At 41.0% G+C, this 270,636-nt stretch overlaps 2 protein-coding genes across 7 annotated transcripts; one reads left to right on the forward strand and one right to left on the reverse strand.

Moving 5' to 3' along the window:
- Positions 1-19,386: 19,386 nt before the first annotated feature.
- LOC144984512 (uncharacterized) lies at positions 19,387-122,337 on the reverse strand. 5 transcript variants are annotated; one of them, XM_078933194.1, is made up of 5 exons: positions 120,935-122,337; positions 120,778-120,853; positions 49,813-49,937; positions 42,339-42,389; positions 19,387-20,428 (listed from the first exon to the last, which is right to left on the reverse strand). In XM_078933194.1, exons 1-5 carry the CDS (start codon positions 121,096-121,098, stop codon positions 20,410-20,412), a joined length of 435 nt encoding a protein of 144 aa, XP_078789320.1. In that variant the 5' UTR covers positions 121,099-122,337; the 3' UTR covers positions 19,387-20,409. The 5 variants fall into 5 exon arrangements, with proteins under 5 accessions (XP_078789320.1, XP_078789318.1, XP_078789322.1 ...); XM_078933192.1 differs by lacking the exon at positions 49,813-49,937; XM_078933196.1 differs by lacking the exon at positions 42,339-42,389.
- Positions 122,338-122,405: 68 nt separating this feature from the next.
- On the forward strand, positions 122,406-136,178 carry sall3a (spalt-like transcription factor 3a). 2 transcript variants are annotated; one of them, XM_078933191.1, is made up of 5 exons: positions 122,406-123,720; positions 130,569-133,721; positions 133,927-134,252; positions 134,567-135,021; positions 136,066-136,178. In XM_078933191.1, exons 1-4 carry the CDS (start codon positions 123,636-123,638, stop codon positions 134,996-134,998), a joined length of 3,996 nt encoding a protein of 1,331 aa, XP_078789317.1. In that variant the 5' UTR covers positions 122,406-123,635; the 3' UTR covers positions 134,999-135,021; positions 136,066-136,178. The 2 variants fall into 2 exon arrangements, with proteins under 2 accessions (XP_078789317.1, XP_011471603.1); XM_011473301.4 differs by having other exon boundaries at positions 134,567-136,178.
- The last annotated feature ends 134,458 nt before the right edge of the window (positions 136,179-270,636 follow it).

The raw sequence follows: 270,636 nt of genomic DNA on the forward strand, positions 1-270,636 counted from the left end.
AAGTGGCCATCTATCCATCTTCAAGACCAGTTGAAACTCTTTTGGGGTCATAGCACTGTGACCCCAAAAGACCCTCACGAGTGGGTCATGGCCACACAATCACACACACTCACATCCAGGGATCAACAAGAATCATCAATGAACCCATGAAGCATGTTTTTGGGCTGTGGGAGGAAGCCGGATTGTCAGAGAAAACCCACACATGCTCAGGGAGAACAGGCAAACTCCAACTCCACACAGAAAGGATCCAGTTGGGATTTGAACCAGGGCCTTCTCGCTGTGAAGTCAGATGGCAAGCCACTGGGCCACAGAGCCGCCCTTCCAAGTAGCTCAAACATTAATACCTCATCCGCCCAGGTGATGTGATAAAATCTACTCAAAACCCGATCTAAACAATTTAGTGATGGCGGTTGTTCACCACAAAGTTTGGGAGATCAAATTTACAGTTTCTATCCAGACAGGTTCTGAATAGAAAGATATTATTTCTTTTTTCTGATTCAAATCTGACAGTTTTTCAGGAACTTTTTAACCTAATAACAGCAGAGGGAGACCCAGAGGAAGTCCACGGACAGTCTGTCTGCACATCCAACCTTTCGTGGATGTGATCATTTTATTCATCCAGGTTCCTCTAGGATAGGAGGCAAAATGTCTTCTACTTATAAAACTAAGACAGATTTCCCTCACTAAAACTTTTTCTGATGATCTAAACGTAACTTCATCCTGAAATTATTTGAAATGCAAACATATACGTATAATAAACAACCTCTTTTCATAAATAACTTGTCTTTCATTCTAAATTGTTGTCACATTGGAGCTTAAAGAAAAAATAATTGCTACTCTTATCTTACTTTTACAGATCCTCCGAGTGTAAGTTCCACTGACCCGAAACAAAACGCTTGCACATGTGCTGTTCACATCTGGCAGTGACTCTAGTTTGTTGGGATTCTTATCTTTAATTTGAGCAATGCTGGTAAGTTAAGTTATACTTTTCCTGTGGAAAGGTTTAATGAGAATGCAGAAAAAGAAAAGTGTTTTGCTCAGTGCTTCCAGAGAATAATAGACTGCTTGACAAAATGACTTTTAAAGCTCAGACATTGAACCTTTTATTGAAATCCTCCATTTACGCTTTTTTCATCCATGCTGTGCATCTTAAAAACGAGCATCTGAGAAACTGTGATTCATTTCTGAGTGTGTGTGCTGTTTCTGTGTTCATGATACTCATATAACAGTGTGCATATGTTCAGGCCTTCTGTGTGAATTGCCTTTTGCAGTGCCTGCCAGTAAAAGCTATAATTTGACTGTAATGCTGCCAATGCACAAACAACACCCGGTTTGATAATCTGTATCTTTTTCAGAGAGCATAAAGATGTGTGAGCATGGCTCAGTATTCCATTGTGCTGCAGCGTTGTCATGGCGGCTCAGGGGAAGACTTATCCATATGAGAGGCTTAGAGAGGCCTGTTCAGATCTGCCAGGATTAGGCCTAGGCTAATACACTGGGTCAGCAGCATGGTGCTCCTAATGAGACAGGTGTACAGTACTTACGACTGTCTCTTCACGTAGGGGAGGCTCAACAAAAGCTGATATCATCCCTCCTGGCTTAGCTGGACTCATATCATGCCTCCAGTGCTAAATACAGTTGTTTTTATCCACTCTAAAGCAGACAGCAGGAGGCTCAGAGGTGAGCTGCGCTGTTTATGGTGGTTTTGTTATTCAGCCAGTGGTCATGGGTCTAGTGGACCCACTAGAGCAGGGGTGTCAAACTCATTTTGGTTCAGGGGTCACATTCAACCCGTCTGATCCCAAGTGGGCCGGACCAGTAACATAAAAGCACAAGTTGGAAAAGTTGGAAAAAATGCCTCAACCAACATGGTAGCCTAATCCCTTACTATGTAAGGGTTAAAGGCCGACGAAGTGTGCATAAACACTTTTTTATGCACGCCGTGGAAGCCTGAATTGTCCAACGCTATATTTCAGGTTGCTTCCTCGAAGTACGTTAAAAAGTGATAACGCATACTCTAGGCCATTAACCTGCTTATACCATGGTCACTTACAAAAGAAATAAATAGTTACCAGTTTTTAGTCCTTAATTCTTGTTTTTTTCCCAATTTCGATCGCTTTTCCCACAAAAAGCGGACTATTTGTTTCGTGGTGCGGTGCAACAAATAGTCCGCGCCGCGCCGCACAACCGCTGCAGTCAAGATTCGGCGATATAAAGTGATATATATATATGCAGATCTTTCCGATGGGTTAAATAAAGCATCAGTTCAGAGAGAAAGTTCACCTCTTACCACTTGTTTTTTTCCGAATGATGAAGCTAAAGGTTGTTTCAAAGAAGCCGGGGCAGTGATACAAAACATTTAAGCTAGGTGACCGGAACTTCTTGTTTCATCGTGCGGTTATCCTGTGGTATACCACTTTTTAATGCACACCTGGCAGCCAATCAGAATCGAGTATTCACCCGGACATTAGTATAAAGACCGAATATTTTACATCCGAGAAAAATTAAACACCTGCCTAAAATGTAAATGTGCAAATCAATGAAAAATTAAACTAAATGAAACTTGCAAACATCTGTGAACACAATAATTTGGAATTAACCTCCCTTTCTTTCCTGAAACTTCACCCGGCCATCAGGATCAGGATTAGGATTCTGTGCAGAAACACATTTACTGTCATTTACGTGTCCAAAACACAAAGAAATGTCCAAGAATATTTTCCTGGTTTGCTGCCTAAATTTTGTGGCAACACCTGCCTTCTTCCTGAGCTTTGATGGGGCGCCAACAGTGACCAGACTTACTTTACGTGACCAGTACACTCCAACATAGTCTAGCACAGTAACTAGAGAGCTGACTATGTCATCAGCTGTTGTTGTGTCTGTCAACTGTCACTGCTCCATCACTGACGTCACGGCTGCAGTAAATGCAGATGGTTATTTTGTCAGTCCAGCTAATAGTTGGTAAATCTTCTCTTTTCTCAACTCCCCTTGCAAATGGTGAAACTTTTCTTTATGGTGAGTCTCATAGGGGTGTTGAATCTTATATTCGTTGAGAACTGCGACCTGTTAATAACATACCAAGCATGCAGGTTTTGCATTCAGCTCCGTGAACAAATAAGTTCCGAGCCGAGTGCCAAGTGTCGTGGAGTGCCTTTTTTCTTTTTGACAACATTTTGGGGGCTGCACGGTGGCGCAGTGGTTAGTGCTCTTGCCTCACAGCAAGAAGGCCCCTGGTTCAAGTCCTGGCTGGGGGACATGAAAAACACAACATCAATGGGGGATCTTTCTGTGTGGAGTTTGCATGTTCTCCCCGTGCATGCATGGGTTCTCTCCGGGATCTCCAGTTTCTTCCCACTATCCAAAAACATGCTTCATAGGTTAATTGGCAACTCTAAATTGTCCATAGGTGTAAGTGTGAGAGTGAATGGGTGTGTGATTGAGGACATTCTACCCTGCAACAGACTGGTGACCTGTCCAGGGTGTCCCTTGCCTTCGCCCACAAATGGATAGACTCTGGTAGCCCCGTGACCCAAAAAGGGACTAAACGGAATAGAGAATGAATGAATGAATGAACAACATTTTGGTCATTATTGTGTCACTACTGATCATTCTTATAGCAATGTAACAGTGGTGAGACTTGTGGGGAACCAAAGTACATCTTACCCAGATGCAGAGCTGATAGGTTTGGCACGTGCAGAGATATGCTGTTTCACCTGTTTTGCTTTTCCTTTGCTCTCCCTAGTGGCGGAATTGCGCATTTCGGTTGTTTCTTTAAAAAATCATAACTCTGGACTAGAAAATGCTTTCTTTTTAAACATCCTTATAATTTTTACTCTTTACGACTGGGCCAGATTGAACCACCTGGCGGGCCGGACACGGGCCGCGGGCCGTTTATTTAACACGCCTGTGCTAGAGTTTTGGACAATTTTATGTTGACAGATGTTTACTTCTTCTCAATTGCAATGGTTAATATTTGTCCTTAACCTTTTTCAGATCACATTTATGCATGAATGTGCAGCTCGCTTTTTAAAATTAAACATAAAAGGAAAGAAAATCAGTCATCATTACCTTTTTTTAGCCCCGGGTCCAATGGTACCAAAATCCCTGTGTGTAATATAAAAGTGTAGGGTGGGTGTACAGAATTATGTTCTTCACAGAAAATGAGGAAAAGCTTTTAAACTTCAGGTTGACAAAATATATATTTATGGTTCATCTTTTGGACAGGATCAAGGAGTAACAAAGAATCAGATTCTTTATAATCCGATATATTGAGCTATATTCATAGTAATAAATAGACATTTGTTATGCATAATCATTTTCCTGCATTTATCGCATATGTGTGCTGAAATAGCATTATTAAGCAAAGTAAAAGGGGTTTACTTAGAGAAAAAAAAAAGGAAAATATGTTCAACAAAATGTATAAACCTAAAATGCAAATCTGTCTTATATTATATATTTATAATGAAAAGCTATTTTAGGAAACAAGCTAAAAAAAAGGAAATGTGTGGTAAAACACCAAGGTGTTCCTATAATTATATGCTGTGCTTAAAGCTCCTCTCTGATCATCTTTTGTAAAAGTGTTTCCAGTGGTTTTCTTAAAATACAATTTGCCATTTTTTGCCAAAATAAAAAACTGTCATTTTCTAGGACATAGTTTCTGTAGAGCGGCAGGAATTTATTAGAAATTCACCTCTGAGTTGTGGGTAAGACTGTTGGCGCAGAACAAGCTTGCTCTGATTTCCCATCATCCCTTTGTTTTTACTGTTTCCCACAGCCCCTCACAACCCCAAGCTAACATTGGCATAGCAACACAAATGGTGAGAAATATTGGAGTTTTCCAGCTGTTCAGTTTAGATCCAGATTCCAGCTCAGACGAGGAAAGGAAGAAAACTTCAGAAAACACAATTTTGAGCTTAATTTACTTCTAATATGTCCTCTGTCATGATAATGAACATGTTAAAAACACCAAGAATACCATTTTCATTGCGTATGCCTTAAGCACTTATTTTCATGCATTAATAAATTGAATAAAGTTTGTTAATCTATTGCTTATTAAGCTTTTTTGTTTCCTTTTTCTTTAATCTAGTGAAAATTAAAAAATTGTAACCCTTTAACACTGCAGTTTCAGCTTTAGTTCTTTTGACTGTTGAAGCTATTTACGCATCAATTACCCAAATTAATTTTGCGGTGCAAAGCCAAAATGAAACGTCCCCTTTGTTTGTGTCAGAATCAGCGGATTCACGTTGATCATGTGAAGGATCAAAGAGTTACGATACGGCAAAGCGAGTGTTATTTAGGTGTCCTGGCAACATCTCTGATGTAAAAGGGTTAAAACTAATTTAAAAATGCACATTTATGTATTTATGTTTTGTACACAGTTGCTTATGATACAGCTGTTAAGCTGAATCCCTGAAATGACCCATTTGGGATCATTAGGGATATTCTGACAAGGTATATAAAACTTTTAGCTTTTTGTTTCCAATAACTTTTCTGTACCTGGACATTTGACACAAACATTTCTCCCATAGCAGAAGTCAACAACCCCCCCAGCATCCCACCCTCTACTCCCTTTGCTTCTCCAAACATTTGTGAAATCCTATTTTCCTTTAATAAAGTATAGTTCTGTCCTGCAGATGTATGCTTGGATAACATGTCATACTCTGTCTTTGTTGAGAATGCGGCCTCGCTGATGTTCCTCGGCAGCGAGAAAATTGCCTTATTGAAACACGTTGCTCGGAGTGACTATAATGCCACACTGAGGGCCAACATTATGCACATGACATATTTGCGACCTTGGAGTGGAAAAACCATGAATATAAAGTAATCAGTGACAGCACCCACATGTTTCTGTACCGCGATAGCGTTGCTTTTGCTTACACCTTTGTCAAATATGATGATTTCATGACTTAAAAAAACCAATTGGTACTGAGCTGACTGCTGCAAGGTGAGTTTTTTAACCCTCTGCAGGATTTAGCTAAGACTGACCAGCAAAAACTAGGGGAGAACGATTCACTCTAGTGAATTCATAGTAAAACTAGGGGAGAACGATTCACTCTAGTGAATTCATAGTAAAACTAGGGGAGAACGATTCACTCTAGTGAATTCATAGTAAAACTAGGGGAGAACGATTCACTCTAGTGAATTCATAGTAAAACTAGGGGAGAACGATTCACTCTAGTGAATTCATAGTAAAACTAGGGGAGAACGATTCACTCTAGTGAATTCATAGTAAAACTAGGGGAGAACGATTCACTCTAGTGAATTCATAGTAAAACTAGGGGAGAACGATTCACTCTAGTGAATTCATATCATCATTTGTGGTTGACCATACAATCTAAGCAGACATCGGTTATTTTGGAACAATTCAATCGACTGTCCTAAGATCAATCCTGGATATTTTTAGCCAAGAATATCAAGGTACCTAAATAAATACCTCACTAAATTCCTGCTACTGAACAGTGAAGTTTTCCAGATTCTTGGATTTCTTCCAGATCATCAAATCTAAATGAAATCTGTGTCCAAACAAACAAGAACACTAGAATAAATGTCAAATTCATTCACATGTTTGTTTCCTAAAGTTCACCACTGTTGTTTTTCCACATCCAAAGAATCCAAAGGGAACATTCTTAGAACATTCTAGACACTGGATGGTCACATGACTTTATTCAAAGTCTGTCCACACATTGGACTGGAAGGATGGACTGATCGGTGTTAAAGACTGGAAGGATGGACTTATCCGTGTTAAAGACATTACATGTGTGATGCACTTGGTCGTTTTCATGTAAAATAAACCTAATGTGGCTCAATTCAAGTGGTATTTTCCAATATCGATTTGATGGATTGATTTCTTTATGAAGTTCTTTTCATTGGTATAGGCCGATTTGACCTGAATATGTGCGAATGTTTTTACAGGCATTTAAAATATATACTCCTAATGATTAGAAACAGACAGTTTGTGAGAAGGCTCTTTTGCTGTGCACAGGGCCTGAAAATAATGTTGTTTCACTGAAGTCAGCGCTAGCAGTTTGAGTTTAATGGGCCAAGCTCTATGTGTGAGTTTGTGTGTGTTTGAGTGTGCATGTGTTTGTGAGACGGAGAGAAAATGTTCTGGGGAGCTGTGTAAACAGAAATCCTAAGCTACCCCAAGAGTGCACTTTTCTGTGAAGTTAAGAGCTGTGTACACATGTTTATTACAATTTCAAACAAAATGCAGATGCTATTAAACAAATGGGGTTGAGGCAAATTAGCCAGGAATTTAATATTTGTCAAGTCTATGATATAGGACATGCTGTTACGAGACAGTGGTCTGAAGTACCAGTGGCGCCTTTCATCCAGCAGGCTCTCTGGAGGATATTTGTAATTAGCATCATTTGCCTAATACTTCAGGTTAATTAGAATATTTAATTGAATAGCTCTAATCTTCTGAGATGACTATATTATAATCAAATTAACATCAACACTATGCTGGCTATTGAACATGGCAGACTGCCTGGCTCCTGGTCTCTTATCTGTTCAATCTCCATAGAGCATTCTCACATACTTAATGGTCCATTTGAACTATGCTATCAACATTTGATTATGCCTGAACAACAAAGGCCGCTGCACAACCATGAGGAATAAAAAAAGGAGATGATAAAGAAAAGCGCTATGGCTCCCATATGGCAGGTTGGGAGAGCATTGGCTCTGTGTGAAGCAGTGGAGCCAGGGAGACCATCAAGGGAAGGACTCAACTCTTCCTTTCCTGCATTCGTCTCTCCTCTGCTCAGCCAAGTGTTTGCCAAGATAAACAGACGAAGGGACATATGTTTGAGAGGCTTTTGGAGGACTATTGAGAGAGTTTTAGCAGTTGAACCAGATGAGAAGAGCTCCGTAACCCTGAGTGTTTATGTCGCTTCATACAATAATTACTCATTTCTATTTTTATCTTTTTTAAGTGCATCAATTACACACTAAGGCTTTTTCTCCATCCCCATTCATTAAGAATCGTAATAGTTTTGCCGGCATTAATTTCAGCTGGAATTAAATCCATCATCCTGGATTTATGAACTCCAAAAAGTCTCACACTCACGCACAATAACCTACCTCACACAGAGAAAAACAAACTAATGAAAAGCTAAATATTACAGTGCGTTCAATTGCAACTAACAGATGGTAGCTAAATGAAAAGAAATTACATATACATTATCTCTGCTTTATGGCTTCGCTCTAATTGAGGCGATTATAACTCCTACCTTTCTACTCTGTAATGAAATGAATTTATTCATTTAGGCTGGAACGTGTCACAATTGTACTCGCCAGTATTTGTGTTTTGTGTCTCAAGTGATATTTTTTGACAGTGCCATATGCTTCCCAGGCGATATTTCTTCTTGGTTGAGTTTTATGAGATCATTTTATTTGTCCCTGCACTGATTTCTTTATATATCTGCAAATGAACTCTTGTTGCAAATAGATGCCCATATGCCATGAGGATGCAGAACAGAGGCCAACAAATATTCCTTAGGCTTTTTGCTAATTTGTTTTCTCAGCCCTGTCTCTCTGTATTGCAGCTGATTGTGTATTGTGGCCATATTAAATTGATAATGAATAAATGTATCATCAGCCCTACCCTGCCTTCAGGAACGAAAACATAATTGTCTTCTCGGCCTGCTCAGTTTCACGCATTGTTGGAAATTACAAAAAGCAACGCAGCAGGTAATCAAGGACCCTGTTAAATATGAAAAAAAAAAACTCTTAAAGAGGAGATAACGGCATCTTTAGAATTGCAGACACTGTATATTTCTTTTAGTAACAGCAATGAATTCAAATTGCTTTCATGCAGCGATACTTTTCTTTCAATTAATTGTTAAATTGTGCCTTTCTTTGCTTTACTTTAGTAATTTGTTTACAATTTCCCACATGAAATTCACAGAATGTTCATTTTAATGTTTCCCTTTGTTTTAATTATTGCAGCTATCATTATCATTTTTATCTGTTATCTCTACTCAACAACGTGTTTCTCTGCATGCAACACAGTGAGGCATTTCCTGTCCAGCTTTACTTACTGGAGTAAATTAACTTTAGTACAGATGCAAATAGTGATTCCCCATTCTTGGGTCAGACTCCATGTGGTCGGTGTTTGAAAGCAGAACTTGATCAAGTCCGTAGATCAAGTAGCCACCAGCGAGATGGACTTTGTTCACTTGAAAAGATTATATGGTTATAATTCCTTTATATTGGCTTTGTCTCTCTTTTGTGTGGTCTTGCAGGGTTTGCTATCATCCTTTCTTTCGTTATTTGTTCCCTTCCTGAAGAGAACCACATTGCATGAACATGTTCAGTACTCCACATACAGAAGGTCCAAGCATCTTCATGACTGGAAATGATCAGTGAGAACAATACAACTTATTTTATTTCTGCCTCTGGATCACATCTTAAAAAAAGGAAAAAAATGAGAGTCCAGATGACATTTACCGCCTGCCACTAAACACTAAACTACACATAACATATTCCTCAAATTTCTTATTTACAAATATATTTTTGAAAATGATAGTTTATTTGTACAAGTTTTCATGATATCCTATTGAGCATTCGAAACTTTAACATCAACAAAAGAAAAACATGTCTGCCTTAACCCTTGTGCTATTCTACGGGGTCGAGATGACCCCACCCTTCCATTGACGTGTTCTCCCTACCATGACAAAGGTGGATAAAGGTGGAAAGATTTCATGTAATCCATGGACACCAGTGAAGATCACAAATCATTGAAGAAAAAAGGTTCAGCGCTCTGTCTAGTGGGTCTAGATGACCCAACTCCCAATGTTAAAGTGCCTAGGATAGCACAAGGGTTACGGCAGTGATAGCAACTTGAAACTTAAATTCATATGTTCTCCTGGGATTTTCATCTTCTGAGGTAAAAACAAATAACATTTGAAAGCTCACTGTCATCTCTCTATTTTTAACTTAAAGCATCTCTAATAACGTTTGCTGTTTTAAATATTACGTTGATTATTTCTATGATGTATTGTGATTTTAATGCATTTTTCTGTTTTGTGAAGCACATTGAATTACTTTGTGTACGAATTGTGCTATACAAATAAACTTGCCTTGCCTTGCCTTACTAAATAATTTTCCTTTAAATGTCAATAATCTTGACTTAGTAAATAAAGAATTTGTTTGTTCCAAATTTATAAATTGTTCCATTAACTCGTTTCTGTTGTAATGTAAATAAATTAGTTTTTTATGTAATATAAGGCCATAAAATTGAACAATAAAACATTTTTAACACATTACAGGACATATAGTGCTTAATGTTTTTCAAAACAAAACATTTCTAACCGCTTTACTTTTTTTCCTGTTTTTTATTAGTAGAAACCATAAGCTCAGTCAGTCTTTTCCAAATAAATGAAAGCTTATAATTATTAAACCAATTTGAGTTCAACCATTTCAGTTTCAGTATCTTCTATCAACTGTTACAATTTTTTTTCCTGAAAAAAAAATCTGTTGCATCATAAGAAGCAAGTACAAGTTTCCATACATTTGAGACGTCACAGATGTCATCTTTATATACAAGAAAAAGAAGAGGACCCGATATGGAGCCTCGTGGGACTCCACATTCAATATTCATGCTTTTTGAGGAATGACCTAACTGTACAAATTGGCTGGTAAAGCAGTAAGTTAAGGGAAAGTCCTCTAACCCCAAGCAAGTAAAACTTTGACATTGAAATAGAATGATTAACAGTATCAAATTCCCTTTTTTTAATTTATAAACAGTCCCATTGTGTATTTATTTTCATCAATTGTTGTTGAAATGTCTTTTGTTACTGTAATAATTGCCAATGCAGCTGAACGTTTGACGGAAAGCCATTTCCACGTCCACCAGCGGCCACCAGTGTGTGAATGTGTGTGTGAATGTGTGTGTGACTGGGTGAATGGGTCGGTGACTGTAAAAGCGCTTTGTCCTAGTAGGTAGAAAAGCGCTGTATAAGTATACACCATTTACCATTTTGACATTTAATAACTTAATAACTAGACTCTGAACAAGTAACTTTTCTATTATTAAAAAAAATGAAGAAAGCAGTGATGGTTGTCTGTAGTTGTTAAAGAAATGTTTGTTGCCTGTTTTATGAAATGGGATAACTTTGGCAGTTTTTATACCTTCCTTATACCATTGTGATCTCACAATACAATTAATGTATAATAATATAATCTATAATTAACTAATGTCTTGTTTTTTTTTTCTTTCTTTTGGACCACTGAAAGTATTTTTATTTCATCCACCTAGTGACCCCTTTTTGACTTTTGTTCTAATTTCCTTGAGTTTCTATGTCTTTTGCTAAATTTGTAGCATTTCTAACAGTCAGGCTGCCTGAATGAAGCACGTAAGGGCACACAAGGACCAGACACTCACCACTTGAACAGCACTAATGTGCTCCTTTCAAGGGTTGGAAAAAATCAAATATCCATACAACCTGGGGACTCCGCTTTGGTAGTGATGTATGGGTAACGACCTTTACAACACACGGAAGTGTTAACCGTTTGAAAATTGGTTATAAAGAAGAAATTATCCCGACCACCCGTGAGTGAAGCCAGGAGACATCCTGGACAGGTCACCAGTATGTTCCCTTTGGATTCTTTGGACGTGGAAAAACAACAGTGGGCGGAAAAACAGCTTAAGAAGATGAAGGAATGAAGGAAAAGAAAAAATTAATACCTGCAGTTTCAAAATTCAGAATTTTTAACTGAGTTTTCCGACTTCCTATCGATTACTATTTTAGATTCTGATGAAATTATAATATTAGGGGATTTTAATATCCATGTTGATGACCCCAGTGACTGTTTAGGAATTGCCTTTGCAGCTTTATTAGATCATGTTGGTTTTCCCCAAAATGTAAATGAACCCACTCACTGTCACAAGCACACCCTGGACCTTGCTTTAACCAATGGTACCATGGGTTAAAATCTCTACACCCATGGTATAGAGATTGGCCAAATGAGTGTCCTTCCTCATAACCCCATCATTTCTGTTCACTTTCTGATTACCTTCCAGTTTACATTAGAACATGCTACTGCCCCAGTGAATAAGACACAACTTAGAAGAACCTTATCTGACCGTTCTGTGTCTGAGTTTAAACTCACAGTTCAACCAATACTTAGTAACATTCTGAGCAAATACTCTGAGACCAGCTCCCATAGTATCAGTCCCAGTACAAATGATCTGTTTGTTAATGATGCCTTACAAGCCCTTAGGAGTACACTCGATGTTGTTGCCCCCCTGAAACCTAAGCTCGTCAGACAAAACCGAGTAGCACCGTGGTTTAACGCTGAAACACGTTCTCTTAAACAAGTAACCCGTAAGTTGGAAAGAGAATGGTGCCGCACCGGTTCAGAGCAGTCTCTGAATACCTGGAAACATAGGCTATTAAATTATAAAAAAGATCTGCATAGAGCTAGAACCCAGTTCTATTCCACCTTAATATCAGAAAATGGAAATAATCCAAGATTTCTTTTTAGTACTATTGCTAGATTAACTCGCAGTCAGAGCTCAGTAGAACCACATATTCCTGTTTCTCTCAGCTCTGATGATTTTCCTACATTTTCAACAGTTAAATCTCAAATTTTGGACATAAGTTGAATCCAGTTATTCCTACTATCGGCCCAGAGAAGGCTGAAGTGGTAGAAGTGAAGGCATTCATAGAAATCTCTAACATTGGACTTCTTCACTGCTGTGGATCAAGCGGATATATTGTCAGTTATGTCGTCCTCCAAATCCTCAACTTCTGTGTTAGACTCAATTCCCACTAGACTTTTTAAAGAAACCTTCCACCTAATTAATGATTCCATATAACCATAATAAATACGTCTCTGGAAACAAGTTACATGCCACGATCTTTTAAATATGCAGTTGTTAAACCGCTTCGGAAAAAGCCCAGTTTAGATCCTAGCAATCTGGCCAACTATAGACTAATATCAAGCCTCCTCTTTATTTCTAAAATCCTAGAAAGAGTTGAAGTTAAGCAGCTTTACTGCCACCTACAGGACAACAGCCACTTTGAAGACTTTCAGTCAGTGTCAGGTTGGGGGGGCTGTGGTAGCGTGAAGGACCCAGAATGCAGAGACTGGAGCACACGGTTCCAGGGCAAGGGGTTTAATCTTAACAAAAGGCGCTGTAGAGCTGGGTAACAAAACAAAAACTAAACTTACTATTGCATAGCATGAAAACATGACATGACGGAAGAGCCTATAAAGACGTTAGATGACATTAAGGACGTTAAGACATTAATGGACCAGCACATGAGGAAGGCAGAGACAAGACTTAAATACAGACAGGAATGACAAGACAAAGGTGAACATGATCAGGGCAGATTGGGACACAGGAAGTAAAACTCAAGAACATGACAAAACAGGAAACCTTTCAAAATAAAACAGGAAACAGAACTCAAACATGACAGAACAAGATATAAAGGAAAAACCAATACAAAATAAACCCAAACCACGACAGTCAGGGTTTACACCTTACCACAATACTGAAACTGCACTAGTTAGAGTCCCTAATGACTTGTTACTGGCCTCAGAAAAGGGAATACTCTGTATTCTGGTCCTGTTAGACCTCAGTGCAGCCTTTGACACTATCGACCACAGTATTTTACTCCATAGATTAGAGCAGGGGTCGGGAACCTTTTTGGCCAAGAGAGCCATAAATGCCACATATTTTGAAATGTAATTTCGAAAGAGCCATACAATAATGTAGTGTCCCTTCCCCACACTGAGGCACGGAGACTTAACCTCTTTTAAAGTTCTTTATTCCGATTACTGCAGACCGCAACAAACGCCCTTCAATTAATTCAGCAACTCCTGAATCTCGCTTCTCCCAACTTTATATTCCCCTGCTCCCGCTGTAGCCCTCCCATTTCCCTTATTCGGCCCATAGCTGAACCCCATTGGTCCAAACTACCTAACAACAGGCTGAGCGACAGAACTGAGGACCAATCAGATCTCTGCTTGACGTGTTCAATAAACTCCAGAACTATTAACGCGGCCCAACAGCCATCCAACTCAGTCCGCGACAATTTGTTTAAAACTGAATATACAAATGAATGTGTGCATTTGATTTAATTTCAACATTTTTAAAGTACAATAAGTCTGTGGATTCTTTTTAATAACATTGTTATGCTGTTGCTGATAAATGATGAGTATTTCTCGTGGTAGTTCTGCTGATGGTCTAGTCTGGTTGATACGTGGTGAGTTTCTGCTTCGTTCAGGCGTTGAGACTTTAAACGTGATCGTAGGTCTGAATGTTCTGTAGATGTGACAAAGACTGATCACATGCAGACGGGGAGCCAAACACACACTCACACGCCGCAGTGAGTGACGGGAAGCGGGTTTTACGTTTTTACAATCCCTGCGAGATTCACCTGCTGCCTGTCCCCACAACACCTCAGCCCCACCCTCTGCTTTCTCCCTCACACATCCCGTCCCCGCATCTGCGCGCTCTTTCTCAGAGACGGGAGCGCGCAGTTTTAGGCACGTCAATTCACAGGTTTCCAGCTGGTACAAACTCTGTGAAATAATAGATAATAGTAACTGATAGCGCTGGCGGAGATTTCTCTCTCTAAGCACTGCTACTACTGCGCGCCTCTGGCATCGCATCGCGCCCGAGAAGGACTGGTCTAATGAAAAAAAAAAAACTATAATTAAAGATTTGTCTGCGAGCCACATGTGACCATCAAAAGAGCCATATATGGCTCGCGAGCCATAGGTTCCCGACCCCTGGATTAGAGCATGACATAGGGATCAGAGGATCTGCCTCCAGTGGTTTGAATCTTATTTGTCCGATAGGTACCAGTTTGTTAATGTAAATGGACAGTCCTTTCAGTGCACTCGAGTTAATTATGGAGTCCCACAGGGCTCAGTTTTAGGACCCATCCTGTTTATGCTTTATATGCTACCCCTAGGAAACATAATCAGGAAACACAACATTAATTTTCATTGTTATGCTGACGATACGCAGTTGTATGTATCCATGAAACCTGACCAGAATGACAATATAGAGAAACTGAATGCCTGCATCAGAGACATCAAGAACTGGATGACAATTAATTACCTCCTCTTGAACCCAGAAAAACTGAGGTCATTATACTAGTTCCTAAAAACCTCAGAGATGCTCTGTCTGCTCAGATAGTCTCCCTGGATGGTGTAAGTATAGCCCCTAATTCCACAGTTGGAAACCTTGGGGTTTTATTTGACCAGGATTTATTATTTAAGGCTCACATATCTCAGGCGTGTAGAACTGCCTTTTTTCACCTGCGGAATATTGCTAAGATCAGAAATATACTTTCTAAGAGTGATGTTGAAAAACTCATCCATGCATTTGTTACGTCGAGGCTGGATTACTGTAACTCCTTGTTAGCAGCGTGTCCTAAGAGTTCCTTAAGAAGTCTCCAGCTTGTTCAGAACGCAGCAGCTAGATTGTTAGCAGGAACTAGCAGAAGAGATCACATCACTCCTGTGTTGGTTTCCCTCCATTGGCTCCCAGTTGATTCTAGAATTAAGTTCAAGATCCTCCTGTTAACCTATAAGGCCTTACATGGACTGGCCCCGTCCTATATTAAGGACCTCATAGTCTCTTACCATCCAAACAGGACACTTCGCTCGCAAAATGCAGGACTGCTTGTGGTTCCTAGAATTAGTAAAAGTACGGTTGGAGGTAGAGCGTTTAGCCACCAAGCCCCTGTCTTATGGAATAAACTCCCAGCTCATGTAAGAGAGGCCGACTCAGTTTCTACATTCAAAGTTAGACTGAAAACGTTCCTCTTTGGACAGGCTTATTGTCAGACTAGCTAGTATTCAGAGATTATTTAACTTAATGTTAATATGTTTAAATTAAACTTAATAACAATAACTATTTGTTTTAAAAGGCTGCTAGAAGTTGAAGCTGGGGTAACTATGGTGCACTGGGGTTCTGTCCTCTTTTCTCATCTACTTCTCTCCTCCTTCTCTCCTCAATTCTTGATCATTTAGTTCCCTCTGTTTGGTGCAGTGCGATTCATGTACTGTCCCTCTTTCCAACTCCCCTCCGGGTGAGGGCGAGTGCTTCCAGATTCCAGTTGGCTCATCTGTGCCCCTGTACCTAACCGTGTACCTAGGCTCTGGCTCATCTCTGCTCCTTCTCCTACACCTGGCTGTGGTTTCTGTTTCCGGTTCGACTCACGCCCCCGACTGTCCCCCCAACTCCAACTGGATAAAGCTCATCTGCTGAACTTTAAATATGTAGTTGTAGAGTTAGATAAGGTAATTTTTCTCTATGAATTCTGGTAAATCGCCTGTCCGTCCTGGGGGAGGATCCCTCTTTCATGTGGACACCCCTGAGGTTTCTTCGTTTTGTCCGGAATCTGTTTTCCTTACCGCGAAATAGGGTCTAAGGGCAGGGATGTCCAGTTTAGCTTAGTCAGTTTGTTAGTTCAATTTAGTATTTTCCTATTGAATTATATGTATTCATGATCCTTTTGATTTTATGTTTTACTTTTTCAATTACCGATATGAAGCCCATCAAGACGACTTTTGTTGTGAATTTGGGCTATACAAATAAAATTGAATTGAAAATGATATGACATCAAGTCGTTCATATATCGGAATACAGCTGTGAAATAAAAACGTGGAGCAAGATCCATGAGATTTGCACTGCTTCTACATTTTGCACCAAGCCTCCTCCAACTATAAGTACATGCGCTAGTATCGAATAGCAACAGTCAAATGTGAGATATGTGTGCTAAAAACGCATTCAAGAATGCCCATTTAGTGTGTTCTAAAGTTCTGAAGTATCCGCTTCGGCATGCTCGTAGAAAAATGTGCATTAACGTCTCACACTACAGGCTCTCTGAGCGGCAGTCTATGATCTTACCATTTTGGGGCCACCTGTGTGTCTAAGCTTCTTTAGGACCGGAGAGTCAGGCTGTGTCTCACAACAAAATGTGCCCATGCAACAACACTGGCTTACTTCCATACACAGTGTCAAAATTCCTATTTCATTTTGTTTACTAGGAGCAGACTATGATGTTGATAATACAACTGCTACAATTAAGAGTCGATGGAAAAGCAAATAATGTTTAAACGCAGTCAGTGGAGAATTTAGGAACTTCAAGTCTCGATTGGCTTCTTAAAAGCCGCTCTCTTAAAAACACTCACAACCCTGTTGACATAGTAAAGCTGCTCTGGCACATTCTGGCAAATTTACAAAACGTTTTACTCTCCCTGCCAGACGGAAATGAATGAAGCGCGCACCCACATGAGCTGAGTGTACTTCTTTAACTATACCAGATAATTAAAAGGTTCAACATGTTTGTCCAAAGCTTTAAAGGTTCTAATCATTTCCACAAGAAGCCAGCAGTCCTGTAAACATTTCAATTTTAGAATATTTTTGTGCGGTTAAACATGATTAAAGTCAGACCGGTTATATGAAATACTTCATTATGTTAAACTTGTTACACTTTTATTCAGGAAGTGCGGTATGGTTAGTTGAGATGTTCGGATTAAATACAGTTCAAAGTGTGTGAGTCTCAATGCCACATGTTTTGATATTAAAATAAAAGAACAGAAAAGTCTGAACCATCTGACAGCATGCTTTGAAGCTCACACAAAATGGAAACTATTGCGTCAAAACAGGACAGTAAACGCTGCATGTACAATTAAAGTGGCAAAACGATGGTTGAGGTGTTTAAAAGACTGTGTTGACTAAAGGCTGAATCACACGATTCGGCTGGATGATGCCCACTTGCTGAAAATCCTCCTGGATCTCCTACGGGGAGAAAGAAACTGGTGATCTTTATTAGGATTGTTTAAAAAGGCCTGCGCCGGCCCTCTCCTTGATGGCCGAGGCAGTCAGACCCCAGTGTATGGTCAGAGGCGGTTTGATGCTGGGTTTGATGGAGTATGTCAGTCCAATCAGCCCAGCTTCCAGAGTCTGATTGGGTCTGCCAGCCTGAGAGGCAGCCCTGATATTAGCTCTACAGCCAGCTGACAGCCGGCATAGAGGGCAACTTATACGACACACCACAGAGCTGGTGCGCAGATGGGCCACACTCTGTGTGTACGGCTCAGTGCAGATCAGAGAGGGAGAAATTTAAAATTGCATGGTGTTCTGCTGGAGCTAAACTACTAAGCTATTGCGACTCTTGTAAAGTACATAGTGCTGTCTTTTCATAGAAAACATTTGGCCACAAATCAGCAAATATTGAGTTGTCTTAAAAGAAAATGTGACAAATGTAAAATTCTGAAAATCGCTGCTGATATATAAAAAAAAGAAGAAAAAAAAAGTACTTTATTTATCCCACAATGGGTAAATTCTTTCTCCGCACTTGACCCATCTCCTGGGGGGAGCGGTGAGCTGCAGGCTAGCCGCACTCGGGGGGGCAACAGCTGGCTGGGGGGATCGATGCGCCAACCCTTCGAGTGTTGGACGACCTGCTCTACCGCCTGAGCTAAACTGCTGCCCAAATGCAGTTTTGATAGCAAGTCTTCTCATTCAAATCCATCAATGGAGGCGGAGTCGTGCACAAAGTGTCACCATTTGGATTCAGTTTACCAGTAAACTGTTGACCGTAACATCTATGGGCTACCACCTTAGCAAACACCTCTCAGTCAACACTGCTGACGCTCAACGGTTTTCCATTGGTGGTGGGAAGAGTTCTGCCAGCCCGACACCCAGCCTCTAAGCTGATCAGATGCCATCCTTACAGTATAAAAATCACTCCTAATCTACGGAAGCCCCACCCAAAAGTCTCATAGGCGATCCGGCATGGCCAAAGTGGGAGACCGACTGAAGACAGCTAGCTGAAGTCGGTGTTTTACTGGTGAGAGTTAAAAGCTTTGGGAAAGTTCTGGGGGATTTTCTTTCCTCTAGAGTTTATGAGCCATAGCAGATGAGTAGATGACCCAAGTTAATTATTATTGAATTTGTTTTCTCTGCTTCACTGACACTTACCTCAACCCCATGCAACAATGACACCCAGAGCTTCCATTAAGGCAGACAGCGTGGCTGCAGAGAATGGTTTACTGTTCACATGGCAAATTATCACTTGTCTAAACCTGTTAGGCATCATTTGTTGTGTTTAGTGTCTTACTTTTATAAATTTCACAGGAACATCATAAATCTGGAAACATGGTGTGCTGTTTGTTTAAAGCAAAAGAGCGGTTAACTGTTGTCACAGCTTTTGTTTTGGTCCTAAACACATCTTTAAGTGACAACGTTTTACAAAAAAGACTAAATACACAACTCAATGCGTTAGCAAAATTAGCAGAATATTGAATATGGAGAATAAGGAATCAGAAAAACAAAAAATGACTTTTGGTTCATTGAAATAACTAAATGTGTCTTGTCCAAACAATGTATGAAATGATCTGCAAATTTTTTGATTTGATTTGATTTGAAATGGTTTATTTCAAGCAATAAAATAAGAATAGTACACAAAAACAATACAATCAGCAGTTACACATTCATACAGAAACGTATCAAACTTAAGATAAATAGACATTTTAATAAATATTGCTTGAAAGGGAGTGGAAGGAAGCGACCTTATATAATCCCACCCCTGTTCTACCGTAACCATTTTATTACATGATTTATCATTATCATTATTCATAACTTTATCAGACAGAATTAAGAATCCTTAGCTATCAATAATATGGTAAAGAAACACACGTCTTCTTTAAGATGTTCACTGGTCTTAGTTCTGCATTGAGGGACATTTTCGTCAGCCACTAATAAACTGATCTAAAATGGTCAAATAATAAATACTCTGCCTCATACGTTAAATGCCAGGTTATTGAGGTGATGATTTGCTTCTTAAACAATGAGAAATGTTGTTTCTTGTGAAGGCAGCAATTCCCAAAACATACAATTTATAACAATTTTACTTTTGAATTTTTCATTTATAGGATGGTATGGAAATTTACAGGATATTTTTTGAGAGAGTTTTGACTTTTTAATCATTCAAGCATCTCCTATCCAAAAGGGATTTTTTGAATCCGACTGTTTAAAGATGTTCTAGCATCAAAGAAGCGTTTGAGAATCTTGTAGAACAGAAAAAAGCTTTGTATTTGGTAAATTCCTGATAAGAAAAAGAAAGATTCATTTTGAAAACTTTTTTCAACCCTGTTAATTTGAAAAACCTCAGTGAAAGTTGAAAACACTTGTTGTGAAAATCACAAATAGAAATGTAATGATTCCAATGCATTTGAAAAAAGAAAACACTCGTCAGATTATGTTCTAAGGAGTAGAGACATTTTCAAATAGTGTCACCTTCATTGCTGTAAGAGTACATTTGTTGTGTGATTGGAGATGAACGATTTGGAAGAAAAGGATGACGGCGCCATGTTCACCAGGCACCGCTGCATCACTGTCATCCTTGAGAGTGCTGAGGGCGGGTCTCACAGGAGTCTTCACTTTGTCACGGTGAAACTACAAGAGGGGGAGGTGACAGAAATAGAAGCCTCATGTTATCCATGGAAAGAATGTCATTCCAAAATGCCTGAAACCGTTTCAAGTGTCCATACACTCTGAAAAAGGAGACTGAATATGAGAAATCGGCCCGCCAATCGATGGTTGTGTGCTGCAGTTGCACGGGCTCCTTCTTTTAACTCAAATGAGAGACGCAAATTCAAAAATACTCAAACTTTTTGTCAAAAAATATTCTGATAAACATCTCTAAATATTTTTTGCCCTTCCTAATTTACTTTGTCTTCAGTTATCAGGAGAGAAAATATTGGGTAGCCTGAAGAAAATAATTCATCTGGAGTGTAAAGGACAGAATGTATAGCTGAAGATAATCACAGAGAGTCCACTGTGGACAGAACCGACGTCTGCTTGTCTGGCAGATGCTGGTTCTTCATCAGTTTTACCACGAGACGTAGCATAAATCTCTGAAACCGTCTCTGTAAGTAGTAAAACCTTTTTAGGCTCAAATTTAAACATGCATTACTTCATAACATTTCATCCGCTCTTTGATAACCCTACTTTTTATAACTTTTGTATTCATATATTGTTAAACGCCCTGCTGTCTCCCAGCATGAATTTAATGTCATCCTTACCATTCCTGATCCGTTTTATTGAAACAAAAAACACAGTTTGCTTTCCCTTCTGAAGGCTTGTATTCCCACCTTTAGTGTGATGTCTGGTACTTTAGTGAGGTCTTCCAACAGCACTTTTACGATAGTTATCCTTGAATGCAGCAAAAATATTCATCTTTTTGCTAAAAATGAAACAGAATTTTAAAATTTTAGGGTGTATTCAGACTGGAAAAATCCTTTGTTTCGAATCGAGTCTGCTTAATTTGTTCCGGATTGAGTCCTTGCGTTTGGTGTGTATTCAGACTGGCATCACGCGGCCCATTCTGTTACAAACCAAAGCTTGTAAACAAAACCATGTGACTAAAGATCTCTTCAGTCATTGGTCAGGAACTAAGAGTGCGGGTCAAAACAAAGAAAGACAGACGGACGTGCTGCGCTTTATCAGGACAGTTAACTTGTCAAAACTTTATATTTCAATGACCAGTTTTGAACAGCGGGAAGAACCCTTGTTACTTTGGTACAGCGGTTCATGCGGCAAAGTGGTCACTGTACAGGAGACGTGCCGTGTGCTTTAACTCAGAGGATGCTACAAACTGCAGGGATGAGGAGACAGGTATGAAGGCACACTGAGTGTTTATGAAAAGCACTGTGTGTCACATTGAAAAGTCTGAATTCATCCCACCACATTTCAATGAGTTGCTGTGTCTCAACGTTGTGGTGTTATAGCATTGGTTTAAGAGAGTTCCGTTAAGGACCTACCAGGTAGCTTCTAGGAAGTGTCTGTCGGGCGCATGTCGCGTGTCGAGACACAGAAAAGCATGTAAGAAAAATACGTTGCTACATTCCTACTCTGTTTACGGTGGCCATTTTAGCTCTGTTTCCCCGCCGTGGGAACAGATCGCATTCAGACCAAGGAATCTCAGAGCAAACCGAAGCGATTGGAGACGAACCGAGACCCCCTCCAAAGATGGGACCGCTTGGATCAAAAAGAAAGCAAGTTTCTAGTCCATTCCTGTGTAACCTTTTTATTTATATCATGAATCAGGAGGAGACAAGATAAACAATGTTAAAAAAGTGATGTAGAACGCACGCTGTGGCACAAGCCCTCTGCTCCGCTCCATTCTGACGCATCTACATGTAGATCCATGAACGACTTTGTTTTCCTCGTCCAAGCAGGAATCTTGATTTAAACTGTTTGCTGCATAGCTCCAATTCTGCTGAGGAGGGGCTGTAAGCTAGCAGGAGAGAGTGTTAAAAGATGGATGACAGGAAGTGTGGACAGTCCTAGCCAGCACTAACAGTCCCGCCCACAACTCAGAGGGGAATTTGTGATGAAGTCCTGCTGCTCTGCAGGAACTGTCCTAAACAACGACACAGGTTTTTGGATTTTGTCTAAAAACATGATTAAAAGAGCGCTTGGAGGGCTTTTTGAATAAATCATAAGATGATCAGTGGGACTTTAATAAGCAAGGATATTTCAATATGTTTGATGCCATTTTGCTTCAGGAGCACTGATCTATCAGCAAAAGCTTCTCATCTGCTTTCTACCCCATATATTAGTTCCTCTGTTCCACCTCAGCTTCACGCTGCTGCTCTCTTATTGACAGGCCCCCACTGAGATATTTATGTCACATATTTAATATGGACATGGGAATGATTATCAAATCCATAGTTGCCAAGAGAGTCCGATCATCCTTAAATAATGGATGAGCAAGGATGCGACTCAATTTGTGAAGCTGCACAAAAAAGACTGGGCAAGTGTCGGGATCGACCCCCTCCGCCCACCCCTAACGCCTCCCCCCCTCTCTGGAACGTCATTATTCTGGTCGATCCTTTCGCCCCTCACTTGACATCATTCAATGTAATCATCCTTCAATAAAAAACCTGCTTGTAATAAAAGGAACAAACCGGGTCAATACACAGAATATGGAGAAGGATGACCCTGAGCTGGAAGACAGCGTATAAATGGGCCTCTTCATCAAAGCAGATAGCTGCCTGGTGCCTTAACAGGAATTCGACCGTGGCTGGAGTTATCATTACTGTTACCTTTTGTATCATCAGTGTTTGTGCTCTGTGAATATGAGGAAGAATGATGGCTGCATTAATGAATCAATGAGCTAATGAAGCAGCCATTGTGTTGGTTTATTGAAATACATTGAGAACAATTGAAGACTTCTGCAGCGATGAAGCTGAGTGCTCCGCTGTCATATTACCTGACAGTCATGCACAGCAGAGAAGGAAGAATGTCAAAAACTGCAGTTACATCCATCCTGCAAACCGAACTAAACCTGAGAAAAAAAGCGGAAAAGAAAAGAGCAAAAGTTTCAGCAAAGGCCAAAACATCGTATTTTTCCAACTACACTCAACAGACTATGATAACCAAGGAGCTGTGTGGAGTGAAGATGTTTTGAGAGGTCAAATTAGCTGACTGGGTAATCTTGTTCGGGCGACATGCAGAGCGGCTGATTATCCCTGAGCTAGCATCATTTTTTGTTTATCAAAAAATGTTAATTGCCTGTTTTTACGAGTTGGAAAAAGATTAAAAGTTAATAGGAGAGACTAAATAAACACAATGCAATTGCGTGAGGCTGTAGAAGTTGGTAATTAATTTGTGGCCACCCCTGAGCTAATTAGCCGATATAAAGGAGGAAAAAAGAAGTTAATGAGGCTTAATGTATCTGATACTCTGAAAAGTTTGAGCTAATGAATTTATGAATGTGTGAGGAAATGCTCGCTCCAACTTTCACAATCTCCTGCAGATAAAAAGAGAAAAAAAAGACTTTCTTACTGCTTTCTGGCTTTATCACCTTGAGTGTGCAGTGTAAGAGGCTGGAGTTATATCAAATTTCATAGCTCTGTTTGAAGCAGCGAGTTAAAGGAAAATCAAAAGTACCACCTCCATGCTGAGAGTGAGATAGTGGCCCACAGGAGGGCCCATAACAGCCCAGCAGTTAGCTGCTTTCTAAATCTTTTGGGTCTACCTGGTCTGAGGAAACAGAAGTTTGGATATTAGAAGATCTGGGGAGGTCACTATAACAGGAAAGCAAGGAACACATTGCAAAAAATCTGCTTTCAGCATTCAACAGGACTCATTGTGATGAGTGTAATGTCATCTGCAGGTTACTTACCATGTCAACCACATCCTACCCTAACCAAGTCATTGATTCATTTGATATAGATATACATATACATACATATATATACATATATATTTCTTTGAGTGTTGGTCCTTTCAGTCATTCAGATACTTATATATTTTAACCTTTACCTCATATAAACAATTGTATATTTTAATCATAAATTTTCCACATCTCATTAGCATTGGTCCAAACTTTCTTTTAAAACCCATTGTGTATAATTTGGTCCATGTGTTCTGTCCTGTAGTTCACTGCTATTCCATTAGGGGCAGTAGAAGGACTTTTCCTACTCAATTCAAAATGACCTCCATGAAATCTCAATGACACTTTTGGCGAGTAAAGTTTAGTTAATTTTTAAAACTTTATGATGATAATATTTTTATCTGTCGTTCATCTTTTTTTTTTGAAAGAATACTACATTCATTGTTAATGAATTCTTTTATAATTCAGTTACACTATGGATCACATTTCTGACAGTCAAGACCATTGTTATGGAAAAAGGCCTCAGGGACAGCGCACAGCGGTGTGTTCCCATAGTGACATATATTTAAAAAACTGGGAATAACTTCTTAATGCAACAATTTTCTTCCTCATTTATTCTGTACATTCAAATATGTTTTTTGAGCTGTCTTAAAATGGGCTAAGTGTTCAACTCAACTCGATTCAAACATAGATTATTAATTCAATTCTTTCATTGTTGTGCCAGATTCACATTAAAGTGAAAGAAAAATCATAATTTTTCACCACATTGTTCTTCAATTTTGCTTAAAATGCTGCCAATAATAAAAAGCATGACAAAAGCAGCTAGAAGGCTTAGGCCATTTACTACTTTTAATCCCAAAACAGAAGTCAAGACGACCCAATCAAACTGTTGCATGTTTGAACTGTATATCATGCTTAAACACAACATAAGGCTTAATTAACAATAACATAACCACATTTATTTTTTAATCTCCACTGAATAAATACTGCACATGATAAATCATATCTGACAGTAACTTTTGTCAAAGCACAACAGTTTTTCAAATATCTTAAAGTTTTTGCAGTGCTTGACTTGAAAATGTTTTCTTACTGCAAACTTTTTTTTTTACCACAATTTTATTTTTTAATTTCTGTAACTTTCTCCACTCATTTTCCAAAATTCATAAAATATGAATTAAATAATCCTAAATGACATAAGATGTTTTGGTTTGTTTTTTGCTGTTTTTGTATGTGGAGATTGTGTGACATTTTTGACACTTTGTTATAAATGATGCAGTAAATGCTGGGACGACATTTGTTCATGCATACATTTAAGGTCAATATAATGCAATTTTATTGCTTGTGTGCATATCTTTACACATTAAGCATAATTCAAATGGTGACTAAAGTCAGTATACACTGTTAAACAACCTGCATGTCAGCTTTTATGTCATTTTACATCACATTTTGCAGCCTAATTATGAGAAGCTATAATTGTAGGTATTGTTTCTGTAAATATGTATTCATTGTTAATCTGTTTCCTTTTGTTTATGACATTTCAATGCATTTCAAAGCTTTTTTTAAAAATAGAATGGATCATTTGTTTCAAAAGTTATTATAGCTTTGAATACATTGCATTAGTTATTCTACTAAATATGACATTTTGGTTAATCCTAAATTGGTTGTCAACATTAACAATCATTTTTTCCATCCACTTTTCCTCTTTTTGGTCTTAATCTCATTAAATATATTTCACAGCAGCAGAGCGGTTCTGTTCATCAAAACATAAAGATCCTCACTGTTGAATTAGGTATTTTGCTGGAAAATTTCAATGTATTTCCCAAGTTTTGAGCTTGAGGGCGAACAAATACTGACATCGACTTGGCTCGCCTCAGATCTATATGAAGCTTGGTTTTCCTACCTGTTGAGGAAGCATGTCTAAAGCTCAGTGACAACAATTTGTACGGTAATTCAAAACACCAACACAGACAACATGCAAGGCTCATCCACGTACAGCCTGACTGACAGGTCAGGCCACATCATCACGTGAAGAAGGACAGAATCAGAAAATGACCCGACGGCCGGTGTTTTCTGTAATGACCCTTTGTTTTACCCCCAGAAATGGCCTTTAGGGGAAAGTCTGTGAATGGAAATCACAAGAGGGAGATGACAAAGGCTTTGTTCATGGGTCAAATACTCATTTCATAAAAGCCTCCAGCAGAAAACTGAAACATGATAGGTCAAATACAGGTCTAAATGCCTTTTCCAGTTTTCCTATTTTCCCATTTCCACATATCTGTCCACGTTCTCCTGCCTCTGTAATGGAAAACTATTGCAGAAGCATTTCTCCGTCAGAAGAGGTCAGGGGGTCATCACTGATGTCACTCTCAAAGTAACCAGTGGCAAATAGGTCCTGACATGTGCTCTCCAATGAGAGAATGAGACCGGACAGCTCCTCTGGCTTTTCGAATGATAAGCCATAGAGAAGAGCAGACTAACACCAGCTGCTGCATTACGGCACAAATAACCATGGGTGATCTGAAGCTTGGTCAATGCATTATTCCTTTCCTTTTGTTTGTCGCCAACCACTCCTGACAAATTCAAAATGTGGCTATTGGATCTCTGTTTCCATGTTTTGATGAAGCTTTAGACAGCAGACGAGTCCTGTTTGGGGTGCTATACAACCTGACCAAAGACCCACTTTGAGGAAAATGGTGTTTTTGGAGTTTTTAACATTGTTTCCCTGTCTTATTTATCTGATGATGGAGAACACTTTTTTTTTAGGAAAACGTGGCTTAAAAATTGTGTTTCTGAGCATTTCTTTATTCAAATGTGTCAAATCAGGAACAGATGGAAAAATGCAACTGGAAAATCCTGAAGGTGTGATGCAGAGAACCAGTGACAGGCTCCAAGCTCCCTTCTGATGAGTCTACTGGACGACCAGATCCACGAACGTCTCTGTTTACCTGGTCCGAGCTGGCGTCCAAACTGTACGGCTGGACAGCTCTGATATTGATCACATTTGTGTTGCAGTTAGCTAGCGGGGAGGAGTCTAAACAGATGGACACAGAATCGAACCTCTGATGAATTACTGCTGCTCTGCAGAAACTGTCCTAATTTTTGCCTAAAAGCGGCATAACCATAATTAAAGATTCCTGCGAATGTTGAGTAGGACTTTCATAAAATGTAGTTTAACGTTTCAGATCAGCTGTATGCATCACTCCATGGGAGTAGCACTCCATCCCGCTTTTTTCAACCTTGTTGTCATCAGAAGTGATTAGTTTTGTCTTGTTCAGATCTTCATTTCTGTTGTCTGTGTGCAGACGAGCAGTTTGTTACCATTCATCACGGCTGCTCTCTGTCCTCTCCTCTGGCCTTTTTTGCTTTAAATACTTCAGATGTGAATGTTTATAATAGAAAATTTTATGTTTGAGTACAATTTTTCTGCATCACCTGCAGTTAGAAAGAGTGAGAGGTTTAACTCTCAAATGAACTCAATCAGAAGCTTAGAAAGAAAAAGAATTGATCCCAGGTGCCTGCAGGACTGTTCAGTGTCCACGCTAACACAAGACATGGGGCGGCAAATGTTTTAGGGAGCATTGCAGAAATCCTCCTAGTCACTTTCCTGCCACTCAAACAGTCATCTTTCAGCTGTCCATAATGGTCTTTTATAGCAATTATTGCCCTCACTGAGCAGCTGACAGGCTTGTGATGTGACGGCAAGTGGCTGTAATCCTGAAATGACGGATTTGAAGGGAAGCTATGCAGTAATTTGTGACAAAGTAAGTGAACATAAACGTCCACGCTTAGATACATGAGAGCGGTGTGTCGTCATGCTGATGATGCGTGGGTTTTAGTGGGCATCACTATTCAAGTCATAAATTGAAAAATTCCTGCTGCGTGTCCGTTTGGTGTTTACTGTCCATTAATCAATAAAATGTTCCATTTGCTTTTTTGGCAGAAGGAAATAATCTGCAACGGTTTCTTTTTTTTATCTTTTGCATGGTAGATTTTGTTTATCTCACTGCTTTGTTTGCCCTGAAAGGAGCTGAAGCAGGCATATTCACAGACAGGTCATGAAGATAGTCGCTTTGTTTGACTGTTACCCATAAAAAACCCACAATGCCCCTGGCTTGCAATTTTTTTTTTCTTTTTTAGCCAAGTCCTTCAGTCTTAAAGCTTCCTGCCTGTTATATTTCCTCCCCATCAATATGTCACCTAGTTCCGCTACGGCAGGATGTCAGCTTAATGCAACTCTGGGGTTAAGAAAACACCGTCTTTGCTCGCTGACTGATCGCCTGTCGGCACTCTCACAGAAAAAGTTTAGAAATTTGATCCACCTGTCATCTCGCCTCTGATTATGAATCTCTTCCTCCTGCCGCTCTGAGGTCCATTCAGATTCATTCTAGCTTGACCTCGCCCTGGATTGGTTACATTGATGAGAAAAGGCACCTCAGATCACTTCATGCGTGTGCGTCTGAGAGAGAATCGTCTTGATGTAAACAACCGGGCTCAGAGTTCAGCTCACCGAAATAGACGCTCCATCAGGGAAGGTCTGTTGGAGAAAACCCTGTAATCTGATTTTACTTGTAGCACAGATTAAAGCACCTGGATCAAATAGTCTTCTGCTTGTTAGTAGACCTGCATTCACGGCCCCCTTTGTTTTACTGTTTCTTTAAGACAGGTACACCAAAAAGGAGAGGATGTGTTCTTGTCTTTACTGAACTGCAGATGACCCTCTGACTGAACTGCATTAGCTTTTGGGTGGTCAGGCTAACGTGTGTGTGTGTGTGTGTGTGTGTGTGTGTGTGTGCGCATGGAGGGTGTGAGAAGTGGGTAAAAGAGAAAAAGGAGGGGGGTTCATGCTCTCCATTAGGGTTGTTTAGGTTATGGGGTTAACTCAATGAGGCTAAGTAAGTTTGAGCTGTGAAGCACATCAGCAGAGTCGCACATGCACTCATGCACAAGTGCAAACGTCCAACCAAGACGTAATAAAGTTAGCAGGGCTCTAATGCATCAAGCTCCATTTGCTTATTGTGACGTGTGTTTGTAGAAAAATGGGAGCAGCTCTTGTTCATGAAAGGTTTTACTTTACTGCAGTCAATCGACATTTACCAAGCTAAAGGAATTTAGAAAAGTAGAGTATAGTTTGCAGCAGCCAAAAAAGCACAATAAAGAACAAAAAAATCGTATTTAAGTACGATGTTTGGTAAAAATGTATTGAACAAAATACAGAAGTTAGAGTAGACACTTAATCTTGAAAGGCAAATCAGCAAGTCGGTTTTTATCACTTGTGGAATTGTGGAATTCTTGCTCTTCTGTGTTGCAGTGGAACAATAGGCATTAGACGGAGTGGCACTTCTTCTTCGCTGCTGTCAATAGTAAATACTGATACACACACTTACACTGCCCACTAGCTGCTGTTGCTGTTTCTTTAAAATAAAATCACATTATGCTACATTCAGACTGGTTTATGTGTCGTGTTTTTAAGAACGCGACGAATGCGACTTCTTCAATGCGTTTTTGGTATGCGGTGTTCACACTGGTCTGTCGTCACCCAAAACCAGCTTGTGTACCCACAGCTGGAGAGGGCTGAGTGCGACATGTCAAAGCAAATCTCACGAATCTTAGTCTAGCTAGTTTCTTTCACAGCTCTGTTCCAATATCTGAAAGGCTTGGTGTCATTGAATTCTGACCCACATTTGACCCTCCATGGTCAATTTTCAAACAGTTTGCACATTCATGAAATAAAAGGGAAGCCATCCAAACGTCCCTAACAAATCCAAGTCCCTGATTGGTCAAAGTTCGACTAGTTTAACCCTTGTGTTATCCTAGGCACTTTAACATTGGGAGTTGGGTCATCTAGACCCACTAGACAGTGCTCTGAACCTTTTTTCCTCAATGATTTGTGATCTTCACTGGTGTCCATGGATTACATGAAATCTTTCCACCTTTATGCACCTTTGTCATGGTAGGGAGAACACATCAATGGAAGGGGGGGGTCATCTAAGATAGCACAAGGGTTACCGTCCAACGTGCGCTCAGTGGCCGCGCGTTTTAGAGTCCATAAACAGACTTCACGACTTGAGTAGCAACATGAGTTTTGAACGGGAAGCTGGACATGCACCTGAGTGATCATCCTCCGGCCAAGCTATGCAAAAATCCAGATTTATACTCTGAAAAATACCGCATTTCAAAGCTTTTATCCCATTTGTCCATGAATCGTCTTGGCAGCAAAGTCTTTCAGTTTTCCAACAGTGTTTTTCTCTTGTTACGGATAGTGTCTGATTTATGATGGCTTTTCTTTGTTGTGATTGTTTTGTTGAGAAACAGTAGGGAAAGATGGATCTTCCAGCTGCTTTAGATGCTTGGGAGTCCTGGGAGTCCTGGCCCGGCTGCCCTACCGGCTGGACCAGCAGAGCGGGCATGCGCTGTTGAGGGCCGCAGCAGGGGGTTGATGGGGCTGCAGAGGCTGGGCCACAGAGGCCACAGATGCCTTAAATGACTTGGCATGATGGGATGGCAAAGGGTTAGAGGCACGATTCGCAAGTAAATCAAAACAGTTTTTCAGTGAAATGTGAGCGTGTGCTGTATTTGACAAGGAACTGAGGAAACAAAAAAGTAGGTGAAGAAAATAAAGCCACATAAGAGTCATATGTTAGAGAAACGTTTTTTTTTTTTTAGATAAAGAATCATGTTTTTGTTATCTTTCTTTTTCATACTAATAGATGAAAAAGAAGGGTTACTAGACCTGATGGACATTTGTACCCATCACACCTGGCGTAAATACACCATCAGGTTTTTTTTACATTTACATTGAGCAACACAGATTTTTGCGCTCATCTGATATCATTTGATCAAAATAATGTTTTGATATATTTTATAAAGCATGTTTTGTCCCAGTGAAGCTGGAATTCGGAAGTATTTTGGAAAATATTCATTTTCCCACTGAATACCATCTCATAAGGCAACCTGCAGGTTTGGTACTAATGATTGTTTTTTAAATATGTCCAGGAAGAATCAATATTGATATGAGTAAACATTTTTTTTATTGCTTGTTTTTAGTATTTTAAAAAAACCTACTCTGATGAAAATTGTGTTCTTGTTGTTTTTAACATGTTCTCGTTACTCCTGTGAATCAGGAGCAGACGAAAAAATATAGTTTAAAAAGATTTTAGCTGTGACGTGGGCGGAGCCACAAGCTCCCTGCTCCGCTCCATTCTGATGCATCCACTTCCAGGTAAATAGGTCCATGAACGTCTTTGTTTCCGAGCTGGAATCAGGACGGCTGGATAGATCGGATGTGGTTCGCTATTTTTGTTGAACTGGTTATGTTCGGTTGGGGGGTGTGAAGGGCTGTAGTTAGCAGGAGAGTGTGTAAACAAATGGATGATGGGAAGTGCGGTGAGGCTGACTCTTTACTAACAGTCCTGCCCACAACTCAGAGGTAATTTCTGGTCAACTGCGGCTGCTCTGCCAACACTATGTCCCATAAAAGGACACAGGTTTCTAGATTCTGGCTAAAAACGGCAGAATCATATATAAAAGACGACTGGGAATGCTTTGAAAATAGATCAAAATATGATCAGAGTGGAAATGTAGGAGTTTCCTGTCAGCCAAAATACACATAAAATGTACAGAACCCATTACAATCTATTAAACCATGAATACCAAATATTGTAAACTAGTTGATAAATCCCTTTTTCAAAGATAAAATACAAGGAATATTTGCTAGAAACAAAATTAATGTATTTGTTTAGTGCAAAGCTACAGCTTTGCAGTGTTTTTTATGTATTTGCACTTCCATTCTGAGCCGTTCCTCCGTTCCCCAGCACCAAAGCCCCCAGTGTGGAATGCCACAACAAACATAGGTGATCAGGTGGAACTCAGGAGGGAGAGGCACAAGCCAAACTAGTGGCTTTCAACTTTCTAAAGACTTTTTAGCATTTGTTCTGCACACTTACCTACGCAAACACTATGGGGCCACAGTGACTGGGGTCCCATTTCGGGCCCAGCATGGAGCCAGAGAGCTCCTCAGCTGTAAAATGAGAGCGCCGGAGTGCGGTGTGAAAATGGATTAGGCTCGCTGAGATAAGGGGAGTCCTCAGCGAGCCGTGCACACTTTCAATGGGGGAAAAGAGCTGCTGTACAAATTGTTTTTGCTACATTAAGTACCTGTTACTTTATTTCACAGATGGAAAACAATAACACAAGCTCTGGGGTTGGAACCACTGCTGTGCTAGGTTAGGCTCACCTAGCACCCTCAGAGTTTGCCCCTTTTTTCTTATTATACAAAGTGATCTTCATAAGTACAAGTGACTGAAGGACTTCAGCGGATTGACACACACAACTTATGATGACAAATGACGAAGTGCTGGGCTGGTAGCCACCGCCCTCTGAGGGAAATCATACAGAATATTCAGGTTAATAAAAAATAAAATAAAATAGGGTGACTGTTCCCTCTCAGTAAACAGGGCAGGGATTTTTCATTAATAGCCCCGCTGCTGCACCAAGGCCACCCAAATTAAATGAGTGTGTCAGATCCTGGATGATTTATACATTTGGACTGATCTAACAGCTCTGAGGAACAGCTATGACACCCTGACAAGCCAACAATGGATATGAAAAATGAGCCAATACCACAGCGCTAAATCTGAGACTTTCAAAGCCAAATGCATGCATAGAATTGAAACCTCTGACATACTCGCAAGTATAATGAAAATAAAGTGGAGCAAAAAAAATTCCCATAAGAATCTCAGCACAGTTTTAGCTAAATCATTCAGTGTTTATATGAATGGAGTGATGGAGACAAATTGGTCAGAGTGGAGTGTGGCGGTACTTTGCTTTTCTGATGTCTTTTTTGTGGCTGCAAGGAGAGCACATCACTTTACAGCTAAATGAGATACCAGGCCTATTTCTGAGCTTTGACTCAATAGGAAAATGTCAAATCAAGTTAGTGTTGATGGCTTCTCAGCACACCTCTGTTGGCTTTCTGTTCCCATCAAATTCTAAATACATATGCAGTTCATTGCACCTTTTCTTTCTGGTGCTCTAATACAAAGAAATTGTTTTGTTTTGTTAGTAAAAAAAAAAAAAGACAAATGTTTTTCAAAATACAAAAGCTGGGTGTGTGATTTTGGTGTGAGGAAGGCTTATTGCCTTTTCCAACTTGTTAGATGAAGTGATATAAACCAACATGATGGGTTGGAACATTTTTGCTTTTCTTAGTGCTGTCCTTTTACCCTCTCATTCTCTGTCTGATGAAAAACTGGTGTTCCTCAGAGCTCAGCAGATTTAGAGGAAACAATTACCAGTCCGGTGATCTCTGCCTCTCAAGTCCCGCCGATAAACACCCAGTGCCCTGAGGTAGGGTCAGAAAGTGATACAGTTTTAAATGGGTTAAATTTCATTGTTTTCTCCGTCTGACCCTGCTACTCTCCCCCTCAGAGGTTTATTTCACAAAGTGAAACCACATTTTTTTGTTTTGATGGGGGCAAAAAACCAAGAAACAATAAAGAATATGAAAAGCCAATCTTCACAGAACATTAGACATCACAAAACAACCCTAAGCTATGATTGGATATATCCAAACTGACAAGTAAAAGTTGGTTGCTGAGTGTCGGCTGATTGGACCATACCTCACTAGGAGAACACACCTCATGCTTGCTTTTACAGTGCAGTAAACCCTGCTGCACTGACACTAAATTAGACATTGTATTGAACCAGCTAGCCATTACTCATTTCGCATCGTGGATCAATTCATTTAACCAGAAAATTGTAACAAATTCTTTTAAACTGCACCCCAAATGTTGCCTTAATGGAGAAAAAGTTGAGTTGGTTAAAAAGGGATACAAAATATGATCTAAATATGTACATTCCATTAAACTACATGAAGGGCCTGTGACAGACTGTCCAGGCTGTACCCCGCCTTTCCCCAACCAAAGTTGGGACGACCCCGTGACCCCGAAAGGGATACAGAGGTTGAGAAAATAGATGGATAGATAGATAAACTACCATAAGATGTACTATGTGCTGGCTTCTTTTGCTGTCAAAACTTGTAAAAGCATATTCATAGAGACTGCTATTGTCAGAAACTCTTTTTTTAAGAAATGACAAAAGAAAATGTAAACATGTTCTCCAGCTTGTCAAAAAATAAGGAGTAATGACATGTTGTGGTTACAAAGAAGAATCCCATGCACTTAGCCCTGGACCAGGTTTGTACTCAGTATGTCACAGATGTAACCCAGGCACATTTGGACAACTTTAAAACTTTACCAAGCAAATTAAAGTTAGCAAATCCATGTTTTTATGCATTGCTAACCTTTGTAAAAGGTCAAATTTAAGTTAAATGTAACACTCAAACATCTACATTTGTTTCTATTTGGATGTTTTTTGAGAATTAGTTATGTTTGTACCAAATGGCAAAAAAAATACTAAAGGTCTTTACGAATGTTGTAACTATTTTTAATACTCCAGTATAAAGGTCTTCACTATCAGCATAGTTTTTACAGACAGATGGGATAAAAGTATAAAGCAAGGGTCCCTGTATGGACCCCTGAGGCACTCCAACATACATGTTTTTAAATAAAATGAATTATTATTCACCCCGACACTGCTGTCAACCATTTAAGTAAGATTTGTTTATTTTTTATTTTTTATAAAAGACACAAATTGTTTAGAATTTCTACAGTTATAGGAAACATGCATGTCCATGTGCAGGATGTTGTGTTGACGTCCAGCTACAGGGGTTCATGCACTGGAAACACAAAAGGAATGCCTTCTTGTTTGTGAGAAAGGCTGGTTAGAGATGAGAAGTTGAGGAATGACACTGAAGCCTATTTGATCATGTAACATTTAGTTATGACGAGCACAGAGTGATAGAATCATCTGTAATTTGTGTCTTCATCCCCAGCAAGTGAAAGGAATGGATATGGGGAAAAGACAGGGATGAAAAATAGGCCGTGTGCTTTCATAGTCACACACTTGAGCCGTAGAGATGGCCAAGCACAGCACAGCCCAGAGTGATTGAATGATCCCATTCGGGGCTTTTTGTTAGACACCAGGCAGCCATGTATGAAGATTGATACACAAGTGCTCAACTCGCTTTGCTGGATCATCAAACGGATTGATATTATACTCCAGCCAAGGATGAAGACAAAGTAAGTGTTATCATACTCAATACTGAGGCTTGTCAGAGGCGGGAAATCATCTCGTGTCACTGGTTTCGGGAGCATTTTGCAGACTGTCTGGAAAATTTATCTCAAAGATGCCGAGCTCTATGACAGGCTCCAGTCTACAGTGAAAGCCCCATCTGCACTGTAAAGATCTAGGCTGAAAGTAGAATTATGGGGCCTTCTTTATCATACATTTATTTCACAGCATATTTGTCCCCACAGACGCTGTAAATCCCTGCTCTTTCTTTCAAGAGCCAATTTACTGTCATTTAAAAAACATTATTCATGATCATTTTATGTGAATAATTCACACATTTGATAATGGTACATTTTCTACTTCCTTTTATTTAGGTGTCTTATGCTGCCCCAAGTGAAAGAATCAAAGTGGAAGTAAAAAGGGATAATTACCTCCCTAAAAATGGGAACAAAGCGTAGTAAAATAAACCACAACATTGAAAAAAAAATAGTTCTAATTTAAACTCATGGCAAATTTTTTTTGTTGAATATTTATGAATCAATTCAGCATCTTTAAGCGATGCTGAATTCAGAATCATCAAGTAAAACATCACTATCATAGTTTTTATACAAAACTTTGCATTATTTACTTCAAAGAAAAGCATTGAAACTCACATAGGCCTTCTGCATTTTCCACACTATAGGACGTCCTGGATTATAAGGCGCACCTTCAATGAATGGTCTAAATATGAATTTATGTCACTCAAAAGGCGCACCCACATTTAGGGACCCTTGGTGGGGAGGTGATTTGATATCACTGTGAGTAATCAGGAGATCTCCTCTCAGTACCCTACCCCCCAATTTTAACTGCACCCCTTTAGTACACACACCCTTTACCCCTCAAAGATATACACTCCAACACACACACACATACATGCACACACACGCTCACAAACACACACATGCATTTCACAGGGAAGGTGGGACCTCAGACCATCTGTCCCATACCCCATTCGTAGTAGGGGGTACTGGGCCCTCGGCGACGGCGGCCGTGTCCCTTGGGTGCTGGCTTCCTGGGCCCGGCAGTCCTCTCTCCATGCAGGGAGGGGGATCCCTGAGTTCTTTGGCAAGACCATGAGCCGGGGATAACATCACATCTGAGCCGGGGGGTGTCCGTGTCCCTGTGGTGGGGGTTCTGGTCCTTGCCCCTAAGCGCTGGGCCTCGCCAAATTTTCAACTGTGGGCGAGCCTGGTGATTACCTCTTGTGCACCCCCACTTCACTTGGGCGTTTTCCTCCTGGGCGGGGATGGCTGGCCCCTGTCTCGCTCTCTCCTGGACCAACTATGGGTTGGGTGGGTGGGTGGGTGGCTGTCTGGGGTGGGGGTGGGGGGATGCTCAGAACTCCTGGGTGGTGGTGGACTGGGTACTCTCCCTCCTTCTTTTTACATTCCATCATCCACGTCAGAAGAACATAAACACTCACTTTATCACAGCTGTTAGCTCAGCTTTGCACAGGTGGTTTGTGTGACTGAATGAAATGTTTCACATGTGTTGGTCTGAATGCATAAGTATGTGGATATGAACATTAGTTGTATTGCGTACATCTTAACATGTTTAGTGAACATTTTTGGAGCCAACAGGTATGGTTATAACGTATGAGTGTGTGTGGACAGGCCCCGCCCCCTCTAGATTTGTTACTTATAAATCTGACTGTAATAATTATAAACATCCAGCAACTTGTTGCTTTATGCTGCTTCATGGTCCCCGCCCCCCCTTCTATAATCACCCTCCTACCCCCCGCCTCTAACATCCCTCTCTTTTTCCCTCCTTTTCCTCTCTGTCCGGTCCAGCAAAAAATTGTTACAAATATGGTTCAGATGAAGAAATGTTAGTATGAATTACAAAAGGGGTTTATTCAAATATGCATCTGCTGTGTCAAAGTTTCATAACCCCTACTGTAACAGTAAAATATGTCCAACACAAGAGGCCTTCAGCTCTCATCTGTCTGCTTAGCTGTTGGAAGGGACAAGTTAAAAAAATAAAAAATAAAATGAAAGTACACCAAACTATAAGGCGCATTGAGCGAGATAAAACAGTCAGAGATACGTCCATCAGTCAGTCAGACTTTCTTAACTGTGTTCACAGTAACTCTAGAACTTGTTTGAAACACGCTACATGTTAGCCACATAATAAGCATTAGCCCTGTTAGCATATTCACAAAACCTGTAACTCCTAACCTTGTTTGCAACACATAAAAAAACAGAATGATAACACTAAAACAAACATTACTGAGTCTGCGCTAATTCCCAGCCTTGTTCAATCAATCAATCAAACTTTATTTATAAAGCACTTTTCATATAAAAGAATAACACAAAGTGCTTTAAATTAAAACAAAACGAAAAATATCAAAACAAGCATGGAGATTAGAATAAACAAGCACAAAAAATAGATAAAAATAAAAATAGGGCCCCCTTCCCCGTACCTACACAACCCTACACTTCTTACACATCCCCCACCCCCTAATTGATGGGGAAAGACAATTAGGAATAAAAAATAATAAAACGCTGATAATTGGAACCTCCCTGTCTGTGAACAGTTGCATGACCAGCCAAATGAAGCATCACAGGCGGGGACCGCTCCACCACAGCTTAGTGGTGATGCAGGCCCCATCCAGAGCCACAGTGGCTGAACAGCATCCGACCCAGAGGGAGAGGTCCCAACTGAGGAAGCACCAGAAAAAAATAAAAAAATATAAAAGAGAATGAAAAATATCAAAGAGAATGAAACAGTAAAAATATTGATAAAAGCAATAAACAATAAAACATTTAAACAAGTTAAATTAAAATTAAATTAACACATTAAAATCTAGTGTAACTTCATAAAACAAGATCAAATGGATAAATATAAATAAATAAATAACCAAATAAATAAATAAATAGTGGTAGTAAAAAAATAGCTAAAAGCCAGGTTAAAAAGATGGGTCTTTAGCCTTTTCTTAAAAGCATTAATGCTCTCTGCGGCTCTCAGGTCCTCTGGCAGACTGTTCCATAAACGGGGGGCGTAGTGTTGAATAGATGCCTCTCCATAGGTTTTGTTTTTTACAATCGGAATGGTTAACAGACCAGCCAGAGGATCTCAGGGTCCACAAGGGTTCATACTTTACTAAAAGATCTGATAAATAAGAAGGCGCAAGACCGTTAAGACATTTAAAAACTGTTAAAAGTATCTTAAATCAATCCTGAAGCATATGGGGAGCCAATGCAGGGATTTTAAAATTGGGTTAGTCACATGTAAAAAAAAACAACACATAACATATAACATTAGTTTGATGGAAGCGTTAGCGTATTCACAACACCTCTTACCTCTAACCTTGTTTGCAACGTGTAAAAAAACAGACTGATACCCCTAAAACAAATGTTCCTGTGACCATGCTGACTCCTAACCTTGTTATTCACATGTAAAAAAATACTTTTTGACAGCACTACCCATTCTGAACTCCTGATATCAGGGCATCTTTGACTGTAAAAAGAGGCAGACCAAATGTGGGCAGTACAACCTACAGCAGGGTCGTTTGTCTCAATATTAAAATGCTTCAGCTGTTGTGTTTGCTGACAATTAAACAGTACATGTTATGAAAGTTGGGTTCTATTAAACATGGAAGCAGAAAAAAATGCAACCCACAGAGAATCAAGCTTGTCTTGTGTGGTCCAGCCTCAGTGAGCGTAGCTTGACCAGCTCTTTCAATTATTCTTACAGAGGACGTAATGCAAAGAAACCGAACCGTAGACAAGAAAAAAACAAAAAAACAGCATTGGATACTTTGTAACTTTATTTTTTTAATATTGTGCAATGAAACAACATTTTTGTTTGCTGAATGTGATTTTTAAACATTTTTGATTGAAGGTTTCATGTTCTGTTTCAGCCAAACCAAAAGTATCAGATGTTGCAGTACTTTAAATGACCAGTGTGGGCTTGTTTTAAGAAAACAAGACTATCCTATCAACTCCCCTGCCTTTAACTTTACATCAAAGCTAAAATGTAGGAAAATCCATGTATAGGTGTTTTTTTTATTTTTATTTAACTGTCATTCATGATAGGTGGAGCATTTTTAATGACCATCTGTCTCAATTCTATTAAATGTTATGATTATTCTTGATCGCCTTTTTAATTTTATTTAATTGTGGTCGTTTATTTACTGCATTTTGTCAAAATGAAGTTTAAAGCTAACATTTTATCCCAGTTAAAGGTCCATATAGGTTGTGTTATTTTGCAATGATCATTTCCTGTTTGCCTGACTTCTAGAAGCTTCCTCATGTGAATTTCTTAAGACTAGGAGAAGCAGGCAATACAGGTACCGTTATGTATATCTATGCAGAGGTTTTACGTGCATTGTAAAGCTGTCATTTACCTTAGCGCCTGTTGTGCCTTCTCTGTCGCCAGTCTGTAAAAGCCATGCAGGGCAATAACAGCCGGCCATTGCACTTATGTATATTTCTCTTTACATTCATCATTTTTACATGTGGTCCCCCAGAGCCATAAGAGCTGTCACCAAGACTTACAGCTTTTCATCTTCATATTGAAATTCAGTGGAAGGGTTGTTGTCATCTTACTTGTACATTCACGTCTTTTGTTGTTAAGATTTCAAGGGAAAATCAACAAACAAGGACATGTTCAGTCAAGGGGTGTGCTTGACCCGGGAGGAGAATGTAGTCATTTGGTCTTGGTTGGATCGCTCACTGAGAGTGGCTTGCATGTGTGTGCGTGTGTGTGTGCGTGTGTGTGCAAATGCGTGTGCAACACAGGGATGTCTGGTGGTGAAGAAGTGAGTGCACGTTTGAGTTAAGGGCTCTATCAGGGGACAAACTTCTTCAGCTGAACAAAACCACATGATCCATCAACCTTTTTAGCTGTTGTCAGGACCAGTTTACGTGATGATGATTTGATGCTTGGGCACTGGGTCTTGTTCTCACTGGCTCAGATTGAGCTATATAGTAAGAGCTGGAATCTCTGGGATCAGTGAGCTGCTGGGATGCAGCCATCAGACACCCACTACAACAATGTGTCACTTAGAAGAACATTGGTAAGGCTGGCTCTTTGTTCACATTTATGTTCCTTTCAAAATAAAATCCCAGAAAACACTGCTGAAAACTCTCACTGTATTCCATAGACAAAAAACTACTAAAATCCTGTAAAAGACACATCTACAGTGACCTTGGTAAAGAAAAGTAGAATTTATCCACATGTTTGATTTTATAATTTTTGTTGAAAACATTGGGTCGTTTCACAAGAATTCCTGTTTCATATTAAAAGAAAGTAACCATGTACCCTTATTTTCTGAAACACTGTAAACCATTTTTGGAACAATTTGACAAACCAGAACCTCTGACTCTACAAACACAATCTCAGAAAGGATAAACAAAATATTATGTAATCAAATTATTATGTAATAAAAATAATGGTGCATTAGTTTACTCAGTGTCAAGTGAAAGACACTGCATCATAATGATACTTTGCATAAAAAATTCACCAATAACTACGTATCTTTAAAAACGTAAAAATGATTTTTGACTTAGAATTCCAAACTTTAGATTTTCTGTCCAAACCTACTCCAGTTTTTGTGGTGATTCATAAAGGATCCAGTTAGCAATATGTAGATTTGGGGGAAAAAAAAAATGGATGTAATACACCATATTTTTTTCACTTTCTTTTTATTTTCTCCAAAAAAGGACAATGAGCCTTAAGTTTGAGCATCTTAAACATGGAATAGTTCTGGAAGTGCTTACTGATAAAAAAGTTATTTTCAGAGCTACACGACGTCAAAACGTCAGTCTGTTTGGGTGTTATTGTAAATATGTGGCTATCATGTAGCGTTTTCTCACTGTGTTTTTTTTTACATGTTACTAACAAGGTTGGGAGTTGGTGTAGTTACAAAGTCTGTTTTTATGTCTTGCAAAAAATGGTTGGGAGTTACAGGTGAAGACACTAACAGGGCTAACGCTTCTAATGTTGGTAATGTGTAGCATGCTACAAGCCATGTTTCAAACAAGTTCTAGAATTACTGTGAACGCATTTATTAAAGTCTGACTGACTGATGGACTTATCTCTGACTCCTTTGTCTTGCTTATTTTCTCCTTATAGATCAGTGCCTAATAGCCGACATGACATGAGTTTGTAAATAGACTATTCAGTGACAGTGCGCCTTGATTACCCAGTGAGGGATATATATATGTGTATATATATGTAAACAGTTATTTTTATTTAAATATTTGAGGTAAAGACATCTACTTGTTTGTCTTTCTTTTCCATTTTAATTCTTGATTTAAAAATAAATATATATTTTATGATATATAATATTTATGGCACTTTGGTGATTTTTTGGTATCATTTAACATACAAAAACGAATAAATCTGCAGTATTTTCCCATCAGGTGTGGCTTTAAAGCAGTGAGCGTGTGGTGTTTGTGCTGCGCTGTGTAACAGTGTAATAAGTCAGTCCCCTGTAAACTGGCCGGGGAGGCTGTGTGTAAATGAGGCGGTTCTGCTGCATTAGCTTCATAACGCTGTAATCCCTTCTCTATAAACCATTATATACACGGCAACATTTCTGATTTATGGGGGCTACAGAATCAATGGGAAAAAATTAATGCTCCCAAAATGTCCCAGGGACAAAATTGAGCAGATTTTAATTGTGAATTCATTCGAGTGGCTGTTAGCCAGATGATGAATGGTGGCTAACCTTCCACTAAGCCAAGCACTGGAGAGAGTCTTTAATATGACAATTAAGTGTCTGTCTTTTAGATTTTATTGTATCTTTCCCTCTTGCAGACGACTCTGCCCTCCCCCCTCTTTCTTTCCCCTTCATTTCCCCCACCCCTCTTTTTTCAGTTCCTATCACCCCTCTCTTGATATAACTTCATCTGTACAGTGCAGCTTTTGTGCAGATTAAATTGAGACTCCGGTTTTCTCCATCTCGCAGCACTTACTTATGTTTTATGACACGCAGTAAATCAATTTTATGTTGGTATTGATTTCTGGCCCCCCTCTTATTACCCTCTTACTGAAATCGACACAAACCATTTTGCCTTTTGCTCCACGAGTTTTCCCACTCTTGTCTTGGTGGTGACCCTAAGACAGAAACAAATCCATGTGTGAGGCAGCAAAGAAGAAAAGAAGAAAAAGCAAAAACAAAATGCACCTCTGTAGAAATCATCCAACCTCATCAGAAAGTTCGACACAAAACATTTTTTTTTCTTTTGTGTTTCCAATAAACAGATTTTTCTTGTCCTTGAATCCCACTTGGCACGATAAAAGTTTCAAAATCATTTCAGCTCTAAAATAATTCATTTCCATGAGCAAAAATGAAAAAGTGGTTTGGAGGGGTTTAAGTTTCACCTTCATCGTTGCAATTGACATTGCTTTACGTACGTAGAAGGACTCTCTCCATATTTTGTGTTTAATCACAAGAATTTCTGCAAGCTGAGCCAACTATACTGAAAGCCGCCATTGAAGAACTCAAGTATTATCAGCAGGATGTCATTGAATAGCTAAAACCAACGTAGAGCAGAAACAGTTAAACAATTGAGAAGAGGGACAAAGGAAGCGACACACAGAAAAAGTTTGAACAACAGTTTCAGCTTTCCTTTGTAATTAGCTTCAATATTGGTTTAACTGGAAAAGTGCATGGGAATAATGCAATAAGAGCTGGCTTTATCTCAATCAATCTGTCCCTGGCTGTTGGCAGGTGCCCAGGCCTCCCCAGTGTTGGCTCCATCAGGACTCCCAGCAGAGAGCTAAGCAGGAGCATCAATGTGGCCATTTAGAGTGCGGTCTGTGCAGATGCAGTGGGAAGGTCGGGCCTTTGTGCGGCCCTCCTCCCTCTGCCCTCTCACTTTACCCTCCAAGATGCGCCTCACATCAAAGTTGTTATTGAGGCTCCTCAACCGGAAATCCTGGTTTGGCAGGGAAGCGAGGTCTTTAAGTAAAGAATGGCAGCCTTGACCTGATTTCAGCAGCTAAATCAGCTCACCAACAGCCACAAGGAAGATTAATACTCATGAGGACTGTGTACACCTGTTCAGGAACAAGCCACAAGTCAACTGAGAATGGATTCACAAACAAAAAATAAAGTCTAAAATGACCGTTTATCTATTATGTTCATTTAACTTAGCCATAGTCAAGATCTCTATAGCCTATAGACATTTGGTGTTAACAAAGGGATCTCTAATCTTCTTTATTATTATGGTCTAAAAGTTAGGCTGCATGGTGGTGTAGCGGTTAACCTCACAGCGAGAAGACCCTGGTCCAAATCCCAGCTGGGTCCTTTCAGTGTGGAGTTTGCATGTTCTCCCCGTGCATGCCTGGCTTTTCTTTGGGGACTCTGGTTTCCTCCCACCATCCAAAAACATGCTCCATAGGTTAATTGATGATTCTTAATTGTCCCTAAGTGTGACTGTGTGTAGTTGTGTTGCATCTTCGTCCAACAATATTCAGTGGGTTCTGAAGATGGAGGGATGTCCTAAGAGTTAGGTGTTGGCTTCAGCTTCTGTAACTCTTGCATGTGTTTTGAGTTTGCAAAGAAACTAAACCAAAAATGTTTTCTTCTTCAAAACATTATAACATAACACGGTTCTCAGTGCTTGCAATTGTCAGCAGGCAGATGAATGGTAATGTCAACATATGCCATTCAGTGAGCATCTACTGATGCAGGGTACTCTTCTCTAACAGAGGGCTGCCTCAAAGGACACGTCACATCCAAGTTAAAGCTTTTCTTTTACCAGGGTTAAAACTCACTTCATCTCAATTGAATATAAAACTTTGGTGTGAATACAAACAAACATTCAGTCAGCTGATGACAGATGGAGAAGAGAGTAATAGTAGCCTAATGTTTTACTTAAAAGTAACAGTTGTACTTAAGTAGAAGTAAAAAACTGAAACGACGCAAGTACTGAGTAAACATAACATCTGATTTATTGTTGAGATTGTTTGTTTAGGCTGAGTAGTATATTAAATACTAAATAATATACAATTTATCAACATCTAAACAGTTTACAAAGTTCTGTGCAGAAAGAAAACTTTTGGGCTTAAAATGTCAAAAAAAACCTACTCAACTATACATGAGTTTACCTGAGGTTTTTTTTTTTTTTTTTTTTCGTATACTTTATTTATCCCTTAATGGGGAAATTCCTCTCCCGATTGACCCATCCCCTGGGGGAGCGGTGAGCTGCAAGCTTTATTCAGTAGAAAAAATGAAGAAAGACTGAAATAAGTTATCTTAAAGAGAATACTTTATTATCTAATCATTGACTGAACTGGACTGAGCGAGTGTGACGTGACCCGTAGAAAATGCGTTACTGGCTCCGGCTCCAGCGAAATGAAGCCAATTCAGTTGCCATGTTGGAGCCAGTCAACAGCGATTGGTCCGAGTCGGTCTGAGTCACGTTTCTGTGGCAACTACTGTCGCCAATCCAGTTCTCTGTATACAGTCAATGCATCTAAGTCAGTGGTCCCCAACCTCGCCCCATTGGACATTTGGTACTGGGCCGCAGGGAAAAGAAAAAACAACAACCTACATTTTTTCCATGTTATTCTTAATCTTATTCTGAAGGAAGTTTTGTTTGGGAAAACTACTGGATTCTCTGCACCACATTCCACTCATTCTTGACGCATGTCAAGTCGCTCGGTCACATGTCAAAAATCCATCTGCTACCTTCATAAAATGATGGCACCAACCACTACATTGGAGCCCCCAAGCAAGCAAAATTAACAAAAAATAAATGTATTTGGAAAGTGTTTATTAGCAGAAAGGGCCCAGAGAGAAAACAAAAAGAAGATCCTCTGTCTTCAAAATAAAAGAAATCAGCATTTAATAGACAGAACCCAGGAGTCTTTACTCCAAATATGGGTTAATTGGGACAGTTGGTTTGCAGACCATATTATTAATGCCGAATATTCAGCAACCGGCTGTCTAATGTTACGAGGATGCTGCTAATAAAGTTGTTCAACCAGAGATTCATATTATTGATTAGAAAATACCAGTTTCAGTGACCTTTTTATTTTTTATTTATGCATCGCACCTTAAAAGTTGGAAGAGGTTGAAGTTGGGGTTTGATTTTTTAAGCTTCCACTTTGACAGTTATGGGTGAAGAGAAGATCTATATCATAGTTTAATGATCCCTGCATAAAATCTAGTGTTCAAATAAAGTTTAAAGCAGCAGCAACTTTATAGAGGATGAAGATAAACTTGACCTTCAAAAGTTAAGAGAAACTGGAAGCTAATTATAAAATCGGACACCCACTTCAGCCTCGTACAGGCCAGTCTGTTAAAAATACTGTCCGTGGCCTGAAAAAGGTTGGGGAGCACTGCTCCAAGTTATATACATTTAGTTTTTCCAATCAAATCATTTGTGTTGTTTCAGGCTTTTGAAGCAGCAAACACTTAAGGCAGGTAGTAAAGTGAGGGACACAACGGAGACAGAGACTGTGGCTGATCGAGTCTTTTTTTTCCCCTTTTTCTGTTCCTAGAGGAAAATCTTTTCAAATTATGATGTGGATTGACGTGCAGCAGCTGTCCCCCCTCCTGGGTCCTGTCCGTCACCCCACCGGTCACTGCTGACAGCGCTATGATGGATTAGGAATTGTCATCCAGGACGCTTGTCACTTGTTTACAAGTCGGCCATCCCTCATCTCTCACCACAGGCCTTATAATCTGGCCGACATTACTCCGACACCCCTCCCACCAGCACCACCAGCTCCTTCCCCCTGCTGCTAGACACGCTGCACAAGACAACACCACACATTACAAGAGCTCCCACCCCCCTCTCCCTAACCCTTTTTTCTCTCTCCCACTCCTACATCCCTGGGCTGAACACAGTCAACACATTTAATGCATTAATATATGTGTTGTGCACACCAATCTCTCAGGGACGGAGGCGATGTCTTCTTCCGTCAACCTCTACCCCTGAGAACTGACTGGCTTTCATACAAACATTCCGGTAGCAGAGGGAGGGGGCTCAGATCCAACACATATTTGATTTTGGTTTGTTCTTAAATAAACAATGCAGGAGTTTCATGCAAGCTGTGGCTCAAGCCAAAGGCCTAAACCTGCAACATCTGCAACCTGCAACTAAAAAAGCCATTCAGTCCAGTTTCCTACTGACCAAAAACCAGCGAGAGACGGTTTATTTTACAAAAAGAAACTCTGTTTATGATTTTGTGGCCATTAAACCAAGCATTTCTAAAGTGTAGCTTTTAAACATTTAAAAAATCTAATGACATCAGCGTAACATTTCTCTTATATTACTTTTGGCAGCAGCACATACAAGTTCCTTTCAAAATAAAATACATCAGATGATAAATAAGATCTTGCTGATGTAGATTTGCAATTATACTTCAGAACGCTGGCTCAAGACAACAAGATTTAAAATAGGAAAATGAGTTTTTTCTAATACTAGACCGCTCTGACAATAGATCCACCCCGTCATCGTCCGTTTGCTCAGTTATCGGACACGTTTGCACAACGGAGGACTGCTAAAACTCTTAGTGCTTCTTGATTTAATGTAATGTCAGCAGTGGTTTAAAAAAGAAAAAAAATCCTGTAACATCACCTCAGTTTAACAATAGAATAAAATAAATAGCAAAATTGACTAACAAACTTTTTATTTATTCAAATTGTCCAATTTTTTCCAGAGAGCCACAATGGAGGACTAAAATAGCTTCAGGCTGCAGAACCCCTGGCCTAAACATAACCCTGAGAAAAGAGCCTCTACTTATGAGATCTTGTTTTGTTTCTTTTTACCACATTTTCCTCTTTTGCTGTGTGTGCAGTTTTAAACAGATATTCACAGCTTGTGGCAAACACATTTAAGCCGTCCTCTACGACCAGGATCTTCCATCCGCTTCAAGCCTGCGCTTCAAGTCAGGGTGGAAACCCTGCAGAGCAGATGCTGATCCTCATTGTGGTGTCTGTCAGCCTGCGCTTTGCTGGTTTATTTTCTCCGTGTAGGCGCAGGCCAGGCTGCAAGAACCCGCCTGTCTCTCCGCTTTGGACCTGCCAGCTGTGCTCCTGCAGAGAGGATGAGTGGATGCCATCTACCGCGCACTGCTGAGACCCTCCCAGTGCGGCCCTTGAGAGAGACCATAATCTTCTCCTGTCTGCCTAATGTTTCCCTCTGTGGATTCAGAAGGGGCAGGCTGGGAAGTGGAAGCAGCCTGCTGAATCCTACCACGAGCATATTGTCATTAAATTAAAAATTTCCAAACGCTCCCTTGCTTGTGGCATAAATGCCGCCGTGAGAGCCATCATAATTGGCTCTGAAAACAGGCGTAATTGCCTTCAGCTGGCGTTCTTTTACAGTTGACATTGTTGAGGCGGAGTGACTGCTGCATTCACCGCGCGGCTTGTTTCACAACGGCGGTCGTAACTGAAATATGGAACGTGTGAGGGGAAGATTACATTAAAGCTCCGGGATAATCACCTGACGGGGGGCGTCGTTCAGTTGACAATCTGCCGCAGCGTTTCGGGGAGCGGGGGGGCCGCAACAAACGGCTGAGGACGGCCGAGAGAAAATGCTCTCTTTTGATGCAGTTTCCTCTGTTTTTCACTTCCCTCCATTGCAATCCACCTTCAAGATGGGACTTCATGAAAGTTGCACTCTAATTCTTATTTGTGGCCCTTTGATCAACATTTCACTCCTTTACTGACTCGTATGGAAACTCAAATTGCTCACCAACTTCCCATCAGCCATGAAAGAAAGGAAGTGTCATTTTAACATCCATTCTGTTGTCGTTTCACGGAGGAAAAGGAAGTTCAGTTTTACAAATATTTCAAAACCCCGTCTGCTTTCTGCAGACTCATGTCTGTAAAGCGATGCAGGAGGGATGGTTGCTTCGTTCTGCACAGACGGCTATCTGGGCTGTTGTTGCAGGTGCCTCCTCTCTTTCATTTTCTCTTTTTTTTCCACCATTATCTTATATTTGGTTATAAACACACACACGCCGTGCAACCCGATAATATGCAATTAAAAACAAAGATCATTAAAAGTTATTGGTGTCTGCCTAATTACTATAACTTTACCCCCCTTATAATGAGCGTGCATGGGTATTGATTTGAAGCAAATCTCCCCTTCCTCCTGGAAAAAAGCAGGTAGTTACTTTGTGTTAAATCATTAATATAGTAATGATTTTTCCAGAACACTCTCAATTAAGACCAAAGCAGAAAATGACCCAGGGGAGTTGAAGCTCACGCTCTTAAAAGTGTGATGTTCCAAATATATCTGTATGCTCCTCTCACTATAGAGTATGGATAGGGTTGAGCTGTGTTTCTGAATAATTTAAAGCGGAGCGTGTTGATTACAATGAGTGTAGATGGGCTTCTGCCTCCTTATGGAAGACAGTTTTTTGCTAAACGTGTATGCAGCATTAAGCGAGTTATGTGTGAGCAGCAAGTTTGTACTGTAGTGGTTTGGTTCAACCTGCAGGAGGGGACAAAGAAGCAGTCAGATGAATAAACACAGAATAAAACCACAGATAAATATGATTAACCACTGATTTTCCCCAGAAAGTACAATAAAGTTCATTAAACTCATGTTAATCTGCTCCCATGACCTGCATGTGGTGTTTACATGGAATTCAAAGATACAGTTGTGTCTCTGATTCCTAACTTGCTCTATATTTCTTGTTATAGCTTTGTTATTGTTTGATTTCTATTGTTGATGTCTATTATTTCACTACGGATAGCATTTCTAGCTGCTGTCTGAGTTTGTTAGGTAAACAAAAGCTCAGATTTGGTCGGATGCCAGCAGTCCTGTCGTCCCTCTGTACAGACATTTTATCACTTTCAAAACGTCGTTTTCAGAAAGCATTTGGCTCATTCTTTATTAGATGCTGTGGTTTATGTCAAATGGGCCGCCTAGACACAGTGTGCTGCGTGTTTTCCACATTGCCCTGCTAATGCTCACCTGATCAGCTCATCATCAGGTTCTGCGACAGTGACAGTCATGAAAGGCAGGTGTGTTTGAGCAGGGTTGGACTGAAAACATGCAGGACAGTGTTCCCTGAGGACTGGGGTTAGGAAACACTGGCCTGGTGCTCCCTGCTTAACCCTGATTGGTAAAGTAGTGAAGGCTGTGAAGGCTGTGCTCCCTAAAGCCTTTTTCAGAAACTTCTAAAGGACATGGCGAGATTCACTCACATTTCTTTTATATTTTATTTAAACAGCTCAATTAAAGCAGTGTCAAATTTCAACATTGTAGAATGGGTTATGAAGAGGTAAAAAATATATAAATAAGCAATGAAAAAGTATTTTAATAAACCGGTAAAACATTAGTAAAGAATTAGTAATAATGATGGCAGATTCAAGTTATCCTGGGACAAAATATTCTTAGAATATCATTGTGTTCTTTTTTTAAGTGTAATCAATTTATTTCATTAAAGTATGTTAGCATTGACATACTAACTTATATATTCTTTCATCACTTCTAAATGGGACATGAAGCTGCACCTCTACTGAAAAATTACACATCATATGTGCTTTAATGATGCATTCAAGTACCTTTGTTTAAAGGCAATTGTGCCCATTTGGCAAATATTCCTGGTCTGGCCCATAATGCACAAGGACAGTCCAACACCTGGGTGTTCATCAGAATCATAGAACTGTGAGGATATGGAACTGCACACCTAGAATCAAAACAGACACAGAAATGCAGAAGTGTTGTCAAACGTGTGATGGTGTTGCCCCAAAGTGCACGTGTGGGTGTGGGTGTGAGTGGGAGGGATTGTGTGTCCTGCGACTGACTGGCAACCTGTCCAGGGTGTACCCCACCTTCGCCCAACAATATCTGGGACAGGCTCCAGCAACCCCGTGACCCCAAAAGGGATGCAGTGGGTCAAAAAGAGGGACGGACACAAGGATGTTGCTCCAAAGGCTGATGAATAAGCTTGTAAGCATACACTGGTGCAGCCCTTCCACTAAACCTGTGAAGTAAAGACCTAATGTTTTTTATTGATATATATTTTATTTTTTTACGATTCCTTCTTTTATTTTCTTACTTTTTTGTGCAGTGACCAAGCCCTGGTACCCTGTGGGCCTTATCTGGGGAACGGCCTGCCTGATGATGTGTGGGCTTCATCCACTTTGGAGGCTTCTTAAAACAAACAAACGTAAAACTCAGCTTTTCAAACCTTTTTACAAATTTTAGTGGGACATTATAGACTGTTTTTCCCTGTTTGTTTTTGTACAATCTGGATGTGTGTTGGGGGGGTATTATAATTACTACTTTAACTATTTGTTTATTTTATGTTAAGCACTCTGAGGTCCTGTAACAGGAAAAGGTCTCATTAACCCTTGTGCTATCCTAGGCACTTTAACATTGGGAGTTGGGTCATCTAGACCCACTAGACAGTGCTCTGAACCTTTTTTCTTCAATGATTTGTGATCTTCACTGGTGTCCATGGATTACATGAAATCTTTCCACTTTTGTCATGGTAGGGAGAACACGTCAAAGTAAGGGGGGGTCATCTAAGATAGCACAAGGGTTAAAAATAATGAATTTAAATTCTGCAAATCATGTTAACAAATTTGATTTCAAACCGGTCAACTGGCAGGAATCAAATCACATTTTAGGAATCAAAAATTCTAAACCTCTCAGTATTTTTTATCCTATACATTCAACTATAAATGCTCAACATAACAAAAAGCGTCATTTACGCATGTGCACACATAATGTTGTTGATTATTATTCCTTATTTCTTTAGTTTATTAGACAGGGACCGTAAACAGGAGCATTAATCCAAGAATAGAGGCTTTGTACCAAACTACAGCTCTAAGAGCTCATTTCCATCTGCAGGCACCATTACAAATGCAGGACTAGACGAATAACAAGCTATAAAACACACTACATATTTAACAATGTTGACATGTCTGTTTTGTTAAAAATGTTTTTTCAATTCTAAACCAATTTTTGGGAAGGTTATTGGTTCAGAAGAAAATGTTGATTTCCTTTTTTTAGGTGTGTTACACTGACCGTTGGATGTGGACCATTTTGTTCTGCTTATTTGTTCTGATGTCAACATAGCAAACCTTTGGAGGAGCCATATTATTTGTAATCTGAAACAACAGTTTGGATAATTGATGTTTGGTTAATATTTTGTAATGATGAAGATGTCGTGATTTTCTATCAGGAATCGTAAGTGCTTGTTTGCACACGAATTCCAGAGGCTTGGTTGTCATATTTGCTTTTGCGACCAACATGAAATATCAAATGTGAACTGAGGCATTATTGTTTCATTTGTGTAGGATTTGGCTCTGAATGAGTTTGGTAGGGACCTAACATTTGACAGATTAGTGTGTGACAGACCGTTTTATACAGCTCTTGAAAGTCAATGCCAAGGTATCATATCAAGGTTAATTTACAGTTTTAGTAATTGCCCCTTTAACCTTAACTAGGTTTTATTATTGACCTCATAATGGTCTATTTCTAGATTTTGCCCACTTTTAGGCCCACACTTTCCTGGAAAATCCTCAAGTTTAGCAGATTTTTAGAAAAAACCCTTTCCAAGTTTAGCTTTTTAGTTGTGTCTGTCATTCAAACACAAAAAACACGTCAACGTTCTTGTTTTAACAAATCCTTCATTTTGAAAATGTGCTAATAAAAATATAAATGTAAAGACTTCCTCCTTCTTTTTTCACTTAGAAGGTGATTCATTTCATTGTCCATTTAATTGAGAATATACCTCCCCATTCATTCTCAAAACGTTGCAGAAATTCTATCCTCACATCTGAGGGACCAGTTTTCATTGCCTGGTTTTTACAAAGTGTGGACCTCATCAGGCCAACACTCCTGATCTTTTCTATGCTTGACATGGAATTATGAAAGACTGAGTTCATGGCCAGAGTTCAGAGGATCAGTTTGGGTTACAATTATCAGTCTGAGTTGAATGAATTAAATGTAGATGCCATGCATTGTCATTCATGATTTTTCTTAGGATAACTCTCTTATAGCCATAATGATAAATTACCAGAACATTTTACTCCGTTGTTGTCATCTTTCCACTTGTCCAAACAGCATCCTAAAAATGAAATCAATGATCTGATGTTATTGAATAAAATAGTATGTCTTATCTTACAACACTGCTGCTTCACTGAGTCTGCCTCAGTTTCACTCTGATCTAATCTGGATATTTAGATATGAAGATTTGGCAGATTTGTTTTTACAGAGTTCTGACGCCTGTTTGACTCAATTCCTTCATGAGATTCTCCAACAATGACATCTTTTGTTCATCCATTATCTTCACCCCAATAGAAAATCTGTCTCAATTTTCCCCTCTGCTTCTGATCTTGTCTCCCTTGCTCTCTTGCTCTGTGGCCCCCTGCCTGAGACGCTGGTACGGCCCCAAGCGGGTTCTGTGTCTGTTGGACTTTGCCGTGCTCCCATGAATTATGTCCATGCCAGGAGCCTGTGCCAGTTCAAGGCCCTATAGCCCTCAAATACTTATGGTAACCCTGTCTTTTCTTCTTTTTCCTCTCCTCTGAGGCCCCTGTGCCAAACAAACACAAGACTTGAGTAGCAATACACAGAAAACACCTCAGTCTCCTTCCCTCTTTTCACTTAGACCCATAATAATCTCTCAGTGAGGACCAGCTGGGACTGGAACAAAGGAACCGTTGGGTCCGGGCAATGATTCATTATCGTCTCCATAACCACGCTTTACAGCAGCTTTCTTTTGAAATGCTTGACATTTTAGTTTCTTTTCATTAGATATAGTCGGCGGGTACAGTGCGTCATCTTTGTTTGAGTTTATCACACGTAAAGAGGTGTTTTCTCTCACTTTAATGTCATCACCTAGGTGACCAACAAGTTTTTAGCAACAGCGTAGAAACGGCCAATTTGTCAATGGAATGTCTGAAGTGTCAATATAAATCTATCTGATCCCCCTAAGCTTCATTCAGGAGCTAATATTTCATATGCATATGAGACTTTTGGGAGCATTGCTTTCTCACACTCTATTAGAGGAGTGAGACAAATGGAAATGTGGCTGAAGAAGAGAATGGTGGCACCAGGGAAATGGTTTTGTTGAGGAAGAATGCGAGTTATTAGTGGAAGGTTGACAGGAGACAAAGTTTTACAGTTGAACTTTATAATCACTTTGGAATCTCCGCAAAGTCTTTTTCTTTAATTGGTAGAAACTTTTTAAAAAGTAAATTAATAAATAAACAAGCACTTTCCACTTTGGTAAAAAAAAAAAGTGCCAATAAGAATGCATCGGCTTTTTCGTTCTTAAACCTTTATATGCCTTTTTTTCCTCATCAGCAGAGAACAGACAGACAAATGTTGGATTTTTCTGGTGGCTTCGGATTTTTTTTAATTGGTACTTTTTGGCTACAAATTGGAGAACAAGGCTACAAACACACCAGCCATGCGACGCATGTTGAAGAACGCAAGTATAGCCCATAGTCTTCACAGTAGACATGTCAGGTTTTGAATAAGCTGGACCCAAATGCAGACAGGAAACAGATTTATTGAGAAGAGGAGTGAGTCTTTGAGAGAGTTAACTGGCAGAAGATCCAGAAGGCGAGGCTGAAAAGTGGTGGGCTTGGCTCGTGTTTGAGCTGCTTGGTTTGGTTTGCTTTGGTTCGGCTTGGCTAGGCTTGACTTGGTGTATTGCAGCTTAACTTGGCTGGACCTTGCTTGGTTCGGGGCTGCTTGGCTCAGCTTGGTTGGGTCTTGAGCTGCTTGGCGTGGCGTGGCGTGGCGTGGCTTGGCGTGGCGTGGCTTAGTCTTGAGCTGCTCAACTTGGCTTTGCTTAGCTCTTGCTTCAACCAGCGGGGATCAGTGGTCTTTTCCATAGAGGAGAACAGACGAACCGACGATGGCCGGAGGAAGAGAAGGACTTATAAAGGCCGACTAATCAGATGTAGAACAGGTGCGGGAACCAGCGGCAGGTGTGCGGGGACGGCCTCGACACCTGACAAGACAAGCAGAGAAGGGATGCTTCTTCTGTTTCTACTGAGTACTCGCACATGTGCACCACCTCTAGTTGGAAAAGGCTTGGTAAAAAATGTCAAAGCGGTACAAATCTCGCAAATTTTTATCCAGGTTTTTTCTTTCACAGCTCTATTTCGAAAAACGAAAGAATTGGTGTCATATAACTCCGACTGGGCACAAACCGCAATTCTTAGGTTGTATTCAGACTGGACGCATTTGGTTCGCTAAAAGTACACCAGAGTTCATTTCCCTCAATGATCCAGAACTAAATTTCAGTCTGAACTCACCCAAACAGACCCTCCTCTGGGACCAGGAACCGCTCTGAGACCCATCTTTGGAGGTGGTCTCAGTTCGTTTCCAATCGGACTGAGCTTCAATTCACTCTAAGATTCCTCAGTCTGAATATGTTCTCTGCCCTGAGCGAAACAACTGAGCCAAAATGACCGCTGTAGCCGGTCGTCATGTGATGTAAACAGTTTAGGAAAGAAGCAACGGATGAGCCATGGACAAATGTAAAGGAACGATTGTCGTTGAATCAGACAGAAAAAAAGGGTCCAAGTGTTTATCTGTTAGAACGTTCATTTTAACACGGCAGCCTAAAAGCTACCTTACCGGAATACTCCTAAAACAACTCCATGACACCACAACGATGAGACAGAGCAACTCATGGAAATGTAGTCAGAAGAATGCAGGCTCATTAAAACAACTTTTAACGCGACACACAGCGAGTAAAAGGCCTTGATGCACACGTTCAAAACTGGTCATCAAGATATAAAGTTTAAATAAATAAACTATCCCAAGAAGGACTGCAAAGCACAGGACTTCCATAATTTCTGATTGTAGTTGCTTTGCCCACCTTTGTAATTCTTGGCCAATGACTGAAGAGATCTTAAGTCACATGGTTTTGTTTATAAGCTTTATTTCAAAGCAGAAAAGTCTGCCTGACATCAGTCTGAAAACAGACCAAATGCAATGTTCAGGACTCGATTCGGACCAAAATACATTATCACACTGTTGGTGACACAAGCACCGAGAAAGAAAATAATAAAACTTGGACTTGGGCTCTCATTGACTTGACCTTTTTCCCGCTGGCTCACCAGGTCCTCCCCCAACCCCGCTCCCTCCATCTAGAGGTAAATCCTTTTGGGTGGATGTTGTGAATGTTTTCATCATGTTGCTTTTATTTATTGACTGTTGACAGGGCCATGAATTCTGGGCCAAAGTGAAACTCATATTGTTATCAAAAGCATAAAATTCTTATCACTTTAGATGTCAGAGCAGAGACAAGAAAATGAAGCAGGTACTCATAAAGCCGGCAGCTGCAGTAAATCAGGCGAAAGCGCCGGAACAAGGAGACGCTTGATTAAATAAGAGGAATTAGGTATTTGTGCAAAAGCGGGAAATAACATTGATCTATGCTGCTGTCATGGCCATGCTTGACTCTGTTGTGCATTGTTTTTTTCTTGCTAGTGTGGTTCTTGTGTATCAATCTTCCACTGACTGAATAAGTGAGAGCAAACCCTGCTTTACCTTGCTGCTGTGCTCTATGTCACGGATAAAAAAACTTCTCCAGAATCTTAATTTACCTTCTTTGGTTTCTCCAGCAGCTGCCCCCCCCCCATCATATCCTGTCGTTTTGTTTACGGGGACACATGTGAAATGAACCAATAGGGCAACAGTTTTCCTACTGTGCCAAAGGCATCAAAAGGCAATTTAAGGTCAGTGAGGGGTGAAACTCCTCACCGACTCAAACCAGGCTGCAATCAAATTCCATTGCATTTTATCGGAAAACGCTTCATACAAACAATTTCTGTTCTTCTTAAGAGGGTTTGATATCCGTTTACTGAGAATTATACGTGTTATTGGAAAAAATGGGTTTTTTTGTCCAACTTCTCATAACAGTCAGCATACATGCTTTCCTGGAGGACCAGGATACACTGATCTGTTTAAGAAATTCCTTGTTAGTTCCATTCCATTCAACTCCAATACATTCTAGTTCTCACCAATAACCCGTTTATTTGCCAAATGTTTCCATTTGAACTCAACAAATGTATGATTTCTGTAGCATTTGGCTCCTGTGGTGTGGTGGTGTCTGCATGGCTGATGGGATCATTGAACTCTGCAGAGTGGGGTGACGACCTTCCACCTCATCCATCACTCAGTGATGGACATGGGAAGCCAGCCCCTGACAGGTTGGGAGGACAGGCAGGGGGGGAAGGTATAAATGGGGTTAAGGGTAGGACGGGAAAAGGGTTTTGGTCGCTGCAGCATGGCGTCTGGAAGAACAACGGGGGGAGGGGGTGGATGGCGTGAGGTGTGGGCCGGATTGAGGTCAGGCATGTGTGACTGGGAAATGAGATGAGCCCCATTCGTGCACTGGGGGCACCGTTGGATTATCTGAGTGTTTACGCCTGTCTTCTGTGTGGCAAATAGCATCGGTGTATTGCGTCACAAATCCCAAGTCTCTCATTTTTTGCACGGTAAAACAAAAACGCATGTTGGTATTGTTGGGTACAGTTTTCCAGCTGACATTTGTGAAACATTACGATTCAATAGAAATGATGGATGTGGTAAGCAGGCCCACTGTCACTCCATTCTCCAACTCTTGCTGAGGTGTAATGAGTCTCCGAGGACCACTTGCTTCTTCCACCGACTGCAACAGACACCAAAGTCATCAATCTTCAGTGTTTAAAGGTGCCCTTCAATGGTTCTTCCCCTGACCTCAAAAGAAAGCCAGCTTTATTTTCAACCCCAAACCATGTTGCATGTTTTGATGACAAGAGGAAAACCTCCAACGTGGACGGAGACCAAATCGTAAAGCTATGATGCTCTGCCCACACGCACCAACACTAGCGTGAAATGGGTTCAGTAACATTTGACCTGGCCTTCAAAGTGTCTGTTCACACCACACACTCCCATCCTTCTGTGCATGAAGGCAAGATCATATGTTTTCCTCCATCTGACCCAAATATAGTCATGTCTAGACACTTGTTCTAATGTTGCACTGCCTTTATTGTTTACCTCATGTCAAAAGTTTACCTTTTTCAGGAAGTTAAACAAGACTTCTTCCCCTTTTCTGTCATCCAGCAACTGCACAGCAAGAAAACCAGGAACTAACCAGGACTTAGGGCTTTACTTTCACTTATTAGTCAAAGAAGTCATTTCTTTAATACTATGTTTTATTGAATCAGAGCTGTTTGTTATCTCTTCTTCCAGTAGCTTTATCAGAGCTTATGCATTTGCAAATCTTGATACAAATAAGAAGGCTTTGATCAGATTAAATCTTTCTTTCTTGTAAACAAGGATAAAGTATTGTTAGAACATGGAAACAACAGGGATTGACACACTTACAGTAGAATATAATCTCAAGAAAGATTTATGATGACTGATCCTGTTGTTCTGACGTCTTTAGCAGCTCCTTCATCAAAATATTTGTTAAGAAGTCCTTGTCTTAGTTTTCATGTTGTTTTGGAGTTTGGCCACCAGCTCTGGATTTAAGATGGACACAAACACTCACACAACATGCGTGCCACTTGTATACGGTGTGACGGACGCCCTTCGTGCTGTTCTTTCCCCGGTCTCAGTGGGTTGGACAGTTTGTGAAAATGACAGGACATGCCAACAAATTGCATCACTTCTGCCTCTGTGGCTGAGGACAATGGGCCACCATATGTTGAAGTGGGGAAATGAATGGAGCTCATTTGTGCTGGCACCCAGAGCCCTTGCTTCCCCCGACCCCAAAGGGGGCCTCTGTGGCATGGGGGCAGACACACACAGACAAGCCCACTCTGTGCCACACTGCCAGGCTGCTGTGCACAGCCAGATCGCACAACAAGGCCAAGACAAGAGGACAACAAAAGAATCCAGGAAAACAAATCATTTCCAACAATGAGGCCACGGCAGGATTTGAAGTAGTTTGGCAATGTTTCAGAAATTATTATTCCAAACATTTGACATTTTAATGGTAGGTCTACAAATATTTTTTTGCTTATTTCTGTTTGGTGTGTGTGCTCAAGCTTGAGAGACCACAGATTTGGGATGATAGCTGATGATTAAGGAGTGGTTGCTCTGTTGACATTAGATACTAATGAGGATGAAATGAGAAGGTCAGGCCAGGAGAGGAGAGACGAAGCCTATCTACCTCTACTGTTTCCACCTCCCCCTTTTTTATCCTGGTACCCCAACTTGCTTCCTTCATCAGGACAGACGACTAATCCTTCACATAATTGGTGCAGGCCAGTGCGCACAAATGCATGTGCACGTAAATACACATCTGAACAGTGAGGCACCTCTGATCAGGACCCTACGTCTTCATAATGGCAGTAATTAGCAGTTTAACTAGGCTTGCTCAGCATTATGATTAGCACTTCTGTAGAGTGCACTCACAATCTGAAGGTGCTGGCCTTTGCTCTGAGGTCTTCTCTGCACTGTCAATGCAGCACAGAGAACAAATTATTATAAACTGTCTTTGTTCTTTCTTATATTTGTTTTTATTTTGAGTTGGAACTAACTTGTTCTTGGTTCTTTTTTCGTGCCACTCCTGTGCCATGTTCTCATCTCAGAAGCATATTAAGTTTCGATCCCACCCATTTAGGATGACTTATGACAGCTACCAGCTGTACATAGAATCTCCAAAACATCACACGAGTTGCAGTGCGTTGATACCAACACGATGGAATTTAGAACAAGAAGCTTGAGAGACAGGTGTTATTCAAAAATCCAGCCAGGTTTGTCTTCAGCACCTCAAACTAAGGATGTATTGATTCATTTTAAAAAGGATTTGATTCATATTTATAATCTGTGGTCGCTGATCCGACTCATATTTGTTCATTTTGAATGATCTGATTCTCTGAGCTAAAGTGGATCCAGATCATCTTCATCCAAACTTCCAGCAGAGAGACTCAGACAGAAATTCCAGTGAAGTTTTCCAGATTCTTGGATTTCTTCCAGATCATCAAATGTAAATGAAATCTGTGTCCAAACAAACAAGTAAACTAGAATGAATGTCAAATCCATTCACATGTTTGTTTCCTAAAGTTCACCACTGTTGTTTTTCCACATCCAAAGAATCCAAAGGGAACATTCTAGGCACTGGATGGTCACATGACTTTATTCAAAGTCTGTCCACACATTGGACTGAAATGATGGACTGATCCCTGTTAATGACATCACATGTGTGTTGTCCGCTGATGCACTTGGTCGTTTTTACGTTAGATAGACTTGCCATGTCTCAATCCCAATGGTATTTTCAATATCGCTTTAATCAATTTATGTAATTTTGAAACTATTTTCTACTTCTATAGGTTAACAGTTTGGCTCGGACAGATCGATCTGTTTGGATCGTATGAACATAAATTGATTTATCAATTAAGTTGGTTAATCGTTACATCCCTATCTCTGACATATTTTGAAACCATCTCAAATGATTCTCAGTTTACTGTCAATCATTTGAAGGAGGGTCAACATTGTTAAAGGTTGAGGGCAAAATCAGAATAGCTGAGATTGAATTGGAATTAAAGCAAATTGGCAGGCAATCACAGCATACAGAACAAAAGCAGCAGGGCTGCTAGTTGGTGAGATTCTTAATGCATGTTTAAGAAGAAGAGAAGAAGGAAGAGACACGTCTCTGCCAGAGAGAACATAAAAACCAAAGAAAATGCCTTTTTTGCTGCTGTTGTCCAGATTCTTGACACCGCTCATTGTGTTGAGTTTATTGTATTCAGCTATTGCTCTGTGCTGCACAAGCCTTAGAAAAGAAATGGGTTTTATTACACCTCTGGAATTTACTTGTTTAGCTATAGACATTCCCAACTGCAAACCTGAAAGTCAAAAAGAGGTAAAGGCAGCATTTGTGCATATACCGAATAAAACACACATTCCAAACACTCCTACACACTCACAACATACAAGTTCATACAACACCAGAGTCACATCTGTTGTCATTCAACACGTCTACATGGTCCATGTGAATCTGTGCTCTAATTTCAATGTGATGTAACCATAGATGTATATACACTAGACCAGGGGCGTCCACACTTTTTTGGCATGTGAGCAACTTTGAAACGACATTGTCCAAAAGATCTACCTATATGTATAGAGAGAGAGAGAGAGAGAGAAAGAGAGAGAGAGACTTTAACAGCACTCATCCTGGACCAGAGTCATAGAGGCTCAGATCTACTACACCAGATAAGACCCAAGGTGTAGGCTGTGCAAAGAGGCGCCTGAAACAATCCAGCACATAACTGCAGGGTGTAAGATGCTGGCAGGTAAAGCATACATGGAGCGCCACAATCAAGTGGCTGGAATAATATACAGGAACATGTGTGCAGAATATGAACTGGAAACCTCAAGGTCAAAATGGGAAACACCTCCGAAGGTGGTAGAGAATGAGAGGGCAAAGATCCTGTGGGACTTCCAGATCCAGACTGATAGGATGGTAATGGAGAACCAACCAGACATTGTAGTGGTGGATAAAGAACAGAGGAAAGCCGTTGTGGTGGATGTGGCAGTGCCGAGTGATGGGAACATCAGGAAGAAGGAACATGAGAAACTGGAGAAATACCAGGGACTCAGAGAAGAACTGGAGAAAGCATGGAAAGTGAAGGTGACAGTGGTGCGTGTGGTAATAACCCCCGTGTGGCAGTAACCCCCAAGCTGGAGGAGTGGCTACAACAGATACCTGGAAAGACCTCAGACCTCCCAGTCCAGAAAAGCGCAGTGCTAGGAACAGCTAAGATACTGCAGGACCCTCAAGCTCCCAGGCCTCTGGTAGAGGACCCGAGCTTGGAGGAGAAACCACCCGCGAAAGGGCGAGAGGGGCATTTTTTTTTGTGATAAACATAGTATTATGAACTTTTAGTACAACATTGTTTATGTACTGATAATTCAACAACTACACAGTACACAAATCTTTATGAGTAGATATTTAGTATTAACAGATGAGGCGCTTTATTACAAATCAGAAAGCAGTGACTATCATGTGTCATACTCTGCTGTAAACCATCCAATGGGGGCAGCATGGCATTTCTAAAGCATGAAAGGCTCCGTGAGCGGTGCCCCAGAAGCGCGTGCTACACTGCTGCCTCAGTGAGTTCAGATCCATCGGGCCGCAACCGCGGAGGCACGCGGGGCGATCCGGTGCCTCAATAAACACCCCAGTGGGCCGGAGTGCTCTTCTGCCGGGGACTTGATGTGCCACGGGGCAAGTAACGACTTTCTGATGAAAGACAGAATTTGCGCTTAGTTTATTAAACCCTTGTGCTATCTTAGATGACCCCACCCTTAAACTGACGTGTTCTCCCTACCATGACAAAGGTGGATAAAGGTGGAAAGATTTCATGTAATCCATGGACACCAGTGAAGATCACAAATCATTGAAGAAAAAAGGTTCAGAGCTCTGTCTAGTGCAGGGGTCGGCAACCTTTTTTACTCAAAGAGCCATTTGGGACCGCCCCTAATAAAAAAGAAAGCACTCGGAGCCACAACCAGTTTTGACATCATTATATATATTATGCATGTATATATTATATCAAGGGTGCTCATTACGTTGATCTTCAAGGACATGAGTGTAGATCGCGGGCCAGAAAAGATTTTTAAAAAAAGTACTTCTTTAAAATCCACCAGCCAATCAAAATTCTCACTGAGAAGTACGGGACTTGATTGACATGTAGATTGAGCAATTGGACATCGTCTGAAGCATACGTCGCTGCAAATGCACATTGTGTTCTTTAAAGTATGATACCGCGGCCGCGTGTGGGTGGAGTTACTGGTTCTGGTCTGATCGCTGCATGGAGCGATGTGTTTATCAATGCATGATAGACACTGTGAATGTGGAGAGATCAGTATTATTATTTTGAAGAGTTCTACTTGGTAATCATGTTTCCATGTGTGAGTTCATAAAATCATCCGAGAAAGTCTCTGCTTACACTCCCGCAGGGAAAGCTGCGTCTGAATCTGACGCCCGTGTTTCCATCTCTCTCACAGAGTTTGAAGCCAAAGCCCCTCCTCCGCCTCTCTACCTGCTTTTCCTCTCTACCTGTTCACCTGTTCACATCCTCTGCAGCTGAGAGTTGTTTCCCCCGCGCTCCTCAGTGTGTCCTACACAGAGAGCGCTAAATACGATAGTCGGGTCGCTCCAGCGAAGCACAAGGATGAAAGAGCCGGACGCAGGTTATAGCGGGGATAGAGCGGGTTAATAAAATGAATGGAAGAAGGCGGTCCGCTGAAAAAATATTCAATATTGTACACATTTTATTATTGGTCAGAACTATCTTTTATTTATAAAAATCTTTTATTTTGATGTTTGATTGGACGTTATGCATGTCAATCAAGTCCCGTATTTCTCAGTGAGGATTTTGATTCTTTGTCAGATTTTTAAGAAATACATATATATGTATATATATTTTATTATCTTTATTGGCCTGCGATCTACCCTCGTGTCCTTGAAGATCAACCGGTCGGTCGAGATAGACGTAATAAGCACCCCTGCACTAGACAGTCATCTCTATAGTCAACAACGCGCTTCAGAACAACTAAGAGAAATCCGGATGGACACACTGAATGCATTTCATGGCACCCACCCAATTAGTAACAATCGCAACAATAAATTCAAAACAATTGGTTTAAAACATCTCTACTATCGCTGCAGTGAATCTAAAATAAGGAAGTAAGCATTGAAAATTGCTGCAACATTTTGGTTCTACTGGGTTTGCTTAAATTCTAACTCAGAAATGGAAGTTGGGGGTTTGGGTGTAACAGCGGTTTTTCCTAAGGGCAATGTGGGCGGTCACCCAGGACGCAATCTCCTAGCTGCAGAGGATGTGAACTGGTAGAGGACAAGCATGTAGAGAGGACCCCACAGCAAACTAACTGCTGCTTCCTAATAAATACATAAATAAATAGTTGTCATTCATAAACTCAATATATTTTATTGGGTTAACTAGACTTTTTCAAAAGTGAAAGGAAAGAAAAAAAAGGAGTCTGCATCAAAGTGAATTTGTTTCCATCATCTCACTCATCTTAACTCTGGTGTTTGACAGATGGAAACGTCTATTCAAGGTTGTGGAAAATGGACAAAAGATCAAAGGAAACATCAGGTGTCCACTTTAGAAACAAACGAGAAGAAGAGGAAGAAAAACTCTCTGAGGATAAAGGAATGCAGGCGGTGTCCAATTATAACACTTGCTAGGCACCAAATACGACCACATTTACTGTTGGAGGAGCACATTTTTGAGTAACATTTGCCACATGGCTAATGAATGTTTGCACTTCATTAGACTAGTCTTGTTAATTGTCTTATTGGTGGATTTCATCGAAGCTTCTCTGCTTTTCTCATTTACAGTCAATGCTTCAGATGCAATGAACACAATCATGTCTTTTTCTGTTTCATTTTATGCGACACTTAAGCATAAAAACAGAAGACTATGTCCTTTGGTTTCCATTGACGTTCATTCATGAAGCCAACAGAAATGACCAGAGTTTAATTCATTCATAATTCATGTCAGGGTTGTTTTCAGATCAAGAAAAATAAAAAAATAAAAAATGTGGCAATTTTAGCAGAGATAGCCAGCCAGCCTTTTAAAAGTAAACACAAATGCATGTTAAGTGTGAAATAACGTACATCTTAATTTTGAATTTAATTATACAAGTATATTTTACAAATGTGATTAATAAAGTGAACTAAATGATATCTTTTGTTTTGAGTTTGTCTGTGTGCAGGCTGGGGCAGGGCTGGAAAGGAGGGTGAGGGTGGGGGCAGGTTCCCATCCAGTGTTTCAGCCAGGACCGCCTCTGGTAACACGGTCATGTAAAGTTAGTTTGAGTGATTTCAAGCAAAACTATCTACATTTGCAAAGTTTCTTGAAAAATTGCTGTGTTGTCTCAGATAATGAAATAACTGTCATTTTCAAAGGTTTTTATATGAGTTCACAATTTTCTTCTTAAAAGAAGTGATTCAAGAAATAAAGTCACTTTATCATGAAAAGACTAGCCACTTCCTTATGCTTCTTCAGTTCTTGGCTTTGCATTATACATGTGAGGAATCATTTTTTTATTTCACAAAATGCATTATTGTTCCCTCGCTACATTCTAGTTCACCTTTTGCTGTTTTGCTGATGTTTTTCAGTGAAATTTTGCATGTTTTAGAAATAGAAGAGTAACTTTTTTCACAGTGCTCTGTGCTCTGGACCCTGATTGGCAGTTCACCTCCGTCCGGGTCTCTTGTGCAGACTGCTTTCAGTTTGCCACATTTACATAAACCCTTCGCTGCTGTCGGATTTTTTTTTTCATTCTGTAATATTGGACTTATTTTGCTATGAAGATTTGAACTTTGAGAGCTTAAAAAGGAGAGAAAAGTGTGAAAATATGTAGTGAGGGGTATTACTGCCTTAAAACACAATCCTATTTCACATATCACAGCTATTTTAGGATGTAACTCCCAAAACGAAGGACCACTGTCTTTTTTGTTCATATCATGGTCTGTGTTTTTCCAAGTTCTTTTGTTAGAACAATGTTTGCACATAAAGGTATTTGCTTCTTTACTTAAGTACAGGTTTGCTGCTGACGTTTCACCTTTAAAGATACAAAGAAATTATTTTCAATAACCAGCTGCTTTCAAAAATAGGGTATGAACAGACCAGTTCTTTATACCAGAAGCAAACTCAAAACAAGGTTGGCAGAGCCGGGATAAAGGTGGTGCTGATGGTTGTCCAGTGATGCAGCAAAACAACCTGTGAGAATTCATCATTGCTCTCTGAAAAGAAGGTGGTGTGAGGATCTCTATCAGCTCAGCGAACTGTTGACCCCGACAAGAGGAAGGAAGCACTCAGCCAGCTGCTCGCCATTTTTCATCTCTCTGATAGACCTTAAAAGAGAGGTAGCGAGGGGGGAGATGCGGAGCGAGGGGACATAAGAAAGGCGGGAACGAAAAACGGGTGGGTCTGATCACTGAAAAAAAAGAAGTTGGTCGTGTCAAGTGTTGTGAAGTGTCTTGTAGCGCCGTCCTAAGTCATGACCCCTGTGAATTTTAAAGAGCGTTCAGCTCTGCTCGTTAATCAAAGGCTGATCGGTATCATGGTGACACCCCCCACACACTAAATACACCCCCTTAGTGCCATGACATTTATCATTTTTCAGCATAGCAGCTTTATCTGCAGATAAAGATCCTCTCGTTGCCAGTTTGAGAAAAAAAAAGGAAAAATGTTGCAGCAGAGTCTAGATGTGGCCTTGAGAGGTGAATGCTCCCAATTTAGTAGATATTTTACAGAATTATTTGATTTGCGATGCATTACTTCAATGTGATTCTGGAAAACAACAGAAAGTTTCACGTCATACTAAAGTCAGTCATCTGGGTGCGTCTGTAATTTCCAGCACATTAAGGATCTGTCTGCACAAAAATAGAAATAACTTTCAAATACCTGAATGAAACCTTTAAGTGCTGCTGCAGAGTAAGCATCTTTGTGCTAATCTTTTTGTTTTGTTTGTCGTATATAACAGCGCTTACCACTGTTGTTGTGAATCAAAAAGGTTGAAACAAGAAAAACATTGAAGAGTAGATTGTTTTGTGTTTTTCAACGTGTTTGCAGAAGCTAGGCCTATGTGGGTCTATGTAGTTTGCAGAAGCTAGGTCTAGCCATCAATGCATGGGGAAGTTTGCAGTGGTAATTCCAGAGTTCTCACTCAAGGTTTGCAACCAGATGACACTTTATCATTATTTTGCTGGAAAATTGGTTCAAATCCAAAAATGTACCATAACTAGGTAAAGAGTTGACCACTAACCTGCATGAACCAACAAACAACAATGTCATTTGGTACTTTGGGACTCACAAAAGTGTAAATTCATCTTAAAGCTTATCCTCTTGAGACCTGAGCTCTAGTTTGATGTTTTATTTCATAGTCACAGGGCCCCAGCTCATCAGAGTTATCTACAGTGGCAACAGAACCCACATGTTCTGTGTACAAGTCGTTCACCTGGTCAAGTGTCGTAAAAATATTTGCTACCTTCTTAAAGCGGCTGCCCCGACTGCTAAATTAAATGCCCCAAAGTTGCTAACAAAGTCAATCAAAGCCCAACGTCTTTGGAAGGAGCCATTGAGGATCTGGAGGAAGCTGCTACTCCCAGACAAAACCAGGAGTCTTTCTTGAGATTTGGATTTGTCTTGACAGTTGATTTCCACGTCCCAAAGTCACTAACAGTTGTCTGGATGGGCTTGTGCCCATCTTATACAGCTTCATGTGTATGCTGTTATTATACATGTACTTTAGACTCTGATGAATAATTTAACATAAGAAACAACTGTATTCAACCGTTTACCTTGTTGAAGTAATGCACTGCTCAAAAGCAATTAAAAAGCTTCACCACCTCTATTTCTGTGCACAAAATGACCAATGTGTGAAACCTTACTTACAAAAAGAAACTATGTATTAAAACACATAGCTTTTAAAAAAAATAATTAAAATGTGATGCAGCATTAGTTTTTTTGGGGGGGTGATATCTCTAAAGTAGTATAAACTGTGCTGCTCTTAAAGATTATTTTGCCGTTGAAAAACGTTCTCGATAAGATTGTTTTTTTTCCACGACAGAAAATAAGACATTCTTTTCTTGAAACAAAGGTCTTTTGACTTTCTGAAGATTCTGTTTCTAGAGTAAATCCGCTTCACTTTTCATCCATTTAGCTTTGGAATTAGCTTTACTGCAGCAAAAAGAGCAAAAAACATTTAAACTCTGTTTCTCCACTGCAAATGTGAAGCCGCTGTGTTGAAAATTAGACAGCTTTGGGACGGCATGACTGAAGGCCAACAAACGGATAAATGCATGTTAACCCAAAATCTCTGAACTGATGTTTGGGTGTTTTTCACTTCATTATAGTCATACTTTACAATGTAATTATATCAATTTAGTAATTTAGGAGTTTTTAACAGTTATGTGACACTGTATTTTGCAGATATAAAACAAGACATTTTTGGAATCTAATCAGATTTGCAGGTAAGACAAAGCGAGTGACCTATTGTTCTTATTTTTTCAGAGAAGAATTTCTTCTTTGCTCTGTAAGGACAGAAAAAAGTGTTTGCAGATGCTTATTTTGCTTCAATCCATCCATTCTGTTTGTAAAATTTGTTGACTTGAACTCATTTTCTTCAGCTCCTCACATTTGATGCACAATCCCCCACATTTAAAGATCTTCCTATGTCATAATCATTCTTTGTATGAAGTCTTGCTTCAGTCCAGCACTGAGCATGCTCCGTTTGATCAAGATGGAGGGACAGGGAGAGTGGGGGGAGAGGAAAAATGAGCCTGCCAGTGCTTAATTGAGCATACAGATTACTAATGTGTCAGGCAGTGGCCTCGCAGATGAGGGATGGCACTTTTTTCTTCCCCTTTTTTTCTCTCGATGCATCTTCCTTTGTTTCCTCTTTAGGCCTAATGAAGTCGGCCCTCCAGTCGCCACCTGGGCCGGACGTCCAGACACCAGAGACGCTCTCACATCCCCATTCACAAAGTCTAACGGCGACTCATCATCTTCACATCCCTTCCCCCTCCTCACCCTCAGCTGGCCTGAAGATAAATATCCGTGCGGTGGAGTGCGGACCCTGGAGCTTGCGTGAGGACGCACACCGTATGGTAAAGAGCGCGTGCGTACGGACAAGTTGGGTTATTAACATGTGATAAACTCACACTTTGGCCCGATGTTTGCAGCATATTTATTATCAAAGCCGCAGACCTGTTTATTTTTACCGTCTTAAAACAGCAAGCATCCATTATCCAGAGCTTTTTTTCTTCTTTTTGTCTCTCCTGCCTGTCTCTTTTTTCTAAATGCCTTTAGGTCACCCACTAATGAGCTTAACACGGAGGAAACATGGAAGCGATTAGATGAGGCTTGGCTGTTTGAACAACGGGGTGATAATATTGTACCTTATGATTACAGGCATTTATATCAGCAGAAACAGGAGAGGAGAGGGGAAGTGAGCAAGAATCTGCATCATTCCACGTCTTCTCCTGCGAGGGCCGCGTGACGCCAGGGTAAAAGTGTGGGAGCAAACAGTCTATGTGATGTTCTCCACAGCTTCTCCCTTCCTCCTTACCCTTGCTCTCACTTTAGGAAGTTGGGAATCTTTTCCAGTCCTATTTTCTCTTTGGTAACTCAGGTCAAGTAGTTTTGGTCACCCAAACATGTTCAAGGTGGTCCGTCACCATATGTTTGCTCAGCGGGGAGAGGAACAGGGAACCGCCGGTACATTTGACCTTCACCTAGGTTGAACAATGAATACTCCAGGCTCGCCTCACTTGGGTTCATGCCAGGCAAACACAGAAGAGAAGCATCCCACTTTTGGAACTGGATCCCAAAACCGATGGTGTTAAAGAAGGAAAGCATGAAAGATGAGATGTGTTAACTTTTTAGATTGGAGGGAGAAAAAAGTCTGTCTCAACCTTAAAGTTAAGTGATTTTAATTAAGCGATGAGCCTAAATCTTTGAGGTTTTCTGTAGGACAGCTGGTCGTCTGACTGAATCATTGGCTGTTTTTCCTAAAGCATGATATCTCTAACCCATGCACATTTCTGCTTCTGGTTGCAGCTAAAAACCTGCTCTCAGAAATGTTTTGTTTCTATTTTAGCTTTTCGTACTTTAAAAAAAAAGGAATCAAAACCAAACTGAGTACACTGCAGAAAGCCTAAAAATAAGGAAAGGACACAAATCTGAAGAAGGAAATCACTAAAAAGTTATCAGATGATTTGTTCAAACAGAAAGTCCCTTTCATTTGGAAGAAATCCTCTTTAAAATCTAGAAACAAAGAGTTCCACACATGCTTTTAAACAGGTTTAAACAGGTAAAAACGTTCTATTGAGTTAGTTGAATGGTACACAGCCCAACAATAAGTCTGTTTATAGTTCTAAGCAAATTATTTGTATTTTTGCGTTTTTATATACCTATAATAACATACTAATATAATTTTATATACAAAAACTAGTGTAAAAGGTGGAAATGACTTATTTTAGAGCAAAATGGGACTTTTGTTCACATTATCTTTGTAGATCCAACCTAAAAAATCCCTTCTTAGAACAAAAATCTAAATTTTGATTTCCAAAATAAAGACAGTGAATGCCAGTGAATCCCAGTTGAGTCTTGAATCAAGTTTTTCTATAAGAGTTTGGAGCAAAAGGATTTTGATTTTTCATAGAATTTTCATAATAATTTTCTTATTTGTAGATCCAAAAAAAGTCTCAACTGAGCTGATTTTAAGAAAAGCCTAGAAAGTTGTAGAGCAAAGACAAAAGAATGTAATTCATGTCTAAAAAATAAGGTTTTCAATCTTTGCTAATAGTTTGTACAGAATGTAATATTTCTTTAGTTACAGTAGAACACTTTAAAAAACCATTGAAAAGTTTAGATTTGTTTCTCTTTTGCTATAAGGTGTGTGTGTTCTCTGAGGAGAGCCCCTTTGCTCTTATGGTTTATTATCCGGACGTGTTGTCGGTTAGTTTGAACCTCTTTTTCTGTTGAATTCTGCCATCTGTATGGGTTGAAAATGAGCAGCAGATTAAAGCGGCGCTGATAAGTGAAAATGTCAGCTCAGTGGAGTCAACAGCGGATCTTTATGGGAAGCGAGAAGCTGAAGGAAAATGCCATTCCTCTCCAGATAATTTAAACATGTGTTGGCATTTATCCTGGTGGTCCATGTCCAGCACTAATGACAAACTCTTATTTTAGTGGACTGACTTAAAGTCAATGGCATGACCCCCACCCCCCTCCCAAATAGAAAACAGTCATCTTTTCATGTTTCCTACTATCTGATTAGAAATGACCCAAAATATAATAAATAAATACATGTAACAAAACAAGTACTTGACATAGTTTAGTGTGTTTTTAATTAGATTTCAATTTCCCACAAAGTCATTATATTTTTAATTTTTGATCGTAAGATTAAATATTTCTGTATTTGAAATGACTGACACACACAACCCCCACTTTGCCCCCACATTAACAGATGCCCACACACACCACACTTGCCTGGTTGGGGATGGATAGATGTTTGGGAAGAGAAGAAGGAGAAGGGAAAAGGGGGGTACAAAATATATAATCTCTTGAAAAGAATGAGGCCCTCTGGGATTTTCTCAAAGCGGCCCCTCTCTGCACTGAAGCTGGAGGACAAGGCTGGTGGGGCTGTGTTGGAGGGTGAGGGAGGGGGGCAGCTAAGAAACGGCCACTTTACACTGTAACCTGAGCCAGAAGGGGGCCAATCTGTCAAATAATTAGCTGTTGCCTGGCACAAAGGTTTTATTTGGAGGAATTTCATCGAGGCAGGATTGAATAATATGTCTGTGTGATGTGTGGGGTCATGGGAACATCATCTCGAACTGTTGAGCCATAAAAGACGGCTAAATGATAATGAGAAAAAGCTTCTGTAATTCAATTCTTGAAGCATTGGTTTCTATCTGACCCCCCCCCCCCAGCTTTTCTCTTCTCTTTTTTTTTAATTGCGGAACTGCATGCTAACGCTAATGCAGCTTTCTGAATGTGTGTCAACACTCGTTTCAGTGCGGTTTTACTCTATCTTTATGCTTTTTTCACTTTATAATAACATTTTTGTCTTTTTAAAGTTATCTTTAAAAAATGAGAAACAGGAAGTTAGATAAGTTTAACAAAAATAGCACACAAATGTTCTGAGCTTTAACCATATATGTTTTTACCAAAACATGGACTTAGTCATGATTTTGATTTTTTTTCTATTAAAGCTGCTTGCGTATTTGTCTTTTCCACTTTGACCCTTGACCTATTGGAGCAACCAACCAGGAAGCGAACAGTGTTAAAAGGGATCGATTGGTTTGTGGTCTATAGATGATTGTTTATATCATTTCATACTGGATGTTTGACCCCTGCTGACCCATGTGAGGACCAATCTGCTGAGAGCCGTGACCTGCGTCCATTTGCTACAGCGCTAATTACCTCTGACGGCTCTGGCTTTGCATGCCGGTTGTAAAAAGGGGCGCCCCGCGGTGCCCTGATTGAAGAAAGACGCTGCACGGCTACTCCCCGTCTTGCCTTCCATTTCCTACTGCCTGAATGTCAAACACATTAAACTTAATGTACCAGCAAATCTTACTCAATTATTTGTATGTTGTTGAGGCGTGTGTGTGTGTGTTTAGGTGCACGTCTGGTGGCCCTAAATGGCACTCGTGTGGCGGTCCGTGTTCAGCTGTCGGAGCACACCCAAGCGTGCTGGCGTTTACACGTCAGCAGGGAAGAGACGCACATTTTTTGCCATTTCAGCGCTATGGCCGATTGGCAGGTGCCAACACGTATGTCAGCCCCCCGGAGAGTGATGAGGGAACTTGCTTTTAAGTAAAATAATTGGATTATTGCATTCTGTGATCTCACTAATTATAATGAGAGAATCGTTACAATTTTCCAATTATTATTCTATGCTGATTCTGTTCCTCCCTAATAAAGAAGAGCACTGATGCAAAACAAAATGCCAGGACTCTATTTCCTGCTTGTGCCTTTGAGCTATGCAGAGATGAGCGACTTATACACTTTTTCAACCATCACCGCCTATATCCCACATACAGCTGACTCCAAGCACACAAAGCTCCTAAAGTTCCAATAAATTGGATGCACATTTTTGCTCTGTAAACCCTTCCTGAATAAAACACAGAGAATTTTTGAGGTAAACCTAAAAAACAGCTCTCCAAAACTTGTGTGGCCCGTGACATTTTGCAAGAACAGTACTTTATTTTGTTGCCCGCTCTCTATTTTGTTGTCGGACATCAAACTTGCATGTTTGTTTTTTTTTGCTGGTTTTGCAGCATGCACTCACTCCCATGCCTCTGAACCGGTCATACGCCTTTTTGCTCCCCTGTCAGAGTCCCAGCAAACACCCAGATCAGAGTACATCTGACACTGTTTCATCTTGGATTTAAGGATAAGTGAGAGGATTTCACTTCAAGCTGGAAGCTTAGTGTGAAAATGCCGCTCAGTGTGAAAAGTCAGGGGTTTACGCGATGCAGGGATCCACCAGTCCAGCAGGCCACCCTCAATTTTCTCCTCTCCTCTTTTTCATCTCCCTCAGTATCAAGTTGTTGATTCAGCTGAGAAGAACAGCCTGATACAACCAAGACTGACTCCTGTAGAAAATGAAAACAGCTCACCCTGATGCGTAGTTATTCTCTTGCCTGATTCAGAAAAGAAGGATGCATTTTAATTAGGATGGACTTAGGAACTCTGCAGATGCATGCAGAATATGAAGGAAAAGAAATGCAGCACGATATGTTAGTGCTACTGATATTTTCTGTCCCCGTCCAACAGAAACAACAGGAAAATGATAAAAAGGTTGACTTGACTCCTTTCTAACTATTAATAACTGCTGATTGCTATAAAACTCAACGTCTCATTAATGAAAACTGAGCCATTAATGCAAAACCTCTCATGTTGAAGTAAAAAAACCCTCCATGTTTTAAAGAGAAAACACTATTTGCGTCTTTGTTATATATAATCCAAGAAGTAAATGAAATATTATTTATAATAATAATAAAAAAAAAACATCCTCTGTCCACACTATATGTTGCACCTAATTGTAAAGCGCACCATATTTTCAAACCTATGCCATACATACGGAGCACCGAAATATAAGGCGCATTAACCCTTGTGCTATCCTAGGCACTTTAACATTGGGAGTTGGGTCATCTAGACCCCACTAGACAGTGCGCTGAACCTTTTTTCTTCAATGATTTGTGATCTTCACTGGTGTCCATGGATTACATGAAATCTTTCCACCTTTATCCACCTTTGTCATGGTAGGGAGAACACGTCAATGTAAGGGTGGGGTCATCTAAGATAGCACAAGGGTTAAGAGAGACAAACAGTCGGAGAAAAGTCCATCAGTCAGTCAGACTTTATTAACTGGGTTCACAGTAACTCAAGAACTAGTTTGCAACTGGCTACATGTTACCCACAGTAGAAGCGTTAGCCGAATTATCCTTTTCACAACACCTATAACTGCAGCCTTGTTTGGAACGCAGTAAAAAACCTAGAGATTGCAGTGGAGCAAACATCACAATGACTACGCTAACTCTAAAACCTTGTTTGTGCGACGTAAAAAGACACAGGTTGTGTCCAAATTCCCCCACCTAACTACTAAAAAAACTATGTAGTGCAGCACTAAGTAGAGCCCAGGATTTTAAAAACAATTCAGACACCATGCTCACTATATTTTTTTAAACGGCATCATAAGACGTCCCCGAAGTTAAAATCTCATTGATATGATCGTTTTGTGACAATTATTTATGACTTCACTGTCTTCTGAAGATAAAAACGTTGATGGTTTGTTAAAAGAATACACATAAATAAATACATTTTTTAGCAAAAACTGTTCCGACGCAATGCATTGTGGTCTATATTTGTAGATCTAGGGAATGTCCGAATTCCCACCCAAAGCACTACATATAGTGTGTTCACCATTTTGTAGTCCTGTCCAAATCTTCAATTCCAAAATCCAGTGCCCAAGAAATTTCCCAGAAGTCTCTGTGACAAGCCAGTGTGCATCGGTGGTCAATAGATCGGCGAATATAGACCACAATGCAAATGCAAAAATGTACTTAAATGTTTTTAATAAACCATCAACGATTTTATCTTCATAAATAATCGACGCAAAACGCTCACTTTAATTAGATTTTAACTTCGTGGAATCGATGACATCATATCCGCCATTAAAAAAAAAAAAAAAAAAAGTAGTGATCATGGTGTCCGAATTGCTTTTAAATTAACTTCTCAGGAAGCGTAAGCAGATTGAGAACACTTGGGTTAAAGGCTGTAGGATTTACGTCAAACCACTCGGTCCACCGAACCGGTCCAAGGTTCTGGTTGTTAACACCATGAAGGACTTTGAGAAGTGTTTGATCACGGACGTCTGAAACAACATGCAGTAATAAATCAAAGAGCCAAATAATTTCAAGAAATATGACACGTGGATTCATCACTTTCTCCAAAAGTCTGAAGTGACCTGATTACTCAGCGGAGAGTTCTGACCTGCAGACAACTTGACCTCAACTCTTAGGCGCCGCTGATATCAGCTGAAGAAGGATATGGACCTCTATTTCAGTGTTTTTCAACCTTTTCTGAGCCACAGCACACTTTAACCTTAAAAGAAATCCCGCGGCACACCAGCATCCAAAAATTTAAAAAAAGAAGGAGAAACTCATAGTCTGTATTGATCTACAGCCCCTCCACAATCTCACATGCATTTTTGAGATAATTGTTGCAGAAAAAGCTGGAAACTGCAGCTGTTTTTTTCTAAAAGATTCAATAAAAGTTAAGTTAGAAGATTTAAAAATAGTTTGATGTGTGTTCGTTGGTTTCAAGACGTTTAACGACAGATCTCCTTGTGCCCTGTCACTCTCACAACCCAATGCATCATGGGAGATGTAGTGCATAAAACGGCCGGAGATCGGTTTACGGAGCTTCATTGTTTTGTTCACTTGTTCCACGGTCTGATACCGGATTCTGTGGAAAGCTACAGCGCAAAAGACGAGCTTTAGCTGGTATTTTTGTTAGAACTGAGCGACTTTACGAGCTAAATCGGGACAAGGAAGTGAATACTTTAACCACTTCTGATTGGTCAGACTGATGACATGTGATTAAGCCTTCAAGAATGATTGGTGGAGACAGTTAAAGGGACGGGACTTTTCCCAAATACAGCCGGAGCTGCAGCTGAATCGCGGTACGGTCATTCTTATCAAAATGTCTTTAATAAAATAAAATAAACGCAAAGAAAAAGTATTTTAGGATCTTTTATATTCCTAACTCCTCAGTGTTTTATCATGGCCTGTTTGGATGAACACAGAGCTGAAATCCTGGAGATGGGAAATGTTTTTAGATCAGATAATGAGGACAATTTTCCACGGCACAATTGACCATCTACCACGGCACACCAGTGTGCCGCGGCACACTGGTTGAAAAACACTGCTCTATTTAATGTCTGCAGACACAACATCGAAGAGAACTAGAAACTGTTTAAAGCCAGAAGAACGGCTGTTTATCAGCAGAAGAAGAAATGCCAACCTTGGTCATTCGACAAAATATGGACCCTTTTTTATTTTACTTCACAGTATGACTTTATCATAAAAAAATAAAAAAATAAAAGATAAATAAATAAAAATACAAAAAATAATAAAACAAATGATTAATCAATTATTGAAAATGGTTAAATTGATTGACTTTTAATTATATTACTTCTCTTGCTCCAAAAAAAGAAACTGATAAATTGATTCAAAAATCTTTCCTAATGTAACATAATTTTGCACGTTTTTAACTTTTGATTCTTGATCAAATTTTGCTATGAAAATTCCTGAAACGGTGTTATGTCTATTTTACTGATACAGTATTATTTTTTAATCATATCAATGACTTTTATTAGTAACATAATCTGCATATATTTTGGATACTTCATTGCCATGTTGATTTCTAAAAGTTATTCTTATTTTTTTACAAAACAATTTAAGCAATTCCTCTTTGTCATGTGCTTTATTGATATTTCAAGATTCTTAATTCTAACTTAATCCTATCTAAAGATAGGAACCGGATATTGATAAATCATGTAATAAAATGGTTATAGTATAACGGGGTGGGATTATATAAGTTTGCTTCTTTCCACTCCCTCTCAAGCAATATTTATTAATATGTCTAATTATCTAAAGTTTGATTAGTTACTGTACGAATGTATAACTGATGATTGTATTGTTTTTTGTGTATTCTTATTTGATTGCTTGAAATAAACCATTTCAAATCAATTAACGGCATTACATAGTGCAGCACTACATAGTTTTTTAGTAGTTAGGGCAGGAATTTGGACACAACCCTAGTGAGCATTGATGCACACTGGTTTTCGCAGAGACTTCTGGGAAATTTCATGGGCACTGGATTTTGGAATTGTAGATTGAGACAGCAATACAGAAAAAGGCGAAAGCACTATATGTAGTGGTTAGGGTGGGAATTCGGACACAACCGGTCAAACAATGCTACAGGTTAGCTGCATTCGCGGTTTTTATAAAACCAGCCAACTTTGTTTGCAACACGTAGAAAAACAGACTCTTACTGCTAAGACGCACATAACCGTGAATACACTGACTCCCCAACTTATTAATAACACCTAAAAAACACAGTCTGACACCGCTACACATTAGCCACTTTGGAAGCAGTAGCCACCTTAACAGATTTACATCACCTGTAACTACCAAGCTTGTTTGCAATTCATAAAAACAAAAGACTGACATTTAGACAGAGCGCGTCTCAAAATCACTTCAACATCACTAGATACAACCTGAATTCATCCATAAAACACTTTTGATTACAAGACACACTGTCTTTTCTTAAAAATAAATAAATAAATAAAAAATTATATTATATATATATATATATATATAAATAAATGTTTATCTAAGAGAACGAGAGTACAGCGGAAAAATCAAGTCATCTGATTTGACCTTTTTTGAAAATGTGTTTGATTTGATTACTGTAAAATACTTGTTTGTTTCTTCCTGCCTTTTTGATTGTCATTTTAGGGCAAACTCAAGGAACAAGTGAAAAGGAAGAGGGGACACTTGCCCCCTCTAAGTACACCTATTTAAACATCTCCATCCTAGGTTAACCCTGAAAATAAAAAATAAAAAAAAGCAATGCATGGAGAACCTGAGGAGAATCTTGAAGGGCAGTGGCTGGTAGGAAAGATGGATTGCCTGAATTCTCTACCAATCACCAAACAACACATTGGCTGCAGCATTGATTGATGAAGTATTTAAGTCGTCAATCTCCCATCACCTGCTTTTCTTTTCTCTCTTTCGGCCAAACGGCAGCAGAAAAGCCATGCTGCGTCGGCAGATCAGACACACGCTGACCACTGGAAGACAAAATATTCCAGCTGTTCACAATCTGACACGAAAATGAAATGGAGATGATGTCATGACTGTCTGATTCCGGTTTTTACAGACAGACATCTGGCAAAAACATTTTTTTGATCCATTGCTTCCAACTTTATAAATCATCCAGTCTGAACTTTACTGCGTATAAATCCATCCAATAATATTGACTTAAGTCATGATTAACAATAATACTATTGATAAAATTTAGCATTACCCCTGACCTCTGGCCTTTGTGAAGACCTCTTTGTGCTCTACAACGTATTCAATATCATAAGCATGCCTGAGTTCACTTGGCTGGAAGCTCGCCCATGGAGGGGGCTGCTGCTTCCACGCAGACAGAAAACATCACACCTGCAGGCTTTGTGTTGACAGCGCAAACCCAGAGTCGGTTTCTGCTCCCAGTTATCCCAGAGAGGCCATTGATCCACGGGTTAACCTGTTCTCCTGCATCAGTCCAGCAGCCGAGCCGACCAACCCCTCCCTGCCCGCTGCTTCCCTCCTCTAATATGATACCCCCCGAAGGTTCTCCACAGGCCTCATTTCTAATCAATGCATCTGGTTGGTGGGATCATCCTGTCTCTGCAAATTAATGACTTCACTTTTTCTTTGGTTTCATGCCATCGATTTGTTTTATTAGCTCATTGATCTCCAAACAACCCCCCACCCCCACCAGCAGCATCCTCATCCACACACACACCTAACTCAGCCCCAGCCGTCACTTTCCTTTTTGGCTCATCAATATGAGAGACAGCGAGCTTCCATGAAAACCATGTATTTTGACACGTTAAAGACGTCACATTCTGCCGGTTGACTTGAAAACATGTGTTGGATGAAACAGGTTGGAGTCATCTGGTTTCATTAGTTTAACACAACTGTCATGGTCTAAATCACTTTGACGTTCATCTGGTCAGGGCTCTGTGGTCTTATTAACAGCCATATCTAACTCTCCCCTCTATAATTCCCTTTGAGATCCGAACAAAAGGATAGGAAGTGCTTTACTCCGACAAGTCAGGCTCCACTTCTCAGGAGGAATTACAGCTTTTCATTTTCTGTCACTGAAGCGTTTGAGTCAGGTGCCCCATGAGCATAACGATGCTCTTTCTTTCCTGTTTTATGACTGGAGCCATGAACAAAGAGCTGATTCACAGCTGTCACGCAGTAACACAAATGGATGTGTGTGTATATTCCATGCTCATTAGGTTACAGGCATAAATGTTAAGAAAACTCTTTTTAAAGAGCAGAAATAATACATGAGCTAGAAACATGCAGCTCCTCAGAGGAAACCCTCGGGCAATCACTGTCCATCTCTAAATTCATTTAAAAAATGTAATTTTGCATTTCTGAGACATTCTTACATGAATGTAAGAAAAACCTGGAGACTTTTTCACAGAGGAGCAATCAGAAATAATGTAGAAAGGTCTTCCTTTCTGGGTCTCAATCCTTCACTGTCACCAGGATAGATGGAGTTGCTAAAGTGGCACATTTCCAAACCAGGACAATCTCAGCAAACCAACTTAAGAGTGAAGGATGACCTCAATTGATTTGGTATTTTTGCTGAGAGATGAAAGAATATGCAGTGTTTGTAAGCGTTCAAAGATGAGAGAAAGGCTATCATGCGTGTCTTTCCTCTTCCACACTGTGTTTATCCAGCTTGTGGGAATTCCTGTTCTTCAGGATGATTCTGGAGTCGTCACATTTGGAGATGTTCCCGTCCCACCCTGCCTGCCTCTTTTATGGGATTCACATCCCACACTCACTTTTCTGTGACCTGACTGAGCAGAGATGGCTGCTGGAGTCATTTAAAAAAACTAACAAACTAACTAACACACTTTTTCACAGTGATACCTGAAATGCATGAATCTGTATGAAATACACAATCATCCCTACACAGCCGGGGTACCAATACTTTCACAGTGTTTCTGCTGAAGCCTGCACTGACCCGCATCACACACCCTGACAGGAGAGCCTCATTCAAAACCAACAGTTTCTGTTTAATCCTGACCCTTTCTTCCAAGAACAACAACAAACGCTCTTAAGACACATCTCAATCTGTAGAAAATGGTTCCCAAATGAAAAATTGTGGCACTTTGGGGAATTTTCATGGGAGTTTTGTCTGCAGTGTTTACAGTCTTTCAACTACTCCATGTCCAGATTTGGTGAGGTGCAATTTGACCTTTTAATTAACATTAACTGCAACTCAAGTATTTCATGATTTATGTATTTATTTGTTTTTTATATTGGATGCTTTTAAGTTCTTCACATTAAACAGGAATGCATGTATTTGTATCAATATTACTGTGAATGTTGTATTCGACAACCAGAAATAAAATGAAGTCAATTCCAACAATAAATCTGGATTCTTATGTAATGTTACATATTATTCATTATGAAATGCTCACTGCAAACGTCTAAATGTAAACCACGTAACATGAAAACAACACTAATCAGAAGTGTTAGAGACAATGTGACACGTGCAAATCATTCCCATATTTTCTGGAGCTGTTCACAAATAGGGTCACTTTGGCCTTCCATCCATCTTGTTTGATCAAATATTCTGTGCTCACTCAGTTAGTATTAAATCTGGGTAAACTGTCTGAAACGGTCTTGGTTGAAGATCAGTATCTGCTGAAAACATTGTTAACTGCAGCAAAAAAGGCAATAACTTGACGATGGCTAAAGCCAGAACCACCAACCATCACAGACTGGACTGAAATGTATAAAGGAATTCCTACCTCACTCCATCCCACTCTAGAACTCATCATTTGCAGTAGATAAAGGCATTTAAGGTCCGTCTGTTTTTCCAGAGCTGCTATGTGAACCGATTGTTTTTTTTCTGATTGTCACCCATTGTTTGTGTGTTTGTATCTTTAAACCTCATGCGGACGCTGCAACAACCCAATTTCCCAAGCTGGGATCAATAAAGTATCTTTATCTTATCAATTCTTATCTTATCTTAAATAATGGAGGAGATGTACATCATAGAAAAGATAAATTCGTTTTGAGATTGAGAAAAGGCAAATTCAAGGAAAAATGGGATAAATGGACTCTCTGGTCATTGCATGGTCAAACTTATTTTACTGCTTACACTTCAGGATGGGCTGCGGTCATGTCTTATTTTTGTTTTTCTTTGTGTGTTTGTAAGACTTATTTTGTTTTATTTTATGTAAATTTGTGTTTTAACTTGTTAAAAAAAAAAAAAAAAAGTAAACAAAGAAAATGACCCAAATAGTGATCATGTTCAGACGTACAAAGCACTGTGGGTTGGATCAGAGCAACTCTGTTTGTTTTGTTTACAGGTGAGTGTCACCTACACCTACACATACACCGTTTTCAGAAAGTTCTGGGGGGCTCATCATTGACATCATTGGCCGGTAGAAATTTGAATTTGGCCCACAGGCCGGACTTTGGACATGCCTGGTTTAAGTAATTCCAGCCAATTCTGAAAGGAGTATTCATGTTGTGTAAACCCTTAAAGATGTATGGTATGGCATAGAATGTGTGTTATTTAGATGTCGCCTGGGGTCAGAAGGAAACAATTTCACCTTTCAAAGTATCACATATGTAAATGATCCTTTGCATCCTGCAACTTTCCCATGTAAAAATATTATTAAAGTTATCCAATTAATCAATTTGGTAATGAGACAAAAACACATTTGTTGTCATTAACAACTTTCAGGCTAACATCCATTCATTAAACTTTGTCTTTTGTCAAAACTTTAAAAAGTTAAAGTGCAATTGAAAAAACGACAAATGGGAATTCCAAAAATGCAAGTATTGTTTAACCCTTGTGCTATCTTAGATGACCCCACCCTTACATTGACGTGTTCTCCCTACCATGACAAAGGTGGATAACGGTGGAAAGATTTCATGTAATCTATGGACACCAGTGAAGATCATAAATCATTGAAGAAAAAAAAGGTTCAGATCACTGTCTAGTGGGTCTAGATGACCCAACTCCCAACGTTAAAGAGCCTAGGACAGCACAAGGGTTACGTAAAGCTCAACATTGAAACAGTGAGCGTCATCATTTTCATGCAGTCCTTCCTCTCTGTAAACATAGACAGGTGGGCAGGTTTAGGTGGAGGTCAGCTGCTACTACATGCCTGCATCTCTCTCCTGTTATCATAAAAAAAACCTTTTGGGGCTTCTGGCAGCAGTTTCCTGCTCTTTCATCTGCCTCCCTTGTGGTAGGACTATTAGCCTGTCCTGGGTACCTGCAAGTGTTTGGAAGGCAGCTGGCTCTGGACGCTCATTGCCTGCACGGGCCCAGGGGCTTCTGGGACCTGGGAACGCTGGCACCAAATACCAATGGGTAATTAGACCTTCATTCAAGAGCGAATGTGGCAAGCATTAGACACAAGAGTTTTTCCGGTTCAATTCATATCTCCATCCTGCCTTGCTTCCCCCTCTAACAGCTACACTCCATCCTCATTTTTTTCTGTTCTTTTGCCCTCTTTGTCTCTTGTTGGTGTTTTTCCACCCTTGAATGACTCGTTTTTTGTCAGGCTTGTGTCTAAACCTAAAGGCAGAGTAAGACATGCTTGGAGATAAACTGGGAAACCATTCTGAACATTTGCATGTTTTGCTTTTGCAACGCAAACATTTTTATTGATAATGATACGAGAAGATAGAAAAAGAAGAGTGAACCTTTATTGTAATTATTCCCAAACGTCTGTCTTTTATGTAAACACCCGTCTGCGTTCATGATTTCAACCGTCTGTGTGTGGTGTGTGTGTGTGTTGTGAGAACCACACTTGTTTCTCATGTAGGGAAGAAAATCTGAGCGGCCCCTTGCAGTCTTCGCAGTGAAAGGTGACATAACCCATAATTCCATTCAAACCACAATCTTTTATCCAGCATTCCTGTGTCTGATTCACATGCCACAACCCCCTCGCAAATGATAAAACCCTGCAGGACTAAAATGGCAAAGCCTAATAAAACTATAGGTTGAATGGTGGGAACAGACTTTTAATTTGAAGAGGTGGATTTCGGTTTTTTCTATTTATTTCTTTTTAAAGCTCATGTTCTGAGCAATATTGTAATTTATTGTAATCAGATTTATGTCTTCTTGATCTCTAAATACATAACTTCTTGTTTTTTGTCTTTTCTGAGTTTTATGGGTATTATTTTGCTCTTTGTCTTTCTTCATCTTCTTTTTGTTCCTTTTATTCATAGATATATGAATTATTTTTGTTTTGTTTTTTTTTTCTAGTCCAGATCAGCCAATTTTTCTACAGGAACTCTGCTTTGCAGCACATTTTCCTTTTGGTTTCATTTACAAATTTAAAGTTCAGCCTTTTTTTTTATTTTTTATTGTCAGGCTGTTCTAATCGTCCCGAGAACCATTTCATCTGTTTTAAGGGGCAAATATTATTTTCAAAGTAGTGTCTAAATTAAAAAGAGTATTACATTTTTTTTTTCAGTTTAGTCTCCTAATTGAGCATGAAATTAAATCATTTAGTTTGACAAATGCTATTTAAACATCAAAACCAAGCAAAAATTAAATTATTTATTGAAGATCCCTCTCATCCAATTTATAACACATCACACAAATTTGCTGTAATCTAATTCTCTCAAGGCAAAAAGGAGCAAATTGTCCGAGCTGTACTGCAGGGCAAAACGATTTAAGTATTTTATGAAGTATTTTATAAAAATGAGGCCTCCTGCACATCATCTGATCACTTCATCTTAAAAGACATTTCCTGGTTGCATAAAGGTAACCTTAATTCAAAAGTTTGATACTTTCTGGCCTTATTGTACTGTGAGCAGAAAGGAAAATGGGGGGGGGGGGGGGCATGTAGAAGAATTTGGCTTTGGTTAACCTAAAGGAAAAAAAAGTCCTAAAAAATAAGAGATATTTACCATCTTTTCACTGCTTTAAATTCTAATCTAATCGTAAAATGTCTTTAAATCTACATTCCCAAATCATTGGAGTATTTTCCTCTTTAAATGCTTGTGTTCAGGTAGGGGGGGGGGCAGGAACAGCCTGACAAGTGGCTCTTTGTCTACAGTGAATTGAGTCAGAGGCTGCAAAGGATGCAGCTTTTAGTGGTCAGGGAAAAACACTGGGTCCAAATTAGCATAAAGAGGGACACAAAAGAGAAAAGAGCGAGGAACGCAACAGAAAATAGTCTTGTCAACAGGACCCCCCGGAGAGGAATTTCAATTTCATATGTCTAATTATCACTGTCAGATGGAGAGGAGCAACAAAAAGCCGTCTTTGTTCTCTGCCTTTATCTCCCGCTTCCCTCTCAATTAATTTCGGCATCCGAATATGACCGATTGTCTCTGCAGCCACATAAATAATAATTTGGCCTGTGTTTTAGTTGGTGGGAGGTTCATGCAACAATTTATGATATCTGTACAAAAAGGATTGGGCTTTTTTCAGGTGATCACATCACCTCTGCAGTTTCATAGCCTGCATAATGAGGCGGTACTTGCCATCTTTTGTAAAGGAAATCATTATTTCTCTCTTATCTGTCACTGGGATTGCTCCTTTTGTTTTAGTGGGTGATATAAGCATCATAATCAGACAGAAAGAAAGACAGCAGCGTGGCTGATTTATTCAGGATGCGTGTGGATGAAACTGACAGTCCGGATTTTGAAAACATTTCCCTCCTAACTTGACCAACAATTGGAATTAAACACACCAAATTCCATAAAAGGTGCATTTGATTGAAAAGGGGTTCAATGTTTTGACTTTTTATGGCAAAAACAACTCTCAAGACTTATAAAATAGAGTTTTGACTGATACATTACTATGTTTGTGAAAATAAGAACATTTGAAATCTAAAGTGGCGCAATCTTTTTCCCTCCCCAAAAAAGTGAAACTGCTCTGCAACCATGGAAGTCCAACCGTAAAACCTGCTCACTCATTCACAGAGGGGCGGGGGGAACAGGGGTGGTGGGTGTCATTGTTACATTTCATTAGACACATTCCTTCTCTGTGGACTCTTGACCAGTTGCCATGGCATTTTCAGCTGGCCACATTTCATATCAACCTCTGCTGCTGCTGCCTGCTCTTCTGTCATTTGTGCTGCGATCGCACCACGGCCTCTGTGACTTTCAAGAGCTAAAATAAATCATGATCTCAATAAAAACTACCATCTAAAAAACAAATATGTATTTTATTTGGGAAGCTTTCCATAAAGATGATCACTTATACACTGAAGTTAATCAGATTTCTTCTGAGAAAGTATAAAAGCAGGCAACACGTTTGAGAATTATCAAAGTAAGATTATGTTGTTTGTTTCACATATTATTTTTAAAGTGATCTGATTTTCAGTAATAGATACACTATATTATTATTTCATTTGAATCTGCAGAAATTGGGTTATTTTTTTGAATAAGTGTGTGCAAATACACACTAACACATAGTCAGTTTAGTGATAATTCAATAGCTTTTACAATAGAATACATATAGACTGTTCATTAAATGTGGTTCATTTTCTAATGTCATCATTTGTCTCTTATTATGACAGCAAGCCAACATTTTCACAAAATAGCAAAAGCTGTGTTCACTTTGTTCCTATAAAGGCTGTTCAACACATTTAAATTTGTTTGGGAATTGTTGGTGTATTTTTTTATTTAGATTTTGTTCCTCCTCTCTAGTGTGATGTGTTTGCACATAAAACTGTTAATCTTTTTTGTTAATTTCCCCATTAAAATCAACAGAAGCCGATCAAGCAGCTCATCACTCAAAGTAGAATCCTGCAGGCCTCAAAATGATATTTTAAAATTCAAGTCTTTTAGCTGAACACAAGAGGCAGTCTTATTATATTATATGACAATAACATCATCATTTTGCACTGCATTTTTAAAAACCTCAAAGAATATAGTTTGCAGCATAAATACACTAGTGGTAATTTCAACAGGTGATCAGCTGAGGTGTAAAATTCGACATAAGACATCCGGAAGAAAAAGACCTTTCTGTCAAATTGTGGGAAATATCATTGTTATCAGGATGAGAGAGTACAGGGAATATGAGAGGAAATGGAATTACATTATAAGGTTTTTTTTAAAAGAGAATTATCATTTGCATAAGAACTTTTTGTTGTGCATAATCAGATTAGTTCTTCGACTTTAGAGAGGACCTTACAGTTAACATTCATTATATGTTTGTTGTGGTTCTACCTCAGATAATCAGCAGCTAAAATAGGGATTTAGTGAAATGGATGGGGCTTCAGTTGTCAGTGGAATGTCGTGGACCAGCATTTCCCAGAAATCTCTCCAGAATGGGAAGGGTTAACCAACCAACACCTGTTGGGTTTAAACTAGAAAAAAGGCTTTCACTGAAAAGTGACATGTCACCACCATCCAGCAGAATAATCCCGTCAGAAAACTTTCCATACACACATGAATTAACATTTTTCCATCAGCAGTCAAGTGTCTGCCAAAAAGACAGGGACAAAAGGAAAAGAAATTGATTAGCATTCCATGTAGAAATGGTTCCAGGACAAGGGCTGTTAAGTTTGAAATTAACATGTAAACAGTTGGAAAGTCTGTTGCTGCCACCCCCAGCCCCTTCTTCTTAACCCTCCAGCCAATGTTCCCTTTTAGCACATTGATAAATATACATAAAGCCCCCACACAAAACCTCCTTTGTTCCTTTAAATAGGACACTTTTTAATAGAGACATATATTTCCAGGATTATATCAGCATTCAGTTGCAAATTCTGAGTTTTAATACTCTGGTTGGGGCAGTCGATGAATAAGAGTATCATTTAAATGCAGGCAAGCACCTGGTGCAGAGGGCTGGGCTGGGGGGGGGTCCGGGCTGACCTGCTGACAGTGCCAAGGCTTCGCTTGTTCCCAACCTTCCCAATTAAAGCGTCCCGGCCGCTGCAGCGGCGTCTCACTGTACACTGTACGCTTATGCTCAACAAGCGGCAGAGTAAATGCTGGTGGACTCAGGCAAGTGTTTTTATTTCAAGTCATTTGATAAAGTTTCTTTTGAAAGATTCATAGCAGGTGTTCAGAAGTACAGTTATGTGCAATTCGCTTAGCATTTTAGTCTCAACGTAAAGCAACATTCTTCATCATCTTTTCTACACAATCACAAAAAAGTGACAAAAAGTGGCTTTTGGTTTTTCTGTCCTTCAAAATTTCAGAGTTGGATTTGCATTAGTGCAGGGGGGGGGCAACAATTTGGAGGAGGAGAAAAGTAGGGGTACAGAGTCTATTTGTATGCACCCCACATCCACTTCACACACAATCGGGCCTGTATTGCATTTTGCAAATTTATACCCAGGATGTTGGTTTAGAGTGTTTCCCTTAAAAAAAAAAAGGAGGGAGAGAAAAGAGTGAGGGAGAGAGATTTTTTTTTAAGTGTCTGCTTTCATGAGCAAGAGTGATTGAGGCACACAAACAAACCTTTGTTTCCTCCCTCACAGATGCAGGCCTGCAGCACTGATCCATGCACAGACCCACAACACATCCACACTCTCATTTCCATGGCGTTGACAACAGTGTTTCTAACATGTTCTTATAGCAATTTTCTGATGACATATATAAAGACTTTTCTTCTTAAAATTCAATTTTGAAGTTTTTTTTTATTCAAATGAGTCAGGCAGGAGCAGACAAAAGAGGGAGTTGGAAAAACATTGAAGGTCAAATCGGCAGCTTTCTGCTCCGCTCTATCCCGCTGCATCCTCTCTAGATTCCTGTTCGTCTTTGTTTTCCTCTTCCAAGCGGGCATCTGGCTCAAAACGGTACTACTGGATAGCTCCAATGTTGCTCACCGCTAGTGTCAGGCTGGAGATGCATCTGGCTGCAGACGAGATGGCGCCTGACAGTATTGGCTGGTAGCGGAAATGACACAACTTGCGCTAACCTTAATTCTGACCCTAAGCCAAAAGTGTTAAGAATTGTAAATAAAACTCTTATCGATGCTTAAATGGGACGAAGCGTACCGTTAAGGTCGCATGTTAAAATAAAGTTTTTTTCAAGTGAAATAGGGGCGACTTCCTGTTCCATTTAAGGACTCGTGGTTCTGGACGTTTCTGTTTGCAGCCAGGTTTTCCTGCTGGGTTGGGGTGTGAGGGGCTGTAAGCTACCGGGAGAGAGCGTCAACAGATGGATAATGGGAAGGGGGCGGGCTCTGTGTCAACAGTCCCGCCCACAACTCAGAGGTGAATTTCTAATGACATAGAAATTCTAATGACTTTTTGATATTTTAGCTCAAAATTGGCATAACCATAATGAAAAGACCACTAGGAACAAGGGTTGGGCGATGTCCCCTAAATTGGCAGTTGACGATGTTTGCTGTCAACCATCGGGATGGACGATTATATCGTCGGGGGGGGGGGTATTTTTAATTTTTCGTTCTTATATAATTGCTATTCGTTATTTTACTTTATTACTTTATTTATTTTATTTCCCAAATAATGACTCATCCGCGATGATCCAGTCTAAACTGAGGGAAGTGACTTTTAAAAAAAGAAAATAAACAAAATAGAAAAGAAGTGGTCCGCCCTGCGTTTGATAAGACCGGTGGTGCGAGCGACCGTGTCTCTAGCAGAGCAGACGGACTTACAGTTTTGTGTTTTAGGGGAAGTAAGGATGCTTTGTTACGTGTGGGAGACTTAGGACTGTGATCCGTCCCGCAGCTCTACGCGAACGAGCAACCGGAATTTAGGAGAACCGGGTCTCCCGGTAAAAGTGTGTGTCGGGGCAGAGCTCGGAGCGCTAGCTAATGCAGTGTGTAAGCTTCGAAGCAGAAAGGCCGCTCAGTCCCTAGAAACCGTTCGAACATTTGTGTTTCCAGTCGTGTCGCGACAAAATAAAGGCTGATGTTAGTCCCACATATTTACGTTCAGCCAATATGCAGATTGCAGCGTTTCACGCATGGATTTTATGTTCGTGCTAATGTTGTTAGCCCGTGTTAGCATACTGCTAATCCTGGCTTCCGGCTCCGTTTTTCAACAGAAAAAGCACTGACCACACGCATTAAAATTAAAATGACGAGCGAACAGGCGCTTCATAATAACCGTAACATTAATAAAAGCACGTTTAGGAGATCATCTTGTATAATACCGAGCTGACGTATCTATGTATGTAGCCGCTCGGCGGAACTAAGTTTCTGGTCCGTTTTTTAAAAACACTACTGCGCATGTGCGAATGATTTATTCCGACTGAAAGTGTAACCCATGTGAATGTTTTTTATAATCTGAAAAAGTTTTCTGGGCCCATATACATTGGATTCTAATCTGACCAATAATCCTTATCAAGATATTTTGCACATGTCTTATGGTATCGACTCGCTGCGTGGCGGGGGCGTGGCATCACGATGGTGTCTCTCCATCGTGATGTCAGTCACCCATCACGGCACAACCCTACTAGGAACGCTTTAACCATGGATCAAAGGATGAGCGGAGCTTTAATACTTTCAGTTGGAAATTAGCACAACTAATGTCATTTAAGGGTAGAAGAAATAATGCAAAAGAAAATCCCTCGAGTTTGTTGCAGCCAAAAAGACCCACTTGTCTTTCAAAGCGGTCACTCTTTTTCCTCTAAATATTTGTGCAATAGGAGTGTTTGCAGTCGCTGGAGAGCTGTGCTCCTGACAAACACCAAACCATGCCGAGACAAGCAAAGTCAAAGACAAAAAAAAAACCAAACCCATCAACGGCTCTCAGCATTTGGAATCAGGTTTGTTACTTTAAAGCACTGAAAGTGTTGCTCTGTGTGTCACTCCCAAAAATGACTTCAGCCTTTACTGTAAATGCTCATTTAAATTGACAATAACGTAACATGAAATATGTCTCCACACACAAAGTAAACAATGTGTAAATAACTGGTGCTGCATTGGATCAATGTGTTTTATGTGCTGGTTGGCAAGCCGATGACAGGTTGTTTATGTCACTCCCAATTAATAATTAGTTTAATGATTCGTGTGCTTGACATGCGGCTGGGACGTTCAGCAAAATGCACACGCAGTGCTGTTTGCATAAATCTAGCCTTTCTGAGGAAGGGTAGCGAGGGGAGAGTGAGAGGTGGGGGAATTATAGGACTCAATGTGTGTGATTGGCGGTTCCCTGGGCTCCCAGGGTTACAGAGTTCAGAGAAAATCCGATTATTGCTCTCCCTCAGGTCAAGCCTTCATAAATAAACACGGGCAGAGCCCGCGGCAGCGTGTTTTAGTATGATTAGCATATCATACAGCCTATCGACATGGTACTTATCATATTACAGCTCGGCTGTCCTCTGAGCACATGGAGGTTACTTGTACGGGGCTGCTGAGCATACATCTCTGTTCATTAGAAGACTCCTCTGGGAGAGAATAAATCATATCAGCGCGTGGTTATGGCAGCCCGGTCGTTTGACTCCGCGATGCAGCGGTTAACCGGAGCCTTTAATAATCCTGAGAGGAGCTGACAGTTACACAGAGGATGAGTGGCAAAGACAGGAGCCGCTGACGACATGGAGGTGGTCCTTTTAGACCAGCTCAATCAGGAACTGTGTTGAGGTGATGTCAGAGTTCACAGAGAAAAGGAGGCCCTGCAGGCAGAAATATTTCTTTTAATATTTTGTTTTGTTAAGGGGCCTACATCGTGCTTTTCTTTAGCCTTTTAGAGTAAACTACATCCATATTTATGATAAAAAATTACCTTTGGTACACTACAGAATTTTTTTTATAAAATATGAGTTATTTTCACAGTTTATTTCCTACCCCGGAGTTTCCTACCCCCGGAGTTTGACGACGCTCCGCCTTTCTCTCCTTGTGGGTGCCGCCCATTTCATGACGTCATCCTAGAGTCGGCCTCTGCAACGTGTCTGCGTTTCACCCACAAAAACAAACAACAGCCGAACTTTTGCAAAGACAGATGTGCAGATTATGGGAGTGTGTGTTAGCTTGGGGGCGGAGCTGGCAGCGCAGACTCTTCCTTGAAGGGGCGGTTCCTCACTTATCGATGTCACAATGTGACATAGATTGGGAGGGGCTAGTGCTCAGAGAACAGGTTTTTAGAGATGTTTAAAAATGCATGAATGGATCAAAAAACCACTTTGGGGTTGTTAAAAGAGAGGAATTGACATTGTAATTCACTTAAAAAATATATATATAATACACTTTAAAGCTCAAAATGTGCATTTTGCATGATAGAGGTCCTTTAAAATCAACAGAATAGGTTTTTTTTTCTTCTGCATTCTGCCTTTCATGCTTACTGCTTCTCTTAATGATGCCTTAAGTCACTTTCAGACGATAGAAGTTTGGCAAACTCAGTTCTAATCATTGGCTGTGGTGTGTCAACAGTAGAAAATGGTTTAATTCTTGCTCCAACAAAATGAAGTCAATTCAGTCCCCACTTCTTCACGATACATACATCGCCGTGTTGGAGCCAGACGACGTAAGTAAGCAGTGATTGGTCCAAGTCAGTCTGAATCAACTTTTTTAAGGCAACCACTCTTGCCAATCAGGAGTGAGCTTGTTGGAAGTCCACACCCCTACCACTGAAATTGGGCTACACAAAATCTGTCAACCAAATGTCTCAAACCTTTGACGTTGGGGCCAGCAGGCATCACATGCTTTTATTGAGGCATCTGATTGGTACGTTTATAACTAGAGTAAAGAAAGAATAATGAAAAAAAGAGGATGAGCAACATGTTAAAAACAGCTGTCAGAGCAAGAATGTTCATTCTGACCAATAGAATGACTGAGTAAGAACTGTTTATTTCTCTATAGACGTCTGTGGGATTTTAGCTGCTTGGAACCAGCGGATACTTCCTGTTTGGAATGTGAAGTGGGAGGGGTCGCTTGTTTGAAGTAAATCTTAATCCATTCATGATGAAAGATAGAAGTAAAAATCAGAATTGTGTTTTTATTTTAATCAATGACCTATCAATATGGTGAAAATAATGTGCTTGTACAGTAAGTGTCATTACATTCCTAATCCCTATTTTGTCGTTCATCCTGATCTTTGTCCTATTCCTGAGTTTCAAAAATATTTCAATCTCTTTCTTTTTAAACTGTAACAGCCTATTTGCTTCTATCAAAACAAAAAGAAGAATGGTTCATTCTTGAAATAAGTTTTGACCCAAAACAAACTGCACCTAGTTTACATTGTTTATGTCATTTCTGGCTCTTGAACATGTGGCTTTACGTGGACTGTACTATATGTCATTAAAGGGAATTGTAGCCGCAGACAAACCAGAGGCTGGATGACAAATTTAAAGAATTGAATATAAAATGAATAAATAGGTAGAAAATTAAAAACAGAGAGAATCATATAAGTGGCAGTGGTGGAAACACGACCTTAAAAACCTAAAACAAGCAAAAAACTGGACTAAAAGTACAGATCTGCACTCAATCATTAAGGAAAAATATTTTCACACAACCAACTTGGCGTATTGACTATTCAGTTTTTTTCAAACAGAGGATGTATTTTTAGTCAAAAGAAGAAAAAAACGCTCAAGTTTTAACGCTTTCAAAATTGTATGCATTCTTTTATTGACTGAATGGATGGAGAGAACACATTGTCTTACGGTGCAGTTGTTCTCAAACAATGTTTTGTTGGAGTCTGCAGTGAATGCATGGAAACATGTGGAAAAAGGTCCCACACATCTGATTGTTTGTGTTTTTTCTAACACATTTATAGCACCTAAACGGCCAAACTCCACACAAAGCCTAAAAACATGAACATGCTGCATCAGGACAAACTAAACAACGTGGCCTCCTTTTAACCGACACTGTCTGTTTTTTTAAACTCCTTCAGGACTTTACAAAGTCTACCGTGACATATTTGGTAAAAGCGAGAAATGCAATAAAAACAGGTTTTAGGGATGATAGATGTTGGTTCAATGGACAGAAAAAAATGATGTTTGCATAGGCGACAAGATTTGGCCTGAAGGAAATATGAGCATGTCTTAAACTGCATGGACTGGAAGCTGCGCCAATTCCCAGACACGCTGCCGAGATTTCAATTTAGGCAAGCCTTTTCTCTTCAGCTACACAAGCTCAACTCACAGACCAGGGGCAGCAATTAGTGGCTAGCCATTCTGACCAGGGAGAAAAGTAAATGGCATCCACTCTTAAGCTCTTCTAAGCCTGGGTAGCCAGGGCACAGAGGAGCCTCTCCCCCTTCTAGTCAAGCATGGCCACTTTGGAAGTCCACCCACTATGGATGATTTATTTCAACTGGTATTGGAATATCAGGAAGCTGGGTGAAAATACAGTAGGGTGGGAGGCTGCAAAGCAAAAACTGGGATATTGGATATTGGTTTTTCTTGTCTTGGCTGGCTCAGAGATAGTGGCACAAAGCTGGGAGCGCTCTGGATGTCACCTGGGCAATCACATCCACCACTGGCATGAATCCTATGCCAGAGACAGGAAGTCACCAGCATACTTTAGGATTCAAGGAAACATTGGAAAAGTACTTGTAGAAGTTCATGCCTCAAGTCTATTAGTGAAATAATCAAACGCCTCCATTATTTACACCTTAAGTTGTGTTTGCTCGTACGAGTGTGTGCGATACCGTCCCCTTGTGCCCACCCTCCTCCGCCACATACCCCTCCCCCCGCCATGCAAATTAAAACTTCACACACGTTGCAGCAAGCTGCTGGGTGCTCTGTGATTTTACACGACCAATTAAGGCCCTCTTGGCAGTTGTGTGAACAGTTTCATTAGAGGAGATAATATTGCAAAGTGAAATGATAAGCAATCATTATGATTAATGCCCAGACATTACATTGCTTGTTAATGAGGTGTAAATGATCTCATTATTTTTTGAAAGAGTACAGATTAGATTAAAGTGGAGTGGACAGCGCTCCTCCGTGCTCAGACAAGTTAGTGTTAATTAGGCCCAATCTCCAGGAGCAAATGAGCCGCAACCCTTTGGTAAACAATTAGGCTTCCATAGCCTCAGGGTAGATGGACAGGGATAGGAAAGTGAAAGGATACAACAGATGGATGTTGAGGGACTGTGAAAACCTAAATTAGATTTATTGGTATGCTTCTTTACAAAATTAGACTAAACATATTTCTCATATTCCGTTATGAATTGAATATTTCTTGGGTAACCTTTTACCCGCTTTACACAGTTGGAATTTTATACATTCACTGTGCACTTTGGGTCAATTTAAGACCAGAGCAAACATTTTCAAAAATGTTAAACTTTGGAACTGTTTATGTTGTTGTTTATATATTGAACTGAAAATCTTTTAAAAACTGTATACGGTTTTTGCACAACACAGCACGCTGTTTCACTGCAGTCTTCATCCAGGATGGCTCTGAGCACATAGAACAAGACTTTCAAAGTCATTATATGCTTGAAACACATTCATCCCTGAATGACCAACAGTGCTCACACTACAACAGAGTATCATCATTAATGAGGTCATTAACGTAATAGCCTAAAAGCAGCACATAAAAACCCAAAAGCCCCCAAAACTCTTAAATCTGTGTGAGGGATAGTTGCACATGAAGTGTGCATTATCAGATATTAAAGCACGCCGTGGAAGCCTGAAGTGGAGGACGGTTGCTTCTGTGAAGAGCATTCATTTCTAATCATGCCATTAACCCGCATATATCATAGTCACTTACAAAAGAAATAAAAATTCAATCAGTTTTTAGTACTTTATTCATTCATTCATCTTCTAATCCGTTAGTTCCCTTTCGGGGTCACAGGGAGGAGCCTAACATGGCCACTTGTGGGGAAAGGCTGGGACATCCGGGACAGGTCGCCAGACTGTCGCAGGTTTTTTAGTCCTTTATTCTAGTTTTTTTTTTTTGGTTTAGATCACTTTTTCATAAAAAGCAAAGGAGAGCCATATATCTATGCTGATGATCACGATGGTTACATAAAGCATCAGTTCAGAGAGAAAGTTCTCCTCTAACCGCTTGTTTTTGTCCAGATGATGAAGATAAAGTTTGTTTTAAAGAAACAGTGCAGTGATACAGAACATTTAGGCTATGTGACCAGAACTACTTTTTTAGGCGTTCCTTATCACTGTGGTATATCACTTTTTCATCCACACCCAGCAGCCAATCAGAATCGAAAATTCACCAGGACCAAAAAAAAGGTTAAAGCATCATAGTCATCAGACGTCCCAAAATGTTGTTATCAAATGTTTTATAATTAAAAAAATCGCATGTTTTCTATAGCCTCTAAGATTACTTGAGTTTTTCCTTATTTTTTCTGCACTATAAGGCACTCTCAAAAGCCTTAATGTCAATCAAAATGTTTGATTGGGTTTTATTGCAAATACACTAACGAGGCTAATGTAATACAAGGTCAGGAGTTGACACATTTTTGAAGAATGGTAGCAGTCTGTTATTTTTCGTGCTGCAAACAAGGTTGGAATTTACAGGTATTGTGAACATGCTAACCTGGCAAACGGTTCTAACCTGGCTAATAAGTTCTAGAAATAACTAAAGGGAGTGAATAAAGTCTGACTGACTGACGGACTTATCTCTGACTCTTTTGTCTCACTTTATGTGGCTTATAGTTATTTGCGCCTTATATATGACATCATTTTGAAAGTAGAGCATTTAATGACGATGTGGGTGTGTGCAGGTGGTTGTCTCTATAGCTGCATTTCCGTTACACATGTACAAAACTTTATCAAAATTCTAGAGACATCGAAAAGCACAATATTGCAATTACACTGTTTCCATTCAATCATAAGTGTGAATAAACAAAAACCAACTCAAGCGATAAGTCCTTCAGAAACATGATGATGGGTGTGTTAGGAATAATCAGAAACAGAATAGTTAGAAACCCCCTTTTACTTTTATTACACTAACTTTTACTTTTTATTACACTAATGGTTTAAACTTGATTCACTATGTATTATCATCTCAAAATTATATTACATTTGAAGAAAGCACAACCAAGACTATTGTCTGGTCACATTCCTTCAGCATACTCCCTTTTCCATCTTTGTGTGTGCTGGTGCCTGTGCTCTGGTAAATGTCTGTGATAACCTCAGAGAGATCTGACATTTGAAGCTCTCTGATCTTGGAGCCTCTAGCCTGCAACAACCTGTGGGTGTGATTTTCACATCAGTGTCCATCGGATGATCTTCTGAATATGCAAATGCAGGGTTTATATACCAAGCCCATTTTCCTGCTTTCTTTGTTCGGACTTTGATGCAGCAACCTGTTCATCTGTCTGTAAGCCTTCGTACAAATTTGTGCTTCTTGTGCGGAGTAAAACTACCACTAAAGATAAGTTTTTGTCTCTGAGTCATTATTCATTCATTTCTGTGTGCAGGAAACTGAAAGGGAACGAACCAACCTAATTTACCTATTTTACAGTCCTGTTTAGAATCTCCAGTTTCCTCACAGGATGTGAACAATGCTTTGATTGACAGCACATACATTCACATTTCTGCCACAGCGCTCATCATCACCTATCAAAGTAGGAGCGGCGAGCTCCTTACACGTGGGAGGGGCTATGGATGAAGCCATTCTAGGAAATGGTGGTTGTTGATTTCACAGAGGAGCCGTGGATCCAACATTTCCGCCTAAAGCAGTCAGCTCCTACCAAGAAGCGCATTGCCATCCCTATCTACACACTGGCTACCTGTGCAGAGTGGGTCACGTGACTCATTTCATTCAAAAAGTGTTTCCATTCCATTTTTGCAAAATATGTCAATTTTGCCCTAAAACCCGTTTTTTTTTTTAAATGTTGTGTTTTATTTAGGCAGATTTATTATCGCAAATCCAATTTGCTTGATTTTATAGTCCATGGAAACGCAGCTTGTGTGGCTCTACGGTGGACTGGAGAACTGTCCAGGGTGAACTCTGCCTTCACTCATCTGCAGCTAGATCCACCCGTCACACTGGCCAAGACCAAATGGACATCGGCACTGACAATTCTCGTGACTTAGTCTGGGTTTCCTGTTAAACTCTGTCACAGGGCATGAAAAGAATATCAACAGATTTTTAATTAAGTTCTCAAATCTAAACCCCAATGATAGATTACAGTCCTTAGTGGAAGATTGTGTAGGTCAACAGGGCAATCTGGCAAAAAGGAGGTGTCTTTATTTTAGATGTTAAAGGAGGTGCTCTCCCATCAGAAAGTAGTCTGCAAAATTGAAAATTGGAGAGCAAAGTTTCACATCAACTAGTATTTTTGATTAGGCAGATGTTGTCAAGGTAACATGTCCACTTTTAAAGAGCTTCACTAACTTTGATAATAAATAATAAAAGAAATGTGAAAAGAAATTTTGAAAACACAGTCCATTGCTAGCAATTTCACTATAAGTCTTTGTCAATGCAAACATCACATCTTTTGAATAAAAAAAAGCCTTTCGAATAATATGCAATTAAGAACAACAAAAACGCCACAAAGGCTTTTGTAGATGCCGTATTGTTTTCTCTACTTAGTCTTTAGCTGGATACAGTTATTATTAATCTTTATTGAAAGTATTTGTTTTGGCTTTGCTTATTGTTGAGAAAGAGATAATGAAATGCAAATTCAAGAACTGTGACATTTTTGATCCCTTGTTCAATATAATGATCTTTTTCTTACCTTCTCGCAGAGACAATCCCTCCTTCTCATGAGAGCCTTGATTCTACCGCATCTAAAGATAGACTCGGCGATCCACAGTGGGAAATATCTGCCTCCGACAACATTGATTTTCCAATCTTGTCCTTTTGTCTGAGCAGATATGCTTATATTATGACAAGAAGAGCGCTGCTGTAATCCCCCGCCTTCTGAGTTCTGTTTTACAGACATCAAGCCTTTATCGCTGATTGATAACGCTTAACTCAAAAACACATAGAAGCAGTAGGAAAGTCAATATTTTGCCAGCGACTGAAGGTGACCCCTAGTTCCTGTATTTGCAGTGTGTGCGCGGCGAGCTTTGATGGTAAATTTGTGGGGTGGTTATGCGGGGAGGCTGTTATGGATTTGCTATCTTGGCCTGAAGTGTTTGCAGCTGATTATGTGATTAAATCAATAATAATTTCTGTTTGGACTCTTTTGCTCCTCCGCTTTATCCTCTTTTTCCTGTGTGGTTGAGCAAAACGGTGGGTGGGGACTGGTGTGCACAGATGCTGCATGGAGCAAACGTGTACCCATACTACACAGAGCAGAACAACTGGGTTACAGATGGCACCATCGGCACATTCCAGAGACCAGGAATGTTTCTGTCAAGACATCAATCAGACGGGGACATGTTGGATTTTTATGTCAGCAAATTATTGATAGTAGGTTACGTTTTAGGGGAAAAACCCAGAAGATTCGCAACACACACATATTATATATATATATATATATATATATATATATATATATATATATATATATATATATATATATATATATATATATATATATATATATATATATATATATATAAACAAATAAAAGGCTATAATGGTAATACTTTACCAATACTTTGGCTTTACCTTAATCAGGGCAGACTGCAATTTAACATAACTCTAAAAGCTCACCAGCCCAATGCCCTGTTCTTCATTTTGGTGATCTGTGCCAGCCACCCCTTCACCACAGCTGCTGCCCTCTTCTATTCTGCCAGGTTTGTTGTTATGTCTAGACTACAGGAAATGCAAGATTACATTTGTTTACAACCAACAGGAACTAGAACCAGAAGCTGTTACGTGATTAAAGAGCGCTACCCAGAGAGAGTGTGTGTGGCTCAACCCCCTGGGTTTGAATGGTGAAGAATGGTGAAAGAGGAAAACTGCTGTTTGCTAGATGAACAGATAGCTTTCCACACTGCACCTAATATTCCTCCTATGAAGTAAACATATTTGTGTGTGGTGGCGCTTGGCTGGGCACGTGACTGCTTACAATGTGCATTAGGTGTGTTTGTGGCTGCATGCGTGTGTGTTTGAGCTTGTGAGGTGAGTTAACTCATGATCCCTCAGCACCCTCTTAAATCTATACCCAATAAAAATCAGCACCGTCTTGAAAAACAAAACCCCAGGAAACATCTGTAAAACATTGATTTTGCAGATTGCAAACCAAGCGCATGGCTAATGAGAAAAGAAATCATTTTTGATTAATTAGCCTAAAATTGCAGAATCTAAGTCGCCACCAGGGAGATGACAAGTGCTGCAGGTCAGATCACACAGGAGGTACAGTACAGCAGCTTCCAGTTCCACTTAGCTTGCAGAAGAACACGGCGAGCTAGGAATCCCATTAACCGAGCCAAAGTTACCCACAGTCTCTGTGGTGTCCAAATATTTTCCACTTGATGATTGTGCCAATTCTTTATTATTCATGAAGGGGAATGGGCATTAAGTATCAGCAGAGGTGGTATTTATAGCCAGCGGCTTCACACAGATGCACCAACAACAACTCATAATCTGTCCCGCCTCTATTCTTTGAAGCTTGTGGCTCTGATGACATTGGTGCTCCAAATACTTTTCATTTTATTCAGTAGTTTTGAGAAAGAAAAAAAACAGTTTAATTTTTATAGAATTTTGAAAGAAATTCTGTCAAACTTTTAAATTAGAAATACGTACAAAAAAAAAATCACAAGTTGATGGCAAAATCTTCTTATTGTCTGTTTGCAGTTTTGAATTATTGTTAATAGTTTGTTTGCTGTTTCTAAAGAACTCCTTAAAAAGTAATCTCAAATTTGGTTGGACTTAACTAAACAGTCAAGTTTAAAGACCTTTAAGGCTCATTTAAACAGACTTATTATCCAGTTTCATCTGATATATTTCAGATCTTTTGTTCCAAGATCAGATGTACCCAAAAATACGTAAAATACGTCTTTTTCCTAACATTTATATCCGATTAACACCGATTACATGCATATATTTCATAACTATTCTCTTCAGCTTATGAAAAAGCAATAATTCGTCTGTTTTTACAGCCAAATCCAAAATGATTTACAAATGTGCTTGTTTTTAAAATAACTTAATCTGCTGAAAACTGCATTTCTGTGCATATAGTCCCTTTAAGTCCTTTATCTTCTCAATAACTGTTTGTAGATTTGACTGAAAAGTTTTGACAGAAAATATAAATAATGTGTGGCAGCATCATTTATTTGGATCCATTTGAATTAAAAAGTAATGACATATCATAAAACACACACTCAAATGCAGGCACGCACACAAACACCAGCACTTGTTCTAAACACTGCAGTACTGGGGGGTGAATGGAGCCAAGCTGAGCTGAACTCATAACACAGCTGCTTCTTTGAGGTCAGAGAGGAATTTGGACTGTTTGTTTGTCCGAGCGTTTTATTTGCTTTCTAATGCAGCAGATTTAAAAGATGCTTAAAAGAATGACAGCATCTAAAGACTGTGGGAATTGGATTTAATCTCCCATCAAACTTTGGTCTATATACCATTATTTCAATGTTTTAATCGTTCAAAAGTTACCTTTGGTGCCTACATTTCACCTGTTTTATGTTCCCAACAAAGCATGTTTGTCAAATTCTCCCTGCTCTCCGCTTTGATGCTTAAACTGTTGTAAAGTTGAATTTATAGGCATAGTCCCAGGTTCCCAGAATGCACTGTCACTCTGTCACCTTCATCAATCTCCAGTTTTTTTCCAGCGACAAAGAGGAAAAAGATTACAACAGAGAAGGAGTGAGATGTCTCCATGCATGATCTCTTTCTCATCAGCCTTCTGTCATTGATGAAATTTATCTGTGCATAGTCAAGAACGCACTTTGAGAAATGGTTCATAGAAGGCGTGCAGGTCTTTAAAACATTGTGTTCTTCGCTGTAAACGTTGCTTTTTTCCACACGGCTTGATGTCATACAGTTAAAGTTATCTCTTTATCGGAGACTGTCTGGTAAATCCTTTCCCACAGAGGTATTGACGCCATAAATTATTTTTAAAGAGGGATGCGTCCTTTTATAATAAGTGAAGGAAACTTAAATCCTAACGATTAATGACCCCCCCTCCCCCATTGCCACGGCAACCAGGTCAGTAATAAATGTTGAATTGTGGAGTCCTTTTTTACATCAAAATTACTTTTTAGTTTATTACATTTTTACATCAAAAAAGTGTTATTTTTTTATTTAAAGTCACCCCAAATGTCAGAAAATATCGGAAGTAAACCAAGCAGCACTAATGCAAATGTCACTGAAAAGGAAACATGACAATTCTCTTTCAAAGATAACTAATAATAAATATTACTCGTAATTTGAATACTATTATTTGCCTGGATGGAACACCTTAAGTGTTAAAAGTTTAGAAATTTTATATATTAACACAAAATAACAATTTGGTGACTGAGATACATTATCTTTTGTTATTCAAAAATTAAAAAAACAAAACTCACTAAAAAAAAGGGTGAAAATGTAGAATATTTTGTCTGTTTTTGAACAACGAAATGTTTTAACTCCAGTTAAAAAGCGACCTGTGCATCTTCCTTTTAGGATCTACATAAAACAAAATTTTCCACCCAAATAATTGTGTGTTGTGATAGAATAAAGGGGAGAGAAAGAGAAACTCGCTCACCGTCACCGTTTCCAACGTTAAGTTTGCTGTTGATGCCTCAGATCTGTCAAGTACCTGAAGTGAGCCTCCTTTAATTTACTGTGTCAATAACGCTGCAGTGGAAACACAGCCGGCATGATAGATGCAGACAATTCACACAGACTTTTCCCCAAAGTGCCAATTGTTAAAAGTAAAATAAATAAAAAGCGCCATCATCTAAATCACTTCACGTGTCTCTGCCGCTACTTGTAGCTGCCGCACTGGGAGCAGATTTTCCTTCTGAGCCCCTTTCCATTTATGAGGCATCAACATTCTCTTCCAGTAATTAGTCTCCAGCAGTCTCTGGATGGATTTCATTCTACGTTACATCCAAGCAGATGCTAAAGCTCACATTTCTGCAGAGAAGTGGACCAGGTGCTGAAGCTTTGGAGTTCCCGTTATTTCCAAATTAGCTTTAATATTAGTTCGATTTGAGCCAAAGTGTAACTTTCTTACAAAGGGACCCAAAAGGATGCTTTAAAGTTGACTTGGAGGAGGAAGGAGAGGTTAGCATTGATTTCAGAGGCAGTATTTCAAACTGCACCCCAGAGCAGGGCAGGGCTTTCTCGCCGATGTCACGGATTCTTCAGGGGACCTCATGTTAGTAGGTGTCTAGACATTTTATTACTCGGCCAAAGCACCAGAGAATCTCTCCCACCCCCTTCATTTATAGCCAGCAGATGCTCTGGCCAATTAACATCTTTCAGGCCCAGTTGAAAGGAAGGTGAACGAGTGTCAGCTTCCAGGTCGAAGACACTCTGAAATACTTTACTAATGTTCAAAATAATATCCATCTATATTCAGTGAGAGTTGAACGGATCAATATTTGCTCTGATGTTTTGTGATACCTGGCATCCAGTTACAGTCCGTGCAGGTTACACATGGAGTTCCAGCTGCTGGGCTGGAGCCCTGAAGTGCAAATCACGCCATCAAAGTACAAAAGAAATGACAAAACCTTTCGGAAAACCAAAGTAATTTGCAGACATCAAAATGAAAGAATCCAGAAAAGAAACTATGGGTCATCGCTGATTGGATGAAGCTGTTTATCCATCATTTCAAGCCAAGGTTATGGAGCAGGAGGCGATTTTGGAAATGCTCTGTGCTAATCATAAAACCTTTATGCAGACGGTAAAAAAACGTCAAAATCAAACGTCATCCAATCAGTGATATCCCATAATTCCTACCTTTCCTGTTTCTTATCGGGTTCAGTTTCATTTCTAGAAATTTCTTTTCTTTTTCTAAAACGCCTCAGTTGTATTTTGCTTCATTTTTACTTATTTTTATTTTGATTTGTTAACGTTTTTTTTGCTTTTTTTAATTGCCATGACCTTTAAAATGCTTTTGTCGAGTGATTTGTTGGTGTGATTTACACATCATAGTCATGAGGTGAAGGTAACAGCCAACAGTTCATAATAAATGAATAATAAATAACATTATAAATGTTACACACCGTTCTAGGTTATAAATTAACATTAACTGCATAAATTAAACTAAAGACCTAGTAACTATTCTGGTTGAGCTCAACCTCAATAATACACGTTTTTTTGCTTATATGCAAGAAATCCAATAATCTCAGAAATCGACTTTTATGAAACAAAACAACCAAATCAGATAATTTGAGAAAAATAAGTAATATCAACAGACTTTTGCCAAAAACATTTCAAAGTGGCCATTAAAGCTGGATCTGGATAAAATATGGAAATGACATTCTGGAAGTTCTCAAGTCTCACAGCCAAAAAGTTGAGAGAAGATCTAGATCAAGATGAATTGGTTTTAAAACCAACTGGCTTCTCTGAAAATATACGTCTAACGGAACTGCAGTGACCTGTGTCTTGTAAAAACATTGTTGGTGACAGCTGAGGAAACACCGAAGCAAATGGACACTAATTGTTAAAAAGGCTTTGAACAAAGTGAAAGTTAGCTGACTCCACGTTATGTCGGCTTTTTTTCCTTCTTTTTTTTTCTGTTGCACTTTTTAACTTGTAAATGCTATGAATGGTTTCATTCATAAAAACTACACTCAAAAAAAGTATATAGATAATATTTTACTCGCTAAATATTCATTCTAGGGAATCTACACACAGAGAAGATCATTAGACTTCGTAAAAATGTTTATTGAGCTCGGGTTTCTTGTTAGTTAATTTCTAAGTAATTATTTGGAAAAGCGCTTTCATGTCATGGTCCTGATCTTTGTTTACTTGAAAAAAAAAAAATCACAAACTCTGCTAGAAAAGCATACATTTCTTTTACTGTTGAAAATAATGTTTTTCTATTTTTGAAAAACTACAGTAATATTTAGTTAATTTAAGGAAGTATTAATAATTATCTTAAACAAGCCCATGATGTCACTTTAATGCACATGTGAACAGGGCAGCTGGTTATTTTTCAACCTGCAGTGAAGATGTCAACCAACATTATAAGTTGTAAAATAATTTCTTCTATACCGTGGTTTCCTTTAAACAGAATGCTTTTGTGCCGCTCAAATAGGAGTAAAAATGTAAAAAAATTATAAGGGCTAGGGCAACAAAGCTTAAAATAGTCAGAAAAAACTGTTAGCACAAACAAACAAAAAAAGCACTTACTATTAAAATGATTCCAAAGAACTAAGCAGACAGTCGGTTTTAATCCATTTACAGATTCTTGATAGTTGCATATTAGCTAACTGAACTGAATCCTGCATGATAAATCTTTAGCAATGGCGTGATTTGACAAAATTATTGCATAGCTGAGTCTTCACACCAAAAAAAGAGTTATTTGTGATTATTTTCTAAAACCTGTTACTATCTATGAGACCAAATGAGTTTGTTTAGTGGCATTTTTGTGATCATTGTCTGATTTTTGTTTTACCATTTAAACAGCAATGATTGTATCTTAGGATAAAAGAAAACATGAAGAAAAGGTGATGTATTCTCACAGCCATCCTCTTTTATCAGATTTAATAGTTTAGAATCTGCTCATTTGTAAAAGCAAATAGAAGTCAGGAAATCAGGATGTGATACGTAAAGCTCCCATTGCTGCTAATTGAAATACTCCATATTTTAAGTTTTATATTAGCAGAGCTGACGACTGTCACAGCTTCATGAAGAAAAGGGTCTGATTGAATTTCCAATACCAATTTACCAAAATACTCATAGAATTCCAGGTAATTATTTACTGAGATAAAATTACTTGTTTTTAGAAAACGACACTTTGCTGGATATACTTGATGTTTCACTGTTTTTTTAGGGTAAATGATATTCTTTTTTTTAAGTAGATCTCGTCAGACTGGTATTATAAAATTTGATACTAAATAAAAAAATCCTAAAATAAAAACATTAAATATAATCAGAAAATGGCAAATTACTTAAATGTAGAAAATTCCTCAATTTATTTTACCAAAAAGAAATGACATTTGGAAATCAATGTCTGGTCTGGGGAATTATTTTAAAAAAAGAACTATCAAATAGACAAACCTCACTTTGTTTTTCTGCTTAGGGGTTGAAGGAGTGATTAGATTTTTTGCAAAACTTCCCCCAAAAAAACATGGATTTTGTTGTTTTAACAAAAGATTAGAGGGAGAAACAGTTTTTCTGCAATAAAATTTTTTGCACCAAATTAAGTAACATGTTGTTAAGTACTTTTCAAGAAAATGTCACATGTCCTAAAAAACATTCGAGCTGCATAGTTCAAACATTCCAATAAACAATATGACCCTTTCTATATATATATATATATATATATATATATATATATATATATATATATATAGATATATATATATATATATATATATATATATATATATATATATATATATATATATATATATTGTATTTGTATTTATTTATTTAAGGGACAATGCATCCAACAAACTGTGTAGAGTACTCTAAAAGTAATGAGACACTGTAAATATGCAGGATTGTAGCCTAGTCTAATTTCCATCCTCTGTCCCGTTCTGACCATGGCCAGCCACCGTACAGTGTGTGCAGGTGTGGCATGTACAGTGGACCCTTGTAAATTATTTCATTTTTTATTATTTAAGGGGAGTAAATTCAAAAAAGTACATTTAAATTCTGCAACATTTTAGCGTACGACTTTATTTTATTCTAGACTTTCTTTAAACTGCTAAAGCGTCTCCACAACAGTAGAATGGGTCAAAACAGAGAGGAATAATATCATATTAGTGTCACAACATCAACATCATCAGCTTAATGTAAAAAATGAAAACCTTCTTTCGTGTTGATTGTACAGCGCTGCATAACTAAAACAGACAAACGCATGCATATGCAGACACACACACTAAAGTTGATTAGCGATGCCCCTGTGAGTGTTTGTCATGTTTTAGTGGAAAATTACAGCTCTCTCAACAATTTCTCAGTCGGAATTCCATTCTGAAGTGGATTGTATCAGCAGATCACAATTATTTTGTTCATGCTCTGTTTTAATGTGAACTCCCGCTGGGCTGCAGAAGACACTTCACCATTCATACATGTATTCCTGCCGGGGAACCATTAACTTATTGTTAGTGGCGCAAATGATAGCTTATTGGCATAAAAAGAGTCAACCGGCACTTTTATCCTTAAGCTGTGCATCCATATCACTGAAAACAATGTCATCTACCACATTACTGCCATCTTCTGTGTGTTTGAGCTTAGTGAAAAGGGGGGGGGGGGGGGGGGACCTAGCCAAAGATAAGTATATGCTGGCTTTGGAGAAAACCGAAGAAATAAGAAAACAAAAGCAATTGTAAACACAGAAGGGAGAGAAAAACAAAATGTTTGTGGATGAATGCTAACTTCAACCCCAAACTAGGCCCAATGAGAGCAGAGAAAACACACTGCAATGTGCGCATTATCTGTAAAGTGGAGCTCTGTTTGATATTTATGGTGGCAGGAAACTCATATATTTAGACAGTTTGCACAGATGGTGGCCATCCTTGGTCAACATTCACATAAAACCAGAGCGAACATCTCCCTCTGTGTTCAGCTATCCTCTGTGACTGCAGACAGATAAAAGGAAGGGGGGGGGGGGGGTTAAGGGAGTAAAAGTTGTAAAGCAGAATCTGTGTTCACTGCTTGCAAAATCTGCTAAAGTAAAACTTTAATACATTCTGCATGTCTATCTTCCCTCTTTTGCCAGCTGATGCAACATTTCTGTTGTTTTGTCTTTTTTCATGGTTTTTGATTGTTATGTCACGGATAATGGCAGATGAAGTGAGCACATCAGAATTGGCGTTCATTTCTGATATGCTCACTTCAAAGGTCATTTACCCGCTAATACTACGGTCAGTACAAAATTAATGAATATTCCATCAGTTTTAATACTTTGTTCTTGTTAGTACTTTATTCCTCTGACCTGGACTGCAGCGGCAAACGAAAGTGATATATTTATGCTGATGCTTACTATGTGTTCAATAAAGTATCAGATCAGAGAGAAAGTTCACCTCTAACCGCTCGTTTATGTCCAGATGATGAAGATACACAAGAGTTAAGCTATATGACCGGAACTTCTTTTTTAGGCGTGCGTTATCACTTTTTAATGCACACCCAGCAGCCAATCAGCATCCAGTATTTACCCGGACCGTGGTATAAAAAAAAGAGTTTTAGAGTCTCGGTGAGAGAAAAATTCCGGAGGATAATTTTTTTCCCTCCTCACTTACAGGAAAAAAGTCAAAATGGCGAGATTAAAGTCAAAATAAAGTTTGGACAAAATAAGAATAATTCAGTCTCCACAAAACAAAAGCTCAGGACTGCTACTTTATTCTCCTTTTCATTCACAAAACCAGAACCTTACGTCATGAACCTGTCATGCACAGATCACCAATGGAGGGGGGGGGGCACTGTTTAGCGTCCAGAAACGTCCTGTTTCTACATAAAACAACAGCGATGAATGAAACTAATGTTGTCAGGAATGCAGGCTGAAGCTGTCAAATAAATGTGGTGGTTTTAAACTGCTGGGCTCCGTGGTTTATGGCAAATGCCAAGCGGTGCAAGTTTGTTTCCTAACGTCCCACCCGTGCCATGACTGTTTTCCTCCTGCTGTCAGGCTAACAAGCAGCTTCCTGACAGTTGTTCTCCGCATATGATCCGTCCTCTGGGGGAGCGGTCAGCTGCAGACACACCCACTAAGGTGTCTTGTGCCACTGATTAGCATTAACTGTAGTCAAAAGCTCAAAGTAAATCATGATTGCAATTTTAACCCTTTAACATGAGTGTTTTAGCTCCAGTGTTGACGTTCCTTGAATTACCATAATTCTTCAACTGATTGCGCAACCAGCCAACCGATTCTGAAGCAGAGAAAAACAGTTCTGCGCTGCTGTGCAACATTTTACAGTAGGAAAGAGCTCATGCAATTCACTTCAACTGACTGATTCTGACGCCGCACAAAATCGCTTTTCTCCGCTTTGGTCATTTAAAATGACGTTGCCAGCGACCTTAACAGGTATTAAAGGGTTAAGGATGAGTTCCACATGCTACATCACAAAACACATGCGGGCATCCACTGTGCCTGTGGCTTATGCAAAACCTTCCCATTTCATCTGCACCAGTTTGCTCTCACAGACAGTTCGCTTCCTTTGGCAAGTGTTGGAGAAGAATTGAACTCTGGTGTGGATCGAACAAGCAACCAGGATTGCTTGAGAGTTAAGAAGGTCTTGCTTCACTAAAATCACGTTTTTTCAAGAATGGAAAGAAAACAGCAAAAATCCGAAAGAGATGTTGGAAAAGGTCTTGTGGGTAAAGCTAGAGTATTGGAAGGTGTAATAATGATTTATGCAGTACTAGTGGGACTAGCCAGGGTTTTTTTGTCTTCCTGTCCTGGTAAGAGCTGGCTTTGGGCAATTCTGCGCCCAAGTGAGCAGCTGTTAGAAGTGCGTCATTTTTCTAAGTGGTGTTGGCCGCGCTGTTTGGTTTCCTCCTGAGAATGTCAGATGTGAGAGTCTGAGTCTGCAGCTACAAGTTCTTTCTATTAATCTTGACCTGAAATGAGGACAGAAGAAATAAAAGTTCAGCTTATAGCCATTGTTTGGAAGTTAAAACCTTCAGAATTTTAGTTTCTCATCTGGGTAGAAACATGAACATTTCTATGATCACATCATTTTCAATGTCAGATCATTCTCGTGGGTTGAATACCCACTCTGAGGAATGTGCTGTATTTGGTGTTTTTTAGCATATGCTCTGTGGCATTTTTCTCATGATTTCACATATTTACAGAAATTAAGCTTCCCTTTTAAATATTTCTTTATTCAAAATATTGTCAATCAGGGGCAGATGAAAAAACGCCGTTTGAAAAATAGAGTATTTGTGAAACAGAAAATAAGGTGGGCGGGGCCAAAAGCTCCCTGCTCCGCTCCATTCTGATGCACCCGCTGGTAGGCAACTAGATTGTGTAGGTCTTTAGTTTTCCTCTTCCGAGCTGGCCTTCGGCTCAACTGTCCGGCTGGAAAGCTCCAATATTGCTTGCCGTTTTTGTTGCACCGGTGGCGGGAGGGAAAGGGGGCGGGCTTACTCCATGTCAACAGTCCCGCCCACAACTCAAAGGTGAATTTCAGACGAACTGCAGAAACTACGTCCAAGTAAACGACACAATCATATTTAAAAGACCACTGGGAATAATTCTAAAATAGAGCAAAAGATGATTGGAGTGGGACTTTAGTAGAAATGTTAAAATGACATCTACTGAATTTGTGTCTTTTCTTTCAGTCCTAAAGCCGTAGAAGACGTGAAGTATGCTTGCAGCGTGGTCGCCCACCTGACAGCCCGGCTGATGGACATGAAAGTCAGATCAATTGGTCGGGAAAGAGATTAGGGCGGATGAGTCACTATATTCCGACTTCTTGACAACCATGTCATGTCTTGCAGCCCAGAAAGAGGTGTTGCCGTTTGATGCTTATCTTTCATCAATTCAGCTTTAATCTGACAGTCCATGTCCTTCATAATCATATCAGAGAAAAATCTATGATAAATGGAATTCCCACCTGTGGAGAGGAACATGTTTGGATGCCCTCTCCCCAGACACACCGACAAACCTCAGACTCTGACTGGTCCGAGGCCTCACGTCGCCTTCTGATCATATGTTAAAGAAGAAAAAGAAGCTAAAGAAAGAAGCCGTCATGCTGGTAAGAGGTGGCACAGCCTCTTCAGTTGGCGGCCGAACAAGCAAACAACGGGAAGGTGAAACAAGGTGCAATCACTGACCTTTGTTCAAAGAAGCCATCTAATCTGTTCCCACTTTACTTAATTAGAGAAAGCAGGGGGATTTTTAATGTGGCCAGTGTTAATGGAAAACAACTCACAGGTGCTAATTAAATAGAAAAGAGAAACTGGTCTCTTTGGATAACTTTAGACCCATCAGTCTATGTGTTCATCCATTACAACCCAGGCAAACCTTTCCCTGGCTGTTGGCTGGTTCTGAAGTCAAATCATGATGCAGATTTTCTAGCAATGTTTTGGGTTTTTTTTAATGAAGGAATGCCTCCCCACGCCTTCCAAACATTATCTCCAGGGATGATTCGCTTTGGATTTAGTCAGCTTTGCCTCTTGGAGGCTGATCCCGTTTCCCCACCGAAGGCTAAATCCTCACACAGACGCTGATTAACTGCTGCTTTACAGGATCAACAGAGTAAACACGTGCACCCTTGAGGTGGCGAAAACATTTATTTCCTCTTCAGCTGTTACAAGAAAAAGTTGCTGCTGTGGAGAAAAACATTTTTATTGTTCTTTACTTTACTTAATAAATGAGCAAATAGATATGACCCTCTAAAACTCTCAAATAAGACAAAAACCTGGTTCAAACTTTACTTTGAAAGAGTCATACTGATTTCAGGAAATGAACCCTGCATTCAAAAATAAACAGTGTATGGATGGATGGGATCTAAACAGTTTGATCCTGTTTAAACAAATAACGCGTATATGTATATTCATACGTCTAACAATCACATTATTTTCACCGCCCTGGATGTAGTCATTGTTGGTTATTAATATATATGTTTCTTTAAAGCAAACTTTCTACCTGAAACTGATATGAATGGTGACAAACGTTCAGCAAACTACAAAAGGTTTTGAATGTGTAAAATAAAAAAATGTTGCTTGTGTCTGTGGATGTTACATTTCCATCTTTGTTACCTTCATATTTATATAGTTTCACTAAAATATAGTTTGGGCTGTTATGATATACTATTTTAGTCAGTTGAAACTGAACTTAATTAATTAAAGTATTAACATTGAGGCATTTACAAACAAGTTGACTTTTGGTCTTCAGCTTTCTTTATAGGTGAAAAAAAAAAGTTTCTTCGTTTTTTTTTTCAGTCCAAATAAAACATTTTAATAACTAAGTGTGTTGAGATCTGAAGATTTAATGAAAGTGAACTTGCTTATGCTTTTATTTTTTTGTTTGGCTCTTCTGTTATTTTTTAAGCTGTGGAGTATTAAAACGTTTCTTTTTTTATAATTTGTGAAATCATAAAGATGTGCAATAATTACTTCTTGACTAGACTTAGCAGCTGGTGGCCTCGGGTCCATGTTATGCACCCCTGACCGCATTAAAGGGTAAGTGTGGGCAGTGTGTGGTCTGCCTCTGAATGACGGCAGGGGGACGCAGGAAACAAATTAGCTGTCTTGACCTTGGCCCAAGTTTCCCTTCCAACCCATACCATTCCTCCTCCTCTTCCTCCTCCTCCTCCTGGTCTTCATCAGGCTACTTCAAGCTTCGGCTGAATGAGAGCGCTCCTCTATCACTCTAGACATCATTTTACAGCAGAAGTTGTGGGTCTGACACAAGTTGTCATGAGGCAGACTGGATGATGTCAGGATGACATCTGTGGGCCAAATTGAAGCCTCATCCTGAGTTTAGAAACTCAATAAGAGGAGTAAAAGAATCTAGTATCTATAAAAACGATTTCATCAGGAGAGGAAACAAGTTAAAGAGAGCACGCCTCCAAAAAGGTTGAAGCTTACTTTGCTCTAATTCACACACAGATTCACACACGTAGTCGGTTTTCTAATAGAAAACATATAAATCTCAAAAAAACGTCTGCAGAATCTGCCTAAATCAAGATTACTCCTATATGACAACAAAAATGATCATTTTATTGAGAATATTTAACACCAACAATCTAATCCAAATCATCAATATATATCAGACTGATGAAAAAAAAACATCTGAAATAAATGCTCCCTCTGTTCATTGAGCCTTTAAGACTCCCTGATTTTGTCGACATGCTCCTCCGTCGTTCATTTAATAACGCGATACACTGGGCATCAATACCAGCGTCTATACTCTGACATGCGGATCACAGCCGCTATTGATCCCAGTTTGAAGTAAGCAAACGTTTAACATATGGGACCGTTACTCCGAGAGATGAAACAATTGTCAAAGCACGATCCTCGTTATCTGACTCCCCGATGATAACAAGAAAATACATTTTACACCAAAAGAATTCTTCTGGGAAGTTTTGTAGCAAACACTGAGCAGAAGAGGTTCATAAAAGGCATCTTGGTCATGGTTAAAGGAAAGCAAACCCACGCACTGGAGACTTTTTTTAATGGCTCATGACCTGCAGCTCTCTAAGCTGCTGCTTGTTTTTTTGCTGAATGATTCAGCTGGTGTTCTGGGAATGGATAACAACAAATATATACAGTAAAATGACTCAAAGCCGTGGCTTTAGCCGCGCACTAAACTGACCAAATCATATGAGTAAACGCAGCTTAAGCCGCACCAGTTTCCTCTGCGTTTCCAAGAGGCAGCCGAGGAAAAATGATTGAATGTGTGAGCTCTGGGTAACATTCAGTGTTGGAGGTTTTTGTCATTAAAAACTTTCTATACTCTGGTTTAACAAGTTCTGTCATTAGTTTTTTCTAATGTGAAATCAAATATCATTTAATGGAAAACAATCAAGTATAACACTGTTAAGTGTTTTCTTTACAAAAAAACTAAATAATAAAGGAAAACTTTAAAATTTGAATTTAAAAAAAATTGTTAGTATTCTGTAGAGTTAAACAAAATTTTATGAATGGATTATTTCAAACAGACTTGGACTTTGTTTGCAAAGCAACATATCTGCTAAAATTGAAGCCCTTTACTAAAAAACAGCAAAAGACTTACAATAAGTGATGCCAGAATGTGACGAAAACACAAAAAAACCCACAACTCATCCATTAATATATCTCAGTACTGACACCATATTGTACCAAATCCATTTATTAAAAATCGACTCTGCATTAGTTTTTACGACTCTATGTGTGTGTGTGTGTGTGTGTGGGTGTGTGTGTGTGTGTGTGGTGTTTTCTGCTAACTTAAGGTCACATGGCAGCTCGTCCAGACAGCAGGAAGTGAAAGTGCCGCTGCAGCCACAACACAGGTCACATCTCAAGAACGGTTTTCCGCTCGTCCTCACAAACCTGCTGGAGTTGTTGAAGAGCAAAGGCAGAGGATGAAACCCAGAGAAATGATGCAACACCAGGGCAACTGGAGGACCGGAGGGGCATTTCCTCAGAACCACAACAAGGATCACACTTTTTTAACCTAAAACCACCTGCAACGTTACTTTTTAGCTGGGTTACAGTCTCTAAAACATACATGTTTAAAATATGGATAAAATAGAAAACAATGATATTATAAATGTTTTGTGAAAGACATAAAAGTCCATTTAAATCTAATCTATTATTGAAGGTAAACGACTAAAAGAATTCCATCGATTTTAATGGATTTCTTAAAGTCAAAATGAAACACACATCTACACACACACATGCACACACACACACATGCGCACACACACACCCCCACACACACCATCCCAACATTCAAACATGCAAATTACAGCCACAAGAAAAACAGACTTTTTCAGATACAGATAATATGAACAAAAAAAATTAACAGAGGAATGAAGATTTGTTCATTTTCTTGCAGAGAGACAAAAAAAAAAAAACATTACCTCTACTTTTTAATCGCCTTTTTCTTTGGGGCAAAGGTGATAATTAATTTTGCTCAGGGAGACTAACGTGAGCCAGAGAGAAAAATATACAAAAATGTTAAACAGCACTCTTGCCTTTAGTCCACAATTTTAAATTAAAAGCAGTTTTCTCTATGAAAGGAAAGACATTTGGAACAAAACATCACTGAAAGACAAAGAGCTGCTTTTTCATATTAAAAAAGAAGATGAGACTTTCCCTCCAAACTTAAACTAAAAGTCGTAAAAGAAGCAAAAATTCCCTTTAGAGAAAACGATTTATTTTGAAAGATGATAAGCTTATCAATGTAAAACATGGCAGCGTCTGACTGCTAAATGCCTTTATGTGCCTTTGTATTCTATCTGCGTGGTGGGTTGTCTCCCTCTCTTCATTTCTGGCCCTCTTCCATTGTTAGTCACCTAGTTTATTGGCTGGAGCAGCCGTGGCGTACTGGACATCATCTGAAACTACAAACGACAGGATGCAATAAGCTGGAGAATAGCAGCAATCTGAAGAAAGTTCTCCATTCACCAGAACTCCCTAACTCTCTGTCTTCTTATCCTGAGCAGAAAATAAAAAAATCAATACGGGCTCACAGGGCTTGATAAAAGTGCGGGACAGGGGGAGAAGCAACGCTGGATATAGTAGATTAAAGTGATCAAAATTTTCCAGTCGACTCAGCCCGCAGCCTACATAAACTAACAACCCTGTCTCCACAACTGTCCGTCATCCCCTCCACCCACCATCTCCATTCTTTAGTGTTATTTCAATCTTTCTGCTTCACTGGTTTTCAGGGCATTTCTGCTCTTTGGGTTTTTCTTTTATATTAAAATGCCCAACAATTGTGGATATTTACCTACGTAAGCAAACAGAAGAAGCACTTTCAACATTTAGTACTTTTTGTTTTTTTACATCTCTTTTTAAAACGGTTTCGTGTGAGAACCCTTTACCTACTCTCCTCTTTTAGCTTTAGTTCTGTTTTATTTTGTATTCATACATTTATACTGATTAAATGTTGCTGATTTTTTTTTATTTGAAATTAATGATGTGATAAGATTTAAGAATTGTAATAATACAAAACCTTTTTACCTGTTTAATTGTTTTTTTCAATTTTTTTTGTCACTTACTGGTTCTTTATCCATTTAAAAAAGTCTAGCAATATTTTGCTCTTTTGGACAATCAGAGTGAGATCCACACACTACATAAATGTAACAGAAGATCATAAAACATGTCTGTGTTATTAGTCATCTGAATGACAGCCGTCTTTCTGCTCCTGTCATTTAAAACCCTGGAAATGACTTAAGAAGTAATCCTGAAAAAACATTAAGGTCAAACGGTTAGCCGACCATAAGGAGATTAAGGATTGGCAAAAGTTCAAGTGTGAGTCGATGTTCATCTTAAAGTTAGTTATTTATATGTATTAAAAGAAAACATACTTATAGTTGTGAAGAGTCCAACATTCCTCAATGAATAATAAGTCATCAAAATAAGTCATCTGTCAAAGACAAAAAACACGGCAGAAGCAAAAATTCATAATTCATAATGTTAAAGTAAAAAGTGTCATTTTCAAATAAAAATGTGAAGTTGTCAGGACAAAGCTTTACAAAATAGAATATATAAAAAGAAGTATCTAAAAATTTCAGTGAACAGTGAGTTCTGGCTTTGAGATAAAGGTAGAAAAATGTCCAAACAGTTGAATAATAGTGAAGCGGCGGTGGAAGAAGGAGACTGTTGGAGTAATTATGATCCTGTTGAAAATAAATGTACATTTCTGCATATCGGCCACAGTGTGTGTGCTATAAAAAAATATAATGACTTCTACTGCAGGAAGTTTGGTCAAACAAAGTTAAAATTACTAAGTCACCCATTTTTATGTAATTTCTGTTAATATTATGAACAGGCTTTTTGTGCTTTTTATTATCTGTTGTTATCAGCTGTTTTTTATGATTTCCTATGGTTTTTGGAGCCATGCTAACAAAGTTGTGGGCTCAATTAAATTATCAGGAAAAAAACCTAAGCGGGCAGAATTATTAACAGTTTTGCCTAAATCGGGGGTCTTAAAGACCTTCGTGGATAGAAGTCTCTTTAGAAGGACAAAAACAATTCAAACAAAAGAAAGTTTAGTGTTTTTGTTATTTATTCTCATCAGAAATGGATCTATCGGATCATAAATGGGCCAAATTTGTTCAGACAGGTGAAGTTTTTTGACTTAAAGGGTAGCACCAGAAAACATGTGCATGTAAAGATCTAAAAACCTGAAATAAAAGAGGGCGAAACGTCAACTTTCCCACTCCTTAGAACTAGAAATATGTGCAGCCAAACATACTCTTATTCAATTACAGTAATTCCTGCAGGAGCTGACTCACACTGCTTACGCCACCCCAGCCCCCACGCGGCCCCCTTGGCACCCTGTCCACCTAACAGTAAGAAGGGATTAATAGGAATTGGCCAATCCAGTTTGAACTCATGTGGTGTGAGCTTTGTCACAGAGCTAAACTCAACACATCCCCATTTGTTTGGATGAAAACAGCGACGTTTTAACAGAAATTAATGCTGCAAAAACTAAAATGATTTGTTGATGTTCTGATAAATATTCACCTGAAAAATCATTTTAATTGCTTTATTTAAAATCTATTGACAACAATCATGACAATTGACACCAGGGTTGATTAAACTGCCCCTCCCTGCAGGATTTTGTCCACGCCAGACGGTGTGAACCAATGAGGGGCTGTATGTGCGCGACTGGAACCGGCCTCAAAGAGACAACGTCCTCCTGGACCGCCACTTCCCGTGACCTAATATCCTGTTGACCCGAGTTAGACAGCAGCCAGTCTTCAGACACTGCTCATTGCACACATGCAATGAGCAGACACACATACAAACTCCACAAAAGATGCCTTTAAAAAACAGTTTTACTAAAGAAATCATATTCATGCTCATTTCCTAATTGAAAAAATATATATATTAAAGCAACCTCAAGCTGTTGCAAAGAAACGGAATTTTTTTTTTTTTTAAGATTTCTTCAGAGATTATTTTTGTTGTTTTTTATTTACCCGTAATTAAAAGCTAATTTTAGTAGAGGGCGTCGCAAGACACACGTCAACAGATTACAAGTCCAATACACAAGTTCAGCCGATTAACTCTGAATCCTATTTATCAATGTGTCTTATTATTAGATTAGCCATGCAGATCCTCGTGGTCAAACTCTGGCCTTCTGCTTCTTTATTTATCTGCTTTAATCTCTTTATGATGAAAAAAACCATCCAAACGCTACGGCCGTTTAAAAAAAAGCGGGCTTTCACGTTTTCCAACAAAGAGCCACTGAGCTGCATAAAGGAGATGTTGGAGTGCATCAGTCTGAAAGTATTTGTGTTTCTTTTAGGAGTTGCAGTCAATTTATTGCCGGGCCTTACTGTATGCCACAGACCAGTTCAAGGAAGTGGCTTTTAAACCACTCAGAGTCGGCGCATGCTAGCAATCAGTGAGCGCCACGATGAGGATTAGGATTACCGCATTTCTTTTTGACAGACACGGCCTGACATGTCATGTTGAGCTAAAACAAACAGGAACTGCTTTTGAAATAAACCGTATGCGTTGATCAATACGCTTGTTGTGATGTTCGTTGTGATGCACGCACACACACACACACACGCACACACACTGATAGTCTCAAATAAAAGACACACAAAGCTAGATTTTGAAGGGTCCTTAATCACAGCTCAGCAAGTGACTGATCAATGACAGGAACCGGCAACCCCTAACACGCCACTTTTATCAGTTTCTTTATTTTTATCACACACCATATTTCTCTCCGTGTTCGAAGGTTTCAAACCCCGCCGAGGTATTAATTAAAATCCAAATACTAAATATTGATTGATACCTTATCAGGGTAAAGCAGATGGTCTGCAGGCAATTGATCCAGCCGGTGATTTATTATCATATTTAAGAAAAATCATTTTGCGTAATTATACCAAGTAATGGATTTTTAGCGCGGGTGTAACTCTTTTTGTGTGTGTGTGTTTGTTTGGTATGTTAAGGATGGAGTGGATTTCTCAATTGCATTCGGAGATTACTGATATCCTGCCCCCCCTCCCCCCCCCCTCCTTTCCCCCTGAGCCTCCCTTTCAGCCCTGCCCGGTCAGAGAGGGACTAAAGCCGCTGCAGGAGAAGGATCCCTGCTCCTGTCATTGGGAATAATGGCTGCTGGGATTACCTCTTTAATCACAACAAAGATTAACAGATGGTATGAGAACAGTTATTAGCAAACATCTTGCACTCATCAAATCAATACGATGATTTGTAATCAGGCTGTTTGGTGGGAGTGAAAAGGGAGCCCTGGATGTTCCCAGTGAAAGATTCTGGCAATCAGAAGCTACTGTGTAGCAATTACTTCTCTACCAAATAGGTGCTCTTCCTCCACCGGCTGGCAGTCCTCCAAAACACACGGCAGACTGATAGCAACACAGGGCATTAACATGGCAAAACACAAGCTCGTGTTTGATCGGGTGTTATGTTTCGCTGCGATTTAATTTCACTTTGCGCCTTTTAATTCGGTGGATTCTTCCTTGTAGTCGAGAGGAAGAATCTAAATGTTTACACATGCTGTCTCTCACCACAAAAGACCATATAGCTCATTAGCACAGCGCCATAAATAAATCCGTCTGGGACAGAGATGGCGGGGACGATCTCTCCGTGGAGATGGAAGGCTGAATGTTTGCTGACACAGAGCTGCATCCAGTCCAGAACTGGAAAGTCAAGAGTGTGGCATCTCCCCTGCAGCATTCCAGGAATCCCTTTCTCTTGTCTCCAGAGTTTTTCTTACATGACCTTCCGTCATGTAAGAAAAACTTTCAGGTAAAGTTTGAGGCATGGGAGAAACCTTTTACATTCTCAGTTTCACCAAAGATCGGACAGACATTTTAACTACTGCAAAAGTTAAAAGAACATTTGGCTAAAGGTGAGATGCTCTGTAGTCCAAATAATTACTTTTTGATTGATCTAAATCCAACATTTTGTGGATGAATCGTTCAAATTTATCAAGTTGGGGATGTCGCAATTCTCAGTTTAAAACCAAACCTTATGTTAGACTAGAATGAACTGCAGCGTCTGTACCGCATCCCACTGTGTTGAAAGAGTCAAACCTTTGGGCTAAATTTAAGAAGGATTTATTATTTATGGTTTTACTACAGTACACCAGACTGAAAGGGGTTTCTTCATTATTATTTGCAAAATAAAAATGAAGATTTTTCAGAATAGTTTGTTTGTCGTGCTGTTATCCCCAAATCAAAGATCAAACTGTGATCCAAAAATCACGGTTTGAGGAAAGTGAGGATACTGTTTCATTACAGTATAGTTTCTATGCATTTTTTTTTCACTCCTTAAATATTTTACCTTAGATTTATCTGTTTTCAGAATAAAAGCAGACATCTCCTGGGTAAAACAATTAGGAATTAAATATTTTTAGCAAAGTAAAAGAATGTGTTGTATATAAACTCATCCAAATATATTTGTCTAATTTACTGAAATTAAATAATAAGGCCTGACATAATGAAACAGGTACAATTTAATAGTGTTTAGTGAGATAAAGTGAATTTCTCTAAAAATAAATATATAGAATAAATTGAACATTTTAACCTGCCTTTTTGGCAGATTTATGTTTTCGTTTTTTTTTTTTTTTTACAAATGAAAAGTTCTAATATTTAAGCTGTATTTTTTAAACCAAATAATTTCATCACAAACTGACATTAAATTTAACTGTAATCAGAAAATAAAGCAAACACACAAAGTAGGATTTAACGTGTTTTTGAAGAGAGTTAACTTATAAATTAACTTTTAAAATTAGGCTTCAACTTACTAAAACTGTCAGAACATTCTACTTTTTTGATCGTGTTCCCATTTCTGCACTCGAGCTCGCAGTACCAAAGCTTACCGAACATTTACGTGTGCTGTAACTTTAATCAGCTTTGAATGGTGATAGTCCATGCAGCCACCCTCCTTTCCTTTGGCACACACAAGCAGAGACACACACCTCTGCAGGACAACTCAGAGCACATATGCACTTAGCAGGATTGAGCATAGCAAACGGTGCCAAAACAACAACAGTATGAAGTAACTGATGCTCTTTAAAAATTCAGAGGCCTCTATTGAACAGACAGTGTGGCACACATATCCACACATCACGGGGCCGCATATCCCTGAAGCCCACCGGTCTGGCTGCAGGCTGCTGCTCATCTCCCAGCACGCTTTGGAGCCAGAATGGCAGAAAGTGATCCTAATATGTGTGTGTACATATATATATATATATATATATATATATATATATGTATATATATATATATATATATATATATATATATATATATATATATATATATATATATATATATATATATATATATATATATATATATATATATATATATATATATATATATATAAACATAATTAGGTATATATAAAAAACATAAATAGATATATTCATTTCTTAATTTAAAATACTTTGAGGGCTTTTTGGATTTAAAACCCACCATAGACACACAGTCATAACATTCACACAAGTAGCTGGCTCAAACACATCCCTGCAGACACTCAGGCCCCCCTCTACTCTCACACACAGACCTATAGTCACTTGTCGAGTGGCTAATATCTTTCCAAGGTCACACCTGACAAGGAATTCCAATGAGATTAAGTGTCATCAGTGTGGCTTTAGCCCTGTTCAGCTCATTGTTCTTGGAAACTGCGTTTGAGCTGGAAACGAGCAAACCTCGCCGGGCCATAAACCTCTTCCCTCCACAGTGGTGGGCCCAGTTTACATGACAGATGGTTAAATGAAGGTCTGCAAATCAAGGATCTAATAACGAGGAAGCGAGAGATCCATACAGAAGGCGGGAAATAAACTATATTCTTTTTTTAATGACTGCAGACGGAGAAACTGTTAATTGAAGACCACATCCTTCGTCTCTGCATCTTTAGGAGTTGTCAGTGTTTGCTAAAGCCTCAGGGTTTCTTATGAAAGTTTGCCGTACTTGTGCCTATTATCACAATCATTTTGCTGTAATGACGAGCATGCTACCCGCTTCATATTTCCTCTCACACGAGGCTGCCGCCTGGCAAATAATCTGTGTGTTTGCTTTGCAGAGGCTTCTCATGAAGCAGCAGTCTTGTTAGTGTGTCAGGCAGCATTTGGTGTGCCGCCGTTCACACTGAATTTGACAAATAGTCCTTTGGTGGCAGCAATGAGCATTTTGTCATCTCCTCTCAAGTGCCAACTCAATGTCCAATTACGCCTCGGTGACTAATTTAATTACAGTAACAGAAGAAATGGGTTGATTCAATTCATTCCAATTAAGCGCGATCGGGCCAGTCAGGTCAAATTTTACTCATCTAAGGTGTGACTTCTCCATCACATTTCCCTCTGCGTCACTCTATGGAAGCAACAAACGCCAGTATGATAAGAAGAAACCAGGATTTGGTCAGATGGATTCAAACCTTCAGAGCTGAAAGTCATCATCAGCCCATGTCTTTAATATACTTTAAAAAAAGAAAAAGGAAATAAATATGATTATGTTTGTAATGTTTTTTGCTAAATGCACAAATTTAAATTGGGTTTCTTTTTTAGAAAAAGTCTTAAATATTCTGTTATGACGAAACAACATTTGGAGGGGAAAAAAAATCAATGTTAAATTAAAAAGAAATTATGCAAAATACAAACAGGAACAGTGGAGTGATCATGTTAAATTACAACATCAGCTCTTTCATGCATTCAAAATTCCCTCAAACAAACTCATTTCAAATATTGTTCTGTAATTATTATTTTGTGAAGAATTGAGAATGACTTAAATGCTGCAAGAATAAAGTTGTAACTTCAAAATAAAACCCTTTTGGAAAGCCTTGGACCAATACGCATTCATGTCAGCGGGTTGCTTTAAGTAACTCCAGTATGTGCGAAGAAATCATCTAATAAATAAACCAAACGTGCACGTTCATTAAAAAGTAAGTCAATTGAAGGAGTCTCTCCAGTTCATAGTACAAAAAAACGCACAGCAAGAGCTGCTTTGCGATTGGTGGAGATGAAGCCCTGGGGAGCGCGCCATAGGCTGCTACCTGCTGCGGGTGCTGATGCGCATTGGCACCAAGTTGCGGCGCCGCAAAGGTCTCTGATTGGACGCTGACGCTAAAGTCACGTTTTTTTATAGCTCCGGAAGTCATGACTTAAATAACACATCGTTGTCATATGAACTTAAAAGTGAAAATAGGAATCAATACAAACAAGGCATACTCTTAAACTTCTTTTACCTCGTGGTGTCTTCCTGTCACAGCGGCCTCTGCTCGTGGTATCCTCACTGGCACGGAGCCTCGCCTTCTGCGGGCTCTGAGAGAAGAGCAGACACGTGTGCCGGTGCGCTTTACGCAGGAGAGAAGGGCCAGGTCGGGTTGCCCCGCGTGTTCTTACCTTCCAGCGCGGATCCGGTGGGGGCCAAGTGGGGCGAAGGCGGCTGCTTGTTGTGTGATTCCACGTCTCCCCACACGTTGCTTTTTGCTCCTCCAGCAGCGGCGCTCTCCCCTGTCAGCCGAGCGCTGCGCGCCTTCAGAGTAAAGGATGCCTCCGAGGCGCATCCGGTCCCGCTGAACTATAAAACCGGCGCTTTTCAAACGGACTCTTCAGGATGCTGAACCTGTCTGGCATCCAATCAGCCTCAATCAAAAATAACAAAAATATAAAAAAAAAAAAAAAAACACGAAGGGATTCAGCTTTTGGCTCGTGATTTCTCCCCGTTATGTGTGTGTGTGTGTGTGTGTGGTGGGGGGGGGGGGGGGGGGTCATGGCGGATTAAACGCACCTGGTCTTAAGTGGCACCTTGCCTCGTTTCCTCTTCCCTTTTATCATCAGCAAAATAAAGATTGGGCCCCACAGAGGCGATTGTACAGGCTGGCCCCCAGGGGCGCATGGGATACTCATTCCTGCGCCTTTGTGATGATATTGATGATGATGATGGCCAAGTGGACAGTTTGATTTTTGTGTGGCGAGCTAGTTATAAAGAATCAATATTATATCAAGGGGGTAACTTTGGTGATAAAGGACTTCAGCCACTGTGGCTATTCATCATAAGTCTGTAGCAAGCAGATAGGTCAAAAGAAATTATATTGCTCTAAAGAGTGTGTGTCCTTATCTCCCGGTGCCAGGGGAGTGGAGAACACGCCGATCGATACAGTAGCTGCCGTGGACTCCTTGCAATTATCAATAGCTGATTTTGTCTTCCTGGGGCTGCATCTATTAATACCAGATAATAACAGCCTTTTGGACACAACTTGAAAGAGGGTGATGGAAGGAGGAAGGAGGGAAAGAAGAGGAGCGCGCAACTTTGCTCACAGGACGCCCTTGTCAAAGGATTTGTCTGTTATATGATGTGGACGCAGAGGAAGAGTCAAACAGACGGGAGAAAGGGGGTGAGGGGGAGGAGGGGTCCCCCCTGCACACACACACACACACACACACAATCACACACACACATACAGCTAAGGAAAAACAGGAAAGTGTTTGTGGAACTTGGAGTTTAAATATGATTATAAAATGCACGTTTATATAACAGTAACAGAAATGCAACTCTACCTTTTTTAACTAAGTAATATCAATTCAATCCAATGATTTAAACGCAAAAAATAGAGAGAATGATAATAAACAAAAATAAATCAAAATGCCTAAAGTGACGATTTTCCTCCCCCTTGTTCAAAGTCACTTTTTATTAAATTGTGCAGCTTTTTATCATCTCCATAAAGAAAGATGAAAATGCTGAGAGTCGTTTCATTATAAAAGGCTCCTCGGGATTCAGGTGACGCTCTGTCCATTCATCTGTCCATCCGTCATGCGTCGCGGCTGATGGGATGGGAGGTCGAAATCTGGGTGTTCACTGGGAACACTGGAGACTGGGGGCGACGCACTGAACAGTAAAGTGGTGGTACATCCTAGCGGTGGCTGCAAGCAATGGGCTGAGCCCTTGCTTGGGGGCTGACTCTCACACACAGCGCAGTCCCCCCTCACACACAGAGCCGTGCTCGACCAGGAGACACAGCGACACAGCGAGCGTTGCACAGTTTGAAAGTTGGCTCCGGTGTGAGCCCGCGATCCAAACCCAAAGGGAAGACCGAGTTTTTGACCGACAAGAGGAGTTTGAAACCCAAGTGCGGGCAAAAGGAAAGACTTTCGGTGGGTGGGGGGGAGCGCACAACCGAGGGCGCAAACAAGAGCTGAGGCTCGACAGGAGTACAAGAGGAACTTCCACCAGACCTCTGAGCAGCCCTGACTTTGTATTTTTATTTTTTTCTACAGGACCCAATTTGATTTGTGGTCCCCCCCCTCTTTGCCGAGAGCAGAACTGCTGCTCCATCAAGAGACGCGCGTAAAAGTTTTGGAGAGCGCCTAGTGAAGAAAACGGTGACAACTCACCGCATCCCGTCATTTCTCCCGCTACCGGCATATTTCACCAGACATCCACCTAAGCGGAGAAAACATTCAAGACCTGCCGCATCCTAAACACTTAACCCGTTTCCTTTGAAGGAGGACGAAGAGGGGGGAAAAGTTAGCGAGGAAGAAAGTGCGAGGAGAAGTGAACCAAGAGCTGGACTGTTATGAGCAGAAAAAACGTGATAAAGGCCAAATAAATGCTGTATGAGGAGCTCTTGAACTGCTGCGCTCACAGTTGAAGGAGAGGGGAAGGGGAGCCGGACGGAGACCCCCTGTGAACTGGGCAAAACAACAGATTTAGTGTGTTGTTGGGGGAGGTAAGGAGAAAAGAGACGGATAAAGTCTGAGAGTGAAGCGGCTAATTGCTTAGTCCGTCCCTCATTACCATATCCAATGCGCGTCCGCTGGACCCCAGCCAATCCTCCCCACCTTCACACGATGCCATTAATCGCGAGGCATTATTCACTATCATAATTATCATCCCGACATGCGCAATCCGACGCACAGCAGCGGCAGCAGCAGCAGCAGCACTGGCTAATTCCAGGTTTGCCCCCCTCTCCTCTGTGCGCTTCCAGACTCTTGGCGAACTTTTTGCGCGCTGAGTGCCCAGCTCTCCGCTGATGCTTCTGCCAAACGCAAGCACATCTCGGAGCGCCAACCCCGCAGCCTCGCCGCCCCCGACGCCAGCAGCATGTCCCGACGCAAGCAAGCCAAGCCGCAGCACCTCAAGTCGGACGAGCCGGATCCCGCAATAACCGGGGTGATTTCCGAGCGCGGTGAGTGGACGGGATCAGCTGGATCCAGCTTCTCCTCAGCTCTGTTGGATCTTTTTTGCTCCCCTTTCGGTAGTTTATTCATGATTGGAAGTATTTGTAACTTGATAACATGTCAAGATTTATTTCTAAAATACAGATGCAGGAATTAAATATTATTCAATCAAAAATATGTTTTTTGAAACAGCCCCCAAAGACAGTAAATGGTTAGATTTTTAAATTTAAACAGCTTTTCTTTACCTTTAAAAAACCTGCACGCCGTGCAGGCGGCATCATGGAGGACTGGTAGCTGACAGATGACCTTAAGGATTAATGGCACGCATGCACGTTGGAGCAGAAACGTGGAACAGTTCGCACTTTGGTGCTGAAGGCCTCTCGGAGAGGCCTGTGAGAAATAAAGCAGAGATTAAACGCCGTTTTTTAAGCGTGGAATCAGCGGAACTGTGCTCTTAAAATGAAGTCCTTCCCCGTGGAGTTTGTTTTCGCGCGCGCGCACGGCTCCACGCGTCCTAACGCGCAAAAAGATAAGTTGGATAAATATTTGACATCTCCTCACAATGGGAGAAATTTCAGTTTCAACAGTCAGCAGACTAGATCGTGTAAGAAAACGATTTTTTTTCTTTAATTACTAATTAGAATTTTTAATTTCAGATTCTTTGTCTTCCCTCGCCTGCTTGGCTCGGCGAGGGGACAAAATGCGGAGTCTGTTGCAGGTCGAGCCCTTGTTTTGTCATGGAAATGTTTTTGTTTACCCCCCTCCCATAAATTTGGCACACTTGATTTGTTCCCTTTCGCCTACAATGTCGACAAGATCGCTTGACAGAGCCTGTCCTCGCCATATGGAGAGAAGGATTATTTATCCTTTAAAGCTGCATTCAGGCTCTCGCAGCACAAAACACCATTAGAGAGTCGAAGGAAGGTTCAAAAATTCTACTTTTTACTTATGTAGACATAATATTTCCAATCAAAAGAAAATCTTCAAATGACACTCAGTGTGTCACTCAATTAACGGGCAGCATCCAAAACATTTTTATTTGGGCTTTTATTTGCCTTTTTGAGAATTTGCATTTAAACCTCTCAGTTGTTTTTTTGTTTGTATTTTATTTTGTAAATTTAATCTAAAATGTTTGGTTGTCTTGGAAGTTTGGGATATTTTTTCCACATTAGTTCCTGTTGACTCACAAACACACGTTGTGGGGCTTCTGTGGGGCAGAAATGCGTGATGTAATCTCTGGGGAGCGGCTGTCTTTGCATGTTGAAATGTCGCTGAGAATAGAAGGAGGTGTGGGGGGGGATCACATTGATGACTCCCTGCCCTTTTGTCCAGTTTTACCCTTTTCGCTTTTTGTAATTTATGGCCCTTTCACAGACAAAAACCCAAACACGCTGCCTTGGTGTTTCAGATAACTCCCCCTCTCTGATTCTGCTCTGCGATACAGAGCATCCATCAGGTCTCTCTCCTGTTGGATTGAGGAATGAAAAGAAAGAGGATCGCCCTTTTGCTGTGTATGATTTTATTCATTAGGATTAGCCAAAAATATATTTTTACTCATATTAAAAAGAAGAAATAATGAGAAAAAAGTGAGATTCTTTCTTCATTTTCATACACATTCCTCCTAAAAAAGGAACATATGCACATACCAGAGGACTGCATTCTAGGTAAAACACTGTTTACCGTCAGTCTGCAGTGCTTAAGATGGGTGTGGGTATTTTTGTTCCTATAGGAGCACTGAACAGACTTCAGGACAGAGGAAGCGACAAAAAGGGTCGATTGGTTGAGCAGAGAGAGCCAGAACCTCCAATAATCCAAAGCTACAATCTTTGACAAGCTTCTGACGTCTGACTGTTAGTGTCCTTTGGTTTTCTGCGGTCCAGCCCCACAAACTCACCACCAGTACTCACAAATAAGAAGTCCAAAGTTCCATTTCAGACTCATCAACTTTCACAGACTTTGGATACCCTGCTGTCCATACGATGAAGATGTCAGACACTTTGTTTGATTTCTTTAACTCCACCTGCACAACGCTTATTTCTTTGTTCGCTCACGCTGCTCGAATGAGCCTCTAATCTGCTCCAAAACATGAAAAACTCAAGTGCCAACAAACCCCTGTTTGGCACATCATCTGCCCTCGAGGCCTTCCGGACACTTCCCCTCAGGGGGCACGGAGGGGGTAGTGTATCCCTGTGAAGATGAGGGAAGGGGGCTGATTGGGAGTGTTTCTTGAAAAGCCTGCTGACTTAACCTTTGTGTAGCCCCGACCAGTCAGATCCTGCCGCTAGATGTCAAGCTCTTTGTGCAATTAGAGCGCGTGCCGCTGACCTTGGCAGCGCGGCTCGCTCGTGTTCTAGAAAGTGTGGCCAGCGCCGGGCTTGTCAGCGCACCGCCACTTCCTCTGCACACTGCCAGGGCTTTGAAGGCGCGCACGGTGAGGCGTTGGTGTGCAAACTGCATCAGTCACAAGAGAACTGCGACATTTTCCTGAGTGGCTTTTAAAACAATCAAAAGAGCGTTTTATTTTTCCATTATCGTGGCTTCATGACAAACTCTAAGCATCTTTCAGAAACACATCCAGGCTTTGGGGGTTTTATTTTGGACTTTAAAGTGACATTAACGTTATGTCACTCTGGAAAGTTAAAATATTCGGATAGATTTTTCCTCAGTGGCCAAAATAAAAATAATGACAGACGTTTTGAAAGCAAAGGGAAAAAAAATAGCAAAGTGAAAACATCCCTGCTTACAGTGACAACATGGCAGTTGCCCACTTCCCCTGCTGGGGGGCTTTACTTGCCTTTTGTTTAAATCCCCTCTCACCATTGGGTGCAGGTCTGAGGACCACCCACACTGTTGTGCTAAGGATATCTTCAAGAAGGCACTTAAATATGGCTGTGTCTTAATTACTACTCAGCACTGAAAACACATATGAGCAAGTAAGATCCTGATTGAGAGGAAGAACGGGACAGGAGACGGAAGGGCAGTTTAGCATCAGGCAACAATGCCGAGTTCTGCTAGATCTGCAGGATTTAGGAGAGAACTAATAAGAGTCACCCACAGAGGATTTGCATTTGGTCATCAGCCTGGTTGGTTTCGGGATTTTTCATAGATTTGTTTGAAAAATGAAAGCCTTTTTGATTGGAAAAATTAATTCCTTTTCATTTGCAAAAAGCACAAATGCAGCTTCATTAGGCTTCTCTTCCATAACATAGAGGATGAGCATCGTTAGATCCTGAGGCCCCCTTCCGGGTCTCAAGCTCCTTTGTGAGTCCAGAGCCACACGGGTGGCGCAAACCTCTGGACAGAGTGCCGTCACCGAGTACTGTATCGCAAACGCTTGCACAAACAAATCGTTAATGTTTTGGCTGCCGCACATCTGCAGGCGATGACAAAGGCCTCTGTGTCTGCGCAGATATGACTGTACCACTCTGCAGTAGGGCTGACCAGGCCGATGACACGCGCTACACTCAGAGCTGAGCTCCAGGAGGAGGAGGAGGATGCATGAGGAGCGCTTCAGTGAGGAGGAGGCCTGCTAGAAATTCAAGAGCAGAAAACATAAAATAAACAATTTTATTTAAAAGAACACGGCGCGCTTTGATTTATTTTTTTGGATCTAAGAAAACAATTTCAGTGGAAAAATTACGCTTCAACAAAAGTCTGGATTAGATCAACTAATAATAAAATATTAATTCTTTTAAATGGTTTGTTGCGAAAATATTCATGGATTATAAAATGTAAAAAAAAAAAATCAAATGCTAAATTAATGAACAGCAAAAAAGGAAAATTTACCAAAAAAAAAGGAAACTAGGTTTGACCCAGCAGATCTCTGCTTTGCCCCGATTGAAGCAAAACCTTCCAGTGAATCATCACCTCTGAGCTTCCGCTAAGGAGAACAGAGAGAGCGCAGAACGCTCCAACACGCTCACGTAAAACCTGTTTGGAAAGGTTTTCAGCAAATCCATGAAATTACAAGCCTTTTTTTCAGTCGTCGGTGTCTGTCAGGAAAAAAATGAAAATAGTTGAGAGTCAGGGAGATCATTTCTTTCTGCTCTTTTTCAGAAACAGTCCAAGCATAAACAGCTCGACTGATCCTAGACTTCAGTTAGGTTAGCTGTGAAGTCATCGCTCTGATTCCTGTGTGTGTCTCAAAACACACATCTGGTTAAATGAAAACTCTTAAAAGAATGAAGAACCATTGGATTTTCCCCCTCTCATCCCTTACTTTTATCATCCTATTGAAAAATCAGTAAAATCAATAAGGCAAAACACCCCCCAAGACAAACACGCACACACACACACACACACATTTTTATCTTTCATTAGGGGTTGAAAATAATTGACTGTTTGAAGCTTTGCATCGCTGTAATTAACTTAGAGAGGTTGTTGTAACATTTTAGGCCATAACAACAAAAATATGCTCATTTTGGCCTTTTTCTTTGGATTTTGAAACAGTTCCTGAGCTGTGGTGTTATTAGCTTTACATAGATCTCCGTAAGAAGAACAAGAGGAGAAAGTCTGGGATTTAAAAACACGTTTGTGCTTTTAAAAATAAGGAATCACCATTTTCCTACTTTTGTAAATGAATTTTTTATTGATTGATTGATTTTCCACTTCAGGGTAAATTTAAAACAGCTAGTTGCACTTTTTCTTCAGAACCAAAACAGCGTTGTTTGGGGTTTATTTGTTGTACTTCCATGCATGTGCTTATAATCTGTTCATTGTCCTTAATTCTTTCCCACAAGACGTGTGTGTTGTGTGTGTGTGTGTGTGTGTGTGTGTGAGTGTGTGGGTGTGAGTGTGTGTGTGAGTGAGAGTGAGGTCAGAGGTATACAAAGGCCACCACTTGTAATTGTATGAATGAATGAAAGAGATTGACAGTAATACCATTCTAATAACTAATCAGCTCAACACAATGCCTACTCATTTGTGTTGACCTTTCAACCCTCAATTATGGAAATGAGTTCTGCTCTCCTCTGCTGAGCTAAGGAGATTTCCAGCCTCCTGTCATGTGTCGCTGACGTTGTAAAGCTCCAGGTTTTTCTTTAACTGCTTGATTTCTGTTTCTTTTTTTTTGAGTTTTTAATTGTTCCAATTGTTTTAGTTGAATTCAGTTTTGGGTCCCTGTGTTTCTTTAGGGAATACTGCAAATATGGATGAAAACCAAACACCAAACCGAATGAAAGCAGACTTTATTTCATTTTTTTCTTGCTGTAATTGCTCAATCAGAGGTGTTTGATTTAACCTGGCTACACACATGATTAGGTAAAATAATAACCCGCTCTGTCAGTTCTAGCACCCAGTGGGGATGAGAACACCCCGGCTGTACGAAAGCGTTCTGTTGATACTGAATTAATTCACAGTCACCAGACCATGATAGCGGTTGCACCCACCTTCTCCTGCTTTTGGCCACAGATTACAGGAGCTCTGATGAATTTCTTTAATAATGAGTCACTGTAATTGGCACAAATGTGTGCTTGACTCGCTTCATTTTCAATTCAGCGTGCGCACTGCGGGAATCTCACAGAGCACCGCAGGACTTGAGCTGTTGGACAGACGTCCGGGATGCAAAGTTCAATCATTAGAATATAAATCATGGCTATTTGGGGATTTTAGACCCAATAATTATTGAGAAAAATGCTTCCTTTTTAACATAAAAGTCAAAGTGAATGTCCTTTTAAACTTTAATCAGCAATTTATACGTTAAAATACTATTAGCTCGTGTGTTTATTTATGTTAATTCATTTTTGTTTTGCTTAGTTTCAACAAATCAAAATTCAAATAAGATACTCATTTATCACATGTTTGCACTTTTATTAAAAAATGCTTATTTGTAAAAAAATTTTTTGCAGTGGTTAAAATATTTAAAATTAGGGCAAAAACTCAGTGATTTTTCTTGAATGTTTGGGTGTGATAAAAAAAGTCAATTTCCAAGGTAAACTTCATTACTGTTAAGAGTTTATAGAAACACACAGACAGAGGAAAACGAAATGAACTCAGAAGGTGATGTTGATATGTTTTCCATCGGGTGCGGACTTGTGCCAGTTTGTTGCATGTGGAAGAGGAAGGGGCTTTGTATAACTGTGATTAAACATGTGGAACTAATCAGAGACCTTGGTGCCACGGCACAAGTATGGTATTTGTAGACGCTTATGTCAGACAGAGAGTAAAAGATCATTTCTAAACTGTAAGACAACGTTTAGCATTTTACTTTATTTTTTCCTATGAGAAAAACTCTTTGGTTGTTTATTCTTAATGTAATAAATGTAATTCTAATTCAGAATAAAAAATGTCACTGGGGAAAATGACTCATCTTCAGAAAATTATTGAGACATTTTCAGGGTCAAAACAGCCCCTTTTGGAATCTAAAAGAAAAGATCTAAGCATCTGAAATTCAAGTGGAAATGACTGAGCTTGATAGCAGAGGGGAATCCTAATGGGGCCATCAAAGCCCGATTTGTACCCAACAGATGAGGCAGCTGTGAATTGTATGAAATATTGGAAATCAATGGCTTCTATGGAATTTCATTAAGCGGCAGTATCCACAATTGATAGGCCCTCATAATTTGATGGATTGCACAAAGAAAATTATTAGCTGTTTCAATGGAGAGAGTGTGAATGCACAAATCTGGGGCTTGAGAATTGGTGAACTGGGGCAATTTGTTCAGAGTTAAAAACACAAATAAATAAATAAAAAAGTTTATTGATTTTGGTTATGTTAAAAGTAAAAAAAAAAGGCAAAGGTTAAACCTTTGCTGCACTGCTCTGTAAAATATGTGTGGATTCATTATTGATTATTTATTCATTAATTCTCTCCCCCCACCCCCCCACCCCCATTCCTATTATTTTCCGCTGTCTGCAGCCCAAGGTGACGTGCTGGATGACGCTGACAGCGGGAATGAGAGCCGCAGCGGCAGCGAGGAGACTCATGTTTGTGAAAAGTGCTGTGCTGAGTTCTTCAAGTGGTCCGACTTCTGTGAACATTTAAAGAGTTGCACCAAAAACCCCCTGGTGCTGATCGTGAATGAGAATGATGACGCGCTGAACCCCTCCCAGGAGTACCCATCTGAGCCCTCTCCTTTACCCAGCTGCCCCAGCGAGCAAGATGACAGCGAGGACCCCAGGGAAGGAAGCCACAGTCCTGTTGGGGACTGTGATGACATCCCAGATATAGCAACCTTGAATAGAGTCAACATGATTGAAAAGGAAGATGAGCAGATGGAGGTTGAGCTTTCTCCAGAAAAAAATATGGATTCTGAAGAAAGAGACATAACATCTCCGGAGCCTAATGGCTCCCTACCTCAGCTCAATGACATTGTCCCCTCTGTCGTTACAAGCTATACCATGCCAAGCACCAATGTTACCTTGGAGACGCTTCACGGCACCCGAGTTGCTGTTGCCCAGTTTTCCCAGAGTGTGAGAGCAGCAGCGGGAAATGGGATTTCTTCCATGGCTATTCCCATGATCCTGGACCAGCTGATGGCTCTCCAGCAGCAGCAGATTCACCAACTTCAGCTCATAGAACAGATCCGTAGTCAGGTGGCTCTCATGAACAGACAGTCTGCTCCGCAGCCCAATCTTTCTCACCATAACAGTAATGTTGCTGGAAACCAGGGGCCTTCCTCTTCATGTGTTCCTGCTGTTGCCGGCCAGCTTCCACTGCATAGCTTTGTCGCCCCTCCTGTCCATCAGCTGCCTGTTAGGTTGCCAGCCACTCTTACTGGTCAAGGCCCATCTGCCATGACGTCATCTTTAGAAAGGCCTGTCCCTCAAACACCACAAAGTGGCTCTCAGCAGTCCAACTCTTCAGTTTCAAACTGCTCCCCAAACAGGTCCGTGTTCCCCCCTCCGACTGGCACTGGTCTGTCGTCTCTACATCCAACTTGCTCGTCTTCAGTCACAAATAACAATACCAGTTCTAGTATCAGTATAGCAGGAGGCGGTGGCATTAGCAGCGGCTCAGCCCCTCCCAGAAACTCCACCACCCCTCCAACCCTCAGTCATGGCAGCCTCCTGAGCTCTGCCTCCAGTCTACCCCTTATACCTCACAGTTCCTCAAGCACCGTCATTTTCCCCAATCCGCTGGCGAGCATTGCAGCCACAGCCAATGCGCTTGACCCCCTTTCTGCGCTGATGAAGCACCGCAAGGGGAAGCCCCCAAATGTGTCTGTGTTTGACACCAAGCCCAGCTCGGAAGACCCTTTCTTTAAGCATAAGTGCAGGTTCTGTGCCAAGGTGTTTGGCAGCGATAGCGCCCTGCAGATTCACTTGCGTTCCCACACTGGAGAGAGACCCTACAAATGCAACATTTGTGGGAATCGTTTCTCCACCAAGGGGAATCTGAAGGTACACTTCCAGAGACACAAAGAAAAGTACCCGCACATTCAGATGAATCCTTACCCGGTGCCAGAGTACCTGGACAATGTGCCCACAAGCTCAGGCATTCCATATGGCATGTCGTTGCCTCCAGAAAAACCCGTCACCACATGGCTTGACAGTAAACCTGTGCTCCCCACTGTTCCCACCTCTGTTGCACTACAGCTACCTCCAACTCTACCAAGCATGATTGGAGGCTTTGCTGAGTCGCCAAGCCTCACTCCACTCAGTAGGTCCCCTCAGAGGCATTCTCCCCCCTCCAGTGAATGTGCATCTTTATCACCAAATGTAGCCACTGACTCCACTAGGACCACCACTTCACCATCCCCAAACCCCAACCTTGGGAGTGATGGACCTCCACTCTTAAAACCTGAAGGGATTCTGTTGTCCCCAAATTACTCGGCTAGGCCAGGAGAGAACACAACCACCACAACTACAGTAACCCAAGTACTTCTTTCCACAACTAACACCTCAACAACATCCTCAGGCAGCGGACAGGTTTCTGAGTCAATCAGCAGCCCCAGTTCAGCATCTAACGCTGTTTCCCATCCTGTTCTTCCAATGCTTTCTGAACAGTTTAAGGCTAAGTTTCCCTTTGGAGGCCTTCTAGACTCTATGCAAACCTCAGAGACGTCAAAGTTGCAGCAGCTTGTTGAGAATATTGACAAAAAGATGACTGATCCGAATCAATGTGTAATCTGCCACCGTGTTCTGAGCTGCCAGAGTGCTCTGAAGATGCACTACCGTATCCATACTGGTGAGAGGCCGTTCAAGTGCAAAATATGTGGACGGGCATTCACCACAAAGGGAAACCTGAAAACACACTTTGGAGTCCACAGGTCCAAACCCCCTCTACGAGTGCAACACTCCTGCCCCATATGTCAAAAAAAGTTCACCAATGCTGTTGTGCTGCAGCAGCACATCCGCATGCACATGGGAGGGCAGATTCCCAACACCCCTCTCCCCGAAAGTCTGCAGGAGATGGAAACAGATCTGTCTTTTGATGAGAAGAGCTTAGATGCAATGAGCAATTATGACGATGACCTCCTAGATGAGATGGAGCAGGCCATGGATGAGGAATCTGACCTAAAGGAGGGTGAATTAGACCCTTCCAAACCATATTCACCCGGGAGCTCCCCGCCGACTTCCATGATCTCCAGCATTGCTGCAATGGAGAACCAGATGAAAATGATTGACTCTACTGCAAACATGACCCATTCATTTGGTCAAAAGCCTGCTCAGAACGGCAGCAGCTTCGGAGGGGAGGCTGACTGCTTCACTACCGATTCCCTGTCTGCTGTGGGGGATGCTGAAGGTCAGAGTTTAGGGAGCCCAGCTTTGTCTGAGTCCTCTGGCTCCATGCAGCATTTGTCCCCAGCTCACAGTCATTCTGAGAGTCAGCGATCCAAGTCCCCCGCTGCACTCAATAATAATAACAGCACTAGCATGACAGTAGAGGAGGGCCAGGAGAATAACACAGCTGGCTTGACAACAGTAAAGTCGGAAAAATCCGAGACCCCATCTCCACTTTCTGCGATTGAAGGCACCGGAGCCCTTGACCTGACTGCCACTCAACCCAGCAGGCATTACATCAAGGAGGAGAGCCACTTCAGCATGCTTTTTCTAAACAGAGATCGAGGTGGGTTTAAGCAACAAAAGAGGAGATACATACATGAAACAAACATAGAATTCAAAATAATAAATTATATTCTATGCATGTGAAATTTAAATGAAGTGTCACAAAGCATTTCCATTTTTTCTAAATATCTGAACCATTCAAGCAGGCTTATTCTCACATGAATTAATGCTGTAACACTAATTTGATTTTGTTTTTCTGTTTTTAGGGCTAAGTGCTCCCAATTTGGCCAGCACCGCATCAAACATGATCAAAATGGAAATGAATGGACACGGCAAGTCTCTGAGCGACAACCATCATCTGGGCATTCAGGTTCCAGCTGCCGCGCCCACAACCACCATGAGCCCCAGTATCAACCCTATGCTGGCGCCCCCACCTCCCCGTCGCACTCCAAAGCAGCACAACTGCCAATCGTGCGGGAAGAACTTTTCTTCAGCCAGTGCTCTGCAAATCCATGAGCGCACACACACAGGGGAGAAACCGTTCGCCTGCTCCATTTGTGGACGAGCTTTCACCACAAAGGGTAACCTAAAGGTAAAGTTCAGTTTAACATCTCATTCTGAATATTAAAGGTACAAAAAGGAATTCATTGGTCAATGTCTTCACTTGGATTAAGACCTTTTCTGGAATCAGCTCATGTGATTTTTTTCATAGTTTTCCAAAGATGTTTGTCCAAAGGCCCTAAATGTGTTTGTTGCCACTAACCTTTATTTATCCAGAAACTCTGGACTTTGAGGCTTTGACTTTTTGTTGTTGTTGTTGTTTAAAAAACAAGTCATGCAAAATAGAATGAATAAAAAGGACCAGATCATTCAGACGTTTGAACTTTTTTGTGTCTGTACTTTCAGGTTCACATGGGAACACACATGTGGAACAATGCCCCAGCTCGCCGGGGTCGGCGCCTGTCCGTGGAGAACCCCATGGCACTTCTGGGTGGAGACGCCATGAAATTCAGCGAGATGTTTCAGAAAGACTTGGCGGCTCGAGCGATGAACGTCGACCCAGGCTTCTGGAACCAGTATGCAGCTGCCATCACCAACGGCCTGGCTATGAAGAACAATGAGATCTCAGTGATCCAGAATGGAGGCATCGGCCAGCTGCCCGTCAGCCTCGGCGGAGCAGGAATCACTTCGTTGGGAGCTTTGCCTGGAGGAATGGACCGTGTGCACACGGGCAGCAGCCCTCCAATGACCAGCATGGAGAAGACTAGTCTGGAGGTTGCAGCCACTCGTCCTTTCTCTAGATATTTGGAAGAGAATAAAGAGATTGGGATCAATTAAAGACTTTTCTTTAAAACTCCAAGGTAGGCATGTGGCAAAGACTAACAGTATAGTTATGGAGAACGAAACTGCTGATCCACTTTGAACTTATGTGAACTAAATGTACAGATTGAAAGAATTTTGTTTTGTTTTGGAAATATAATATTTAGTATTGGTTAGAAGTATTTGCCTTCCACCCATTCCCTCCTCACTTGATATTTCACCCATGCAAAGTTTGTCTCTTGTTTGAAAATCTGTCGTCTTGCAAGATTTGCATGGTACTTCTTGGTTTTTATTGGTATGTTTGACTGCTTTTCTGAATTCGTTTGAAAGCTGGGATCTTAGCGTCTCGGTGATGATGGACACGTGTCTTATCAGTGCAGGACTACAACACAAAAGACAGTCTGGCTTTTTGCCCCCAACTCAGTTGCTGAGTATGGAAAGACTGAAGAAAAGAAACTGAATTGTGGTGTTTCTGTGCTCGCCTGATATATTTTTTCTCATGAACTAGAAAACTTGAAAAAATGATGTTTGAACTATTTTAATCTTTACATTTAGTCTCTCAGCATTGTCTGATAATGTTGTCCTGTGTCTTTAGTATTTATGATATTGACAAAAAAAGCGGGTATTCAAAAATATATTTAATGGCCCAAGCATTTTATGGATTCTTTGTTTTTCTAAACAGCAGGCTTCAAATATCTTTGTCAATGAAGACAATATGTCATTTGAGTTGAACAGCAGAGAAGAAACTGTAGGTTTTATTTGGATATCTGTTGGGACTGTGTGTATCTCATTATCCGATAGAAAGGCAGGAGATTTCCAAAGCTGCTATGACCACAACCCTGCTTTTAACCTTTGTAAAAAGAAAAACAAAGAAGTGAAACTTTTGAAGAAATATCTATGTATAGAAGTACAGACAAACCTAAAACAGGTATGCATATTTTGTATCACATAAAAATAGGTACCATGAGTTGAGAGTACTTGTCATGTTTGTGAATGCACTTTTTAAAAACAAGGCGTTTTGTCTGTGAGTTGCCGTTAACCTTTTGACTGAGCTATCTCTCACGTGCTGTTCTCATCATTTCCAGCATCCCACTCCTCCCGCTGACAGAGGTGGTCTCTGTCTCTGCGTATGTGCTCCTCAACAGAGTGCAAACCCATCACTCAATCAGAACCTTCTCAAATAAAACAAGAAAACAGCTGTGTGCTTGTATGACCTTCTTATCGCTTTTTCAACTTCCTCTGGTTGGATTCATTTGTGGCAACATTTAGCCTTTTACAAAATGCAAACATTTTATTGAAAATGGTAACAGCTGATTTTCTGCAGAAGCCCAAAGCATAACAGTTTCACAATTAGAAGGGTCAAATCCTAAAAAAAAAATGTTTCTCACTCTCTTTTCTAGGCTCCAGACATTGCATTCATTAAAAAAAACACATTTGACTGATTTAAAATTTCTACAAGTACATTTTTGTTTTAATTTCTTATTAAAAGTGATAAAGGGAAAAGAAATAAAATACAAAATTAATTGAATAGAATGCTTTTATTCTACAAAAAGAACAAATGTACAGATAAATAAGTTTAGTGAGAAACCAAAAATGTTTTTTACATCTGATACGTATTGCTATGTTTTACACATAGAAACATTTTTTTTCATATGAACTATGTTGTTTTGGGGCATTCAAAGTTTAGTTTAATAAAAAAAAAAGCTTTCAAGTACACCAGTGTAACTTTGAATTAAAAACAAAAATGTAAGCATCAATAAATTCATTTGTGGAAAATAAACCCAATTCTTTTTCTCTATAAATCCATTGCTATTTCTTCTGTGTGTTTTTAAATGTTAACAATGAGAATCTAGAAAGTAGTTAGAAGACTTTGAAAAAAAGTTTTTAATGCTACTTTCAATTAAAAAATCAATGTCTTGGACAGAATAAAAAGAGAAATATACATATTCTTGTTTGGAAAATCCTCAAAAAACCACATTTGATTACTTATTCAGTTTATTGTAAAACTGTATGTAGGTTTTATATATATATTTTAAAAATGAACAAGTAAAGATATGAGAAATGAAAGAAGGGAAAATGTTTGATTCACCATTAGCAAAAACAGAAATATGCTCAGTTTAGTTAAATCTTTATAATAAAAACATAAAAATTCTAAATATGTGCCAAAACTTTGTAACATGCATGAAGATGAAGTAGAAACAGAAATTGCTTCTGATGTCGGTTGGAACAATGCAGAAATGTGGAAAACATGTTCAGATCTAGAAGCAAATCCTTTTATTCCAGGATTGATCAGCAGAGTTCTCGCTGTGAAATGCCCCCCGATGCTGCTGTGGCAGAGCGGTGTGCGAGACAACACCGAGTCTGGGTCCTCGGGTCCTTTGTGTGGGAACCTGCATGCGTGTGTGACAATGTGACTGTTTAACTGACGGCAGTTTCATCTCAGCACTCCCGGTGCAACACACATGGTCAGCATATGTGCAAACACACACTCTTCTGCACAAGCTCACACCCAAACACACCCATGTTCTCTCTTTTTCATGAAAAAAAAGAACAAATATTCTCCCTGCAGAACACCATGCAGCCGCATCAGGTGCAGGATGAAAGCTAGGTCTAGACGGAATTGTGAAGAACAAAAGAGTGTTTTACTGCTTATCCGTGGCAAATGAGCTGGCAAATGTAACTTAAGTAAACCAATTCTTGAATTCCTCACAATACGAAGCGAGATTACCAAAACTTTGAACTATATTTTTTGAATCTCTAGACAATTCCTCCTTTTACTGAAAAAGAAAAGTATAGGTCGTTCAAAGATCTATTTTTCTCAGAAATCATGCATGTTCTCAGATAAATTTAGATGGTTTTGTTGCGTGATATGTGCTTTAAAGCATACATGTTGTAAGAAAGTGTGGGATGAACCACAAGAAGCTGAAAAAAGAAGGAAAGGGCCGCAGGATGCTGCAAAACCAGCAGCAGGAAGCGAATTCACCGAAGCAGCGAAGCGACGAGTGCTCTGCTGAAGTCCAGCTTACATCAGCTTTCAGCACCAAGCCACAAGCATTTATTTTATGTTATTCTTTCCCCCCTTTTATACACATATTAGTGTTCCTGTTGATGGATGGGACTTAACTTTGCCCTGAGGAGCTCTGTCGTACTGATCCTGTAACGCATTCTGCTGCTCATAAGCCCATTGTTTGACACTGAGCTGTCAGCTGATGGCCAGGCTCGCTCAGTGGAATTGTGGGGTAATGAAGAAATTTCATACTGACTGTTTTTCTCTGTGAACGGCTCATTTTGCTCATATTTGAGTGGAAACAACACAGATTCCAATCATGCTTCCACTCATGTGCTCGCATTTATTGCAGACAGCCTGGATACATGCATGTGAAGACTGTTGTCTGAGACTCTAAATGGGGATTCTTCTCAAATTTATAATATAATCCAATAGGCTGCTGCTGGGGGAAATGCTTAGCATAGGGAGGGTTGCTTTACTGCAAGCAGCCACAACTATGATGCTCTTCCTGCTTGGGGTTACACAAGGCTGAAAACCATGACACTATGTTGTTTCCACAGAAAAACAAAAGCCATCCAGACTAATTTTTACCATTTTATTATTTTTTCCATTAGGCAACACAACATAATGGAATGCTCAACACCTGAAGTGCATGCAGTTTCATTTTACTGTTAAAGAACCTTTAATGGAAACCAGGGCAGCGCAGACAAAGCAGTATTTGAGCTGTCCATTTAGGGAGCTATTAACGACTTTCATTTTAGAGTAAGTTACAAGGCTAATTGTTTAAATAAACGTTACATGCCTTCCCGTTGAATCTGGCTTTTTTCGTTTTTTTTCGTAAATGTGGCAGAGTTTTTGTTTGTTTTTTTGCCACATAGAGCTCAGCCTTTTCTGACTTTCTCTGCACTTGACTGGGGTTTGTGTGTTACCTGTTTGAAGTGAATCTGTGTGACATTTGGGCATGGCACAGCGCAGAAAGACAGGCCATCATTGGGACGGGACTGTCGGCTGTTTGTTTAATACCTTTCCCACTGTGAAAGTCTCCCTGAAACAGGTGCAGTAAATATCCCCATTGATCCAGAGGCAAGGGCCCTATGATGATGTAGTGGCGAAGAGCCTTGGGAGTAAATCTAACCGACAGTAATCCAATCCCATTCGCAAGGCTGTGAGATCTGAGATAGGTGCTTTAAATCCAAAAGTGTGCCTTTTTTTCCAGAAAATTTTCACCTTTGTTGATGCTGCTTTTATTGTTTTTTCACCTTTTACGTCTCAGCAATAGAGTGAACTCATAGCTTTCGGTGAAGTGCTTTTTTTCACCATCCTTTTAAGATGTTTTGAGTAGCCAGCCTTTTAACAAGGCCACAAATTCTTTCTCTTTCCCATTTCACTGTCAAATTCACTCACCCTCTGCTTGCTCCTCTAAAGCATGTGCATCCACTTGAAGCTCGAGCTCTTCAGTAGAGAGGGTGTGAAAGGGGTGGGTGTGTCCATTATATGCATGATCACAATCACACTCCTCAAGTAATCTGTGCTTTTTTGTGATCTGTGGAAGGATCCGGCACTGGAAGCTCCAAAGCCCCCTTTAGCTGGAAGTTCCCTTTTCTGGCTGAACCCAGCCTGCAGCGGACTGCACTTCCTGCTCGGCTGCTTCAACAAGTGTCGATTTTCTTGCAGGCTTTTAAGGACCCACTCCAAAGAAAACCGTGTTTTAAACATGTTCTTCTTCTCCTGTGAGCTAACGGGAGAGTGCAAAACAAAGGGATGATGGGAAATGAAAGAAGGATCACTCTGCTCCAGCAGACCCGCCCACAACTCAGAGGCAAATTTCAAATGAACTACTGCCGCTCTGTAGAAACTATGTCCTAGGAAATGACACAGTTTTTTAAATTTTGGCGGAACACCATAACCATAATTATAAGACCACTGGGAAAGCTTTAAAATAGATCAAAAGATGATCAGAGTGGCACTTTATGATTTTTTTTCTTTATGTCCACAATAGGATGTGGGGGGTTTGTGGGAAGCGGTAATTTAGCCTGTGGGGCATCAGAAATGTTAACAGCTTAGTAAAGAGAGAAATCATTAAATGACTCAACTGATGCTTTTCTATAACTGTTTGCAACTGAAGATTGATCAAACCAGAACAAAATGTTAACCCTTTGGCTTCCAGTTCAAAAGTCTTTTTCTTAGACCAGAGTTAAGACTATTTGACCAGGTAACCACTTACCATGAAAGCAAGCCATTGCTATCTATAACTATGTAACCAACCAACAGAAACAATCATGTGACATTTTGGTTTACATTTTTTTCATTTTTCAGCATCTGGTTAAAATGAATTTCCACACCAACTTTAGTGCTTATCAAACTATGTTTTTAAATTATAATTGGCCTCTTTAAAGTCTCTGATCATGTTTTCATCCATTTTCAAAACTTTTAATTATGATTATGCCATTTTAAGCCAAGAACAAAAGACAAACTTTTGCTTTCTAGGACATAGATTCTGCAGAGCAGCAGGACATTAGAAATTCCCCTCTGAGTTGTGGGCGGGACTGTTGGTGTGGAGTAGGCCCTCCCCCACTTCCCATCATTCATCTGTTTACAATCTCTCTCACTAGCTTACAGCCCCTCACAACCCCAACATAACGTTAGCGGTGCAACATCAGAGCTATCCAAAGGTCCAGTTCTGATCCAGATTCCAGCTCAGACCAGGAAAACAAGGACATTCGTGGATCTGGTCGTCTACAAGTGCATGCATCAGAACAGAGTGAAGCAGAGAATTGGTGGCCTGCTGGTTGTAGCTTGTATCTCACAGCTACAATCTTTTTTCAACAGCATTCTTTTGTCTGATTTACAATGAAATACTTACAAATGTAATTTTAAACCTCATTTTCTTTATATATGTCCTCGATCGTCAGAAATATGCTACAAGAAAATGTTAAAAGCGGCCAAAACACAATTTTCCTCAGAGTGGGTCTTTACACAGACTGGTGTGTGGCGTTTTGCTTGACAGTTGACCTTTAATCTTCAGTTTGATAATGGCCTGACTGGGCGTGTCTTAATAACAACAAAGCCTGGATGTCCTGTCTGCCCTTTCTGGGAGAAATTTAGATTCGGCGACACTATAGCAAGTAAACGAGTAACAGTTCAAATACAGACTTCCTAAAGGGTCTATGGAAACCACTGGATCAAGTGACCTGACCCCCCCCCCCCCCCACCACCACCACCACCTCTTTTATGATTAATAAGCAGAACTAGAAAGATATTTCTTTTATCACTTTCACAAAGTATGAGGACATTTAAACATGTCCTTTGTCACACTTACACAAAAACCCTACTAATGGTTAGATGCTGTCACCTTCACTTCTTGCTTGTTCTTGTTTGCTTTCTTGCATTTGTTCTCAACACCCAGCAGAATCTTTGACAAAATGTGAGGCTGCTTTGTGAAAAACACTGCCGCTGAAAAATCTAGATAAAGTAACTTTTTGACTAAATCTTGCCACCCCGTTGTTGTTGCATTAGCTTAAAGCCCATTGGCCCAATTTTAGATTTCATGAAAGCCTTTAAAATTTTGGAGAGCATAAAAAAACTGCATGAAAAGAGCAGTTATAGTGACCTTTCATGATGTTGGAGGTCTTATGCTCATGCCTCATCAATCACACCGACCCCATAGCAGTTTCCATCACAATCACACCGAAATGTACCTCACAGGAAAAATAACAGATGACTCAATCCTGCTGCTAGGAAAAAACAAACAAAGGTTTAATGCTGCTTATTTGTAAGGGAAGCATTTCAACCACCTTTGAAATCGGAATCAGCTGGACTGTCTATGATGCTGGTCAGAGCTGGTGCAGACTATGTGTAGTGCAGTGAGTTGTCTACAGAATGGGAGGAAAAGAAGTGCAGGGAAAGGTGGGGGTCCTCTAAAAAAATCAATGAATGCATGGAACATAGTGGTGGTCCACCTGAAAGAGAACATGTCATCAATTAAACAAACTTGGTGAACAGGCCCAATTCATCAGGATACGTTGTGGATCAGCTATTGGGTTCAGCTTCGACGTGACAAATGTCGGACCTCCTCTGTGTTCCCAAGGTTGCCGATCGATGGAGATCATCATTGTGATGTGGCCTTTTATCTCACGGCCTGCTCCTTTGAGACTTATATTATTCCCAACACAGATATCTCAAAGGACGAGGACAGGTGAGGAGAGGTGAGAAGGGCATGGATTTGATTGTATCTTATATTTCACAAATCTCTTGTTTGTTCTAAAAGTTTTGGTGTCCAGGGCCTGAACAGAAAACGTCTTTAAGCCCTCTGCTCCAGTCTGCTCCTTCAAGGTATGAATATCGCTTGGTTAATGTGTCATTGCTCACCGAGGCATCGAGTCCCCTGAAGAAGGCTGCTCCTCTCAGCAGCACTTATTCAAATACGTCAAATTCAGCTGAGTAGAAAGCCTCCTGGGTTGCTATTGATCTGTGGCATTATGGAATTCCATGCCAATAAACTGTCATGACTTACTGTAACAATCCAATGATTAGGCTCCACTTCTGTCACATGACCAAGTAAAGCTTCCTCATTATCAGAGGCCATTATGAGTAAATGGAGATTTACAATTGAGTTACGCAATGATAAATAAGGACTTATTTCTGCTTCAATCGGCTAGTCTAACTCTGTTATTGGTGTATGGAGCCTATGGAGTAATTGCAGTGTTGTTATGTGCATCTTAATACACTCATCTTAGTTTTGCTTTAGTAAAAGTAGCTCAGATCGGAACTCAAATTCGATTAGTGACAAAGGGGATTTATAAGGAACCTTACTTTAAAAACAGGAATGAGTATTGATGAAATCAACAATTCCACAGAAATGAAAGTACCAACACAATGGATCACTTTCAAAAGTTGAAAGTGATGAGCTCTGTTCCAGAATGGGAATTTTATTCACATAATCTGTAAAAGACACACAGGTATGGAAAAACATACAAAATGGGGAGTATACATGAAGAAGAAATTTTATAGAAGTAAATGTAGAAGAGATGCTTCACTGGGACATTTCTCTCTCTTGCCAGCACAGAGATGCTAATGCATGTTTTTATTTCCAGCAGATTAAATTATTGTAATACCTTGCTCTCTGGTCTTCCCAGAACAAGGATATCGAACCTTCAACTGCTGCGAAATTCAGCAGCACGTGTGTTGACGAGGACCAGGGGGCGGGAACACATTACACCCATTTTAAAATCGCTGCATTGGCTCCCTGTGCACGTCAGGATTGATTTTAAAGTTCTTTTATTGGTTTATTAATGTTTTTATGGTCTCGGGCCTTCATATTTATCTGACATGATTTTATAGTATGAGCCCTCGCGGATCCTGAGGTCCTCTGATACCGGCCTTTAGTTAGAACTAAAACATACGGCGAGGCCTCATTCTGTAATTACGGACCTCACCTGTGGAACAGCCTCCCAGCATGCCTCAGGGCCACAGAGACTGTTCATGTTTTTAAAGGAAGGCTTAAGACCTTTTTAGTCTAGCTTTTAGTTAAAAATTAGGAACTCATTTGATATTTGAATTATTTATGTTCTCTTTTTACTAGTTAGATGTATGTGTATGTGTATACATTTATTTATTTATTACTTTTTTTCACATTTACCATTTTATATCTGTCTATTAAGGGTTGTTTATGTACTTATTTGGTTATTTGTCTATTTTAATTTTAATTTTCTTCCTTTTCCATTGTAGTTGTAACTCCAGTGTTTTCCTCAGAGGGATCCTCCACATCGGTGACTGACCCTTCTTAGTGAACGGGGTCACTGCGGTGGGATCTCCCAGGTCTGCCTCTTTGTTTAGACCTGGGGGGTCCTGTGGTAGTGTATGCTCAGAACTAGAGTGGGGGGGTCACTGATGGGGACATGTCCCCAAAACATCGTCTCCCCACTTCAGTACAAAGCCAGGTTTCTACATGGCATCATTTTATCATTCATCATTCTTTTTATCATTTTGTGTGTGTATGTATGTGTGTGTGGGTGTGTGTGGGTGTGGGTGTGTGTGTGTGTGTGTGTGTGGTGGTGGTGGTGGTGGGGGGGTAGGCATAGTGCGAGTTTTAAACAAAACATCTGTTTGTCTTGTCCTTTTGTTTTTAAATGTGATTATATTTTTATGCCAAGCACTTTGAGTGACCTGAACTGTGAAAGGGCTATTTAAATAAAGTTTGATTTGATATGATATGATTTGTTATAGTCTTGTGTGGTGTAGATGTTTGTCCAGGAGTGGAGCAAATCAGGATCCCTGCCACTTGTCATTGCTGATGGTCTTGTCCGAGCACCTCAATGAAAAACTCCAAAAGATGGAAAGTTTAGCTCTGCCATACTGTAGGTCCAAATGCTCAAGTATGACGACGAATAGATTCTAGTGTGAACGGGAATTTTGTAGCAAACACATTGTTTCAGTGTTGTGTATTCCTAAAACAATGCACACATTCACACCACTTTCTAACTGAAGGTGGAATTTGCACTAAAGATTTTCAGCTGTTGTTTGAGGATATAAACTGAGCACACAAGTATTCCTAATGAGAAGGCTAAATGCAGAAAAACTGCTTCTTCTGGAACCTCACAGTATATTTTTGTGGCTGTTTCAGCAATGTAATTTCTCTATTGTTAGACTAACAATGTTTCTATTCTTGTTCCTATTTCCTGTCAGCAGAAGTGTATTTATTATTCACATAAGTGAGGAAAACATTGAACTAAAGTGGCCTGCATGTATAGATTTAGTGCACATTTTATGAGATTGGATTCTTATTTCACCCACGACCAAATGTTCAGGTGACCAAGGATGGATAATTTATGAATTTTTTTGTCACATTTTGACTCTTCTAAAATATGTGTACATTGTTGTGCTTCAATTTCATGCATGTGACGTTCACGAACGAACCGAACCTTTTGACCGGCTTATTAACATGAACCATGGAAATGGAGTTGTGACTGACTGGGAGACGTTTATTTTTTTCCCTCCCTCCCCTGCGTTTGACACGTTAACATAAAAACTCAGACAAGCTCTTTGTTCTTATTTCAGATGCAAATGTCATATGAGTTGTGCACACTTGATGTACACAAGTTCCCTTTGTGAAAAAAAAAAGACTAAAACGGAGGTCCTGAGGGTCGCAGCAAAGTGCATTCAACAGCTGCAGGGGGGGGGGGGGGGGGGGGGGCACTAAGCCGTCATTCTAGAGTTGCAATCATGAGTTTCTGAGTGTCTGAACTACTTGTTATTTAAAAAGTTCAAAGCACGGTTCCTATCTTCTGCTGCACATCAGTGATCTAGCTTCTTTTCAGAAGCAAACATTTCTAAAGACATATTTAAAAGCTCTTGTTACAATAAATGGCTCGATGGCCACAGAAACATAAATAAATTGCATTTTTATAGTGTGATTCTGCGGCTCTCACTCGGTTTGTCTGTAAGAAACTGGACCAAACTGTTGCAGGTCCGTGGTTTAGCTGTGGCATTTATAAGATAATTCAAAGTACACATACTCACTTTATACGAAGGGTAAATGCTGATCTCAATGGTAACTCAGAGGGATATGGTAATAGGATACTTACGATGAATCTACATCAGACTGTAGTATCTTGTATACACGTCAAATGAAGCTATAACTGATATTTGTAAAGCGATTCAAACTCTGTTATTGGTGGGAAATCTGAATTTGAGTTATTCTGATCCAGATCTTAGCCCATCATCCTCCATATGATTATTTCCAGGATAAAATGAATAAACTCCATACTGGCTTCTTAAAAGTGAATAAAGAAATGAAAGAGCCAAATGAGCCAGTCTTTTTGATCAGATCTTTTGAAATGAACTGATCCAAAAGATTCATCTCCCTCCACAGAGCCATGAATCTTATCTCTACTCAGCAGCGTGTCTGCGTTTCGCCCACGAAAACAAACAACATCCAAACTTTTGCAAAGAGGGATGCAAACACTGTGCATATGAAATAAAAGTGTTCAGCCGATCACTGAGAAAGTGGGCGTGTTTTAGCCAGGGGGCGGTGCTGGGAGTGCAGCCTCTTCCCGGATGGAGCTGTTCCTCACTGGGCTACGTCACAGTGGGAGAACCCACTTGTTTTTTTAACTAGGAGGGGCTGGTGTTCAGAGAGTAGGTTATTAGACAGATACTGAGAAATGTGTGAACGGATCAAAATACAACTTTGGGGTTGTTTTTTGTGAGTAACGAACATAATAATAAAATTAAAAACTCAAAATGTTGATTTTTCATATAAAATCTTTAAACTTTGGATTTCTACGTTGTTGTTTCTTTTCTCATTGATTTCACTTTTCTATAAAACTAATAAAAAAGACTTTATCCTGTATTCTAGTAGTAGTACTCTAGTTATGTTGGAATTGCATGAACATAAACATAACCAATAGAAAAATAGTTCTGGTTGTTTTTCAGTAGTAAGGTTCCATTTTGTGAGAACAGCATCTATAGAAAGATATCCGTGTTAACTAAAGTCTTGAGAACAGACCCAACAGTGAGACCAAGGACTGAAAACCTGACATGGACTTCCAAAGTGTGACTTGTGAGCATCTCTGACAACTCCAAAATGTTGGTCCCTCCTGAAAACTTGGACTCAAAGGATGCTGGATTTGCACTGCTGTCTTTGTGCAGTGGCACCAGAGTGATTTCTAGAGTGACTGCAGGGCAGAAGCAGCAGTCTGTGGAGGATCTCTGGTTTCAAGTTCTCAGTGATGGTCAGACGTTGGTGAGACTCTGGCATAAACAATGACATCACCAAAATGTAGATAATATTTGCTTTTTTTTTTGCTTGCTGAAACAAAAGTTTGGCAACAGTTTTATTTTTTTTAATAGGCAAAAAGGTTAAAGGAGTAAGTCAGATATATTCAGTTTGAAACTCAAAGTTCCCCTTTTTCTTGATTCCTTATGTCTAAACTGCTCTTCTGGGTCACTTCAAGTCCTTGGTAATCTAATCATAATGCAGGTTTGTCTGCTCAGTTACTTTCACATCCACACAACCTCGTGAAGGAGCAATTTTACTTTCATGAGTTGCATCCAGACTGTTTCATATGAACAGCAACGTGGCAGACATGTACAACAAGAAGAGCAGCTTGTGAAAATAATCTAAACAAACCCTCAGTATAATGTATCCAACAGATTTGGTTCCAAATTTCATTCCACATTGGGCCTTCCTTTATGTAACCCACCATGCCGCTTTGCCAATCTGTTCAATTCCTTAGCGAATGCAGAAACAATACACCTGGTCTGTGATGTAAAATATGCATGCGGACACTATCGTTTACATGCTTCTAGTCCGCTCCAGCTCAGAGAAAAGGAGGATGTTCCAACTCGCTCGGTGTTTCATCTGCCAGTCCCAGTTTCCCAACACTGATTTGAACCAGTTGCTGTTCTCCGCTGTTCTTAAGGCGAGATTTCTGCTCCCGTTTTGGCTGCAGATGTGAAAATATTCTTTTGGCTAAAACTGATGAACTGAAGTCTACTCGAGATTCAGAAATTATGTTAGAAATAGCGATAGTGCATGCAGAATTACAAGCCAGTTCACATTTTTAAGACACATGCTAAGAATCCTACATAGTATCAAACTCTATGAGACTTGAAACTTGAAACAAACAAAGGTGATGAAGAACTACACGAGACAGACGGATGCAGGGGACACAGAATATACTGATCCTCCAAGTAGAGTGTAATTCAAAAACAGCAGGAAACCCAGCCTCAGCAAATCCTGCACCGCCCATCTGCAGTCCTGTTGGTTTTGATCCAGTTTGATTGTAAGTGCTACTTGCTGAGGTTTGGAATTTGAAGAGTTCAGAGTTGTCACTGTCAGTGATTGACATGATGAGAGGATCAATGTAAAAGCCCTGCTGCCAAGCAATAATCCATCCAAAGTGATCGCAGCTAAAATTGCCTGGAGGTATTGATTACATGTGCCGGCTCAGGAAACACCGTAAGCACAGCAATAACAGGCCGCTTGGTTAGAGAAGCAGATTTCCCTTTATTATCTTGTTGGAGGTGCTTTTCTGTTTCATATCATATTAAGCAACTACAGCCAGTTTGTCACTTTGCTTCTTTGTCAGGATTGCTATGCCAGCATCATCAAGGCTATAAAACTGTGGGTACACCTGGAGTATGTACAAATGTCTGACTTTGAACGGGCTACTTGCAATTTAAAACATTCTCACTCAGTTGAGGATCTGTTAGGGACCAAGACACCATTATGAATCTGTAAAGTCCAACTCTAAACATCTTTTGATCTATTGTAAAAGCATTTCCAGTGGTCTTTTAATAATGATTATGCCATTTATAGCAAAAAAAAAGAAAGATGTTTTCTTGGACGTAGTTTCTGCAGAGCAGCAGTAGTTCATTGGAAACTCTCCTCTGAGTTGTGGGCCAGACCATTGGCACAGAGTTAACCGGTTCGGACTTCCCGTCATCCATTTGTTTACACTCTACCTCGCTAGCTTCTAGCCCCTTAAAGCCCCAACCTAACATTACCAGTGCAACAAAAATGGTGAGCAATACCAGAGCTATCCAGTCGTGCAGTTTAGATCCAAAGACATTCAAGGAGCCATTTGTCTGCAGGTGGATGCATCAGATTGAACTAAAGCAGGGAGCTTGCAGCCAATTGTAGCACCTACATCACATTTGCATTGTTTTTCCAACAGCAATTTTTTCGTCTGCTCCTGATTGACAACAGTTTGAACAAAGAAACTCAGAAATGTAATTTTAAACTTAATTTTCGTTTTCCATCATGAGAAAAATGCAACAAGAGATAAAAACAGCAAAAACACAGTTTTTATCGGAGTGGGTCTATAAAAGCCGAGTGTTAAACCTTTTTTTGATCGAAATGACTTTTAAAATGATGATTACAGTGATGCCACCTCGGGAGTCTGCAACACAGTATGCAGGACAGAGCTGTCCGTGATCACAGTAGACCATTGCATTACATCTTATCGTTTCCTCTAGAGCTGAAACTCAAACTGAGACTCATCAATAATGCACCCACGATCTCCCATTCAGAAGCTCTCAATGGCAGCTCAAGCTACTGCAGTGTCTTCTCTTCACTCCATGCTGTGACTTTGCCATCATACTTCTCATCAGTGAACTCCATCTGCACGGCAATGGCAAGCAAGCAATTAAAGCTTCTGGATCTTCATTGAGGGACTTCTAAATAGATTTTTCCATTAGTCTGGTGCAAAAGATTCATTTCTGCCTTTAAAAATGTCTAATTGGGCCTAATGTTTTTTTATTTGTTTTGCTTCATTACATGGTTTAATTGCCTCTTAGCTATGATGAAATCTGGAGCCTTTCCCTTGGTCAGAATGATATTCTTGACGATACCTGGTGAAGGATGCTCCTCGAAGCAGCTCTTTTACTCACGGTTTGAATTATTAAATACTCTCAATCTGGTTAAGCAGAGTACATTTTCCTAAAGGTCAGAAAGTTCATTAACTATGAACTGCCATTGATTATGTCCTTGTGTGTTTCTCTCCTAGGTGTAGGTTTCCCTTTGAGCATTTGTAACTGCCACTGCGGGGGCATTCTTTAGATCTTGGTCCTTGATAAAACATGTGGTAAGAGCCACAATTGTATCACCTAAAATTGTAACTAATGAATTAATACATTTCCAAGCGTCTTACTAAAAAGGTTAACTAAAGCTTTATTAACTAAAATATGAATCCATAAATGCATGAAAGTAAAATGATTTTAGACTTTTTTGAGTTTTTCCGTGTTATCTGCTGGTTTTCCTGAATGAAACACTGAGGTCCAAACCCCCTCTATCCTGTGTCTTTAAAGGCTGAAATCCATAATGACTATGACAGCCACAGTATCTGTTTCACAACACTCCATTCATGTCAAGCAGCATAATGTTGATAAAGATCTTTATTTTGACCAAACCTGTGCAAAATGACTCATACTTTAAGCCTTCACGTCTGACGTCTGAAATCATATCAGGTGATGCGTAGTGAAGGAAAAACTTCCCAATCAGCAGAGATGATTTCATAAAGGGGGTTCTTGGGTTTCAGCATCATAAATAACTCATGGTAATCCCATATTTCTCTGACTTCTTTCATTTGAGCTTGAGATGGAAAGAGGGCAGATGTGACAAACATTGTTAGCCGGACAGCCAAGCCTCCCTGACCTGGCTTTATGTGTCTCAACTGCTCTGGTTTCTTTCAAGAGCGACCTATGAGGTGATGTACCGCGTGTCCTCTCTTCTAAAGCATGTAGTTCTGTCATAATCCTACTGCATCGCATATACATTTCTAAACAGTTTTCAAACCTAGAGTGACTTTGCTGTTCATTTCTGCTGGTTTATGATGATAATAATGAAAACGTAGCACACATGCCCCTCTGTAAACATTTTTGGACACGTCTAGATTCATAAGTACTGAGGCGTCTTTCTACACTTGCAATTTTCTGAAGCACACCACTTGCCAGGCAATAATTATGCTGAAGTTTTCAATTACACTCCTTCCATTTCATTAACAAAAAATGTTTGGCTATTGTATAATTAGATATATGAGCTTACCACCTGCATTTAACATAGCCACTACACAGCAGTGTGATGGAAAACAGCGAGGGGTTTGGGCATGTGTGCATTTACAGCTCTTCAGTAGTCTGCTATAAAGTCAGATCAGCTAGACGTTAGGCAGCCGTCTTCCTCTCTTTTTTTCCATCGTCGAATGTGGTCCTCTAATCTGCACAGCACACATAGGTCTATAACAGAGTATGATGAAATGCTTAATGAAGTATGAGGGTTTTGTTAACATGCAAAGCGCACATGTTATCAGTTGTTGGGGCCTATAATTAACACATTATTAGGAGTTACAGGATCGCATTTATGTCACATGTGCTGTTAAGGGTTACGGTAGAAGGAGGCATTCAATACCCAGATAACGTATCACTATGATTTAAATCTGCTATGTTTTGGGGAGTTGTTTTTATTTGCTGACTGCTTTCATTGTCTTCAAAGTACAACCTGTTGATAATATTAAATAAAAAATTAAACTGTCCATCATCATGGTTATCTTGCCATCTTAAGTGGCTGTACCCTGTTACCACACGGGCTTGAGTTTCAGGGTAGTGCAACCCAATCCAAGCCACAGAAACTCTCCTCGGTCCTGTCGTTTCGCCGGTTCCCTTTCGTATCCCTCGCAACGGGTTCCAGCTGCAGGCCAAGGCCAGTTTCTGAAAGGAGCTGTGTGAAGCTGCTCCATCTGCTTCACAAAGCACTGAACAAACTCTCATTCCAAACCGGTTTGAAGCAGATAATATCCACTGGTTCATCCACTGGTTCTGGGTAGAGCCAAGACGCTTCCACTCTGGATTTACCAGCAAGTTATTGTGCACCTGAGGTAACGCCTGACCCAGTTATCTGACACTGGTGCACCACTGATGGACAGTCACGCGTTGAGGTGTGTGGATGTAATGTCAAAAAGCTGACAAAGACTACGCTGGAGACGAAAAAGGAAGACAGACGAAGAGCGGGGGAGAGTGATCTGATGACGCAGAGATAAAGTCTGCAGGGTCAGAGTTTTTCTTAAGGCTCGCCTCTCAATGAGAGAAAAGGCTAGGTGTTCTGTAAAGTGAGCCCAGTCCTGTATCCTCAAGCCCAAAAGTATTAAAAGCTCATTCCCCTGATACCAGATCTAAAGTTTCTTCTTTCACAGATCCTTGAAGACACTTATTCTGGTAGGAGTGCTGTCTCCTCCACAGGTAAATAGGAACCAAGGTGACAAATCAGAGCTCAATGGAAGTGACTAGGGTTGGTCAATCGAACCATTTCACCATAACTTGAGACGTGGCTTGCTTTCAGCCACACTTAATGCTCCATTCTATCTGTCAAACTTAGACTGCAGCATTATGTATATGAGTCCTAATTCCCTGTCATTAGTGATGCTGATTGCATTATGGTGGTCATCAGCTACAAAAATGATCTCGGAGTGGTGTCCATTTTTAAGGCAATTTTGATACTAAATAGATTTTGCCTCTTTGTGCATAAGAGCAAGCCCCTTGAAGCCTGTACTAATTACATCCATAATCAAATGCATTCTGAGTCTCCCTGTTAATGACATTGATCTTTAGGAATATCCGAGGCTATATTCTGTGAGATTATTGGATAAAGTGCAGGGCGAAGTCTGCATGACCCCAGGAGGAAGACGTCGTTGCAGACATAAGTGGGTATTAAATGGATATAATTGACAGTGACCCTTCCTGGCACTCTGCACTGCTGGGGCCTTTGGTCCATGGATCATACAGCAGAGAGGAGGAATTAGCATGGGTTAGAAATGGGAATATTAAAATTAGGAAAAGGGAGATGGATCACCGCTGAGCTGCAGGGCTTACAAGCAGGTATGAGTCGCGGAATTAGTGCTAATGAGGCAAGAATCGTCCTCTTTGAAATGCTGCTCCAAATATCTCATCAAATACGTGTTTAGCAATGCTTCAATTTGAACCAAGTCCATCCATTAATGCACGCATGAGCAGCATTGAGCATTTAAAGATCACAAACCCAAACAACTGTTGTGATGTTAGCGAAAGTTTTGAGTGAAATCCCCTCTAACACATTCCATGCTCTGTGTGTTTGTGCTTTGTTTGCTTAAGCTTTTCGTTTTCATGACACTGACCTCTCTGTAGCACTTCTTGGCAGCTGCTCCACCCATGCACAGGTGGGTCTCATTGTGGTGCATGTGCACTGTTTGGTTTTCTGCTGTACTGTTGGCAAGATGAGGGTAATTGGAGTGTTGGCTTGGTGAATCTGTGCCAGCCTGGGTGGGCAGATTGCATATGATGATCATGTTTTGACCAGATGGCTAGCTGGCACAGACTCCTTAACTGGCAGGATGTGTATGCATGTTCATTTGCGGGTGTCATTCTGTGTGTTTGTGCAGATGAGGGTTAAGAGGGTGGAAATAACATTTTATTTTGACGGCTGGAACTTTATCCATGCGCAGACTTAGACACAATGGACTTTCTAGAGTGACTGGCTTGAATTGATTAATGGTCAAGCCCCCTCTATCGCATTTTTTGAAGCAGAAGCTGAATCAGAAACTCAAACAACGTGTTTGATAAAACGTGTTGTTTAAGATAAAAACTCAACCTTAAGCTTATTTTGGTAACTTTCAGCACTTTCTTTTTTACCGCAATCTCTTTCTAGCCACTATGATCAACTCCGAAGATTTACAATTAATAAAATATAACAAAACATCAACAACAATACAACCCCTTTTATGTTTTGGCTTTGACTCGCAAATTTGGTGTGATTAAGTACCAGAGATTGCAGTTCCTCATTTTACCACTTGGGGAAAATGGAAAATTATATTCCAAATTAGACATTTTCACTGTCTGGTGTCAAAAAACTCATTCATTTTTATTGTTTTCATGCTGTGTGTGTGAAGAATGATTGGAGAAATATATCAGCTACTACACAGACACTCTTTTTGACATACTGTAAATATGATTGCTATCTTTGCCCATTAACGCGATCAATGAGAATCAGCTGATTTATGTTGACAATTGTAAAGTGTTGCACACCAGTGCTAAAATGCTTTTCTCCACTTAGGAGTTTGTTGGACTTTCGTTGATTGAGTAAACAGTTGAAGAGTTACGGTAATCAAAAGAATGTGTACACTGGAGCTAAAGCACTGGTGCTAAAGGGTTAATGTCTGTTTTTAACACATTCTGAACAAATCTTTCTCTTTCGGCTTTTCCCATCAGGGGTCGCCACAGCGAATCATCCTTTTCCACCTCACTCTGTCATGGACATCTTCTACCCTAACATTAGCCAACTTCATGTCCTCTGTTAAGACATCCATGTATCTCCTCTTTGGCCGTCCTCTTGCCCTCCTGCCAGGCAGCTCCATCTCCAACATCCTTCTACCAATATATCCACTATCCCTCCTCTGAACATGTCCAAACCATCTCAGTCTGGCTTCTCTGACTTTGTCGCTAACACAGGCAACATGAGCCGTCCCTCTGATGTACTCGTTCCTTATCCTGTCTAACCTGGTCACTCCTAAGGAGAACCTCAACATCTTCATCTCCGCTACCTCCATCTCAGCCTCTTGTCTCTGTCTCACTGCTACCGTCTCTAACCCATAGAGCAGAGCTGGTCTCACCACTGTCTTGTACACCTTTCCTTTGAGTCTTGCTGGCACTCTTCTGTCACACAACACTCCTGACACTTTCCTCCACCCGCTCCAACCTGCCTGCACTCGCCTCTTCACCTCTTTTCCACACTCCCCATCACACTGAACTGTTGACCCCAAGTACTTAAACTCCTGCACCTTCTTCACCTCAGCCCCCTGTAACCTAACGCTTCTACCTTGATCCCTCTCGTTCAGACACATGTATTCTGTCTTACTACGACTGACCTTCATGCCTCTTCTTTCCAGAGCAAACCTCCACCTCTCTAGCTGTTCCTCCACCTGCTCTCTACTCTCACTGCAAATTACAATGTCATCCGCAAACATCATTGTCCAGGGAGATTCCTGTCTTACCTCGTCTGTCAGCCTGTCCATCAGCATAGCAAACAAAAAAGGACTCAAAGCTGATCCTTGGTGTAGTCCCACCTCCACCTTGAACTCCTCTGTCTGACCTACAGCACATCTCACCACCGTCATACTTCTCTCATACATGTCCTGAACTACTCTGACATACTTCTCTGCCACTCCAGACGACCTCATACAGTACCACAGCTCCTCCCTCGGCACCCTGTCATACGCCTTCTCTAAATCTACGAACACACAATGCAGCTCCTTCTGACCTTCTCTGTACTTTTCCATCAACATTCTCAAAGCAAAAATGGCATCAGTGGTGCTCTTACGGGGCATGAAACCATACTGCTGCTCACAAATCTCCACCTTCTTCCTAAGCCTGGCTTCCACTACTCTTTCCCACAGCTTCATTGTGTGGCTCATCAACTTTATTCCTCTATAGTTGCTGCAGTTCTGCGTGTCACCCTTGTTCTTAAAGATCGGCACCAGAACGCTTCTCCTCCATTCCTCAGGCATCTTCTCACTCTCTAAAATCCTATTGAACAAACTTGTTAGAAATTCCACTGCTGTCTCTCCTAAGCACTTCCATACCTCCACAGGTACGTCATCAGGACCAACGGCCTTTCCGCTCTTCATCCTTTTCAGAGCCTTCCTAACCTCATCCTTTCCAATCTCTGCTACTTCCTGCTCTACAACAACCACATCTTCCTCCCTTCTTTCCCTGTCATTTTCCACGTTCATCAGCTCCTCAAAATACTCCTTCCATCTTTTCTGTACACTCTCCTGGGTTGTTAGCACCTTTCCATCTCTGTCCTTAATCACCCTTATCTGTTGCACGTCCTTCCCATCTCTGTCTCTCTGTCTGGCTAGCCTGTACAAGTCCTTCTCTCCTTCCTTTGTGTCTAACCTGTCATATAGCTCATCGTAAGCTTTCTGTTTGGCCTTTGCCACCTCTCTCTTCACTCTACGCTGCGCTTCCTTGTACTCCTGTCTACCTTCCTCAGTCCTTTCTACATCCCACTTCCTTTTAGCCAACCTCTTCCTCTGGACGCATTCCTGTACTTCCTCATTCCACCACCAAGTCTCTTTACCGTCTTTCCTCTTTCCAGATGACACACCTAGCACCTTCCTACCTGTTTCCCTTATAATCTCTGCTGTAGTTTCCCAGTCATCTGGAAGCTCATCCTGACCACCCAGACCCTGTCTCAACTTCTGCCTAAATTCCTCACAAGTTTCTTCATTCTGTAGCTTCCACCACTTGGTCTTCTTTTCTGTTTTCCCTCTCTTCTTCTTCCTGACCTCCAGAGTCATCTTACACACCACCATGCGGTGCTGTCTGGCTACACTCTCTCCTACCACCACTTTGCAGTCATTAACCTCTCTCAAATGACCTCGTCTACATAGGATGTAGTCCACCTGAGTACTCCTACCTCCACTTCTGTATGTCACTCTATGTTCCTCTCTCTTCTGGAAGTAAGTGTTGACTACAGCCATTTCCATCCTCTTCGCAAAGTCCACCACCATCTGTCCCTCCAGATTCCTTTCCTTCACACCAAACCTGCCCATCACCTCCTCATCACCTCTGTTGCCCTCACCAACATGCCCATTAAAGTCTGCTCCAATAACAACTCTCTCTCCTCTGGGGAAACTCTGTATGACCTCATCCAACTCACTCCAGAATCTCTCCTTCACTTCTAACTCACAGCCAACCTGTGGCGCATACCCACTGACTACATTCACCATCACCCCTTCGATTTCTAACTTTAAGCTCATCATCCTGTCTGAGACTCTTTTCACCTCTAGAACACTGTTTACAAACTCCCCCTTCAGAATCACTCCTACCCCGTTTCTCTTCCTATCGACACCATGATAGAACAGTTTGTATCCCCCTCCAATACTACGTGCCTTGCTGCCCTTCCACCTTGTCTCCTGCACACACAGTACATCTACCTTCCTTCTCTCCATCATGTCTGCCAGCTCTCTGCCTTTCCCTGTCATTGTGCCAACGTTAAGAGTCCCTATTCTCAAACCTATGTTCCTGCCTTTTCCCTTCTCTCTCTGGCCACGGACCCTTCTGCCTCCCCTCTTTCTTCGACCAACAGTAGTCAAATTTCCACCGACACCCTGTAGGTTAACAGCATCGGTGGCGGTCGTTGTTAACCCGGGCCTCGACCGATCCGGTATGTCTAAAGTGTTCTGTATTCTGAACAAATAAAGGGCCATAATCGTTAAATATTGTCTGTGGCTACGTTCACACTGCAGGCTGAAATGACCCAATTCCAATTTTTTTGACCCTATGCGACCTGTCTCTGATCTTTTCATGACGGTCTGAATGACACAGATCATATTGATGATGATCATCATATTGATGATGATGATGATCGATCTTTTGAAATGCGACCTCCGTCTGAACGGCCAGGCCACATGTATCCGACCCGTGCGTCATTGATAAGTTACAACAGTCATAATTCTGCGTTGAAGTAGGTGGGAACGAAAACATAAACATCAACCATGGCGGACGATACTGCTGAGACCAGTCAGTGGTAGGGAAGCGAGGTCACCGATTTGATTCATATTTGGGGTGACAGCTCTATTCAGGCCAAACTCAAGGGCTCTTATCGCAACCGGGCGGTTTTTGAAAACATTTCCAGCGAAATGTGAAATGTTGAACCTTCCCCGCGATGACTTTTTTTCCCCCTTTCCGACCGTGGTCAGAAGCGCGGGGGACAGAAGGTGGATCCTCCTCCGGGGTTCACTTCCCTGTTCGGACCCTCAGATTCTCCAGAGCGGGTTAATAAAGAGTCAATAGCATTTATTCTGGGGGAAACCTTTTATTACCGTTCTCCTTCCTTCGTAACACACAACACGAATATGCGCACCCGACACACTTCCGCTGCCCCCCCCCCCCCCCCCCCCCCATAAACACACACACACACTCCCTCTGGCGCTGTACGCTCTCTCTCCTCTCTCTTACACACACACGCGCGCAGCCCCAGCACATACACATCCCCATTCCACAACAGTGGGTCCAGACGATCCTGGCTCCAATGCTTTCTTAAAATGAGAAGATTGTAATTGTGCTGTCTCCTTCGTGAAAATAAATGTAATTATGCAAAAAGAGCTCCGGTGTTGACAACACTGTTGTTGACATCCATTGTTAACGTTAGCTACTTCCGCAAACAACGAGTGACGTCGTTCACCGTTGAGTACTCTTCTGCGCATGCGGGTCAATTCTGGGTCATTTCACGGTCACACAGGAGATCACAAAAGTTTGGATTTAATTGGAAATGTGAACGGCCTTGCAAAACAATCTGATTTTTTCAAAAAATTGGAAATGAGCATTAAGCCCTGCAGTATGAATGATGGAGTCAACAGCCATTATTGTGGCCAAAAAAAAAAAACTATCTGTATTTACTTTTTGTTCACATTTTATATCATATGTTTACCTACAAATTTAATATTAAACCAAAGGAATAAATAATTTTTGCCTAATTGAACATTACAAAAAACAAAAAACAGTCAAACAGAAGAAGATTTTTATTCTATAAACTTAAAACTTCAACAATTGAGCAAAAAATAAAAAATTACTTCACGACAATTAAAGAACACATTTATTAATTAGTAATTTATTTGTCGTCTCCTTTTTTTGTGCTTGATCAATGTTTGCATGATTTTGATGTCCTCCACCCATGCAGCTAGCTCCCTGCAGTGGCCCCGGCTCATTTTCTTTAAGATCTAGGCTGCTTGGAAATGTATTACTTCAGAAGATGACAAATGGCTCCAGCAAAGTTTTTCACACACAGACGGATAAAGTTTATCTTTAGGGCATGTGCAGCTGCCAGCAGTGCCTCCAGAAAACTTTAATCTTTCCTTTCAGAGGCTCACTTCCTATTTGTGTGAGAAGGACATGACAGGAGGCAGACCGGGGGTGTTCTGACACCCATCTGATGAAGGGACTGCAGTTGGCTTGTTGCTGCTCATGTTGTGGCAGCGCAGCCTGACGACTGTGGTTCTCACTGACTGTTTCTCTGTAACTTAGCACTCCAGCTAACTGGCTGACTTAATTAAAGCCTTAAGACGGGGGAGAATAATATATAGTGGGAGAAGCACCTCGCCCAGTCAATCAGCCGTGACAGAAACCAACCACAAACGATGGATTGTTTTAAATAGCCCATCGCTTTACTGTTATTACAAATAACACAGTGGAAAATAATTTTGTGAAGTGCAACAAAGATGGAGGTCTTAAGTGTATTTTAAGTAGGTTTTTAGGCTAAATAAATAAATAAATATAATAAAATCAATGTCTGTTGCACTGATTTGCCAAAAGCTGTTGTTCACCTTTCATCATATCCAGTCAGGGGTCGCCACAGTGAGTCAGCTTTCACTGAATCGCACAGGTGGTTTGGCAGAGATTTTTACGCCGGATGTCTTTCCTGACACACGAACTCGGCCCCCTTGTGGTAACTTAGTTAGGCAGTCGCCCAAGGACCCACACTGGATGAAGCATGTTCCCCTTGGGAATCAAACCCTGAATTCCCATGTACCAGTCCAGCCCTTAACTAACTGAACTTTACAGTCGCCACTAGTTTGCCAAAAGGATAAGAAGCAGAATTACATTTTTAGGATTTGGTATTCAGGATTCTTTTATTGTCATTTCCCCACAGGGATAAAATGGAATTTGTGTATCTGGTGTCGGGCCAGCTGTTTACAGTGAGATTAAGACAGGAAGTAAGAGACATATCAATATGATTTATTATGATTCCTAACAAATCACAATAACAAATGTAGTGCTAACCATTTGTAAATTGATCATGAAGGAGACACAGTAATTGCAGTTTATTCCCGACTGGAATTCTATGGCACCAAGTCTTTCATATATTAGAATAGAGCTGTGCAAAAAAAAGTCTGGACCAAGGTTCACAAGATTTTCAACGCATTGACATTTCGCAACAAGCCTCTTCCAACTGTGGGTTGCAGACATGCACCAGTAAACAGTAGAAAGAAGAAGAAGAAGCCCCTCCCTGCTTGTTCAGTGTGAACACCATGGGCTAAACGCCCAGGTACACTCAGAGCATGCAAAGCGTGTTCATGAAAATGCTAAGCGCACATTCTTGAACGCGCATCCATGCCCTCTGTGTACACAGCTATAGACTTACTCTACAACATTTGTAGTCAGATAAGTCCAAGTTTTGCTTTTTTAAGTCCCACTCCAATCATCTTTGATCTGTTGTAGAAGTGTTCCTAGTGGTCTTTTTATTATGATTATGCCATTGGCCAAAATCAAAAAGCTGTCGTTTTCTAGGACAACGTTTCTGCAGAGCGGCAGCAGTTTATTAGAAATTCACCGTTGGATTCCCTCCCCGTTGCAGAGCAGGGAACTTGTGGCCCACCCAGTATATTTCCCAGGTTTCCAACATGTTAAAACACCAAAAAATATTTTTTTATAACACTACTACTGGCTGTAACAGTTTAAGGGTTTGCTAAATGTGAATACACTGACATCTTAGACAAGTATATCATTGTAAATGCTTTTTCCATAAAGTCCAAGGATATTTCTGCAGGAGGACATCTTATAGTAGAAGTAACCAGTTAACAGAGCTCACCATTTCTGTTTGTTTTTTCCATAATATCTTTAGGTTTTATAAAAGGTTGCATGTATGTCTTTTGTATGCAATAAATTATAAAAAAAAAAGCCAAGGTTGCTCAGACTCAGGTCTTCAAAGGTAAACATAATTACACTGGTGTTGTAGCTCACTGCTGCTCACCAAAGGAATTCATTAAAGAAAAAAAAAACACAAACATAGAGCAAAGCAAACTGGCAACAGTAAACACTATTGATGTGGCCGGCAGATTTCATTACTGTACTGTGCTGTTTCAACTAATGACTAACTTCTTCAGCAAAATGTAACAATGTGAGCGCTGCTGCAGCAGACACAGAGGGGGGAGGAAGGAGGCGTAACCAGCATTGCTGTCAGTAGGGGGCTTATGCCAAGTGCGAAAACGTCAGCACTGTCAATGGGAAGGAGGACGTGATGTTGCAATGATAGGCCTCCGTAATGTGCACTTTGAAAGAGCAATCACTCCTTTCAGTGAATCATATAGCCTGACATGTAATTAATGTTTGCGTCTATAAATTTGTGCCAGAGCTCCAGAACATAAACCACGTGGAGTCTGTGACAACAAAGTTGTCCTGGGTGTCCGTAGCTGAGTCACCGTTAAAGCTCAGAGGGTAACTCTCTGACAGATGTGGACACATTTTTGCTGTTTTCTTTTCTTTAGCTCCTATAAAGAAACTGTTTTATACACTGAAGCGTAAATGACTTCCATGGGCAACCGACTTCCACCGCTTTCATGGCTTCCAGAAAGGTGACTGCTTTGGATTTCTAGCTGTAAAGACTGCAGGCATAGAAGATAGCACATTTTTGGTTGTTTTGTTTTTTTTAACATCAGTGTTTTACAGCTGGTTGTGTAGAAACAATAAAAGGGCAGAAATGTTATCCAGGAAGTTTAAAGTAACCTTAAGGTGGAAAAGAATCTGATGTATCATTTCAGCTGAGTTTCAGGCAGTTTCCTGCCAGAGGAGTCTTTTCACCTTTACCAAAGTGGAAAAGAGTTGGCTGACAGCTGATTTAGAAGCGGCTGACTGGCTCTATCTGCAGCTGAGGTGAGTGTAAAAGGAGCTGGTTGTCTAATAGAATCCAGAACAGAACAAAGAGGAAATGTTCTGATAAAGAAAGCACAGAGTTCCAAAGATCGGAAGAATTTTGAAAAAAGATTTCAATAGTTGCAACAGTTCACCTGAGGCATTCAGCAATCAGACAGATATAACCGAAAGGTTTTTGTTGAAAGGTGAATGTCTAAATGATGAGATGTGTTTAAAAATGCCATATTTCAGCAAAACTCTGTGAACCCGTAGAACAAACATGTTAATGCACTTTTGGGTAAGGATGAAGTAGATGCAGGCATGTTGTAATATTCTCATTTTTTCAACCCACCCGAAACCTTTGCACTGTGCAAGAGGCCCGTAAATGCTGTTGAAGTTATAAGTGCTCGATCCTTGGCCGTTGTGAACTCCAGGCATTCAGCGTGACTGTTAGAAGTCAGAGAGTAGCTTTTGTGGACATCCTACAGGGGTCCCAAAGGGGACTTACGCATCACTGGTACATCCCGTGAGTGCAGCATTTGTGCACGGTCTGTAAGGAGCCAGTAAGCGTACCTGACTAAGGACTAGAGTACCATAAGTGCACCATTCAACATCACATGTTCGTCATAAGTGTGTGTAACTTGTGTTACAGTCACATCGGCCCCGGCAAAACCGCTTCCAATGAAAAGTCTTTCTAAGCAGACGTTAATGCGCGTTTTTGGCTTCAAAACCTTTGCATTCACGCATCGCTATGCAAGTTTTTACGACTGTTTTCAGACTTTACATACAAAATGTGTGACACCCGGTCTTATATGTCGGAATAGAGCTGCAAAAGGAAAAGCCTGGAGCAAGAATCACGACATTTTCACCGCTTCAACATTTTGCACAAAGCCTCTTCCAACTGTGAGAACATGTGCTAGGATCGGGTAGCGACAGTCCAGCGTGAACACTATATAAAAGCACGTTCAAGAACCCACAAAAAGGTTCTTGAACACACAACACTTACCCGTAGCATTACATTTGCCTTATAAATGCTACATGATACACGATACCACACACATGACAATGGCAGGTTCCATTTTCATGACTTCCCTGGAAGTGGCTGCACCAGCTCAAAGGAACCCCCTTTAATTGTCCGTCTGTTCGCCCCGACGACCCAAAAACCCACTGCTTAGTGCATGTTGCTATGCCGTTAGCCGTTGCTCAGTACTGCATTCAATATTTTAGTAATAAGTCACCAAAAATAATAAAGACAAATGCATTCATATGTAATTAAATCAGCAGGGCTTTTCCCAGGCTTTAAGCTTTAGATGTCTAGTAAGTTGCATGCTGTGTCACAGGAGCTGCAGACAGAACTGATGAAAGTAACAATATTGTCACGCAGCCCATCTCTCTACTGTCTCCAAACCGCAAACCTAAACTTAATGTTTACCACACTAAGCTTGAGCACATTTTCTCTCTGAGCCTTGACTGAAAACAATAAGGCTCGTCTCAGAGCTATAAGATCAATTATTAGGGGTCAAATGACAAATTCTTCCGTAGTTTAAATATTAGTCATGCAATGCAGAGGTTATGCAAGGTTATGCAAGGTCCTCTAACGACTTGTCAAAAAAGTCTTTCAATGTTAACAAAAATAATAATAACAGGATAGATTTGTTTTGATCTTCTGTCTTCAGTTTCTCATACACAAAGACAGCTGAAGATAAATCTCTATTGCTTAAACCCCTGCTCCTCCTGCAGGATTAAAAATTCATAAGCCATATTGAATAGGTGTGGAAAACCCAAAAGATATGCTATTTGATCAAATGGGGATTAAAAGTGTCATGGTGCTTGTCAATAAGGGTTGGTGGCAACGTGGCGGTATCGCATTGACTCCAACGTATTAATACTCCGCGTCCTATTGGGCCATCAGCTGATTGTTTGGAATGTAAATGATGCTGCTGATGGCTCCAGTGACTGATGGCTTAAATTCCAATTAATCAATTGCTTCATCAGTTTCCCTAATTCAGATCAAATATCTCCTGAGTGCACACTCTTCTTTCACTGGTATTAGAGAAAATAAATGCTCTGGAAGTAATTTTCATCAATCTCCTGTACATGCCAATATCCCTCACAAATGCAGCCCGTGGGTTGAGGACTTAATGTCTTATGTGTGTGTAGGTGATGGTGTGTTTGGAATAGGGACGTACGTATCCAGGAAATGTAAGTAAAGTTGCTTATTTTAATGATAAAATTATAAAAAAAAATTAGAATAATAAACCTTTTTTTAATTGGCATTACTTTTTACAGTCAGTGTCTTATATTCTCTGCACTTTTATGCCAGGTCATGAGATCCAACCTGTAACAAAACCAACTGGATTATATAATTAAGGTGACAGGAGCTCACCTTTTGTTCCGTATGCACATACATATCAATGCATCATACAACCCAAGCTGCTGGGGAGGCCCCACTCTATGATAAGCCAGTGACACAGATATCCTGCAACAGGAGATTGTCTGACAGATTCAATAATTCAGTTTTGCTGAATCTTAACCACAATTGGTTTGTATCTTATGATTATTGCTGTAAAAAATTCATTGAAGACAATGTGGGAGTGAGAAAATATTTATAATTATGCCCCCTTCATTTACTTTTGTCTCCTCCTGGCTGGAAAGTGACTTCCCAGGAGCGCTGGGCTGCCAGCGGCTGCAGCAGGAAAGCTACTGTAATTTGATTTACGAATTTGATCCCGGCCCCACTCTAATTTAATTCATCAATGTTTCAGAGGGAGCAATTATGCTGTGTGCTACAGCTCTTCATAGCTCCATTATGGAGCATGAATATCTCTGTCAAAGCTTGTGTAATGGTACTGCTACATACTCTGGCAGGGCCAGGCAGAGGATTGTCCCTCACACCACCTAATGGAGTGCCCTTCTCAAATGAAGCAGCAGTGTTTGATTGACTGCTTTTCACAAGAACTAACAAGGACAAAACTGAGGAACACAGGTGCAGCATTTTATGAATTTCATTTAGAATGACTTGACAGTAGGGATGTAACGATGAATCCATTTATTCCTATGATCCAAACAGATCCATCTGTGTGAGGGAAATTGAATTAAATCGATATTGGAAAATACCATTTGGATTGAGTCACCAGAGGGTTATTCTAACATAATGCAAAAATGACCAACTGCCACTAAACTTTGTAAAAAATGATTTGACAACACGTCTGTCTTTAAAAAGTTACAACAGTGCTTTTCAAATTCTACACATAGTTTCTGGCTTTTACTTTAACAGTAACAAAATATTGTTGATGTTTTGATATTCACACACAGTTGTTTGTTTGGACAGATAAAAAAAGGGACCACCAATGAGGAAAAAGACTGCTTTTGTTGTCGGGCATGGTGAGAATTGTCCAAGCGTGAGCAGGTCAGCATGAAGTAGCCGTCAGTTCACTGAAAACAAGCACTCCCATCCCTGGACCCCTCCGCCGCCCCCGCTGCCGACCCCTCGACAAATGCTCAGCAGCGGTGAACTGCATCGATCCTGGGTATAATTCTCTATGAAATTGATGGATGAGGGCAGCCATTGACAGAAAGGGTAAAGACCACTTTGAGATGTCCCCTGTGAATAAGTATGATGGAAAATAGATTGTTGAAGAAGATTTATGTTTGTTCTCCGCTGCCACCAGAGACGGCTCACCCCCACCCTCTCCAACATAGCCAGGCTCCAACCAATCAAACATGTCATTGTGGTCAGATTAAACCCTCTGACGCTATTCAGCTGCCAGCTCAGTGACAATTAGCTTATTCTCAAGATGCAAAACACAGATATGGCATTCACTTTAGCAGGAACATCTGTCAGTTATGACCACGAGAGGCTCCAGTTAAGATAAGCCTCTCCAAGCAGATCTAGTTTTTCTACAAGATAGGATCAAAACTAAAGTTTTGATGTTTGCTCTTTCAATACATTTTTTTAAAAATGTATACGTTAAATATGTTAATACAGAAATTTACGTGAATTTATGATCTAATAAGCCTCTTTTTAGTGACGAAGCTCAGCCTTAAATATGTATCGCAGATTTTTCTGGAAAAAAAGATGTTAAAAGGATGAAAAAGTGTTGTGTTGGTTAAGGAAGTTATTTTTAATTTTCTGATTTATACTAAAAAAACAATTTTGTGCTTGATGGATTTTAAACTCTTTCAATCTATAATTGTCTTTTATCTTTTATATGTCTTCTATTTTCATAAATCAATGTATTCATTCATCTTTATGTGGGGGTAAATGTGTATGTGATATCCGTATGTCTTCTCTGTGTGATATCTGTATACAGTCAGGACTATAAACCTTTGGACAGAGAGATTCTTTCTAATTTTGTTTCTGTACATTACCACAGTGAATTTTAAATAAAACATCTCAGATGCCATTGAAGTGCAGACTTTCAGCTTTTATTCCATGGGTTGAACAAAACCATTGCATAAAAATGTGAAAAACTAAAGCATTTTTTAAACACAATCACCTCATTTCATGGGCTCCTAAGTAATTGGACAATTGACTTCTATGCTATTGCATGGGCAGGTGTGGGCAAATCCCTTGTTATGTCATTATGAGTGAAGCAGATAAAAGGCCTGGAGTTGATTAGAGGACTCGTGCTTGCATTTTGAAGATTTTGCTGTGAACAGACAACATGCGGTCAAAGGAGCTCTCCATGCAGGTGAAAGGAGCCATCATTAAGCTGAGAAAACAGAAAAAAACATGCTAGAAATTGCTACATTATTAGGAGTGGCAAAATCAACAATGTGGTACATCCTGAGAAAGAAAACACTGGTGAACCCAGCAACGGCAAAAGACCTGGACGTCCACGGAAGACAACAGTGGTGGATGATGGCAGAATCATTTCCATGGTGAAGAGGAACCCGTTCACAACAGCTAACCAAATGAACAACACTCTCCAGGAGGCAGGCGTATCAATATCCAAGTCTACCCATCAAAAGAAGAATGCATGAAAGTAGATCCAGAGGGTACACTGCAAGATGCAAGCCACTCATAAGCCTCAAGAATAGGAAGGCTAGATTGGACTTTGTTAAAAGCACCTAAAAAATCCAGCACAGTTCTGGAAAAACATTCTTTGGACAGATGAAACCAAAATCAACCTCTACCAGAATGATGGCAAGAGAAAAGTATGGAGAAGGTGTGGAGAAGCTCATGATCCAAAGCACACTACATCATCAGTAAAACACGGTGGAGGCAGTGTGATGGTCTGGGCGTGCATGGCTGCTAGTGGCACTGGGACACTAGTGTTTATTGATGACGTGACACAGGACAGAAGCAGCCCAATGGATCCTGAGGTGTTCAGAAACAGACTGTCTGCGCAGATCCCGATGAATGCAGCCAAACTGATTGGGCGGCGTTTCATAATACAGATGGACAACGACCAAAAACATACAGCCAAAGCTACTCAGGAGTTTATTAAAGCAAAGAAGTGGAATATTCTAAAATGGACAAGTCAGTCACCTGATCTTAACCCAATTGAGCAGCATTTCACTTGTTGAAGACTAAACTTCTGACAGAAAGGCCCACAAACAAACAGCAACTGAAAGCCGCTGCAGTAAAGGCCTGGCAGAGCATTCAGAAGGAGAAAACCCAGCATCTGGTGATGTCCACGAGTTCAAGACTTCAGGCTGTCATCGCCAACAAAGGCTTTTCAACCAAATATTAGGAATGACCATTTTGTTTACAGTTATTTCATTTGTCCAATTACTTATGAGCCCATGAAATGAAGGGATTGTGTTTAAAAATTACTTTAGTTTTTCACATTTTTATGCAATCTTTTTGTTCAACCCATGGAATAAAAGCTGAAAGTCTGCACTTCAATGGCATCTGAGTTGTTTTATTTAAAATTTACTGTGGTAATGTACAGAAACTAAATTAGAAAAAATGTGTCTCTGTCCAAATATTTATGGTCCTGACTGTATGTGATCTCTGTATGTGATGTCTGCACGTGTCTGACCTAAGAAGCATTCAGCTGCTAAGCCTGGACAATGTGTGTACAGTATGTCTAGCTTCTGTCCCGGCTCTTCTGTGCTGTGGTATTGTTCAGCTGCCAGCAATGTAATCAGATAATACCACTGAGAGGTCAAAAGCCCTGCAAGCTTTAGCTTCAGATTTCTGTCACCCTTTAAAGACAACCAAAAGAGTCATTATGAAAAAGCTCAAAATCCCTCTGCAGGTACAGTTCTGACTGAAGCTCACCGTTTAGAAGCAGACCCAGACTTTCATTTTATGTTCTTTTAAAGCACTTTGGACATTTTTACTTTTTGCATTGAGATGTAAAACTAACATATACTGAATTGTGTCTTTGAACAGAGGTCTGTCTAATTGTGTTTTCTCCAAAACATTCTTATATGGTAATAGCATCATTTAAATGGCATATACTTATATAGCACTTTTCTACCTTCCTCAAAGGCCCAAAGCGCTTTACAGTCACAGTCCCATTCACACACACACACAATCAAACACTTGCCAATGACACTTTGGCGGGCAAGGCATGAATTGAACCTGCAATCTTGGGGTTGGAAGCCGACCACCCTACCACTGCACCACAGCCACCCCCATATGGGGGGGTTGTCCTGTACGTGTGCTGCAGGTTTTTGGGTTGTTAGGCCTGTGGAGAGTTGTTGACAGGTGTGTTTTAAAGGGAGCGCAGGTATGGTATGGAACATACCATTGTCGTGTCTGTGGTAAATGTATCAAAAAGGAGAATGTAAGTTAAATGCACTTATGATGTATGGATGATGATGTCATACGGTGCCGTAACATCACACTCTTGTCTAATTTCCTAATTTCTAATCCCCAATCCGCAAGCGCGGAGCATGCAACAGGCACACAGGCAGTGTACACGGATCACTTTGACAGCACAAATGGACCTCCTTGCACAGGGTTTGGGGGGTTGAAAAAAGAAAAACCCTGACAATAGGCCTGCTAGTGATGGGTGATATCACACGTTTTAGATTTGAAACAATACCAATTATTTTTGCCAAAAATATTCAAAACTAATCACAGGTAGTTTCTCAGTGGTGATTTTATCTCAAGCCCATTATTTGTTGTTCTAGAAACACATACCATCAAAAACTGGCTAGGAAACAACTTTCAACTTTAAAAATACAAAACAATTCTTTCTAAAATAACCTGGGTATGCCACGTTGTGTTGTTGCCAACAGCAACACGGTTGATGGAGCAGTTCTGTATGCTGTGGGCTAGGGGGTGTTTCGGCACAAAACACTGGAGTAACTCACCTACTAACCAAAAATATCCCGAAATGAAACATGCACTTTTATTTTATCATTAATTCATTAGTAATCAATACTTTAATAGTGATCGATACCAAAATTGGTGATGTAGGGGTAATCTATATTTCAAAACCGCGGTATCGATACACCTATGACTAGCACCTCTGTCTCCCCACTTCACCTGTACGTGTTGGCCAAGTGTTCACCACAACCTATTGCTCGCAGCAGGCCCATATCAAAGATTTGCGTGAACAGTTTTGCCCAACAGGCTCACTGAGTGTTTAATCTTAAACCTATTGTGGGCCACGTGCATCTCCCATATGTACAAATTTGCCCACTTTTTGCCCGCAGACAGCCTGCATCCACCCGTAAGGGCAGTAGGGACTAAAGCATTAACTGTTAGCTCCTCTTTGAACATGTTTGAAGCAACTCTTTAAAGTCTTCAATGACCACGCTAACATACACATCATGTTCCAGATAAAGGAGCATTTTCTGAAAAGATGTGTTACAGCAACTGAAAATACTCTAGTTAATGTGTTCCAAGCAATTTCTGACTGATTCCCTGTCAGGAGCCAATTATGTCATGAACCGGAGCATCTCTCTTTGGCAGCAACTGTCAACCAGGCAAATAAAATGAGTGACAACACACTCTCAGATCATTTGTGGACTAGTATTCCTTGTATTTCCAAGCTTGCAGGAACTAACTGTGGTTTAAGGACTACGAAGTGTCGGAGATCACCCCATTCCTGGGAACATCCAGTGAACTAAAATGGTATGATACAAAATGGTAAATGGCGTATACTTATATAGCGCTTTCTACCTTCTTACGAAGGCCCAAAGCGCTTTACGGTCACAGTCCCATTCACACACACATTCACACACTGATGGCGGCTCCGCTGCCAAACACTGGCGCCAACCTCCCACCAGAGGCAAGGTGGGGTTCAGTGTCTTGCCCAAGGACACTTCGACACATGGGCGTGCAAGGCAGGAATCGAACCTGCAATCTTACGATCATGGGTTGACCGCCCTACCGCTGCACCACGGCCGCCTGCTGCACCTGGGACAAAGACAAAAACACTCACACAAATGCACACACACACAAATTTAAAAGAAAAAAAGATGAGAACATGTATTTGACAGAATAAAAACGTGCCTTGGACAAAGAAAAATAAATTTTTGTCTACTTTTAAATAAGTGGTACTTCTTCAATCTAAAAAATATCACCAAATGTTTATTGGTTTGTAACCTAACATAGTTTTCATTCCAATTTAGGTGATTTATTACACACTAGGCTTTGAATGAATCCAATTATATCCAATTAGACACGTCTTTCATGTAAGTGAATTCGTTTTTAAGCTTTGAATGTTTTGTTGCACATTACTCCAATTTTGAAATTGTTGCTCTGGCTACCAGTCAGCTTTAGGATTTTAAGGATTCCTTTGTTAGTTTATAAATGTCTTAATGGAATTGGACCTTCATTTTGATCAGAACTTTGGGATGAGCCTCCCGGAGCCCTCGGGTCCTCAGGTGAAGGTCTGCTGGTGGTCCCAAAGGTCAGAACAAAAACGCACATTCCAGCCTCGCATGTGGAAACGGCTTTGTTGACTGTGGACACCAAACTTAAAATTCATCTTTCGAGGTTATGTTTTTAGTAGTTTTTAGACTTCCTCGTGTTTTAATTAAATAAAGTTGAATTTGAAAGTGAAGAAGCAAATATTTCTTGAGAAGCCTCAGTGTTAACAATAAGCAGGTTCACAATAAATTTACCTTTTTATATTTTAATGTTTTTATTTCATATTTTTTTATCCTCAATATTAGAGTGAATCTATTAGAATACAAAGCTGCAAAAACTGTTATATTCATATATATATATATTTTTAAGTGGCATGACATGCATGAATTCTCTCCATTTACTCTGTATGATTTGGCAGTAATCCGGATACATGGTTAGGATTTATTGTGTGACATGACTCCCTGTTGTGATTTCATGAAGGAACATAGGCAGCTTGTAAATAAAGAACATAAAATGCATTCCACACTAGGTTTACACACAAATCAGAGAGTTACCATATAAGCTGCAGCACATTTTCTCCCCTTTACATTTTTTATGATCAGATTTAACTGCACAAAACCTCTTCCCATTATCCTTTACTTTCTGAAGTTCTTATTTATACAATTTTAAGAACATATTACCTTTTTGTTTTCCAGAGTGTTAAAACTGAATAAATCTTGGATCTATTAACCTTGGAGGAGATGAAGACAATTATGAAAAAAGTTTCGCCTCCTCTTTTTTCAGCTTTCTAGAAGTGAAATATTTCCCCACTTTGTTCAAGTTTGTGTGTTTTTACATTACCAAATCTATTTGGGGAGGGAGACAATAAAAAAGAAAATCTCATGCATTTTGGGAATTTTTCTCTTTACAGCAAAAAAGAGAAACAGGAGGACTTTGAGTTTTCAGGCATCAAAAATATTGACCCAGTTGAACACACAGTCATCTGCATAATGCTTGACCTGTGATTACTGATGAGGTCAGATACATGTTGAAAGGCTTGACTGTTTGGATGACCTGCTCTTGTAATCCAATGAACTGCAAAACCTGCTGCGTGCACATGAATTCATCTTTGATTTCTTGTTTAATCTTTTCTGGGGTTTAGGAAGCAGTAAGATCTCACCTAATCACATCATCTTGTGAAAATACTTCTGTCTGAAATATCTTAATTTCAGTTTTTTTAATAATTTTTTGGAAAACCATTGCTAGTTAAAGCAAACGTCAGAGAAAAAAGGGTCAACTAAAAAAATAACCACGTGTCCGAAATGTATGGAGTCCTATACTGTTCATAATCAAACAAATAAATATGACCTCAAATACACAATCAACCAATAAATCTCTTATAAATATATAAAAAGATCATGAAATTGTGAAAAACCTGCACACCGATTTTAAATGAGCCATTATATTATTTAATATATTTCATTTTGCTTTAAAAACCTGTTCATTATTTTAAAACAGCATTTTAAAATAATTATTTTATTCATGTGGAATATTATTATATTATTATAATTCTACGTCTTTTTTCAGAACCTTGGATTTCAAAATCAATTTTTTCAATGTAGCTTTGTTTTTATTTCATGTTGCTGTTTTTCACAATGACTGATTTATTTCATGAAGAGCTTTTTCAGGAGACTGTGTCTGTCTGTCAATCAAACTAGACAAGGCGGAGACACTTTTGTGATTGGCTACTCCTTTACTCAGACATGAGCAGCAGCACCCTGACTACATCGATGGAAGATGCTTCACCAAACGTGACGGCGCAATGCACACTCCTCAACACTAGGGGCAGTATGCACCTCAACACATCCACAGTGTTACAAGAAATTGGACAGTTTTTGTTCTAAATTTGCGGATAAAAGTGGCTTTGGGCGAGTGTGCATAATTCAGTTGGTTTTGTGGTCGGTTTGGCAATTTTCATCTTCTCATGAACATCTAGTAGTGGTCTAAGTTAGGCTGAGTGGTTGTTGGAGTTCCACTAAGCTTCTATGAACTGGAGTTCCATGAACACACCATGCCGCGTGTGGGAGGGGCTACCAGCTAATGCTTTAGCCTGATAGCCACATGGAGCGGTTGCCTGTGCTAATCTCAGTAAAATTGCATGGATGCACAATGTACATGGAGTGTTAAAAGATTATGTTTATTTATTTTGAATAGTTCCACATGATAACAATGTTTCCATGTTTGAGTTCATGAGATCATCCCAGAGAGTCTCTGCTTCAGGTCCTGCAGTCAAACTACGTCTAAATCAGAGCGCCCAGGCAGCGCGAGAGTGAGTGTGTGAGCGCAAGTTAAGGGTCTGTTGCCCAGTTCCCCAGAAAAGTAATAATAAAAAAATGTTTCCTCCAAAGTACAGAGCCTGATTCTTGGAGTAAGCCCTGGCTGCAGAATTGCTCAATCAATCCCGGATCTCCGCTGCGTTTTCCGACCACGGTCAGAAACGTCATCGCAGAAAAGGTTCAACATTTTCCTGGGAGGGAAAAATATAATCAGAGGACCTGATTATAATCATTGTCTCATTGAAAATAGAAAAAATATCATAAGGTTCAGGAGGCCTGAGCAGACTTTGAACGCTTTGTGCTGGTGCCTGGTCTGACTCTGTCGGTCCGCCAGCTCGCCTCCCGCGAGCCGACACAGTGTGAGGCACGATGTGAGCTCTGAGTGAATGGCGTGAGAATGAGGAGTGTTTCAACGGGGGACTTCAAGATGTGGACGACCGGAGCTCCTCGTTGGTTTGGTCCACACAAACCCTCAGACTACAAAAACAGAGTTGTCCATGTTTGGTGCAGCAGACAGATTGTTTGACTCTATTTGATCTCTAATGTCAATAAAGCCGTGCAGATATCGCTGAAATATGTTATCTCTCTGACTGGCACACCGCTGAGCGGGTATCGAGGAATAAGAGTCGATTTCCATGGATGAGCCAATGAGCGTTTAGATCCCGCCCACTTTCACTGATTGACAGAGTCATTCTCCTGAAAAAGCTCTTCATGAAATAAATCAGTCATTGTGAAAACAGCAACATGAAATAAAAATAAAAAAGCTACTTTGGAAAATATTGATTTTGAAATACGAGCTTCTGAAAAAAGACAGAATTATAATAATATTCCACATGATTAAAAATAAATATTTTAAAATGCTGTTTTAAAATAATGAACAGGTTTTTAAAGCAAAATGAAATATATTGAATAATATAAGGGCTTATATAAAATCAGTGTGCAGGTTTTTCACAATTTCATGATCTTTTTATATATTTATGAGAGATTTATTGGTTTATTGTGTTTTTGCATGAGGCCATATTTATTTATTTAATTAAATATTTATTTAGAAATGTTCCATTTGCCCAAATAACGTAAAGTGCCAAAAATACAGTATGTTGTTGTTTTGTAGAAATTTAATCAACGCTAATTGGGAATATCCTTTTTGATGGGAAATAATTGCAGTTACCAAACCAAATGAGTGGTGCTCAGCAGGTAACCAATTCATGTAACCTGTTTTTTTTCCTTTTAATTTCTAGACTTCCCTGCACCGTGGTACCGTAAGTTGCTCAGCAGGGTTTTTCTGGTTCCATCTGGAGAAGCAGGCAGCGTTAACCCTTGTGCTGTCTTAGATGACCCCCCCCCCCCCCCCCTTCCATTGACGTGTTCTCCCTACCATGACAAAGGTGGATAAAGGTAGAAAGATTTCATGTTATCCATGGACACCAGTGAAGATCACAAATCATTGAAGAAAAAAGGTTCAGCGCACTGTCTAGTGGGTCTAGATGACCCAACTCCCAATGGTAAAGTGCCTAGGATAGCACAAGGGTTACACTAAAATACCAACTCACCTCACACATGGCTTTAAGTCCCACTACGATCATCTTTTGATCTTTTTTCAAAGTGCTTTAATTATGATTATTCTGTTTATAGGCAAAATGAAAAATCTTGTGTCGTTTTTTAGGACATAGTGTCTGCAGAGTTGAATTCACCTCTGAGTTGCTGCGGAACTGTTGGCATGTAAGCCCACCACTACATCCCATCACCTGTCTGTTTAGGCACTCTCCCTCTAGCTTACAGCCCCTCACATGCCCAACCTAACATTACTGGTGCAACAAAAGTGGTGAGTAATAATGGAGCCATCCAGCCGTACAGTTTTGAGCCAGATGTAAGTTCAGAGGAGGAAAATGAAGACCTACGTGCATCAGAATGGGGTGGAGCAGGAAGTCTGTGGCCCAGCTGCATCACAGCTATAAACCTTTTCAAATGGTCTTTTTTCTGCTCTTGATTCATAAAGAAACACTCATAAATGCTAATTTAAGCTCATCATCACGCATGGCACAAGAACGTGTTTAAGACCATAATGTTGATGCTAGTTTGGGGTTGTGAGGGACCGTAAGCTAGTATGAGAAAGTGCAAAAGAAGGAATGATGGGAAATAAGGGCAATCTTATTCAACAGTCTCACCAAAACTCATAGGTGAATTTCTAAAGAACTCCTGCCGCGCTGCAGAAACTAGGTCCTAGAAAATGACAGGTTTGTGGATTTTGGCTCAAAATGGCTTCATCATAACTAGAAGACAACTGGGAATGCCTTTATAATAGATCAAAAGATGGTTGCAGTGGGACTTTAGGAAACACGTTTCTCATTTGATTCTGGGTCAGAAAAGCACTTAATCTGAGAAGCAAGAACAAAGTTAAAATTGAGACTCCGTCCCCTACAGCAAACACGCCCAAATTGTTCCTCTGCAGAGGACATTTCTAAGACTGAACATCTCTGTATGCTGCTGATCTAACCTCTTTTGCTATCTACAGATGTTTCAAACACACCACATGTGAAGAGGTGGAGCTCTGGAAATAATCATTTTTGTTGGATTTAAATATATGTATTTTTTTTTTGGGAGGGTCAGGAGGATATAGATTAACAATCTGATTTGTAATTATTAGAAAACTAAACTCAGACTTTCTGCCCACTGCTTCATTCCATCGAGTGGAAAAGTATTTCACACACACCAGCATCATCATCTTATGCAAAGGTGTAATCCAAGCTTTTGTAAGACACTGGCATCAAGAATGCAGTTAGCATCCCTACACCAGAGGACCTTTGGATCCCACTTAGCAAAGAGATGACACCACAAAGAACGCTTCTGCAGACCGACAAGCACTTAATGTGATAAGAGAATTAAAATTTCAGCGGCTCAACAAATGATAGCTTGTGGCAGAATGCCCTGCCACCCTGAGCTACAGTTAAAGCGGTTCTGCTGTCATATCTCCTGCCACTTCTCATTTTTCCTCACGTTGAGCCGCCCGACACGCTCACCTGCTCCCTCCGGTCCAAATGCGGTCAGGTGGATTTATTATGGGTCACGAGGTCACTGCCATTTTCCAAAATGGGAGTCAGACTTAAGTGTTTTTGCGGATCCAGAACACCACAAGCCTAATACGTATTCATTAATTACTTGTGTAAAACTCATGGGTGGTCAAAATGAACTGGTATTAGGATTATATTCAAATTTAATCCTCTGAAGCCGGCTTAAGTGTTTGCCTTTTTTACTGTCTTATTATATTAAAACGCAGTAATAGACTGCAACTAAATCCAGAAACTAACAAGACAAGGACACATTTCTAGGATTCTTTTACAGCTTAATGAAAAGGATTAGCTAACATCTCTGTCTTCCTTTCTTTTTTTTAAATCGTTTTTGTTCTTTAAAAATTCATAAGCTTTTCAATTGCTTCTCAGTTGCACCCCGAAGAATAGAGCATATCAAAGTAGCAACACTTTGATGAGCACTTTAAATATGCCGGGGGATTAGTGTTTAGCTGTGCTTGGAAACAGCTCCATAAAGAGATCATTTAGCTGTTTCTTTCTCCTACCTTCCTTATAACTCTCTGCAGCAAATCTGTGTGTTTTGGATCTAAGCCAGTGTACAGCACTGACATGTGCGTGTAAGTGGAACTCTGACCATTTATGTCTTTGTCTGTCAGAATTTCTGTGTGTACCTGTAGACTTGTGTCAGTGTGTCTGTCTCGTTAATGAGAGGTGTTCGAGGCCTCCACGGGGGCCTGTGCAAGACAATCTTCTCCTGTTCTGCTATGAAAGCTCTTCTGGACGTAACCGAAGAAACTCACTCAAATGGCGGAGGGCTCGGTTGAATTATTCAGCATTTACAATCAATTTTAGCCCCCACCTCATCTCAACACCTCCCTGGACCACAGGGCTTGCAGGCTCATCATGGGAATGTTGACAATTCCCCGTACAATGCATTCTCTGGCTCCCTGGCAACATGAGAAGCTTTGGGAGCATGGATATTTGTGTGAGTTTGCATCTTAGTGTCTTGAATTATTAAGTCCCTTAAATGCTGTTTTATTGCTCTTGGTGTCCAGGTTTCTCTTTTTTTTCATTCCAGGCTCCCGATAATTTTAAAACCTGTTCCAATCCTGAACTAAACTTAGCCAGATATATTCATTTTAAACCCATTTCAAGTTTCTGTTCTTTTTTTTCTTGCATTCGTTTCCCTGCTTCTTAAGTAATGACTTTTACAGTATACTTTTTTGCCTACTTTTACAGCAGGCAGGAGAACCGCTGAAAGCGTCTGTTATCAGATGCAGCTCCTGCAGCAGATGGTGAACCTCAGCGCACTGGCAGATTCTCTAAATGGTGTCATGAACGCAGACCTGCAGATGTGATTACCGATGCTTTTGTAGAGCTCTTCATAATAAATAAACCTGATCTCAACGTCATCTGTGTCTTCCATTCATGGTAAATGAGATAAACAGTCAATACTTCCATGGTGTCATGAGGCTAAAACCTTTGACAGTAGCTCCTCCCATACGCGTCCCAGAGCACCATGTTTAACCCTTGTGATATCCTAGGTATTTTAACATTGGGAGTTGGGTCATCTAGACCCACTAGACAGTGCTCTGAACCTTTTTTCTTCAATGATTTGTGATCTTCACTGGTGTCCATGGATTACATGAAATCTTTCAACCTTTATCCACCTTTGTCATGGTAGGGAGAACACGTCAATGTAAGGCTGGGGTCAAATGATAGCACGAGGGTTAAGAACACAATTTTGGATAGGCGTCAAGCAGCGAATTTGATGTGGGTCAAAAGGAACACAAATTTAACATCCGAATGGCGTTTGGTGTGAACGCAGCACAAGGAAAACATTAGAATTACACTGAAATAAAGAGTATATATTATGAAAGCGAAACTTTAGCATAATTAAAAATAAAAGTCAATACCAGAAATGCTTTTTCATTTTAAAATGAAGCTGCAAAATTAAAATGAAAAATTCACGCTGTTTTTGCTGTTCAATGACAGCTGGAGCCCCATCAACAGCTATAGCAGATTTCACCATGCTAAACGTTTGCTGGTTGGACTCAGCAGGAAGGAGCAGGAGACTATCTTCTAAAGGTGCTTTTATTACTGTCATGATTATTATCAAGGGCCTGCTCGCTCATATTTTTTTACAGTTTTTCTCAGTCGCTTTAGTACAATTCTCAGATCAGAATTGAAGTTTGCAAATACGTGTGTGCATTTCTAAAAACAATTTGTACAAACAGCAAAACACTATGGATTTCTTGCAAAAGCCTGTAACGTGCTCAAAATCTTTAGTTCATCTCTCAAAACTAAGTCTTTATGTCATTGAACATGTCAGTGCCATCAGAATGTCAAGTCCTTGTGTCATTGTCTACAAACAAGACAGTCAAATGACTTAGTCATGTTGTCAATATAACTGTGTACTTTAGAGGGAGGTTCTGATGTAAACTATGGCTAAAGTTTGGATGACAATTATTGTAAAAAGGTAAGTTACACCTTTTTTGTTTGATTGCAAGAGACTGGACAAGATTTACATTTACACTGTTATTGTTCATATTGTAATTTGTTGACAGACCATGTCATACCAACATAGAAAAAACCCACTGCAAACAGTAACACGGAGGGAAAAAATGATAGTAGAACATTCTGTACAACAGTACAGGCAGTGCAGTAGGAATTGGTGTGGTCTTCCTACACCTCTTGTCGTTCCTGTATGTTAGGCCACAAATTCTTATCCACATCACAGTGAATATCCTCTCTTGCAATGCAGCGAAATATGTTTGTCACATTATGACAACTTGGTCAACCATTTTGCAGTTGATGACTTATACGATGAACTAATGACTAGGTGTTTTGAGGAGTAAGACTATTCCACAGTGAACTATATTATACATTTTGATCAACATGACATAAACAATTGATAATGTAGCAAAGAGCAGAGAATTGTACACAATCATTTGCATGGATGTACCAAAGCAATTGCAACTTGTTCAAAGAAGTGAGAAACTGCTTATATGATGTGCACAAGTGACATCATCAAAACTGTAAATCGGTGCAGTCAGTGCTTTTTTCTTTGCTGCAAGGACCTGAGAGACGGATTAGCATTAGGCTAATATGTGCTAAAATATTAGCCGTGGACGTACTTAAAACTCTGTGCGGGTAATGCTCCAATGAGCATCCTGGATGTAAATATGTGGGAATAAAATCAGCCTTTATTTTGTTCTGGACACCACTGGAAACACAAATTCATTTGATGGTTTAGAGCAGGGGTGCTCATTACGTTGATCGTGATCGACCGGTCGATCTTCAAGGACAAGAGGGTAGATCGCGGGCCAGAAAAGATTTAAAAAAATAAAAATAAAAAGTACTTCTTAAAACACATATTTTATAGGTAGATCTTCAAGACATTGTCGATTCAAAAGTAGCCAAAAAACTGTTAGCACCCCTGGTTTAGAGATTCTCAGATCTGCGTAGCAGCACTTCCGCCTTCGGCGATCTGGAGCTTCGGATCGCGGGGCTTCGGGGTCCGCTATGCGAATGCGGCTGCCGGTCTGAAGACAAAGCTTGTCCGGGGGGGGGTGTTTCGACGAACCGGGGTGCGTCCGAAGGAGGACCGCGGAAGGCTGGTACATAGTCCTGAGAAGCTGTGTACAAGGAGAGCACAACCATCACTGCCGCTAACACAAAGCTACAAGCCTGGTGCACTGCTCCTAGCTTGTCTGTGTCTGTTAGCAGTAGGACACACGGAGATAGCACCGACGTCATCGCCCAGCCTCCCCTCTGGAAATGCTAAGTGGAATTGAATTATGCAACATTATTCGTAGGGTGGATGTTAAAATAAAAAAGCAATCCCCTCTTTGCATTTTCATTTTAATTATGACACAGAATAAGCGGTTTTTAAGTAGAAATGTAAAAGCATTTCTGTTAATCCATTTTAGTTGTCAAATTAGACATTTCTAAATGAATTTTGCTACACATTTTCCAGAGAACCTTTTAAAAATGAAATGTCAAATACCATTTACTTTATCATTTTAAATAAGTGACAGAATAAGCAGTGTTGAAAAAGAAAAAAGCATTTTGGTGGATTGCTTTTTTATTTTAATTTTGAGTCAACAAATGCTTTTTCATTTTGAAAATAAAAAAGCATTTCTGGTTTTGACTTTTATTTTTAATTATGCTACACAATCGCTTCCATAGAAAATCCCATCATCTGCTGAATTCATTCATGAAAAGTCACCACTAGCTTCATTTAACGGCAAACTTAGGGCTCTCAAATGTTACTGATTTGCATGATTGGGTGAACTGTGTTGTTAAGCGACGCTAAAAAGACTTTATTATACAGTGAAGACAAAATCTGCAGATGGGAATAAAAATAGAAAAACACAACATGTTTGATTCATGAGGCTGGACTTCTTTAAAATGTTCTTTATCAAAATCTTCTGTAGTCAATTGAGTTCAAGTCGGCCAATCTTGTTTACATTTACGGTGCCCCACTAAGGCCAAATTCGAACCAGAATTACCCCCAGCACTACAGCTTCTCCCTACCTCTACGTTTATGCTTCCATGTGGAGAGTTATGGAAAAATATCATCTTCAAATTCAGTGATACTACAACTTAATGATGTCATGAATAGTGCCAGAGCTCAGAAAATACATAACCACATTGGTTTTATATTTAAATAGTTGTGCTAAATCAAATTTTAATTACTTGCATTTAAATGTAAACTTTTGCCTCCTACAGACAACATTTGATTTGTGTATTTTAAAAGGACAGTGAAGAAACACAAACTGCCATTTTTATGACATTATGGCTTCATCTCTGAAGGGTGGATGACTGACCTCCAGGTCAGCTTTTTCTCCTAAAACTGATTTCAGACAAGAAGAATCAAAATTAAAACCTTTTTTTAAATTTACTTTAAATGTTGAAAATGCCAAACCATACCGCATTTTCAGGCAGTGCTGTCCTTATACTAACATGTACCATTGAATTTTGGGTTGATTAAACTTCAGTCTTTTTTGAATGTGTAAAAACAACGTGTCAGCGTCAGTGAGCATCACGCGGTTTTGTACATAAGATACCAGCATCATGCCGTGTCCAGCTAAAGGAAACAGACTACACGTTACTGCGTGCTGAGAGTGTCTCAGTCTGGCAGGTGTCAGCTTTCTGGAGGTATGATTCGTCTGTGACGGGGGGAGGCGCCGGCAGTGGTGGAGGTGGTGCAGTCGCTATATTCTCCTGTACAATAAGCCGCAGTATAATAGCCCGGTGGATTACTTCAATTGCAGGTGATAACAGACAGGCAGTGGAGCGGACCGGCAGATACAAGACACCCACTCCTGTGTGGGAAGCCGTATGAATTATTTCTTCTTTGCCTGCAGGACCGTGGGGGCTGTGATGGACAGGGGGGTTGTGAATCATGGGGCAACATAAGTTTGAAAGCACGTCTTACCTTTGCGGTATTTCATCAGCAAATTTGTTTGTTTTAACAAACGTTTGAATTTTGAAATACGTTTTTGAAAATGAACAATTATAGCTTTATTCATAGCAGATGGCTATGAAGCTCATTACATTTGCAACAACAGTAACTGTGAGTGACTGCCTGTGAAGTTTTTTCTGCATTTGCCATGGAATATGTTGACTTTTCAGATCACTTTTGTCATCATCCCTAAACTTTTGAAGACCCATAAGCCTTAGAAGAGCTTACGATTGGTCCGCATGACCACAATGCAGTTCTGGACTCTCCACTAGATTGAGGACTAAGCTATAAGTGAAGGCTAGATTTACAACGTCTTAATATGAGTAGCAACACAAACTTTTGTGTCAAACAGGATGCCAGGTTTACTCAGTGAAACATAGTCAGCAGTATTCTTTGTCAATGGTACAATCTTAAAGGAAGGTGATACCTGGTTTAAGCATGATTAAATTGACACCCCATAGAGTGTCTCAGATACGTTTTTCTGCTCTTGATACTGTGGCAGCTGCTTATTCAATGCTGTCTCGCAGTCAGTCTCACCTGTCGTTCTGACATCATTGCATTGCAATTACAGTGAGTGAGATGAAGAAAAGATTACACCCTTGATGTGCGAAGAGGACCAACGATCTCCGTCTCTCAACCCAGTGCTGTCTTTTTCCTTCAGTCCTTGGTTCCAATGAGCACTGATGTTGATATTGATCAAAGAGATTCTTTTGATTAAAAACTGATCATTTTGTTCATGTTGATGCAAATTATACAATGTTCTTGCCAAATACATTTACAGATGAAATACATATTGAATAGGTAAGTAGGTAGGTAGGTAGGTAGGTAGGTAGGTAGGTAGGTAGGTAGGTAGGTAGGTAGGTAGGTAGGTAGGTAGGTAGGTAGGTAGGTAGGTAGGTAGGTAGGTAGGTGGGTGGATGGATAGGTGGGTAGGTGGGTAGGTAGGTAGGAAATTGAAAAACTTCCTAAACTTTGTCAGAAAATAAAGATAGCATTAGGCCTTGCGGGTTTTTAAAAATTGTTTAATCTTTACATCAAGGATAATTGCCAGCTGAATTAAAAAAAATTTTTCTTAAACTTGATAACTATCCCGTTTGCATAGATATATTTTTATATCCTTACAAGAATTTGTGTAATTAAAACTATTGCTCCTCTGTGAGTGTTTTATAGTTCTTTTTGTTTTTTTTCTCTTTTTTTAACTTGTTCTGTCCCACAACTGAGCAAACAGATTAGAGCTGAAGGCCTTTTGTGTTGGACAGGTTTTACCATCACAAAAAGAGGATATAGAACTTCGTGAAACCAGAGTGTAAATTTGTATAAACCCCTTTTTTATTTTTTATTTTTATTTATTTGTGACATTTAGTGTGTGGGGGGAGGGGGGGGGGGTTGGAAGAGAGGTGGAGAAAGTGGGGGATACAAGCGCTGATTTGAATAAGTTATTATTTTTAGCTGTGACAATTAGACCATATCTGCTGGAAAGACAAATATTACATCAAAGGTGAAATTCTGACACGAAGATAAGCAGAAGACATCTGTCCATCAATAGACTGTGGGTTAGAAGGAGGGATGAAGCAGACAGGGAGCAGTGTGGCAGTGTGCACGTGCACGTGGGGGTGGAGATACATGCACGCTGCCGAAGGAGCCAGATTCTCGACCAGCCAGACCAGGAGGGGGTGGGGGGGGGTAGAACCCCAAGCCAGGAGCACCCCCAGCGACAGGACCCAAGCAGCCCGGGAGGGGGGAGTAGGGGACCGCCCACCCACCCAGCCAGGCGCAGAGGGGGCCCCCCCTACAAGGGCCCCCCCGGCGCCGAGAGGCATAGGCGAACCCGGCGTCCGTCATACCCATGCACTCACGCACACGCACTCACAATCTTCTGGTTGACCCCCATCCCCCGTCGCCACGCAGAGACCCCCTCCGGCCGATCAACCCCCCCAGCGCCGCACGCCCGACCACCACTGCAGGACTGCATAGGAGGTCTCCAGTGTGGCGGGCCCCACCGCTGCCAAGCAGCATAGCCCCCCACTCCGGGTCCCTCTGTGTGTGGTGTGTATTTGCTGTGTGTGTGCTGCTAACATGCAGTGTGTGTGTCTAAAGTGAAAGTTAAAATTGTGGGGGGGACCAGTGAAAGATGAGCACGGATGTTTCACCGTGTCCCCCTCCACCAGACCATGCCCACAAGGCCTTAGATGAATCAGGGTGTCTAATATGTGAGTAAAAGTGGAATGGAGGGCAGGCGCCGACGCGACCCAGAGAGAGACCCCCCCAGTGAGCCCCCCAGCATGTCCCACCCATCCAGTTCCCGGGGCCCTATGTGCCTGTGTGCAACGTTTTTTTGGTTGGGAGCGGGGAGGAGCAGGCGGATGGGCACAACCGGGGGAAGAAGGCTCCCCCCGAGCGACCGACCCCCTAGCCAGCCGTGGTAGGTGCCCCCCCTCCCAGGGCGGCTAGGCAGTCAGGAGGCGACAAGCCAGCCGCAGATAAAGGCCAGAGCCGCCCCAGCGCTGAGAGAGACAGTCATGAGGAAGGGGCCCAACCCCGAGGGGCAGGAGGTCCAGCCCCACCATTCATGCCCTGACTTCCCTAAGGAACTAGCACACTGCCCCCCCTAGGCCCCCCTCCTAAAAAGAAAAGTGTTTTATAGTTTAAATTACATCATTATGTAAAGAATTAATGAGTGGCTTTTCAGCTGTAAGTTATGCTTTAAATCTATATCTAAATTAACAGTAAAGTAAAAATTACTGTAGAAAAGGTGAGTGAACAAGTTGGGGCAGCAGTGGCTCAGGCTGTGGCTCAGGCAGTTGAGCAGGTCGTCCAATGATCAAAGGATTGGCGGTTTGATCCTCGCTCCCCCCAGTCAGCTGTCGTGTCCTTGGGCAAGACACTTGCTTGTGCATGAATGTCCCGGTGATGGTCAGAGGCACCTTGGTGTGAACTGGCAGCCACGCTTCTGTAATCACCAAGTTTGAATGAGGAGTGAATGAATAATGGACACATTGTAAGTGCTTTGAGCGTCTGGAAAGGCGCAGATAAATCTTCTCCAATTATTGTTTTCATAATTTAGAGCTAAAACTTTTCAGAGTGCCTCTATTCCTCAATAAATTCTTTTCAATAAAAGTTTAGTCCGTTTAGAAATGTTATAATTAAACTAAGCTTGTACTGCAAATTTAAAATGTATGCAGCGCAAATATGAAACACTGTAAAATGATGGAATCAAGCTGGTGGAAGAATTAGACGTAATGGACCAAGGAATTCCAGATGTCAGGACCTCGTTTAAGAGGCCTTTGTGAGCGTTTTCCAAGGGAAACATTTAGGTATTTCCATAGGTAACTGTTTTAAAAATAACAAGTTGGATCAGAATATGTTCACACTGAACTTAATTTGCATGTGAGTGGTGACTAGTTTCAGTGTAATCAATGGTATGGATGCAATCTGAGGTCCTGAGGCACGACTTGAGCAACGGGTGCGGCAGTCTGGAAGCTGCATGATTTGAGCAGTGCGGTGCGATTTGGGAGGCGGCGCCGGGGTTAAAATATTTGAACTTTGGAGAGTTCGCTGCGTTGCGTCAGCCAATCAGGGACTCAGCTTTGGGCACGTCATGTTTTCAGCGACTCAATCAGCGGGTAGAATACACATCCAATATGGGGAATGGATCCGAAGTTCCATTCCTTTTCTTAACCTGCTGTATCCCTCTTGTGGCAACTGTGTTGCTGGAGCCTGTCCTGACTACTGTTGGGTGAAGGTGAGGTACACCCGTCGGTCGCAGGCCCCTAGAGCTGGGGCGAGTGCGGCTGCTATTCAGCCACCGGGAGGCGAGCAGGCAGGAGGGAAGCTGCTCGGTCTCCTTGATTTTATTAGATTTTTCTTATTTTCATTGAGATAATAATAAAAAGGTCCTCAAATTTTATTCTTGTTTTTATTTAAACTCCCTTAAAAAAAGACGCCGTCAAACGGGGTCACAGAGAGACGGAAAGACTGGGGAAGCGGCCGTCATTCAGACGATGCCCTGTTGCAAGAGTGAAGCTCACCGTATAGAAGAGTCCAGAACGGAGGCAGATTACCCATTACTGATCTCTTTACATGCTCGGTCCTCCATGCATTGTAAATGAGATACACACAGACACTGCTCCATGTAACAATCATGCTTTTCCTAGAGTGCTGAAACAGAAACCCTTCACTTAAATACATTTTTGTAATGCAGAAAAACCCTGAAAGCTGAATGTTAGTGTTTTCATCAGAGACTTTGACTAGCATTTCTGCATTGATAGCCTCCCACTAAAGCTTCTGTTGAGGATATTTTACAATACTAATATATCAGCGACAGAAGACTAACCAAACATACAGGTTGTTCCTCCACAACAGTGGAGGCCGGCTTGGCTCTGCTTCAGTGTTTGGGCCAATGATGCAACATGTCACAGCACAATCTCTGTGTGTGGTCTCGTTGTTTTGTCATCATTTCTTATATGTTTAGAAACCATCCACAACAATCTAACCACAGAGTGTCATCTTAGTGAGCTTAATGTGGAGAAAAGACACATGTGGCCTCACTGCACCGTGCACTTCATTTAGCTGTAAACACATGCAAACACACAAACACAAAGATGCTCGTGGATGTAAACATTTTCACTCGGGTCGCCCACTTCTATGGGTCTGCAGGTATCACTGCTGTTGTTACATATGGAGGAGGGTTTGATGCAGTTGTCCCCATGCACCTGAGATGTTTTCTTATGACGCCAGCTTCAGGAGTGGGGGCTGTGGGTGGGGGTGGTACCAGGACATGGACGACTGTTGTGCTAATGGGACACTTAGATGTCTGGGTTTATGTCATTCAGTCCCAGCACGCTGCATTCAATCGCTCCTCCATTGCAGGGATCTAGCTCCGCGACAATCGATCTGTGGCTAGCTTTCTCCACCCTGGCGGTCATGGCTCAGGCAACCGGAGAAGACACGGTCCTCAGGCATCCCTCTCACCGTCTGCCTCCCCCAGCCCCAACACATATACACGGCATACTCACACATACTCTCACACCGCTTCTGACGCTCCCGGCCTGACCTTGATCTGCCTGTAGAAAACCCACCAAGAGAGGTTTTTACCCTAAAGTTCAACAATTCTTATAAAAACTAAGAGGGAAAACTACAACTATTCTTTCAAAATCAAACAGATCCCATTGACTCAAGATAGTAAATAATGAAACCATTACTGTGATAGTAAAAGCGTTCTTCGTTTATTTGTTTGCATCAAAAATAACACAAATCTTGATTATTCGTGTGGGTTCCATGAACCAAAGCAGAGACTCTGCTTGAGAGTCTGGAGGACTAAAGCACCATTTCTGTTTCACATGGCTCCAAACTGTTATCTGCAGTCTTGTTTGACTTTTTTTTCAACAAAAAATTAATTTGAATGTAATGTAAGCACTGTGAGCGTTTTAGTGGCTTTCCCCGTCTTTCCAATAATGTCATCCAACATGTGTGCTTTATATTTAAAGTAGAGTTAAGAAAACCCATCTGCTTCTTCCTTTAGAAAGTGGAGAGGGCCGCTTATGACAATAACTCAGATCCAGAACTAAAAGCTAAATTAGGGTGACAGACTTCATCCAAAAATAACTTATTTCAGACAGAATCTATTGAGCAATGTATTTTAAATGTCAAACTTGTGTTAAGTTATCATGAGAAAATTGGGGTGTAGGAAAAAATTTCTTGTGTGAAATATGATGATATTTCTTGAACTGCTCTCAAACGCTGCCAAAACAATATTTTATTAATTATTTATGAACACACATGTAGTTCAGCTACTTTTGTTTTACACTGAAACCCCCAACCGCTAATTTACACCAAAACAACCAGATCTAGCGAGAAGCGTCTTGTGTTAGATGTTCACTCTTTAGCCTCGATACCTACTTGTTACAGAGCACAATGACACATAGACCCCTTTGTTTTACCCTCGATATCGATACCACTGCATTGGAACTGCGGGTATAAAAACGTGAACTTTGATGCTTTGTTCCAGAAAAGTCCACCAAAAAGACCACTACTCAACTTGCGTTCACGCCGAACGCGATTCGCTGGGCAAATTTTCGTCTACCGCCTCTCCTTTGCCACGCGGCAAAGTCTCTGCTGGCCGTCAGTCTAAAAAATGTGTTTCAGAGCTTGTTCGTACTAGCTGCACACACATGTGGGAGAAGCTTTAAGCTAATGTTTTTAGCCTGATGGCTACATAATGAACCGGTGTCTGTGTTTATCATACCTCGATTACAATACAGGAGACACAGGTGGTGTTGAGAGATCATGGTCCTTTATTATGAAAACATTGGTAATCACGTCATTCATTCAGAGTTCATGAGCGAGGCAGCTCCAGCAGCTCCATCAGCTCCATCAGCTCCCGGACTGTAGGCTGGCTGGCAGACAGAGAGCTGCCTGACCGCTGCTTCCGGTTCTGCGTGTTTTTAATTGTCGCTATGATAATAAGAAAAATATAACTTAGTTCGGGTTTATGGGGTGTCACAATGGTCAACCACTGAAGTGTTCTAGTTATAGTTTTAATTTGTTAATATTTTTTATCTCCCCTGTGAACCGCCACCTTAACGTGGGAGTTTGAGAGCTCGAGTGATCCCAGGAGCTAAGCTGTCTGGGGCTTAAGCCCCTGGTAGGGTCACCCATGGCAGACAGGTCCTGGGTGACGAGCCAGACAAAGAGCGGTTCAGAACCCCCTGATGACGAGCAAAAACAAGGACCCGATTACGTTGCCCGGATTGGCGTCACCGGGGCCCCACTCTGGAGCCAGGCCCAGGGTTGGGGCTCGCAGGCGAGCGCCTGGTGACCGGGGCTTTTCCCACGGGCCCCGTTCGGCCACAGCCCGAAAAAGCGACGTGGGACCACTCTCCCATGGGCCCACCACCTGTAGGAGACCCCAAGAGGGGCCGGTGCATTGTGGTTTGGGTGGCAGTCGAGGGCGGGTGCCTCGGCGGCCCAAACCCCGGTCATGGAACTTGGATTTTGGGACATGGAATGCCTCCTCTCTGGGAGGGAAGGAGCCTGAGCTGGTGCGAGAGGTTGAGAGATACCGTCTAGATATAGTCGGGCTCACCTCCACACATGGCCTGGGCTCTGAAACTCAGTCCTTAGAGAGGGGTTGGACTCTCTACCACTCTGGTGTTGCTCAAGGTGAGAGGCGGCGGGCTGGTGTGGGCTTACTCGTGAGCCCCCAGCTTAGCCGCCAAGTGTTGGAGTTCACCCCGTTGGACGAGAGGGTCATGTCCCTCCGCCTTCGGGTGGGGGACAGGTCTCTAACTGTGGTTTCGGCTTACGGGCTGAACAGCAGCTTGGAGTACCAGGCCTTCTTGGTGTCTCTCGAAGGGGTACTGGAAAGTGCCCCAACGGGGGACTCCATTGTCCTCCTGGGGGACTTCAATGCCCACGTGGGCAATGACAGTGCCACCTGGAGGGGCGTGATTGGTAGGGGTGCCCCCCCTGATCTGAACCCGAGTGGTGTTTTGTTTTTGGACTTCTGTGCTCATCACAGTTTGTCCATAACGAACACCATGTACGAGCACAAGGGTGTCCATCAATACACCTGGCATCAGGACACCCTGCTTAGGGTGTCCTGATGTCGATGATCGTCTTTGTAGTTGTTTCAGGCGACGTTCGGCCTTGTGTCTTGGACACTCGGGTGAAGAGAGGGGCGGAGGTCTCCACCGATCACTACCTGGTGGTGAGTAGGATTCGCTGGCGGGGAAGGAGGCCGGAAAGACTTGGAAGACCCAAACGTACTGTGAGGGTCTGCTGGGAACGTCTGGCTGAGCCCTCCGTTAGGGAAGTCTTTAACTCCCACATCCGGGAGAACTTCAAACAGATACCGAGGGAGGTTGGGGACATTGAGTCAGAGTGGACCATGTTTTCCACTTCCATTGTCTCTGCTGCTGCTCGGAGCTGTGGTCGCAAGGTCTCTGGTGCCTGTCGCGGCGGTAACCCACGAACCCGGTGGTGGACACCGGAAGTAAGGGATGCCGTCAAGCTGAAGAAAGAGTCTTACCAGGTCTGGCTGGCTTGCGGGACTCCAGAGGCAGCTGACAGGTATCGGCAGTCTAAGCGAGCTGCGGCCCGGACCGTTGCGGAGGCAAAAACTCGGGTCTGGGAGGAGTTTGGTGAGGCCATGGAGAAGGACTATCGGTTGGCCTCGAAGAAATTCTGGCAAACCGTCCGGCGCCTCAGGAGGGGAAAGCAGTTCTCCACAGGCACAGTATATTTTTTTTTTTTTTTTTTTTTTTTAACTTGTCCTGTCCAACAGCTAGGCAGACAGATGAGAGCTGAGGGCCTCTTGGGTTGGACATATTTTACTTTAACAAGAGGGGTTATTAATCTTCAGACAAACCAAAGGTATGTCTGAATAAACCCCTTTTGTAATTGAGGCCAAACTTTATTAATTTCAAACATGTCTGAAAATATTTGGTGTTGGACCGGACGGAAAAGGAAAGAGGGGAAGAAGAGAGAGGGACGTTAGAGAGAGGGGGGGTAAGGGGTGATAATAGGAGGGGAAGGGGGATAAGACCATGAAGCAGCATAAAGCAACAAGTTTACTGGTTGTTAATCATTATGGTAAGGTTTAAATGTAAAAAAAAAAAAAAAAAAAAGAAAAAAGGGCGGAGCCTGTCCACACACACACTCAAATGTTATAAACACACCTGTTAGTTGCAAAAATGTCCACCTGTCGACATGTACACAAAACAGATAGTGTTCACATGCATACTTATGCCTTAAAACCAACTAGTGTGAAATATTTCAGTCATTCAGTCTGTTGAGCTAACACCTGTGCTCAGGTGAGTGTTTATGTTCTTCTAAAATGGATGGTGGAACGTGTAAAGAAGGAGGGAGAGTGCCCCGCCATCCCCACCCCAAGACCCCCACCGCAGCAGCAGCGGCAGCCAGAATCCCCCCAACGCCACACGGGAACCGGCAGGGAACAACCGCCGCCCGGGCGACCAAGCCCGCCACCCAGGCCAGGGCCAGCAGGGCCGCCGCAAGGCCCCCAGAGCCAGAGAGCAGGGAGGCACGGAGGGAAAGAGGGCGCCGCCCCAGCCCAACCAGGAGAGCAGCCCCCCCGCCGCGCCGGGAGAACCCAACGCAGGGCCCCACCGGAGAAGGACGCCCACAGCCCCAGACGAGCACCCCACCACCACCCAGGAGTTCCGGGCATCCCCCCGCCCCAACCCCAGGTACGAGCCAGGACCCCCCAAGGGAGACCCAATCCGCACTCCAGGCAGCCATCCGCCCGGCCCACGGTTGGTCCAGGGAGGAGCGAGGCAGGGGCCCGCCGCCCCCGCCCAGGAGGGGGGAACCCCGGGGAAAAAAGAGGGCCCACAAGGGGTGTTGTAAATATGGCCCGACCAGGCTCGGCCACAGTTGGAAATTTGGCGATTTCCTCTCTGCTTTTTGCAGATGATGTTGTCCTGTTGGCTTCATCGAGCCAGGACCTCCAGCGTGCATTGGGGCGGTTTGCGGCCGAGTGTGAAGCCGCCTGGATGAGGGTCAGCACCGCGAAATCCGAGGCCATGGTTCTTGACCTGAGAAAGCTAGCTTGCCATCTCTCGGTCGGTGGAGTATCCTTACCCCAGGTGGAGGAGTTTAAATATATGGGGGTCTTGTTCACGAGTGAGGGAAGACCGGAGCGTGAGATTGACAGGCGGATCGGAGCGGCGTCCGTAGTTATGCGGTCGCTGTATCGGTCCATTGTGGTGAAAAGAGAGCTGAGCCGAAAACCAAAGCTCTCAATTTACCGGTCGATCTTTGTTCCAATACTCACCTATGGTCATGAGCTATGGGTCATGACCCAAAGAATGAGGTCCCGAATACAAGCGGCTGAAATGAGCTTCCTCTGTAGGGAGGCTGGGCGCTCCCTTAGAGATAGGGTGAGAAGCTCGGCCACCCGCGGAGGGCTCGGAGTAGAACCGCTTCTCCTCCACATCAAAAGGAGCCAGTTGAGGTGGCTCGGGCATCTGGTCCGGACGCCTCCTGGACGCCTCCCTGGAGAGGTGTTCCGGGCATGTCCCACTGGGCGGAGGCCCCGGGGAAGACCCAGGACACGCTGGAGAGACTACATCTCTCGGCTGGCCTGGGAACGCCTCGGGTTCCCCCCAGAGGAGCTGGAGGAAGTGGCTGGGGCGAGGGAAGTCTGGGCATCTCTGCTTAGACTGCTGCCCCCGAGACCCGGTCCTGGATAAGCGGAGGAAGATGGATGGATGGATGTATGGAATATTTTTTATGGGAGGGGCTTTCTTCAAATATTTGTATTTATCATATATATCGTATTTTGTTAAATACAATAAGACAAATAATCACGTTTATGCAAATTTCTTCTTTTTTTCTTTTTTGATTATGCCAAATATTACGGTGTTTAATAAAAAGGTAGGGTTGCTATAGTGTGTCCTTTTTATTAAATATGTATTTACACAGAGGGACTTTTGAGAAAGAACCTCAGTGAATTTTAAACTTTGCTCTCTTTGCTTTGTCATTTATCAGATGTTTTGTCCGTTCTGTGGGGTGAACCTTCCATGTATCCTGGTAAACTCGAGCTCATGCTGTAGAAATGTCTGGTTCCTAAAGAGTCTTCAAGATGAAAGTACTTTTTATTTACTGTTAATCATATGACTCATATGAATATGCATCCCTGTTACTTTCCTTCTTTGAATTATAATTTGACAGAAAAACGAATTTAGCTACTCCTTACAGTCATTCAGAAACCTCTAAGCTTTTGCTGGAGCTGCCCCAGACTCATATCTGTAAAAAAAAAATCTCTTTTACTCAAGTAATTTATTTCCTTACCGACTATTATAATACTTGTTTGAAAGTAATCTTTTACTTAAATAAAAGACTTTCTCAATTAATTAATTTTACATTGAATTGTTAGATTCCCCAAGAACTCAAATCACTATAATGTTAATCAAATATGATAATGGAAACGATCTTATTTATTCACCTCTGTAAAAAATATTATGCAGTTCATCAGTTAGCCTCTAAAATAGTGTCCTCCTTTTAAACCCTCAGATCATGAACCTACATGATGGACTTATCCAAAAATATTTCACAGAAGGCCATAGTTGTGAAATAATAGTCGACTTACTGAAACAAAACACAACATATCAGTCAATCTTTGCAATCTAGAACGAAGATAAAAAGATGCAGGCCTGACCAGAAGACTGAACTAAACTCCACCTGCTACTCTGCGGACAGAATTGATTAGAATGACCATGAAACTAAAAAAATTAACAAGGCTAAACTTTTTTGATGTGTTGCTCAGTATGAACGTTTTTCTGTTCTCGTAGATTTAATGGGACCAATTGCGGTTTCCTGGCATCTGACCAAACCTTTAACCACATCACCAGCATCTTGCCAGTGCCAGCAACTCCTGGTGGACACAGATGACGTTGAGATCAGGTTTATTTATTATGAAGAGCTCTACAAAAGCATCGGTAATCACATCTGCAGGTCTGCATTCATGACACCATTCAGAGAATCTGCCAGTGCGCTGAGGTTCACCATCTGCTGCAGGAGCTGCATCTGATAACAGACGCTTTCAGCGGTTCTTCTGCCTCTCTGTGAACCCGGTTTGATGACCTGCTGTCCATTTTTTGTCCAAGAAGGAAAAAAAATAGAAGAAAGATTAAAATTTGAGGACGTTTTTATTATTGTCGCCATACAAATTAGAAAAAATATCATACATGTTGGGAGGAAAACAGTCAGATTCTCCTCTTTGTTTGTTTTGGACCCCACCCACTGATTGTGTCAACACGTCACAGGTCAAAGCTTAGTCCCTGATTGGTTGACGCATTCAGTCTTTTTTTTGCCAAAGTTCAGATTTTTTACCTCTTGAGAGGCCTGATGCTCCAATCGGGCCGCAGAACCTGAGATCTCTTCTGCACATTGGCTTAAAACCAGCCGTCCTGACACGCGAAGCGTGTTTGGTATGAATGCAGCTTTACTTACTGGTTCATGCCCCCATCTTAAGGTTTTCAGGACTTGTTTGAGAAGGGATGGACAACTCCAGGCTTTGAAGGCCACTGTGTCTGGATGATTTCCAGATATCCAAGCCATACTCATGACTGATTACCTGGTTCAGGCGTGTCCTGCCAATTAGAACATGCTGGGGTGGGGTATGTTAGAAAACATACAGGAATGCGGCCCTCGAGCCCTGCATTGCCTATCCCCTGAGTTAGAGGCATTACATCTGAAATGAGACCATTCAGAAAATTCAAGTGCAAAATCTTCTTTAACTGGAATTATAATGATAAAACATGTATTTCCTGTCTCTTGTGACATTTTCCTACTTTATATTAGCATTGCTCAATGCCAAGTTTTTTTTTTTTGGCTGTGCAAAAGAATGTAAATTAACAAAAAAGTCAGTTTTTTACATTAAGATACTGTAAAAGTCATTACTTAAGAAGCAGAGAAACGAATTCAAGAAAAAAAAGAACAGAAACTTGAAATGGGTTTAAAATGAATATATCTGACTAAGTTTAGTTCAGAATAGGAACAGGTTTTAAATTCATCTGGAGCCTGGAATGAAAAAAAAGGGAAACCTGGACACCAAGAGCAATAAAACAGCATTTAAGGGACTTAATAATTCAAGACACTAAGATGCAAACTCACACAAATATCCATGCTCCCAAAGCTTCTCATGTTGCCAGGGAGCCAGAGAATGCATTGTACGGGGAATTGTCACTTTACAACTCCTTGAAGGTACCAAAGGGCTTCACAATAAAAAAGAGATCTAAAATGGAAACAAAAGTTTTAAACTAGAAACTCTAGAATATTCTGTTTTAGTATGTCATTTTTAATCCAAATGTTTTCATCTACATTCCATGTTATACCTTGTGCTATCTTAGATGACCCCACCCTTACACTGACGTGTTATTCCTACCATGACAAAGGTGGAAAAAGGTGGAAAGATTTCATGTAATCCATGGACACCAGTGAAGATCACAAATCATTGAAGAAAAAAGGTTCAGAGCACTGTCTAGTGGGTCTAGATGACCCAACTCCCAATGTTAAAGTGCCTAGGATAGCACAAGGGTTACATCATTCTCACTCCACGCTTCTGCTCATGGTCCTGCCCTTCTGTCCAATTTTAGAACCCAATGTGGCCTGTGAGTTAAAATAATTGCCCACCCCATGGCCTAAGAGCTTCTTTGCAGTGGGAATCAGCTATTGTCACCCTAAAAACATGGCTGGTCTGTAAAACCTTTAGGGACGTTTTTGCATTGTAACTAAACCAGGGGATCTCAAAACCAGCAGGAAGCAGAGTCTTAAGACCTGGATTTGGGCACCCAGAACCAAACTAATACAACCTTTTCATGTATGGTATTAGCTATATGTCATTTCCTTTCTCTCCTGTCATTTAATGTGTCTAATAAAGTTTTCTAAGCCTGAAAAAAACTTTACAACAATGTCTGTAGTCAAGTATCTTTTATTACAGAAACAAGCTGACAAAGCATTATGTAAAAAATGTTGCAGTACAACTTACGTTTCAAAGTGTAACAGAAAGTATAACAGATATTGTAGCCCTGAAATATAACTGACTGGGTGTGGCAACATTAACTTTTACAAAAAGAAAAATTCATTGGTCTAAAAGAACCCAAAGACAGGGGAAATCTGGATTTCTTGATTGATTCCAAAGTCCATGTTGGCTTTACAGGCACTATAGGAGTCCAAAAGAGGAATCTTTCAAATGTTGGCACAGGTATTCGCCATTGGGAATCTTGATGTTGAGGAAGATACGAAGTGAAGGCGTGGCAGAGGACTCTTACCAGCAGGAGGCACACATGGCACACCTGCAGCAAACATGAACACCTCCCCAAAGGTCAGGGCACTTTCATCTTCTAAAAGTAGATAGAAAAAACTTGACAATACAAACCACCTATATTAAAATTTAGGATAATAATAGGATGATTTTTATCGCGTTTTATGCTTTTACGATACTATTTCATATTTTCACAAATCAGAAACTGTTTAATTTATTCTTTACTATCTAAATCAAAATGTAATCCAGCTTTGAGCAGCGGTTTTTCAATAGGACCTGCTCTGAGGTCGACTCAGTGCATAAAATGCAATAAAAATAATCCTATTTCACATTTTCACAAATCAGAGAAAAGTTTCACAAATCAGAAACTGTGTTTAATGTATTCTTTATTATCAAATGCATAATTTAATCCAGGTTTAATCAGTTCAGGTCCTGTGGTTTTTCAACAGGACGCGGTTTTAGCTGATCTTGGTGCAAAAAATGCAGTGGAATGTTCCTTTAGTGCCCTCGCAAAGCGCTAAAGCTGTGAATCAGACGCCAACTTCAGTGATGTTCCACCATGTAGCCATCAGGCTACATGGTGGAACATCTGTAGCCATCAGGCTACATGGTGGAACATCTGTAGCCATCAGGCTACATGGTGGAACATCTGTTCTCCCACATGTGTGTGCAGCTAGTACGTACAAGCTCTGAAACACATTGTTTAGACTGACGGCCAGCAGAGACTTTGCCACGTGGCAAAGGAGAGGCGGTAGACGAAAATTTGCCCAGCGAATCGTGTTCGGCGTGAACGCAGGTTGATTAGTGGTCTTTCTGTACACTGGACTGGGTGTGTCTGCGCCTTAACCAAAGCTAACAATAACCGGAATAAAACCTGGGGCTCCCTCTGGCCAAACCAACTAACATCAAAATTACACAGTAACATTTAACACCAACATTTTCACTTATTTCAGTTTCTCGTTCAGTTTCCGATTCGTACTCCTGTTTTCCTCCTTCTTCCCCAGCGGTGTGTGTAGCAAAAGCCGATTCACTTCTGTTGTACATTCAACAACTGACCCCCGATCTGTTGTGGCGTCACTTCCGTGCTGATGTCACTTCCGTGCTGATGTCACTTCCGCTATAATGCTTTCCTTTTATTTGCAGCCGTTTTCATAGATGCATCGCTTTTTTTTCTTTTTTGCTGTGATAGCGGTTATTATTTGTAGCGTTTATTTTTTATTTGCATTTCGTTTTCTTTTTGTCGCTTTTTTTTGCTTCTCTTTTTTTTTGTTTTGTTGCTGCAATGCCAGTTCTCGGCCACCGTCCGTATAGGCACCTGAACCGTTTTAAAAGTACCAGTTCAGCTACATATGTAATCTTAGTGGTTAAGGTACATTTAATGTTTTTCTTTTTGTACTAAAAAATATTTTGTTTTGGAAATCAGATAATGTTGATTTTTGAAAAATGTTTCTTGATTTACCAAAAGAAAAGCACCATGAATTTGTTTCGGTAAAGGCAGCTTGTATATGTGGTACAGTTGCAATATTTGATGTTCTGAGCATCAAATAAAATGTAATTTATAATTTTACTCATTTGAAAGGTGTATTAATAACCAGACAAAGTTGTTTCAAAGTCACACTCCAAAAGAATTGTGATACATTGCCTCTGTTACAGTCAGGGGATAAATAAGGACATATATCGTATCGTGATTCTTTATGGTATCACTAGACTCCTGCCTATACACAGCCAGACTCTGACTTGAATCCTTTTATCTTGGAACTCTACTGTCTCTTTTCTCTCCTCATGCACACAAACACAAAGAGGAATCCCAAAACAGGCTGTGAATAACAGGATGTGCATCTTCTGGTGTTCTATAAACTGCAGTTTGTTTTTGTCTGCATGAATCGCCAAAAAGCCATATTCAAAAGCAGCGTCTGCAATCTCGCTATTGCAGTGACGGCGTTGTTTAGAGAAATCAAAACCCGCACACACACAGAAAAGTGAGCGGCTGCTGGGGATGTTTGCCGTTTGCTTGTCTTCTAATATCTACTTCATGCGTTGCTTTGCGAAGCGACTGTGTGTGGTCCACTTGGGTCCATGCCGTGGGGCGGATGGCCCCGGCGGTGAGTTGCTGTCTTTCTGACTTTACTTTTCAACACAGGCCAGTGTTGCTTATAATAAAACCAGATTATGAAAACATTCTTGAGTCTTGACATGCACTGACAAACTGGAATATCAACAGCAAGGAGATATGACAAAAAGGCCACTCCAAGCGCTCTGCCAGTGTCTGGTAAACACTTAATGCATGCAAGGTTTGACATTTTTTTGTCTACATTTCACAATCCCGTCCTCAGGTCTGATGTGCATTTCTTTCTAGTTCATTTTTTTCATATGAAATGTTGTTTTTTTCCAGTCAAGTTTTCAATTTAAACCAATTTCCTTTTTTTCGTGCTTCATTCTGGAAATAATGTTTTTTCCTGACTACATCACTGGTAACTTATTTCCTCCAGATGCTGAATCCTGCACTGAGGATATTGTAATCTATTGGAGTGCACTTCCTTTCTTTACATATTTCCTCTGATGGTGGAGCTCCATCCTCTCGTGGCTGCTTCCCTGGAGAATGATCAGTGTTGTGGGTGCTAATCACACTGAGCGGTTTGGTCGTTTAATAAACAAAGAGGAAAAATTAGGTCCCGGCAACAATCTGGTAATTCAGTAGCAGGTCGAATGATGTTTCAGCTTTTTTCACTTCAGGCCAATTTATGAATGTGTGTGCAAAAGCGTTGCCCTCTTAATGATGGCCTTGTAATATTACAGCTGCTCACAATTAACCAGGACTACCCTATGGCCGCCAAGGCCCCCCTATGTAAATAAACGGAGGGACCAGGGAGGCTGAGCACAGTAAGCGCTGAAACAACACGGCTGATTTGAACATCTGGTGTGGTAATAGAACTGTCTCTTCCACACTTTGACGTAATGAATAGGGATCAGAGGGCTGCTTTAAAGCAACTCTTACGGGTAATGGTCCCACCACGAGCTGCATACATCACTGTTTATTCTCAAGGGGTAGTTTCACACAGGAGGGCCGTTCCGGGTCCGAGAGGCAGACAATAATCTGCTCTGTGCTTTTTAATTATGAAAGACAAATTAAAAACTTGAAATTATTTAAAAATAAAAATATCAAAATCCAGACTTTCGGAAAATTTAGCTGAAATTCACCAGAAACGCCGGAAATTTTAATAAATGGTCATTTTTACCATTTTGCACTCAGTAAATTACAGTAAATCTCTCCAAGATCCACTTGCTGAAACTTTGATGACAAACACTCGCATCCCCAGATTTAATGTTGAAACCTTTTTGGAACAGATGTTAAAGCTCATCACTGTAGTTTTTTTTTCCTTTACAAACCCCATTTCTTTTATAAATGTCCTTAGCATAAGAATTAATACATAAGTTACAGTTATTAATAGTGGCCCTAACCCCTCAGTAGTCTCTGAACATTACATGGTTGTTAACATCATCAGTTTGTATTGGAGAGGTTTGTCTGAATTTCTTTTTATATTGTTTTTTTTTCTCAGTGTTTTGACCCTGTCTTAGCTCTTTTTATTTTTTAGATCAATGTATTTTACACTTTTAAATCTATTTTATAAATGCATAAAAACGTTTTCATCTCAAGATTTGCAGTCAAATTAGAGTGAGAAAGTAAATTTTACAACTCAGAATTTAGTTTTTCCTCCAGTTTCAGGTTTATTTTAGAGATATGTAAAATTATAATATACGTATATATTCATTCATTCATTCACTTAACCGTTTTTCCCTTTCGGGGTCATGGGGCTGCTGGAGCCTATCCCGGCCACTTTTGGGCAAAGGCAGGGGACAACCTGGACAGGTCGCCAGTCTGTTGCAGGGTAGAATGTCCACAAACACACACCCATTTACTCTCACACCTAGGGACAATTTAGATTGGCCAATTAACCTATGAAGCATGTTTTTGGATGGTGGGAGGAAGCCGGAGACCCTGGAGAGAATCCTCGCATGCACGGGGAGAACATGCAAACTCCACACAGAAAGGTCCCCCGTTGATGTTGTGTTTTTCATGTCCCCCAGCCAGGACTTAAAGAAGAAGTCCTCAAAAAAAGCCCAGGACGATGACCGGTTCAGTTAGTGATATAGATAGATACAATGATTGGTTCTTTAGGAAAACTATAAAAGCTCAGCACATATGCTTTTGAACCCTGCCTGCCTAAACAGAAGTGAAATGTTATTTCAATGACGGCTAAATTAAATCAAATTCAAGCATAACTCAGTTTAGTTCTTATTTATTAACCTTGTTTTTTTCTTAGCACAAATTTTCATCGGTTACTGATACAAAAACACGAGTAATAAACATTTTGAAAAAAAAGGAGATGATATAACAATTTGATTTGATAACTAAAGCTCTGGAAAATAGATTTATGATTGTTTGCTTAAACTAACAAACGTTAGTGATGGTATGAGCATGAATCACAAAGAATGTGGCAAACACATTAAATTCCATTCAAAACCAATGTTTGCTGTTCAAAACAGAAGCTCGATTGTTTTTTTTCTAGGTTTCTCCTGGTTTCCAAGTCAAAATTCTTTTTTTAGTATTTTGAACTCTTCCATCCATTAAGGTGAGATGTTTGATTCATTTTGAGGAGTATCTTATCCTGATGGTTCTGATTCAGAGCTCACCAAGCTGCATTGCAGAGTGTAATCAATACATTAAACAGTTTTTACCATTGTACTGTTTTTTAAATCAAGCACCTTGAAAAGCGCTATAAAGTCCAATCCATTATTATTATTATCAATTTACAATGTCTTTTGTTTCATATTCAGCAAAACTGATTCTTAAATAAGAAATAAACCTTTTGATAAAAAAATTAGGATCACTGGAAATAAAAAATAAAAAAACCTCAGCTAAAACAAATAACCATCAAAATACAAAATGACCATATATGGTTTATGATCATTGAAAAGAAACGTAACTTATGAATGAATAGCAAGTGAGAAGGTCAAGCTCTTTTTTCAACCTTTTTACCCTAGTGCTATCCTAGGCACTTTAACATTGGGAGTTGGGTCATCTAGACCAGTGTTTTTCAACCAGTGTGCCGCGGCACACTAGTGTGCCGTGGGAGATGGTCAAGTGTGCCGTGGAAAATTGCCCTCATTAACTGATCTAAAAACATTTCCCATCTCCAGGATTTCAGCTCTGTGTTCATCCAAACAGGCCCTGATAAAACACTGAGGAGTTAGGAATATAAAAGATCGTAAAATACTTTTTCTTTGCGTTTATTTTATTTTATTAAAGACATTTTGATAAGAATGACCGTACCACGATTCAGCTGCAGCTCCGGCTGTATTTGGGAAAAGTCCCGTCCCTTTGACTGTCTCCACCAATCATTCTTGAAGGCGTAATCACATGTCATCAGTCTGACCAATCAGAAGTGCTTAAAGTCTTCACTTCCTTGTCCCGATTTAGCTCGTAAAGTCGCTCAGTTCTAACAAAAATACCAGCTAAAGCTCGTCTTTTGCGCTGTAGCTTTCCACAGAATCCGGTATCAGACCGTGGAACAAGTGAACAAAACAATGAAGCTCCGAAAACCGATCTCCGGCCGTTTTATGCACTACATCTCCCATGATGCATTGGGTTGTGAGAGTGACAGGGCACAAGGAGATCTGTCGTTAGACGTCTTGAAACCAACGAACACACATCAAACTATTTTTAAATCTTCTAACTTAACTTTTATTGCATCTTTTAGAAAAAAACAGCTGCAGTTTCCAGCTTTTTCTGCAACAATTATCTCAAAAATGCATGTGAGATTGTGGAGGGGCTGTAGATCAATACAGACTATGAGTTTCTCCTTCTTTTTTTAAATTTTTGGATGCTGGTGTGCCGCGGCTCAGAAAAGGTTGAAAAACACTGATCTAGACCAGTGTTTTTCAACCTCTTTTGAGCCACGGCACACTTTAACCCTGACAAAAATCCCGCGGCACACCAGCATCCAAAAAAAAAAAAAAACAGAAATTCATGGTCTGTATTGATCGACAGCCCCCCCCCCCCCCCCCCCCCCCCCCCCCCCGCGCGCAATCTCACGTGGATTTTTGTGATAATTGTGGCAGAAAAAGCAGGAAGTTTCGGCTGTTTTTTTCTAAGAGATGAACCACCAGCTAAAGACAAGCTTTAGCTGGTATTTTTGTTAGAACTGAGCGACTTTATCAGCAGAATTAAGAACAAGGAAGTGAAGACTTTAACCACTTCTGATTGGTCAGACTGATGACATGTGATTAAGTCTTCAAGAATGATTGGCGGAGACAGTTAAAGGGGCGGGACTTTTCCTTACACAGTTATAGCTGCAGCTAAATCGCGGTACCGTGATTTTTATCAAAATGTCCTTAATAGAATTAAATAAACACAAAGAAAAAGTAATTTTTAAGATCTTTTATATTCTTAACTACTCAGTGTTTTATCAGGGCCTGTTTGGATGAACAAAGAGCTGATTTCCTGGAGATGGGAAATGTTTTTAGATCAGTTAATGAGGGCAATTTCTCCACGGCACACTTGACCATCTCCCACGGCACACTAGTGTGCCGCGGCACACTGGTTGAAAAACACTGATCTGTCTAGTGTGTCTAGTGGGTCTAGATCAGGGGTCGGGAACCTTTTTGGCCGAGAGAGCCATAAACGCCACATATTTTTAAATGTAATTTAGAAAGAGCCATACAATAATGTTGTGTCTCTTTCCCACACTGATGCACGGAGACTTAACCTCTTTTAAAGTTCTTTATTCTGGTTACTGTAGACCGCAACAAACGCCATACAACTAATTCATCAACTCCTGAATCTCTCCCGCTGAGACGAGAGCGCTTCTCCCAACTTTATATTCCCCTGCTCCCGCTCCAGCCCTCCCATTTTCCTTATTCGGCCCATAGCTGAACCCCATTGGTCCAAATTACCTAACAACAGGCTGAGCGACAGAACTGAGAGCCAATCAGATCTCTGCTTGATGCCTTCAATGAACCCCAGAACTTTTAACGCGGCCCGACAGCCAAGTTAAACTCAGTCCGCGACAATATTTTTAAAACTAAATATATATATATATAAGTGAATGTGTGCATTTGATGTAATTTCCACATTTTTAAAGTACAATAAGTCTGTGGATTCTTTTTAATAACATTGTTATTCTGTTGCTGATAAATGATGAGTATTTCTCGTGGTAGTTTTGCTGATGGTCTAGTCTGGTTGATACGTGGTGAGTTTCTGCTTCATGCAGGCGTTGAGACTTTAAACGTGATCGTAGGTCTGAATGTTCTGTAGATGTGACAAAGACTGCTCACATGCAGACGGGGAGCCAAACACACACTCACACTCTGCAGTGAGTGACAGGCATTGGGTTTTACGTTTTTACAATCCCTGCGCGATTCACCTGCTGCCGGTCCCCACAACCCCTCACCCCCACTCTCTGCTTTCTTCCTCACACTCCCGTCCCCGCAACTGCGCGCTCTTTCTCAGAGACGGGAGCGCGTAGTTTTAGGCACGTCAATTCACAGGTTTCCGGCTGGTACAAACTCTGTGAAATAGATAATAGTAAACTGATAGTTTTTTCTCCAAGCACCGCTACTACTGCGCGCCTCTGGCATCACATCGCGCCCGAAAAGGACTGGTCTAATGAAAAAAAGTAAAATTATAGATTTGTCTGCGAGCCACATGTGACCATCAAAAGAGCCATATATGGCTCGCGAGCCATAGGTTCCCGACCCCTGGTCTAGATCCTTCTTTTTTCTTCAATGATTTGTGATCTTCACTGGTGTCCACGGATTACATGAAATCCTCTCCACCTTTATCCACCTTTGTCATGGTAGGGAGAACACGTCAATGGAAGGGGGGGGGGGGTACTTTGTTCCCCCAAAGTCCGATGTCGAGCCTTCTCATCAGCACTTGAAGTCCAGCATTGTTGCCAACTGACTTTCATTGCGAGTCTGCAAAGTTTTTCCTGACATTGTGGACCTCATTTTTCAAAGGGCTATTTGAAATAGCTAAAAATGGTTTATTTCATTAACTTAATCATTCTTATGACAGGTTCACCTTTTGTTTTAAACTTGTGGTAAAATGTGTTATTATGAGTATGATTTGAGGCACAGTTGCTCACCTCCTTACTGGTGTGGGAGCTCTGAGGCTGCTTCAGGTTCAGGGGGAGGAGCCATTGGAGGCTGACGGACTGATGGTGCTGGTGGCGATGGCGGTGGCGATGACACTGACGATGACGATGATGATGCTGATGATGATAAAGCTGGTGCACTTGACTGTTTAGAATTTTCAGAAAGTTATTTTGACGGAGGAGATGTGAACTATTATCTTGAATGGATTGATTATTTAATATAATATTGAAATGTAAAAATCCATGGTGAGAAAATTAGGGACAAAGAAAAATTATAGAGACAAAGTTAATATTCCTAAAATTCTCTACCACAAACTCACCTTTTTTCTAGAATACCAGTGGGCCATTTTTTTGACCCTTTCACTTCTTTTTCTCTCTTAATTTCCCTTCCCTTCTTTTTTAGCATTTGGTGGCATGTCTTCTCTACCTCAGACCCCGTCTGTCACAAACCGCGTGCCGGATTGGGCAGAGTTCATGATAGGCTATTAAGTTAAAGTAGTGTTTAATCTTTTGTGTTTTTTTCACTATCCCATTTTTAGATTGTTCATAATATTTGAGCAAAACATCCGAGGTTGTTAGTAAAGTTCAACATAAATCCATTATTTCAAGGTTTTCTCTGACTGACTGCAAACATGGATGTAACATCATTAAAATGTGTAAAAGTTGGACTCTCTTTATTTATTTTAAACTTGTCCTGTCCAACAGCTGGGCAAACAGATGAGAGCTGAAGGCCTCTTGTGTTGGGCATAGTTTACTGTTACAACAGGGGCTATTAATCTTCAGACAACCCAGAGGTGTGTCTCAATAAACCCTTTTCGTAATCGAGGCCAAACGTTATTCATATTTATTTATACCAGGGGGAAAAGCAAAAGGAGGGAAGAAGAGAGAGGGATGTTAGAGAGGGGGAAATAGGAGGTTGATTGTTGGGGGTGGGGGTGTAAAACCATGAAGCAGCATAAAGCAACAAGTTGCTGGATGGTTATACTCATTACAGTGAGGTTCCGATGTAATGCAGGTCTATAAGGGCGGGGTCTGTCCACACACACACTCACATGTTATAAACATACCTGTTGGCTCCAAAAATGTTCACATGTCAACATGTACACAATACAGATAATGTTCACACACACATACTTATGCCTTCAAACCAACTAGTGTGAAACATTTCAAACTATTCGTGCAAAGGTGAGCTAACACCTGTGCTCAGGTGGGTGTTCATGTTCCTCTTAAATGGATGATGGAATGTAAAAAGAAGGAGGGAGAGTGCCCAGCCATCCCCACACCACGACCCCTACCACAGCAGCAGCGGCAGCAGCCAGAACCCCCCAAAGCCACATGGCAGCAGGTAGAGAACATCCGCCAGCCAGGCCAGGGCCAGCAGGACGGCCACGGGGCCCCCAGAGCCAGAGATCCGGAGGCATTGGGGGATAGAGAGTGCAGCTCCAGCCCAACCAGGAGAGCAGCCGTGAGGGCCCAACGCGGGGCCCCGCCCCAGAAGAGCACCCACAGCCCCAGACGAGCACCTCATCACCACCCAGGAGTTCTGGGCATCCCCCCGCCCCAACCCCAGGTACGAGTCAGGACCCCCCCAAGGGAGACCCACCCAATGCTCGAGGCAGCCACCCACCCGGCCCACGGTTGGTCCAGGAGAGAGCAGGGCAGGGACCAACCGTCCCCGCCCAGGAGGACGACACCCAGGGGAAGAGGGGGTCCACAAGGAGTGTTGTAAACATGGCCCGACCAGGCTCTCCCCCACAGTAGGAAATTTGGCGAGGCACGGACACCCGCAGGTTCAGACGTGATGTGATCCCCGGCTTTTGGTCTTGCCAGAGAGATCAGGGATCCCCTTTACTACATGAAGAGAGGACTGCTGGGCCCAGGAAAGCACCGAAGGGACATGGCCGCCGTTACCAAGGGCCCAGTCCCCCCTCCAGGGATGGGGTAGGGGACAGATGGTCTGAGGTCCCACCTTCCTTGTGAAATGCATGTTTGTGTGCATGTATGTGAGTTTTGTTGGAGTGTATATTATGAGGGGTAAAGGGTGTGTGAAGTTAAGGGGGTGCAGTTAAAATTGGCGGGTAGGGCACTCAGGGGACATCTGCTGCTTGCTGGCAGTGATGTCCAAGCACCCCCCCCCCCCTCCCCACCGAGGGTCCTACATGTCTAAGGTGCAATTAAAACCGGGGGGGAGGGGGGCTTTCTATACGGCAACCATGGGAAGGGGACCACTGCCAAGTAGCTCCTCCCCCCAAGGTGCATCGCAGGCTGCCCCCCCCCCCCCCCCCCCCCCCATCACTCTAATAAGAGATTATATGAGGAAGAGGGTAAGTCGGGAAAATTAAAAGTTGGACTTTCAATCAATTTAGGAAGTAATAAATAATGGATGATTCATTACTGCTGATTAATCGCTGATTAATATTTTTGGGGGGTCAGTTTGGGGTCTAGTGGCCTTTAGAGGACTTTTAGGCTGGAAAACACGACCCTGTCTGGCAACACTGGCAGAGATGAAATGATGATTCAAAGCATTTTTTGTTAAAGTTGTCAAATGAAGCAGAGTGAATCAAGGGGGCTGTGAAAGGGGGAAAGGCAAGCATACACTGATGTTGCCAAACTTCTAAATGTTCTGGAAAACATATAAAACAGGAAAAAAAGAACATAAGAAAAAAAACTGTTTCTTTAGTCTTCTTTAGTAAAACTGAAAAACCAAAGAAAAGACAGAAAATCATCATTTGTTCCTTCTAGGAAGTGAGGGATTAAGAAACATGCAAATGATCACAAATTACGAAATTCATACTTTTTGCAGACGATACCAGCATTTTATGTTCAGGGCAGAACTTACAGCAACTTCTAAGTGAAATAACTCAGGAATTTTACAACTTAAAACATTGCTTTAGGAGGAACAAATTATCTTTGAAACTAAAAAAAGACTAAAATTTATGCTATTTAGGAGATGAAGTATGGAAGGGCCAGTGCAAATTATTATTAATGATACACCACTTGAGAGATTGCAAAAACACGTGTTGTTGGGTGTAATTATCGAAGAAAAGCTTTGTTGGAAATCCCATATACGTTATTTGCGTTCCAAAGTGGCTAAATGTGTTGGCTTGATGAAAAGGTGTAGCTTGATGCTTAATCGTTCAGCTTTAATTATTTTGTATCGTTCCTTCATAATGGCATTTTTGAATTATTGTATAGAAGTGTGGGAAAATTGCTACAAAACAAATTAGGATCCTTTAGTTATACTCCAAAAGCGAGCTATCAGAATCATTGATAAAGTTAAATATCCACTTTTTCTTAATACATTTACTTTAAAATTACAGGATTTGGTAGATTTTAAAACTACCCAAATTATGTATAATGCATCAATAAATTCTCTGCCAACTAATATTCAATCTTTGTTTCAAAACAGAGAGGTTTTAAATAAATATAACTTGAGAGGAATCAAAAAATTCTATCAACCTAAAGTAAGGACAACCCTAACATCGATGTGGATCTCAGTAAAGGGTGTCACACTCTGGAACAATTTACCGGATGACATGAAAACTTGTAAAAATCTTTCATAGTAATAGGTTTAGGGGTTGTCATCTGGACTTAGTTTTTAAAGGTAGAAAACATTTCACCTCTTATCCAAGAGGCTTTGTCAATTCTGAATTAGCTGGTAATATGCGCTAATGGAGGAGGAGTCAGACCTGAAACTGGATGGTATTGTCAACTTAGCCTACATGGTTTTGGGTCGTTAAGGTCGATTGAAACCACCCTTTACAGCACAAACTAGGCGTTATCAGGACATTACAACACAGAGCCCAGGAGGTGCCCACAAGCTCTGACATAAAGAAGAAAGAAGAGCAACATATCCGCCAAGCCCTCCGAACCTGCGGATATCCCAACTGGGCATTCAGCAGATCCCAACATACAAGAAAACAAGACAAGAGGGAACGAGAGCCTAAAGGGAACAGTATTCCAATTCCTTATACCTCAGGCTTGTCTGAAAAACTAAAAAGGAATTTCAGACAACATAACATCCCAGTTCATCTCAAACCAGTTAATACTCTTAGACAGAAACTGGTTCATCCAAAGGACAAAATTCCCAGCTACAAACAGAGTAATGTTGTGTACTCTATCCACTGCAAAGAGAACTGCAATGAGCAGTATATAGGAGAAACCAAACAACCTCCACACAAGCGGCTTTACCAACATCGCAGAGCCAACCCAAGTGGACCTGAGTCTGCAGTGCATCTCCACCTGAAGGCCACAAACCACTCGTTCGAGGACAGTGAAGTCCGAATTCTAGCCAGAGAGAAAGGATGTTTCGAGGGAGGAGTGAAAGAAGCCATCTTTGTCAAGAAGGATAAACCTTCTCTTAATAAGAATGGTGCTCTCAGGTTTATTCTTCCATCAATCTACGGCAGTGTTCTGAAACCCAAACAAACCGAACCAGTTCCACCTGAGTCGTTAACCGCTGAAAGAGATGACCAGTTTGGGGAGGGAGTCACTGGCTCCCCAACCCCCAGCTGAGGACAAAGGACTCTTAACGACCCAAAACCATGTAGGCTAGTTGACAATACCATCCAGTTTCAGGTCTGACTCCTCCTCCATGAGCACATTTATACTAGCTCTTTTGCAAGCTAATTCAGAAATGACAAAGCCTCTTGGATGAGAGGTAAAACATCTTCTAACTATAAAAACCTAAGTCCAGATGACAGCCCCTAAACCTACTACTATGATGGAATCAACAGGGAGGAATGAGTCTTCATAGACATATTGTAAAAATCGTGTTGATTTTAAAGGTATGTTTAAAAGATACATAATGAATAACTTAGTACCAAGATGCAATGCAACAATGATGAGAATGTGTATTTGTCTGGACTGTGGAATGATCATTACTAAAGATGTTAGTTTGTTTTGTTCTTGTATAATTTTTCAGCTGAGGCATCTTGATTCCTTCTTCCTTTCTTATAGGATGTTTGGTGTTGGTTGGAGTATTTTGGTGTGTCTGTCTGTCTTCGTCAGGTGTTTCTCGTATGTTAGCGTTATTATGTCAAATAAGTTTAATATTGTTATTACAAGTGTTGTTGAGAGGGGGTTTGGATTTTTATAAGCATAAGCTTCTTCCATTCCCCTTTCAAATCCTATTTTCAAAGTCGTGTGTAGACTTATTTTTACATTTAATATAAATGTTGATTTGATTACAAATAAATCTTGAAATAATATTAATAATAATAAAATACAAATACTCATCAGTTTTTATATTCTTCTCAAAACATTTGGATTCTTGACACTGACGTTGTATGAAAGTGGACCAGTAAGGAAATTATTTAAGGTTTTACCCTATAGATAAGGATTTAAAATAATAATTGTAATAATAATAATAGTACAACCACTGAAGGGTTGTAGGGGCCATGTTATTGTTCGTCTGGGGCCCCCAAACTGTTAAATCGGACACTGGATAGGACAGGTGTGTGGTTGGCACCACGAGGCACCATGAGGTGACATTTCTAAGGAGTTTGCATTCTCTGTTTGCAGAGAACAAGTTCAAAATGAGATGATCTGATACATATATTTATCTATCTATATCTATTTTTCCAATTTCTGATCAGTTGATTCACATACATGTAGGGCTTAGAGGAAAATCTGGTTACTATGAACACAACCTACTATGGTCACTGAGCATTTCAGGTATTTCTGTTCATCTCTTCCACACACTTCTTTAAAATTATAATGAAAAAGTCTGTTATCTGGCCTGTATCCTTCTCCCTGGTCTTCTCATGTATCTCTGATCCTCACTGGGTCATTTGAGCCAGAGTGGTTTGCCAAAGCCTCTCTCTTTCACTCCAGTGATCGGTAATCAGTCTGCTTTGATGCAGTTTTGTAACCTTGACTTTCAAGATAAAGTTGCACCTATCCATTGGAAAGGTCAGCAGCAGATGTTAATTAACCAAAAGGGAAATGAACTAATGGGGATTTTCGAGTGGCATTTAAAAACTTTCAACTCCATGGAAACACTTCTGTGCGTGGCAAAAACAGACGGGCAATGGGGAAAACAGGTCAAATTTGTGGGATTTTAAGCGGGTGATTTAACACCTATTGGTCCACAATTTCATATTTTTAAAAATAAAAGAACAGAATGGAACAAATGAACACAGAGGCAGCAGCAATGGTAACTTGTCTTAAACTTGTTGACTAAAACTGAGGGTCAGTCGGTGTGGATTCCTGTGTAGTTATAGAGTGCATGAAATGAACAGCGGAAACTGAATTAGTTCAAGAATGCAGAAAGTTAAAGAGAGTACATTTGAAAGAAAAAGACAATTCCTTTAAGCTGTAGATTGCATTTCAAAGTTATATTGTAACATTTAACGCCAGAATCTATTAAAATAATTAGAAAGCCTCCCACTTAGAGGTAAAATGCTTGCAAAGTCCATCTAATCTTATGGCTGAGCCACATGGGTATGGATGGGGTAAAAGGAAATTTAGTGTGAGGGTGACTAGTGTGGGTGATGAAAGTTTTTGGGTTGTCCGGGCCTGTAGAGGGTTGTAGAAAGGTGCAGCTGCTTCTTAAAGGGAGCACAGATGTGATTTGCAGTTTCCTTTAGACTAGTGCAGCCCCATCATGAAAGTGGAACGTACCATTGTCGTGTGTGGTATCGTGAAGTATTTCTCAGGATAATGTAAGTTACACACACTTCTGATGTTTATGGTGATGTCTTCTTAAAAAAAAAAAAGGGGGTAGCAGCTTGTTTGTTTTTTTTTTAAGTTCATTTAACCAGAATTTTATTTTTCTTTCACTTTTTTTTTTAAGCTGACGGAGCCCTAACGCGGGCTGAGGTGTGTGTACTGGTCCCTTACTGACCACACACAAATGCTGTACGCACAGCGTGTGCAGGATAAGTGTCCGTCGTATTCCTGTAGGATGTCCACACATGCTACACTACGATTGTCCAAATGACTTCACTTCAGACAGTCAGGCTGAAAGCACTGTAACAGCAGTTTTGTGCAGTGCTCAGGATTGGGGGGTGTTGAAAAAAAAGTTAAATATGTACGACACGCCTGCGTCTCACCTACTTCACCCTTTTGGCCTTACATGTTGTTTCAGAGTTTGTTATGACCCGTCACCCGCAGCATGCCTGTAGAAAAATGTGCATGAACATTTTTACTCTATGGGCTCACCGAGAGCTCAATGATCTTGAAATTCTGTGCCTGCTTGCCCCGTAAAGATTTGCTCATTTATTGCCCGCAGTATCCCCCCTTAAAGGCAGTTGTGACCAAGGCAGAAGATCAAGCTGGAATGAGTAGACCATAAATATTTAGAAAGTACTACATCTGACGAAGAAATGGTCACTGGCGTACACTTATGTAGCACTTTTCTACCTTTTTAGGATGGCCCAAAGCACTTTACAGCTCCAGTCCCATTCACCCACACACACACATTCACACACTGACACACATTGACCGCTGTACCTCTGCACCATAGATTTGTGTAACGGTGGGCCTTTGTGATTAAAGAATCCTAACTATTGTTCTGTCTGGCAGTATTTAGTAGGTATAATGGCAGTGGAGTCCGTATATAATAAAAAAACTTAACACCTATGATCATAACATTCTCCATGTCCTGTATTGCACTATGGTTTGCTGCAAAGCTTTGTGGGCTTTTTGTCACCTGTTTCTTGATAGTAACCCATCAAATCCAAGCTTTTGAGTCAGTCTGAACAAAACTTCCCGGCTCACACGTGTCTTCAACAGGAAGCTGCCAATTTGATTTCCCCAACTGGGATGAGCACAAAGTAATTTTACACTGCAGGTTAAGCTCCAATTGGCCTGTTGTGTCTGCTCGCATGGCTTCCCAAAGTTTCAAAGTGATGCTTCCATGTCGTGGGCTCTTCCTCTCCTCAAAGTCCCCACTGAGCCTTTATCAAGCTTCTCCTTTAGCTCGGTGCTGGTCGCCTTTATCCTCTCCTCCTGTGGCTTTACATGCCTGACTCTTGTTTCGCCATCTGCTCCACACTGGAGGCTGCCATTCTCACTCGCTGATAATTACTGTCACCTGCACAATTTGACATATGCTTGACGTTACTGGTGGCCAGCCGCAGCACCTCAGCAGGAGTTGGCAAAGAAAGTCAAAGCATTCAGCCAGTGGGCTTCAGCAGAGCTGAAAGATAATATCCTTTTTCTCCAAATCTTACCATCCAAGAAAAAAAAGCACCTATGGTCTACTTCATCCAACTGCATCACTCATGTTTGAGACTATTACAACACCCCAAGTTTAAATTTACTGCTGTGATTTTGAGGTCAAGGCAAAGAGGATTTCCTATTCACATGTTTATGTTTCTAAATCACTGACCTTTTCTTGCACAGGAAATCCATCTCCACAGATATACAGTATCTCAATGATAAATACTTCCCTTCAAATATTTATAATAGGATCAGGAAACCACAAGAACATAATAGTTTAATTTAAGCCCATCAAAGCCAAGAGCCTTGTTAGACAACATCCCTTTTTAAAGTCCAGGAGGCCTTCTTTCATTCTGCGGTGGGTAAAAAGGGTTTGGAAAAAAGAAAAGAAAAACTCAGGAGTCGAGGGCTGCAATCATAATGATTGAGGGGGGCTTTTTATTCTTGTTGCAGTGGTGTGTGCATCATTCCAGCTGGGGAAATACAGCTTTGTCCCCTTCAGTAAAGTCTTCTCCCAGTGACGGTGCTGAGGCGCTGGCGTCATCCGTCAGATTTACAAACACATGAACCTCATCCAACATTTGACTGGCAACAGTTCAAGTGTGTTCTAAAATTTTAGTTCAACATTTTTCTTCTGTTTACAAATGTAGCGTTGGAAAAAAAAGCACCAAATTTGTTGTTATTGACTTACTTTTACTTATAAATAAAGTCCATGCGCCGCTTCTTCTGAAGAAAAACACGGATAACCTGTTTGTAGAAGTTTTCCTTTTCTTTCTTCAGTTTTAAAAGTCTCTCCGTCTCCATGGAGATCACTGGAATTTGTGTCTCCACAAAGTCTTGAGTTTAGACACGTAATCCTCTATTTAGAAAATGACGCTGGGAAAAAAAAGAGAAAATACGCTGAACAATGTTAAAGAATAACTGGATGGCAGCACTGGATTTGCTACCACTAATTCTATTATTCTTTAGCCGCAGTGTCAGATCATCTGGGATCAGCAGCGCCATCCGCCTTGAGGCAGGCGTACTGCGTGCCTGGTGTCTTTCTAATAAGCATTTTTAGCGGAAAAAAAGACTTAATGGGTCACATACTGGCACTTATGTAATCAGACATTTCAAAATCATGCTTTAATAAAAAATAAAGCATCTTTTATGATGATAGAAACACAGACACAGTAAAGCACAGGCCGGGTGCAGGCCAGACTCGGGTGGCTGGTACCTCACCTGCAGCTTTTTCATGTATTTGAACAGGAAATTCGTAAATGTGTTCCTTTTTTATTTTTTACCAAAGAAAAACTAAAAACAGAAAAAAGTAATCATGTAGACTTGTCTAAAAATGAAGATTTTTAGAAAAACAAGTATATTCATTTAATTTCATTTATGTATCCTTTAAGCTTTATTTTGCCTCTCTTGACTTCTCATCACTGTCTTTTTCTGTGTCTCAGTGGAAACATTTCTGGTGACTAACAACTGCTGACCCTTTTGAAGAAGTTCAGTTTGTAAAAACTTCAAGTAACTGTATTATATATTTGTTTTTTAAATGAGGATTCAATTTCCTCTCCACAATCACTAAAAGGTAAAATTCAGTAACAACAGTAACTCACCTTTTCAGGCCATTGTGTCGAAGCTGTAATGCTCAAAAAAACAGCAGTTCGGCTTTCTAGTTACCAAAAGTCGTACTTAAACATTTTGTCAGATTTTTGATTGTTGAGAAAATCAACTGGAGATCAATAAACATAACCAGAGTTCATATAATAAAAAAGGCGCACTGGATCACGGTTCACTGTTGATTTCTAAGTAAAGGATTTAATGTGGTCCTTTTGTTTAAACAATGTTTTTATTCATATCAATTCTAAATAATAGAAAGTCTTTTTTGCATTAAATTAAGACGAACTTGATTGGAATTAGCACTCTACAAATGACTTAAATTGAATTGCTAATGTTTAACTTAATGTTATGTTTTATTTTTGTATCGGTTGGGATGTCGGGGATACAAAGTCTTACACTAAAGATCTCCAAAAGTGTTTGATGGACACAGAAAATGTTCCTGATTGGAGTTTAAAAACAGTCCCAAGCGGCCTGAGAGCGGTTGATAACTGTGATGTGTATATCAAATAGTTTATAAAATGAAGCCAGCTGTGTTTCCCCTACATACTGTGGCTTCCTGACATGCACCATTAAACCTTATTAGCCACTTCCTTCTACTGAGATCCTCCTCACCCTATATTCCAGCCCTCATATTAACATTTTTCTGTTCCTCCGACTGGAAATTATTTGCTTCATTGTGGAGCGTCAGCTACCCGTTTTAGTTTTCTGACACAACATAATTGGCACTTTAGAATATAATCATGGACACGAGCTCTGTGATTGCGGTCTTTTATGCACAAATCTCAGCAGATTGTTGATCACTTTGTTCTGCTTTTATCTCTCTGGTGTGGCGGTGCGTGCGACTCGTCTCTGATTCTGTCAGTCATTATACCTTCTCCCAAAGGTCCTCTCTTCAACGAGCTGCTCACAAGCCATTAGCTTTGAAGTGACTCATAAAGAATCAATTGACAAAGATTACAATAGGAAGCGAATATCAGAGAGGGCGCCGTGCGGCTTATGAACAGATGTCAGTACACACTTTGCATGTCAGGAGTTGTGCGTTTTATGGTGACGTTCTCAGCGCTGACAAGAGACAACTGCAGATGTTTTCAACAGGGCAATAATTCCAGAAAGAAGAGAGAGATCTGGATCATGACTGGTGCACGCAAAAGAACTGTTAAATGCATGAACAGGTTAGAAATGTGGGGAAAGGGAGACGATTAAAGTGTCTTTTATTATGGCGGACCCATTTTAGCTCTTAAAATTAAATAAGCTCTGTTTCAGATGAATCTTATTTTTCTGAGTATAAGTTGTGGTTTTTCAGTTTGACCGTGGATGCGACTTCTATGTGATTTTTTTTTTTTTAAATAAGTAAGCTCATGTGTTTATTCGGCTTCCACTAACAACCACCAGAGGGCATTGTAGGTGTGTGTATCAGTATTTGCTACTGAGAGCAACACAGAAGAAGCACAAGCCTTGACGGAATGTTTCTGAAGCGATTGAGGATGAAGAATTGAATGGATTGAGTGATTTAAAGAGATTTAAAAAGAGTGTAGGTCACTTGTTAGCAGGTTCTTTATGCTACTGTTATCTGCAGAATATATTTCGTTATTAGGATTTCCCTTTGAAGAAGAAATGTCCGTTCTTGCTCCTGTATTTTGATTCAATATAATTCTTCCAACAGTGCTGACAAGTTGATAGCCAAACGTATTTCTGTAATAACATTTTTTTATTGTATTCCTAGAGTTTTAGGTGTAAGTTTGAAACTGTACATTTGGTTTAGGAAAAAGTTCATATATTGTAGACAAACTGTTATAAAAGTACTAGATTTATTTAATTAAGATGTAAAAATAACATATTTTATGTTTTTTTATCAGCAAAAAAATCAATTTTAAAGAGAAACAAAACTGAGAGGTTAAAACAATTAAAGGTAAAAAGTATAAATAAGTGTCATAAAGATATAAACCATAACACAAAAACAAAAGAAAACCAATAAAAACAGTAAAACACACCAACAGAGTAGAGTCTCAGGCTGGGTCTAAAGCCTGGCAATAAGAGTAGGTGATATTCCTCAATAAAAACATTTATTAAATATGAAGGTGGGTTTTCAGTATGATAGTTAGGACAAAACATGTTCCTTCTCTCCATTTTTTAGTTTTTATTAAAAGAGTGTTGAATGTCCTTGAAGCTTCGCAAAGTGCAATTTATAAATGAGACGGGCAAGTATTACAGACCCTTGGTATTTCTCTTAGCGCCTTACGATCAATTAAAGCAAGACAATAATAAATGTATACATTTAGAGGGATATCGCCGGGGTGACAAATGATTTTACCCTTGGGCTATTGATATGTCTGGGAATAAGCTGTCTCTGTCCCTGTTGTGTATTCTATCAGAGGGCCATTCCTCTGTTCAGGGACTCTAAGGACACCGAAGACATGTATTCATCATCACGTGTGCCTGGATATACACACACATGGATGCAGGTTCACCTATATATGTGCATTTAAATGAATGCATGCATCCTTTGTAAAGTGTATGCATCCTGGGTTTCTTGTTGTATCTCTTATGTGTCTTGAGTCAAAGGAAAAGCATAGTTCTTCTTACAATTGTTTTAAAAGGAAATATTTATCCGTCTCTAGTGTTTGCTGATACCATCTTCAGATGGAAGTAATTGGATCCCCTGTAGGCAAATGATTGATGATTGTGAGCACTCTTATTAAGTGGGATGAGAAAATTGAAGACTCAATGCACTTGCATGTTCTTTGTTGTGCAAGTGACATTTTCTTTACTCATTAAGTTGCCCTGTCCCTTTTGAAAACGTTGCTGCATATTGTCTTTGTTCACGGCAAACAGATTATCTCTGAGTGCTTCCTTCTTACCCATTTTCCATTTCCATTTATGTATCTAACAGTAAAAGTGAACTGTGTAGCCCTTGGCAAAGATCTCCAAACACAAGTCTTTTCTTGATACTTTTTTATTTCCTTTTTTTTTTCTTTTTCTTGCAAGGCGTATTTCACAAAAGCTGTTCCACATGTTCAATCTACTTAGGGAATTGGTAGTGTTTTAACTAGTTTTATTACAGCTTTTGATTTTTATATTTGTTTTCATAGGATGCATTCAGACTGGAAAAATTGGCGGTTTCCCCGGCCGGTTGGCTGCCTCGGTCCCGTCAAGGCGTATATGGCGTATACTTATATAGCGCCTTTCTTCCTACAAGGACAAAGCGCTTTACAGTCACAGACCCATTCACCCAGTCACACACACAGTCACACACTGGTGGTCGCTCCGCTGCCAAACACAGGCGCCCGCCTACCACCAGAGGCAAGGTGGGGTTCAGTGTCTTGCCCAAGGACACTTCGACTCATGGGTGTGCAGGGCGGGAATCGAACCTGCAACCTTACGATTATGGGACGACCGCCCTACCGCTGCACCACGGCCGCCCGCCTGACCAGAGCTCTTCTAGGGCCGGCGTTTGGGGGTGGGGGCCTGGGCTTGCTCCGGGGGGGGGGGGGGGGGGGGGGGGGCAGCGCTTTCTGGCTCCTCTCTCTCTGTGTGGGGGGGTGGTGCTGGGCCTGGGGTGTCGGCGCCTCCGGGGGTGGGGCCCCTGGGCTGGGTGGGCCTGGCCCCCTTGCTGGGGGGGCGGGGGACAGCTGTTTGACCACCGGGGGACAGTCTATCAGCTGTCCCCAACTTACCCCCTTCCTCATATAACCTCATAATAGGGTGAGGGGGTGGGGGACTTAGCCTGCGATGAGCCTTGGGGGGGGGTTTACTAGGCAGTGGCCCCCCTCCTATGGTTGCCGTATGGAGTGGGCCCCCCCTCTTTCGGTTTTATTTGCACCTTAGACATGTAGGGCCCTTGGTAGGGGGGGTGCTTGGACATCACTGCCAGCAAGCAGCGGATGTCCTCCTAGCACCCTACCCGCCAATTTTAACCGCACCTTAGATATTTAGGGCCCCTTGGTGGGGAGGGTGAGGGGACGTCACTGTGAGTAATCAGGAGATGTCCCCTTAGTGCCCTACCCGCCAATTTTAACTGCACCCCCCTTAGTACACACACCCCTCCCCCCTCAATATATACATCCCAACATAAACACACACACATGCACACACACACCCTCTCAAACACACATACACGCACACACATTTTGCAAGGAAGTGGGACCTGGGTCCATCTGTCCCCTGCCTCTTCCCTGGTGGGGGGTACGGGCCTCTTTGCAACGGCGGCCGTGTCCCCGGGGTGCCGGCTTCCTGGGCCCGGCGGTGCTCTCTCCGCGCGGTGGGGGGGTTCACATTACATCTGAGCCCGGGGTGTCTGGTCCCTGGGGGGTGGGTTCTGGTCCTTGCTCCTGAGTGCTGGGCCCCGCCAAATTTCCAACTGTGGCCGAGCCTGGTCGGGCCATATTTACAACACCCCTTGTGGGCCCTCTTTTTTTCCCCGGGGTTCCCCCCTCCTGGGCGGGGGCGGCGGGCCCCCTGCCTCGCTCCTCCCTGGACCAACCGTGGGCCGGGCGGATGGCTGCCTGGAGTGCGAAGCGGGTCTCCCTTGGGGGGTCCTGGCTTGTACCTGGGGTTGGGGCGGGGGGATGCCCGGAACTCCTGGGTGGTGGTGGGGTGCTCGTTTGGGGCTGTGGGCGTCCTTCTCCGGTGGGGCCCTGCGTTGGGTTCTCCCGGCGCGGCGGGGGGGCTGCTCTCCTGGTTGGGCTGGGGCGGCGCTCTCTTTCCCTCCGTGCCTCCCTGGCCTCTGGCTCTGGGGGCCTTGCGGCGGCCCTGCTGGCCCTGGCCCGGGTGGCGGGCTTGGTCGCCCGGGCGGCGGTTGTTCCCTGCTGGTTCCCGTGTGGCGTTGGGGGGATTCCGGCTGCCGCTGCTGCTGCGGTGGGGGTCTTGGGGTGGGGATGGCTGGGCACTCTCCCTCCTTCTTTTCACATTCCACCATCCATTTTAGAAGAACATAAACACTCACCTGAGCACTGGTGTTAGCTCACCTTTGCACTAACAGTTTGCATGACTGAATGACTGAAATATTTCACACTAGTTGGTTTTAAGGCATAAGTATGCGTGTATGAACACTATCTGTTTTGTGTACATGTCGACAGGTGGACATTTTTGCAGCTAGCAGGTGTGTTTATAACATTTGAGTGTGTGTGTGGACGGGCCCCGCCCTTTTTGTACTGCATTTGAACCTTACCATAATGATTAACAACCAGTAAACTTGTTGCTTTATGCTGCTTCATGGTCTTATCCCCCTTCCCCTCCTATTATCACCCCCCTACCCCCCCTCTCTCTAGCGTCCCTCTCTCTTCTTCCCCTCTTTCCTTTTCCGTCCGGTCCAACACCAAAGATTTTCAAACATGATTGAAATTAATAAAGGTTGGCCTCAATTACAAAAGGGGTTTATTGAGACATACCTTTGGTTTGTCTGAAGATTAATAACCCCTCTTGTTAAAGTAAAATATGTCCAACACAAGAGGCCCTCAGCTCTCATCTGTCTGCCCAGCTGTTGGACAGGACAAGTTAAAAAAGAAAAAAAAAAAAAAAAAAAAAAGAAAAGACTGGAAAAATCCTCTGGTCCAGACAAAGTCTGCTTAATTTGGTCTGGATCGAGTCCTGAACCTTGCGTTTGGTCTGTATTTACTGTGGTTACTGGCAAGAAGACAGCTATTAAGGTACACTGATAAGTGTTTTGGACATATAGATTGTTGGGAAAACTGCATTAATCGGACCACATTTCAATGTCTTGCTGGGTCCCATTGTTGTAGTGTTATAGCATTGTTTTTAAGAGAATTCTGTTGAGGAACTACAAGGTAACTTTCAGGATGACATCAGAGCAGCGCCGGACACGCGCCGCGTAGCAAGACACAGAAAAGCGTGTAAGAAGTGTGTTCAGTGGTGTTAAAATGAACGTTCTAACAGATTGGACCCTTTTTTCTGTCTGATAAATCGATGATCGTTCCTTTACATTTGTCCATGGCTCATCCGTTGCTTCTCTCCTGATCTGCTTTCATCACATGATGACCATCTGCGGTGGCTGTTTTGGTTCAGTTCCGTTCCATGTATGGAACATAGTCAGACCGAGGAAACTTGAAGCGAACCAAAGCTCAGTCTGATTTGAAACGAACCGAGACCACCTTGAAAGATGGGACCGACAGCGGTTCCTGGTCCCGGAGCAGGGTTGGCTTGGGTGTATTTAGACTGAAAAATAGTTCTGGATTATTGAGGGAAATGAACTCTGGTTTACTTTAAGCAAACCAAGTGTCTCCAGTCTGAATAAATCCTTAGATTACTTTTTTTCTCCATCCATCCATTGTTTTGCCCTGCTGTCCTTTTTAGGGTCACAGAGCTGCCAGAGCCTAACCTGGCTACTGTTGGGCAAAGGCAAAGTACACCTTGAACAGTTAGCCGGTTCTTTGCAGGGTCATCTATGATTTATTAAAAATAAAGATTCTTTTATTTAACAATGAAAAAAATGTTTTCTTAACCCTTTAACATCAGAACAGTCATCTGTGATACCTAAATAACACACTCTCTGTCAAGAAATGCTTATTTTGCTGTTTAGTCTGGCAGCCTGTGTCTCCTGTGAGAGCCACAGCTGCAATCCGTTGCTAATTAGGCTCCTTTATAAGGAGCTGCTTTTCTGTGTTCTGCGCCTGAGCGTCTTCAAACCTTCCTAGTGTATTTGGTGCTGTTCTTCGTGGAATTAAACCTTGCTAAATTGTGGATTTTTGTCATGTCCTTCCTGCTCCTGGGTGTCTTCCTTGGCCACCCCGTTACACTCTCTATGATTTGTTGTAACTCTTGACCAGTGACGAGGAGAAAAGCGACCTTTAATATTGGTTTTGCACTGACATAAGCTGTTACAAACTTAACGTTTGCAAAGGCTGAAACAATGTCAACACTGGAGATAACTGAATTTGGAATAAAATGAAGCACATGCACAGCTTTTGTGACAGGCATTCACTCGTATTTTTCAATGAAATGGCTGATTCTCACTATTTTGCAAGTTAAAAATATTTAAACGAATAACAAGTATAGAAGTATAGAAACTGAAATTAAAAACGGGTCTAAAAATGCTCAACTGAAAGTGAGTAAAAAGGCTGTTTTGATGAGATCCTCACAATGATCTTTGGGAGCTTAAGGTTTTATTTCTCTGACTGCCTTAAAATATCACTGAAATTTGAAGCAACATAAAGAAATGATAGAGTGACTCCAGACTTTTAAACTGTACTGTATATCTCCTAATCCCCCCTTTGATTTTATTCATGGCTTTGATATGTTACCAAGTTCATCAGACTGATTGGTTGAGGGAGCAATGGAATTGTAGTAATAGAAGTCATTAAGTTGGTGGGGATCTAATATTACCAATCTGTGGGCTCCTGAAGGATCCATCAATAGCTGAGATATTTTCTCACAGAGAGGGGGATGACACATTTAACATATTTCAATAACGTAATTTTCATGTGGGGCAGGTCAGGCTTTGAGTACAAAGGGCAATGGCGTTGAGGAGTGTGAGCTGAATCGGGGCGTATGCTAAGCAAATCAATAAAACATTAAAGGCAGCATGCACAGAGCAGCCCATTTGGTACCTGTCTGCCAAGGGCAATGGTTTAGCCACTCAGAAAAGAGAGAAGGATTGGAGTTGCTGGGCTTGAGGAATGCTCTGGCACAAACATAATTGGAAGGTAGTTGCCTTATGACTACAAATTGGGTTTTTGCGCTTCATCAATAGGCATTTTGACAAGCAGCGTCCATCACGGTGAATCTCATGGTTGCCACGCCAAGCAGAGAAAGAAATTCTCAATAATTACATTAAATCTTTCCCTCTCTCCCACCCCCAGCAACCTGCCTTATTGTTGAACAAGGAAAGCAATATGGTATAATTAGGTTTGATTGGAATGGTGGAGGTGGTAGAAGAAGGGCTTCAATTGGTTTCTGGTGAGATCTGCTGATGAATGAAGTTACCATAGTGACGTATCTGTGTCCACTGGTGTGTTAAGCATAAAGCAATGTATGTGGGCATGTTAGACCACAAGATACATCTGTTAACTGAGAACATGCCAGGCGTAGTGACACTGACCTGTTGTGACAGACGAACTAATGGTACCTAAATGCACATATGCGCTGGTTATTAATGGCCAGTTGGAAAGGTCAGAGGAGTGTTTCACCTGAGAGTTGCCCACATGAAACGGAAGCACCTCAAGGGCTAGCTTTTATTGTGTTTACCTGATAGTTTGTAGCGCGTTCCCATAACAGCTTGTCGGCGAAGGTTTGGGAAACCCTTATTAATTTCTGATCAGTAATTTTTTTCTAAAAAAAAAATGTCTTGATTTGAAACAATAGGAAGATAGCACAGCACAGACACCAATGCTGATTTTCAGGAGGTGCCTACATTACTGCAAAAGGTTTTGTGAATTAATTAAACTAGTTGCTAAAAAAATGGCTTCCACTCCACAGCCTGCAATGGTAATGTCATAAGCTCTTCATTCACATCCACCTCTGAGGCTTCTTTGTTGCACCTTTCTGGGCTGCTTGAAAGGACTTGTTCTGCTGGTTATTGTTCTCATTTCCATTCTACCTCTAGAAATATTTCCAGAGCCCAAACAGAACCAGAACAGGTGCTGTTAAAAGGGTCAACTACAGTAACAAATTATGCGGCCAAAAGTTCAAAAAGTACAAATTTTGGGTGTATTCAGACTGGACACACTTGGTTTGTTTAAAGTGAACCAGAGTTTTGTTTCCCCAACAATCCAGAACAAATATTTACTCAGAATTCACCCAAGTGGTCCCTCTTCCAGAACTAGAAACTACTCTCTGACCCATCTTTCTCTGTGGTTTTGGTTCATTTCCAATCGGACTGAGCTTTGGCCCGCTCTAAGATTCTTCCGTCTGAATAGGCTTCGTGCTCGGAGCGGAACAACTGAACCAAAACAGCCATGGTAGCCGGGCATTACAGGATGGAAACACAGTAGCGGAGCAACAGTAAGGCACAGGAACTCATTGAAATGTGTTCAGATGAATGCAGGCTCATTAAAGCAACTTTTAACATGACACACAATGCTTCTCACACTGTTTTCTTGTCAATCTATATGTCATAAACACTCAGTGTACCTTCTTATCCATCTCCTCAGTAACCACCTTGCAGCATACCCCCTCTGTACCAAAGCAGCAATAAAAAGTGTTGTACCTGACGTTGGTACAGATGTTCAAAACTGGTCAGTGAATTATGAAGTTTAAATAAGGGAATTACCCCAACTAGGACTGCAAACAGGCACTTGACAAGCAGTCTTGAGGAATCAGAGATAATAAGAAGAAGAGGGAGACACATAGCTGAAAACCTCCATCTATCCATTTTCCAAACCCGCTGAATTCCTTTTTTAAATAAAGCTTTTGTTACCTTTAAAAGTCCTAAAACTCTTGTATCAGCTCTTTTGGACTTAGCTTTCAAAGCTTTATCAAAGCTTCTCGTTCCGTTTGAAATAGGCACTTAACGCAAGGTTTTGAGGAATCTTGGGTAATCGCTTGGGCTCATTAATTTCGTATGTGTGACGAAGTAGTGCCACAGGTTGCAGGACAGCGCCTGACCACCAGCCTCACTTGGTTGTCTCTTTCTCCCAGCCCTGCAGCAGTTTGTAGTTTTCAGAGGACACATGCAAACAAATCCTTCACATTTCATATTTTGTTTCATTCTAAAGGTGCACACTTGGTTTTAGACAGAATCTTACTCACCATCTAAATGTCCCTCCACACACAGCCAAACCAGAGTATTGTACACATCAGCATACATATCCACGGGAAACAGGAAGTGACATCACATGTCAGAATTGTTTAGGTTTATTTTTTTGGCTTTGTTTCTCTTTCTGTGTAACTGATTTTGTTTCAAACCTTTTTCTGTATTTCATTTGTTACCAATTTGTTTTTGTTAAATATTTGTAATTTGGGGGTTATGTTTATGAATCCTCCAGGGTTACAAGGCAGGAATTTGTTTGAAGGAAGTGTTTGATTGATTGGCCAGTGGGAGGCGCTAAGCCTTTGTCTTGGGTGAACTTTTCCCAGTTGACGGATAGTAGTCTAGGTTGCAGTGGTGGCAACAGGCTCTCCCAGAATCCGTTGAATTCTTTCTTTAATTATTGTTATGTGAACAATAAAACCCATTGTTTGATATTTGGAGTCTGCTGGCTTGGTTCTCTTATTTTAGAGAGATTTATTTCTTCACTGCTAAGAAGAGCTCTGTCACACTATACAAACTATTTTTCAGGAAAATATTAACTATGAATAAACTATACTAGCTTTTGGTGCCAAATGTAACAGCACACTTCTCTCAATGGTTCTCTACAAAGTACCTTTGATTGTATCTTTATAGCTGCTTTCGCCTGGGAGGAGAAGCACACCAAAAATCCTTCTATACTCAAGTTATAGGATAACATACTCTGATTGCTTTTTAGCAATCAGAAAACTACGTCATCTTTTTTTCAAACAAGCTATCATAGGCTGCATTTCCACTGCAGGGTTCAAGTGACCCAATTCCGATTTTTTCCTCTGATGTGGCACAGATCAGATATGAGCAGTGAACGTGTAAGCAGGACAAAAGCGCATGGATTCCTATTTTCTCAGATGGGATTCAGGCCTCATTCATATCTGGAAATAAATCGGATATGTGCATTTCCGTGTGCCATGTAAGCAGACAAATTGGATATTCCCCAGTAAATGCGAGTCGTACGTCAGTGACGTCAACTCAGGACACCACCAACTGAGATCACATGACTTTTTAAGGTGCTTTTGTGGGCTGATTTTGCTGTTCGAGGACAGCTGGAGCCCCATCAGCGTGTTACCTTTCAGCCTCAGGCTTCAGACCGTAGTCGGAAACCGCTGTTATTTCCGGTCCGGACGAAACGGTAACTAATCAAGCGGGACACTGTTGCTCTGGAACAGTCTAGAAGATGCTTATTTCTTTGTCTGGACCAAACTGTTAGTACAGCACAACGTCTGCAAACACTTCCTCATTTAAAACTCAGAGAAAGTACATAACTCGGCCAAGCAGCCCTCCTTTTTCCTGTCCCGCGCATCACCTCAGGAGCGCCCAAGGCAACGCCTCCTTCTGTCGCTGCGTTGCCTCCATGACAACCACAGTTACACAAAAGAAACACAACAAAAAGGGGAGGGTTTCGCCATGCTAAACGTTTGCCGTTTGGACCAACATGCATCTTCTGAATGTTTTTTTATTACTGTTATGATTATTATTAAGGGCCTGCTCGCACATAATTTTTTTAATCCGTTCCGTCAGTGCTCAGGTCCGGAAGGCGGAAATGCCGCTACGTTACGTAGTCCTCAGAACATCTACGTTTGATAATTTCAGCACTGTATAGTGTAAATGTAAAAATCGGATACGGGTCACTTTTAAAAGATGATGTGAGCGGGTCATCAAAAAAAATCGGATGTAGTCAGAAAATTGGATTTGGGCATCAAGACCTGCAGTGTAAATGCAGCTTTAATTAACTCTCTACCACTGTGCCATACACTTAGAATGAGAGCTCTGCTGAATTATCGTATTTTCCGGACTATAAGTCGCACCGGAGTATAAGTCGCACCAGCCCAAAAATGCATTATAAAGTAGAAAAAAACACAGATAAGTCGCACTGGACTATAAGTCGCATTTTAACTTTCACAACCTTATATGACACAATCATAGCAGACTGTTTATCTAATAATTTCACAGTAATTTTTTCTCAAACTTATTTATTTATTCCTTTCATGAAGCATCATTGGCCAACTAATACTCTGTTTTCATCCTGTATTTGTAGAAACAGTTTTCACTTTTATTGCATTTCTGAATCTATGAAATCATTGGAAAATAGAATATTATGTTGTTAGCCTTCAAGATCTTACTGTAAAAAAAAGTTTGCTGATTCTCCGAGTCACTTAACATCCTCTTAACGCTTAACATACCTCATACATCAAATTGACCCAGGAACATCATCTCTGTTCCTCACAAATGAACATAACAGGAGGGTTAACAATGTATTTATTTCAATTTATTTCTAATATAAGTCGCTGCGGAGTATAGGTCGCACCCCTTGCCAAACTATGAAAAAAAGTGCGACTTATAGTCCGGAAAATACGGTAGTTTGCATAGTGAAAACCCTGAAGGGGTTATCTTGAAAAAAAAAAGATTTACTGGTGTCATTAGTTTTTTTGACATCGTTTCAAGAAACTTTCATCGTATTTATAAAAAAAAACAACAACCTTGTTTGCAACATGTAAAAAAGACAGACTGATACAGCCAAAACAAACCTTTGTGACTACGTTAACTCCCAACCCGACTGGTTGGCTAACACATAAAAACAGACTGATTCAGCTAAAACAGACCTTACTGTGACTACGCTGAACGTTGTCAATAACGTAAAAAGACAGAATCCAACACTGCTAGATGCACCGTCAGCATTAGGGGTGTGTATTGGCAAGAATCTGGCGATACAACACGTTTCGCAATATTGTTCTTTATGTTCTTTCTTTTTTTTTTTTTATAAAATAATAAAATTGTCAAATTCCGTTTATTTAATAATGTTAAGCTCTGCAACTGTATCTCATAGAAGTTACTTTACCCAAACAAATTCCCAGTGCTCTTATTTTGGTAACTTAAACTATAGAAAGGGAACAGTCAACATTGTCTGATTTCCACAGCAAAAGATTTTTCAGTATAAGAAAAAAAAATAATGAACTTGCCTTAACCAATAAGGTTCTAAAAGTATGATTAAGTCAATAAAGTGCTGTTTATTTTCGATATTGCTTAATGTAGCTTCTCCAATACTTTGAAACAGTTCAGGAGCCTAAATGGTGCTTCAAGAATAAAGGTGGGAAAAAACACTAATTCTTTGCAGAAGCTAAAGTGTGGTGATGATGCAGCAGCATGACAGGATGAAGGAGACGCTTTAATGTGGCTGAGATGCTTTATTTCCATGACAGTCTGCTCTGCAGCTCCACTTTCTCACACAGGGAAGTTAACTAGTAATGGTCATCGCCACGATGTCGGCCTTTTTTCAGAGCGTTGTACACATCAGTCTGATCAATCGGGTCGCTAAACTGGAATCTCTTGCTGGGAGGTTCTGCAGGACTTTGGCCGATAGCATTTTAGCTGATGCTAAGTGCATTAGGTGCTGTGCAGCTGCAGTGCTTCACTCATTCTTATCTGAGCTACAAAGCATCGCAATCCGCATGTTTATGTGTTACTGGCAGCAACATGTCACAGAGTTTCGGTTCGGTACCACCCCGAGTATAAACTGAGCAGTTCATGTCTCATAACAATTAAACAAGCTGCCTCTAGCTGAGGTCTTCCTGTTGTTTAATAGAGCTGCTCAAAGAGGCTCCGTGTGCTCTGCTGCTAACTAGCGGTCAGAGGAAGTGGAAAACAAGAGTCAGACGCTGAAGGACGCTCAGAAATAGTTAAATAAATATTATCCTGACAGCATTTTGAATCGATGCAAGTATTGCCAAATGAACTTTCGCGATGTATTGCCCAATCGATTTTTTCTAACACTCCTAGTCAGCATATTCACCATAACACCTAACCTTGGTTGCAACTTGTAAAACACATTTTGACAGAGCACCGTGCACCTTTCCAAACTACCTTGACACAACCAGAATTAATCCATATATATAAGGCGCTCCAGATTAAAAGGTGCAGTGTCATTTTTTAAAGAAAAATTAAGGCTTTTAGGTGCACTTGACAGTGCGGAAAACACTGTATCAGGCTCCAATGGAAGGAAACCAAAACCCATGTTTTTAGGCGAAATCTCTCATACAGAATCTAGGTGAGATTTCATATTAGCCAATTAAAGTAGTTGGCGATGATAGTTTTAGAAAATCTAATTTTGGTGTTGACAAAACAGGAAAAAAGTGTGTTTGTTTAAACCTTAATAGTCTAACAATGGAAGTAACATGGAGCCAGCTGCACTTTATTGCTCAAATGTGATGTTTTTTTCTCTCTCTGAAATGTTCATCTAAATGCTCCTAGCACCAGAGTCACGAAACATCTCCTTTCAAATTGAAACTGATGACTTTTGGTCTTTTCCCCTTGAACCAGGGTTAGTAGTACAGGTATCAATAAATTGGAAAAAGTCTAAATAGAGTTTTAAAAAAAATGAACACAACTATTATTTTGACATCATTTATTCCTTTAGAGGAATAAAGTTGATGAGCCACACAATGAAGCTGTGGGAAAGAGTAGTGGAAGCCAGGCTTAGGAAGAAGGTGGAGATTTGTGAGCAGCAGTATGGTTTCATGCCCCGTAAGAGCACCACAGATGCCATTTTTGCTTTGAGAATGTTGATGGAAAAGTACAGAGAAGGTCAGAAGGAGCTGCATTGTGTGTTCGTAGATTTAGAGAAGGCGTATGACAGGGTGCCGAGGGAGGAGCTGTGGTACTGTATGAGGTCGTCTGGAGTGGCAGAGAAGTATGTCAGAGTAGTTCAGGACATGTATGAAAGAAGTATGACGGTGGTGAGATGTGCTGTAGGTCAGACAGAGGAGTTCAAGGTGGAGGTGGGACTACACCAAGGATCAGCTTTGAGTCCTTTTTTGTTTGCTATGCTGATGGACAGGCTGACAGACGAGGTAAGACAGGAATCTCCCTGGACAATGATGTTTGCGGATGACATTGTAATTTGCAGTGAGAGTAGAGAGCAGGTGGAGGAACAGCTAGAGAGGTGGAGGTTTGCTCTGGAAAGAAGAGGTATGAAGGTCAGTCGTAGTAAGACAGAATACATGTGTCTGAACGAGAGGGATCAAGGCAGAAGCGTTAGGTTACAGGGGGCTGAGGTGAAGAAGGTGCAGGAGTTTAAGTACTTGGGGTCAACAGTTCAGTGTGATGGGGAGTGTGGAAAAGAGGTGAAGAGGCGAGTGCAGGCAGGTTGGAGCGGGTGGAGGAAAGTGTCAGGAGTGTTGTGTGACAGAAGAGTGTCAGCAAGACTCAAAGGAAAGGTGTACAAGACAGTGGTGAGACCAGCTCTGCTCTATGGGTTAGAGACGGTAGCAGTGAGACAGAGACAAGAGGCTGAGATGGAGGTAGCAGAGATGAAGATGTTGAGGTTCTCCTTAGGAGTGACCAGGTTAGACAGGATAAGGAACGAGTACATCAGAGGGACGGCTCATGTTGCCTGTGTTAGCGACAAAGTCAGAGAAGCCAGACTGAGATGGTTTGGACATGTTCAGAGGAGGGATAGTGGATATATTGGTAGAAGGATGTTGGAGATGGAGCTGCCTGGCAGGAGGGCAAGAGGACGGCCAAAGAGGAGATACATGGATGTCTTAACAGAGGACATGAAGTTGGCTAATGTTAGGGTAGAAGATGTCCATGATAGAGTGAGGTGGAAAAGGATGATTCGCTGTGGCGACCCCTGATGGGAAAAGCCGAAAGAGAAAGAAGAAGAAGGAGTCGGGGAAAACTGCTACACACAAAAGGATGAGACTTTATTTTTCATATTTAATCTCCCCTGTCCTGAGTCCGGCAGACAACCTAGTCATTGTGTCTGCCTTTTGTAAACTCTGAAGTGGACAAATAAAACAACAGGAAGCATATGACAGAAGAGCCGTGTTTGGCGAATGGTTTAAAGTGTCATCACACTCAGTTTATGGATGTGACTGCCCTTGTTTTTGTTTTTAAATTGTGTAAACTTTTTTGGGGGGTAGATGTACACAGATAAGTGGATGTTTGGATTTCTGCTTATTTAGTCATCCTGCCGTCTGTTATAAGGACAGGCAATAATGACAATATCAATTTTTATGTGAAAAAGAGAGGACAGTGGGAGATTCCAATGTGGAAAGTCAGATAATGACGTCGACTATGTTGGGATCGTAAAGTGTGATTATATTTTTATATAAATGTACTTAAGATTCTGCAAAGTTACACTGCAAAAAATGCCCAAAGGAAAAAACTGTTTTTGCGGACTGCCTCGGGTCAGTTCTCATAAAACCAAACTTGTTTGCAATGTTGGATTTTCCTTTGAAGTAATCACATGGGAAAACAAACAAAAAAGGGATGGGGGAGGAGGGAGGGGGGCAATTATCCTGCAATTTTGGAGGCATATTTCTTTAAAATTGGACAGTCTGGGGATCTGTAATAAACCTAAGTGCTGGAATGAAGAAAAAGCTCCTTTTAAAGACGTCCACCTTGGGGAGCATGCCACTGGAAATCCTCTGATTCTGTTTAATACATCAAAGCAGTAAATTAATCCTGAGTACAGCACATGTGCAGGCAGGTAAATGAAGACAAAGCCACAGTGGGCCCAGGCTACATGCCACTTATTACAGGCCCTTGATAAACTCCACCGCAAGCCTTACAAATGGCTTATTAGAAAGTGTGGGATATATAGGGCCTGTCTCTTTTTGAGGTAAATGTACGTGGAGGTGAGAAGACAAGGACAATCTGAAGATATGCTACTGTTGTACTGACTCCAGAGTTCTTTTCTTTGTTGTCTATGAGGCATTTCTACCAAAAGATCAGGCTAAAAAGAAGAAAAAGAAAAGACTGAAGGTCATCACGTTTAAGAAGAAGACAAGTTCCATTCATTTCCGTACAGTTCTGAGAAAAAGAATTCTCGCATACAGTACGTTTTGTCCTCTGAATTGCCTGGATTATGGTCATGAAATGATAAGATGGGAAATGTTTTGGAAGATTATGGCTTGGGGCAGTGACTCAGGAGCGCCTGTTGTGAAGCCCCAGGATGTCACAATTGTCAAACGGGCTCCTAATTGCAGTTATTATTCAGTTTTAATTGTTGCATGATGAATCAGCGGTTACTTCTCCGATCAAAGAGAGAAACCCGCATTTTAGGTTCCAACAAACACAAAGGGAAACTTCAGATATGCGATCTCATTTACAGCCACGTGACATTTTGAAGACCCAGATAAATATAGATGTTTGACAGAAAATGACCCCATGAAGATAATTGTGCAATTCAACAGCTGCAGCTTTGAAATATGTTACACCCAAAACGCTGGTTGTTTGTTCAAAAACCTCTCCTAGAGGAGATTAGAAGCTGACTTTAGTTTGAACATCAATGTTCACACAGGATCAAATTAGCCAAGCTATCAATTATCCAGAAAAAAAATCATTTTTATTTGATTGTAAAACCTGTATATTTTTTAATTTAAATGTCATTAAAACAATTTCTGTTTTGGGAAATCACTGAGCAATCATATTGGTAATTACAATAAATGTTAGTATACAATACATGTATACTAATAAAAAAACAGAAACTGAAGCAAAATAAAGATCTGCCACATGTTATAGTGATGAAGGGTGTCAGGAACAGGAGACCAGGCTTGGTGACAGAAAGTAATATATTTAATAACCAAACTGAAACATGACAAAACCATGGAGCGAACCAAACTGGTGACACAACAGAGCAGATGACCTGACAAGGATGAACAGAAACCAAGACACTGAACTGAAGATAGCTGTGGAGTGATTGACAAAAAGAAAACCAAAAACTAACCAAGAACAAAACCAAACCACTGAATCCACAGCGGGTTTGTGTGGAAGACTAAAAAGCAGGAAACCAGGGGAAGACACATAGCAAAAACTTCTATCTATCATTTTCCAAACCCACTGAATCCCATTTGCTGGAGCCTATCCCACCCAATGTTGGGCAAAGGCAGGGTACACCCTTGGCAGTTCACACGTCCATCCCAGGGCCGCACAGAAACAAACAAGCACACAATTTAGAGACATTCATTTACCTACAAATCATGTTTTTGGACTGTGGCAGAAAGAGTCTGGAGAAAACCCACCAATGCTTGAGGAGAACAAGCGAACTCCACCCAGAAAGGTCCCAGGACGTTCTTGCTGTGCAAAGAGGGTGTTAACCACTGCACCACCGTGCACCTTGCACATAGCAGAATTTTCAACAATTCAATAATAAATAGATGAACATTGTTTAGAAGTCCCAAACTTCAAGTCTCAAGTCAAATCTCTCTGAAGATGTAACACCACCGATGCTCCATCTGATGTCCGTCTCCTATGTTTCACTCACACAAGTGGAGATGTAAAACCACACATGCATTGATCTGGTATTACTTTTGTTGAGACGATTTTAACACGTTCTTGTGGCATTTTTCTGATGATGAAAAAGCTTGTAGTTGTTACGTACAATCTACAATGAATTTGTGTTGCATTGCTTGGGGTTGCGAGGGACAATAGGTTAGTGGGAGAGAGAGAAAAGAAAGGCATGATGGGAAATGAGCGCAGGTTCACAACTCGCCAACGGTCCTACATCAAGTGCAGAAAGAGCCAAAGAAGATGGCAGTCAGCTCTGTACCACATCTGTTTTGGACAGAAAGTATCCAGAGTTGCCTTCCAAGGCTGTAACCAACAGACGCATTTGTGATGTTGTTCTCTGAACTAGTGTGGCACAGTATGAAATGGCTGTGCCACACAGTGCATTAGTGCTTTCCAGAGTGAGGTAGCGTATGCAAGTTCTGTTCTACTCGTACTCTGGTACTCGTTCCTTTCATGAACCGAACCACATTACATCAACATATTCAGTGCACAACACAAGTCCACATTCATTTATGACGGGAGAAGTCAAATTTGTATTTGCTCCTTTAAGAAATCTTTTTTTAAAAAAACAATAAGTTTGTCCTTTCAAAATATTTTCTTTAAAAATCTTTATTTGAACCACGTTTTAGAACTTTCTGTTTAAAATTCTAAACTTTTACCATAAGTAAATAAAAACTTGAAATCATATTTCCTCCTGTAACTTTCATCGTCTGAAGTAAAAAAGTGGCAATAGAAGCCGAGAAATCCCGTTGAAGTAAACAGACATAAAGCAAACTAATAACACACTAAAATAAGAAGCTACAACACATTCAAAGAATTGCATAGGGATAAAAAATTGTAATAACTACAAAAAATGACAACTATATTTCCTTTCACTGTGTCATGTTTTGCCAGGTGGCCTGTGTAATTCCCTGCAGGACAGTACATTTCCCCAGAGATTCCTTTCTTTTGATAATGAGCTCTGAAAGCTTCCTGTCACTTATTGCCGTTTGACAGCATCATCCCAGCTGCCATTGATCTGTTTGCTTGACTTTGCATTATTAAGATGACAATTGTGTGCATGGGTCTTGCACTGGCTCCCTGAGTGTTTGCATATCCCCACTGTAATGCATGTCTGAGATCCATTATAACCCTATTAGATCCCCCTCTCCTGCGAGTGCCGCTCTGTGACAGAGAGCATAATCTTTAATGGAATGTGTGTGAAATCAAATTATACGAGCATCAATAAACATAACATAATTCAGAAGAGTAAATGGCTTTAATTTATTGGATGGGCAGGCGTAATGGCACCGGTGTGTATCGAATAAAGATGTCAGGGATGGAGGTTTGAGTCAGCGGGATAAGAGGAGCCGGCGTTGGCGCTCTCGCAGATAGACAGATAAATGATGAGGCATAACGACAGCTTCTACTGTTCCCTCTATTTTGAGCGTGCATGTGTCTGTGCGCCTTCAATATTGTGAGGCAGGAATTCGGAACAGCAGGAAACTGGCAGATTCCTCATCCACATGAGTGGGTAAAGAAAGTTCAACCTTTTATTAGAGAGGACTGTAATTTAATGGGCAGGGTGCACACATGGACTTTAGAAAGGCGCACAAGAGATGGAGACGGGGGGGATGGGGGGGAGACAAAGACTGGATTGAAAGACAGATGAAAAGATAGCATGAGATGGGACAAGCAGTGGAAATGAAGAGGGAGTCAGAAGGGAAAAGGAGTTGTGGTGAAAACAGATTGAAGGATGAGGACTTGAACAGTGTGTGTGTGTGTTTTGTTTTGTGTGTGTGTGTGTGCGTGTGTGTCTGTGTGTGTGTGTGCGTTTGCTTTGTGGGAAAGATTTGATGGAGTGTCTCTGCAGCTGTAACACTCTCTGATTGCAACAGCTGGAATCGCATGAAGTTGTCATTTTGCGTCTGAACCTTTTCTGGAGCGCTTTTCTTTCTCCGTTTTCATGGGGGGGGGGGGGGGGTTAATAATCAAAAATGATCTGCTTCAGTAGAGCAGATAAATAGTGTCAAACACAGCTGGGACAGAGAGAGGCTGGCTGGCCACCACAGAGCTAAATTGATGGTTGTAGCAGCAGAACAGACAGAGAGACCCCCCCCCCCCCTCGTTCTACTGTATGACATGAATAGACTTCTAGGTGTCGTATTTTTCTTTTCTGCTCTGTCGTTCTTGTCAGAAGCCAGGCAGCACAGATGTAAAGTGCGTGACGCCTGAGATGTGGGAGCATGTTGCACGTCAGCTGACAGATCGCCCCTTTCACTTTACAGTCTGAGGCCTTGACATTTTTAATCTTTTTTCCCCCCTCCTTTCAGTCTGGTTGTGTTTAAAAATGTACTCACTGCCGCAATGACTGTGCACGATGGATTATGTCATAGTCAGACACATGCATGCAATAAAGCAGAAAAGGACAGGAGCCGCCGCAGGCAGGTGTCATCCTCACTCTTTCTTCCTGCAACAAAAAGCCAAAGTGTTTTTGAAAGACACTCGCTACAAAAGCTTCTTCTTTATCCCATAAATCAGTTTGTGGTGCGGATAAAAGGAGACGGAGAAAGGGGAAAAGAAAAGCGACTCAGTTACTTTATCATCTTTTACTTCCCCTCACTGCCCCCAACCTAACCCCCCCCCAACACACCGCCTTCGCTCCAGCACCAGATTTGTGGCCATAATCGAGAATAACTTACAGTATAATCTTGTTTGTTCCTTTCTTAAATGGAGCGATAACATCTCCCTGGATCATGAGTGGGACAGCAGCAGGGGTGGGGGGCCGGCACTGCAGGGCTGTTGCACTTCTTTTCTTTATGTGGATATCCTATAGAGCTGGCATTTATGACCAGCTGCCTGGCTGCTTCCACTAAAGAATTTACTAACCCTGTCCACCCGGCCTGAGCACGCGGATGCACGCAGAACAGGCAGCGCAGGCAGAGTGTTATCTGGAGAAAGGCCGGGGTAATAAATATCTGCAATATAAGAGGTCAGCAGAGGTCGATTGGTGAGGACAATCCCCTGTCATAATTTGTTTAAGGACCTGCGTTGAGGGCTGTCGACGTTGCATGAGAGGGGGTAGATGCAAACTGTTCATTATTCAGTCGAGCGGAATGGCCCTTTCTTCAGATCAATCACAGCTGCTTCCGCACACACCGCTTTTAAAAATCTTTACAGAAAAATGCATGTTTGGGGGAATCGCTGTTGTTTATCGTGTTAAATTCACAAAAAAGAAAAAGAGACAAAAGGGCTCACAAAAAGGAAATATTTGAGGCAGAAAGTGGTTTTGATCTTCACTTTTATGAAACTTGGGGTAGTGTCAATTTTACTGTGATTACTAAATATAGAAAAAATGGGAGACCTTTATTTAAAATAATAAACAATACATTACAAAAATAAAAACATTAAACCCTAAAAGTGTTCTATTCTCAAAATTTTCAACACAAAAAAAAAGTAAAAATAAAAATAAGAAAACCGAAATTGGTTTAAAGTTTATCATTAAATAACAATGAACATTTTAAAAATGTACTTAGTATCTAAGAGATTTATGTAAAATAAAATATAACCACTGCTAGTTTCTTAAATACCTTCTTAAAATATGAAAAAACTATTTAAAAAGGAGCTGGGCAAGAAAAATTGAATATGATGCTTATCTGAGAATATTAAAAAGAAATGTTGTGCTACAGTTTTTCCTAATTGTTTTATTATACGGAATAAGATTGAAATCATTGTGAAACCATATTTGTTTTCAAACTCACTCTGAGTTGAGTACGTTTGTGCTAATGTGTGGTTTCCTTTTTCTTTGTCTTGGTCTTTATCTCCCCAAAATGATGTAAAACCTTCAAAAAACACGTTATACATTCTATTTTGAATATATTATAATATGTACAAATACCAGAATAGATTTCCTCTATGTGTACATTCAGAAAAATCTTGCTCACATAAGGCCGCTTATAGCATGAACTTATTTTCAAAGTGTTTCTGGTTTTTATTTTGGGCCGTATTCCAAGAAACATGAACCTTAACACCGCACACCTTTTAAGGTCTGGTGTTTGGGTCTGTGTTCCTGAGAGAAAAGCGAGGCTAAGCAAGCAGATACCTCATCAGGAAAGCTATAGAAATGTACTCCTTCTTATTAATTATTTAAAAGGCTGCGAAGCCTCAGAAGGTTCACTGATAACACCGTTCTGGGGTGAAGAACTGTTTGCTCACTGTCCAGGCACAGGCAGGAAAAAGAAGCCCCCGGCCCACCTGTAACCTTTCGCCAGCAAGCCTTCGCCAAGTTTGGGAAGCATCTGATGAATGAACCTCCACTTCCAAGGCTTGGAAATTGCACCCCCTCCCCCACCCACACACACACACCACACACACCTTCCCTCCTATACCTTCCCTCTCAGCTTGGACAGGTGACACAGTGTATATTTATTTATTTCCTTTAATACTCTTCTTTATCTCCTTTGTTGTTAGTAGGCCTGTGAGATTGATCAATATTTAATTTTCTTAGAGAAGGAGCGGGAAGCCCGGTCTGCAGTGACACTCAGGAAATCTTTCTCCATATATTGGATTCATTCTTTCATCCTTTTCTCTCCCTCGTCTCCTGTCTCATCCCATTCTTCCATCTCCCTGACCCCCCCCCCACCCCCCCTTTCACATCGTCTTCCTGCCGAGACTGTTAACCACCGTTAACCCCTGGTGATAACAAAAAGGTTGGGGTTAACCTTTCAGGGCCACGGAGAATCATAAAGGGACTCTCCAGCGGCAGGCCTTACTTACAACATGGTGACTTTTGGTCCCCCATATGACAGAATATACCCTTTAATGACGGAGAAATCCAATCAATGGATCATTTTTCACCTGGAGAGTGGGGGCGCTGGGGTTCCTGCTGAAGAGCAGAGCAGAAAAGAGTAAAAGTAGGGAGGAATGTTCATTTTGCATCACGTCTCTGTACATCTGGCTGGAGCCTTTGATGCACACAATATGACATCACATTTTTCAAAATCAAAAGTTCCTCATGCATGATGGGGAATTGCAAGCTCCGGTTCTGCCTGGAGACAAACGCTTAGTCAACTAATTCAACTGATCATGTCTTTTTGTCAATGTACATGGAACAAGCAAATGGTCATCAGTGACATAGGTCATTACTGTCTTGACTCTGGGGTCGTCTTTAATTACCCCATGCATTTCATACCAACAAAACAGTGTCTGTTGTTTTTTTTTTTTGACAAACAAAAGTTTGAACGGTGGAGCGGTAAGAGATCCACATCTACGTCTTGGGTGAAATGACTTTAAACGTCTCGATACCGATCGGGAACCCCGCTCATTCTGGAGATCAAAGGCACGAACACGTGTTGCAGAAAATAAGGTTGTTTTTTTCTCCCCTTTCAGATGCCAGTTTACAAAGGAATGTTAAACGGGTCTCTGTGGTTCCAGCGCACACTCTCACTTGCTTCAGAGAAGATGAACCATCCCTGTGTGGCTGACTGCATTATCAGTGCTGCTCTACAGTAGATCATCTTGAAAGGGTGCTGATAGTTTTGACTGCAGGCCATTGTGGCTCTCTGTCTAGATGGAGGGCAGTGCCAATTCAGCTCTCATTACACTCCCGTTCCATTTGGCCCACTAGGTAATCGCCAACAGAAGGGAGCAAAGAAACTGCTCACATGCTGCTGGTTTTTGGCTCTTGTTTTCCATCGAGTGCAGAGGAATCCACGTTTACATACATAAAGGGGGGGGGGGTTATTGCCACTGAGTTTTTCCTGGCTTGGACTGCCCAGCCTTCTTTGAAATATCCGGAGGCTTTGACGAAGGTGATTCAATGTTGTCAGGAGAGTAGAAAGGAAACAGCTATTCTTTCATAGGTGCTTCTATTGAAGGACCCACTCCAATGAGAATGGAGAAACTATGCCCTAGAAAACGACAATGTTTTTGATTGGCTAAGAACAGCATAATGATAATCAAAAGATGACTGTCGTCCACATGCTATAATTTTGTGCAGTTTGTGGTCTCTGGGGCTTCAAACCAGCTGTTTGTGTTAGCACAGGTGCCCCCACTACACCTGTTTAAAGCATCTACAGCCTCCAAACTAAATGTTTGCTCTTGTTGCTCACATGAACTACTATGAATTACTCTCCTCAAGGAGCACAGACACTATCAAACCCTTGTTGTTTTTCTAATTGGCTTTTTGCATCAAACCAATAAAGAATGCTTTCAACCATTTTCATTTTTTTCAGCTTCATTAAATGTATCTTATAATGCGGCACATGTTGTGTTTTTTAGGCTTTTTCTGTCACAAAAAGGTTGCAAATGTTTTCAAAGAACCTTTAACCCAGGAGGCAGTTTGCTTAAGGCTCTCTCCCACTGCGCTGCAGCCATTTTCTGCAGATTACAAACAGAATTTGGGAGGATGTTTCCAAAGAGTTCTGAAACTTTGGGTGAGAAATTGCTTGAGTTCAAATTCTCACTCATATCTTGCTCAAATTATAAATGCCTCCAAAAATGAGCAAAGGCAGAACAATGTCACAGATTTGTTGATGGCATATATGTTTGGGTAGATGCATTAAAACAATTTGTACAGTTTTAGTTTAATGTCAAATCTAGGGTCTAAATTTAGTCTTTGCATAAAATCAAGTCTGGAGTCTTTTGTTACAAGTCTAAAGTGTCTTTCATACCAAACCCACTTTGCGTGTCAGGGGCATCCAGTTGTTAAAACAATGTACAGATGCAGTCAGAGGCCATGTGATGCGTTTTGAGCTTTTAGCGTTTTGGGCGTCGTTGAGAGTTCAAATATTTGAACTTTGGCAAAGAAAATGTGTCACGTTAATCAATCAGGGACTCAGCTTTGGCACGTGACATGTTGATGACGCGATCAGTGGGTGGAGTCCAAAACATGGAGGAGAAGCAGATACTTCTCGTCCTGAACCTCATAATTGTATTATTATTTTTACTTTTTCCCTCCTTGGACTAATGTGGAACAGCAAGTCATCAAACCGGGTCACAGAGAGACAGGAAGAACCACTGAAAATAACCGTCATTCATAAGCAGCTCCTGCAGTAGATGGTGAAGCTCACCGTGGAGGGAGAGTCTCTGAACGATCTCATGAACCCAGACATGGAGACGGGATTAACAACGATTTTGATGAACTCTTTAACTTAAATAAACCTGATCTCTCAACATCATCTGTGTCCTCCACAGATTTTAAATAGGATATTCAGCCAATGTTCCATGTAGGGATGAGGCCTAAAAACTTTAGACAGCAGCTCCTCCCACACATGCCTGGAGCATCATGTTAATGAACACACGTTTTGGACAAACATCGAGCAGTGAATTTACGTGTGAATCGTGTTCAGTGTAGACGTACTGTAGGTCTAGTTCCACATCTCTGATTCCAAACTCAACCATTCTAAACGACTTTATTACAAGGCCAAGTAAAGTTTAAGTGTCTGAGTCTAACCTCAAACAGTCTAAAGTTCATGTCAAATGACAAAATTTGGTTACATGGCTCAAGTCAAGTCTCAAGTCACTAGGTCAGATCTAATCAAAGTCTCAAGCCATCGGTTACTAGTCCAAGTCACATTTTTGGATGGAAGTCCGGTCAAGTCCCAAGTCTCTAGCTTAAAAATCTAATGTATAAAGAAACAATATTTCATCTAAAGTAAGACACAATCGTCCTAATCATCATCAACCCAATTCTCAAGTTATGAGCTCAAGTTCACAGCTTGTGACCATGAAAAGGCAGGACAATTCAGGTTCAAGGCCTCATCTGTAATTGGTCTTGCCTCAAACAGATTTAAAATGTATCTAGAATTCATCCATTCGCCCGTTTCCAAACCAACCTAATCCTATTTGGGGAAATAGGGTTGCAGGCACTGCAGGGTACACCCTGGACAGTTTACCAATCCATCACAAGACTTACCCTACAGCCTTTATGGGGGCCGTGGTGCAGAGGTAGTGGTAGACCTCTGCTGCCGGAGCCTATCCCAGCTACTTGTGGGCAAAGGCGGGGGCACCCTGGACAGGTCGCCAGTCTGTCGCAGGGTAGAGTGTGCACAATCACACAATTTAACCAATTAACCTATGAAGCATGTTTTTGGACAGTGGGAGGAAGCCGCAGTCCCCGGACATGAAAAACATGCCAACTACACAGAGAAAGGTCTGATTTAGGTCCCCTAACCGGGACTTGAACCGAGGGCCTTCTTGCTGTGAGGCAAGAGCGCTAACCACAGCGCCACCGTGTAACCCAGATTTTATATATACATATCTAGATATCTACGTATCTATCTGTAGATATATCTGTATATCTCTAGATATATATCTAGAGATATAGAGATATCAATAGATACTTCTCTAAATCTATAGATAGATAAATATCTATAGATATATATCTATTAGTCTTAAATAATAATAGTAATAAATAATTAGTAATAAATAATAAAAGTAATAAATTGTGGGCTATTTCTGAAATGTTACACATTTTATCTTTTTATTTTTGAGTCTAGGACAATATTAACATGTGGTTTGCATATATGCTATATTGGCTGTTTGTTCCAGTCAGAGTATAATCTCACAATCTTCACAACACCTGTCAATGTTAACAAATGTTTCTTGTACTTAAGGAAGAAATGTGTTCCTTTAAAAATGAACACTGGAACATGTCTAAACCAGTTCACAGAGACCTGTAATGTATCGACTAAAGATTGTCACAGATATTCTACACACTTCTTCAAAAGTCAACATTAACCTGTCCACATCCTATTTTCTTAATTTCAAGGGCATACCCAAATCAATATTAAAGCAAAAATATTTAATTGTAATAGACATTTATTCTAGCTAAAAACAAGTGAAAAACTGCAATCATGAATGAGTAGATTATTTATAGAATGTATGAAAAGGGGTAGATAGATTGTTCTAACCCTTGTGCTATCTTAGATGACCCCACCCTTCCATTGACGTGTTCTCCCTACCATGACAAAGGTGGATAAAGGTGGAAAGATTTCATGTAATCCATGGACACCAGTGAAGATCACAAATCATTGAAGAAAAAAGTTCACCGCACTGTCTATTGCAGGGGTGTTCATTACGTCAATTGCGATCGACCAGTCGATCGACAAGGACATGAGGGTAGATCGCGGGACAGAGAAGATTAAAAGAAAAAAAAAAAAGGTACTTCTGAAAAATCCACCAGCCAAGTAAAATCCTCACCGAGAAGTACGGGACTTGATTGACATGCAGAACGGCCAATCGGACATCCTCTGATGCATACGTGCAGACGTGTGTTTGAAAACACTGAGCGCAAACTCTCTGTCATAAGAGAGTTGCTCTCTGCCCCGCGTCACGTCAAGTTCCCGGCAGAAGACCGCTCCGCGCAAGCTGAGTTTTTATTGAAGCTGCCCCGCGTGTCTCCTCCTGCTATCAGCTCTGCAGTTCTCGCCTGATAAATGCGAGCTCATAATGAAGCTGTTTTTTACTTGGCGTGCGCTTCGTACGAGGCCAGCAGCGCCTTTGAAACGCCATGATGCTCCCCCCATTGCACGGTTTACAGCAGAGCATGAAATACAATAGTTGCTGCTTTCTGTCTTTGTATTAAAACGCCTCATCTGTTAATACAAAAGTATCTTTGTGTAATCTAAAGGCCTGTTCACACCGGGACGAATTTCGCCGGCGATTTTTTTGCCGACGTTTAACGCCTCGTGACTAAACAAAGGGCACCAATGTGAGTGTGCACACCGACGCGAAAAAACGCCACTCGCCAAAGCGTCAAAAAAAAAACGCCTCGGGTTCGTTTTTCGAACAATGAGAATGGCGCTTTTGCACACGTGTCTGGAGCTTCTGAAGTTACAGTAAAACACAACTTGGGGGCGCTCAAACACAAAACTGCCTTGCTGAGCACACATACCAGCGAAGAAGATAGACGCCAAGTAGCGTCTACACTGCCGCAAAGAAATAATGACGGACATTCTAAAATATCCCCAAACCAAGCACCAGTTGGAGCTACTGGTGCTTGAAAGATTCATGTTTTCTTTGTATGATTCTGACAAGCGTAAATACTTGAGTGAAAAGCGACTTTAAGAATCGTAAAGTTGCGCAGCGCCACCTTGTGTACAGGAGTATTTCTGTTTACATTAAGCGCCATCTAATGTCAGGGAATGAAATTGCATGTTCGCTCGGCTCATCGTCAGCGAAAATCGCCTGGGTGTGAACACACAAAAACGTGGCGAAAAACGCTGGCCAATATTCGTCCCGGTGTGTACGGGCCTTTACTGTGTAGTTCTTAATCATCAGTACATAAACAATAATGTTACTAATAAACATGTAACTAATAAACATTTACTAATAGTACTTCATATATATATATATATATGTATATATATATATATATACATACATATATATATATATATATATATATATATATATATATATATAGGTATATCTTCAAGACATTGTCGATTCAAAAGTAGCTCACACGCCAAAAAAGTGTGAGCACCCTTGGTCTAGTGCAGGGGTCGGGAACCTATGGCTCGCGAGCCATATATGGCTCTTTTGATGGTCACATGTGGCTCGCAGACAAATCTTTAATTATACTTTTTTTTTTTTTCATTAGACCAGTCGTCGGCGCGATGCGATGCCAGAGGCGCGCAGTAGTAGCGGTGCTTAGAGAGAGAAATCTGCGCCAGCACTTTCACTTTACTATTATCTATTATTTCACAGAGTTTGTACCAGCTGGAAACCTGTGAATTGCCGTGGCTAAAACTGCACGCTCCCGTCTCTGAGAAAGAGCGCGCAGTTGTGGGGACGGGATGTGTGAGGGAGAAAGCAGAGAGTGGGGGTGAGGGGTTGTGGGGACAGGCAGCAGGTGAATCGCGCAGGGATTGTAAAAACGTAAAACCTGCTGCCCGTCACTCACTGCAGCGTGTGAGTGTGTGTTTGGCTCCAGGTCTGCATGTGATCAGTCTTTGTCACATCTACAGAACATTCAGACCTACGATGACGTTTAAAGTCTCAACGCCTGCGTGAAGCAGAAACTCACCACGTATCAACCGGACTAGACCATCAGCAAAACTACCACGAGAAATACTCATCATTTATTAGCAACAGCATAACAATGTTATTGAAAATAATCCACAGACTTATTGTACTTTAAAAATGTTGAAATTACATCAAATGCACACATTCACTTGTATATTTAGTTTTAAACATATTGTCGCGGACTGAGTTTAACTTGTCTGTTAGGCCGAGTTATAAGTTCTGGAGTTCTGGAACGCATCATGCAGAGATCTGATTGGCTCTCAGTTCTGTCGCTCAGCCTGTTGTTAGGTAATTTGGACCAATGGGGTTCAGCTATGGGCCAAATAAGGGAAATGGGAGGGCTGCAGGGGGAGCAGGGGAATATAAAGTTGGGAGAAGCGCTCATGTCTCGCTGGAGAGATTCAGAAGTTGCTGAATTAATTGTACGGCGTTTGTTGTGGTCTGCAGTAACCAGAATAAAGAACCTTAAAAGAGGTTAAGTCTCCGTGCCTCAGTGTGGGAAAGGGACACTACATTATTGTATGGCTCTTTGGAAATTACATTTAAAAATATGTGGCGTTTATGGCTCTCTCGGCAAAAAAGGTTCCCGACCCCTGGTCTAGTGGGTCTAGATGACCCAACTCCCAATGGGAAAGTGCCTAGGATAGCACAAGGGTTAAAGCAGACATACACGTATTTGGTAATAGCATCATAAGAAATGATCTCTCAGATGGGAAAACCTTAAAGAGGAAAAAAATGACAGTTAAGATTCAAACACATTTGAATTCCTAAAAAGATAAAGACTAAAAAGTGCAAGCTGACTTTAAATGTTAAAACAACTCTAACAAGTGAAAAAGCTTCAGATGTGAAACATTTCTTCTAAAAATAGTCAAGGTTTTACTTTTTGAAAAGGATGAATTAGTTCTCTTGGTAATGGTAAGTACCTAGGGGGTGCAGGAAAACCGAAAATTAAATTTGCTGTTTGACAACTTTCCCTCAGTCTCCTGTTTCATGGAGCCTCAGCAGCTACCACATGCAGCTTTACAAGACGCTTTAACTTCTTAAACAGTGGCACTTTAAAAGATTCCTCTCCTGCTCAGTGGTCCGCAGAGGCCAAGTTCTAGCCAGGGATTATCAAAGTTAACAGGATTTTAATGGGCCCAGAGAGACCAGTAAAGACCCAAGCAGGGGCAGGTAGAGCAGAACCCCAACTACCCCTCTCTTTGCTTAACGCAGTCAGGCAGCACATCCAGGCTGCAGCTAAATAATCAACAGATGGTCACCACCAGATTTAGCTACCCTGAGTTCAAACCGCAGAGGGACCCCGAAATGAAATGATAGGGTATTAAAGGGCAGACACACTTTCAGGTCAGCGTGTCATGTTAACCCTGTGAACATTGAAAATGAGCCTTTGGTGTTTCTGGATCATTCACAGCTGATGTTTTCACATGTGCTGCAGTCACTGTGGAGAAAAGGCCGGGAAGTGGGATCCCACGTGTGCTTCTGCGTTCCCTCAACTGTCTCGCTGTTCCAGACGTGCACGCGCCGTGATTTCTGAACGTCACAGTTCACCCCATGTCATTGTTAACAAGCCTCTCATGTGGTGAAAATGATCCAATAACAAAGCAGCCTCTCATTTTTCATAGAATTATGGAATCCAAAAACAAATGAGTCATAGTTCAGTATTCTTTTCCCCTTTGGGATTAATCCAAACGACCCGGCCTCTTTTCCTTGTTCTCAGTGGAATAATCCATGCCTTAAACCCTCTCTGCAAGAAAAGGCTTATGATGCTAACCTTGTCATATTCAGCAGCTGTCAGCAAAATGGCTACTGTACCAGGCCAAGCTGGTAAAGTGGCCTATTCATTACCCTAATCTCATTAGTTAAGATCTGTTAAGTAGAGACTGATTTTAATGCATGCTTTTCCCTTTTAATTATTGACCATAAATACATTGGAGTGCATTAGGGCCCCAGGGCGAAGAGCAGAGCGGCTCCTAATAGATTAGGGGACAAGCACATTATCTAAATGTACATATCTAAGTAATCATGCATCAGCCATACCCATGTGTGCATAGTGACATCAATTGCTGTTTGACCTTTGACCCCAGCTGTGGCCTCTGAGAGGTCCAGCCCCACAGAGCTCTGAGATGAAGAAAAAAAAGGTGAAAGAAGGAGGAAAAAAAAGACGTCAGGATTAACAGAGTTTTGTTTCCCGTAAGGATCAAAAACGTAGTGTTGTTTCTGAAAGCCAGTGGATTATTTCTGAATTGCTCCATGGCTAATCATGCCTCAGATTAAATCATTTGGGGGATTGAGTTTTCAAATCCGGACTGAGTGCAGTGCTGTGCTGTGTGCTGCTGGGCGAGAAGATCAGCAGGGATGCTTTTCTGCATGCCCGGCCTCTCACACGCAAACACACACACACACACACACACACATGCACGCTGACTCAGATGTGCTCAGTCAATCTCAGGGCGAAGATTGTAGAATTTGCCACACAGAGGGGCTCTTACACAGCAGTGAGGAGCTATTGTGTAAAACAAGAGCCTGAGAGCAGCACACACTTGATAGAAATATCTTCCCATGATGCCTCTGTGTGTCTGCGAGTGTGTGTGGCTTTGTTTTTCTCCCACAGCCCACTTTTTACCAACATACAAGTTGGTTGGAGCACAACTTTCACCGAGTTAGTCGATTTTCTTGTTATGAATATTATTTTTCATTTATTTTAAAACAATAAACTTCAGTATAAAACCCGACGCTTCACACAGAAAACTGAAGCAAAACAGGTCAAAAGGTCACAGCATGAATTTCAGGTGAAGTAAACGTTTTTCATTTGTCTGAAAACATTTTTGATCACAAAAATAACTTTTTATACATGCCATACTAGAAAATCTTATTTTAATTCACTGTTTCTCCAGATGGGCATACAGTATGTCTTCATCATACAGTTGTGATTTGTGAGCACTTTCACCTTCATATTTGTGCAGATTTTTACAGCTAAAGCAAAAATTAACAGCAAATCCATCCGGCTTAGATCATAACCTATTTCCCTCAAAGCAAACCTCCAGCCTCACAGTTAGAAGGGTCGGGTTCAAATCCCGGCTGGGTCCTGACTGTGTGGAGTTTGCATGTTGTCCCTGTGCATGTGTGGGTTTTCTTCAGACACTCTGGTTTCCTCCCACAGTCCAAACACTTGACACATGTGTCCCAGCTTCATAGTAGTGGCCCTGCGACAGACTGCTGACCCGTCCAGGTGTACCCTGCCTTTGCCCAACTCTAGCTGTATTGGCTCCAGCAACTCTGTGACCCTGAAAGGGACAAAGCATTGGACAGACTCTCCTCTCAGTACCCAGGCACAGACTGAAAATCTCCCTCCAGTCCCCCTTCGTAACCCTTGTGCTATCCTAGGCACGTTCCCATTGGGAGTTGGGTCATCTAGACCCACCAGACATTGCTCTGAACCTTTTTTCTTCAATGATTTGTCATCTTCACTGGTGTCCATGGATTACATGAAATCTTTCCACCTTTATCCACCTTTGCCTTGGTAGGGAGAACACGTCAATGTAAGGGGGGGGTCATCTAAGAAAGCACAAGGGAACCACCACCCCGTCTGCCAGTCCAGTGGTTCAGCTCCCGACTGCCCCGCGATGCTGCAGAGACGTGACAACACTTTTTATTCCTTAATTCTCAACACTTTATATCGTATTTTGGTGATGAAAAAAAATGACAAAGGCATTTTCTTCAGCAACAGGCTAGAGTTGCAGTCCTTGAGGCTTACAGATGACCCATCACAGCACTTCCAGTCACAAAGCCACAGAAAAAAGAGTTTTTGTCTTTGTTACGTATGATTCAGCAATCATACGTAACAGCCTGAACTGTATTTGTGTGATAAAAGAGCCTCAATGTTTCCTGCAATGACGCCTATGGAAAAGTCACCAGACAAGCAATGCTGATCAGTGTGTTTCCTTTTGCATTCATGGCATAATTTACAGACATTTGGGTCATGTGAGAAGCTTGGACTCTTATTATTCTCACTTTTTCTATGAATTGTTGAGTTTTGTTATATTTCTGTACTCATGCTGCTAAGGGTCCTGGTCTTCATCTCAATTTGAAATGAAACGAGAGCAACGGCACAGTAATTACAGACTCCAGTCCTCAACTTGAATACAGGTGATGTATCTGTTTCCCCTTTTAATTACTGCATATCTGGCAACATGTGTGTGTGTTTGTGCACACGAACTGCATCCTAGCCACTGCTTCATCATTATCGCTCTGCTCCGTGCGTCTCATTCATCTCAGGCAATTATTGCAGGGCTAACATGTACAGATGGATGTCTGAGAGCAGCAGGTCATAACAGTGATATTGTATCGGCCATATTAGGGAGTCAATATGAGCCCGGGGCATGTTGATTTAATTACACTATCATACTAGGGCATGATTGCACTGCTTTCCCTGGAGAAGAATATAAATCTTATGGTTTTATAGTTACAAAACCGATGCAAACGATGAGTGAAAAGGCTTTGTGGGTTGGGACTGGGTGTAAATTAATGTGTAATAATGCGTATTATATCAAATCTATTAAGGCTTGTTCCATTGAGTTCTGACAACGTGAAGGGAATGAATGAAAAGTGATCACTGCACATAAATAAAGGCAAAAAGAAGGAAACACAATCAGTTCATGAATGAGATTTTCATTTAAAGGGAAGTTTTGCTACAGACATAAAGTATTAAAATAAAAAAAATAATGTTAAATGTTGCTTCAGCTTTGCTTTAATTTGGATGATTACGACCAAAACCTTAAACCTGCGAAAACTCTGATTAATTAATTTGGAAATGTTGCTCAGACATCATTTACATATAAATGTGTTTTGTGCAGAAATGAAGAATGAATACACATACATGCAGAGATAAACGAGACCCTGAAGACTGCAACTCACAATTAAAACGTTAAACATGTTAATTATGTTCTCCAACTATTTCTCTTTGACCTTTCATTCCTGCTGACTTGTTTGGGTGAACTCGCTGGAGTTTTCCTCTCGTTTTCTATCACTTTTCATTTCCTGTTCAAAATAAACATTAGGTTATTACATTTTCTAACTTCTGCTAAAAACCAACAACTTTACCAGTGTTTAGATTGTTATGATCTAATTGATTATTCTGTATTTAGAAGCTGCATGAGTTCAATGTAGAGAATCTGAATTGAACAAGAAATTCACACAATGCACACAAACACTTGTGGGTATTGAAAGGGTCAAACTGTGCAGGAGTTGTTCAAAAAATGAGAAACGTGTAATTGTGTAAACATTTTAATATTTTTAAATGATTAAGAAATATCTTCCAACAAAAAATTGTACTAATGTAAATTGAGTATAAATAATGGCATGTAAAATATATTTTATGTATATTATTGCTTTAAACCAGTTATCTTATTTACGGTAAAGATGTAACTGGGAGCATTTAAATTTATTTCCGGTTGAAAATATGGGGTGTGTAAAAGGTCATAATTACTTTGAGGCAACAAATTCGTATTTTTTATTTTTTCAACATGTCAGGTCAGGGGCTCCGTAGAAAGCAAAGAGGGAAAAACGAGAGAAAAAAAGTTGAAAATACATATAAACTCTGTTTTTTTAGTTGGTGAGAGACTGAAGTATACATTTTTCTTTTTATAATTCATAATTACTTTTTAAAATTTCTATTTTTCTTTCAAGTTTAAAATAAAATCAATGTATTCTTTCAAATTTACAATTTTGTTTTTCAAATTTACAATCTGGTTTTTGATTCACTTTAAGATGATCCTATTTGACCCCATAAAACTTGGCAACATCAAAGTTTTGTTGTTTGTACATTCATGCAATAAAGGATATTATGATTCTGATTCATAACCAGAGTATACTATGTTACTGCGGCAAATATTTGAAAAAAGTTTTTGTAATTTCCTTTTTACTAATAAAAAATGAGAAAAAATCCTGAAAATTTAATGTATCCACACAAACATATACATTTGTAATAATTAGGTTAATCTAGAATTTAATATACATTAATGCCATTATTAACCCCTTGACGCCTGAATTTATATCTTTGAATATAATTACAATTTACTCAGTTTTTGCTTTCATGTCGATGCTAAATTAAAGTCATTTGAAGTGGTTTGTTGCATTTTTGCATCAATAGGCAGGTAATAATGGTAGGAATCTTTCCAACATGGTGGCAGCCAAATATAGGGCTTTTTTTCAAAGTAACACATTTTATATACAGTGAGGACTCCCAGACATTTCATGACTTTCTTTGTGTGTTTTGATGCACTGCCTCACATCTGCAGCATGACACGTCTAAGAGCGCTGATCTGACCCATGCTAATAAATCCTGGTGATGTGAATGACAGCATGACAAGAAAAAGATCCTCTTCTCTGCAGTGCCTCCATTCCAGGGCCTTTAAATAACCCACACAGCCCACTGCGTGTTTATTAGTCATGTATCAGACGAGCGCTTGATGGACATGGATGCTCATTACCAGTTTGTGTTGCTTCACAAGAGACCAATCTGCTGCCCTGCGAGGGTCGTCACTCAGAAACAAACAGGCCTGACTAAAGCATAAACTGAATTTGAATAGGAAAGGCTCATTTTAAACTAAAAGGCAGCATTCACTGACCAAAAAAAGAACTTTGTGGGACCAGAGGAGATTGCTATATTTCACAATTCTACTTTTTCAAAGATGAGAATTCTTCAATGATTCAGTTTTCCATTTTTAAATCAGACTCCACACATTACCTATCTATGCATACTTCACTTCTGCTTCAATTTTAGGATTATTTAGAGCAGTTCCTTTATCCTTAATTCCTTAATGGCATTGGTTACCCCACTGGATTTTCCTGCAGTTATATAGAAAAAGCAATGAAGGAAATATCTGCCAGAGAACTTAGTCCCTATCCCATTTCCCTGGTGTGTGGAATGTGGGATGCCGTTGTGAATTCACCGGTCTGATCAATATTATGGAAGCGTTTTCACAAAGATAAGCAAAGAAGGAAGAAAACCACTGGCAGTAAATTTAGAAAAAAACATTTTTTCTAACAATGAAATGTTTGGTCACTTATTTCAGACTGAATGAGCTTCTTCTTCATTGCAAAGTCTTGGGCAACATTTGCTACAACGACCACTAGATGGTGGAAGATCCTGCATGAACCGATTGTGTCAGAGGTTTGTGGGTCATGGGGGACTCACCTAAGAGACAACAGCAGGCTGACAAAACATTTAAATAAAGTGAAACAGACTTTTAAAAACATAAAATAAATTATCTGAAACACGAACAAACTAAAAAAAAAGACGACTTAAACTGACAGTGTACTAACCCAAAAACCACTTAAATACACAGAAAAACGGATGAAATAGGAATTAAATACAAACACAACTAAAAAGAGCAAAACAACCAAAGAATTGGAATGCATTCATTCTTTTCCTTCCTTCCAGTGGCTGCGGTGGTGAAACCCATTTGAGCAACAGCAGATGGCAGCAGTAACAAACAAACCACTTTGAACAAGCGTCCGGCCTTCCTTCATCTATCCAGCTGTGTGTACACACACTCAGTATGCCTACACAACTGTTATTGTGTGCCCATGTATGTCTGATTGTTTTTGTATCATTTGGTTTCATTTTTGTTTAAGGATCAATGAATGACACAGATTAGGAGTAGAAATTACAGATTAGACTAAAATAATAAACTAAAATAATAAACAGAAATTTTGGAAAAGGGTAATACTTGGATTAGACCGTTAAATATGCTTATATACATGATGCAGGGAGATACTTGTGAGTAAAACTAGTCTTAGCATTTACAGAAGATTTATGACATCTGTCACCTTTTGCTAATTCTCTTTTTTTTATATGAGGCATCAGTGTACCATGCTGGATACAACTGTCTCCAATAGTAAACTTCCTTTTCAAAAAGGTATTTTTGAACTAATCTCTCATTTTTGTCATTACCCCTGCAGCAAAACAAATCAAAATGTGTAACTTTTTTAGGTGTTTCCTCTAGACTTTTGGATTAAACTGCAATGGACTAGTGACCCATCCAGGGTTTACCCTTCCTTCATTCAACAGTGGTTAGGCTCCAGCAACCCAGTAACCCCAAAAAGCGATTGAGAAAGGTTAAGTGAATGGATGAATAGATGAATTTGCATGAGCAAGGCTTGTTTCACATATACTTTCCTTTTTTTTTTAAGAAACCTGTATACAAAAAAGATATATAAACGTATAAATTGAGTGCTTGGTCATGTTCACCTTTTGGCGCATCGCATCTGGGGTTGCCACAGCAAAGCAGCTTTCCCTGATTCACAGAGGTGGTTTGACAGAGATTTTTTCTTACGCCAGATGCCCTTCCTGTATTTTATCCCGGCTTGGGACCGGCACAGGGAGATCCAGTTTTTGGTCTCCTTGTGGCTACATAGGTAGTAGGCTGTAGCGTGAAGGGTCTTGCACAAGGACCAACACTGGATGAAGCTCATTGCACTGAAGCTATGTTTCCTGCGCATCAGCCCTACACCCAAGAGACGAGCTGTGGCAAGCTATAAGCATCGCCAGGAAAAGTGGTGAAAAGAACAGCCTTTTGGCCATCAAAAATGCCTGTTTTATACTCAAGCAGGAAATTTGCTGTGTTGCAAAGGAGAGGCGGTTGATGCCTGTACCCCATTGACTCTCAACAGCTCCTCTTCAGTAAATAACCGTTTGCTTTCCTACCACACTTCAACATCTCCTTCTCTTTCGTCTGACTTTTTTTAACACATTTTAAAAGTGCAATCTATCGACAAAACAATCAATGTAAATCTGGTGTTAATTAGGATCATATAAATATGGGTTCCTGTTACTTTCCTTTGTGGAAATGTTATTTTACATAAAAACGAATTAGCTGGACACACATCCTGGTCATGTGTGATTCAAATACGCTGATGAAGCTAACCTGATAAATACAGGGCAATAGATGTCCTATATCCATGTGACCCGTGCCAAACTTCTATATTCAGTTTGCATTCGGTACCTCTATTTTTAGATGAAAGGTATACAGGGAACGATTTACACCATTGTAAACATAACCCTGGATCCCTTTAAAGCCAAGTGGAAAAAGGGGAAATCAATTTCATCTGGGGGTCTCCTTACTCATGGTGTGGTATGTCTTTCTGGGAAATAGAAGGCGGCATGCTACGGAGTCACCTCAGATGGACGGCCAGAAGGATTGAAGGAAATGATGTCAGCGGCTGGATTGAGGTGCATGTTCTCAGTCGGAGAAGCAAGGATTCCCTCTGACAAGACCAGCATGCACCTTGTTTTCTTATGACACAAAGGGGGATGGAGGATTGTGAGGCCTGGGTGTGTGGAAGTGATGATGTGTGAAATTATAATGTCCAGATGTATTTACACACACAGTCACAACTGCTAAAGAAGAGAGAGCCATTATATTTGGTGACAAACCCCTTTTGACATGTGTACACAGGTGTGCACCACAGCTCCCATCGCTTTGTGTACACATGGATTTGCTTGTGAGTCTGTGCACACCTCAAGCAGCACTTGTTTATTTCATCTCCTTTTTGCTTTAGGATGAAGACAAAACCAGATGGTTTCTGAGAATTACTAGTTGTAACGGTGGTTGGATTGCAACACATGTGAGCTGCTGAGTAACACTGCCTCCTGCCCCAAGGCTGTCCCGCTAACAGACCACAAAGGCATCCAGCATTTCCCAAGGACAGTGGTGAAAATGCGTCATCATTTCAAAGCCTCCATACATTTACCGTAAAGTGTAATTTCACCATATAAACTCACGTCCTCCACATCTTCACAGAGAAAGCAGTCATACCCATGAAAACCGGTTCTAGCCTCACTAAAGAGTTGGGACCATTAATCAAAGTGGTCACGCCCTTTCAGAAAACACTACTGGTCCTATAGCAGCTCTATTCATAATGTGGGCTGTGGGCCAAATGCAATCTATGAACAAATTTGAGTGGCTCAGACCCGCTATCACTTCAAACAATGCTAAGAAAGTGCTATTATGTATGAAAAATTATGCATTTATTTATTTATAATTATTTATTAATATTTTTTTTTAATTTGTTGGAGAGAATTCTGGTTATTTTTCATTTGTTCTGATTTTTCTTGTTTTTTTTTCCTATATGGTGGCTGAGACACAGAACAAAGCTTTAAGCATCATTTTTCTTTATACAATTAAGTTCTTATTAAATAATTTTTTGGGCAAATTGGGTGAATATTTGCATAAACTCCTTTTTAAAAATAAAAATAAGTTCTATCTTCATCAACAAGTTTAGTATTACTTTAATCCTGGGCAAAGCCACAGGCCGCTCCCCTTGAGTACCAGGCCTCTCAGGTGAGCAATTGAAGGACATCAGGGTCCACCAACCCAGCATGACCGGCCACACTCAACCACTGCATTCACCACTTCTCTGATGACTTTTTTCACCTTACAGTTCCAATAAAGGTGCCTGCAGAATAAAAACTGTCACACAACCATTATGTACGTTTTGCAAATATTACACGGAAAATTGGTCATAAGTGAAAACACAAGGAAAAAAGTGAGAAAAGCTGTGGTCTTGACGTGAAATGTATCAAGATGTATCCCAAATGAACCAGGTTAAAACCACTGATTAAGTAACAATAAACCGCGTGAATAGCATGTAAACCAACGTTAAAGCCAAAAGTGCCCCAAAATGTGTGCATCGTTACATAATTTGCATGTGATATGTGGACCCCAAACGCAATGTAGAAGTTATTCATCGGTGGTTCGTGTGTGAAAAGTTCATTAGTTATATGTGGAACGGTCGTGAAAAGCCACAGATTTGTGTATGCATCTGGCAAAAATCACATACAATTGCCTGAGATTTATGTAATAATTGCGTATAAACTACATTAAATGAAAAATCTGCAATTAAATTGCCCAAAATATTACTGGATCATTAGATTGTGTGGGTTTGTGATGTTTTATATCACTTTGAAGGTAGGGATACATGCTTTTCAGTTTTTCATTTTCAGTGAGTGTGTTGAATGAGATGGATAACAATGTACTTTCCTAAATATATTTACCCATTGCAACAGTGGATGCAGTTTCTTTTTCTCAAACAAAAACAGTCCAGTGGTTTAGAATTAGGTTTGTTCTTTGCAGATGACAACTAAAAGTTGGCTTAGAGCTGCGTCTTGATTCAGGAAGAGCTTGAAGATGAAAGTGTTTCCCTTCACTAAACTCTAAGTCAATTTGAAAAATACGCCACTTTTAATACTATGAAGGTAACTAATGATAAGAGACTCACCCAAAGCAGCTTCAATAGAGAAGGACTTAAAGTCAAAAGATGAAAGGAAATGATATCAGTATGACTGTACTCAACTAATGATTTAAAACAAACTGCTGCAGGTGTGAAGAGAATCAATATAGGTTTGTGATTAATTCGTTTTTTAGCAGCGTGATGTGGCTTTTTCAATTCAGACATTGCATTGCCAATCATCAACTGCTCCTTAAATAACTTTTAAGGCAAATTTCTCTATTATAGAATTCAGGTTTTCAAACCAAGTCTGTTGGGCTAATTGACCTGCTGCTCTCAATAATCATGTGGCAGTTGAAAGTCCTTGGTTGAATGCTCTCCACATTAGTCAACTGTTAGATCACAGGTAAGTTTGGGTTCTGATCAGAAATTCTGATGCAACCCTGCCTGCCAAAGTGTCCTAGAGCAAGACAGTGAAGCCCACATTGCTCCTGGTGGTTCTGGGTTAAACATCAGTGTGTGAATGGGTAATAGAACTGTGACTCCAAAGCGCTTTGGGCTTTCAAAGAAGTCATAAAGTGCTGCAAAGGATATGCCATTGAATATTTCTCAAGAAAGGAAATTATGGAGCATGAGTTGAAATGATTTATCAGTGGAGTGTCTACTGCAAAGTAAACCTTGTACAGATCTGTTGAGCTTAAAATAAAGCTGTGACAAAAGGTAAAGCTCTCTATTTGTAGGTAGATTGATTCATTGGTGCTTTATGGTCTACGGTCATATAGAAGTGGCTGTAGGGACTGAGGTCTGGCTGTTCTTAGATTGCTTCTACAAACTAAAAGTAAGTGAATGAATGGATAGAGCCTTTGCAATTTCCAATCAACAACAACTGTATTAACTGTATTATTGCACACAATTTTATGTTACCTTTTCTCTTTTTTTAATTAGAAAAAGCTGGACCATGTGAATCATCAATCTATGACTCAGTTTTTTAAGGAAATGTGGCCTTTTTCACAGAAAAACTTGATCCCTGCTCTGGCTAGCAAATATGACTAAAATTGGCAGTCATTGAAACTAAAAATGAATCCCAGACCTCTTCAGTCACTGAATACAAAATGGCAATTTGTGAAATGAAACTATTATTTACTGAAATTGAGCTTTCATAACAAACCATACAAGTTATCAGCAGGGACAGAAGCCAGTTTTCCCCCATGACTGTGTTTCCTGGAGAGGGGATCCCTTATTACACGATTATGCTATTTGGTTTCAGCGGGAGGGGTCCAAACTGCAGGATCACGGTGCTCCTCATGATTGGGATCGGTGTCTCAGGTCAGGAACACCACTGTGGCGTTTATGTGAAAAAACATACCACCAGATCAGATTTCCAGAAAATAGGCAGAGGTTTAAGACTACAAGGTGGAATGAAGTGACTTCAGATGGATCTGCTTCAGGGCAACACGTCCTCTCTCAGAGGATCAGCATTTTATTAAGCTTGGTTTAATGGTGAGAGTATTTTAATGGTGTGGAGGTGGAAAAAGAAAGAAAAGAAGTGTTGCCTGTCCTGCGTTGATGTTTGTATGAAAATGTCAGTTTGAGGAATTTAGCCACCGGTGAGTCATTCTGACCTGATGAGTTTTTCATCCAGACACACACATTCTGCTTTGGCCTGTGCATCTGTGCCCCAGACATTTAACACATGCTTTTAAATGTGTAAGCGGTTGCTGTTGGAGCTTGTAGGAAGTCCAAGAAGCAGAGATCAGCCTGGTGTAAGCCTGACGTTGAGCAGTGCTATCATGTGAAGGTCAAGGTCTGGCCTTGTTGGGGTCGTCCAGCATTTTGTTCTCATGCACAACATCGAAGCCCCAGTCACATCAAAGCCATATGAGGGGGAATCAAACAAGATGTCTGACTAACATAACAGTATGAGTCACCTTCCCAACAAAGGTCTTGTAGACAGATTGAACAAAGTATCTGCGGAAATCAGTGAGTGTTGTCATGAATATCTCATGAATATATATTAGCGGACTACGTTAGGCTGTTGGAGTCTTATGTACTGAAGCTCTGTGAAGGCACCAGGGCCTAATGGCCACTGTCATCTAACCTGTTGTTGGGGGTGTGCAACGCCCCGCCTCTTAGAAATTGTGTTCTTTAAAGCCTGATACCGTGGTCGCGTGTGGGCGGAGCTACCAGCTAGAGGTTATGGTCTGATCGCTACATGATGGAGCGATGTGTGCATCAATGCATGCTAGACACGAAGAATGCGGAGAGATCAGGTTTATTATTTTGAAGAGTTCTACTTGGTAATCATGTTTCCATGTTTGAGTTCATAAAATCATCCCAGAGAAGTGAAAGCTGCGTCTGAATCTGACGCCCGTGTTTTCATCTCTCTGACAGAGTTTGAAGCCAAAGCCCCCCCCCCTCTACCTGCTTTTCCTCTCTACCTGTTCACCTGTTCATCCTCTGTAGCTGAGAGTTGTCTTTCCCCGCGCTCCTCAGTGTATTCTACAGAGAGCGCGCAAAATACGGTCATCGTAGGTTGACACGATAGTCGGGGCAGCAGAAGGATGAAAGAGCTGTGACTCTATCTGGCAACACTGCGCTGGATGAGGAAGGAAGGAGCAGGTTTCCTGGCAGGGACATGATGTCAGTTGATGAAGCAGAAAAGAACCTCAACGAGGTTCATCGTGAGACACGCATGGTGTTCAGATCTGCGTGCCGATGCCCCACTGAGGTGCAAAACAGCAAAAACTGGAAAAGGCTGAAGCTAAAAAAAAAAAGTATTTTCCCGTCAGGAAAAAATTAATTCATAGATTTTCAGCTCTGTTGAACCATTACAATGTTTTTTTCCTCCATAAATTCAAATGACTCTGACCTGCATGTTTACCATTTGGTTCAGTGCGCTTCAGGCCGTCTGTCTGCGCGCGGACACACGCACACTTTTAACCGAACAGGATTTGTGAAAATATATTTAATAATTAAGTTGCACATTACACAAAGGAGGAATGCATGAAAAGATGAGGCTGGAGGAGGGACATGAGTCTCTTTAATAATATCAATACCAATATGTGTTTTTTTTCCTGCGGGGCGGGAGACGATACAAAAAGATCTCACGAAAAACGGTTGAATTATTGCCAGGAACACGGACAGATTCATATTCAAAGCCATTTTCAGTAAGGTGTAAGAAAACTACAGAAAAAAATGCCTCCTCGCAAGAGCCCGTTAATCGTTCAGCGGCACAAAAACAAAAAAAAAATATCGGCATGAACAAATAACTTGGGGGTTTATTTATGAACAAATACATTAAATCAACACCAAAGTGTTTGTAATTTAATTATTTATAAATCAGCCACGTTTTCCATGTTCAGAACACAGCAGATTTGTAAATAGTCTTTGTAAAATGTTCATATTTATTGTGTTTTTACTCTGACAAATAGGTGTCATTCTCTGCGTTAAATAGGAGTAGTTCGCCTCCAGACCAGGTGGTGGCGGTAATGCGCCACTTTGTTTTCGTGTCAAGCACCTTATGAACAACACCCGAAAGAAAAAAGTAGTGAGCATGGGTGTCCAAATTGCTTTTAAAATTCAGAGAACTATAGTGCTGCACTATATAGGGTTTTCGTAGTTAGGGATTAGGGTAGGAAGTCGGACACAGGTTCGTTTCCACTGAAATGAGACGTGAGAGCATGAAATTAAGTGAGAGCATTTTCAGTAGTGTGTGTGAGAGCATGTTCAGTAGATTAGAAATTTCACATGTGTATGTGAATCAATATATTTTCAGTTGTATGTATACAAGCATTTCACTAGTGTGTGTGTGAGATTTCATATGTGTTTATGAATGCTAATTCTGAATAATGTCCTACACGGCACCTCATATGGAAATGTCTAATTTTACAATTAATTATACAGTGATCCCTCGCTATAACTCGGTTTACTTTTCACGGTTTCGCTACTTCACGGATTTGCATCGTGCATTGTGTCTTCTCTACCTGTGCGTCAATAACATTGCAGTTTAATAGGTACACGTACGTAAATCAGCTTGCCAAATTTACATTACGTACGTGCAAATGATCTTGCAATTTCGAGTTTCTCTAAAACCCATAGAAAAAAGAGCTAGACAACTGCCTATCACTATGTTCTTCTCCTGAACAAACACAGCTGCACCGCGGGCTTCAAATGTCATGGTGGCCTGTCAGACTCCTCCCCCTCCCAGCTCTGCTCCAGACTCTCAGCTGTGACTCATCACCTCATCCACGCACCTGCTACTTAAGGAGACTCACCTCAAGCATTCTTCGCCAGATCGTTAAACCTGATGGTGCTAAACTCACCTCATGCCTTGTCTGGCCCTCTGTGTGTCATGTTGCCTCGCTTACCTTCTGTTGCTGTGCTTCAGGTCTGCCTTTCCCACGAGAGTCTCCCGAGTCCTCAGCCGACGCGAGCAGAAGCTGAATCCCTCACGCTCCTCAAGAACTCCAGCCACGCCACCGTCAAGAACTCCAGCCACGCCTCCGCCAAGAACTCCAGCCACGTTGCAGTCAAAAGACTCCATTCACGCCACTGCTGTGAGCTCCGGTCACGCCGCTGTAAGATCTCCGTGCTCACCTTGGTCTACGAGCCGCTGTCAAGCTGCACGCCGCTCTCCCCTACTGGATCCGCTAGCCCCTTCAAAATAAAACTAGTTACTTACCTTTTCACATACCTGCCTCTTCCTTCCGGGTTGCAGCATCTGGGTCCACCTTGATCTGATCATGACAGAACGATCTGGCCATTACCCCGACCCAGCTGACCCGGAAAGACTCTGTTCGGCCGTAAATCATCAAGGCATTATGCTGGGACACCAAGCCGACGCCCTTTCCAAAATGGCTTCAGCTCAACAAGAACTTTTTCACCGCCTCGATGGTTTGTCACAAACTTTATTGGAATTAACTGGACAATTTTCTGGTTCCGCAGCACCAGCCCCTGCTCCACCTTCAGTCAACCTGGAACCTTCCACTTCCACCGCCAACCCAGAAAACTACCGTCTCCAGCCAGAGCCATTTTTTGGTAATGTAGAGAATTTTGGGGGTTTTTTACTCCAATGTCAACTATTATTTCAGCAGGCTCCCAGATATTATCTCACAGACCACAGCAAGATTACGATGATTGTTAATTCCCTGAGGGGTAAGGCGCTCCAGTGGGCTCAAGCCTTCCTCGCCGCCAACCCCATCGCTCAGTTGCCGTTCGAACGCTTCATCTGCGAGTTCAGACTCGTGTTCGACCAACCTCGCAAGCAAGAAGAAGCCACCAGGCGACTCCTCAATCTCCAACAAAGCAACCGGTCAGTCAGCGACCATGTTGTAGATTTTCGCATTCTGGCGGTGGAGGCAGGCTGGACAGATCCCGCCTTGCGGGGTGTTTTTTACCAATCACTCAATGAAACCATAAAAGATCATTTATGTACCCAGCCAGAAGCCACCTCTTTTGAGGAACTTGTGGCCGCCTCCCTACGCTCTGACATCAGACTTAAAGAACGCCAACATGAACGCCCGCATCCTGTACGTAAGACCACCATGGTCAGTTCTACAGCGCCGCCCGCCCTAGAACCTCCACCACCGAGTTTTCTACGTAAAAACCCTGATAAACCAATGCAGATTGGTCTCTCTTGCCTCTCAGCTGAAGAACGTAGCAAACGTCGTGTAGAAGGGCTATGTTTCTACTGTGGGGGTCATGGTCACCAAGTCTCTCAGTGTCCTCTTCGTTTAAAACCCCGTACCCCCCCGGTAAAAGCCAGGCCACGGGAGGATAAGTCAGTTGTTTCTACCCGAAATAACTTTTGTTATGTTCCTGTCAAGCTATGTTTCCAGTCTAAGTGTTCTGATTCTCATGCCCTCATAGACTCTGGCGCTGAGCAAAGCCTTATTGATCATTCTTTGGTTTCCCGTCTCTCTCTCCCTTTAGAGCCCCTCGACAATCCCATCAACGCCGCCGGTTTGGGGGGTCAACATCTCTCATGCATCACCCACCGCACGAGACCCGTGTTACTCATCACTTCTGGTAACCATCACGAGTATATTCGGTTTTTCGTCACCACATCCCCACACAGTCCTGTTGTTCTGGGTTATTCGTGGCTTAAGGTCCACAACCCTCAGTTTGACTGGGCCAAGCAACGCGTTTCCAATTGGAGTGGGTTTTGTCTGGCTAACTGCCTTCAATCAGCTATTCCACCCGTTCCTCCTGCTATTATTCCTCAGCTCGAGGACATCGATTTATCATCCGTTCCCTCTTGCTACCACGAATACAAAGCAGTTTTCAGTAAAAGTAAGGCGGGTTCGTTACCACCACATCGTCCCTATGATTGCGCCATAGAACTACTTCCTGGCGCTAAGCTCCCCAAGGGCCACTTATACAATCTCTCCGGCCCTGAGAAAACCGCCATGGAAACCTATATTCATGAAGCCCTTTCCTCCGGCCAGATTCGCCCCTCTTCGTCTCCAGTAGGCGCTGGTTTCTTCTTTGTAGAAAAGAAGGATAAAACCCTCCGCCCTTGCATTGATTATCGTGAACTCAACCAGATAACTATCAAAGACAAGTACGCTCTTCCCCTCATCAGTTCGGTTTTTGACTCGGTCCAGGGGGCCCAGGTCTTCTCAAAATTAGACCTTCGAAACGCCTATCACCTCGTACGCATCAAGGAGGGCGATGAGTGGAAGACGGCTTTTAACACACCCATTGGCCACTACGAATACCTAGTGATGCCCTTCGGCCTTACTAACGCCCCCGCCGTTTTTCAGAGACTTGCCAATGATGTCCTCCGCGATTTCCTTAACCGGTTCGTGTTCGTCTATCTCGACGACATACTCATTTTCTCCCGCGATCCTATTCAACACGAAAATCACGTCCGTCTCGTCTTATCCAGGCTTCTCGAGAATCAACTTTACGTTAAGGCAGAGAAATGCCAATTCCACGCTACTTCGATTCAGTTTTTGGGGTACATTTTTGAAGCCGGTCAGATTCGCCCCGACCCGGCCAAGCTCGAAGCAGTTTCCCAGTGGGAACCCCCTACCACCCGAAAGAAACTTCAACAATTCCTGGGTTTCGCTAATTTCTACCGCCGTTTTATCCGTAACTACAGTACCATAGCCGCTCCCCTCACTCAGCTCACCTCCGTCTCCAAGCCCTTCACCTGGAACTCTCAAGCCCAAGAAGCCTTTGACCAATTAAAATCTCGGTTCATCTCTGCACCCATTCTCATTCAACCTGACGCTACCAAGCAATTCATCGTTGAAGTCGATGCCTCAGACACTGGGGTAGGAGCTGTCCTCTCCCAACGTGAGGAAGCCTCCAGCAAAATAAAACCATGCGCCTACTTCTCCCGCAAATTATCCCCGGCTGAACGTAACTACGACGTGGGAAATCGGGAACTGCTAGCCATTAAATTGGCACTGGAGGAGTGGCGTCACTGGCTGGAGGGAGCAACTCACCCATTCATTGTCTGGACGGACCATAAGAATTTAGCTTATTTACGCACAGCCAAAAGACTAAACGCCCGTCAAGCCCGGTGGTGTCTCTTTTTTGATCGCTTTAACTTTACGATAACTTACAGACCCGGAAGCCGCAATACCAAGCCCGATGCTCTCTCCAGAAAGTTCAGCCCTGATGATGCTTTGCCTCCTGTTACCATCATACCTGCTACTTGCATCGTTGGCAATCTAACTTGGGACATTGAAACCCGCGTCAAAAATGCCCAAGGTGAGGAGACCTGTGACACCCCCTGTCCTGACGGCACTCTTTTTGTTCCCACGTCCCTCAGGTCTGACGTCATTGCCTGGGGGCACAGTTCCCGTATCGCCTGCCACGGGGGAGTGCATAGGACTCTCTCTCTTCTCCGCAGGAGATTCTTTTGGCCTAAAATGGAAAAGGATGTTCGGGAGTTTATTGGAGCCTGCACCATCTGCGCTCGGTCGAAGTCCGGCAACTCTCCACCTGCTGGGTTCCTCCATCCCTTGCCCACTCCTCACCGTCCTTGGTCCCACCTTGCTGTAGACTTCGTCACGGGGTTACCCTCTTCTCAGGGTAATACGGTTATCCTCACCGTTGTCGACAGATTTTCCAAAGCAGTACACTTCATCCCCCTTCCTCAGCTTCCCTCGGCCACTGAGACTGCCAAGATACTTGTCAACCATGTATTCCGCCATCATGGCATCCCTGTCGACATTGTGTCCGACAGAGGACCACAATTCATCTCACAGGTATGGAGAGCTTTCTGTACTGCGCTTGGTGCTTCCGTCAGCCTGTCTTCAGGTTACCACCCGCAGTCTAATGGACAGGCTGAACGTGCCAATCAAGAACTCGAAGCCGGCCTCCGTTGTCTCGCTGCCCAGAACCAATCTGACTGGTCCGAGTTCTTAGTCTGGATCGAGTATGCCCACAACACTCACCCCTCCACGGCCACGGGCATTTCCCCCTTTGAAGCCTCGCTGGGCTACTCTCCCCCTCTGTTTCCCTCACAGGAGCTCGACCTTGCCGTTCCCTCCGTCCAGGAGCACCTTCAGCGCTGCCAGCGCATTTGGACCCAAACCCGAGAGGCGCTCCTACGTACCAAGGATGCCAATTGTCGCATAGCCAACAGGCACAGGGTGGAGGGTCCCGTGTACCAGGTTGGGCAGAAGGTGTGGCTATCATCCAAAAACATCCCCATTCAATCCTCGTCCCGCAAACTGTCGCCCCGGTACATCGGGCCCTACGTCATCGAGAAAATAATCAATCCCACCTGCGTTCGCCTCCGTCTGCCTGGAGCCCTTAAGGTACATCCTTCGTTCCACGTTTCTCAAATTAAGCCCTTTCAGGACAGCCCTTTGTGCCCGCCTTCCGTCTCCCCACCACCCGCCCGGATCATCGACGGCGCTCCAGCGTTCACGGTCTCCAGGATTTTGGACATTCGCCGCCGTGGCCGGGGTTTTCAGTACTTGGTGGATTGGGAAGGGTACGGACCTGAGGAACGCTCGTGGGTCTCCCGTTCCCTCATCCTCGACCCTTCCCTCATCGCCGATTTTTACCGTGCACACCCGGATCGGCGTCCTGGACCACCTGGAGGTGGTCGTTGAGGGGGGGGTACTGTCATGGTGGCCTGTCAGACTCCTCCCCCTCCCAGCTCTGCTCCAGACTCTCAGCTGTGACTCATCACCTCATCCACGCACCTGCTACTTAAGGAGACTCACCTCAAGCATTCTTCGCCAGATCGTTAAACCTGATGGTGCTAAACTCACCTCATGCCTTGTCTGGCCCTCTGTGTGTCATGTTGCCTCGCTTACCTTCTGTTGCTGTGCTTCAGGTCTGCCTTTCCCACGAGAGTCTCCCGAGTCCTCAGCCGACGCGAGCAGAAGCTGAATCCCTCACGCTCCTCAAGAACTCCAGCCACGCCACCGTCAAGAACTCCAGCCACGCCTCCGCCAAGAACTCCAGCCACGTTGCAGTCAAAAGACTCCATTCACGCCACTGCTGTGAGCTCCGGTCACGCCGCTGTAAGATCTCCGTGCTCACCTTGGTCTACGAGCCGCTGTCAAGCTGCACGCCGCTCTCCCCTACTGGATCCGCTAGCCCCTTCAAAATAAAACTAGTTACTTACCTTTTCACATACCTGCCTCTTCCTTCCGGGTTGCAGCATCTGGGTCCACCTTGATCTGATCATGACATCAAAAGAAGAAAGCACTGCAGAGCGGAGTCAGGATGCTGCGGCTCAGTATGAATAGCAGTGAAATACACCTGAGTCACTATTTGTCCCACTGTACTTTGTATTTTTTTCATAATCAATTTAAATTTTCTCCCGTTTAATCCAATTACTCGGGTCGCGGTGGGCGGGGCTAATCTCTGCAATTTGAAGCCTTCTGTTCACATCGATGAGTAAAATTATTATTTGACAGTACAGTACAGAAGTTATTTGTTGAAAAAAACGTTTCTAAAGTACTTTTCTTTGTGAAACAAATGCTTGAGCCTGTAAAATGGTTTGTTCTTTCTTTTCAATGTATAATAGAGTATTTAATTGTATAATAATTGTAAAAAAAAATTAAGGTTTCTACTTCACGGATTTTGCCTATCACGAATTCTTTTTGGAACGTAAACCCCATGAAAAACAAGGGTTTACTGTAATTTCGAGTCATTTGATGCAGTTACATTTTGAAAATGAAAAAGCATTTCTGTTAATCCATTTTATTTGTCAAATTAGACATTTCTAAATGAATTTTGCTACATATTTACCAGATAACTATTGAAAATGAATTGTCAAATACCATTTTCCTTATCATTTTAATTAAGTGACAGAATAAGTGGTGTTGAAGAAGAAATGAAAAATAATTTTGAAGGTTTGCTTTTTCATTTTAATTTTGAGTCAACAAATGCAGCTTCATTTTGAAAATGAAAAAGCATTTTGGTATTGACTTTTATTTTTAATTATGCTACAGTCGCTTCCATAAAGAGATGCCATCTTTACATCACTACCTCATCCGAGTCCTTGATTGGTCAAAGTTCAACTGGTTTAACTTTCAACTCAAGTTCAATGGACATGCATTTTGTACGTAGAGCCCAAAAACGGTTCTAAAAACTAGCGACTCTTGAATGCAACAGTTTTGAACTTAGAAACCCGAAATGTGAATTTTTGCGCAATTTTATTCGAAGTGATTGCAGAGGGCAGGGTGAACGTAGCTTAAAAGGAGAGGAAAAATGTTTGGACTATTAAAATTAAAAAAATATAAATAATTTACCAAAATATACACCGAAACCACAATGCTTGCAATGTTTTTTTGTTGGTTTTGGACATCTTTGGTGGTCAAAAGAGATGCAGTGGTGACAATTTGTTTAATATGTCAGTAAAATATACCTGTTGAATTTGTTCATAATAACCTGAAAAGGTGACGTGGCAAGGTATGGTAAAAATGTAGAAAAATGATTTAAAATGACATTACTACTGTTGATGTGGATTGATGCTATTTGTAATTCTAGTGTCATTTTTCCAACTTTATTATTCCAATTGAATTGTGTCTTATATCCATGAATGAAGAATTTAAACATTAAAAACATTAAAATATGTCAATTGCAGCCTATTGTAGCCTAATTATTCTTACAACAATGTTAACACTTTACTGCCCTTTTTAAGTTATTTGCAAGTAAAACTGGTGAATTAACAAATTTGCTGGAACAGTTTGTTATTTTAAGCTGTGCATCAAAATGTCAAATAAAAAACTGTGAGTATTCCAACACATATGCTGACCCTATAACCCTGCAACCCCTGAAGCTATGCCAGTAAAAACATCAAAATAAATTCCTGTTAGCTGGACAGCTGCCATGGTTTCCAAGCAACTCACTCAAACAACAGGAAACAGAAGGGGGCATCCCATCAGACGGGCAAACAAAAGGAAAATACATGAACAGGGGACAGGAAACAGACAGAAAACCGAGGAAGATGGCACTTTCGCTGGTAGCTTGAAACCCTTCCCTTTATCAAATGTCTTTTGTTTTCAACTTTTGAGCAGAGGGATTGCGGGCCAATGTTAGTTAACCTACATTGTGGACAAACAGCCAAGGTATTTTTAGACATTTTATGACATGTAAATACAGAAACATAGAACACACCTTCCTGTAAGAGAACTTTTTCTGAGATCCATGTGTCCATGAGCAGATATATATATATATATATATATATATATATATATATATATATATATATATATATATATATATATGTGTGTGTATCTGTTTATGTATGTATATTTGGTTTATAATCCGCAAATGATTATATAGGCCAATGTTCTGTCATGATTGAAAATACAGAAAATAATGCAGTTGCATAACAAAACAGACTTAGTTTATCTGTTTGCGTTAGAGTTTCAATCCTTGTGAATCAACTGTTACAAAGCTACCTGACAAAAATAACAACAATTAAATACCAAATCCTAATGGCACTATCTAAATGTATGACAAGACTTGGGATACTAAAAAAAAATCAATTGGCAATCACTTCATACAAAATGAATGTACGGTTTGAACCTCAAATGCATCATTGGAATTTAAGCATTTTTAAGTTTTTCAAACAAGCTGTTTCATTCCGAAAACTGTTCAAACCAAAAATGTGTCCCAAGAACACCCACGCATTCACGGGGAGAAAATGCAAACCCCACACAGAATTGTCCCAGCCAGGATTCAATCCAAGGCCTTCCCACTGTGAGGTGAAAGCACTGAACCTGCACGCAGCCCCTTCTCTTTATTGTTAAATACAACATTTTATAGTCCTCCATAAGTATAAACAGCAGTACAAAGACATACTTAACTCACATTGTTTGGTATGGTCTTCACATGTTAAGTTGTTATTGATGTTATGACTTTTTTTCAAACCAAACTCATATCGTAGTAAAGACTAGGAATATTTCAAAATGATCAACAAATCGAAAGACAAACGAATCACTTCTGATGAAAGACTTGTAAATGGAGAAAAAATCAGTACTTTCAAAGTACCCCAAATGGAAATGATATGTATGAATCTTCTATCATTTTTGTCTCTTTTATCTGAAACTTGTAAGTTAGGCATAAGCCAGTCTGACCACCTATGAGATCCTTAGTAAAATTGGACAATATGAAACTTGTATGGTTTGGTAATATGAGAAATGATATGATAGTACTTCCACAAACATTATTTTTAGAAGAAATGTGTAATATAAAAATTTTCTGAGATGAGCAACTTATAGTGAAAAAGTAATCCTACAAGTGTCACAGAAAACATTTGCAAGTCTCATTTGAAAAACAGTCAAATGACAAAACATTGGAAAGTTAAAATTTAGCAATTGCTTGGTTTTCTAAAAACGAGGTTTTTCATTCTCTCTCATCTAATGGATGTTCCTAAAAGTATTGCTTATGAAATTGGCAACATGATATTGTGTCAACAAAGCAAATATTGAAAATACTGTGGGATGTAATTAATATGAAGCAATATAAGCTAACGGTTTCTCCAATAAATACCGTATTTTCACGACCATAGGGCGCACTGGATTATAAGGCGCGGCCTCAGTTATGGGTGATTTTTCAGTCTTTGACACATATAAAAGGTGCACCGCGAGTTGAGTTGCGGGCCCGTTAACACCCCCTTCGGACCCTTAGAGCCTGCAGAGCGGGTTCATTAAAAAAACAGTCTCCATTTTTTTAGAAGAAACCTTTTTTTAGTACTGTTTGGCCTAACTCGGTCCTGGGAGGAGGCCATGGAGAAGGACTATCTGTTGGCCTCGAAGAGATTCTGGCAAACCGTCCGGCGAAGCAAGCAGAGAATGAGGACTTTGGGGTGAGGCTGTCTTTCACCCAAGATGAAGTCACTGAGGTAGTGAATGAGCTCCTCAGTGGCAAGGCTCCGGGAGTGGACGGAGTCCGCCCTGAGTACATCAAGTCTCTGGATGCTGTGGAAGTGTCTTGGGTGACACGTCTCCACAGTATCGCCACTGGATTGGCAGACAGGGGAGGTGGTTCCCCTTTTTAAGAAGGGGGACCGGAGGGGGGGATTCAACTACTGGGGAGTCACACTCCTTAGCCTCCCTGGGAAAGTCTATGCCAGGGTACTGGATAGGAGAGTCTGTCCAATAGTCAAACCTCGGATTCAGGAACAACAGTGCTGTTTCCATCCTGGTTGTGGAACAGTGTACCAGCTCTAGAAGTGCTGGTTTTCATAGCAGTAAGTCAGACTTGTTCCCGGTGCATGTTGGAATCTGGCAGGGCTGCCCTTTATCACCGATTCTGTGCATAGTTTTTATGGACAGAATTTCTAGGCGCAGCCAGTGACCGGAGGAGGTCGTGTTCGGGGACCACAGGATTTCCTTCCTGCTCTTTGCAGATGATGTTGTCCTGTTGGCTTCATCGGGCCATGACCTCCAGCGTGCATTGGGGCAGTTTGCGGCCGAGTGTGAAGCGGCCTGGAGGAGGGTCAGCACTGCTAAATCTGAGGCCATGGTTCTCAACTGGAGAAAGGTAGCTTGCCATCTCTTGGTGGGTGGAGTGTCCCTGCCCCAGGTGGAGGAGTTTAAATATGTTGGGGTCTTGTTCACGATTGAGGGAAGATCGGAGCGTGAGATTGACAGATGGATTAAAGCAGCATCCGCAGTTATGCAGCCGCTGATTCGGTCCATTGCGGTGAAGAGAGAGTTGAGCCAAAAAGCAGAGCTCCCAATTTACTGATTTTAAGATAAGATAAGAGCTACTCATGGTCCTCACCGTCACATAAAGAGGGTGAGAGGGGTTGTTCCGGATGCTGGATAGCTTGGTCAGCATCCTCCTCTCACCTACCGAGTCCACCGAGTCCAGGGGACAGCCCAGGACAAAGCTAGCTCTCTTCACCAGCTAGTTCAGTTTCTTGTTGTCCCTGTCAGTAATTCCTCCACATCAGCAGACCACTGCATAGAAAATTGCTGATGCAACGACAGTTTCATAGAAGGTCTTGAGTAGTGACCTACACTACACCAAAGGACCTCAGTCTCCTCAGGAGGTGGAGGCGACTCCGACCCTTCTTGTGCAGGACCTTTGTGTTGTCTTACCATTCCAGTTTATTGTTGATGTGAACGCCCAGGTACTTGTACACATCCACCCTCTCGATGTCCAGTCCCTGAATGACCACTGGAGGAGACCGAGAAGCCTTTTTCCGGAAGTCGTCCACCATCTCATTTGTTTTGGTGGCTTTGATGTGAAGGTGATTGAGTTCACATCAGTCCACAAAGTCCTTGATCACCTTTTTATATTCCAGATCATTTCCCTCTGACACACGTCCAACGATGGCTGTCATTGGAGAACTTCTGGATATGGCAGCCGTTTGAGTCATAGTGGAAGTCAGATGTGTACAGTGTGAAAAGAAAAGGAGAGAGCACTGTCCCTTGTGGAGCCCACATGCTGCAGACTACCTGAGCAGACACGCAGTCTTCATTCCAATACTCACCTATGGTCATGAACTATGGGTCATGAGCTAGAGGTCTCGAATACAAGCGGCTGAAATGAGCTTCTTCGGTAGGGTGACTAAGCGCTCCCTTAGAGATAGGAGGAGGAGCTCCATCACCCACAGAGAGCTCGGAGTAGAACCGCTTCTCCTCCACAAAGGAGCCAGTTGAGGTTGCTCGGGCATCTAGTCCGGCCATGTCCTACTGGGCGGAGGCCCCGGGGAACACCCAGGACAGGTCTTCTTCTGCTGCCTGGTAGAGGGGGAAAGCCAGCGATCAGTATGGGACTTTGGAGGTTTGGCGGGTTGGGGTCTCTGCTGAGGCAATCGGTGGTTGCCCCTGCCGGTCGGCTGCCTTAGTCCCGTTGAGGCCTGACCAGAGTTCTCCCTGGAGCAAGCCCCCTGGCTGTCTTGGCTCCTCTCTCTTTGTGTGGAGTGGGGGGCCTGGGGGGTCGGCGCTTCAGGGAATGGGAACCTGGGCCCTATGTTTGGGGGGGCTGGGGGACGGCTGTGTCACGACCGGGAAACAGCCTACCAGCTGTCCTCGACATACCCTCTTCCTGATATAATCACTTATTAGTGGGGGGGTCAGCCTACGATGCAACTTGGGGGGAGGAGCTACTTGGCAGTGGTCCCCCTCCCATGATTGCCATCTAGAAATGGCCCTTCTTGGTTTTAATTGCAACTTAGACATTTAGGGCCCTTTGGTGGGGAGGGTGTTTGGACATCACTGCCAGTAATCAGCAGATGTCCCCTCAGTGCCCTACCCGCCAATTTTAACTGCACCCTTCAGTCCACACACCCTTCAAAAATATACACTCCATCACACCCATACATGCACAAACACTAACAAATGCCCTACCCCATCCCTTTCAGGGGATGCCGGGCCCTCAGCAGCGGCGTGTGTGTCCTTTGGGTGCTGGCTTCCTGGGCCCGGCAGTCCTCTCTCCATGCAGGGAGGGGGATCCCTGAGTTCTCTGGCAAGACCAGGAGCCGGGGATCACATCACATCTGAGCCTGAGGGTGTCCGTGTCCTTGTGGTGGGGATTCTGGTCCTTGCCCTCTTGCACCGGCCTTCTCCAAAATTCCAACTGTGGGTGAGCCTGGTTGGGCCATGTCTAGAACACTCCTTTAGGACACCACCCTTCTTGAGCGTCTTGTTTCACATGTGTTGGTCTGAAGGCATCAGTATGCGTGTGTGAACAGTAGTTGTATTGTGCACATGTTAAAATGTTTGTATGGGAACATTTTTGGAGCCAACAGATATGTTTGTAACATTTAAGTGTGTGTGGACAGGCCCCGCCCCCTCTGTATTACTTCTAAACCTGACCGTAATTAATATAAAAAACATCCAGCAACTTGTTACTTTATGCTGCTTTGTGGTTTTACCCCCCACCCCCTTCTATAATCACCCTCCTACCTCCTCCTCCCCTGCCCTACCTCTAACATCCCTCTTTCTCCTTCCCTCCTTTTCTTTTCTGTGCAGTACAACAAAACAAAGCAAACTGTTACAAATATAATCAAGATGAATAAAGTTTAGCCTAAATTACAAAAGGGGTTAATTCAAATATACACCTACTCTGTCAGAAGATTCATAACCCCTGTTGTAAAAGTAAAATATGTCCAACACAAGAGGCTTACAGCTCTCATCTGTTTGCTCAGCTGTTGGACAGGACAAGTTAAAAAATAAACAAAAAAGTAGATTTCTCCTGTACAGATGGAGCAAAGTTTTGCATTATTTTTATCATCATAAGTATGAAATGGGAAGAAAACTTTGTGTCATAGAACTACAAAGTAACTATAAAGTATAACCTTAAATAAATAGTCATTGTCAGTGTCAGCGCAGGTTCAGTTAAAACCTACATGAAGCACATTAAATAAGTTAACAGCAAACACGGGAAAAGTGATCTCAGAAAGTGCGAGTTTCAGTTGACATAAACTGGTTCTGTTTTCAGCTTTATAACTAAAGGTAATCCAAGTCTCTCAACTGATTGGGAGAAATACATTTTAATGGGTTAACTAATTAGCTCTGACGTTTTTAGATGTGACATTCTAATTTGAAGGGGGAATATCAGCAACTTCAGGCAAGATGAACCCAGCTCGCAAACGCTGCAACGGGAGATGTCCAGATGAGTAAACTTTATACCACAAAGAACATGAAGTTCTATTACCAAAGTGAATTAAGTGCTGACTTGTTATTCTTCTTTTATATCAACAATTGTTTAAATCTTTTCTTAGTCAGCCTCATCGACCTTTTAGGTTGGTTGTTTTTGTACTTTTGCATGGAGGACTAGAGGACTGGAGGGCCTAGAGGGTGTCTGTGCCACATTATCCATCCAAATGGTGGTTTGGGATTTACCAAAACGAATTTCAGATTTGGAAGTAACTGTTTTGAATTACTGGGTTCCTCACAGTAAGTAAAATAGGTTTTAATGCGGACCAGTGTTGCTCAAACGTTCCGTAGGAATATTGGCCATGGCATATTTGTTTGAAGATAAATCCCTAAAATGGGGCTTAAAATCCAGCCATGTTATACTGGGATAGTAAGAAACTTGGATAGATTTTGGTGGATGATGGATAAAAACAGCCAAAATTATACTTCTTTATGTACAGTCCTGATCAGATGTGTAATTACTTGTGTTACTAGAATTTTAGGAAAATTGTTTCACAGATTTATGTGTCTGACCTTCAGTGGTCTGGACCCCCCCCCCCCCCCGTGGGTAAAGAGACAGTGTCCACAATTTGTCAAAAATCCCATTCGTTGTCACGCACCTACGTTTATTAAATTTGTTCTTTGCATTTGACCCATCCCCTGGGGGAGAGGTGAGCTGCCGACACAGCCATGCTCATGATCCATTTGGTGGTTTAACCCCCCAACTCAACCTCTTAGTGGTGAGTGAAAAGGCATTGGATCCCATTTTAAAGTCTATGACTTTGCCTAGATTTGAACTCACAAGGCACTGAGCTGATACATAGTGGTAAACGGCGCA

Source organism: Oryzias latipes, chromosome 16, assembly GCF_053564925.1.
Source record: "Oryzias latipes strain Hd-rR chromosome 16, Olatipes_Hd-rR_3.1".
Taxonomy (NCBI): Eukaryota; Metazoa; Chordata; class Actinopteri; order Beloniformes; family Adrianichthyidae; genus Oryzias; species Oryzias latipes.

Excerpts from the sequence above, each read along its gene's own strand:
- LOC144984512 (XM_078933192.1), bottom strand. The coding sequence starts at position 121,098 with ATGCGCCTCGGAGGCATCCTTTACTCTGAAGGCGCGCAGCGCTCGGCT. Across the intron at positions 120,854-120,934 it reads CACCGGATCCGCGCTGGAAG|AGCCCGCAGAAGGCGAGGCT; the intron begins GTAAGAACACGC and ends CTCTTCTCTCAG. Across the intron at positions 20,429-42,338 it reads GTGGAGCAAAAGGCAAAATG|TTTCACCGTGACAAAGTGAA; the intron begins GTTTGTGTCGAT and ends CCCCTCTTGTAG.
- sall3a (XM_011473301.4), top strand. The coding sequence starts at position 123,636 with ATGTCCCGACGCAAGCAAGCCAAGCCGCAGCACCTCAAGTCGGACGAG. Across the intron at positions 123,721-130,568 it reads CGGGGTGATTTCCGAGCGCG|CCCAAGGTGACGTGCTGGAT; the intron begins GTGAGTGGACGG and ends CGCTGTCTGCAG. Across the intron at positions 134,253-134,566 it reads CCACAAAGGGTAACCTAAAG|GTTCACATGGGAACACACAT; the intron begins GTAAAGTTCAGT and ends CTGTACTTTCAG.